The sequence below is a fragment of the Sinohyriopsis cumingii genome, chromosome 7 (assembly GCF_028554795.1).
Source record: "Sinohyriopsis cumingii isolate HCF-2022 chromosome 7, ASM2855479v2, whole genome shotgun sequence".
Classification (NCBI taxonomy): Eukaryota; Metazoa; Mollusca; class Bivalvia; order Unionida; family Unionidae; genus Sinohyriopsis; species Sinohyriopsis cumingii.
In genome coordinates this window covers 11,108,323-11,377,304 of record NC_142967.1, presented here as the reverse complement: position 1 = coordinate 11,377,304, position 268,982 = coordinate 11,108,323, and the positions used below count along the sequence as shown (strand labels likewise).

The window sequence follows — 268,982 nt, the reverse complement described above, 5'->3', positions numbered from 1 at the left end:
GTCTAAACTGTTGGAACTTCATGTGCATCTGGAATATGCCAGGCGCCTGTTGAATGAACTGGCTGCGGAAGCCATTGTGGAGGAGGGAAGGATAAGAGTGGAGGAGGAAAGAAGAAAAAAAGAAGAGGAGGAGAGAAGATATAAAGAAGAAGAAGAAGAGGAAAGAAGATACAAAGAGGAGGAGAGAAGAAACAAAGAAGAGGAGGAGGAGGAGAAGGAAAAGAAGAGAAGAAGAATAAATTTCAGAATCCCAGAGAGCGAAAATTGGGATTCTGAAGCGACATATCCTGCCTCTGCTCTCTCCCCCAAAAAAGTAAAAAGTAACTGGGGGATAAGATGTGTATGTGGCGCCAGGCCTGGAAGGTGCCACCATTAACCAGGTGTCCATGAAGTTCCAACAAAACAGCCCTTTTCAGGGCTACCCAATACTCTAGAAAAGAAATAACCATCAATTTGCCAATGTGTAGGTAGAGTAGTGTGAATATAAACACTAACTCTTTTCTAAGATAGTGTGAGGGTATGTGTTTGTGTGTTGGTGCTTGTAAGAGCTAAGGTATGTTTGTGTGAATAGTAGATTATGGGTTTCTTTATTGTTTCTTAGCGTATGTGGAGAGTATAGTTTGGGTTTTGTAACCGCTCACGTACGATTGTGTGGATAGTAGATTATGGATTTTGTTTATTGTTTCTTAGCGAATGTGGAGAGTATAGTTTGGGTTTTGTAACCGCTCACGTACGATTGTGTGGATAGTAGAATATGGATTTTGTTTATTGTTTCTTAGCGTATGTGTTTGTGTGTTTGTGTTTGTGTGTTTGTGTTTGTACCCGCTCACGTACGATTGTGTGGATAGTAGATTATGGATTTTGTTTATTGTTTCTTAGCGTATGTGGAGAGTATAGTTTGGGTTTTGTAACCGCTCACGTACGATTGTGTGGATAGTAGATTATGGATTTGTTTATTGTTTCTTAGCGTATGTGTTTGTGTGTTTGTGTTTGTGTGTTTGTGTTTGTACCCGCTCACGTACGATTCTATGGATAGTAGATTATGGATTTGTTTATTGTTTCTTAGCGTAGGTGAAGAGTATAGTTAGGGTTTTATTATATAAAATGAAAAAGTAGGGGATGTTTTCCTTCACGTCCGCGCGTTGTTTGGTCATGATCTAGGTAAGATCAATTTTACGTTTTAGGGGGATGTTTTCCTTCACGTACGCGCTTTAAGTATAAGAACCCACAGTATTCGTCGTTCAAACCATTCTGCAAAGAATAAAAAAAGAAGATGGCTTCTAACCAAATGGACAAAATACAAACATTACAAGACGTTTTAGACAACTTAGGAATGATGGAGCAGATGTTGATAAGACTGGTTGAAGACCATTATTCCTATAGTCCCCATCGTGTAAAGATGGAAATTAATAACTTAAAAAAGGTAAAGGACAAGATTAGTGGTGTCATGAAAGAGATAAAGGAGGAGAAGGAGGATGAAGAGGAAAGAATAAGAATAAGCAAATGGAACGAAAAGATTGAAAAAGAAGAAGAAAATGAGAAGAGGAAGAAAGAAGAGGAGGAAGAGAAGAAGAAAGAAGAGCAGGAGAAAAAAAGAAAGAAAAGAAAAGAAAGAGTGTTGGGGATAAAATAAGAACTTGGTGGAGAAAAAGAAGAAACTAGAGCAGAAGAAAACCCAAAGGCCCTTTTCAGGGCCAGCCATATTTCTCGAAAAGAGATAGCCTTTCCATTGCCTACCCCTTTTTTAAATTTAAATTTAAATTTAAATTTGAAAAAAATTTAAAAAAAAAAAAATCCCAAAAGCCCAAACTCTATTCCACATGTTAATTTCCCTTGTCCCTAGACAGACCCAAACTCTATGTTAAATTCCCATTGTCCCTAGAGTTGCCCACGATTTTTCTCCATGTTAAATTTCCCTTGACGCTAGAGTTGCCCAAAGGGTCTTGTAATGCTAATTCCCATTGACGGTAAAGTGGCCCACTTAACTACTACCGCTGGTCATCGACTGATGGTGCTACCAAATACAACTTATCCCACTTGATCCATCTCGTTATCAGGTTAAGAAGCATTTGAGTCTTACCCGATCCAGATGGTCCAATTATGATCATACGAACAGAATTTGGCAACGCAGCAGGATGCTTGACCGGTTCTTGCTTTCGTGTTGCAGAAAAATCAATTGCATTCATGATATGTGTAAAAAGAATATGGATTTATATTGTGTGATATGCAGGGCGCGCACCCCAACAAGTGATCTAACTACTATTACAACAAAAAATAACAGATCAGCGGTTACGCGTAAGTGTGAACGATGTGGTACAAAGAAATTTAAATGTATTCCTAAGTCGGATTTTAAAAAAACGAAGAGGTGATATTGCAGCAAAATTAACAAAATTACCCGGAACTACGTGGGCTAAATACCCAGGAGAAAAACATCTTCCAGGATATAATTACTGTGGTCCTGGAACCCGACTTGATCTCAGACTTGACAACCAAGATCAACCAAGACCAGGTGAGTATCCGATAAACGCTATTGTAAAGCGTGTCATGCTCATGATGTAGCTTATAAAAGTAAAAATCTACAAGATAGGCATATCGCAGATGTGAAATTAATTCACGCGCTGAATTCCATCACTGATAAATCTTTCAAGGAGAGGTTAGCTAGTTGGTTAATAAAATCCGCAATGAAAGGTAAATTAGTGCTAGGTGCTGGTAATAAATTATAATGGAATCGATTTATTATTCTCCAAGAGGATACTGGAGGGGTAACGCAGCAATTAGTAAACTCGCTAAAGCAGCAAAAGTTACACGTGTTACTGTTAAAAATTGGTTATCCCGACAAGCAATATGACAAATTTACCAACCACCGCCTAAACAAATTCACTTTGCACATTTTGATGTTATGTTCCTAATGAAGTTCACCAGGCTGATATTTTATTGTTACCACATGATACCGTTAAAATACAAAGACGTCAAATAACATACAAGTACACGCTAACTGTAGTTGACGTTGCAAGTAGATACAAAGATGCAGAACCGTTGTCAACGAAGACGGCTGCTGCGGTTGCTTCTGCTTTAGAATGAAATTATCAACGAAGTGGTCTACGATGGCAACATCTATTACAGGTTGATCCTGGCAAAGAATTTCTTGGTCCAGTATCATCATTGATGAAGCGACATAATGTCAAAATACGACGAGGGCATACTGAGATTCATCGTGATCAGGCAATTGTTGAACAATTTAATCGAACACTTGCTGAGCTGTTATTTGGATATCAATACGCTAAGGAATTCATTCAAGACAAGAGATCTCGTGAATAAGTTGCAAGATTACCAAGCGTGATAATTGCATTAAATAATGAAATAACTCGAACAACCAACATGAAACCTATTAACGCAATTACCAAAAAACTATATCCGTACAACGACGTGATTTTTCAACACAGTCAGTCCTGGGTAATGACACTGTATGATATTTATATGAACCCGGTGAACTTGAAGGTGGTAAAAAAAAGAGCGACTGATCCTACCTGGAGCATCACTACACACAAGATATCTAGTATAACTAGATATACTGGTAGACCAGCAATCTACAGACTGGATTCAACTGCTCCTCAACGTGGATTTACACGTGAACAATTACAAGTAATTCCCGAAGACACACAATTACCCCCCAGATCACTTAACTAGCACCTCGACGTCGATTACATTCAAAACAGGTCAGCATCACATTTTCTCGTGCATGACCGCGACTATTATCTTTTCTGTCTACGGTAAATTGTCTTGGATTATTACTCGAATACTGCCACAACATTACACAATTACAGCTTGCACAGTGATTATTCTGCTGTTGTTTCAGCGCGTTGATGAAATCAGCGTCAAGATCAAAATCGAGATTATTTTTTCTGTCACTTTGTTTATAACCGGCTAATTTTTTTCTTATTATATCGACTTGACATTTATCGTTGTCATCGATCGCTGACTCGTCCAAGACAATTCTTCGCAGTTGAGATATTCTTCTGACTCTGGACACAGCCAAGTAAACTAAGTTTGACCACTCGATACGATCATCAGTGATCCAAACAACTGTATCAGAGATAGTCAGTCCTTGAGATGAATGTATAGTCATTGCGTATCCTAGCGTCCACGGGGATTTATCAGCGCGCAGTGCATCTTCAGCAACATTGACATCAACTGCGACAATATCATTTAATGCGAGATTTTGTTTTTCGGTCTGTCCGGGTATATCAACGTCAATATTTTGTAGTCGTGTATCAGCTGGTCTATAATACAACGGCACTGGCAACGTTGGAAACTTGTCCCGTTGTAACTGAAACAACCGCTGTTGAAGTGTGTCTCCGATTATCTTTCTACTTGCCACTATCAAGTCGTTTGGTCTTCACGCTTGCAGAAAGTCGCTAATTGAAGTCTCTGAAATTATTTTACGCATTATTTCGCATTGAATTTTATTCGGTTGTAGTCTGATTAATTTCTTGAACTCGTTTAATTTTGCATCAAGCGCTCCATAATCATCATTTATTTCTTCATAATAATCAACAAAATCTTTTAACCACAAATGCGGAGATGGTCCAACAAAGGGCAGTGGTTGACCATGATCGCCACACAATATCACAGCTGTATTTTTTGTTAATAACCAATCGAGAAATATTTTTAATGTTTCTAACGGTACCGTACATATTTCATCCCAAAGTACAATCCTTGGAATATATTTCTCTCCCATTCGATCAGGAGTCCATGCGTCGCCCTTGTATCTGAAAAAGCTGTGATAAGTGCATGCGTTAACCCCTCGTTGTTTCATCTCTCGCGCGAGTCTGTGTGTAGGTGTTAACACGATCACATCTGAATTCCGAAATAATTCAATCGCTCGAATCGTCTTACCAGACCCTCCCGGCCCATTGAGATAAACAGTCTTGTGTCTGGATACTGGATCGTACACAGATGGCGCACTCGACGTTAGTAGTTAAGTGGGGCACTAGAGCCTCAATGGGAATTAGCATTACAGAGACCCCTGGGTCACTATAGCCTCAATGGAAATTTAACATGGAGAAAAATCGTGGGTCAATGTAGCCTCAAGGGGAATTTAACATGGGAAATAGTCTTGGGCCACTATAGCCTCATGGGGAATTGAATATGGGAAAAAAGTCTTGGGCCACTATAGCCTCAAGGGAATTGAACATGGGATTTTTTTTTTAAATTTTTTAAAATTTTTTTAAATTTAAATTTAAATTTAAAAAAGGGGTAGGCAATGGAAAGGCTATCTCTTTTCGAGAAATATGGCTGGCCCTGAAAAGGGCCTTTGGGTTTATGTTAATATTAATATTAACATAGATGGCATCTGTCACATCTTCTTCTTCTTCTTAAACTCCTTCTAACTGCCGGTCCATACACAAGTACCCTCTTGAGACATCCTTGTCTTTCTATGTAAACTCTCCTCATCCATTGACTAGTATCTGTCCTATCAACAACATTTCACTTGGACCTGACATACATGAGCATGTCCGTCCTAAACATCATGGAAGACACAAGGGTGGATGCCTCAACTATGGTCCACATCTTGAAGCGACGAGAATAGGTGAATCAATGCAGTGAACTGCGCTTATTTATAGGCACAGGAAGGATTGAAACGGATTGAATTCATTCACCAATCCGAACACGCGTTGCAAAATTCAGTCAGCTCGCATCCAATCCGAAGACAGCAGTCTGTGACGTCACGTGGTCTATATAGATTCGTTAGCGCTTGTGTGCAGTCAATCTATGCGACAGTGATTCAACATGACGGAAACTCAGAAAACGATCCATTGGGGTGCACCAGCAGGGGAGACTGCCCAAGGGAACCCGGACTTACTTTCAGAAGAGGTACATTGGGATTTTGTGGATTTTCTTACCTCGCAAGAATTTGTTCCGGAACCTTCGTTACCTTCTTCATTACCGCAAGTGGAGAATTTTAGACAGAGACAGAAAGAAGAATTGGAGAAATTTATGCAACGACAAAAGGAAGCGGAACAAGCTTTTCTCCTACAGCAACAGCAACAGCAACAAGAAAAGGTAAGAAAAAAACAACAGCAACAACAGCAAGAAGAAGTAGCAGCAAAGAAACAAGAGGGTGAAAATCAAACGGCTACGGTACTGTTGGACATTTTAGTGGAGTTAAGAAGTCTGAAACAAATGTATCAGACTTCTTTATCACGACCGAAGAGAATACGACCTTCCCGAGCTAAACACGCCAACCCTGTGACTAAGCCTATCGTAACACCCTTAGTGATTTCAACCCAATCATCAGAAGTAGGCCTTGGCCGTGGCAAAGGCTTAAGGCAGTTAAAGTTGATTGGTTAAACTCACCCCTACACCATAAAGAAAAAAGGCCCTTTTCAGGGCCACCCACTTCTCTCGAAAAGAGATAGCCTTTCAATATGCCAATAACTCAAAAATCAACAAAAAAAACAAACCATTTTACCCTTATAGTACATGTCTGTGTATGAGTGCGTGAGTGTAGCTTCCTATTTTAAAATCAAAAACTCAAAGACACTTACCTTATATCATTCATGTATTCTTTTATCCATTTTCTACAATCCAATTCACAATTCACCACAGAACACTTTAATTAAAAGTTCACTGACTTCTTCTTTCTCCTTGTTTAGTCTCTCTGTTTTTCTAATTTCTTCACCGTTTTTTCCTCATTTTCTTCCCTTCTTCTTTTCTTCTCCTGTTTCTTTGCTTCTTTTAAATAGAATTGTCTTCTTTCTTCCTCTTCTTCCTCTGAAGAATCCCTCTCTTCTTCCGAAGAATCCCTCTCTTCTTCTGAAGAATCCTTCTTTTCTTCTGACTCCTCTTGTTTCTTTTTTGGGCAATCTGGAGACCAATGTCCTTTTTCTTTACAATAATAACAGGTATCTTGACTTTTGTCTCTTTTAGCCCCTGTTTCTTTTCTTTTTTGACGGTCTGGACACTCTGAAGACCAATGCCCTTTCTTCTGACAGATATAGCAAGTATCTTGACTTTTATCTCGAAAGGAAGGAGAGTAGTCTGTCGGCTGGTCTGAAGAGAATTTTCTAATGACCCCTCGCAAAGCTCTGACGAAACGTTCCATCTGGGTAGTCTCTTCCATCGTTGTGCTCGGCTTGAGAGTGAAATGAATAGTGAAAGGACAAGACACGCACCCTTTTATATACGCTGGTCTGCCATGACTATAAATTAGTCCATGGTGTTTACACTTGAGTCATTTGACGTTTTGCACTCAAGATGAAACGATCCCATTCATTCGAGAAGAAAGAAGAAGAAAGTAAGAGGCAGAAACGTGATCTATCGCCTCGTACCAGAGCTGAAATTTTGGCACAAATTCATGCCAGTGATTTTGAAGAGGACATGAGTGAACCAGAATTTGAAACCTCTAAACCAAGTTCGTCACCCTTAGTCAACCCTGAAAAATACTATTCCATTCGAGAGACGGAAAAGCGCTCCTCTAGAAAATTTAGAACCACGGCTTACACCTACACGGTGAAGTTTAAAGATTTCAAGTCCGACGTACCCTTGGAGAAAGCAGAAGGGTTTATCACCGAGATGTGGGATTCTTTGCTCACCGCACTCAAGCGACAATGTCAAGCCAAAGAAGACGATCGCTTGACACTATCCATAGATCACGACGGTTTGAAATCCCCTGTTTGGATCGAGTTTAGCAGACCCGCAGAACTGACCCCTTCCAAAGTCATGGACAAGATACAACACGTACAACAATCTAATGACCAGTATGACATCACCGATGGTAAAGCCACACTGAAAATGGCTCACGTCTCTCTTCCTCAAGGGACAGGACGCAAAAAGATGTTATTGGTGAACGAGCTTCGCAGCATTAAGCGTAGCCTTGTCCAAATTCACAATCCTCAAGACCAGATGTGTTTAGCTCGAGCCATCGTGGTGGGACGAACCTATGCCAACAAGAACGACACGACAGAATGGAAAAGAGCCTGGAAAACTATTCGACAATCGGACCGAGCCAAACAACGAAACGAAGCAGAACTCCTGTTGCAACAAGCCGGACTGTCCAAAGACACACCCTGTGGCATTCCTGAGATGCAAAAGTTGCAAGATGCCCTAGCTCCACGCTACACCTTGAAAGTGCACCCTCAAGAAGTGCGCGGGTCTCTGTTGTTTCGAGGCCAAAGATTTTAAGGACGGAAAATACATTCATGTCTATCATCACGATGACCATTTCGATACCATTACCAGTATCACCGGAATCCTGGGATATGTTTATTATTGTGAGAAATGTGACTATGGTTATAATAATCGAGAGCAACACAAGCATTGTGGATGGAAATGCCCAGGATGTTTGACCTCTCCACCCTGTCTGAGCGAAGAACCAGTGCCTTGTTCGACTTGTCTGCGCACGTTTGTCAGCCCTACCTGTTACCAACAACATTTGAAAACACAAGGTTCACAGACGAAATGTGCTTGTCAACTGCTGAGATTGTGCCCTACCTGTGGACAAGGCATACTTACCAATAATGCCAAGGCACACGTATGTCGAGGAAAGAAAAAATGTCACATTTGTCACCACATCGTGGACTTGGAACACGAATGCTACGTGCAAAAATACCAACCCCCACCAGAGAAAGAGGACGGTCACAAGAAGAAAGGCAATTTCATCTTTTTCGATTTCGAATGCATGCAAGAGACTGGCATTCACATTCCTAATTTCTGCGTGGCTCATCGAGCGTGCGAGAAGTGCATTCAAGAACCTATCTTCAGTCATTGCCCTCACTGCAGCAAGATTCCTGGAGGACGTGAAAAAATCTTTCGGGGACCGAACACGTTAGCCGATTTTGCCCAATGGGTCTTAGACCCCATCGAGAAGACGTGGAGCCAAGAGGACATCGAACGTTACGGAGATTGTCATCGTCATGCCACGGTGATGGCTCACAATTTCTCCGGATACGATGGACAGTTTCTTCTCAGATACTATACGGAACAAGGCACCGAACGTCCTAAAGTGATTTTAACGGAGCCAAAATCATTTTCATGCAAGTGGGACAAGTGCAGTTTAAAGATTCGATGAGTTACTTGGCCATGCCTTTGAGTCGAATGCCTAAAACGTTTGGAATGACAGAAATGGCTAAAGGGTACTTTCCACACTTTTTCAATACGGAAGCCAATCAAAACGCCGTTCTACCCCATTTGCCTGAGGCTCACTATTACGACCCCGACAACATGCGTACCGAACAACGACAAGCTTTCTACGCTTGGTACCAGGCTCACGCCTCGGACCCTTTCGACTTTCAGGAAGAAATGCTAAAGTATTGTCGTTCCGACGTGGACATTTTACGACGTTGCTGTGGAAAATTTCGAGAACTGTTCATGGAACACGGAGGGGTCGATCCTTTGAAAGAAGCTTGCACCATTGCCAAAGCGTGTTCCTTAGTGTATCGACAACGATTCATGCCTGAAAACACCGTACCTGTCATCAGCCCTCAAACGACCCACTTTGTCAAGCGTCAATACTCGGTCAAAGCCCTACGCTGGTTACATTACTTGTGCGACAAGGAAGACAAATGGATTCAGCATGCCCGCAACGGAGGGGGTGAAAAGACCATCGGAACGTATTCGGTCGATGGCTGGGACTTAGAAAACCCCAAGATCGTGTACGAGTTTAACGGCTGCTTATTTCACGGATGTCCCGTCTGTTACCCTGACCGTAGCACTAAAAATCAGTTTTTACAACGAACCATAGAAGACTTGTACCAGGACACTTGTCAGCGGTACCTAAAGTTAGAACAGCAAGGATACCATGTGGTGGAAATGTGGGAACACGAGTACGATCACCGTATGAAAACCGATCCCGAGTTTAAACGCCTCGTGGAAAGTTACCAGTTCATGGACCCGTTGAACCCGAGGGATAGTTTGTACGGAGGAAGGACCAATGCCACCTGTTTGCTGTACCAAGCCGACGAAGAGAAAGGAGAAGAAATCAAATACTTGGACGTGTGTTCGCTGTATCCCTACGTGTGCAAATATTGTCGCTTTCCCGTAGGGCACCCGCAATTGCTGACGGAACACATCGACCTGAAAAACATTCGACAATACGAAGGCTTGATCAAGTGTAAAGTTTTGCCTCCCACGAACCTATACCATCCCGTCTTACCTCAACATTGTCACGGCAAACTAATGTTTCCCTTGTGCCGTACTTGTGCCGAAACGTGCAACCAGGACCAACCTTGCCATCACAGCCAGGAAGAACGTGCCTTGACGGGAACCTGGGTCAGCGTGGAATTGTTCAAAGCTCTGGACATGGGATACCAACTGTTAGAAGTGTACGAAATTTGCCACTTTCCCAAGACACAACAGTACCACAAGGGTGACCCTACTCAGAAAGGCATTTTCGCCGACTACGTGGATGCCTTTTTGAAACTGAAACAAGAAGCCAGCGGCTATCCTTCCTGGTGTCACACTCCCGAAGACCAAATACAATTCAAAGAGAAATACTACGAACAAGAAGGCATCTCTTTAGACCACATCGAAGAAAACGAAGGCAGGCGATCGTTTGCCAAAGTGATGTTAAATTGCTTGTGGGGTAAAATGGCACAACGACCGTGTTTACCCAAGACGGAATATTTGACAGAACCTTCCCGCTACATCCAGATGATTCACGACAAAACCAAATACATGAAACACGTGGACGTCGTTCGAGAGGATTTGATCTTGGTCAATTACGAAGAAGATCTGGACTTTGTACAAGACGACCCTTTTGGAAATGTCATCATTGCGGCTTACGTGACAGCTCATGCTCGCTTAAAATTGTACGAAGCTTTAGAACTGTTAGAAGAACGCGTCCTGTACTTTGACACGGACAGTTGCATTTACATCCATCACCCGATTCAACATCACCCTGACATCGAAGGAGACGGTTTAGGAGCCTGGACAGACGAGCATCCCGACGACAAGATTCTAAGTTTCGTAAGTGGCGGCCCCAAAAATTACGGCTACGAATACCGGGACAAACAAGGAGAAGTGCACACGACGTGCAAAGTGAAAGGACTGACTCTGAATCATCGTACCAGTCGAGTGGTCAACTTTGGGGTACTGAAAGAAGCCTTGCAATCGGGAGAGGATGCAAACTTTAAAGTGACCACCTATCAATCGAACAAGATTGTACGTTTACCCACTCACCACATCGTCAGTCGACCCTTGGAAAAAGTCTATCAAATTGTATACCAGAAGCGAGTGCGACTTCCCAATCACTTTACGTTGCCGTACGGTCACGTCGGTATTGGTCTGTATATAAAAAGGAACCCTAGGCAAGATCGATAGTTCATTGTTCATTGAAGTAACTTACCATGTCGTTGACGAAGAAGAAACCAGATTGGTTTGGCTTGGACCCAAGAGGTGGCCCAGTATGCACGAGAGTTATTCAAGGAAAAAAGTTACTTTTCAACCCGTGTTAGTGACGGTGCCAGAAGAACCCGTCACCCAGGACGAGACTGTCGTAGACAGGCCTGAAAGACCCTTTCGGGAGGACACTTGTGTGACCTTACCCCCTACTATAGAACTGGTTAGAACTTTACCCAAAACATGTTGTACAGACACTTGTGTTTATTCCACGTTCATGGTTATCATGTGCCTTTTATTCTTGTACTTAAGCCTTTGGCTTTTATGTATTTTTGTCTTTCGTATTCATGTTTGAAAAAAAAATATTCAATAAACGTGTTCTGAAAAAAAGTATATAAACTCTTGTCTTGTTTGTTTTCGTGTCACAAGTGACATTTCTCACACTATGGCTACCTCTGCTGTCTCTGCTCCCTCTTCCTCTGCTGTCAAAGTCATCGACGAACAAATAGATCGTGCCAGTTGGGAGGCTTTGTATCTTCGCCATCCCTTTAACATGCTCATTGCTGGACCTAGCGGTTCAGGCAAAACCGACTTCGTCAAACGTTTGATCGAACATAAACATCATTTGATCGATCGACCCCCTCAACGAATCGTGTGGTGTTACAAAGAGTGGCAATCGGCGTACAGCCTCTTGCGAGAAAGTCAAGGCGATTCCATCGTGTTTGTGGAAGGCATTCCTAAAGAAGACGACGGCATCGTCTCTGACTCCCGTCAAACCCATTTGGTCATTTTCGACGACATGTTAGGAGAAGACGAAGAAGAAATTAAACTGTGGTTCACGCGCAAAGGGCATCACCGTAATGCCAGTGTCGTTTACATCACCCAAAATTTGTTTCAACAAAGTAAAGCCCATCGCACCATCAGTCTCAATGCGCATTACGTGGTCTTGTTTAAAAGCCCTCGAGATAAATCGCAAGTGCAAGTCTTAGCCAAACAATTAGGAACGCCTTGGCTGACTCAGGCGTACGACGATGCCACTCAAACTCCACACGCCTATTTACTCGTCGATTTGAAATCTACGACTCCCGAGGATTTGCGATTTCGTACCCACTTGTTTCACCACTGGTGCCAAGACGGAGGGCCTGTCCTGTACACGTCTCCGTCCTCGACTTCATTTCACTCCACATAAAAAAATCTATAAAAACCTCAGACCCTTTTTCGTCTGTCTCACTCTCAGTGCGAACATGACGTCCCTTCAGTCGCATCTTCCCGTCAAATTGATTCGTGCCTTGTATGGCATCAGTCGAGAAAAAGATCCACAAGCACGAGCTCGTGTCTTAGAAGCTAGTCTCAAAGAAGTCTTACGATGGTTCACGGTGACGGCACGTCAATTACTCCAAGGAATCATTCAGATTCCTCATCAAACCAAACGCTTTTTTGATCGAAACAAAGTCGCTTTGGTCCAACTGGCCGATCCCCGCATCGACACTCAAACCAAAAACCAAATCATTTTGAAACCTGGAGGGAGCGGTACTCTAGGAGGGGTCATCATTCGCTCACTCTTAAGATGGGATCCTAATACCCCCAAAGTTATACCCAAGACAAAAGTCCAACGAAGCCCCAAGAAGAAAAAGACCAGGTCCCCAAGGAGAACTTCTCCAGTGGCAGGACCCTCCTCTGACCAGACACCACCACCCCGGAAAAAGAAAAGAAGCCCCCAGAGAAAGAAACAGAGAAAAAGTCCCCAGAAAAGGAAAAGTCCACAGAAAACTAGTCGCAAGAGAGGCACTTCGGCCAGGACGCAACCTTACACTCGCAAACCACGACCTGCCACGGCGGTGACTGCGTCTCCGGCAGCCTCACGTTTTTCCACTTCTCCGTTAATGACACCCAGAACTGAAGAGTACTTGGAGACGTTGATCACACCAAGAACTTCTCCGTTGATGACCCCCAAAAGAACTTCCCCAGTGGCAGGACCTTCCAATTTAGTGGCAGTGGCTGCTGCTCACAAAGTACCTTCTCCCAAAATCAAAGTTCAAGAAAGATCGGGCATGTTACAAAGTTTACTGGATTTGTCCAAGCAAGAACTGGCTCGATTTAGTCCGTTACGTACCTGTGCACGACGTGTCATGCCTGTCCTCAAACTAATACGACGTCAAGACAATCAGTGGCGACGCGTTCCAGTATAAAAAAGGCCTGTGACCAAGTCGGGTATCAGTGTATTTTGGTGCTCCTGAAGACTCAAAGATGTCACCCTCCAGAAAACCCCAAGGAAAGAAAAGGAAAGGACTGCCACCACGTTTAGCCAAACATGGGGACATGTTATCTGTCCTGTCCAAAGCTTCTCCACCCCTACGAAAAAAACTCATTCAAACGGCCTCCAAAGAGATCATCGATACCGTGTGCGAATGTTGTTTGAACGTTTTGAAAGGCACGATCCCTTTGTCCAAACACCAGAAACAATGCTTGGGCAAACATCGTCACGTTCTTCGCCAAATGGTTCAAAAGAAAATTCCCATTCGGCAAAAAAAGAAGATGTTAGTGCAACGTGGAGGTATTTTACCTCTCTTGTTAGGCCCCATACTGAAAGGAGTCTTGGGAACCATGTTGGGAGGACTGGTGGGAGCAAGATAAAAAGGCCTCGGAAGTTCCAAGATCTCAGAATCGACCCCTGACAACCCCATGGAAGGACGAAAACTAGCTTTAGTGCCTTACAAACGATGGATGGAATACCATCGGTGGCAAGAACAACACACCCCGCATTTACCTCCCAATCCCCATTTGAGCGAGATGTCCCAGTTACAACACGAATTGCAGTCCTTGATGGATCGCCAAGATTTGTCCGAAACAGAAAAATCGCAAAAGTACGGTCAACTCTTGCAACGACTGCAACTCTTTCACCAGAAAGCTTTAGACGAAACAGCTCTACCCACTCTGAAAGATTTTAAGACCTTGATGAAAAGTCCAGCACCATCACCAGTACCAGTACCAGTACCACCAGTACCAGTGACCAAGACAGAAAAAGGAAAAGAAGAAGAAGAAGAAGGGTTTCAAACTCCACCCGAAAAAGTGTGCAAGTTAACAACACCACCTACCTCCAGAATTGGATGGATTAAAAAGATGATGGCCACCCCTTCTTTCTCACAAGAGAAAAAGAAAGTGAAGACAGAAGTGAAGACAGAAGTCAAACAAGAACCGATATCCCCCGCTCAGACATCCTCCTCCTCTTCAACACCTATTGCCGGTCGCACACTCAAAGCATTGCAATCCAAGAAAATACCCCAAGAGAAAAAGAGTAGCATCCTCCAAGAGTGGGTGCCTTATTAACACACCAACCAACACAAAAAATGGAAAAAGTCTTAGCCAGCATTTACTACGATCCCTCCCATCCTGCAGGTTACGCAGGAGTTCAAAAATTGTATCGTGCTGCCAAAACGCAACTGAAAAGTCTCCGTTTACCTCAAGTGCAACGATGGTTACAAGAACAAGCTACCTACACTTTACACAAACCCATTCGACGCAAGTTTGCCAGAAGTCGCACCCGAGTGGAAGGCATCGATCATCAATGGCAAGCCGATTTAGCCGATGTCTCTCATTTGGCCAGCTACAGTCGTGGCTACAAATATTTGTTTTGTGTCATCGACGTCTTTTCCAAATTTGCTTGGGTCGTAACCTTGACTTCCAAATCGAGCAGCGAGTTAGTGCGAGCCCTGCAACGAGTGTTGAATCAAAGCGGTCGTCACCCTCTTCGATGGCAAACGGACAAAGGCACCGAATTTCTGAACCAAGCTTTCCAAAAAGAATTAAAGAAACGTGACATTCATTTTTTTACCACCGAGAATCCCGAAACCAAAGCCAGCATCGTGGAACGTTTTCAACGCACTTTGAAAGAACGCATGTGGAAATATTTTACGCATCACCACACTCTGAAGTACATCGACATCTTACCGCACCTGGTGCAAGCGTACAACTAATCTTACCATCGAAGCATCGGACGTGCCCCGCAAGACGTGACTCCCGACAACGAAGTGCTGGTGTTTGAGCGTCTGTTTGGTACGTCCCCGACGAGGGCTGTCCCCAAGAGAAGTGGAGAGTTGGCCGTAGGAGATTGGGTGCGCATTGGCAAAACCAAACGCACTTTTGGCAAAGGTTACTTACCTAACTGGACGACCGAATTGTTTCGCGTCACTGGACGAGTGCATGGCCGTCATCCTGCCGTCTATAAATTGGAAGACATGAACGGAGAAGTGCTCAAAGGAACGTTTTATTGGCCCGAGTTACAACGTGTCACCAAAAAAGAAGACGACGTGTACGACATCGAAAGCATTCTCGAACGCAGAACCCGTAAAGTGGGCAAACGACGTGTCAAAGAAGTCAAAGTACGTTGGAAAGGATATCCGTCCAGTTTTGATTCTTGGATCGACGCTTCGCAAGTCATCGACTATAAAAAGAAGTGACCATCATGCCTTTTCACACAGACGCAGCTACGTCGACCACTCCTCCTTCAACCAGTTCTTCTGTGCAAGATTTACAAAAACAACCCTTGTGGGTGTGGTGTGGAGAACGTGTGCCTAAAACGCAAATCGTCTTTTTCTGCCAAATCTTCGTGGTGTATTGTGTCATCGGGGCAGCCATCGCCAATTTGAGTTTGCAACAAGGAGACAAACAATTGTGGACCATTTTATTGAGCAGTTGCATCGGTTACCTGCTTCCTAATCCCTCCCTGAAATTCACCTCGAACGGGAACCACGGGAACCTTGTGTCCAGTGCCAGTGCCAGTCACCACTCCAACCACAACCAGAACCCCATTTTAGACGGAGACACGCCTCTGACGTCCAGTAACCCCTCAGACAGCCACAGAACTCTGGAATTATGAGTCACCAAAACCAATTTTACTTAACTTTACCCAGTGACAGTTCCATGGAGGTGTTTCCCAAGAACACGTTGTGCTGTTACACGGCCAAATTACCTCAGGCCATCCCCTTAGATCACGAAGCCCATTGGGAAGTGGCTTTAGTAGAAATGATTCACCCGACCCAAGTCCTCAATGTCCTTCCCAATCAAAATTTTTTTGATGTGGAAGTTCATGACGAGCAAATGCAACAGTGGATGGATAGCAATGTCAAGTATGACAAGAAAACCCGTACACAAAAGTACACCACCTATCACTTGTTCATTCCCCCAGGCTATTATTTTAGTGGTCAACATTTGGTCAGCACCATAACCTCCAGGTTTAATGTCGTGTTTCTGAAAGCTTTGGAGCATGTCAACAAAAGTGTCACCATGGAGTACCACAAAGCAGCTCGTCGCTTCTTGATGAAATTTGAACGAAGTAAAATCATGTCCATTTTATTTTGTCCTGAATTGTTTGACATGTTGGGCGGAGACATGGACATGAGAAAGACCATGCTCAAGAAAAACGAATTACCCATCGTTTACGACAACGAGTCTTTTAGCAAATTATTTCGTGCCCCGGTAGACCTGAACCAAGGACTGAATTTGATGTTTGTGTATTCCGATGTGGTGGAGTACAACGTGGTGGGACACACCTCCGTACCGTTACTGCGTGTCATTCCTTTCAAAGTGGATTCTGTCACGAACGCTGACGAGGAAGGTGGAAACATATACCACGTCCACCGCGAATTTGTACATCCTCACTATTTGCCTGTCAGTAAGTCGTATTTGGACACGGTCAACATTGCTATAAAAGGAGATCTGGGACAAAATATTCCATTCACCAAAGGAAAAGTCACGGTGAAACTCCATTTTCGAAAACGGTTCTCTCACGACTCGTAAGTAAGTCATGTATCCAGTGTACCGAGGGGTTGCTCGACAGCGAGGACACGGTTTAGGAGACATGTTAAAATCGGCCTTTCGTTCGGTGGCCCCGGTGTTGAAACCGATGGTGACACGCGGATTGCACGCCTTGAAAGATGCGGCACTGACGCAAGGCAAAGAATTTCTCCAAAATGTCATCATCGACAAACAAAACCCTAAAGAAGCCTTCATGAGGGCAGGCAAAAATGTCTTGCTGCAAACGAGCAAAGACATTTTAGGCCAACGAGAAACACCTATAAATGCCCTGCACGCTACCGAGTCAGGCATTCAGCAAGGACAAGGCAGAAAGAGACGACGTAGAAAACACCCTTTCTCCACACTTCAAGCGAGAAAGGCCAAGAAAAGAAGAGCCGTTCGAGACTTAGACGTTTTCGATTATTGAGAAAAGAGACAAAAAAATGATGCACCGAGAATCTTGCGCTTGTTCCAAGACGGAACTGGATCTGTTTGCCATGCCCCCCACGATGATGACGATGCAAGAATCCCAGTGGGTGGAATTTCACCCCGTCACCTCACTGACCGATTCCGCTCCCATCGAGTTTGAAATCAAAGGACAGCCCGAAGATTACATCGATCTGAATAGCAGTTACTTGTACCTGAAAGTCAAAATTCTAGATAAGGTTGGAGGTGCTATAGACGATGAAGCAGTAGCTCCCGTCAACAATTTCATGCATTCCTTGTTCAGTGGAGTGGACTTGTACTTGAATAACAAACTGGTCAGTAGCAGCATGGATACTTACCCTTATCGTGCCTACCTGGAAAATCTCTTGACGTACGGAATAGATGCCAAGAAAACTCATCTCAATGCCTGTGTGGTATGGGAAGCTGACGAACCTACCAAGTTTGAAATATTGGAAACTGATGAAAAGAAAGACAACAATGATGGATTTCTAGAACGAAGAAAGAGAATCACGGGAGCCGACACAAGTTTAGAACTGATGGATCGTTTGCATTTGGACATGTGGTTGCAAGAAAAGTATTTGCTGAACGGGGTGGATGTCCGCCTGAGACTGAATCGTAGCAGTGCCGCTTTCCATTTGATGGCTGATAGTGACGGTTACAAAACCAAAATCCTAGAAGCCAGACTCTACGTACGCCGTGTGGAAGTGTTACCTAAAGTGGGAAACGACATCAGTTAGACGTTGAGCAGAACGACCGCCAAGTATCCCATACGACGCGTGGAAGTGAAAACCTTCAACATTCCCAAGGGACAGCGATCCATGATCGAAGATCATCTGTTCCAAGGACAGTTACCCAAACGTTTGCTCGTTGGTATCGTCGAGAATACAGCCTTCAACGGAGCTGCCGAAAAAAATCCTTTCTACTTTCAACACTTTGGCGTGTCCAAAATCGAAGTCAGTCGCGATGGCAAGACCTTGTGTACCCGACCTTTCGAACCTGACTTTACCAAGAAGAATTACTTGAGATCGTACTTGTCCTTGTACGAAGGCACCGGACAGTTAGGAACCAATACCAGTCACGGTATTACGTACGAGGATTATGCAGGAGGCTACGCTTTGTGGACTTTCGATTTCACTCCAGACCAAGGCAGCGACGAGGGACATTTCCACCCTATACAATCCGGCCAGATTCGTGTGGAAATTCAGTTTAAAGACCGAGACCCTGATGAAACGGTGAACGTCATCCTGTATGCAGAATTCGATAATACCATAGAAATCAACAGTTTGAGAGAAGTCATCCTAGATTACTAGAAACCATGGAAGACTGTTATCCCTCTTTACCTAGTGGAGAAACTTTTAGTGTTGGATTATTGTTAAAAAATGTTAGAGTTGTTGTTGTTGAGTGTTAAGTGATTTTTGAATAAAAAATGTTGTGTTTTGAAAAAATTGTTTGATGTTATATTGTTGGATTATTGTTAAAAATGTTAGAGTTGTTGTTTAGTGTTAAGTGATTTTTGAATAAAAAATGTTGTGTTTTGAAAAAAATGCCTTTGTCTTTTGTTTAGCTATAAGAATGTTGGATTGATGCTCTTTCATTTCTTACTATCCCTCTCATGACACTCACTAAACGTTGCGACTCAAAAACCGTGTGGGGGATGTTTTCCTTCACGTCCGCGCTTTGACTTTAAGAACCGGGGTTGTTTCCAGTCTAACCATCCATTGTCGACTCATCCTCCTACGAAGATGTGCTCCAAACTAGCTAAGCTCAACGAAGCCTACGTGAATTTGCATAGGGTCAGACACAGTCTGATACCGAAGCCAGAAGAAATAGAGAATGTGAGAATGTTAAAAATCACTGAAGACCTGATAGAAGAGCTCTTCAGAGAAGAAATGAACAGGGAAAAAGAAGAATGGACAGAGAAGTACAGACTTCAGAGACAGCAGCAACAGCAGCAACAACAACAACAGCAGCAGCAACCTGAAGCTGACAGAGGCTTTGTCGATTGTCGTATCGACACCAAAGAGTTCTTCTCTTTTCGAAGAAGCAGACCTATCGCCAGAAAGTCTATCCTCAGAGGATATCGCATTCTTAGAAACTAAAAAAGAATGCCATAGCAAAACAAAAAAACAGCCTTTTTCAGGGCTACCCAATACTCTAGAAAAGAAATAACAATCCATTTGCCAATGTGTGTAGGTAGAGTAGTGTGAATATAAACACTAACTCTTTTTTAAACAAATGTGAGGGTATGTGTTTGTGTGTTTGTGTTTGTAAGTGGTTAAGTAAGTTGGTATGGATAGTAGATTAAAATGATGTCTTTTTTTTGGTGTTTGAGGTGTAAATTTGGGGTTAGATTGGATTGCTTTGCGTATGTGGATAGTCTATTGAAGTGATTTATAAAAAAATTTTAAAATAGTGATGGGTATCATAAAAAGTGAGTGAGTGTTTCTTTTAGGTCCGCACGTTGTTTTTTTTTTTTTTTGGTTATGATCTAGGTAAGATCAATTTTATGTTTTAGGGGGATGTTTTCCATCACGTCCGCGCTTTCACTATAAATTGAAACTCGCTGGGCAGTCTAGCTACCCTTGTTGATTGATCAACACAAGAATGAATAGCAGAATAAGCAAACTTCTTGAACTCCAGATACATCTGGAATATGTCAGGCGCTTGTTAAATGAACTGGCCGCGGAGGCTATAGTAGAAGAGGAAAGAATGAAGAACGAAGAGGAGGAGAGAAGACAGAGGGAAGAGGAGGAAAAGAAACTAGAAGAGAGGATGTCGTACAATATTCCCAAGACAGAGGATTGGGGTGTTGAAGCGAATCATCCTCCCTCTGCGCTCCCCAGAAGAAAGGTGAAAGGAGACTGGGGAAGAAGATGCGTGTGTGGCGCCAGGCCAGGAACGTGCAACCATTAGATAGGTGCATCTGGAGTTCAAAAAAAAACCCAGCCCTTTTAAGGGCTACCCAATACTCTAGAAAAGAAATAACTATCGATTTGCCAATGTGTGTGTGTGTGTGTGTGTAGGTAGAGTAGTGTGATTATAAACACTAACTCTTTTTTCATAGTGCGAGGGTATGTGTTTGTGTGTTTGTGTTTGTAACTGCTCACGTACGATTGTGTGGATAGTAGATTATGGATTTTGTTTATTGTTTCTTAGCGTATGTGGAGAGTATAGTTTGGGTTTTGTAACCGCTCACGTATGATTGTGTGGATAGTAGATTATGGATTTTGTTTATTGTTTCTTAGCGTATGTGGAGAGTATAGTTTGGGTTTTGTAACCGCTCACGTACGATTGTGTGGATAGTAGATTATGGATTTTGTTTATTGTTTCTTAGCGTATGTGGAGAGCATAGTTTGGGTTTTGTAACCGCTCACGTACGATTGTGTGGATAGTAGATTATGGATTTTGTTTGTTGTTTCTTAGCGTATGTGGAGAGTATAGTTTGGGTTTTATTATATGAAATGAGAAAAGTAGGGGGATGTTTTCCTTCAAGTCCGCGCGTTGCTGTTTCTTTGGTCATGATCTAAGTAAGATCAATTTTATGTTTTAGGGGATGTTTTCCTTCACGTCCGCGCTTTCACTATAAGAACCCACAGTATTCGTCGTTCAAACCATTCTACAAAGAAGATGGCTTCTAACCAAATGGACAAAATACAAACATTGCAAGACGTTTTAGACAACTTAGGAATGATGGAACAGATGTTAATAAGACTCGTTGAAGACCATTATTCCTATAGTCCCCATCGTGTAAAGATGGAAATTAATAACTTAAAAAAGGTAAAGGACAAGATTAGTGGTGTCATGAAAGAGATAAAGGAGGAGAAGGAGGATGAAGAGGAAAGAATAAGAATAAGCAAATGGAACGAAAAAATTGAAAAAGAAGAAGAAAATGAGAAGACGAAGAAAAAAGAGGAGGAAGAGAAGAAGAAAGAAGAGCAGGACAAAAAAAAGAAAGAGAAGAAGAGAAAGAGTGTAGGAGATAAAATAAGAACTTGGTGGAGAAAAAGAAGAAATTAGAAGCAGAAGAAGAAGAAGAAGAAAACCCAAAGGTCCTTTTCAGGGCCAGCCATATTTCTCGAAAAGAGATAGCCTTTCCATTGCCTACCCCTTTTTTAAATTTAAATTTAAATTTAAAAAAATTTTAAAAAATTTTAAAAAAAAATCCCTTGTTCAATTCCCTTAAGGCTATAGTGGCCCAATTTTTTTTCCCATATTCAATTCCCCTTGAGGCTATAGTGGCCCAAGACTATTTCCCATGTTAAATTCCCCTTGAGGCTATATTGACCCACGATTTTTCTCCATGTTAAATTTCCATTGATGCTATAGTGACCCAGGGGTCTCTGTAATGCTAATTCCCATTGAGGCTCTAGTGCCCCACTTAACTACTGACGTTTCCGATAATTCTGATTTATAATAACTGTCTTTCATCTCAACATCTGCGGATTCGGAATAATCATATACCATTCCTTCTTTTATTCTCCACGAACCCATCAGTTGTAAAACGAGTTACCGAATTCAGGTATTTCTTGTTGATGTAAAACGAATCCGTTGCAACTCTAACTGCAGTGTCAGGGAATCTATTTATCATCGATAGCAAATTGATGGAAACATAAGCTAGCATCGAAGATCTTAAATGAGTATACTGAGGTGACTCGCCATCAGTATAACTTACAATTGTACCCAGCCGAGTTCCGTCAGATAAATAAGCGTTTTCTAGACTTAAATATATCTCTCGCAGTTGCATCAGCGATTATAAAATCGTATTCAACATTGTCCATAATTAGTCGTGGATAATGTCGTCTATGATCATATGCACCGCCTTGAGTAAACTTGCCAATTATTCTTCTACCGAGATCCTTCGCGGTTCTTTTCTCTTCGAGGTTGGCGATTAATGTACTGTAATCATCACTTTTGCAATCAGCCAGTTCAGGCGTTGGTAACCAAACTTCAGTCTGTACCCAATATGATATAATTGCCTCACTGACCGTCAGCGATATCAGCATTTTACAATCAAGCATATGTCGTAACAACACTATTGGTGCCCAGCGCTTTTCACTAAAATGCCGACCAAACCAAACATAACAAATAACATGAAGACCCTTAGCCATTTCGAATGACACTACACGAGCGAATCCTGTCAGGTCAAAGTCGGGTAATTGTCCATTAATGGCCATTCGCGTCATCGAGTTCGTGGGGTGTCCAAATCTTTTAAAGTATCCAGAGCATTCTCCCATCCCGAGAAAACTTCCTGGATAACACGCAACTGTATCAACTGATATCATTTCCTTGTAATTATACTTGGTATTCCACAATCCGCCGTGTCCGTATTCACAACAATTTAATTGTACATCTTCGAGAAACTCACTTCGGGTTGGCTTCCACGAATTTTTTTCTCTGGCAGCGTGGACTGCAACTGATGGAACAGTGAAACAATTAGTTAGTAATCTCAGTATCTTTTGAGTATCTCTGTGTAAGTTTTCTCATTGTTTCATGAAGAGATACTTTACGGTATATTTCACCGTTAACGCGTATAAATTGATCAAATTTTTCATCATCTGAACTTTTAAATAACCACACTGACACAGGATAGTTTTTACCTATCTCATTAATAAAATCAAACATGTTTCTCCCAGAGTTCTCTGGGTAAAATCTTACAGTTCGATCTCGTGGAAATATTGTGACTGCACTGGTCCACGCGTGAGCGTTATGATCAATGATATTTATTGGAGCTCCTTGCGATTTATATTTCGATTCGTATAATACTTCCCCTGTTATCGGTGCTACGGTTATTGGGAATCTTAGTGTTTTTTTCTAACTCGGCAACATCGTTTATTGTAGCTCCGGTATCCTTGACCCGTTCAGCCCATTTGTTTATTTTTTCACGTCGTAACGCCGTTTGACCGTTTCCACGCATCGCATTTGTAAAATGTTCTGTTACTCGTTCAGCTACACAATTTTTTTTTTTGATAATTTCATCGGCGCCAGTTTATCAACGCTGGGTTTTTCTATCGGATAGATTCCATAAATGACTGCTGTTGCATGATACGCTGGCTTATAATATGGTTTATCAATCCCAGTCAGCGCTCCTGGTTTGGAATTTTGTACTCAGTATGACGGTTTTTCCCTTAGCAAGGACAGGGTCACGTTTGTCACGGGTAATCTAATTATCTGTTTCTGCTAGCACGAAAAATTTTACTCTGAAAAGATATTTCTGATCAAGGGGAGGTAATCGATAATCGTTTTCGCTCGTGTATCGCTCATTGTAGCTTGCTTGACATCGTCGACATTGACTTCGTCAGCGTTGCGCATAATTTTAAATGTAGACCACACGTGAGATGCTGCATCATCACGAAATTCATTTTTGGCATCACTGATAATATCAATCAAATCAGTCAGAGCTCGCCTCCGCGAGTCAGGGGTTAGTCTGTCAAGATCGAATCTGGAAGCTTTCCAGGGCTTGATTCTGGATAATCTCTCAAACTCATCCATATATAATTAAGACAAACATTTAAATAAAAAATAGTATATATACAATGTCTCAAACAAGAAATCGGTGCAAATGACTTAAGGTAGGATCTGACTCCATGTGGTAAATCCTGTGTAAAAGAATTCAGCGGGCAACATTCACAATGTATTCGTAATGGTAGTTTAGGTTCAATACCCTGCTTACAATGTAGTGTCGGAGTCCGGGGAAAGACACAGTTATGTGCGAGTAGCGATGGTAAGCGATACAGAGAACTTAAAAGATATTATGATAAAAAAAACAGACTCTGTCCCTGACAAAATCAGGGGTAGAGTTATAGCGTGTGAAGAGGATTATTTAAATAAGTTTTCAGACAAATTATAATTTGAACAAATGATATTATTATATAAAATGACCCAAGAATTTGTCAGACATCCCATCATCAAGATTATGAAGCGTCTCGTGATGGAGTGATTAGACATTGTCGGCTGAAGAAACCAGTTTGTACAGCTGATAATGCTGGTTATTTTAAATTTACCGCTGGGAAGAAAACTTATTACTGTCATCGTTTTGTATTTGAAGTTTATCACGGATTGGTCTTGTGATCGATCACATTGACGGAAACTCTAAGAACAATTCTCTTTAAAACTTACAAGCTATTACACAACGCGAGAATTCTGTACGAGGGAATGCTAATTGGTTTAAGAGTATTGGAAAGAGAGCGGTTAAATGTTTAAATATAGCGACCGGTGAAGAGAGAATTTTTGAGTCAATTTACGCGGCTGGCAAGTATTTCGGTATTCACTCATGTTCAGTACAAAAAAGTTGCAAATAAAGTGACCAAATCAGCTTTTTCATATCAGCTTGGAAACTGGATTTCGTTTTGCTATGTAGATGGAGATAACGGAGATAATTCTGCAGCGATTGTGTAAAAGTCAATTATGGAATTCCCTCCCTGCGCAACCCACGTCATTACCTTTACAGGCGATATATTATCCAGAAAAAGTAGAACTAAATTCAGGTTCTATTATCTTTCTTGGCGTGGCGAACCGTCTGTTGTATACACACTACAGGTAAACAATTCTCCGTGTTACGTGTAACACGGAAGTAAAACATCTCCAATTACTTCCCGTAGATTTTGCCAAAGATTGTCAATACAGGTAGGCGTTTACGATAAATATTCACAGACAGTATACTTGTTTTATTCAGATTTATCAAATCTGACTTAACAAACTTGTGTATTCAGAATTAAATTTCATAATTAGAATTAAAATTCAGCTTCAAATTGTTAACTGTCTGTAAACGGTGAACTATATAATAATTTTTAAATCCTATATCAGTAGATTAGAGCCATGGCGCAGTGGATAGTGCAGCTGACTTTCGTTCCTTGACTATGTCAAGGGGTCGGCGGTTCGAGTCTCGTAACGGGCATATTGTCGACGGTACCGATTTATAGGATTTTCCTATATAATTGGGACGCCAGCAGCAGCAGCCCCATGTACCCCCTCTCATCACATCAAATACCGTGATGAGTACGTTTTACTCACCCGGGATTTGATCTTGGGGGGGGGGGGTATGTGCTTCTAACATTTCGTTTCGCTGGCGCCCCAAAATAAACAGTAGCGTGGATGCATAAGCTCTAAGTCACATGGATACCCCACAGAAAGAATGTTTGGCTAAAAGAAACGGTATGGGAGCCGAGAAGATAAAAATAAAGATCTCAAACAAAGACAAAAGTCTCAAACAAAGACAAAAGTCTCAAACAAAGTATTCCCATGAAAGAGACACAGGCCAGTGCAGGGAAACCATCAATGATAACCGCTCATCATAGCTACTGTTTATTTTGGTCTAAACTATTTTTCTTTTAAATATATAATATTCAGTATAATGAATTACGAAAATATCAATGATGTAATTGTTGCTATTAAAAAATTAGAAGAAAACGGAATTAATATATCTGATGAATTAAATCCTGAAAAAAATATTACTGACTTTGAAACATTACAACAAAGAAAAGAATACGGAGCATACACGCTGCCGGCTCAGTATAGATTTATAAAGAAAATTCAGACGCAGTTGTATCAATCAGTGGCTGCAGTAGAAGAACGGCGACTGAAAGAATTTGTCTCTCTCTGCCGTGCAATCGAAAAAATTAGATCAGCACTGTCTCAAGAATACGAAGCCAGGAAAGTAATTAATACTCGTGTAAGATAATTGAGAAAAATTATGTCAAATTGTGAAACGATCGAAAACGAAACTTAGACTCGTTGATTTCATCAAGGATTTTAAGTACTTGGAATCAAGTACTTGGAAATGAAATCGAAAGTAAAAAATAAATTCCTTATATTTTTTTTGGCAATATTAATTTTCGTTGAAAATCAGATGATATGCACGATTTTGACTAGTAATTACCCCTTCAGAATTAACAAATCAGTCGATGCCCATGATTTTGACTAGTAATCACTCCTATGAAATTAACAAAATCGTGTGATGCGCAGTAAAAGATAAATTTCTTATGGTGCACTTGCAGATTTCAATATATTTTTTTACTTGTATCAATCTGATGAGTTAGATAATATTCCTTAAGTCGATTAAATTTAATGCAAGAGTGCGCATAATTTAGAATCTGATCTTTATCACACGTGACCATAGAAATATGTTCTCGCTGTAGTTTATCCAACTGCGATTGTGTCAATAAAAAATCTTCGTTACCGTATACATAAATAACCAGATCAACTGGGCCGACTAGAAACTGTGTAAACACTTTTTTGATGTAGTTTTCAAGTACTTGCTTGTCGTGCATGAAAACCTTCACGTGCTGGTACATTATATGATACTCGCTTGATTAATTTAAGTTAGAAATCAAGGTCTGTCAGTAAAAAAAATAAATTTTTTATGATGCACTTGCAGATTTCAATTTTTTGTTTTTTGTTTTTTTGCTTTTTACTGAAAAACGTTGAATTCGCATGGTTTTGACTAGTAATTACCCCTTCAGGATCAACAAATCAGTCGATGCAAATGATTTTGACGACCTTATTACTTTCCGAATCCGCTTCAGAAAATCTAAGATGAGATCCTTAGGATCGCACAAGTAAATTAATATTTATAGTTTTACCTCGAATATCCAACAAGCGGCCAGACTGGTCAGTTAATTTGAAATTTATTCTTGATAACAGTGAATTATCACGTAGATAGACTGGATTGATTGGGGACCTGCACAATCAGAAATCCAGGTGGTGTTTCTTTTGGTGTGAATGAATAAAGAAGAAATCCTTGCTTGGCTTGATTAGATACTGCCATCGATTACATCACACACAAGATTGACCGCGACCACTGAGGTTATATTTACGATTTCCGGGGATACATGTCGTCCTTGCCCTTCTGGGTCATTGTTGTGTCGGAGGATATTTGCCGGTGGCAGTGTTTTTTTGTACTGTGCGAGTATGTCATCAAAGAACTCATCAATGATTTTGGTGGTGGATTGTTTTAGTTTGTCTGCGTTATACCCTGGAAATTTAAAATTTGGTAGATCTGCTTCTGTTATCTTGTATGTAGTTAAAAACTGTTGTTTCGAATTATTTTTATCGCTGTCAACATGATCAATTGTGGCTTTAATTACTCGCTGGTGAAAATACTCCATGTCGGATACGAGTTGATTTAATATTTCCATTCGCGTGATGGTTTCGCTGCGTGAACTTGTTATATCAAAAAGATGTTCTTGGAAGTGCTGCCGTAGTCGCTCTTATTGTGTTTTATGTTCTTGATTAATAAATTTAAAATCTTCAATCATTTCATTTAGTTCAATAAGCGCATATTTTGCTCCTCTTTGGAGAATTAGTTCAGAACCAAAAGTCCAAAACACACGGCCCTCATCGGTGAAAACAAGCTGACTACCCAAAGTCGAATTTTTTGTATCAAGTAGACGTTGTTTTTGTAATGGTTCAACTTCGTGGTATGACTGCGTGTCCGTGCCATAATCAGACTTTTTGGGCTCTGGTAACGGTTGAGGTGTCGGTGGCTGAATTTCAGGCCATCCTAACACTGTTCAAATTGAACTCTGATATATATCCACGGCGTAGTCGGGAAAATTTATCTCGATTGCAGAGGACAACGTTGGTTCATGAACGGTTATTGCTATTTTAGATTCTTTTTTATCCGACGTTGTAATTCCTCATTGATTTCGTCGATTTGATAAGACCCGGTTGGTATTCTAACAGGAACATTCCAGTCGTTTGTACCGTCTCGTTTATTTTTATTTGCAAACACAAACGAATTATTCGCTGGTAATCCGCCGAATGATTCTGATCTGATATTGGGCCAACTGTGGTATACTCTCAACTGTGCTAGTGCGATTTTACTTACCGGAATCGCAGTTGGAAAATTAATACGGGGCTTGTATTTGCGGCTATCTGCTGAAGTAATTCTATCATTATTCATTTTAGTTGTTTTCAAATGGCGCAATTGTTTGTAGTCTTCGTATATCTTTGCCATGTTCGTGAATTCGGAATCTGATATTGTTTCATCGTTGAGGCTTGATGATATCAACGACGATAATTTTGAGTATGCTGCTGTTGTTGTGTTTAATCGTGTAACCGCGTCGTGTAGTTTTGTGTTCGTGCACGTGGATATCTTTTTCGCGATTATATTAAAAACACGCGCGATTGCCGCTGATGATGAAATGCATATTGTTACTGCGATTGCAGTTGTTACTGGCGTTAGCGCTGATAATATTACTCCAGTGGATGCAACTAACGCAGATACCGAGTATACTGCAACGTCAAGAATAACTGCTCGTCGCTTATATTTCTCTACGCGCGTTGTGTATTTGTCGATGATGGTTTTTCACTCTGACTGCCATTCGCGTACTTGATCGTATCTATATTGCTTGACATTTAATGTTGTCGTTGACGCTGTCATTGACTTTGTCAGGGGGGACATTTATTATTTTATGCAGTGACCAATTGAGGTGTTTTAGCTACGAATTCCAAACACCACCAGTAAGATGTTGCGGTTAATTTCTTATCGGCTGCTTCCAGTATAAACGTTTCTTCGTTTCCGCTATTTAATATGATAGTCACAACCCCGGAAAACTTGTCCGTGGAATGTCGCCAGGGATACGTTGTAAATATCTCAAATTTTGCAGCACTGAACAGAGACAGTCTATACACACCAGTGACTGTTGCGGTATATTTGATAGTATTGTTCTGCGCTGACCATGTTGCGAATCCAGATGACATCGTGTATACTATGTTGGTAATATGCCCAGGAGTAACTCCAGGTGTGATTTTAATCAGATTAATTTTGTTAACGATCTCAGGAATTCCACTTACGACATCTTCCAGTGTTTTCTTGATTGTGTCAATGTTAGTTTTGATATCAGAACGTTTTGCGTCAACGGTCAATGGGGTATCAAAGAATTTATCTACGGCCTCATCGGTTTTTTGAAAATTTCTGCGAAGTCTTGCAAACGCGTTTACGTGAACGTCATACTCGACCCGCAACGTGGATAATTTATCGATAACGGTGTTGTAGTTAACGTCAACATATTTTTTCGTCACGGCATCTTCCGGGGATGTTGGATCTCTTAAAACCACTATTTTGCTCCCGTTCATGTTGAGTTCACCTGTCATTGTGTCACCGGTATTTTTTTAGGCGATTAGCATCCCTCTGTATGATTTCATCTCTGATGGTTGTAAACGATATACTTGAATCCCTGATTTTTCCGCTGTCAGTAAATACAGGGATGTTATCCGGGGTAGCTCCAAGAACCCTGCGAACTATGTCATTCCATTTGATATTGCTGGTTTTTAGCTTGCCATGCCGGTCCTGAAAAATAACAACCTCATCTGGGTCTATCCCGGATAACGTTAAAAGATTGTCGATTTCATCTTTGGTCGCATATTTTGATAAATCTACATCGCCGCGTTTTTGGTTTTTTTATTTCTTTTTTTTGTCTTTGCTTCGATGAGAGATCTTCCGTAAATATCAACCATCATTCTTTAGGGATTGTTTAAAATGTTAAATCGGTCCGCGGTATACTCGTGCACCACTTTGTGAGGCGGTTTGGTTGATTTAGATAACGTGTCAAGTACATTAATTACTTCAGGGCCACATATTGGTGGATCGGTTAATGTTTGTGTTGGTAGCGTTGAATACCAAACTGGAATGGGAGTGGAAGTGCTTTGTGCGTATTTTAGAAATTCAACTGGCGGTGCTAACCCATACGAATCGAAATAAACAATTCCAAGTGGATGTATCGCGTAAGCAACCCAGTGAGTTCCAGGATCATCGCTGATATCAAGATTAATAATTCCAGTTTCTGGATTATTCGGTTGTCTCGGTAACTGATCTCTCATAAAAACACCTCTGAAATTTGTTATATTTAATTGTTTAGCGGCATCGAGCAAATCAAAATTTGACATCGGCGTCAACGGCGTTTGGGATACCATGAGGGCAGAGTTCCTGGAAGTCTTAGGCCGTATCCGTACCATGAGGGCGGAGTTCCTGGAAGTCTTCGACCCGCTCCCTTTTTTATATCCTTTTCCAGTTGCTTTCTTTAATGCCATTCAAGCAGCTGTTCCAACAGCACCTAACGCAGCTGCTGTTGCGACAGCTGGGGCATCAGCAGCTATTATCTCTGGTAACGCTGCGAGAAGTGGAAATATACCACCTGTTTTAATCATGTTGCTGATGGCTTTTGGAGTAAAATTAAGTTGAACTCCAGTTTTTGCTTTCTTTGCTTTGTTAAGGTGATTTAGTTGAGTTTTAGTCAACGATAACTTGTTTGGGCCGCCACTAGCAATTTGATCCCGCGCTAGTGTTATCGTTGCCCCAGTTGCACTTGCGTGGTGTAATTTCTTCGCCTGACCGGGAGTCAGGGTGACATTAACGTGATTGTATGACATTTTTATAATAAACGCGACTGATCTAATTGTCTACATGTTTTCCGCTGGCGCATCAATAACTCTCATTCGGCCACCAACACCCTCAAGTAGCATTGCTTTATCACTGAGTATAACAGCAATTGCTCTGTAATTAGGTATAGCCCCTCTTGTCACATTAGCTCGAAAGTGTACATCAACGACAGATTGTCTAGTTAAATCAAGATGGACTAGTGAAAAGTAATAGATTGGATAATAGGTCATAAAATCCAATTGTGATATTTGCAAGCCAGTATCGATATTTATATCACGCGCTAGATACTTCGTCAAACGTTGATATACACGTGCAACATGATTATTATCAAAATCTAACAGTATGTTCTCAGATGGTTCTTGATGCCCATTTATTTTTAAGGAAATTTCTGAGACACCAAGTTTGTTAAATATCATATGACTTTGTGTTTATGAGTTTATTCGTGTAGCATCTTGAAGAGCAATGAAAATATGTCGCTGTGCAGAAACCCCCTGCTGTGATGCTATATGCCATGTAAATAAACCATTATTATTACTTTGAGTACTATCTGTGGTTACTGTAAGCTATGATAACAACAATTTACCACCTTGATCCATAAAAGAAAGCAGTCGCTGTTCTTCAGCAATTGCCGGAGTCAATAACCGCATCCACAACGAAAGTTTTTTCAGCACTACTTTACCAGCGTCACCTATGGGTCGCCATAAAGCATCATTATCATCAGATTTTCTAAAAAGCGCAGCCGTATATTTTGCTCCATAAATTACCTTTCAAACATCTCTACAAAATCCAGATATATGCGACAGCGGAATTACACAAGAAAAATTTCTACAATTACCACCCAACGATAATTTACGCGTTGTAAATCCTAAATTAAATTCTGTATTAGCACCATGAACCACCGGCCACACATCAGCGTCAACGTTGTTGGCATTATTTCTTGGTCGTCTAATATTGTACTGATCACTGTTAGGAAATCAGAAGTGTCCTTAGCAAATATCATTGATGGACTAGTTGATCTTGTATAATCATCGGAATTTCTTGCCAAACCTATTATTGTTGTAGCCACATCAACAATGTTCTCAATTGACTCAATTTTTTCCGTCAATGAGATACGCAGCGCTTTCAAACAAGGCCATAATTCCGTTATTGATAAAACCGACTCTAACACCATCCAAGTATTCTGTATCATCTGTTTGTTTTTTTTTTTATAATTTCACCTGCTACTTCGATAAATGCTTCAGCGGGTAAGAAATATCTATTTGTATCTTGAACTTGTAATTCAATTTGTCCTCGTTGATTTGGTTCTCGTGCGTCATAAGAATAATACTGAAAATCACGCACTAATTCATTTTTAAGAACCGGTTCGTCTATGTCAAACGCTGTGTCGGATTCACGTTTAAACATTTTATTATAATTTGTTATCGTCTAAAACAAAGACCACTTCCCGACACCAGACTTGTATTTATTTGTTTCAGCCCCTTGATTTATCAGCGCTGGTAGTTTTTGATTTGCGGCTTGATTTATTACTTTACTGACATTTGCGGGCATAACTTCAGTACTGGGTAATTTCACTGGTGGTGGTGGTTTACGTATTAATCGTGCTAGTCTGTCCTTGATTGCCAAGAATGCTTTACTGGCAACGTACCAATAGCACCAGGAGCTTTATCACGAATAATATCCATTGCTTTCGTCGATAATTGTTTTGCAATTGACATTTCTTTAGGGGCCATCCTTGCGAATAAACCCCGAACAACATCACCAAATCCATTTCCGTAAGTCATTCTGTATACAGGCAATCGCGAATTTACCATCCTAACCATAACTGGTCTACGATGAGAATTGTGTACGATCATTTTATTTAATTATTCATTTATCTAACAACTAGTCACTGTGATAGTCATCAACGAGCTCATTAATAAGTTCTCGGTTGATACTAGTATCCATGATGCCGCCTTGAAATAATCGCCGACGGATATCAGCTGCTTCATTAATTATTTCCGGCGAGTTATTTCCAGATCGCTTTCCTCCTATGAGAACTTCTAATCGTTGCACGTCATTGATGATATTGTTAGGACAAGCAATAAAACCACTTCCCAAACCACTGCCAGTAGCACCGGGTACTTCTCTTTGAGATGGTCGCAGCTCGGCTTTCACATCTTGTTTAAATTTTATATACCCGGGATCCTTTAGATTAACACGCGAATTTTCAGAGGCAAAATACAATGCAAGTTGTATTTTTTTCAGCGTATCCAGGTTTCAGATAATTTCTTCTAGACTCATAACCACGCGCGGCAACACTGATTAATTTATCCCGGTCCATAAATGTAGTAAGAGCATCGATGGTAAACATCACTGCAGGTGCTGCTGGTATTCCCTCCCGACGAGGTTCGGGTTGAGATTGTTGTCGTTCTATTTGTTGCAGTGGAGGAGGAAGTTGATGAGACTCTTGCTCAGGCGGCGAATGGGGGGGAGGGGGCGGTGGCTGTTGTGATGCAAGTTTATCAAGTCTCATCATTTCCTTTACCAAATTATTATATATTGGGTCATCACCCCTGACTTGTTCTTTGTCGCAATACACGCGATACAGCCATTTTATAAATTTCTTATTGCCTATGGTGGCATATTCTGATTTTAAAACCCGTTTTTTATCACCTAAATACAATAAGACTGCAGCGGGTAAATTCTCTTCTTTTATTTCTTTAAGTTTTTCAATAACACCCTTGTTAAATTTTGCACTCAGTTCAATATTTTCTTTTACCAGTTTGGGTTTAGGCGCAAGTTCTTTTTTCACGTCGGCGAGTTCAGTACGAATTTTACCAATACCCTCAAGTATTTCCTCGTCGACGCGTGGAGGCTGAGATGCAGCTATGTCTGTTGGAAGATCTCGTAAAATCTTTTTTGTCTTTTTAGTTTTTGGTGATATTTTTTCAGTCTGCGCAGCGGTTTGTTTTAATACTGGAAGAATACCCTTTTTTTCTCTCCTCCTCATCCTCAATATCTCCCCATATAGCTCTTTCAGTAGTCGCTGCAACTTCTTTATTAGCTGTTGTTGCGGGTTTAAATAACTGTTCTGTGCCGGCTGCGAATTCAACTTGTGCTTGCTGACGCTCTTGAAATTTTTTGTCTTACAGAATCTCTCGGGAATAAATTGTTTGATTGTTTCTAGTCTCTCTCGAGCTAATCTGGTGGTATATGCTTCTCCGACATTTGCCATTATTGATAACGCGATGATTTAATTCATAGCAGCAGGGAGGGCGCGACAACGAGTTGGTTCATTTTTCACAAATCGTATTCGCACACTTGATCTATTTCCATCGGAAAAACAAACAACTAACTCGGAGAGGGCTCTCAGAGATACTCTTTTTCGGGCCCTAAAAAAAGTTAGCTGTTTTTTTCCCGTCATTAATCCTTTGTTTTGGAGGGCTTAATTTAACATTTGGAACCTTCTAAAGTTTGTATGGTTCGCCCTCCCAGCTGCTGGTCATGTATGCGCATTTACTCTTATTAAATTATATATAAACTGTTCTTTTAAAATTTAACACTAAATTTCTGTCACCAAAGCCAATTCTATCCAGATTATTGAATGATCTGCACCTTAATTGTCACCAAGAAACTTCCAGATGAAATTATCTATCACTATGGACTTTTACAATGTTGGCCATGTACTAAACTTGTGTCAACATACGAGCGCGTCGAATGGAATCGTCACAAATGAGGGTACTACGAATTTGTTTATCAATATGCATATATTTCATTGTAACATCACAGTGCGCGACATTCAATCCCTATTGAACTGGATCACACTTGTAGGTTCATTTCGTCCAAAAATGTCTACGTACTTTAACATTGATTTTGCCATATACACCTATCGGGGCGTCTAAATGATGACCTTCCAAAGGAATATGGATGTATACAAATCCAGATGAAGTGAATACTTTCCACTTAAAGGCATGTAGAATCAAACCTTAATAAATGACACCCATTACTGAAAACCAACTTACCCTTGTTAATTGTACTATAATAGTTAAGTTCGTAGAGAGCGATCACGGGCCCCGAGGTAAGAAACATCCGGACATCTCCTAGTTCTTGTTCAAACAAACTTTTTCTTTTATAAAATTCAGAAGTCTTGTTCAACCACAATTGCTCCCCCCACCTCCTTGTCAGCTCTGATAATAGTCTGATGTCTCTTTCTGTTTTAGTCACTGCGACTAAACCAGTGGAGCAAGACCATTTTAACTCTTACCGTTACAGCACAGACCCCCAGATCCCGTCTTTCCTTTCCGGCACAAAATGATTTCAAGACCTTTATTTTGGAGGACAATGGAGAACTCCAAAAGTGTGTGTGTGTGTGTGTGTGTGTGTGTGTGTGTGTGTGTGTGTTATTTGGATTTTTAACGTAGCTTTATAAAAAAAAAATACAGTCATATTGTTACGATGTCGGCAATGATGCAGTTTATAGTGATCTCTAGCACTGGGGTATCATGCATTTTTGACTCGCAGTTCCTGTATCAGATATAACATTATAAACTTATCACAACGCAGATAAGCTCGAAGGTGATTAAGAATTTTATTATAAGTCGCTATTTCTATTCTACAAGAAATATTTTTGTTCACGTATTTTGTCCCGACCTTTTATTTACCGCTGATAAAACAATACCTATCCCCAGCACGTCGAGTTCCGCCGGTTGTAGTAATTCCACCCGCTATTAATATCATATGAATATAATTCAGCACACTTATTATTTTACTATAAAATTTTCTAGCTTGTCTGACACAGTAAAGATTTTTTATGGTTATAATTGTAGTTTTTGACGAACTCGTCCCTATAACTGTCTGATAGACATGATGAAATATCTATTATTTCTTTTTTCGTTATTATAAAACTGTTTCTGTAATTATTTCAATCGCCGTAGTAAAATATGTTCAGCTTAAGTTTTATCGACCAGATCACTAGATATCTATTGACATGATCGGCAAGAAACTCTCTGTACTTATCATACACTTCAGATGAGATATCGTCATATCTGATATCTGTTAAAACTGAAGATGAAAATGGAGGGTTGTTTTGTGTTGGTTTTTTCAGTAATGTCATTGACTCTATCAGGATAAATATCTTCTGCTTCGTCGATATAACTAACAACATAATTGACCAAGTTAAAAAATTTAAGTACTCGATGCTGCCTGAGAATTGCCTATGCTGTTGCAAAACTTAAAAGACAGTGAATATCCACCGGCTGTATATCAATGGCGGGCAGATTTACGTAACCATAAATCTTCTCTTTGATAGTTCTGTATTTCGCTTCTGTCAGTAACTTTCCAATTTCTTTTGCATAGTTATTCAGTGCAGTTTTTTTTAGAACTATTATGTATTTCATAATCTTCGTCAATATTGGGTTTTACAGTTGTGATATCGTCAAGCTCTTAATAAAATATATCTATTTCGACATTATCGTATAAATCAATTCTAGACTCACTTTCTGATACTGTGTTTAGTCCATCATTAATATGATATACATCATACTTTTCTTTATCGCCTGTGAGAGAGTCCATCAAAACTAGATATGCTGTTGTTCGCATGTTAGTTTTAGCACTATTATCTACTATTTTTAACAGCGTCTTTTCTATTATAATAGTCCATACTGAATACACGAAACACTACACGTTTAGCAAATGTGTCATTGAGCTTACGATTTTTAAGAAACGTGCGTTTCCTTGTTTCAGCTAATTTCTCAAGCTCGTCGTGAATCTTCTTTAGTCGCTCTTGCTCTTGTTTCTTAGTACCATGAAAGTTTGTATTTACAAAGTTAGATTTATCAATCGTCAAAACATTTTCTTTATTTAGTTCAAGCATTGTATTTATCAAACATTTTTTCAACTTTTAACCGCCGCTCCTTGCACTCGTTTACATAAAAGTATTTGCTAATTATATCAAAGTCTCTACGAATCTCAGTTGACGGCCTCTGATTCCTGAAACTCTTGCAAAGTTATCACTGTTCTCGGTTAAACCGGGGGAACGTAAAGTTAATTTTTCATTCGAGCAATTATATTTATTGCTCTTACCTCCTCAGTACGTTCTGGGTCTAGCGAATTAACATCAGCTATTTCAATCTCCGTTTTCGGATTTAGTATAAAATTATAAAACTCTTTTGTGACTTGGATCAATAGAGGTTCAATAGACAATATAGATTATAATTACATTAAATCGTCAAGTGTGTATATCTGAAACATCGTTAAACCTGGATAATAATTCTGTAGCGAATATAACATAAATCCGGAAATACGAATACTTATTTGTTATCGCTGAAGGATCAAGTATAAATTGCTTGGAATTGGTAATAAAAAACTCCTGTCGTATACAGCGTAGTCCAGGTCGAATCATCATTTGATCCTTCTAATCGCCAACGAATAATTACTCCAGAAAAGTCACCTTAAATATCTCGTAGTATAACGTTCCATATTGCCACAGCCTCTGGACACTGTATTTTTTATATCCAAATCACTTGCTCTCCGTTCGAGATTCACTTTTCGCCTAGTACAGGGCTGTTAAACGCAAATGCATAACTTGGCTTATTATCAGTAGTGAAGGGGGATACATTACGTACAATGGAAATTAGCATTACAGACCCCCTTGGGAACATATACGTACAATGGAAATTTAACATGGCGAAAAATCGTGGGAACATATACGTACAAGGGGAATTAACATGGGAATAAATCGTGGGATACTATACGTACAAGGGGAATTTAACATGGGAATAAATCGTGGGTCAATATACGTACAAGGGGAATTTAACATGGGATTTTTTTTTAAATTTTAAAAAAAGGGGGTAGGCAATGGAAAGGCTATCTCTTTTCGAGAAATATGGCTGGCCCTGAAAAGGGCCGTTGGGTTTATGTTAATGTATTCATTAACATAAATGGCACCGCATTGGTCTTCTTCTTGTCCTTAGGCTGCGTCTCACTGTTGGCCCGTAAATTAGCACTCTTTTCAGGCATCCTTGCCTCTCCACGTAGATCCTACGTATCCACAGGCTGGTATTTGTCCTGTGGACAACGGTCCACTTGGATCGGACATACATGAGCAAGTCTGTCCGAAACATCATGGAAGACACAAGGGTGGATGACTCAACTGTGGTCCACATCTTGAAGCGACGAGAACAGGTGAATCAATGCACTTAACTGCGCTTATTTATAGGCAGAGGTAGGATTGAAACGGATTGAGTTCATTCACCAATCCGAACACGCGTTACAGAATTCAGTCAGCCCGCATCCAATCCGAAGAGAGCAGTCTGTGACGTCACGTAGTCTATATAGATTCGCTAGCGCTTGTGTGCAGTCAATCTATGCGACAGTGATTCAACATGACGGAAACTCAGAAAACGATCCAATGGGGTGTACCAGCAGGAGAGACCGCCCAAGGGAACCCGGACTTACTTTCAGAAGAGGTGAATTGGGATTTTGTGGATTTTCTCTCCTCGCAAGAATTTGTTCCGGAACCTTCGTTACCTTCTTCATTACCGCAAGTGGAGAATTTTAGACAGAGACAGAAAGAAGAATTGGAGAAATTTATACAACGACAAAAGGAAGCGGAACAGGCTTTTCTCCTACAGCAACAGCAACAAGAAGAAGAGGTAAGAAAAAAACAACAGCAACAACAGCAAGAAGAAGTAGCAGCAAAGAAACAAGAGGGTGAAAATCAAACGGTCACGGTACTGTTGGACATTTTAGCGGAGTTAAGAAGTCTGAAACAAATGTATCAGACTTCTTTATCACGACCGAAGAGAATACGACCTTCCCGAGCTAAACACGTCAACCCTGTGACTAAGCCTACCGTACCACCCTTAGTGATTTCAACCCAATCATTATCATCATCATCAACATTACGCAGTCCAGAAGTAGGCCTTGGCCGTGGCAAAGGCATAAGGCAGTTAAAGTTGATTGCTTAAACTCACCCCTACATCATAAAGAGAAAAAGGCCCTTTTCAGGGCCACCCACATTTCTCGAAAAGAAATACAATTTCAATTTGCCAATAACTCAAAAAAACCCCACCCATTTTACCCTTATAGTACGTGTCTGTGTATGAGTGCGTGAGTGTACGTTCTTATTTTAAAATCAGAACTAAAAGACTCTTACCTTATATCATTCATTTATTCTTTTATCCATTTTTACAATCCAATTCACAATTCACAACACAACACTTTAATAAAAAGTTCATTGACTTCTTCTTTCTCCTTGTTTAGTCTCTCTGTTTTTTGAATTTCTTCACCGTCTTTTCCTCATTTTCTTCCCTTCTTCTTTTCTTCTTCTCCTGTTTCTTTGCCTCTTGTAAATAGAATTGTCTTTTTTCTTCCTCTTCTTCCTCTGAAGAATCCCTCTCTTCTTCCGAAGAATCCCTCTCTTCTTCTGAAGAATCCTTCTTTTCTTCTGACTCCTCTTGTTTCTTTTTTGGGCAATCTGGAGACCAATGTCCTTTTTCTTTACAATAATAACAGGTATCTTGACTTTTGTCTTTTTTAGTCCCTGTTTTTGTTCTTTTTTGACGGTCTGGACACTCTGAAGACCAATGCCCTTTCTTCTGACAGATATAGCAAGTATCTTGACTTTTATCTCGAAAGGAAGGAGAGTAGTCCGTCGGCTGGTCTGAAGAGAATTTTCTAATGACCCCTCGCAAAGCTCTGACGAAACGTTCCATCTGGTTAGTCTCTTCCATCGTTGTGCTCGGCTTGAGAGTGAAATGAATAGTGAAAGGATAAGACACACACCCTTTTATATACGCTGGTCTGCTATGACTATAAAGTAGCTCATGGTGTTTGAACTTGAGTCATTTGACTTTTTGCTTTCAAGATGAAACGATCCCATTCGTTCGAGAAGAAAGAAGAAGAAAGTAAGAGGCAGAAACGTGATCTATCGCCTCGAACCAGGGCTGAAATCTTGGCACAGATTCATGCCAGTGATTTTGAAGAGGACATGAGTGAACCAGAGTCCGAACCCTCTAAACCAAGTTCACCACCCTTAGTCAACCCTGAAAAATACTATTCAATTCGAGAGACGGAAAAGCGCTCCTCTAGAAAATTTAGAACCACGGCTTACAAATACACGGTGAAGTTTAAAGATTTCAAGTCCGAAGTACCGTTAGAGAAAGCAGAAGGGTTCATCACCGGAGTGTGGGATTCTCTGCTCACTGCACTCAAGCGACAATGTCAACCCAAAGAAGACGATCGCTTGAGACTTTCCATACAACACGACGGTTTGAAATCCCCTGTTTGGATCGAGTTTAGCACCCCTGCAGAATTGACTGCTTCCAAAGTCATGGACAAGATTCAACACGTACAACAATCTAATGATCAGTTTGACATCACCGATGGTAAAGCCACACTGGACATGACCCACGTCTCTCCTCCTCAAGGGACAGGACGCAAAAAGATGTTATTGGTGGACGACCTTCGCAACACCAAAACAAGTCTCGTCCGAATTAACAACCCTCATGACCAGATGTGTTTAGCCCGTGCCATCGTGGTGGGACGAACCTATGCCAACAAGAACGACACGGTAGAATGGAAAAGAACCTGGAACACTATTCAACGTTCCTACCGAGCCAAACAACGAAACGAAGCAGAACTCCTGTTACAACAAGCCGGACTGTCCAAAGACACACCCTGTGGCATTCCTGAGATGCAAAAATTGCAAGATGTCCTAGCTCCACGATACACCTTGAAAGTGCACCCTCAAGAAATGCGCGGGCCTCTATTGTTTCGAGGCTAAGATTTTAAGGACGGAAAATACATTCATGTTTATCATCACGATGACCATTTCGATACCATTACCAGTATCACCGGATTCCTGGGATACGGTTATTACTGTGAGAAATGTGACCATGGTTATAACAATCGAGAGCAACACAAGCATTGTGGATCGAAATGCACAGGATGTTTGGCCTCTTCACCCTGTCTGAGCGAAGAACCAGTGCCTTGTTCAACTTGTCTGCGCACGTTTGTCAGCCCTACCTGTTACCAACAACATTTGAAGACGCAAGGTTCACAGAAAAAATGCGCTTGTCAACTCCTGAGATTGTGCTCTACGTGTGAGCAAGTCATACGTACCAATAATACCAAGGCACACGTATGTTCAGGAAAGAAAAAATGTCACATTTGTCACCACATCGTGGACTTGGAACACCAATGTTACGTGCAAAAATACCAACCCCCAACAGAGAAAGAGGACGGTCACAAGAAGAAAGGCAATTTCATCTTTTTCGATTTCGAATGCATGCGAGAGACTGGCATTCACATTCCTAATTTCTGCGTGGCTCATCGAGCGTGCGAGAAGTGCATTCAAGAACCTATCTTCAGTCATTGCCCTCACTGCAGCAAGATTCCCGGAGGGCGTGAAAAAATCTTTCGGGGACCAAACACGTTAGCCGATTTTGCCCAATGGGTCTTAGACCCCGTCGACAAGACGTGGAGCCAAGAGGACATCGAACGTTACGGAGATTGTCATCGTCATGCCACAGTGATGGCTCACAATTTTTCCGGATACGATGGACAGTTTCTTCTCAGATACTGTACGGAACAAGGCACCGAGCGTCCTAAAGTGACTTTGAACGGAGCCAAAATCATTTTCATGCAAGTGGGACAAGTACAGTTTAAAGATTCGATGAGTTACTTGGCTATGCCTTTGAGTCGAATGCCTAAAACGTTTGGAATGACAGAAATGGCTAAAGGGTACTTTCCACACTTTTTCAGTACGGAAGCCAATCAACATGCCGTTCTACCCCATTTGCCTGAGGCTCACTATTACGACCCCGACAACATGCGTACCGAACAACGAGAAGCTTTCTACGCTTGGTACCAGATTCACGCCTCGGACCCTTTCGACTTTCAGGAAGAAATGCTAAAGTATTGTCGTTCCGACGTGGACATTTTACGACGTTGCTGTGGAAAATTTCGAGAACTGTTCATGGAACACGGAGGGGTCGATCCTTTGAAAGAAGCTTGCACCATTGCCAAAGCATGTTCCCTAGTGTATCGACAACGATTCATGCCTGAAAACATCGTAGCTGTCATCAGCCCTCAAACGACCCACTATGTCAAGCGTCAATACTCGGTCAAAGCCCTACGTTGGTTACATTACTTGTGCGACAAGGAAGACAAGTGGATTCAGCATGCCCGCAACGGAGGGGGTGAAAAGACCATCGGAACGTATTCGGTCGATGGTTGGGACTTAGAAAACCCCAAGATCGTGTACGAGTTTAACGGTTGCTTATTTCACGGATGTCCCGTCTGTTACCCTGACCGTGGCACTAAAAATCAGTTTTTGCAACGAACCATGGAAGACTTGTACCAGGACACTTGTCAGCGACGCCTAAAGTTAGAACAGCAAGGATACCAAGTGGTGGAAATGTGGGAACACGAGTACGATCACCGTATGAAAACCGATCCCGAGTTTAAACGCCTCGTGGAAAGTTACCAGTTCATGGACCCGCTGAACCCGAGGGATAGTTTGTACGGAGGAAGGACCAATGCCACCTGTTTGCTGTACCAAGCCGACGAAGAGAAAGGAGAAGAAATCAAATACTTGGACGTGTGTTCGCTGTATCCCTACGTGTGCAAATATTGTCGCTTTCCCGTAGGGCACCCGCAATTGCTGACGGAACACATCGACCTGAAAAACATTCGACAATACGAAGGCTTGATCAAGTGCAAAGTTTTGCCTCCCACGAACCTCTACCATCCCGTCTTACCTCACCATTGTCAAGGCAAACTGATGTTTCCCTTGTGCCGTATTTGTGCCGAAAGGTGCAACCAAGATCAGCCTTGTCAGCACACCCAGGAAGAACGTGCCTTGACGGGAACCTGGGTCAGCGTAGAATTGTTCAAAGCTCTGGACATGGGATACCAACTGTTAGAAGTGTACGAAATTTGCCACTTTCCCAAGACACAACAATACCACAAGGGTGACCCCACGCAGAAAGGCATTTTCGCAGACTACGTGGATGCCTTTTTGAAACTGAAGCAAGAAGCCAGCGGCTATCCTTCCTGGTGTCACACTCCCGAAGACCAAATACAATTCAAAGAGAAATACTACGAACAAGAAGGCATCACTTTAGACCACATCGAGGAAAACGAAGGCAGGCGATCGTTTGCCAAAGTGATGTTAAATTGCTTGTGGGGTAAAATGGCACAACGACCGTGTTTACCCAAGACGGAATATTTGACAGAACCTTCCCGCTACTTCCAGATGATTCACGACAAAACCAAATACATGAAACACGTGGACGTCGTTCGAGAGAATTTAATCTTGGTCAATTACGAAGAAGATCTGGACTTTGTACAAGACGACCCTTTTGGAAATGTCATCATTGCGGCTTACGTGACAGCCCATGCTCGCTTAAAATTGTACGAAGCTTTAGAACTGTTAGGGGAACGCGTCCTGTACTTTGACACGGACAGTTGCATTTACATCCATCACCCGATTCAACATCACCCTAACATCGAAGGAGACCGTTTAGGAGCCTGGACAGACGAGCATCCCGACGAAAAGATTTTAAGTTTCGTCAGTGGCGGTCCCAAAAATTACGGCTACGAATACCGTGACAAACAAGGAGAAGTGCACACGACGTGCAAGGTGAAAGGACTGACTCTGAATTATCGTACCAGTCGAGTGGTTAACTTTGGGGTATTGAAAGAAGCCTTGCAATCGGGAGAGGATGGAAACTTTAAAGTGACCACCTACCAACCGAACAAAATTGTACGTTTACCCACTCACCACATCGTCAGTCGACCCTTGGAAAAAATCTATCAAATTGTATACCAGAAGCCAGTTCGACTTCCCAATCATTTCACCTTACCGTACGGTCACGTCGGTATTGGTCTGTATATAAAAAAGGAACCCTAGGCAAGATCGATAGTTCATTGGGACTACCAAGACCGAGCGAACAAGATGAATACTTTGAAAGAGACATCGTTCCAGTTTGGGGATTGTAAAAAAGTTGTATCTTCCTCTAGTGTGACTAATATTGGATGGATAAGACCCAGACATTGCGACGGAAAATGTCCGGAAGGAAACTGCGATTGTCCATGTGGTTACCATTGTAATTGCGTAACGGAGTTTGCAGACGAGTGCGATTGTGAGCCTTGCGATGGATACGATGCTGTACCTTGTGACCTGAGCGATGCCGTAAAGCATCATGGGAACTTTAGTGCCCCTACCCCTATCATGGAAAGTGATGCTGTGCGTGTCAAACCTCTGGGATGCGAAAGCGATGCCGCTCGTCCTCTTGGACATTTTACTGGGTTTCGTTTTAAAGGGGAATGTTCACCTTCACGTCTACCCCCCTACGGATGTCATCCAGCCCTGAGCAAACTCCTACCCATGTCACTCAACCCTCATCGAAACGAACCTGTGAAAGACGAATATTCGTTTCCTGTGCGTTTGTCGGAATACTGCGACTTTGAAAATCGTCTTCAATCGTTCAAAGGAAAATGGCCAAAATATCTGGGAGGACCGACCGCCGAAGAATTAGCCAGAGCCGGATTTTTCTACTTGGGCGAAGGAGATAAAGTCAAGTGCTTCAGTTGCGGTGTGTCACTTCACCACTGGGAACCGCAAGATTCGGCCTACGTAGAACATGCTCGATGGTCACCGAATTGTCATTACTTACCCTTAGTGGGACCGAGACATTGAAGTAACTTACCATGTCGTTGACGAAGAAGAAACCAGATTGGCTAGGAGTCAAATGTTGGACATCACCGAGACCAGTATTTAAACTTCATTTCAAAAACGATATTGAATCATTACCTAAAGAACTGCAAGAGAAGATTTACAAGGAAGTTTGGCAGGGGTTTGCCAGAGTGAAATCTCAATGGGTCACTGTAGAACTTTTGTGTCGAGAAATTCATAAGAGGAAAGTGAAAAAAGTCAACCAGTGTGTTAGATTTCTTTGGGTCAAGGGTGCATTCCTCCTATTGTATCGCTTTAGACCGTTTACATCAAAAGAGTTCAGTGACATTCTTGGACGTTACCCTGAATGGCAGTGGTCAGAAATTACTCACTATGTGGATTACTTTTGTGAATTGTACGGACTGACCTATTCATGAATACTTTACAAGAGAACATTCGTGCTTTGCATGTGGAGTTGAGAGAAAGGATTTACCGAGAGCTGGTCAAAATACAAGTGAAACGTAAAGAACAATTGCATCCGTTACGTCACCGGTGTTTGAACCACTGGTACCTGAATGCTATACAAGGACTGATTGAGTTGAAACTGTTCCATTGGACAGACATTGATCAACGACCTCCTGGTTATAAAAAGGAATGGTTTGGTATTGACGATTCTATCTACTACATTGTAAACGTACTGCATCGAATTCCAGAGGAAGAGTTAACGAATTACCAACATCTTTCACGCAATGTCAACTTGGTGAAAGAGGAAACTTCTGAACGAATTGTAATGTGTAGATTAGTGGTGAAACGATTTAGATTCGACAATGAATTAAAACCATGTTTGTGCAAACAGTACATTTCTTGTGTCAGACCAAAGAGGATTTAGTATGACCTATTCATGGATACTTTGCTAGAGAACATTCGTGCCTTGCCTGTGGAATTGAGAGAATGCATTTACCGAGAGCTGGTCAAAATACAAGTCAAACGTAAAGAACAATTGCATCCGATACGTCACCAGATCTTTAACCACTGGTACCTGAATGGTATAAGAGAACTGATTCGTCAGAAATTCTTTCAATGGTCAGACATTGTTCAAAACTTTGAGGTCGCTAATGATCGACATGTTCATGATTATGGTTACTTCGAGATTCACCTAGTGCAAGGCATTGAGGAAGACAAGTTAAAGGATTACCAACATATTTTACGAGGAATCTACTTAGAGGAAGAGGAAACACCTAAACGAACTCTGACGTTTCGGTTACAGTATGCAAGATTTAGATTCCCTACTGGAGAACGAAGATCTCTGGCTAGAAAGTACGTGTATTGCATCCGAAAAAAAGAGAATATAAAAACAGGCTGCCATGCCACGGTTTATGTCACATGTCATCCAACAGATTCCGTGGAAGGAACTCAATGACCATATTCAAACCGTCGATCATTACCATCAATTATTACAAGAACTGTATCCGTTCAATTTGGGACGACAAGTGGTGTGTGTCTTAGTGACTTGTTTTCTGGGATTTCGTTTACCAGCCGATTCTTTGTGGACTCTTTACGATCAGTACTTACCACCTCCATGGCCTTAAATGGTCACGAAAAACTCCTTTTGCTCAAAGCCTTGCGTTTTCATCTGGATACTTCTCGACCTCAACAGGAAAAAAAGATTCGTCAACTTTTAGCTACCCAAGACGTGTATGACGATGTGTGTGTAGCTTGTGACTTACATCCCCATTGGACAGATGTCCGTGCCTGGAAAGAATGGGGTTTTGAGGCTTGGACCCAAGAAGTGGCCCAGTATGCACGAGAGTTGTTCAAGGAAAAAAGTTACTTTTCAACCCGTGTTAGTGACGGTGCCAGAAGAACCGGTCACCCAGGACAGGACTGTCGTGGACAGACCTGAAAGACCCTTTCGGGAGGACACTTGTGTGACCTTACCCCCTACTATAGAACTGGTTAGAACTTTACCCAAAACATGTTGTACAGACACTTGTGTTTATTCCACGTTCATCGTTATCATGTGCCTTTTATTATTGTACTTAAGCCTTTGGCTTTTATGTATTTTTGTCTTTCGTATTCATGTTTGAAAAAAAACAGTCAATAAACGTGTTCTGAAAAAGTATATAAACTCTTGTCTTGTTTGTTTTCGTGTCACAAGTGACATTTCTCACACTATGGCTACCTCTGCTGTCTCTGCTCCCTCTTCCTCTACTGTCAAAGTCATCGACGAACACTTAGATCGTGCCAGTTGGGAGGCTTTGTATCTTCGCCATCCCTTTAACATGCTCATTGCTGGACCTAGCGGTTCAGGCAAAACCGAATTCGTCAAACGTTTGATCGAACATAAACATCATTTGATCGATCGACCCCCTCAACGAATCGTGTGGTGTTACAAAGAGTGGCAATCGGCGTACAGCCTCTTGCGAGAAAGTCAAGGCGATTCCATCGTGTTTGTGGAAGGCATTCCTAAAGAAGACGACGGCATCGTCTCTGACTCCCGTCAAACCCATTTGGTCATTTTTGACGACATGTTAGGAGAAGACGAAGAAGAAATTAAACTGTGGTTCACGCGCAAAGGGCATCACCGTAATGCCAGTGTCGTTTACATCACCCAAAATTTGTTTCAACAAAGTAAAGCCCATCGCACCATCAGTCTCAATGCGCATTACGTGGTCTTGTTTAAAAGCCCTCGAGATAAATCGCAAGTGCAAGTCTTAGCCAAACAGTTAGGAACGCCTTGGCTAACTCAGGCGTACGACGATGCCACTCAAACGCCACACGCCTATTTACTCGTCGATTTGAAACCTACGACCCCCGAGGATTTGCGATTTCGTACCCACTTGTTTCACCACTGGTGCCAAGACGGAGGGCCTGTCCTGTACACGTCTCCGTCCTCGACTTCATTTCACTCCCCATCAAAAAATCTATAAAAACCTCAGACCCTTTTCGTCTGTCTCACACAGTGTGAACATGACGTCCCTTCAGTCGCATCTTCCCGTCAAATTGATTCGTGCCTTGTATGGCATCAGTCGAGAAAAAGATCCACAAACACGAGCCCGTGTCTTAGAAGCTAGTCTCAAAGAAGTCTTACGATGGTTCACGGTGACAGCACGTCAATTACTCCAAGGAATCATTCAGATTCCTCATCAAACCAAACGCTTTTTCGATCGAAACAAAGTCGCTTTGGTCCAACTGGCCGATCCCCGCATCGACACTCAAACCAAAAAACAAATCATTTTGAAACCTGGAGGGAGCGGTACTCTAGGAGGGGTCATCATTCGCTCACTCTTAAGATGGGATCCTAATGCCCCCAAAGTTATCCCCAAGACAAAAGTCCAACGAAGCCCCAAGAAGAAAAAGAAAAAGACCAGGTCCCCAAGAAGAATAACTTCTCCAGTGGCAGGACCCTCCTCTTACCAGACACCACCCCGGAAAAAGAAAAGAAGCCCCCAGAAAAAGAAACAGAGAAAAAGTCCTCAGAAAAAGAAAAGTCCACAGAAGAAAACTAGTCGCAAGAGAGGCACTTCGGCCAGGACGCAACCTTACACTCGCAAACCACGACCTGCCACAGCGGTGACTGCGTCTCCGGCAGCCTCACGTTTGTCCACTTCTCCGTTAATGACACCCAGAACTGAAGAGTACTTGGAGACGTTGATCACACCAAGAACTTCTCCGTTGATGACCCCCAAAAGAACTTCCCCAGTGGCAGGACCCTCCAATTTAGCGGCAGTGGCTGCTGCTCACAAAGTACCTTCTCCCAAAATCAAAGTCCATGAAAGATCGGGCATGTTACAAAGTTTACTGGATTTGTCCAAGCAAGAACTGGCTCGATTTAGTCCGTTACGTACCCCTGCACGACGTGTCATGCCTGTCCTCAAACTGATACGACGTAAAGACAATCAGTGGCGACGCGTTCCAGTATAAAAAAGGCCTGTGACCAAGTAGGGTATCAGTGTTTTTTAGGTGCTCCTAAAGACTCAAAGATGTCACCCTCCAGAAAACCCCAAGGAAAGAAAAGGAAAGGACTGCCACCACGTTTAGCCAAACATGGGGACCTGTTATCTGTCCTGTCCAAAGCTTCTCCACCCCTACGAAAAAAACTCATTCAAACGGCCTCCAAAGAGGTCATCGATACCGTGTGCGAATGCTGTTTGAACGTTTTGAAAGGCACGATCCCTTTGTCCAAACACCAGAAACAATGCTTAGGCAAACATCGTCACGTTCTTCGCCAAATGGTTCGAAAGAAAATTCCCATTCGTCAAAAAAAGAAGATGTTGGTCCAACGTGGAGGCATTTTACCTCTCTTGTTTGGCCCCATACTGAAAGGAGTCTTGGGATCCATGTTGGGAGGACTGGTGGGAGCAAGATAAAAAGGCCCTCGGAAGTCCCAAGATCTCAGAATTGACCCCTGACAACCCCATGGAAGGACGAAAACTAGCTTTAGTGCCTTACAAACGATGGATGGAATACCATCGGTGGCAAGAACAACGCACCCCGCATTTACCTCCCAATCCCAATTTGAGCGAGATGTCCCAGTTACAACACGAATTGCAGTCTTTGATGGATCGCCAAGATTTGTCCGAAACAGAAAAATCGCAAAAGTACGGTCAACTCTTGCAACGATTGCAACTCTTTCACCAGAAAGCTTTAGACGAAACAGCTCTACCCACTCTCAAAGATTTTAAGACCTTGATGAAAAGTCCAGCACCATCACCAGTACCAGTACCAGTACCACCAGTATCAGTGACCAAGACAGAAAAAGGAAAAGAAGAAGAAGAAGGGTTTCAAACTCCACCAGAAAAAGTACGCAAGTTAACAACACCACCTACCTCCAGAATTGGATGGATTAAAAAGATGATGGCCACCCCTTCTTCATCAAAAGAGAAAAAGAAAGTGAAGACAGAAGTGAAGACAGAAGTGAAACAAGAACCGATATCCCCCGCTCAGACATCCTCCTCCTCCTCTTCAACACCTATTGCCGGTCGCACACGCAAAGCCTTGCAATCCAAGAAAATACCCCAAGAGAAAAAGAGTAGCCTCTTCCAAGAGTGGGTGCCTTATTAACACACCAACCAACACAAAAAAATGGAAAAAGTCTTAGCCAGCATTTACTACGATCCCTCGCATCCTGCAGGTTACGCAGGAGTTCAAAAATTGTATCGTGCTGCCAAAACGCAACTGAAAAGTCTCCGTTTACCTCAAGTGCAACGATGGTTACAAGAACAAGCTACCTACACTTTACACAAACCCATTCGACGCAAGTTTGCCAGAAGTCGCACCCGAGTGGAAGGCATCGATCATCAATGGCAAGCCGATTTAGCCGATGTCTCTCATTTGGCCAGCTACAATCGTGGTTACAAATATTTGTTTTGTGTCATCGACGTCTTTTCCAAATTTGCCTGGGTCGTGCCCTTGACTTCCAAATCCAGCAGCGAGTTAGTGCGAGCCCTGCAACGGGTGTTGAAACAAAGCGGTCGTCACCCTCTTCGATGGCAAACGGACAAAGGCACCGAATTTCTGAACCAAGCTTTCCAAAAAGAATTAAAGAAACGTGACATTCATTTTTTTACCACCGAGAATCCCGAAACCAAAGCCAGCATCGTGGAACGTTTTCAACGCACTTTGAAAGAACGCATGTGGAAATATTTTACGCATCACCACACTCTGAAGTACATCGACATCTTACCGCACCTGGTGCAAGCGTACAACCAATCTTACCATCGAAGCATCGGACGTGCCCCGCAAGACGTGACTCCCGACAACGAAGTGCTGGTGTTTGAGCGCCTGTTTGGTACGTCCCCGACGAGGGCTGTCCCCAAGAAAAGTGGAGAGTTGACCGTAGGAGATTGGGTGCGCATTGGCAAAACCAAACGCACTTTCGACAAAGGTTACTTACCTAACTGGACGACCGAATTGTTTCGCGTCACTGGACGAGTGCATGGCCGTCATCCTGCCGTCTATAAATTGGAAGACATGAACGGAGAAGTACTCAAAGGAACGTTTTATTTGCCCGAGTTACAACGTGTCACCAAAAAAGAAGACGACGTGTACGACATCGAAAGCATTCTCGAACGCAGAACCCGTAAAGTGGGCAAACGACGTGTCAAAGAAGTCAAAGTACGTTGGAAAGGATATCCACCCAGTTTCGATTCTTGGATCGACGCTTCGCAAGTCATCGACTATAAAAAGAAGAAGTGACCATCATGCCATTTCACACATCTGACGCAGCTACGTCGACCACTCCTCCTTCACCTAGTTCTTCTGTGCAAGATTTACAAAAACAACCCTTGTGGGTGTGGTGTGGAGAACGTGTGCCTAAAACGCAAATCGTCTTTTTCTGCCAAATCTTCGTGGTGTATTGTGTCATCGGGGCAGCCATTGCCAATTTGAGTTTGCAACAAGGAGACAAACAATTGTGGACCATTTTATTGAGCAGTTGCATCGGTTACCTACTTCCCAATCCCTTCCTGAAATTCTCCTCTAACGGGAACCTTGTGTCCAGTGCCAGTGTCAGTCACCACTCCAACCACAATCAGAACCCCATTTTGGGCGGAGACACGCCTCTGACGTCCAGTAATATCCCCTCGGACAGCCACAGAACTCTGGAATTATGAGTCACCAAAACCAATTTTACTTAACCTTACCCAGTGACAGTTCCATGGAGGTGTTTCCCCACAACACGTTGTGCTGTTACACGGCCAAAATACCTCAGGCCATCCCCTTAGATCACGAAGCCCATTGGGAAGTGGCTTTAGTGGAAATGATTCACCCTACACAAATCAAAAACATCACTGAAACTCAAAACACTTTTGACATCGAAATTTTGGACCCAGCACTGCAGCAAACCATGACGGGCAGTCCTCAACATAACTCACATCTTGCAAAGGAGCTATTACCCCGCAGCAGTGACTCTTCTCCTCCTCTTTTCGTTTATCACTTTAAAATTAACTCAGGCCATTATTTTAGTGGTCAACATCTGGTGGAAGCCATCGCTGACAAATTCTATGCAACCTTTGACAAAGTTCTGACCACAGCAAAAAAACGTGTCACCATCGAGTACCACAAACTGTCTCACCGTCTACTCATTAAATTTCAAAGTGAGGACAAAAGTATACGTATTAAATTTTCCCCTGAATTGTATGACATTTTGGGTGGAGACCTCAATATGATCACGGATAAGCAGACCAAAAAAATTATTAAAATGGCAGAGATTGACAACGACATGCATTTTGCAAGGTATTTTCGTTTCCCGGTAGAACTGAACCAAGGACTGAATTTGATGTTCGTGTACTCCGATGTGGTGGAGTACAACGTGGTGGGACACACCTCCGTACCGTTACTACGTGTTATTCCTTTCAAAGTAAATTCTGCCACGGCCACTGACGAGGAAGGTGGAAACACTTACCACATCCACCGCGAATTTGTCCATCCTCACTATTTGCCCGTCAGCAAGTCTTATTTGGACACGGTCAACATTGCTATAAAAGGAGATCTGGGACAAAATATTCCATTCACCAAAGGAAAAGTCACGGTGAAACTCCATTTTCGAAAACGGTTCTCTCACGACTCGTAAGTAAATCATGTATCCAGTGTACCGAGGGGTTGCTCGACAGCGAGGACACGGTTTAGGAGACATGTTAAAATCGGCCTTTCGTTCGGTGGCTCCGGTGTTGAAACCGATGGTGACACGCGGATTGCACGCCTTGAAAGATGCGGCACTGACGCAAGGCAAAGAATTTCTCCAAAATGTCATCATCGACAAACAAAACCCTAAAGAAGCCTTCATGAGGGCAGGCAAAAATGTCTTGCTGCAAACGGGTAAAGACATTTTGGGTCGCCGAGACACACCTATAAATGCCCTGCACGCTACCGAGTCAGGCATTCAGCAAGGACAAGGCAGAAAGAGAAGACGAAGAAAACACCCTTTCACCAGACTTCAAGCTAGAAAGGCCAAGAAAAGAAGAACCGTTCGAGACGTAGACGTTTTCGATTATTGAAACACAGAGAAAAAATGATGCACCGAGAGTCTTGCGCTTGTTCCAAGACGGAACTGGATCTGTTTGCCATGCCCCCCACCATGATGACCATGCAAGAATCCCAATGGGTGGAATTTCACCCCGTCTCCTCATTGGCCGATTCCGCTCCCATCGAGTTTGAAATCAAAGGACAGCCCGAAGATTACATCGATTTGAATAGCAGTTACTTGTACCTGAAAGTCAAAGTTCTAGATAAAGCTAATGGTGAAGTAGATGACGCTGAGAATATAGCTCCCGTCAACAATTTCATGCATTCCTTGTTCAGCTCAGTGGACTTGTACTTGAATAACAAACTAGTCAGCAGCAGTATGGATACTTACCCTTACCGTGCCTACCTGGAAAATCTCTTGACGTACGGAATAGATGCCAAGGATACTCATCTCAATGCTTGTGTGCTGTGGGAACCTGACGAAGCGAAGGAGTTTGACGACCCAGATAAAGACAATAACGGCTTCGGGGAAAGACAAAAGAAAATCACAAGTGGAAAGAGTTTAGAACTGATGGATCGTTTGCATTTGGACATGTGGTTGCAAGAGAAATATTTGCTGAACGGGGTCAATGTCCGCTTGAGACTGAATCGCAGCAGTGCCACTTTCCATTTGTTGGCTGATGAGGATGCTACTAAGACTGGCAATCCTAAAAGCAAAATCGAGGAGGCCAAACTCTACGTACGACGCGTGGAAGTGTTACCCAAAGTAGGAAACGAGATCAGTCAAACGTTGAGCAGAACCACCGCCAAGTATCCCATACGACGTGTGGAAGTGAAAACGTTCACCATTCCTGCTGGACATCATTCCATGATCGAAGATCATCTGTTCCAAGGACAGTTACCCAAACGTTTAATCCTTGGTATGGTCGAGAATGAAGCCTTCAACGGAGCCTTCAAAAAAAATCCTTTCAACTTTCAACACTTCAACGTGAAGAAAATCGAAGTCAGTCGTGATGGCAAGACCTTGTGTACCCGACCTTTCGAACCTGACTTTACCAAGAACAATTACTTGAGATCGTACTTGTCCCTGTACGAAGCCACCGGTCAGTTAGGAACCAACACCAGTCACGGGATTACGTACGACGATTACGCAGGAGGTTACGCTTTGTGGGCTTTCGATTTCACTCCAGACCAAGGCAGCGACGAGGGACATTTCCACCCTATAAAATCAGGCCAGATTCGTGTGGAACTTCAGTTTGCAGATAAACTGGACAAGACAGTGAACGTCATCCTGTATGCAGAATTCGATAATACCATAGAAATCAACAGTTTGAGAGAAGTCATTCTAGATTATTAGAAGCCATGGAAGACTGTTATTCCTCTTTACCTAGTGGAGAAACTTTAAAGATGGAATGTGAGGAGACCGTGGAAAAAGAAGAAGTGATCATGATGAAATCGAGATGGCCAGAACAAGAAGCCCATTTAGTCTCCTGTTTTGCCAAACACTTGGTCGACAAAATGACGGAATTGATCAAGAAAAATTGCTATGGATGTCAAAACGATCATCCCAGTCAAATTCAACACGATAAATGCCTGATGTTAAGTCAAGAAGAAATATTGGACGAGTATCTGGACGAAGCTTGGAGTCTCATCTCGAACAAAGACGTGTTGCACCAGTGGTATAAAGACTTGCGTGAACATTCTTGTCCACCATTAACCACTCAAGAGATCCATCGTATCGAAGCTCTCCTGAATCAGAGTGAGGAAACAGAACGAATAACCGTTTATTCGTCAGACATTTTCAAGCAAAAAGTCAGGATCGAATTGACGACTTATTATTACCTGTGAAGAAAAAAAACATGGATACCTGGGAACTTTATTACCTTTTGAACCACAGTTCGTATACGGCTTCTTGGAATCCTGTCGTCTGTGCTAAAGATGAACTCCCTCATCGCAAACCTAAAGACCATCAAGCTTACGTGATCAACACGGACGACAGTCATCTCCCAGGAACCCACTGGGTAGCCGTCTACTTTCCTCAAGAAGGATGTGTGGAATATTTCGATTCGTACGGATTGCCCCCTTTGGAAGACGATATCATTGACTTTATGAGAAGAAATGCTCAAACCACCCGATTCAATAATGTGAAATTACAAGGCACAGATTCCTTGGTGTGTGGACAGTACTGTGTGTATTTTCTGCATCATCGCAGCCTGGGCTATTCCTTAGAACATTTAGTGACTCATTTCGATCCTCGTTCTTCTGCTAGAAACGATGTGAAAGTAGATCGATGGTTTTGTGACCATTATGCTTATCTTTTGTCTCAAGCTAGGAAACGTAGTGTCCATCAATGGCCTAATGATTTCCAACAGTGGAAATCACAATTTCATTCACAACGTTGTCAGCCCTGTTTAAAGTAGATTGTGCATTGAGAAAAAAATGTTTGTGATTTGAAAAAAATTGTTTGATGTTATATTGTTGGATTATTGTTAAAAATGTTAGAGTTGTTGTTTAGTGTTAAGTGATTTTTGAATAAAAAATGTTGTGTTTTGAAAAAAATGCTTTTGTCTTTTGTTTAGCTATAAGAATGTTGGATTGATGCTTTTTCATTTCTTACTATCCCTCTCATGAACGTTGCGGCTCGAAAAACCGTGTGGGGATGTTTTCCTTCACGTCCGCGCTTTGATTTTAAGAACCCGGGTTGTTTCCAGTCTAACCATCCATTGTCGACTCATCCTCCTACGAAGATGTGCTCCAAACTAGCTAAGCTCAACGAAGCCTACGTGAATTTGCATAGGGTCAGACACAGTCTGATACCGAAGCCAGAAGAAATAGAGAATGTGAGAATGTTAAAAATCACTGAAGACCTGATAGAAGAGCTCTTCAGAGAAGAAATGAACAGGGAAAAAGAAGAATGGACAGAGAAGTACAGACTTCAGAGACAGCAGCAACAGCAGCAACAGCAGCAACAACAGCAGCAACAGCAGCAACCTGAAGCTGACAGAGGCTTTGTCGATTGTCGTATCGACACCAAAGAGTTCTTCTTCTCTTTCCGAAGAAGCAGACCTATCGCCAGAAAGTCTATCCTCAGAGGACATCGCATTCTTAGAAACTAAAAAAGAATGCCATAGCAAACAAAAAAACAGCCCTTTTCAGGGCTACCCAATACTCTAGAAAAGAAATAACGATCAATTTGCCAATGTGTGTAGGTAGAGTAGTGTGAAAATAAACACTAACTCTTTATTAATAGTGGAAGTGTATGTATTTGTGTGTTTGTGTTAGTAACTGGTTAAGTAAGTTGGTATGGATAGTAGATTAAAATGATGTTTGTTTTTTTTGGCTGTTAGAGGTGTATATTTTGGGTTAGATTGGATTGCTTTGCGTATGTGGATAGTCTATTGAAGTGATTTATAAAAATTTTACAATAGTGATGGGTAGCATAAAAAAGTGAGTGAGTGTTTCTTTTAGGTCCGCGCGTTGTTTTGGGTCATGATCTAGGTAAGATCAATTTTATGTTATTAGGGGGATGTTTTCCATCACGTCCGCGCTTTCACTATAAATTGAAACTCGCTGGGCAGTCTAGCTACCCTTGTTGATTGATCAACACAGCCAGAAGAATGAATAGCAGAATAGTGAAACTGTTAGAACTCCAGATGCACCTGGAATATGCCAGGCGCATAGTAAACGAACTATCAGCGGAGGCTATCATAGAAGAAGCAAGAATGAAAAAAGAAGAGGAGGAGAGAAGAGAGAGGGAAGAAGAGGAAAAGAAAAGAGAAGAGAGGATGTCGTTCAATATTCCCGAGACAGAGGATTGGGGTGTTGAAGCGAATCATCCTCCCTCTGCGCTCCCCAGAAGAAAGGTGAAAGAAGACTGGGGAAGAAGATGCGTGTGTGGCGCCAGGCCAGGAAGGTGCAACCATTAGATATGTGCATCAGGAGTTAAAAAAAACAGCCCTTTTAAGGGCTACCCAATGCTCTAGAAAAGAAATAACTATCGAATTGCCATTGTGTGTAGGTGGAGTAGTGTGAATATAAACACTAACTCTTTATGAATAGTGGAAGTGTATGTGTTTGTGTGTTTGTGTTTGTAAATGCTGAAGCAAGTTTGTGTGAATAGTAGATTATGGGTTTATTTATTGATTCTTAGCGTATGTAGAGAGTATAGTTAGGGTTATATTATATGAAATGAGAAAGTGGGGGGATGTTTTCCTTCACGTCCGCGCGTTGTTGGGTCATGATCTAGGTAAGATCCATTTTATGTTTTAGGGGGATGTTTTCCTTCACGTACGCGCTTTCACTATAAGAACACACAGTATTCGTCGTTCAAACCATTCTGCAAAGAATAAAAAGAAGATGGCGTCAAACCAAATGGACAAAATACAAACCTTGCAAGACGTTTTAGACAACTTAGGAATAATGGAACAGATGCTAATAAGACTGGTTGAAGACCATTATTCCTATAGTCCCCATCGTGTAAAGATGGAAATTAATAACTTAAGAAAAGCAAAGGACAAGATTAGTTGCGTTATGAAAGAGATAAAGGAGGAGAAGGAGGATGAAGAGGAAAGAATAAGAATACGCAAATGGAACGAAAAAATTGAAAAAGAAGAAGAAAATGAAAAGAGGAAGAAAGAAGAGGAGGAAGAGAAGAAGAAAGAAGAGGAGGAGAAGAAAAAAAAGAAAGAGAAGAAGAGTGTAGGAGATAAAATAAGAACTTGGTGGAGAAAAAGAAGAAATTAAAAGAAAACCCAAAGGCCCTTTTCAGGGCCCCCATATTTCTCGAAAAGAGATAGCCTTTGAATTGCCTACCCCCTTTTTTTAAAATTTAAAAAAAAATCCCATGTTAAATTCCCCTTGTACGTATATTGACCCACGATTTATTCCCATGTTAAATTCCCCTTGTACGTATAGTATCCCACGATTTATTCCCATGTGAATTCCCCTTGTACGTATATGTTCCCACGATTTTTCGTCATGTTAAATTTCCATTGTACGTATATGTTCCCAAGGGGGTCTGTAATGCTAATTTCCATTGTACGTAATGTATCCCCCTTCACTACTATTATCAGGTAAATAACTTCACGCTATTGCAACAAAATACCAACGATTATTTATAGCATCTTCGACATGTAGAACGTGACCGACACTATTTTAGCTCGTTTTGAATTTTCTGATGTCCACTAAAAAAAAATCTCGTTTGTTTAGTGTTTTATGTTTACAGTCCTCTTTGATAAATATCTTGCCCGGGTGTTGGCATCCAACTCAGTTTCCCTGCCTGCTATATCAATTGTTGTTGTTGTTGTTGTTCTAAGGTTTAACGCTATTTTGCAGCACAGGATAACTGGTGGAGGAAGAAGCCTGGAAAACCTTGGGAAGAACCACCGACCCACGAGAAGCTACTGGCAGGATTTCCCACGTACCCATGCTAGCTGAGCCTTGGACTCGAACCCACGCAGATAGAGGTGAGATGGCAGTGATCCGGAACGGTGAGCGCTTTGGACCACTCGGGGTCCCCGTTATATCAACAGTGTAGCTAGTGAATTGTAGGCTTTGGTGTCAACATTTCCTATTTTTACCAAGAAGGTCTCTGATGTCAGCGTAATGTTTTCACGGGGTGTCAGCTATAGTGTAAGATTAATCATCCCACTTTATGGCTTTTAGATTGCAACTTATACAACAATTTGCGTTAACATTGCAAATCCATCTACAATTAGGTACTGAACGTTTCAGTGGGGTGGGTGAGTGGCTGCGAATTTCTTTTGAGATTAAACATTTTATTTTATTTTTTCTAAAGATATGTTTTCCAATAATATAATCGATATAATATGGTGTTATTTTGCTATAAATCAGAGCAAGAGATCAGGTCCTGTCCCAAAACATTAAATTACTGGTCCCTAACATAAATGCGGTCTACCGTGGTACTTCTTGCGATACATTCAGAACTATTGCAATTTGCCTATTGATCTGTTCTTTATATCGTAAGCATTTAAGAACGGATTATCTACAACATATTAATGTGGAAGATCGTGCATAGCATGGCTCCAAAACACTTAACTGCTTGCTTCATTTGAAATATCGTGAATGACTCCCAAGCAGTTACCTGCTTAATGTGGAAGTTCTAACCTGGCATAGCTCCCTAACACTTAACTGTTTCATATCGAAGATCGTGGAAAGTGTGGAAAGACGTGCATGACTTCGTTTCCAAACACTTGGCTACGTAACGTGGAAGGTCGTGCATGCTTGGTCCACAAAACCTTTACTGCTTACTGTAGAAGATAGTGCGTGGTTTGGTACCCCAATGCCTAATTAATAGTGTGGATTTTCATGCATGACATGGTTTTCAAACAATTTACGTAAAGAGCCACATTAAAGTCTCGTATGATTTCCGGTCCATCGAGATCGGTTTAAAAACTGGAAGGTCGTATACCTGCTTAGGGTTGATAGTCATGCATGGATTGGTTCCCGAACACATAGGTATTTAATGAGGAGGGTCTTGCATGCATAGTTCCCCAACATATAACTGCTTAATATGGATGATCGTGCATGGTTTGGCTACCAAAGAAATAACTTGTTAATGTGGATTCTCATGCATGACTTGGTTCTCAAACACTTTACACACCAAGTCATTTTAAAGTCTTGTATGATTTACATCCCTTCGAGATCAGCTTAAAAACTGGATGTGCGAACTTCACGAATTCTTCATTGAATTGGTATTAAATTTGTGAAATTATATATATATATATATATATATATATATATATATATATATATATATATATATATATATATATATATATATATATATATATGACGTGCCGTTATGTATTTGCATACACAATTTAATTGAACTCTTTTTTTAAAAACATATAATATTATGTTGTTTTTACATTCGCTGTTACTTTCTGGCTCGGAGGCCTGGGGCAGTCTAGTTGTCTAAGTCGCGCGTATTCACCGATCACTGACATCTCACCTCAGTCCGCATGTTTTTGAGTCTCAGGTTCAGCCAATATGGATATGTGAGATAGTTGGCCAGTATCTTGAGGGTTGGTCGTTTTTCCAGGTTTTATTTTCATCCTTCCTCCACCAAATATACTGGTCACCTTGTAAAACCTATCATGTATTGAAGAACAAAGACTATTTTTTTAACCCATCTCATGCCCTTTTCCTTATTTAGTACATGTATTACTATTATATTTAATATATAATATTTTAATTAAAAGCATTTTGAATAATGTTTATATACTGGTGACACTTGCTGTGTCTTCGCCTGATAGAGCTTGCATTGAAGTACACATTTGTGCTTGAACAATCTTATTCTGATCTTTTTTTATAGTTAACATGTTAAAATGTGTTGTGTATTAATGTTGCATCGTTGTTCATATATATATATATATAGAGAGAGAGAGACACACACACACACACACACACTTGCTCATTGGCCAATGGGCTTACTGCAAATAAAGATCGCGCGTGTGTGTGTGTGTGCGGTTATTGACAACGATCACAACAGTTATTAAAGTATTTGGGAACCACGACTTGAAATGACCTTCCACTAGATGTGCAACCCATGTGAAACTGAAAGATAGTCAGAGGAAATATGTAGGACTTTTACTATAGAAATAGGTTATAGGAAAAAAGTCACAATATAAGTTTTGATAAGATAAATTATAATCGTAGTAAGGTAATATAATTTTATTATTTCATCTATAGGCAAGTTAACAGCAAAATAAGCAATGTATTATAACATAACTTATCACATATTTCATTTAAAAAAATGCTGGGCACCAGCCATTAAGACCTTTATTGTAAAGGTTTAAATGTTTGTTACATCAAATGTCAGTGTGACGGTCTTTGCTATAACTGATGATGATAAGGACGATTGTTATAGCTCACTGGGGGCTTTCTAACTCAATGTTGGAGCTTGTCGATGTCGGATGAGCTTGCCCCGTTTGCAAGGCAAGTGGATTTGTTCTGCCCTGAACACATTTATTCATCAAATGGATCTAAGTATTTTGATTAATGAAAAACAACATCTTCAACTCTTGTATAGTTTGCATAGCAAACTTTTCTTAATAATGCTATAAAATTATGAGATTTTTTTTTTTAACACTCGAGTTAAATTAAAGACATACTATTATACTTGTGTACGTATAAATTTGTGACTTTTCTGGTTTACTTTTTTCTATTCTTTTTGTCCTATAAAAAATGTTCTCGACAAAAAAAACCACTACTAACTATTACATTTATATAAAATCTCAACCGCTCCGGTGTCCTAGTGGCTAGAGCGTCCGCCTCGGATGCGAGAGGTCGTGGGTTCGATCCCCGGCCGAGATATACCAGAGACTTGCAAAAATGGTACTACCAGCTGCATTGCTTGGCACTCAGCATTAAGAGGTTAGTGTTAGGACTGGTAGGCCTGGTGTCAGAATAATGTTACTGGGTAGGACATCATGCTACATGTCTGCGGCATGATGCCCCAGTGCTAGACATCGCTATAAACTGCCACACTGCAGACATCGTAGGGATATGACTGAAAATTTTTTAAAGCTACGTTAAAAATCCAAATCACACACACACACACACACACACACATATAAAATCTCATTGAGATTCGTTTCAATTTTGTATGTCCTTCGATAAATGGTGTCATGTTGTTTTAATTGTTCTGACATTGTATTTTCACGGGGTGGGGTGGGGTTGGGTTGGGGTTTGTTCGAATGTCCAATTATCTTTCTTTTATATATATATTTCTGATCCCTTTTAGTTTTATTTTTGGACCCTACTCTGGTTAGTGTCTACTTATTTGATACCCAATGTATCCCTCGTAACTGTTCTGCACGTTGTACTTTTATATATAAGCACAATCTTTGTTCAGAGTGGGCATTTAGTAAAAACATGAAGTTGATATTGTACCTCTGTTCTTCAAGATTAGTGTATTGTACAAGTTTAGTATATTGTACAAAATTAGTAAACTGTACAAGCTTATTATGTTGTACAAGATTAGTAAATTGTACAAGATTAGTATATTGTACAAGATTAGTATTTTCTATTTTGTCTTTGATCTGACGGTGCACATTTCCAATTGGTGGGACGTAATTCTAATTTGTGTGACACTATGGGTAATCACTCACTCACTCAGTTGGTGGGAGGTAATTCTAATTTGTATGACACTACGGCGAAGTCGAAATTTGAAACTGAGTTTACGTATGGGATCATTATACAGTTTTTTTTAAATTTATTTTTAAAACAAATATATTCTTAATTAATTTCGAGTATCCTATGTTTTTGTAAACTTTTAGTGGAACTTTGTTAATCTTCTGAATGCCCCCGATAATAGAGGCATCTGAAGAGCAAGGTGGTTATCAATCTAATTTCTATTTACGAACACATCCGCATACAGACTATACATAACACGTACGCGATTCTCAGGTTTTGGGACCAAACAATAAATGCCTTTCTTCTCTGTCACTGACAAACCCGTAAAAATGACCTGTACCATCAACAAGCTTTCCTAGTTCCTGAATGCCTTTTATATCCCAGATTTCCCTCTCATCTCAAGTGGTATATGCCCACGTTTGTGTATGAAAAGACGGCGGATGATATTTGCCGTAGTATATAAGGAATTTAATTTCTTTCTTAAAGGTTTCAGTAGTGAAAGGGGCCGTTTTAACAACAATGGGAATTAGCATTACAAGACACACACACACCCGGGCCACTATAGCGACAACATTTTTAAAATTACCCTGGGCCACTATAGTGACATGGGAAAGTGAGGTTATTGTATAGGAATAATATGGCCAATCACTCACTCACCCACTCAGGAATAGAACATGTGGGTGACGTCACGGTATTGTAGATTGGCAACAATGTAGCAAGGGTCTGACTTGAATACGTGCTACTCTAGTTAGAGACAAATACAGTAGAGACATGGACACAGACATAGACATAGACATATATAATACATAGACACAGATTGATACCGTAGGTCAAATGAGAAAAATCAATATCATCACGGGTGAAGGGCTGATTTATCGTCCTAGTCAGCTCCTAGCTACATTGTTGCCAATCTCCAATTTTGTGACGTCACCCACCTGTTCCATTCTTATTATCCCTATACAACAACCCCACTTTCCTTTATCGCTTTTGTGGCCCATGGTGATTTTAAAAATGTTGTCGCTATAGTGGCTTGGGTGTGTCTTGTAATGCTAATTTCCATTGTCGCTAAAGTGGCCCCTTTCACTACTGGTTTCTAATCATCATGCGATTGATTTTTGCGTTCCCCGAAAGAGATTTTTGTCGGTGAAAACGTATCGATAAAAAAACAATTCCAAATACTTTTCGTTCTTGTTTGAAATTTTGAATGAATATTAATTCAGTGATTAGATTTAAAAATAAAAAAATAAAAACCAAATGACCCAAAAGTACACATTAGAGGTGTCTCTCAGTTGCTATGGCCGGCCAGACGAGATATAAATGTTCTTGACTCGGACCATACATATCATGAAGTATGTATCATAAGCATACAAATTTGACACTAACAAAAGACCCGGTCTGCTGTCCAGACTAATGAGTCTAGCTGGCCGAATGTTTGACACCCCTGGTGTACATGATAAATATCTTTACTAAATTCATAAGATGACACTTCATCTTTACTAAGTTCATAAGATGATCATTCATATGATGACACTTCCATTTCTATTTTCTTCCTTTTCTTCTCCACTGCTAAATAGTTTTGCCTGAAAATAAAGTTGAAAGTATACAATTATGAGAAAAAGTACGTGTGTCATCGGTCATAACAACTATCATCGGTCAAAACTAGTGACATTTTGAAGGTGTGGTTAGGCATATAAACACGGAAGTGATTGTGATGTCACTTGCAATGCGCATGCGTTGAAAACGGAAAATGGCGAGTTTTCCGCTACGGTGATTAACAGTCTTGACAAGAAAACATGGCTGCGTGTTTCATCTGTTCGATAACTTTCATATTGCTTGTGCATGGGTTATACAGCTAATTGTTTGCATTTCCAAGTGCCATCATCAATAGACATTATACGCGCATCTATTTCATTGGAACTGGTTTCTTAACATCACGGCCAATATGTCGTTCTTGAATAGCTTTAAGAAATTTTTCCGGATAGGAGGGGACGAGGATTTTAAAAGGAAAGGAGGGTTCAACAAGAACGTGAAAAAAGATGAAGACCCTGGTCAGTTTTGGGAGATTACTGGGGAGCTTGGAGACGGTGCATTTGGTAAAGTGTACAAGGTAAGCCGACCACCTCCCTATGCACTGTTAGCACCACACCTGGTCACAGGCGGTTGATTTGCACCATATCTGTAAGTAGTCCTTGATTCATAATTATTCCAGATTCTCTGACATAAGATTGCTTTGCGACATTATTGTTCAGTGTGATTTATGATATTTGGACAGAACAGGTCAGTGCGACATTACATTTGGTAAGACCTTGTCATTTCATTTTATCGACAGGGTGAAACTACACTATCATCGAAGGTCCTAAATTCGAGTGGTTCCCAAGTACGATACCATATTTACTTACTTATCTGGCCCATTTCGGATGACGCGTGACGTCACCGGGTTCAGTGTCAGCCTTATAAAAATTTGTTCAGAAGCGAAAAACGATTTCTTTTTCAAACATGCTTTTGATTAAATATTACTAAATTGACTGTAACTGTATAGTCTGCATATACCTCACCGTTTGTTTGCCCCCCCCTTTTAAAAAACGAAAAGCACAAATGAGATAAAAGATGCACATAACTATGTACATTAACTGATTTATAATTGTATAATTTTAAATCTGATTATGGGGGTGGGGGGAGCAGGCACTAACAAAGTTATCGTCTGTGCATTTCATACAAAAAAGGATGTTTACAGTGTAAAAGACTACCCTGCTCGTTTGTCATTTCCTGGACAAGTCCATTTTCACTGACAGGGTGGATGCACAACTAAACATATATGTACATAGAAGGAAAATACTATGATGTCTGCTTCCAATATTTACAATGTCGAATCATGTGGCATATGATCTGCAGAGCTAAATTGATTGATAAAGAAATGAAAATTGCATTATACCTTTAAATTGGCTTTTTTACAATTTGACTCAGTATTCTGCGCCTTTTATGTTTAATTTTGAAATACCACTGAAAGTGAGATTGACCACTGTGCCATCAAATTTTGTCCATCCAACATGTAAATCTGACTTGTATTTAGCACCATTTTTGGGTTTAAAATCACTCACTGGTACCTCCATTAACACTTTTCCAATTACAATAATCCATTATATTTCATAACTGTAACAATTATTGTTGTCATCACTATCATCAGCCAGTATTTGCTGAACGAATTTGTAATAAATCACACCAGGAATAAGATATTATGGGTTTCCTAAGTAGCCTTTATTTTAAACACATTTATTAAACTTCTTTCTTGAAGTTTGAAACTATGTCATAATGCTTATTCCTGGGCACAAAATGCCAATCATGTCATGTTTTAAGAACCCAGATGTGTAAACATCTACCCAAAAAACGGACATCGCGACAAAAATGGTTAAATAAAAATTGTATACTTCGCTGAGCACATTGTCATATGTGGGACTTTTAACAAATTTGCAGGAGTATCTCACACATCGTTGTTCTCCAAGTGTATGAATTCAGTGTACGAATTTTGCTGGATTCATGCAATCGCACACCCTGACAGCATCTCGAAGTACTTCACATATCACACACATAATAGCTTTTGCCTGAAGTTTCTCTGTTGCTTTGCCAGTACTTCCTGTTTGTCATGCATTAAATAAGCTACATTAATTTCTGATTGGTGGTTACTGTTTAACATAAACTGATAAATAAGCAATAACCACCAATAAAATTCAGTGTAACATATTTCACTGTGTGAAACACTGGTAGTGTAGCTTTCAAATCTACCAAATTGGACAAGATAAAATTCAATGCAGAAACATCACGTAAAAGTGGTTACTAAATGATGATTAGAGTATTTCATTATGCATGCCAAACATGGCATATTATGAACCATGTCATTTTGTGTTAATTTGTAGACATCGAGTGAGTATTCTCAGTAGTCTTTTTTGATTTTGTTAATAAAAATGAGTGCCTTTGAATGCAAATGCTGTTTCAGATGAACTCTAATTTTCAAGAATAACAAGGCAAACTAATAATAATTTTTCATGACTGCTGAAGACTAAAATAATGTGCATAAAATGAATTATCGTTTTGTATCGATTCTCTGCCTCTAGTATTAACAAGTGTATCATTACAGCAAAATTATCAGTATAGCAATGAATCGTTTCACCCCTACTTAATGATATTGATTGCTTTATAAACTTAAAAATAACTGCTTGAATTATCAGCTCACCCGTGTTAAATTTGTTGCAGTTCTGGTAAATTTGCTTCGGATAACCAATTAATTTTCTGTTGTTCAAAAGAAACTGGAGTCAGTTCAAGTAAAATGATACAAATTTAATAATTTGTTAATAAGTTTTGATCAATTGTTGTTGCCAAATGATCGTTTTGATCAAAACATAATTAGACACATGCTATTTGATACCTGTTTTGGTTAAACATTATTCCATCCATCACACTGTCAGTCTTAGACCAACAAGTAGTTCTTCACCTTGTTTTTGTGTTTGACTACTAGTAGCAGCTATGTGAGGCACAATTTGGGATGAAGTTTTCAGCTTCCTTTCAGGTCGGATATTGGCTACTCACTAATAATTTATTTTAGCTGACCTTTGTATGCACTGTTCATATATGCCTAGTCTCCTGGATTGTCCAGTTGTCTTTTGATTTTCAACCCCATCTTTTCATCCACTGATTTGTTGATAAAAACTCTAGGAAATATAAAATCTGCTAAGTATAAGTATTTTCTGCTATGTTAACGGATTCAGAGGAAAATTTGCAGTTGGAAAAAGGAAATATGTTTGCAAGATCAACAGTACTTGGTTATGCAAATTAAATCTGTGAACTTTAGTGAAAAGGGAAAAAGCTTTGTGTACTGCACAACTGGTGGCACACTTTTGAACATTTCTGGAGGGGGAAAATGATCTTGAAAAGAATGCAGCAGGGTGCAATGGAGAAATTGTCAATCATGTGCCTAAGGTGATGCAAATGACAGCAATCCAGACATTTCTCTAACACAGCTAAGCTGCTTCTTCAGGAGTCTCATGTCCTTCTATGAAAAAGTTACAGCAAAGATGATTGTAAAGTTTCCATTTCATGGCCTGACCCTGAAGGCCCTTGGTTACCTTAATCTTGAGATTGCTGATCCTGAGTGCTGTTTCAGCATGTTGAGGAAGATTCATACAGACTATCTGGAAATGTGTGTGGAAAAACAGTCATCATTAATATTGTGCAACATAAATGCCAACTGTGACAATTTTGAACTCAAACCTTCAAATGATTTGTGTATTGCTGCAAAAAGAGCTCTCTACAAGACAAGGAAAGCACTCATTGAAAAAAACCCATAAATTTCAGGTACCAGTGTTTCACAAGTTTCTGAAGTACTAACTGATTCTTGAGAAGGTTCTTAAATATGTTTTGTGAGATTAAGAAAATTGTACAAGAAAATTTATAAAGATGAGTAATTATTATTCATTGTAGGTAATATCCTTAGTTCGGTACAATGTGCATTTTTGTACTTGAATTTATGACAAAAATGATTGTTCCTGATTTGGCCTTAGAAAACTTGGCATGTATGACAGTTGGTATGCACTACAAGTTATGTCAGAACAAAGGTAAGAAAACTACATCTTGGTTTTTACAAATTTGTACATCTGCTTGCATTTTATTGCTCATGACATTTAGAGAAATGGTGCCAAGAGTTTTGGACTTCTTTTGTTTGTCTGGAGGAATACGAACTCCCATGTTAATTGTCGTAAACTTAGCCATTTTTTGTGTCAGTTTGAGTGATCATTCATGTACTTTTACAGTGGCAACTCTGCATAATTTTTTTGGTGCCAAGGAGCATGATTCTTGCGAGACTGACCAACAGAAAGTAGCAGATGTTTCTAGTTCTGATAAAGAAACCAGAGACCAATAGAATTATGGAATTAATCAAATATGGAACAGGAAATGGTTTTTATGAGTCAATAAAACGAGAAAACAAAGAAACACTTTTAGCTTTATGCACATGGTATTATGACTGGAAGAAAATGCAATGGCAACTTAAGGAGCACCAAGTGCAGAATTTAAGGTTTTTGATTTTAAACTGGCTCTGGAAAAAAAAGTGAATGGAATATGGTCATTTGTTTGCTCGTCCACTCATATGGAACATGTATTGATTTGAAATGGAATTAGGTTAATTAATAAATTTATATAAAAAAAGAAAATGTAATAGCTACCTTTCTTCCATTGAGCTGCACACAAAAATTAAAAAATGTCAGGGTAAAGGTATTGAGAATTTTTATAATTGAAAAATCACATCACAGTTATCAACTGCCTTAGATTTCCATTTATTTATTATCATACATGTACTTAGTATTTTACAATGAATGAGCCTTTGCAATCTTCTAACATAGATATACATATACATTGGTATTGTTCGGACAGTAATGATGAATGTCCTCTTATCTGCATGGTGACTCTTCTCTGTGTTGGCTATTTCCTAGTGACTTGTGTTACATGAGAACCCAGGACATGATTTACATATAGATGAAGTCTGATGAGAGTTGTTTGAAGTAACTTAGAAATTCTAATGTACATTTGATACATGTATCTTTTTGATGGATAGCCTTGGGATTATTTCTTAACACATTAACCCCTGGTGATGAGTTTAAGTGGCTGAAGGTAGTAGTCTACTGTCGAGCTCTGTAGCATCAAGGTCATGTAAGATACACTAAAGTGGGTGGTATTATAGAAAGCTAGACTGTAAGACAGATGTAGCTCTACAATGATACCAAATAATCTGGAATTTTTAGTTGCACTATAAAATACAGAGGGAAAAACCTCATTTTTGGACCTGATTTTTTTTTCTACCCAAAATCGCCCCCCAGTGGTCAGAATCCGATTTTGTGGTCAGATTTTAGACTTTTTGGTTTCAGATCTAAGGCAAACCGGTATGAACTGCAAACAGACAGATGAACCTTTGCAAAAAGTAGGATAAGATGGGCATTTGGAATAAAGAGTGGTCTCGATACGAAAATAATGGGTCTGTAAAGCACCCCCCCCCCACTTTTACCCTTCTGCTCATGTGCGAGGCAAGTAGCCAATGAAAAAACGATGTTTCTAACACAACTAGGCACTATTTTATTGGATGATCACCTGGAAGTTGGTGTTTTCAGATGTATTCAGAAATAGCTTTCAAAATGTGTTTCCTACTCAAATTTCAGACGAAAATGACAAAAACCTATAAGGTTTAATCTGCCATTTTTTATGCTATGTAAAATATGAGTAGACCTGGATACCACAAAATCATGCATGCTACAGTATACCCTGATATTTCTGTACCAAGATATGTATCAAAGTGTACTATAATTTAATCTTCTGGTGTAGGGGATTGGGATTCACAGTACCATATTAAATCCATTATACTATTTGCCAAAATGTTTATAGCTTGAGATAGATGAAAATAAAACAAACTCTGCTTGAAAGAAACATTGTGTACCTTAATGTAGAAGAATTTGCTATGTTTGTTGTTGTATAAGTTGTCATCTAAAAACTGTAACTAGGCTTACACTACAGCTGTCACCCTATATAAGATATTTTGAAGATATTAGAGAGGTTGCTGATTACCACATTGACACTGAATTCTTCAGTTTACTTGCTACACTGTTGGTAAAATATGCAGGAACCTTTTGAGTGGGATTCCAACGTGGGGTGGGGTGCAAGACATATCAGAAAGTGCCAGTGGAAACGTAAAACAAACTGATATGACAAGTGAAAAAATATGTGGACCAGAGGAATTACAGAATATTTCAACAGAAAACAACTGCTTAACCCTTTACCTCATGCAAGCATCTTTGGACGCCTCTACTACCTTCACATGGAAGCGCCTTTTGACGCCTGCTGTAAACATAAACCATTTTGAGCTGGTTTTTGTTGCGCCACCTTTGGGGAAACCCCACATTAGATACTACATTCATTTCTGCAAATGACAATTACGTCAGATCACGTGGTTGCTGTTTATGCACTGGTCGATAGCTGCTATTTAAAGTAACTAGGTCATAATCTCCACTCTCCAAAATGGCGGTCGCGGATTTCATTCAGTATGTACAAAGTTTTCACAATTAGAATCGCAACCATGAAAGATTCAATAACTTAGGTAAAGGCTCTGATATTGATGTAGGCAGTGATTAGTTTTTATAAATTATCAAATTCAGATGACTTAGTGATGTAGACGCACATGAAAACCTGCAAATTTTGAGTATTGGGAATGGCAGCTACGGTTGGTCACACGGCTTCACTGACATGACGGTGAATGAGTTCTCTCTCGATTTTAAAGCACATAATAAATTGTTCTGTGAAAAATAATTACACAGCTGTAACAATCGGACTTTGCTCTTCAGTTTTTCCACATATAATAGATGTGTACCAAAAATGTAAAATGGTTAAAGTTGCTGTTAAACGCAACATACACCACATTGCTTAACAATTCACAGGCAGGATTTCATTCAGTACTTACGAAGTTTTCACAATTAGAATCGCAACTATGAAAGATTCAATAACTTAGGTAAAGGCTCTAATATTTATGCAGGCAGCAATTAGTTTTTATTGATTATCAAATTCAGATGACTTAGTGATGTAGACGCAGACGAAAAACAAGTAAATTTTGAGTATGGGAAATGGCAGCTACAGTTGGTCACGCGGCCTCACTGACAAGACGTAAACGAGTTCTCTCTCGATTTTAAAGCACATAAAATTTTTTTCCATGACAAATAATTACACAGCTATAACAATCGGACTTTAGTCTTCAATTTTTCCACATATAATAGATGTGTACCAAAAATGTAAAATGGTTAAAACTGCTGTTAAACATAACATACACTACATTGCTTAACAGTTCACAGGCAGGCCTATGTGTATGCTGTCGACTAGGTAACAGGTGTTCTATTTATAGCGCGCTGCACTTTGTCACTATGCTCTATGAGGTAAAGGGTTAACTGAATATCGTGTGATGATTCTCTTACATAGGAAGATATGTAATTAACACATAAATAAATGCTAATAAATCACAAAAAGTATGGCATTTCTTTCTTTTAATCCTAAAGTTTTGCAAAGTTTGATGTGGTCCGTATATCCTTTACAACATCCCATTTGGCCACCATGATGGCATATGTAACATGTATCAAACATTTGATTCGATCCCAGGCTGAGTCATACCAAAGACTTACAAAAATGGTACTAACAGCTGCCTCACTTGGCGCTCAGCATTAAGAGGTTAGTGTTAGGCCTGGTGTCAGGCCTATGTGACTGGGTGGGACATGATGCTACATGTCTATGTCACCATAAACTGCCACACTGCAGACATTGTAGACAATGACTGAAAAATTGTTAAAGCTACGTTAAAAATCTAAATCACACACACACACACACACACACACATTTCCTAAACTCTTTAATAGGTCTCATCATAATATGCAGAAATCATTATGAATACACTTCATTCCAGGACAGGCTTACTTGCCTTTTGACCTTGGAATCGTGGACAGAGTTGTGTTTACAGCAAAAATGTTTCAAGGTTGAAAAGTTTTATATGTATGCCATAAGCAGTGCATTATGATGTGCATATGTCAATCCATTACAAATATCATTTGATTTCTCCAGCATCTGCAGTTACCTTTGTTTGCACTTAGGATTAGAAGAGGCTTACAGATTTATGGGTCAAATGTCAAGGTCATTGTGACTAAAAGATGACATATTTTCAGCACAATATCATTTGATTTACATCACAGACCAGGAATAACCTTTGTTGATTGCTTGCACTTAAGGTAAGGACAAAACCAAGGACACAGAGGTCAGTGTTTGAGGTTAGTGACTGAAAGAAAACTCCACCCTCTCTGAAATGCATGAAATGTGCCCCAGGGCAGTATTTTATCTGTTACCCTTTTCAACATCAAAATCAATAGCATCACCGAGTGTTTGGCTCCTGGTTTGGATTGTTCCTTATACATTGATGATTTTCTAATATGTTATAGATCAAAGCACATGCATACAATTGAAAGACAACTACAGCAAACTACAAACCAGATTCAAAATGGGGCCGATACTACCGGTTTCAAATTCTCAAAATCAAAATCAGTATGTATGCATTTCTGTCAGTTACGAAGATGTCATGATTAACCTAAACTCATGCTGGATGGAACACCTATTCCAGTTGTTGAGAAAAAAAAGTTTTTAGGTATTTTCTTTGACAGAAAACTGACTTTTATTCCACACCTAAAGAACTTAAAAGCTAAATGCTTGAAATCTCTTGATTTACTTAAAATAGTAGCGCACACTGACTGGGGTGTTGATAAAAAGGTCATCCTCAATTTATATAGAACGTTTATTTGCTTCAGACTGGACTGTGGTTGCGTTGTTTATGGTTCGGCCAGAAAGTCATACTTGAAGATGCTTGACCCAATTTACCATCAAGGAATAAGACTTGCTCTGGGAATATTTAAGACATTCCGATTAAAAGCCTTCTAGCTGAAGCGAATGAGCCACCTTTATCACATCATAGAGAAATCCTTTCCGTACAGTATGCTCTCAAATTAAGGTCTGAACCCTGCTTTTTCAGCTGTTTTTCAACTCAAATAATAAACCTTATATGAAAATAAACCAAATGTCATACCTTCCTTTGGCATTAGAATATCATCCAACCATGACAGTATAAAAACTGATCTTTCTAAACTTAAGAAAACATCCTTCTCCGAAACACCACCCTGTGTACTTGGTCAAACAAAAATACTTTTTATGCTACATGATGGAAAAAAATCAGAGACAAACCCTTCCATCTTCCACAACTGTTATCATGAACTCCTCACCGAATTTAAAAACTGCACAAAAATTTATACTGATGAATCAAAGGATGAGGAAAAGGTTGCTGCAGCCGTTGTTAGTGGAAAACACGCAACACAAGTTCACTTACCAAATGGTACATTAATGTTTTTCAGCTAAATCTAGAGTAATATACATTGCTCTGGTCTGCAATATATCAAAAGCAACCACATTTTTGAAACAGCATTATCTTTGCCGACTCACTGTCAGTACTTAATTTTCTACACAATAGAAAACTGGAAAATACATTATTAACCAATATTCTCATCAAATATACTGAGCTGAGTACCTCCCACAATTACCCAGCCCTGTTGGTATTAAAGGTAATGAAAAAGCAGATGGTGCTGCTAAAATGGCCCTATCCCTAGAACCATCTGATTTTAAAATACTGTATGCTGATTTTAAACCAAGTATCAAAGAGTCTTTATGTCAGAAGTGGCAGGCATCATGGAATGATGCAGTAAATAACAAACATCATGCCATCAAGGCAGCCCTTGGAGAATAGACTCCTTCACTCAGAATCATTGGTAGGGAGGAGGTAGTCATTGCAAGAATTTGAATTGGCCATACTTACATAAACCACACCCACATGCTAAAAGGTGAAGACCAACCAGAGTGCGTTTCATGCAATGAACCATTCATTGTTAAGCACTTTGTGAGTGTTTCTATCTGCAACCTATGCACAATCAGTACTACAATGCACATGACAAGAAGGAACTCTTTGATACAATAAATGTCTCTTGTATTATAGGACTCCTGAGCAAAGTAAACATTTATTCTAAACTATAATTTTTATGCTATCACTTTGAGCATTTTTATGTAATGTCTATACCAACCTTATACCTTTTCATCTAAATCTTCATTAACAAACACCATTTACATTCCCTGTTGATTGGAAAATTTTACATATTACCTTTACCGTCTTATAGTTCTGCTTTTAACTGTTTGATATTTCTATAGCTGTTTGCTAAGAAACCTTTTATCTCTTTTAAATAATCCTACATATTACCTTTTGTATGGTGCTAAAAAGCCTAACAGTGCTGATCTGCCATATAAATACAATCAATCAATCTGGAAAAAAAATTATTTGCACACAATAACATTAGTTCTATATCACAAACCTGGACTAAACTTAGTGGCCAACATTCGCTTGTGGTAAGGAAGGAGTCCATCAATTTGGGATCAGAGGGTAAAATGTCAAGGTCACTGAATGAAGAAAAATGTTTTTGCACCAAGGTTTAAATTTTTGATCATTTATCTTCACTAGAGCTTGTGGGTGACTTATGTGTTGAGTGAAAAAAAGAAGCTTATAGATTTTAAGGCCAAAGGTCAAATTTACTGTGACTGAAAGAAAATAAATTGTCTTTGCATAAAAGTTTGGTTCTGTTCTGGGTTTCTTTACCAAAGTATATGGAGGGATTTTTATGCAAGATTTGGAGGAGGCTTGTTGATTTCAAGCTCGTAAAGTCAAATGATAAGGTCATTGTAATATGTAGCAAAAGGGTCTCTGCACAGTAAGTTTTGTTTTAGAGCTGGTGTCTTGAACAAAGTTTAGTTGATGGTGTGCACCTAGGCTAATAAAGAAACCTTTGTTTTATGGGGTCTAGCAGGTAGAAGTCACAGTCATATAAGAAATTGATTGTTTCTGTGCATACATTTTAGTTCAAGACTACATACCTTGACCAAAGGTCCAGATCATTGAAACATACTGGTCAATAATGTCCAGAGTCAACCATGCTCTTCTAGTGCCTTCTTAGTAAGCTATTAAGTGTAGGTTATGCACATGCCCATCACATTACTCTTATTTCTGCTAATATTGCCATTATGAATGTTTTTCATGCTTTTACAATGACTCTTTATGAAGCTAAGGCAATTCATTTTGTGACATACAATTCCCAGTTTTTAGTTTTTACCTGTTGGGGTGAAGGTCATATCGTGCCAACTTTGTGTTGAGGTTTTGGTTTAGGCCTTTTGCATTTGATTATATTTCTCAGTTCACACATGGGATAAAAGGAAGACAATTTATTGTCACATTTACTCCTATGACCGTGGGGTTATTGTCACAGATATAGGGTACTACAGTAGTTCAGATGTTTGAGCATCAGACTCATTATCAAAGGGTTGTAGGTTTGATACCTGCCAAGGTCTGTCTTGGTGGGTTGCCTTAATTTATCCTTGGGAATGGTACTTAGTTGCTATTTTCTTGGCATTATATAGCCAGTAGTATGTTCAGAGTGCTGTTAAAACCAACTAAAAAAATTTAAAAAAACCCCTTGGTGAATGAATTGTTGTGTAACCAAGACAAATCATTCTACAACATGCTTGCTCACCATTTTCAAGAACACATTTTGGAGCCTCAGGTGTTTTAAAACGCTCCCAATTATTAATCACTGGTTTCTTACCTCTGACTGTGTGGGTTTAAGTCTCAGGCTCGGCCAGTGTGGGTAGGTGAGAAAGCTTGCTAGTAGTTTCTTGTGGGTTGGTGGTTCTTTCCTGGGTTTTCTTTAGTTCTTCCTCCACCATTTATACTAGCCATCACGTATAGCCTATCTGAAAAATGGCATTAAACCCTACAGCAACAACAAGGACAAATTTTGCAGCAATGCTTCTACTGTGGTCTCAACATGCATGCCCTGTCCTTCTACCAAATTTTATACCTATTGTAGCAGGAAGACACATATAATATTGAATGAATTTGGGTTACTTTCCCCCTGCGCTACAGTGTGGAGAGTGGTTAATGTTGGATTTTGGGTGGTTTATATAATAATTGGTATGGTGCTAAAAAGCCTAACAGTGCTGATGTGCCATATAAATACAATCAATCAATCTGAAAGAAAAATTATTTGCCTTGACAAGTCACAGGAGTATAGTTAGATATCTGATATGCAATAATGTTTAATGGTAGACATTTTTGCTGATTACATTAACATACTGATCCATGATTATTTGAAAACAATTTTTATCTTTGAATATAATTTTAAGAAAAGTAGCAAATCTGATTGAACTTGAAATAACTACATTTAGTTCCTTTTCAAATTTTGTATTTTTAACTTCTGAGGGTTCCCTTTCCCCTCCCATTCTGCAATATCTTTGTTGTCATCTATCAGTGGTAAATGGTCAGTTGGCACAATGAAGAAAATTGCTTTGTTAAATATTTCTAATCATATAATTTTTGGAATTGTTCTGTTCCAGTTTTCATTATGCTTTAATTGGGTGATAATTGTAAAACCATGTTTATGTAACTACCTATCCTATGGATGGAAATTCACCAAACATTGTCCATTGGCTGTTTTCTGGTATGTTTTGTCTTTTTACCGAACCATGGGGTCCCTGAAAGATGTTTGAAGGTCATATATCTTAAAATTGATGTTACTGGATGATTCTGCAGGGTTGATCAAATTTGTTTTTCAGCCACTTGTTGAGTTAATTTGCAATAAATTGTTATGTTTTTTATTCTCACTATTTCTTGGTCTGACACAGTAGCATCTGTATTTCTTTCAGCAAGAATTTAAAGGAATTTAATGGAATTCATATGTTTCTCAACTTCTCAAGACTCAACAGAACTGTGTCTTCTGCTCTTAGTATGTCATCCAGTTCCATTGATGACTACACCAGTTGAATTTGTTATGTATATCTGTTTTATGTAACTTCTGGTATATGATTTTTATTTAATTTTTGTAATTTTTGTTCATGGTCGTAAACTGTATAGAATATTTTTTGTTATAAATTTGGGTGTGTAATTTGGCTCTGAAAACACAAATAACATAGTTGTTTATGTACATGTTGATATTTATTATAATAATTGTAATAATAAGACTTAAAATGGCACCTATGATGTATTTTCTCAGTGACTGATGGGGTATGGAAGTTTTGAGAAGAATTCTGTGGCTTCCCCATTGGTTGTTTGAGGTTGTGTGAATATAGTACATCGTGACTTAGTACATCGTAAATCAATAGTGTATGTTGTCATATGGGGTCCACTGCAAAATACAATCGCAATTTATGGTGTATATACGGAGAAAGTTAAGCATTTAGTTCCATTCCAATTTCTGGAGTCAGTCTTTTTGTGTTCCTGATGTAAGTCTACAGATGTATTTTGTGTTGTACTTAGTACTTAGATATATTTTGAGAGGAAAAACATTTGTTTGGACTGTTCATTGGTGATAGAAAGTGCTCATTATTTGGACGATAATATTATTCTGGAACTGTTATAAATTTAGTCGAAAGAATTCTACAATATGAGTCTTGGAGGACCAGTACATTTCTGGTATTGAAATTATAAGGGACTTTTCATTCATTTAGGACTTTCATAGACCTTTATAAGGACTAATTTAGATTTACTTCATTATACTGTAAGTTCCTCTCACATTTTTCATTTATTACTTTAATAATTAAATTGTTGAGTTTTACAAAACTTGGTTTTGCTTCTTTTCCAATGTGTTCCAGTTTGGGATACTGTCAGCAATAACTGCAAAACATCTTTCCCTCAGAGTAAATAAATTCAAGCCAGTGATAATTATCCATTCATTGTGGCTGAAAATTTCTTAGTCACTTTGTTATCTTATATTTGACATTTTTTGCTAACACAGAGTGGGGCTTATATCTCTTTGGAAAATAGTTACCTTGGACTCAGTCAGTCTCTGAATTCCCATTAGGCAGATAAGGCATCTGCCTGGGGTGGCAAAATTTGAGGGTGTGAACAGATTTGAAAGTATTAAGGCACTTTGCTATCGAGTACTGACTGGTTTTAAAATCCAAGGCTTTCAGAGACATCATATTTTCATGGAGTAAAGATCTTTAAAGACTAAGGTTTTATGGCTTTGTTTTGGGTGCATGGTGGTTGTGGTGGTGGTGGCAGGCATTGGCAAATCTTGAGAGTGCCAAGGTGTGGGAAAATCATAAATCTGACACAGGACTTGGTTTACATTTTCCCCCTCTACTTTCATGTGAATTTTCCGTCTTAGAATCTTTCTTATGACTTAGTTGCAAAAACAGTTTATCCAAATAGAAAAGATGACCTCATCTGACAACTACTGTTACTAAAGTGGTTATAACATACATTTGTTCTTTAAATGCAAAACGCAGACAGTTGCTTATTAGCATAATTGTTTCACTTGAAATGCAATTCTAACAATGAAGTTGATCATCTGTATTATCAATTAAAACAATTCAAGGCTCTTTACTCTCACTTCTGTCTGTTAAGTACCTTTCGTTAATTTCATTGCATTCACCACTTGGTGGATTGAAATCAAAGGTTGATCTGCTTTTGGGTATGTGGAATGAGTAAATACAGTAAAACAGTTTAAACACGTTTAATTAATAATTCCAGATTTGTTTTGTTGTAGGATTTTGATTGGCTAATAATTTGATCACTTTGAACTTCGTGCAGTCAAGCAGTAAGATAACTTGGCACACGAGAGAGTAGTCAATGGTCACTTACTGTGTGATTGAATAAATAAAGGGCAGTAGATTAAAGCATTCAGAATGCCTGGAGGGCATGATTGGTCAGATAAATGTAGATAAAGTGTTTAAAATATTAGAGCTTGTCTGGCTTGATTTTAAAAAAAATATAAAATCACTTCCCAATCTGCCAGCTTGTGAAAATTTACTTGTCTGACTTCAAATATGAATGTTCTGGATGTCGGGCTATGAGATTTTCTTAGCTCTATAGTATTGTCGAACTTAAATGTTGGGCTATAGCAGAAGGTTAGTACTGTATGTTGCAGGTTATGAGAATGATGCCTTGATCAAGAGTTTGGCATAGGTGAGGGCAGAGATGGGGATGTGTAATAAAAAATGTCAATCTCTTGATTTGTAATGATAAATCATAGAAGTAGCTTTAGTTATGTATAGCATTACAGTTTTGGGGGGTTCAACTCAAGTTCAATTAGTAAACAGTTGAAATGTTTCCCAAGGAATGTTATTCATCATTGAATGTATACTTCCTTAACCAGTTTTGATACTTGAGATCTAACTTTTTGTGTTGTACTGTTCATACAAACAAAAAAGTAGTGTGTGGAGAATGACTTGCTATATGAAATAAAACTTCCTGCTTGAGACAGAGTGGTGTTACATTACATGTAAATACCCTGATAACTGTGTACATAAATATTGTATATGATTCATATCAGTGACTTTGATAAAAAACTGATTAAAGAACGTACAAATCATACACGAGTAGATAATGTTGCAGCTTCATCGTATATAATGAATGTTCAATAATTTGTCGTAGATTAGGAATGTTTAATTTTTGTGATCACAATTAGGAGCCATGGTGGCTTAATGGTTAGCATGATGGAATTGTAATAAAAAGGTCACAGGTTTGAATTCTCCCTAAATCAGCCTGGGTTACTCTTATTGCCTTGGCACAGTACAGCCTATTGTGTTGATGTTCCACCAAATTAACATTGATCTGAACCAATGTCAACTTTGTCTTGAAGTATATGCTTGCATTCATTTTAATATTCTTGCCCAAATATTGAACATGTTATTTAATGATGTCTGATCCCAACTTTATTTCTACACATTTACTGAGTTCTCCAGATGGCTTGCACTTACGGTAAGGAAGAAACCTTTAAATTTTGGAGTCAAAATGTTTTGCCCATCTAACATTAATAAACTTTGTGAATAGCTTGCATACTGTATAAGGAAGTGAAGTAGGTCATCACTTTCAGGCCAAAGGTCATGGTCACTGTGATTGAAAGAAGAAAATAGTTTCTGTACAATCGTATTAGTTATATATCATATCACAGACCTGGACTAAACTTTGCAAACAGTTAGTATATGAGGTACAGAAGAAGATTATGTATTTCAGGCCAAAAGGTCAGTAGTTAGGGTCATTCTGAATGAAAGAACAAAAATGCAGGGTTCTGAATAGAGTTTCAGGATGAGGAGTCCCAGACAGAAACCCTGGAATAAACATTAAAGTCCCTCGCTTTCAGAAGGATAGAAAGGAAAAGGAAGAAGTACATAATCATTGTTATATTTACAAGTTAAATTACTTTCTGCAGTCTTTTTGGTGTTGTTGTTGTTGTTTTGGGGTTTTAACACCATTTCTCAGCACAAGATAGGCTATAAAATGACAGCCAATATAACTGGTGAAGTATGAACATGGAAACCCCTAGTAAGAACCATCGATCCATGGGAGCTACTGGCAGGCTGGCAGTTTTCTCACATATCGATATTGACCGAGTCCAAGAGACAGGGCAGTGATTGGTAAAGGCAAGCGCTTGAGAAAACTCAGGCATCTGGGGCCACTCAGCAATCTTTAAAAAAGTGTCCACACTGATAATACATGTATAATGCCATAGTCAAAATGACATGTACTGAAGTAGCATTAATCCTTCTTCTCTTCTTGTTATCTGAATGATTAGACAGTACTGAGAAAGCTTTGATTACTTTAATGATTTATACATGTATTGTCACCAATTTAAGCACCATTATGGCAACAAAGGACATCGCTTAATTGCTGAACTCTTGCTGCTGCTTACATTCAAATTCAGTAGAACATCTCTTTCTTGGATGTTACCACATCAGAGGAGGATTAACTGTCACGTTGGCTTGATGGTAAGTCTAGCCATGGCTGACAAAAAATATAAAAAAGGGAGCATCACTGGAAAATTAAGTATTTCATGAGGATGCTTTACATGGAGAAACAGTTTGTCCTCACATAATTTCATGTGTATTTGAATTGAAGCTTGGGTCCCAGATAGCCCTGAAAATGGATTCAGCACAATAACTACTTCAAATTGACAGATCTGACAAAATGTTGTTATGATTTGCACTTCGAGTAGAATCTTTGGTTGTCTTTAGGTCAAAGGTCAGTGTCACTGGTTAAAAATTTTCATTTCTTTGTCATTTCATTTCAACAAAATTTGTTTACATCTTACATTTAAGATAATAAAGAAGCCTATAGGTCTGGGAATCAAACGATTAAAGATCAAGGTTATTGATCTGAAGAAAAAGTATAGTTTTTGCATAATAACTTCTACACCATGTACTTGAAGATTGTTGAGGGCTTGCAATTAAGGTATGGAACAGACCTATTGAATTTGGTTACAAAGGTCAGTGTATTAGTAACATGAAGCAAAATGGGTTTTGCTGTTCTCCATGTCAGAATGATGTTTTTGTTTTTACCTCTTCTGACTGAGGCCATTCATTACATGTCATGCCAAAATATTTCTTATTTTTCTAAGGTGCTTGGTGTCGAATGAGTCCATTTTCTTGCTGATTGCTTGGGTGGTTTTCCAGCATTCAGTTCCATGTAGTAGAATGCTTAGTACATTTCATTTGTTGATTCTTAGTTTTGTCATATGAGAGAGCTTTTTTGATTTCCATTTTTCATGTTGCATGGCAAAGGTTAACTTGGCCTTTGTCAATTTAGATACAGCCTTTGCTTCACTGTTACCATTGGTTGTAAATTTGCTACCTTGGTATGTGAACTTGATTATTCCCACTACTTCCTGCTTTTTAGTTATGTTTCTTTAACTGTGTTGTTTTATGAAAAGCTTAGTTTTTCCTTTGTATATTTTGATAATATGTCTTGTTGGTCCTGAATGAAAGTGGTGCTGATATCATGTCCAGTATGGCTACCAAGGGAAAATCTGGTTATTGCAACTTCTTCTGAGTGGAAAGTCATATTGATATGGGGTTTTCACCAGAAGACTTCATATGACGTCTAGCTGGTCCTGTGTGAAAATAGTGTTGACTGATGATCATCAAATATGGCCACCACAGCAGCCATCTTGAAAATCTTAATGTTATTCCATCTGTATGAAATAATCATATCCATGTTAGCACAGTGCCAACAACATTAAACTGATATAATACACGGCGAGTTTGTTATTGATTTATTATGAAATAAAAGTAAAAAATACTGATTTATCAGTTGAAAATGTCAGTGTTTTTCATTAGCACAAAGTAAAAAAAACTGGCATACAGTGGGGGAAACAATGCTTATAGATGCATCAAATGATTTTATTGACCTTTAACGAGTGCCTTTCAAGTAAGCTTTATGGTGAAATGCTAATTTATACATGTCAGGCTGTAATGGTGTCCTATCTGATGATATCCATACAGCCATCACAGTAGCCATCTTGAAAATCTTGCTACTCTTTCTGAATGAAGTCAAATCAGCATGGGGTTTTCCATGGGATACTAATTCCAGTATCTGTTTGGTCCTGATTGAAAATTGTGCCAGTCTGACTTCATTTGTGGCTGCCACAATAACATTGTGAAAATCTTGCAATGAATTCTTCTGAATGGATGGTCATATTATCATTAGATTTTCACCAAAAGTGATCTAATGGTAGTTAGTTTGTTCTATGGCTGCCACAGTGGCTAATTTGGAGGTCTGATTTGATTGAAAATATCAGAAGCAGTTTTAACACTCTGCAGTTGAAAAACAGCAAAGAAATAAAGTCTTGCTTGAATTATTGGAATTTTGTTTTGGACAGTAGAACATTAGTGGCTTTGAAAGACTGCTTCAAATAGAAACATTTTTTAAAAAAAATTAATAGCTGGTGAGATACCACAGTCACACCTCCCGCAACAAGGTTTAGGTGTCAATATAAAGAAATGCAAGTCTGTGATTTGTATCCATATCTGGAATGTAACTTTTGGACCACTGAAGATATTTAATTTAAATGAAACTTTACCCAATATATGAAATATAGATGGTGTGTCACATGCCTTAGCTACCACCATCTTCAGGCTAAGGTCACAGGAAGGAAAAACTTGTATCCTTGACTGGTATAACTTTTTAGTGACTGAAACTATTGAAACTCAGTTATATCATGATTTGACAGTGTTACAGACTATAGCTGTGCTCCCAGCCTCAAGGTAATATACAAATCAATCACATCAATCCATTAGCTATTTATATATTGTGGCTCGACAGAGTCTTATAAATTCAGTCATACCCCTTGCCTAGAGGTTGAAGGTCTACACATGGATAATATGAGTCATTGGCCTGTTTTCATGTCCAGTTGGTCACTTTTTAACTCTTAGAGGTATTTGGATGAACTTTCCTTAGGTGATAAACTTATCATACAGTTGCCAAATTCCTAGATAGGGAAGTGGTCATGAGATGGGCATATCATGTTCCATTTGTGGACTCTTGTTAAATAATTTCACAATACGAATATATACATGCAATAAATAAATGTAAATAAGATAAAAATTATTTCCTTGTTCAAGTCTTTCCACTTATAATTAAAGGGCCATGCACTGTTTGATTCTTATCAAACATGGATATTTATTAATGGCCTGAGAGTGAAAGATTGTCTTGCTTTAAGATAACAGGTCAAAATTTTCTCTTGCTTTGACACTGAATTTTAATTTACTTCAGATGCTTTGCTATTTTTCTAGCCAGTGTGCTGTGGCCATTTTTGCATTTGTTGTTATTTTGTTTAGAGTGCTTGAATAGCAGTCTGAATTGCATAACAAAACAAAAATATAATGACAGCTAAATTAGATTCACTTCATTTGTCTATAGTGTGACAATTTTAAAATCTCCACTAGAAGGTCTGCACTGGTGGCACACAGAACCAGTTACCTAACCATTTTCAGCCAGTGTTGCCATTGTCGGAATTTTGCACATTATAAATAAAATTCCTGCCAGAAAAAAGACGGAATGTACATGTACCAGAAGTCTCAAAAATAAAATGAAGGTGTGGTTTTTACCTTTAATTTTATATCATTTCCATTTGCACTAGCCACTATGCTCAGCATATGTAAGTTCCCCCATTCTCATAATCCCATATATGACAAAACTTTGAGTGTCTTGTATTGATGATGCACTTCATCATATTCCATAAAACTTCCTTGTTAAGTAGAAAATAGTCATTGGCCAATTGAATAATCTGCCAAAGATTCAGATCAACGTATTTGTGGCCATTGGCCAGTTGAATCCACAGCAGATTCAGATCAACCTATTTGTGGCCATTGGCCAGTTGAATCCACAGCAGATTCAGATCAACCTATTTGTGGCCATTGGCCAGTTGAATCCAAGGCAGATTCAGATCAACCTATTTGTGGCCATTGGCCAGTTGAATCCACAGCAGATTCAGATCATCGTATTTGTGGCCATTGGCCAGTTGAATCCACAGCAGATTCAGATCAACCTATTTATGGCCATTGGCCATTTGAAGAATCCACAGCAGATTCAAATCAACCTATTTGTGGTCATAGGCCAGTTGAAGAATCCACAGCAGATTCTAATCAACCTTTTTGTGGTCATTGGCCATTTGAAGCATCCAGTTATCATACCATAATTATTTTTAAGCTCCAGCCATATTTAATACCTTGCAATCTTCTTCCTCCACCAGGTATACTGGCCACCATGTATAGCCTCTCATATGCCCAAAAAAATGGCCTTAAAGCCTCAACAACAAACATACCTAGCAATCTCTGTTGTTTTTTTCTTTCTTCAGAACTATCATATTGGTACTCATAACATGGCAATACTTTGCATTCTCCTGAATTAGTTAGGTCATTCAGTACTTGTGTCACTCAGTTCATGGAAATGAATGATGTCCTGAATATACCTGGTAGTGGTCACTGCCTTGAAAGAGATGTGTACATTTCAGCCATCTGTTTACTTTGAGTAAATAATATACTTGTGTGCTGATTTCTAGAGGGGATGTTAAATGGAGAAAATTGATTTATAGATTTCAGAACTGGAGCATTAACTTGGGGATGTTTTTCTTGTAGCTTGCATGAATTAGGGTCATAAAAATGTGAATATTAATACTATGCATGTATCAAGCATTGTTATTTCATTTATTTTCCAACTCAAACTCAAAAGTTGCAGGCAAATAAGATCTATTGTGTAAAAATCCATCCTTTTTCAAAGTAAAGACTGTATTATGCACACGTTTTACATGATCTCAATAGAATTCAAGTCGTAGGAAATGTGATTACTAATTGTTCTTTTTCTGTACTTTCAAGTGGACACAATTACTGTACCATGTTATATATACCGGTAGTTGAAAGCAGTTATATGAATGGGGGGAAATGGGATCCAGTATTTGTAAGCCATTCGTATCCTTCAACAGTGACATCTGCTACATAATATAGATGATATCTTCCCTTTTGGAAATTCTTCAAATGGCTGATTTGACATTATCCAATAAATTTATATTTAAAACAAAATAATAAAAATAAATTATTTACAGTATATACATTTTTAAAATTTTTTTTTATGCAAGTGGTTTGCATACTGTATGACTGGAGTTGATTTTAGTGGTTTTTTTTGTTGTCCTTTGAATATGCTAATTTATACATGCAAGGTTGAAGGTTTACAAAAAAATAATGGATCCCCATACTAATCCAAGCATACCTTAACAGTAGCAATTGTCAACACTCATGAAATATTTACCAGAATTGGCATCAAATTAGGTTGTCAGTTTCAGCTACAGAAGGTGTCATTGATATTACATGAAACCATTTGGCTTGAAGCATCATATTTAACAGCGCCATTTAAAAAACAGCAATTAACAGCAGATGTTTCTTAATTGTCTGCAATTAAACTGAAATAAATTTATTGCTGAAATGAACAGTGAAGTGGGAAAGTGTCATTATTTCAATAATTAATCCTTCTCTCCTGCTCAGTGATAGTTGCAAAGAGTTTCAAGATTTTATTTCTATTAAGGGAGAATGTTTGGCATAAATTACATGACCTTTGAGACTACCAGATCTCGGTATCAAAAATCTCCCGTGTCAAGTCAATAGCTTCAGTTTATTTAGTCTTATCGCTATGAAAAGTGTGTTAACTATATAAGCTACTGTACTGTGGGTCATTGTTGGTTAATAATTTGAATTTGTTCATGTTTGCAGTGGAGAGACATATGTGAAGTGCTTTGTGCATGGATGCATCATAGTGGATAAACCATCTCTGATTTCCTTTGCACCAGTGTTAATTTAGGAAGGTGGGGCTAGATTGCCAGTCTGATCCTGGTTTTAATTCATGTGTTGCTGTATATGTGTGTGTGTGTATATATATATATATATATATATATATATATATATATATATATATATATATATATATATATATTTATATATGTAGAGAGAGAGAGAGAGAGAGAGAGACTTTTTGTGTGTGGAGGGGAAATCATGAGCACAATGTCCCTCCGTCACAAAAATTATTTTTTGACATTCAGCTTATAATGATGGTGTTATAAAATTTCATTTGGAAGAAGAAACAATTCACTTGAGCTGTATAATTTTTTCAGCATCTAGTCTGACGAGATTTATATCAGATACATAAAGCCAATAAAGAGCAACAAAAACAAAAAGGAAGACCTCAGCATTAAACTACCAGGAAAACCCCAGTAAGAACCACCCACTGATGGGAAGCTACTGACATGCTTTCTCACACACCCACAGTGGCAGAGCTAGAGACTTGAACCCATGCTGACCGAGTTGAGGTTACATTGATAGGTTAAAGGGGAATGCTTATGCCACTTGGCCACCTGGGACCCTGGTCTGTTGTCTGTCATCAATCACTTAATCAACCAATGTTCATCCATCCCTTAGCACAAGTTTGTTATCACTATTCCCCCTGATCTACTTAACTTATTGCCTTATCCAATGGTCTGTTAGTCCTAGATGTAAACGGTACTGTATGGACATCCAGTGGCTTGAAAATGTTGTTATTACTATTCCTGACAGGATGGTCATATCAGTATGGGTTTTCAGTAAAAGACTTCCGATGATGTCTGGTTGGTCCTAGATGAATATGGTGTTGATCTGAGATCAAACATGGCTACTACAGTAGCCATCTTAAAAATCTTGTTATTGCTACTTCACCTGAATGGATGGTCATGCCAGCACAAGTTTTTCACTAAAAGATTCTTATGATATCTTCTTGTTCCTAAATGAAAATGGTGTAGATCTGTCATCAATGTAGCCACCACAGCAGCCATCTAGAAAATCTTTTGATGGCTACTCCTTCTGAACAGAAAGTCATATTGACATGGGGATTTTTAAAAAGAGGCCTCTTATGATATTTTCTTGGTCCTAAATGAAAATGATTCTGATCTGGGGGTCTGATAGGCTGCGGGGGTGGGGTGGTGTGGGTCAGTTTGAAAATCTTGTTATTAATACTTTTTCTGAATGAAAACTGATATTATCATGGGTTTATGCTAAAAGACATAATGTTTTGTTGATCTTAAACTAAAATGGTGCCGTGGCCATCTTGAAAATCTTCTTACTCCTCTTAAAGGGAAAGTCATTTTGACACGATGTTTTCATCAGAAGAGTTCTTATGGTGTCAACTTAGTCCTCTAAATGAGAAGAGCACTGTTCTGGAGTTGAATATGGCTGATGATGGCTAGCTTAAAAATCTTCTTGTTACTACTACTTATAAATGCTCACATCATCATAGAGTTTTCACTAATCGACTTGTCATGATGTTTTGAGTTGTCAGAGAATGTTGAACTTTCTCTAATACATGTAATTAGGTACAGTCATATGCAATTTAGAATACCGGGTCCTTGTATCCAGTTGTTTGATACCAGTATAAGTTTTCTTTTCTAATACCCTTCTTTTGTATGCTTGAAATTTCAAATGTTTATTAACTAATTTCAAAGGTTTACTGTCACTAAAGTAATCATGATGGACTTTAAAGATTTCCCGTGATATATCTTGTGTTCATTTTGTTTTTGTCGTTTATTCCCTTGATGAAAATCTTGATTAGTTTGGTAGGCTTTATAACTGCTATTTGTTAGTCGTGTGTGTGTGTGTGTGTGCGTGCATGCGCGCATGCACATGCATGTATGCATGTCCACATGTTGCAGAAATAGCAAGATGCCAGTTGTAATAATATCTTTATTTTGCATAAACACATAATCTAACAAGTTGGTTCTTCTGAAAATGAATTGGTTTACTAAGTAAATTTACAGTATTTTTCCGTCATGTAGCTTTGTTAAAAGGATGTGTGAAAGTCATCTTGACCTTCGGTTTGTTTATTTATGATAATGAATTGATAAAGAAAAATTCGTATTCAGTATTGATGAGTATTTATTATATTTCTTAGTTTCTGTATGTGATTATTTTCTATCCAGAAAGAAACAGCAATGTTTTTGGCCATTTATTATTGTTATAAAACATGCCATAATGTAGCAAGTTGAGGAATCTACTTCGACCTTGACTGTATTGTCTTGCCTACAAAAGCTAGAGAAAAAAGTGAGTTAATGAACACAAGACATTTTTTAAAAATCTGTTTCCGGTTTCTAGTTGTGACATTCTCGATTGCAGGCTGAACACAAGGTGACAAAACAGTTAGCAGCGTTGAAGAGTGTTGAGATAAAAACTGAGGAGGACATTGAGGATTTCAACGTGGAGATCGACATCCTCACTGAGTGCAAGCACAAGAATGTTGTTGGGTTACTTGAGGCTTTCTATTTTGAAAGCAAACTTCTGGTAAGATCAGTAATTTATCAAATTGAGTGCATGAGCATAATCCATTATAGTTGCAGTGTATTTGCAGTTCATCAGTCTCATTAATCACATATTTTTAGTGCACTTGCAGTTCATCAGTGTAATTATTCACTTATTTGTGCATTTGCAGTTACATCAGTGTAATTTATAACACAGTTGCAGTGTAATTGCAGTTCATGAGTGTAACTTGTCACATAGTTACAGTGCATTTGCAGTTCATAGCATTAAATAGTAATTAATAGTTACACATTTTGTTAGTTTCTCCAACAGTGTGGCTTTCCATCTGTTTTGCATCATCCATCAGCATTCACTGCTTTCGAATAAAAAACCACAAGATCAGTTTCAACAGAATTTGGAAGAGATCATCTTGTCACAGACATTTATAGTTTTGTACAAATGATACCAGTCAATCATCAAATATGGCCAAATTGCTAAAATTAAAACATTTAAACAGCCACTAAAAACGTGGCAGAACTTACCAATTTTGAAACAGAGCATTCTGTCATGGGTCATCCTAATTGTACAAATGATGTTGGGATGCCAAACGTAAATTTGTGTAATTATTTTGAACTATTATTGAACATTTAACATTCCAAATCAATATGATTAAATTCTGGAAAATCTGATATTATGGGTTACAGTTTTGAAATTGGAGTTTTCTGGGTGAACTCAGGTTGGGACAAAAAAGGTAAAATATGGCAGCAGGGATGGATAGAAAAGAAAGATAATGATAATTTGTAATGAAAACACTTGTGTTTGGTTAATGTTGTGGTCAAAAATGTTGAAGGAGTTGAGGTTTTTGGAATTAAACAATGAATATACAGATTTATTCTCATTGGACCTTAATTGTTACAGGATGTTTACAGGTATGTAGAGACTCAGAAAGACATAATATAATTAAATAGAAATTTATGCAGTGTATTGAATATGTTATCCTTTCTGATCAGGATGTCTCATTTCAGAAGAAACGATGTTAGGGTTTATGATAAGTTGCTCTTGTGTTGTCATATCACAGTTTACTTCGTACTTAAATGAGAGAACACAACATGTTTACATAAATAATGTTCTGTCTGAACCTGAAACAGTTAGATATGGAGTACCACAAGGCTCAATTCTAGGTCCACTACTATTCATTTTATTTTTTAATGACCTACCACTTTTACTAAGAGACTCAATATCATCTACAGATCTCTATGCAGATGACACAACATTGTCAGACATCCAAAACACAAAGCATGAGCTCGAAATTTCTTTACAGAATGCACTAAACAAACTGGAAAACTGGTGCACATGTAATGGCATGGTGGTAAATACTGGTAAAACTAAAATATTACTTATCTCAACACAGCAAAGAAGGACAAATCTTGATAGTGATGAACTATGTCTGACATGGAAGGATACAAATCTGCAAATAGTCTGTCATGATAGGCTACTTGGTGTTCTGGTAGATAATAACCTATCATGGACTGAACATATCAAACATACCAGTAAAAAAGTCAATTCAAGTTTATGGCTTCAATGTAGGATAAGACATTTTCTCCCTGAAAGGCACAGAAAACTATTTTATAACAGTTGCAGATAACCCTATTTGGACTACTGTAGTACAGTATGTGGTAATTCAAATGATAAAAACATAGCAAAGCTGGCACATCTTCAAAAAAGAGCATTGGGCTAATATCAATCCAGAAAGAAAGCAAGGAAAGTTTAGTTGGTAGGTTAAAAATATTACCTATTAAAGACCAAATCTGTTTGAGAAAAGCCAAATTAATGTACAGGATATCTCAGAATAGTGCTCCTGAATATTTACAATCACTATTCCAGCATAGGCTACCTGGTAATACTCCCCACCTGCGATCAATGACTACCAAACAGTATAAAATTCCCAAACCAAATAAGGAGTTATTTAAAAAAAGTTTCCAATACTCTGGAACTCTGCTCTGGAATAGTATTCGAGTTGAGATTAGAAATGCCCACTCTATTTCCTTCTTCCAAACCCAATATATCCAGTGGCTTCAGAGATGCAGCTTAAATAAATGAATTCCGTTGTATGAGGGCCTCAAGGTAGATTAGTTTTTAGCTAATTGTGTTACCCTCTTTAAATAAGGTCATTATTATTATTATTATTATTATTATTATTATTATTATTATGATGCTAGGGTTTATGATAAGTTGCTCTTGTGTTGTCATATCACAGATGATGCTAGGGTTTATGATAAGTTGCTCTTGTCAAATCACAGATGATGCTAGGGTTTATGATAAGTTGCTCTTGTCATATCACAGATGATGCTAGGGTTTATGATAAGTTGTTCTTGGGTTGTCATATCACAGATTATGCTAGGGTTTATGATAAAGTTGCTGTTGTGTTGTCATATCACAGATGATGCTAGGGTTTATGATAAAGTTGCTTTTGTCAAAGCACAGATGATGCTAGGGTTTATGATAAGTTGTTCTTGGGTTGTCATATCACAGATGATTGTAGGGTTTATGATATGTTGGTCTGTGATAAGTTGTCATATCACAGATGATCCTGATCCACCATCAGATTTGGCCATCATTATTAAAACCTTACTTATCAAAAGTAACACAGTAGAATTTCACCAAAGTTGACAGGATGCTTGCTGGATTGTACACCTATAAAATTTGTACAAGTGATGGACAATCCATCATCAAATATGGTAGTTACTATAAACCAGCAAACCTTTAATGGACGTTTCACTTGCTGCTAAACACTGGGGATGCATCTTACTTAGTACTACACACTCATAACAAACTTATTTCATGCCTCATTGACTTTGGTTCATTCTTGAGTACTGACTTGTGTTGATTCTTGAGTATTGTGTATGGCAGAATTACAAAACCAGATGGTTGCATTTGTGTTGGTACAGCAACCTTACTACAAAAGAAATTTACTGACCTGCATATCTGGCTTTTGGTGAAGTTTTCGTATTTAGCTCTTGACCACATAGGCTCTTTTAACATCATTTATTTATTCTATTATAGCATGCTCCATTCTAACAGGAATTTAAATATAACACGGTCATGGTGTGGCTCCCAAAACTTCATATACTTGTATTTTTCTCGTACATTAAAAAAATCTTTCTTAAAAGTATGAAGAAAAAAATGTATAAAGTTTATTAGCGTTTTGGGGAAGAGATTGCGTATGAATAATACAAGCCACTTGTGACATGGCTCCTGAAATTTTTTATGTATTTTTCTTGTACACGAAAAACAGTTTTAAAAAAAAATAAGTACAAAAAATGTGTAAAAAGTTAATTCAGGGGTCGCGTAGGGCTTTGCTAATGTTGCAGACTGTGATTTTTTCCCCTTATTGGCAGCAAAATATACCATCTGACGATTTTTGTTATTATTGGCGACATGTCGGCTGTTTAAACTTGATTACACAACCATTGGTTTGGAGTGGAGAAATTCAGAGGCCCCATGAAAGAAAGCTGTAGACTTGATATAAAATGCACTGAAATTTATCTGTGTAACATAAACAAATTCTTTGTCAATATTGACAAACCATCTTAATAGTGCATTGTTATATCATAATCCGCTTATGTTGACATCTAGATGAGTACTGTTTGTTTTGACATATCCATTTGTCTTTTTGGTGTTTTTTTAATATATATTTCTGGTAGCGGAGATCAACCAGACAAGGCATTATCTCATAATCTATCTTTTGTCGTAGTTTTTGGCCACTTGCTAGAAATTAATATATTTACATTGACTGACATTTTTATGTGGATGTGTAAACTTTCTCTTCTTTTCATTCAGAACTAAATCCATCAGAACACTCACATTTTATGTAGTAATCTGTAATCTTTGTCACCAGACCGGAACACCTGCATCTCCATCATCTGTTGACCCTTTTTTAAATTTCTGACGCATGCTTGGAAGGCAACATCACTCTGCTACCACAAATGTATAAAAAAAACCCAAACCCTCAAACAACAACAAACAAACCACAATCTTACTTGTTGGTCTATTCAATAGGCAAGGAGGAAAAATAAATACAATTGACCAAACGTTGGCCAATTCCTTTATTAAAAATGTATCCAGTTAAATTGTTTGCAGAAATTTCAAAGAAAACAGTACCTTTGATGCACGAATTGTTATGAAAACAAACTAAGCAAATGGAAAAAAAAGTCAGTTTCAATCATGCAGTACAATTATTTGATGTTGCTGCCACAGTAAGAAATGGGCATTTGTTTGGTTCTCTAAAGCTGTTCTTTAGTGGTGACTTCAATAACGCATGCACTCTTCATCAAAGAAAGCCAACTACAATTTCCAATAAAAACAAAAAACCTTTCTTCAAAGTAAGTCAGTACCAAACTTAAATTAAAGCAATGAAATCAGATGGATTTTTTCATTTTCCACGTGACTGGAACACATTTACTATGCTGTGAAAGTTTCCATTTTGCAGGAAAAAAGTTTATGCTCATGAACGCTACCAACGCAGTTTAAAATGCAAACTTTTACCGACTTGGAACATGCTGAAATGTAAATGTGCTTCATCATTCGTTATGTGATTGTGCTATTTTTTCCCCACTGAATTCAAACCAATATGACCTGTGACAACGTTATTGAATACTTTAAATATGTGTGTGCGCGTATTTTTGATGGAATTATTTGTATTGTGGATTCAATGTGTGTGATGAGATTCGTTCATGTTATACATTAGATCTGTATATATAAACAGTATACACATATATGTGCCAGTGCATGGTTCTCAGAATAAAGTTAAATATTATGCAATTTATATACCTTCTCTGTTTCCACTACAGGTGTATTTTTCATTTAATATGCATTGATTTAAGATGGGAACTGTACCAATGAAGCACGTAATTTTTTGCGCCCGCATTTATTACCTAACAACAACAACACCTCCCCCAACTCCCCCCCAGCAACCCTCCACCCCCCTCAAATTTTTAGGGATACATGCATCATTTTCTTCAGCTAACTGATGGTTTGGTCTATAACACAGTACTTTACATAAATTTTGTATTTGTTAATGCTTGAATCATTAATTACATTATTGTATGTATCTAATAGTACTGCACCCACTCAAAAAAGTTGAATAGCAGCAATAATTTACCCTTTGCTATTGCATAGCTTTTACTTTTTTTGTCAAAGAACTCATCTGTTCGATGTGAATGAATCCTCCCACATCTGGAGAATTGAAAATAAGACATGGTCCACTTGTGCATCTTGCATGGCCATGCACAGAATAGTTCTCTGTTTCAAGGACCAGAGAAAATTTTCTAATCTTGCCTTTGCTTTACGGCATTGAGCTCTTCCTTAAACAGGCATCTCAGTACTGCGTGTATCCTGTCTGTAGGTGCTTGTCAAGGCCTCGGTTCAGTACTTTGGGCAGGCATCATGGACAGTTGGTGGGTCCTCTCTATTGTGAGCAATTGTTGTTGACATTAGTTTCGGAAACATTACCCTCTCTCAAGGATCCTCATGTTCTTTCACCAGAGGTCTGGTGAAATTTAAGGGAAGGTGTGCATGCCCTTTTAGAGAAATGGGTAGTCAAGAGGGTCCTGAATGATCAGCCTCTTGCATTCTGCTCCCAGATCTTCCTGGTCATCGAAAAAAGCAGAAAATTTAGTATCATATCTGATCTATCCCCATTGAATTTTTTTTTTTTTCTGGAGGAACAGTTCGGGATGTAGACCAATTCCTCAATCCAGAATGCAATGCATCGCGTCAGATTGGGTGGTCTCCATAGACCTTCAGGACGTTTTTTTGCACATCCCGAAAATCAAGGTTCATCAGTTGAAACACAGGGCTCCCTCCTACACAACAGCCCACACATTCTCCACTTCATGCTTGGCTATCTACCAGAAGTTTTTGAGTTGGGTGCCAGTTGCATCATTCAGGTCATGAGAGCTTCAGCATCAAAGATCTGTGATCCCAGGTTGAGAATTTTCTGTGATTGGTTCGGACCTAGATGTCCCTCTGTAACTTACATTGTTGATTTCCATTTGGTTCTTTTTGAGAACAGTAAATGTTCAGTTTGTCCCATTCCAACACACTTAAATTCACACAGGGCTCTGTGATCAGATCAGCTTTGCACCCTGCTGATCTCATTCATTACTTTGAGCTGCACACACCAGTCTTCTTCTCTTATACCCAGGTTGAATCTTTCTTGTTTTTTGTATGGTATTTAACAAAAACTCCCTATGAACTATTGACTGAGCCTTCCTTTCAGGACTTCACACTCAAGACTATTGGTGTCGGTGAGAAGATGCAGCAAGGTTAATGCATTGTCCATTAACACTGATTGTCTTTGTTTTATTTGGAATTATGACGTTTTCTCTCCTTTGTCAACTGGAACTTTTAGCCAAAACTCAGTTACCTTCATTAGCTCTACTACCTCATTAGATCCCCAGTCTTAGTTGAATCTGTGCTTGAGATGATCAAGACAGACTTTCTTACCAGTTAGAGCATGGTATTACTATCTTAATGCCTCAGAGGTGAAAAGGAAATGTCTTTTCCTTCCTCTAAGGGTTCCATTGATAAAGGTTACCCTTATCACATTGTGGATTGTCACCACAATCAAAAGAGCTTCTCAGAGCATTACTAATAGAGATATTTCTATTATGAAATTAAAAGCCAATGATATTCAGGTCATTGCAGCTGCATCAGCCTGAGCAAATCCTTGGAGGACAGCAGGAAAGCTGCATTTGGCGATCCCATGCTACCTTTTCCTCCTACATTTGCAATAAAGTGAAGGCACTTTCTTTCTCAGGGACCCAACATGAGTCTCATAGGGACACCAATATTTTGTCAGTGAATCTCTTCTTATGGTGAGTTTAATCTATTTTCTTATAGTTTCTGATTAGTTTAGCACATCAATCTACCCACTGAAGTGACAAATTCAGCTATAACATTGATATAAGAAGCTAATACACAATAACAGATCCAAGATGTATGTCACTTTCCTTTATAAAATATTCAAAGCTGTCTGCAAGTTTAGGAATTTACAAGTAAAAAAAACTATGGTCGTAGACTCAAATAAACATTTTTACCTTCAATAATAATGATAACAATGCTGCCCCCCCCCCACATGCTGAAATTAAACAAACTCCTGATTTGAGCTTGCTTTATCATTCACATGAAAAATAAAATATTTACTGCCCAAGGAGCTGATATTATCAATGTTGTACATGCACTGAACTTGACCTTTAAGTTTTCACATTTAACTCCTGACCAAAGAGGATTTTTGTATGTTTTTTACATGTGTGTGCGGAGTTGGATTTTTAGTGTAGCTTTAACAATTTTCCAGTCATATCACTACGATGTCTGCAGTGTGGCAGTTAATATTGTTGTCTAGCATGGGGGCATCATGCTACAGACATGTAGCATCATGTCCCACACATTCACATTATCCTGACACCAGGCTGACCGGTCCTAACACTAACCTCATAATAATGAGTGCTAAGTGCGGCAGCTGCTGATACCATTTTTATGTCTTTGATATGATTTGGTCAGTGTTCAAACCTGTGGCCTTCCGCATCCAAGGTGGTAGTTTTAGCCACTTGGACCACCAGAGTGTTCTTGTTATTTTTTACATACAGTCTTGTCTAGAATCACAAAACCTGGTGATGAGTTCAGTTCCATCTTGATGTGCAGTTCTCCCAAATTTTAGTAGTGGGTCATTATGGGCCATATGCAGCACCTTGCTGATATGCCTTACATTTTGTATTTGATGTTCATTTCTTGGGCACTGTTCATGTTAGTGTTTAAAATTGATCCTGAGATGCATTTCTGTTAGTACCACAACATTATAAAAAAGCAAAAGAAGTGCGTGGTGACCAGCATTTTGTCTTTTAGTGACTTTGTCTAAATTTGTGTATTTAGCTCATGACCACGAGTTTTTGTGCATAATATCATGCCTTGAATCAAGAAAGTCAGTATGGGATGGATCTTGATAAGTAATACACCCTTATTGCAACAAGAGGTGAGGCATGCATCTTGATAAGTAATACACCCTTATTGCAACAAGAGGTGAGGCATGCATCTTTATAAGTAATACACCCTTATTGCAACAAGAGGTGAGGCATGCATCTTGATAAGTAATACACCCTTATTGCAACAAGAGGTGCGGCATGCATCTTGATAAGTATTACACTCTTATTGCAACAAGAGGTGAGGCATGCATCTTGATAAGTAATACACCCTTATTGCAACAAGAGGTGCAGCATGCATCTTGATAAGTATTACACTCTTATTGCAACAAGAGGCCTCTATGCCTTGTAATTTTTTATTCAGGTACTTTGTTCAAATTTTGTACTTATTTTGTGTTATTTATGTTTAGATCATGAATCTTTATAAATGGATGTACTGATAAATCTATGTTAGTTCTACATTTTCACCACCAAAGAAGGTCACTAAGACCAGCATTTTATGCTTTACTAACTTTGTGTTTAGCTCATGGCCACAAAGAGTCTTTCAATCTATATGTACATTCCGGTCTCCTTCAGATCATGCAGTTGGAAGTAGTAATAAGTACGTTTATTCATGATAAACTTTTGATCTTATTGATTATACACTTCAAGTTGGTATCAAATGATTGGTATATTTCAGTTCAGCAACTTGAATACATGCTGGCCCCGTATGAAGCACATGAAGCAGTGCTACTTTTTAGACTGAAATATGACTAATAGAGATCACAATTTTATTACGTACCCATTTAATTTTACATTCTTGCTGTGGTGTTTGATACAGCTGTTCAGTCCATATTTCCTTATCACACCCAGGTTCAGATTACTTACAGTAAGTGCCTTCTTTGACATCTTTGCACAGATATTTTTAAGCACAGTGTCACGTTGTTTGAGAAAATATGCTAACAATTCCTGCCTCATGTTTAAAAATATCTTTGGATAGAATTTGTAATTCAAAGTACTTTGGGTAATGTCAATTCATGTATAATATTATGACTTTAGACCAGTTCCGTTGACCTAGTGGTTAGAGCATCCACCTAAGAAGTGGGAGGTCGTGGGTTTGAACCCCAGTCGATACCAAAGACTTACAAAAATGGTACTAACAGCTGCCTCGCTAGGTGCTCAGCATTAAGAGGTTAGTGTTAGGACTGGTCGGTCTGGTGTCAGAATAATGTGACTGGGTGGGACATCATGATACATGTCTGCGGCATGATGCCCCAGTGCTAGACATCACTATAAACTGCCACACAGCAGACGTCGTATCAATATGGCTGCAAAATTGTTAAAGCTATGCTAAAAATCACACCCACCAATTCTGAAACAAAGAAACTACCTGTCCGTACCTAACCATTGCATTATGGTCAAATTCATGGTTACTTCAAAGAGAACCTTGCCACGGGGTGAGAAACTGTTTGTTTGCCATCAGCAGTGATGTCACCGGAAGCAGCCAGACATTATTCTGTTACATTCACGTTTGGATGTGGAAAGAGTTTGGAGACACTAAACTGCACTCTGAGGGCAAACTAGGCACTTGTAAAAAGGATGGGAAAGGAGTTCAAGGAACTTTGGACAAGATTTGGAACAAAGACTTCTGAGGAAGCTTTCTGGGTTGGATAGAATGCCACCCAAAGATCAGGGAGAGGAGAAGACATGGAGAGCCAGGAGAATAGGCAGTAGTGGGAAGGCACAGGGCCAGAGACAGAAACAAGGGTGCTGGAAGTACGGACAAGGAGGGCCAAGAGAACAGAAACAAGGATACCAGAAGTACTGACAAGGAGGGCTGGGAGAATGGAAACAAGGGTACCAGAAGTATTGACAAAGGAATACATGTTGGAAGTTACAGATGAGTAACATAGAAGGGACACGGGAAGAAAACACTCTCACCTTTAATTTCGTATGATGAAATAACTGGCAATTTGAATAGGTCTTATATTGATTGGAAGCAATAGCATTGCAAAATTGTCCTGTAATTATTGAATACCATGATATAGTTTCTTAAATTGTTATACCTTTCACATTATTAGTTTTATATTTTATATACTTAGACCATTGGCTTTGCTGTTTGGGGGCTCAGAGCTATTTAACATTTGAGAAATTGTCCTTCCTTTTCGGGGACTAACAATAATTCTGTTGGGGGCATATGACACACTGAATCAAATTATCATAAATTCCAGTTTGTTTTTAATTTCATTCATACAGTGAATAAAAAATATTTCCAAAAGCAAAAAAACATAGGGGTATGTAATAAATACAAAACTGCCTTCATGTTTTGTATTGAGTCAGGGGAAATAACTCATTTGATATGGCATATGAATACTTAAAGGCCTGATGGCCTGATTGTTACCTGTGCTATATCAAAATCATTCTTTCTGCTGACCGGGAACAACACATTTATTCAGTTTTGTGTATGAAAGCCATTCTGTTTAAATCATGTGTACGATAAGGTACATGTGACCGATTTTTTTTGTATGTCAAATTGTTTCAAAAGTTTGTTCAGTAAGAGTTGAGGAGTGACAATCTTACCTTGAAATTAACTACTATTTATGTTAACTTCCTGATTTGGTTTGGTGGCACATCAACATAATAGGTATTAATAATAATAATAATAATAATAATAATAATAATAATAATAATGCTTTATTTATAGAGGGTGACTCATTAGTCAAGGATTATTCTCCCGAGAGGTCCTCTTAAGGAGAGTATAACAATGCACATTATATGAAGATGGCAATAATTGCTGTTTATTTTAACATGTTTAGTATTAAAATACTAAATTCCATTACCTGTTACAAACACATACATGCTCATGATATCTTTTCTTAAATACTCTTATATTTTCAGCAGATTTTACATGTAGTGGAAGCTTATTCCACAGAACTGTACCAGAGTATTGAAAACTCTTTTTAAATTGCTCTGTTCTTGGTTTTGGTATTAGAAGGTTTCCATGTGATATTGAGGCAGTTGTAGTAAAATGGCATGTCGAAGGACACTTCATGGTAACTAATCGAGTCTGGTCTGATGATTCCAACCCTCACCCTTTTGGTTGTGAGTCCAGCATGCTAACCACTGAGCCACCATGGCTACACCTTTTCTGTCATTGTTCAGTTGGCAAGTACATGTACACTAACAGTCATTAAACTATGCCAGTTTTAGCATTGATGTTTGAAAATATGCACAATCTTGGGATGACAATATTTCTTGTTGTGACAAATCTAAACATTATAAAACTGATATGAGACAAGTTTGTGAAAAATGAATATTGCAAAAGCTTTACTACACTTCATGCTTTTTCTTTTAGAGTAGAGTATCTATCTTGGTAGTTTGTTTCTGAAACAAAATCCTTCATAGAGCACAAGAGAGAGATTGTGCATAACTTTTGATTGATGTAGCTTACCTTTATTCATAGATTTGAACAATACATTATTAGAAAGCATGTTGTTATTTTCATTTTGGAATTCATCTACTCACAAAATTTTGATGCAGCAACTATAATCACTGTGCCATTAAACCAGGTATTTGCAACTTCCTCCAGAGTGTGTACCCGATTGTGGTTTTTAAGCCACAGTATATGATATAACTGGGCAAAACTTGGTTTTGGGGGCAAATGTAGCCTGCTTGCCTTTGGTTTATGTTTTATGAGACATCTGAATATTTTTTGGGATTCTTTGCTTGGAAATTTATCTTTCATCTCTTGCAGTACATTTATTAGTGTTGAATCTTTGACTATTAAAAGACATCGCATACAGCTTCAAAAGAGCATTCTACAGTGGATATCTAGGACAATCACTATCTGGACTGTGACTGACAACATGGATATCTTTGACAATCACTGTATCCAGACTGTGACAGACAGCATGGATATATATGATGACAACTATATCCCAACTGTGACAGACAATGTGGATATCTATGACGATCACTGTATCCAGACTGTGACAGACAACATGGATATCTATGACAATCACTGTATCCAGACTGTGACAGACAACATGGATATCTATGATGATCACTATATCTGGACTGTGACTGACAACATGGATATCTATGATGATAACTATATCCAGACTGTGACAATGTGGATATCTATGACAATCACTATATCCGGACTGTGACTGACGACATGGATATCTATGACAAGCACTATATCCAGACTGTGACAGACAACATGGATATATATATTGATAACTATATCCCAACTGTGACAAACAACATGGATATATATATTGATAACTATATCCTGACTGTGACAGAAACGTGGATATCAGTGACAATCACTATATCCAGACTGTGACAGACAACATGGATATCTATGACAATCACTATATCTGGACTCTGCGCCTCGGATGTGGGAGGTCGTGGGTTCGATCCCCGGCCGAGTCATACCAGAGACTTAAAATATGGTATTAACAGCTGCCTTGCTTGGCGCTCAGCATTAAGAGGTTAGTGTTAGGACTGGTCGGCCTGGTGTCAGGATAATGTGACTGGGTGGGACATCATGCTACATGTCTGCGGTATGATGCCCCAGTGCTAGACATCACTATAAACTGCCACGTTGCAGACATCGTAGCGATATGACTGAAAAATTGTTAAAGCTACGTTAAAAATCAAAATCACACATCACATCACATATTTGGACTGTGACTGACAACATGGACATCTATGATGATCACTATATCCGGACTGTGACTGACAACAGCATGGACATATTAGTTTCCACCACAGAAACATGGATTCTCACAAATTTGTAATATGTACAAAAGATAGTAATTTGTGATTAAGTTTTGTCACTGTTCCTAAAATTATCCAATCTCTAAAAGAACTTGGGTATATAAGAAAGCTTGTCAGTAGCTGCCCATGGGTTGGCAGCCATGTATAGCCAATTGTTAGATGAAAAATGGAGTTAAACCCATAACAGCCAGTCAACCACTGTTTATGACCTTTCAGTTTTCTAATTTCTCATTTTATTATATGGATTGGAATATGGTAATCTCCCAGATGGCAGATCAACTGAAACATTGTTTTGTTTTACAATAACGATTAAATCTCTTCAGTTAAAAATGTTTAACAATCATATAATCTACTTAGTTGTCTGTAGAACTAGTTTGCTCTTTTGGAAGCTTACATTATTGCATGGGAACTTGTTATGTGCACACATAGCTGGCAAGTATTCCTGAATTGTACATATCCCACTGGACTAGTATTCACCAAACCAGTTTCTTTGTTTTGTCGCTGTGCCGGCAAATATGATATCTTGAAGCAATGTCGGACTTCCAGTTGCTGATCCGTTAAAACCTTTAGGCAGCGATGATACAAGGGCGTGATATTTTAGTGACTAGTGCGATTTGAGCTTCTTGGCGTCAATTGATTATAAACTTTCTACAAATAATTACTTTATAAATAGGCCACTTTTGTTTCATTTATATTCATTTAGGTCAATATGAACATTGACTAGCGACATAGATAGCATGGAATTCAATATGTACCACTCATATATTGTAATTAATTTAAATCTATTTGCATAATGGATGAACACTAGAAGGATTTTACAGTTTTCCCTAAACTACAAAAGACAAAAAAATCTTGCCTAAGTAGCACACACAATCAAGATTTTGGGCAACAATGGGCAAAATGTTATGATAATTGGGCAACAATGGGCAAAATGTTATGATGATTGGGCAACAATGGCCAAAATGTTATGATGATTGGGCAACAACGGGCAAAATGTTATGATGATTGGGCAACAATGGGCAAAATGTTACGATGAACCTACAGTCCTACACTCAGTGTGCAGCACTGCAGTACACACAATGTGTATTGATCATTTACCACTAATGCCTGTCTTGTATCCACTGAAGAATGCCAAACCACATCAATGATTTACAGTTAGAGTAAGGCCTAAGCTACTCTGTTACGTTAATAATAAACTTAATTGACTTATGAATCCACCTGCAGTAATTTCTTAGGAATATAGTGGTAATTCACACACTGACCAAGTATAAGCAACTGTTAGCAGAGTTGAGTGAAAATTACACCTGAAGAGAGAAGTACAGGTAGAGATGGGTGATTTCATGGGCATAGTTCATTAAAATACACTTAGCAGCACCCTCCCAGCATGATTGAAAAATGGTTAATACACTTTGTGTACACTGAACACCTGTTTCTTTCTGGCAATGAGACTAATGACATTAGTCAATACTAATTATTGTCGATTCATGATTAGGCATTTTGAAAGTACTTTTGTATGAGTACTTATTGTTCCTGTTTCGTATGCTCTGCTTACATCAGAGACAAAACTATTTTGATCTGTGTAAGTTAGAAACTAATTCCAAACAAAATGATGTACAGTCCTACATGTATTTCACAGTAGTAGCATTAACTGATGAAAAGGAACCATTTTGCCTTGGCCTTTCTTACTTTCACTAAACACTGGTCAACTTAATAAATGGAATTTAAATAATAATACAGTTTTTGAAATGTCCCTTTTCCTTATTAGGTCAGTATTTGTTGTGCAAAGTAAATACAAAAGTATGTTTGACTTTTTTCTTCCCATCATCTCCAGATGTATATCGAATTTTGTGGGGCTGGAGCTCTCGATAGTATAATGTTGGAGTTAGAACACCCCCTAGCAGAAGATCAGATTCGTTACGTGTGCCATGAAATGTGCCAAGGGCTGGACTTCCTGCATAAACACAAGGTCATTCATCGGGACCTTAAAGCAGGGAATGTATTGCTGACCACAGAGGGAGAAGTCAAACTGGGTAGGTACAACAACTTTCTCCATGAGACATAACTCAGTCATACACATCCAATGCATACACCAGAGATGCTAACCATTCAGAGTTTGTTGGAATCATTCCTATTTTTAACCTCTGATTACACCATTATGATAAATTGTGATTCCAAATTTGAGGCCAGGTTAAATTTGAATTGGTGAAATACAGTTTGAACACAGCAAAAATCTAAATCCCTGGAATGCTTGTGACATTTGATAGCAATTCTGCATACCGATGTGCTTGTATTACAAAGCAACTGATTATTGACCTGTGAGATGTCGTGTAGGCTGGATGACCTAATTCACCAGAAAATGTTAGGAAAACTGTTGAAACATATTGCCAGTGATGATATACTTAGTGAAAACACGATTTGTAGTATAGAAATTTCAAACAGGATATGCAAGTCATCAAGACTGAATGAATGCTAAGTGTTTGCAATCTTTTCACAATGGACTTAAGTTTGTATCATAGTGATAAAGATCTTGTAGGAAGTATGTTTCAGTCAAGGAGCATTTTGAATCAGTGATGTTTAATTCATAAAGTAAGTTGTTGGAATCAGATTGAAGTATTCCATTTTTTATGTTTAGATTCTGATGTTTTAAAGCTGACATTTTTTTATCACATCAGTGAGGGTTGGCATCTCGGACAAAAACACATTGCTTTCTTGTACCCATTAATGCATTTTTCTGACAAACACATGCAGCTTTCTTGTACTCATCAAGGCATTTTTTTGATAAACTCCTGATGCTTTCTTGTACCCATCAAGGGATTTTTCTGACACAAGCACACACACTGCTTTTCTGGTACCCATCAAGGGATTTTTCTGACACAAGCACACACTCTGCTTTCTTGTACTCATTAAAGGATTTTCCTGACACAAGCACACACACTGCTTTCTTGTACTCATTAAGGGATTTTCCTGACACAAGCACACACACTGCTTTCTTGTACCCATCAAGGGATTTTTCTGACACAGATGCATGCATTGCTTTTTTGTTCACAGCAATAATAGTTGACATCTCTGACACAAGCACACAGACAGCTTTCTTGTGCCATCAGGGAATTTGTCTGGCTTTTTTGTGGCCATAATTTGGTTTCATTATCAGTGAGAAAAAAAACCTTTATCTCCCAATTTCACTGTATAAAATTTTGAATCAGAACTTGAAGAAAAAATTAATGTCCATTATTTTTCTGACTAAGCAACTGAAATTATAATGTTGAGTATAGCAAGAGATGATAAGAGCCAAATTAACCGTGGCCAAATTCTAACTGTATCCATGCTATACTTTTAAGCCCAGCCAGAGTAGAGCAAAAATGAAGATGGTGACAAGTGAGTGTAATGAATTAAAAATGTGTAAGGTTTGAAATAGTTGCATTAAACTAGAGAATTAAAATACTGATGGAATACTTTGAAAATTTTATGAAAATATTAAAGCTTTTTTTATTTTGTAGTTGTGTAACATATCATAGCACCACAAATATAGGTTACAGTAAAAGAAATGTGCGAGAGTTTCCATTGTAGAAACCCTCTTTTCATATGTTTGTATGAAATTATTGGATGAAAGTACTTATTTTCTTTGTACTGGAGCTTAGTGCCTTCACTAAGACATAAATCACTTCAGATTAAACTTCAATTTTTCACTCATTTTTTAAGGAATTACCCGTCAATTTTGTGTAGAAATTCTTTCAATGTTGTTGGTGTAGTTTGACATTTATCAAATTAGTACACGTACCAAAAGTGATTAGAGAGCACACAGCTTATTTTTCTAGCTTTCCACTTTTCTCTCTGAAGGGAAAATTAACACAAAAGTCTGTATTTACTTTGATTGTTAATGGATTGAAACAGAAAGGGGTGGGGTGGGCATCTCATGGAAAGAATGCAAAGTGAAATGAACTTTACTCTTCGGGTGTTTGTAGACAAAATGACATTGTTGGGTGACTTTCACTGGAATTGCCCACTGGCATGGACTTAGAACTATTGAATCATTTTAATGTTCTCAAGATCTTTTCCTTGTCAGTTTGTGTGAATTAACAATGTGCAAATAAATCTTATAATTTCTAAATTTGACCTTGTATATATACAAATTGCCATTTCAATAGACCTGATTAATGAAACATAGGGCTTCCAACTAGCAGACAAAATAGCATTTGGAATCACTTCCTTTTTACTGTGAAGCTGCTCTTTTTAAGAATATGAGTGATTTCTATTTTGCAGGTTGATTTGGAGATGAGCTCTAGTGATAAAAGAGTTTTAGGGTGGTACCCTCTTCCATTCCATATACTGACTTAATATATTATAAAATAAATAACTTGCTCTTCATACTGAGCAAAAAACATAACTCCACAAACAAACTTCAGAACATCAATCCCACTGTCGGGGAATGGCATCTCTCATATGGAACAAATTGCTGAGATGATGTATTATTACACCAGTAATGGAACAGATACACTTACCTGTCTCATGCATATTTACTGAAGAGGGTACCGTAAACCAGATTGCATACCATGCCGATGTCCATTGACAGTGAAACACATTCTTGTCAAGTGTCTTGACTTCCACCCATTGAGACAGAAGTATTTTGATGCCTACGCTATGAAAAAATTATAAGATGATGGACAGCCTGATAATATTTTAGACTTGTTGATGGAATGTGGTTTGTGGAACAGATTTTGACCTGATATTTATGACAGAATTTTTACATATTTATTGTTTATATTCGGTCTTGTACTTCTTGCTTACATTTGTTTGGAAGACTTTATATTACTTTGAATTTTGTGCAATTCCTCCATTTTTTCTTCAAAATTTTATTTTTAGTTGGCATCATAAAGCCACTGTTGTGCTAAGGTTCCATTAAACATTACAGTCTACATCACACCTTCGTTCTCACTACTTCAGTTCTTTTTGATCCGAGGTTCAGGTTCCCTAGAGTATCTCACATAGGTTTTGTAGTGGTAATGAAAATATGGTGGAGACCTGCAGTACAGCTCACAGAGTTCTCATTTCGTCAAGCATGATGGTGGATGTAGAGAGAAGTAATGGATTAATGAAAAATCACTTCACTTGGCCACTTTGAAAATTTGCAGACTTAGTGCCTTTGAATATGGAAAATTGCCTCCTACATGATGTATTCTGGTGAATACAGTGTGCCGAGTGGAGATGTAATGGCAGCTGTAGCAAATCAGTATTCTTACTCAAACTAGCTCATTATTGCAGAATAATATACTAATCGTGCCAAAATCATATCCATTATTTACATTCTGCTTCATTTACTTAACACTTTACATTATAATTTGTCAATAAATAATATTTGTACTTCTTTCTTTTAAAATATGTGATGACCATTGAAAATTTCTTTATTGTTTAAACTTTAAAAAATTTAAATTAAATTTAAAATGCAATTTTTGGCTGTTATAATGTAAAAATATATTTGAAGGAAAAATATTGCTCAGTTTTTTACATGTAAACGCAGGTGAAACTAGTTGGAAAACTTGAATGCAGAACAGCCAAATCTGACCAAAGTATAGTTGTACAAGTATTTTTAGTAATGGACCGCAACACCTGAAATTATTGCTGCAGTTTGAGGTTATTTCGCAAAATCTCAAAATTAAAAAACATAGCACACACTGCTGTTAGCTGTACAAGTATTTTTATTAATTGACCAGTTACACAACGCCTGAAAATAATGCTACAGGATGAGGTAATGTCGTAAAATCTTGAAAATTCCAAAACGAGGCACACTCTGCTGGGAGCGTTACAGACAATCAAACTTAGAGACCATGAGAAGTTTGTCAATTATACCCATGAGGCACACTCTGCTTGGAGCCTTACAGACAATCAAAATTCTAGACCATGAGAAGTTTATCAATTTATCCACGAGGATTTATGTTGTTTATCCATCAAACAATTAAAATAAATCTTAGATGTAAATAATGGCTGTATCTGTCGGCAAATGGCCATGCTAGTGTTGCTTGCATATGCCTAATTTGCAAGAAAAAGGATGCCTCACATTAGAATGTTTAGTGTTTGTGTGATGTTGATGACATCCAGCATTTCACAGTATGTTATGGCTCTCCAAAAACACTGAATGAACTGGAGTCTTTTAAAAATTTATCAGAAATGAATTTCGATCAGATTTATGACTATTTAGTTGAGAAAATGAAAACAAACTTTGAAAAAAGAAATTACATATATATTTTTCTCTGAACTGCATGTTATTCAAGTGATTAAAGTTTCAAGGAACAGAAACTGCATTTGTGTATGGAATAATGTTACTTAAATTGAAATACCACAACTTTAGAATAACGTTATTTTAATTAAAATACCAAAACTGTTGAATGTATTTTAATCAAAATACCAGACTATAGAATAATATTATTTTAATAAAAATACTAAAAGTATGAATAATGCTATTTTAAATTAAAATACCTAAACTATAGAATAATGTTATTTTGATTAAAATACCAAAACTATAGAATATTGTTATTTTAAATTAAAATAAGTAAGCTATAGAATACTGTTTTTTATATAAAAAATTAAAATACCAGATTTGAGAATAATGTTATTTTGATTAAAATACCAAAACTATAGAATAATATTATTGTAATTAAAATACCAAACTATCTAATAATATTATTTTAAATTAAAAGACTGAAACAATAGAGTGATGTTATTTTAAATTATAATTATCCAGCTTAGATCCAGGATTCTGAAATTGGGTTTATGTGCATTCTGAATCTGTAAGGATAGTAATTGTTTTTCTACTGATTTGTTTATTTAAACTAAATATCCCTAAAGTTGCTTTGACACCTAAACTGTATTTACATCTGAATATGATTTGACAAATATTATTAAAACTTAAAAAGAACATTTGGTTCAATTGATATAGAGCAAAATAAGATAAAATACATTTTAAATAAACTTTTAGTATAAAACCAGTTTCTAAGATATTTTTCATTTATTTGGCTGCATTTGTTTTGTTTTTTAAAAATGATTTTGGGAATAGGCTGATTATTATTATTATTATTATTATTATTATTATTATTATTCAGTATAAAGAACATTCACCAAGCAGTGATAGCCTTGTTTTGATATTTGGCAATTGACGTCAGGAATGGCATCTTGTCCAAAACATGTAGTTTGAAGGGGTCTGTTGGCAAATTAATTGATGCTAGAGAGAGGGAGAGAGAAAAGATAGTGATTTCTGGAAACTGCAATGCAGGACACTGGGTTAACAGCAAAAAATGAATGTTCACTATTTTTAAATAATGAAAATTGGAAAGTAAAATTTAGCTGTGAGGATAAGTATTACAGATAAGATGTTAAACAAGTTGATGTGCAGAGACAAAGCATCACAAAAACATAATACTGTATATACTCACTTATAAGTCAGAATACCGTATATACTCACTTATAAGTCAGAATACGGTATATACTCAGTTAAAAGTAAGAATACCGTATATACTCAGTTATAAGTCAGAATACCGTATATACTCACTTATAAGTCAGAATACCATATATACTCATAAGTCAGAATACCATATATACTCACTTATAAGTCAGAATACCGTATATACTCAGTTATAAGTCAGAATACCGTATATACTCAGTTATAGGTCAAGTCCAGCTGCAAATTGCACAGACCCAGATCTGCTGTTTGATAATGCACTTGCAGATCTGGGATTGTGTAGCTTGTTAGGAGTAATCAGTAGAACAAACAACATAGACCCTTATCTGCAGGCATATTATGCTATTGCAGATCAGGATCTTTGAGGTTTGCAGTTTGACTTATCTTGTCAGCAAGTACATATGGTATCATAAACTGGCATTTAATTATTATCACATGAAAATAGCCAATCATCAGTGTCAGAGAAAGAGAGAAAGGGGACACAAGACTGATTATAACTGCCAAAAACGCAAATACTTGCTCATATTTTTATGTTGCATGTAATTATGTTCAAGAAAATGTTCACAAGGTTCCAAATACTGAATCTAGAAGTTTCGTATGCATCCATAATTGACAGCCAAAAGTGTGATATTTTCTCATTGTAAAATGTGGTTATGGAGCCAGCCTGTTTTGGTGGTAAACTGAATGTTGTATTTTAAATAATCGAGGATGCTGATAGGCTGAAAATAATAGCAGAAAAAGTTAAGTTAATGTAATTTTTCATAATAAGTATGCATATTGGTAAATTGTACACATTAGCAGACTTGAACCTAAAAGTCCTTTTTATTTTATCTCGACCTCTGTGCAGGTACTAATGGATGTAAATGGAGAGATCTCACTTGGATGGATTTTTATAGTCGTCACATACAGCGGAATTCTATTTAAAAAAACGAGGCACCAAGCTTCACATTTTCATTGTTTTAAATTTTTTTCTGATAAATTATTCATAAGATGTAAGCGTGATTTGCTGATCTTACCAAAAAGTGTTTGGTCAGATATTAACATTACAGCCTGTGTCCTATGTTGTCTGTCTATTCATTCATCTGTCCTCAATATTGGTTTCTGCATAATAGTGTGAGTTGTCTGCATTCTTTATATATCAATCTGTGCCAGGCTTGCACTTGAGGAAAGGGAGAACCCTATTGATACCAGGGTAAAAAAAATAACCAAGGTCACTGACTACAAGAAGAAAAATGGTTTCCATGCCATACCCAGAGTACATTCAACCAATGGCTTACACTTGGGGTAAGGAACAACCTTTTTATTTCAGGGTAAATGGACCAAAAATCAAGTCTACTACATTGCATGGGTTTGGTATGGCAAGGTGACATGATTAGACAAAATGTGAACTTAATAGATTAAGATAACCATTGACCTTTGTCTTAAAAACAAGGTGTTAAAAGAATTGTGGAAATTCAGAATGTTCCAAAAAGGGTAACTGTAATGCTGATGAGAATGAACAAAGTAAACAGGTTCAGGAATTGTGGAAATTCAGAATGTTCCAAAAAGGGTAACTGTAATGCTGATGAGAATGAACAAAGTAAACAGGTTCAGGAATTGTGGAAATTCAGAATGTTCCAAAAAGGGTAACTGTAATGCTGATGAGAATGAACAAAGTAAACAGGTTCAGGAATTGTGGAAATTCAGAATGTTCCAAAAAGGGTAACTGTAATGCTGATGAGAATGAACAAAGTAAACAGGTTCAGGAATTGTGGAAATTCAGAATGTTCCAAAAAGGGTAACTGTAATGCTGATGAGAATGAACAAAGTAAACGGGTTCAGGAATTGTGGAAATTCAGAATGTTCCAAAAAGGGTAACTGTAATGCTGATAAGAATGAACAAAGTAAACAGGTTCAGGAATTGTGGAAATTCAGAATGTTCCAAAAAGGGTAACTGTAATGCTGATAAGAATGAACAAAGTAAACAGGTTCAGGAATTGTGGAAATTCAGAATGTTCCAAAAAGGGTAACTGTAATGCTGATGAGAATGAACAAAGTAAACGGGTTCAGGAATTGTGGAAATTCAGAATGTTCCAAAAAGGGTAACTGTAATGCTGATGAGAATGAACAAAGTAAACAGGTTCAGGAATTGTGCACAGATAAACCTATAATAAGAAGCAAAATAAATAAATAAATAATTAGAATGAAATCAAATAAATAAATAATTAGAATGAAATCAAATAAATGAATAAATAAATTGAATAATTCAGTCAATCAATGATACCTACCACATGTATTTTTGCAAAAGTTTTTTTACAAAATGCTTCCATCCAACATTTGTGTTTATTTCATCCGAAAATTAACTTTATGTAGATACACTGCTATGATTGCCTAAATTATCCATATCAGGAGCAAAGCTTTTTTCTTAAGACTGTTGTTACCCTAATAAAACATGGTAAAAAGGTGCATCTTTGTCATTCTGTTATTTGAAAAGTGAGAGATTAAATCATTTTATTGTCGAACCTAAACCTATGTAAAGCTAGATGCAGCAATCATGTATCTGCTGGGGTCAATGTCAACTTCATTAATGTTTTGGTTTAAGTTTTTCACTTGTATATATCTTCTAAAGCCTTTGATAAGTCTTATCATGCTTGGATTGAATCTTTACAAAGCTAGGACAATTCTGTGACACGCATAATTGATCCTTTCATCTTGGGATCAAGATTCAGCAAGCTGGCTATTAATATTTCAAATCAATGTATTGGTATTAATTTTGCAATTGAAAATTTGTTTTGCCCTTCATCATGAATTTGATTTCTTCCATTTTTGCATAGAATGAGTAATCACTTCCATTTGTGTTACACTACTTAGAGCATTGATGTGCTTGATATTGCTATATATTGCCTTAGAGCTATTCTGTTGTTCCTTAAGTGAAAAATTCCAAATGTGAAGACCCTAACTTAGGTCTGAACTTTAACAAAATATTCAGTGCTAAATGCAGTTGTCTTAATCCCAACTTGTACTATAGGAGGGAATTTACAGTTAAGACAACTCTCTTTTATAATGTACCTTGTTACAAACCCATCTCAGATATAACACTATATACTACTATGGACATATGACCAAAATCATACCATGTATTACAATAAGAGTTAGGGGTCCAGAGTGGCCGAGTAGTCTAAAGTGCTCTCCATTATGGATCATTGCCATCTCACCTCTGTCTGCGTGGGTTCGAGTCTCGGATTCAGCCAATGTGGATATGTGAGAAAGCTTGCCAGTTGCTTCACATGGATCGGTGGTTCTTTCCGGTGTTTTCCCGGGTTCTTCCTCCACCAATCATACTGGCCGCCATGTATAGCCTATCGTGTGCAAAAAAATGGCGTTAAACCCGACAACAACAACAACAACAACAATAAGGGTTAAAAGAAAACAAGGGGAAACTTAGTTTATAGTGCCTGCTATGCCATTGTTATGCTATTTGTAAAATGCCACTCTTGTCAGTATAACACGGTCAGTGGTAATGGACCCCAACTATCACATTATAATGAGAGAGATTTGTGTCATGACTTTCTTGTATGAAAATATGTTTCCAGTGGTTATTTTGGCTGCTACTAATGGAAAGATAACCGACGGGGATGGGGTGTTGGGAATGGGATAATCAAAAGGAAAAAGGGTACAGGTATATGAGATATTTCCATTTCTGGATTGTCGTGTATTTAAGAACTTGCAGGCAGCTCTCATGAGCTTGGGAAATTCAACTTAAAACATCTTAAATGGGTGTAAAGAAGCATTTTAATATTTGAAACAAACTTGGAGTAGGATTTAAAAACAATGGATCTTGAGAACATTTGGTTTAGTCCTTAGAAGCAAGTCATTGGATAGCAATTTGTGTTAACGTTCTTACAAAACTTAGCCATCTGTGTCTTGCATCTTATTGTCAGCAAGATAGTACATACTGGTATTAGATGCTGTCATCAATATTTCTTTTTTAGGATCAGGTGTAGAAATCTTGTCAAAATCCAAGGTGAAATGTGGGGTTGTTACTAAAAGTATTTAATGTACCACATATGCTCTCTTTTAAGACGAGTCCAACTGCAAACTGCACAGACCCTTATCTGCCATCACATTATGTGCCAGCAGATCCGAGTCTGTGCAGTTTTTTTGAGTATCCGTAGAACAAATAACATAGACCCTGATCTGCAGGCACATCATGCTGTGGCAGATCAGGATCTTTGTTGTTTGTAGTTTGATTTGACTTATAAGTGAGTATAAGCAGTATTGTTTCTTACCATGGTTCTTTTATTTCTTGTTACAGCTGACTTCGGTGTATCTGCACAGAATTCTAAGACACTACAGAGACGTGATTCATTCATTGGAACACCATATTGGTAAGCTGCAAAAGTTTTTATTAAATGTTATATGGAACACATGCACACACACAAACATTCTGAAATGAGGTGTGGGGTTAGACTATATCCCGAAGATAGAATAAATTATAGAATGAGAATTTTCTTGGATGAAAAACTCCAACCCATTATTGTTTAGTTCTAATGACTAACACCAGAACCATAACATCTCTGTGCCATCCCATTTCTCAACTACTATTGATATCTCAAACAGCCACATGCATTTGTCTTTGATCACCTGTTCCAAGTTTATGACTGTCACTGGGGTTTGATTAATCTGAAGTCAGATTGTGCATCTCTGAGTGTTGTACATTATGAACTTGTCAGTCATTTCAGGTAAGTAAATTGCACTGAAACAGAACAACATACAACTTCAAATGCTTGTAAAAGTGCCTTGAAACCACAGTGCTAACATTTGTACATAACTCGTTTTCCTAGGATTAATGATATTTTCTTTACCCACCACTCCTGTCAATCAATTTAGAAACTTTTAGCAAGTTTGTTATCGCTTGTCCTAAAGTACTTGGAGGATTGCCATAAAACTGTATGCACATATTCGTCCCAAGCTGAGTTGTTCCTAAAAGAAAATAGTGTTACTGAGACAGTCAGTTGACCTTATGCCCTGCCTGCTGAATCATGTGACATGACTTTTCCTTCTGACAAGCATTCAACATTAGGCAGTGAAAAATGTTTCAGGTTCAGTGATAGGTTTGTTAAAAATGAATCGTATTATTCGTAAAAATGTAAACTTACCAAGTTGCATGAATTGTACTGCAGTATATTTGTATTTCAGGCTCATATAGTAACAACCTACATGTTTTTATTTCAATAAATCATTACAATCAATTTTAAAGCAGCTTGAAATCACATTAAATGGAAATCCACTTCAGTGTATTTAGTTTACAGTCATATCTTTATTAATTTTATCTTGACTTGTGTTTAGGTTGCCTTAGAGGTTAATGAATTAAAAGTCAATAGGAAAAGCATAAATAGATTTATAGGTACACTGTTTAAAAAGCAGATGTGCTTGTTATGAAGCTAAAAATAAAAAACACCAACACACACCCCACTCACCAACTTACCAACACACTCACAACACTAAGAGGTTTTCCAGCAATTTGCCAGATGTTCATTTTGAAATATTTTTTTTGATTTCTATTTCTTTTATTTTTTTCATCATTTTATTGTAGGACATGCTTCCTTATGGTATGGTCTTTTGACTATTGTTTGTTGTCAACATCAGTCCATCCATTAGTACAAGTTTGTTATTGCTGTTCCTCCTAAACTACTTGGAGGATTACCTGGAAACTTTATAAACACATTCATCCCATGGTCTAGTTGGTCTAGAATGAAAATGGTGCTGCCTGGACATCCAATATGGTTACCACAGTGGTCATCTTCAAAATATTTTATTGCCACTCCTCACGAGTGGATGGTCATATCAACACAGGGTTTTCATTGAAAGACTTCTTATGATGTCTAGTTGGTTGTAATTGAACAATCAACACAGGGTTTTCATTGAAAGACTTCTTATGACGTCTAGTTGGTTGTAATTGAACATGGTGCCGTTCTGATGCCCAATATGGCGGCCAAAGTGGCCATCTTGAAATTCTTTTATTGCTACTCATTGGATGGCCATATCAGTATTGGGTTTTCACTGAAAGACTTCTCATGGTGTCCAGTTGGTCCTGAGTGAAATTGGTTCTGACGTTATGTCAGGGCAGCCATCTTGAAAGTTACTACTCCAGAATGGATGGTCATAACAGCATGGGTTTTTACTAAACTACTTCCAGTGATGACATAGGGTCCTAAATAAAAATAATGAAAATCTGATGTCTAATGTGGCCACCATGCCATGGCAACCATCTAAAAAATCTTGTTATCACAAGTGTCCTTGAACCTTTTTGTTATTTTTTTATATTACTTATATATATATATATATATATATATATATATATATATATATATATATATATATATATATATATATTATTTTTTAAGCAGAAGACTTATAATGATGTTCAGTTGGTTAAAATGAAAAAAACACAGATATGACATACAATATGGCCACCACAGCAGCCATCTTGAAAATCTTGTTATTGCTACTGCGGAATGGAAAGATGTATCTTGAAAATATTACCTCTACTTATCCCCAGGTGGATGAATATATCAATATGGAATTTTCAGCAATAGACTTCTTGTGATACATAGTTCATCCTGAATGACGCTGGTACCAATGTTTGTACATCCAGTATAGCTGCCATGATGTCTGTCCCCCTGAGTGGATGATTTTTGTGACATGGGGTTTTAACCAAAAGATCTCTAATGATGACCACTTTGTCCTAAATGAGATTGGTGCCAAGCTGCCATCCATTATGTGTGCGACAGTAGCTAACTTGAAGATCTTGTTATTATTACTAAAGAATATCAGAGATGGTTTCAGTCCTCATCAGTGAAAAGGAAGAACTGATCTTATTTTGAATTCCTTGAAAATCTTTTTGCCCAATAAAGCATCAGTCTATTTGGGGGACTTGTGTTTCTACATACATCAGTCATTTTGAGGGACTCCTTTTTCTACATACATCAATCTCATTGAGGGACTCCTGTTTCTACATACATCAGTCTCTTTGAGGGACTCCTGTCTCTACATACATCAGTCTCTTTGAGGGACTCCTGTTTCTACATACATCAGTCTCTTTGAGGGACTCCTGTTTCTACATACATCAGTCTCTTTGAGGAACTCCTGTTTCTAAATACATCAGTCTCATTGACAGACTCCTGTTTCTACATAAATCAGTCTCTTTGAGGGACTCCTGTTTCTACAGAATATGGTAATTGCCATTTGGCTGAGTGTACAGGTGACTAAAATGGTTAATCCGACCAAGTTTTGTCTTTTGTTAGGTAAAAAATAACTTGAACTCCTCCATTTAGATGATCTGGCTATGGACTATGAGAAGTACAAAGTTCCTACTGACACCTTTTAAATATTATCAATTGAAAAATTGATGAACAGTTGCACAATTCATAAATATTTATGATAACTAATCATTATTGTGCTTATCAGCTTGTTTGAGAGAAGTGGTGGATGTAAACAATGCCTTGCAATCAGTGCAGATATGCTCCTGATTGGTTAATTCTTTCTGTACCACTCAGATGTGTATGCACTGCATATATTGTGCCTTGGCTTGTGACAGATAAATCTGCTGATAAACAAGCACTGCTGTCTGCTCTAGTGGATATATCCACTTGCCTGTTAAGTGCTTTTGACTTAAGTAATGATCAGATCTACTCTGCATGTTTATGTTACAGTGTAATTCGGGGGGCCCCGAGTGGCCGAGTGGTCTAAAGCGCTCTCCATCATGGATCACTGCCATCTCGCCTCTGTCTGCATGGGTTCGAGTCTCAGGCTCGGCCAGTGTGGATATGTGAGAAAGCTTGCCGGTACCTTCTTGTGGGTCGGTGGTTCTTTCCGGGCTTTTCCCAGGTTCTTCCTCCACCATTAATACTGGCCGCCATGTATAGCCTATCTTGTGCTGAAAAATGGCATTAAACCCTATAACAGCAACAGCAACAGTCTAATTCATCAACAATGGGCAGTTAAAAATCATTCATCCAATAAGAATAGAGTTTACAAATAATGATTCTTGCAGTGATATACTTAATATGATTGTTATATGCAGGGATTTCATGGAATTGTGTAGTTGATACATGCAGCTGTTGACAATGAAAACAGTGGCTATTGTTAGCAATTCAGACTAATAATTTTTAGGTTTTTCCAAGGATAAGATTGTTGATATTGATTTAGAAAGAAGTGTTAGCAGTGACATTGAAGTATCATCTTTGCCCAGTCTGTTAGAAATCAAGACAGAATCAGATGTGGAAGATGGTGCAGTGTGGACTGCATGGTTTCAGTATATAAAACATTTATTTATAAGGAAAATAACAAAAAATGATTGGCTTATATTCCCAAATCATCAACTTAATGTAGACATTCTGTTGCAGCATCATCAGCCCAGAAATCAGCTGCAGTATTGTCCCCAGCAGCCATGCAGAGCAATGAATCACTACAGTTGTAGTTAAAGAGTTAATCAATTAGTGTCATTGGCAAGTGTCAAATGGACAATATAGCTACCAGAGCAGTAATCTTGAAAATCTTGTCGCTGCTTCTAAGGGATGAATGGTCACATCATCATGGGGTTTTTGTATGGTGTCTAGTCGGTCCAAGATGAAAATGGCATGGATTTGACATCCAGTATGGCAACTAAGCATCCATCTGGAAAATTGTGTTCTTAGCACTCCTCTAGAATGGATAGTCAAATCAGCATGGGGTTGTCACCAAAAGACTACTTATGATGTCTGGCAGGTCATCCTGGTAAACAAAAATTGTGCCAATCTGATATCCAATACGTAACTACTTCACGCAGATGGAAGATCATATCAGGATTGGGTTTTCACCAGAAGACATCATGTGATGTTTTTTAGTGAAAAATGAAAATGGTGCCAGTCTGATAGCCAGTATGGCCACCATGGCAGCCATCTTGGCAATCTTGTTATTGATACTCATCATAATTGGAAAATCATATCAGTTAGGGTTTTCACCAGAAGAATATTGTATCTAATTGATCCTGAATGAAAATGATGCTGGTAAGATCACTAATTTGGCTGTCACAGTTGCTAATTTTAAAATCTTCTGGATTAAGAATATCAGAGTCTGGTGAGTGATCTCATGCTAGCTTGGGCCTCCTGTTGACCCAGCTACAAGTTCCCAGGGCCTGGGTGTAGGGACTGCTAGTTGCATGAATAACTTGCCAAGAAAGCTTATATAGCAGTAGCATGTGATCTCAGTGATTTCCAAATTACAAGCCAGAGTTGGGACCCTGAGTGAATCTAAGCTGACTTAATAATTAATTTGCCTTCTTATGTCAAGTAAGGGTGTGTGTGTGTGTGTGTGTCTCTCTCTCTCTCTTTTCTCTCTTCTCACAGTACACATTTTTAAGGGGCCCTGAGTGGCCGAGTGGTCTAAAGCGCTCTCCGTTACAGATCACTGCCATCTCACCTCTGTCTGCGTCAGTTCGAGTCTCGGTTCGGCTAATGTGGGTATGTGAGAAAGCTTGCCAGTAGCTTATCGTGGGTCGGTGGTTCTTTCCAGAGTTTTCCCGGGTTCTTCCTCTACCATTAATACTGGCCGCCATGTATAGTCTATCGTGTGCTGAAAAATGGCGTTAAACCCTACAACAACAACAACAACACATCTTTAAAGGGTGTGGCTTGAGAAAGGGGCCAATGCTGGTTGCATGAATGACTTGGCCTTTATTCATGGAGAGAAATTGTATATGTGGTCCTATGTAAGGGATCATACTAGTTTCCAAGTTATAACCAGTGATTGGACATCTTGTTGATGAGAAAAAGACACTGGCATTACCATGGGTATTGTATCTTAGCAGAATCAATACATTTTATTGACCTGGGAAGGACACTGCCTATAGGCATCCATACTGACCACTTCTTGAACCTGCAGCATCAATAAAATGCTTCCAGCAGCATGTAAGGAGGAACTATGACAGCTCTTTTGGAAACTGTTTTTTTAGAAATAGCCCAGAAATGAGGTGGAGGAAAAAAACATAAAACCGTATTGCACATCTGCAGCGAAGTTTTGATCCCATAATGTTTAGGCAGATATATAAATTTCGTTTTATAATGTAATGATTTCATCCTCATAATACAGCTTGAAAATACCTCCATTTAAAACAGAAAAAGGTAATGTGAAATCTGTAAGAGTCCTATTTTTCAGATAATAGTGCATTTTACAAAGCTTTAATTTAAAATATAATTGACACACTCATTTAAAGTCTACATTTATTCCATCTTTATTCTTGAATCTGACCATCTGTGACCAGTAGTTTGTGCAAAGTCTGGTCAATAAATATTGGCTTTTCACTGTCAACACCAGGTAGTCATTGTTATTCAATATAGGTATATAGCAGAGAATAATCTCTGGATAATATGTCTCAGCTTGTAATTTGCATACAGACCTTGAAAGGGAGTAATTTTACCAGTGAAACAACAGATTGCAGAATACAAAATCTGAATGAATTTCTGAATTTAGTAATAAACAAAAATCAATAAAGATGATAGAGGAGAAGTGTCAGTGGATTTAATGCAAACATCATATAATGAAGTTTAGACAAAATCCAGATATGGTAAAACGCCCACTTAAAGATCAGCAGCTTAGAATCTATTCAACATGATTTGGTATGAACATTGTCTCCAAAACTAAATGCTTTTGTGTTTTGTTTAATCTACTTCCTTTTGTACAGAGTTATGCCCCTTGTTGGGGATATTCTTGCCTTTACATGGAAACTTGGAATCTTGCTTACAGGTAGTAGTACAGCTCAAAAGCCATTTGAGTATTTGATAGAATTTGGTAAGATCATTGTCACCTAGATGTACATTTTTTGTTGTTTCATCTACACCATTTTGAACAAAGGTATAGCTCTTGTTAATCAGCTTAATATACACTGGAAGTTGCTTGTAATGAGCATAGTAAACATATTCTGATTCAGTTTCAGAGATGTGTGACCTATCTACTCCATTTGGGGATATTATGGCATTTGTCAATGAACTTCATGATTTGTCATTCATACAGGTGAACTTCCCAGCCTGGTGGGTTTTCCTCCAAAGATGAGCGATGTCTTCATCCCCATCCCCAAATCCCTAATTGATATTTCCAGTGTCCTCAAAATTATGATTAAAAATTTACAGAAAGTTTTGGAGTTTTTATTTAACGCTTTGCTTTCAGTGTAGTACATTTATGGTAAGACTATGATCATGTGATTGCTGTGAACTAGCTTACCTTGTAAGCTTGTCACTTTACTAGTTAATTCGACAGGCAATAACTTGAAAGTAATCATTGGATTATAGTGTCAACAGTAGTTGGAAGGGATTAAAGACCTTAGTGGATTATGATTTGATTACTATAGAGATCAATTAGCAAGAAACAGTATACATAATTTATCTCCTTTCAGCTGGGTCAGTTTGATTTTGGTGTTTTAAGTTGTCAGAAGTAATTCAGAAAATTTTCAAGATGTTAATGGATTATGGGTAAATTAGTTGTTACTAAAGAGCTGGCTTACAACTTGTTGTTTGGCTTCACTATTTAAAGTTCTAAAAACTATTTGACCACTTTGCACATGGTTTTACAGGGCGCACTGTGACAGCCAAATATTAAGCAGTCTTACCTAAAATATTCAGGCTTAACAGAATTTGATCAATTTTACTGAAAGCATCCTTACATAAAGACAGTTCATGCTGGCATGCCATCAGATATGCATTTAGATACCAAAAATAGACAAGCCGTAAAATGCTTGCCAACTTGGGGCTCTTCTTTATATTGGTGAAAATTAAATTTTACTTGCCAATAGAACACTTATTACCATCTGTGCTGCATTTTAAACCAAAGTTTCATATCTTCGCATGTTTCCTTCTCACACATACTGTGAGTGATGATTGAATTGGAACAATATATTTAAAGTCTTTTAATTTAAAAAATGGCATCTATTCGTCAGGCATTTTTAATTAAGCTTTAAAAATTGCATCCAACCCTCCCCTCAATTAAATGTTACATCCTTAAGGTTTAGAGGAGACTTAGTTGCTTTATACCTACAGAAATTTGCTTGGCACAGCTGTTATAAAACTGATTAGGGTTCCTTATGAATCAGCCAAACCCAGGATCAATTATTTTAAAATGGAATTAATTAAGTTTCATTTTTGTGAATTTTCATTATAATTACAACTACAGTGTGAGCCTGCTATAGCGCGCTCCATTATAACGCGAATTTGGATATAACGCAGTTGTGGCGTGGCTCCCGAAATTTCATATACATGTATTTTTCTTGTGCACAAAAAAAATCATTCTTAAAAAGTATGAAAAAAACAAAAAGTTGCTTATCATTTTGGGGAAGAGATTGCGTATGAATAATACAAGATGATCGTGGCTTGGCTCCTGAAATTTTATATGCATTTTTCTCGTACACGAAAAAGTATTTTCTTCTTAAAAGTAAGAAGAAGAAAAAAAAACCGCCTAAAAAGTTTATTCTGGGATTGCAAAGGTCTTCACCAATGTCACAAACTTGGATTGTTTTTCCTTATTGGCTGCAAAACATACCATGTGGCTTTTTATTTTTTGGCGACATTGTTGGCTGTTTAAATGAAAGGAAGCTGCAAACTGGATATAAAATGCACTGAAATTTATTTATTGTTACATAAACAAATTCTTTGTCCATACTGACAAACCATCTAAACAGTGCATTGTTATATCATAATCTGCTTATCTTGACATCAAGCATGAGTGATGTATGTTGTGGATATATCCGCTTTTTTGTTGTTGACATTTCTGGTAACAGAGATCAACCAGATGAGGCATTGTCTCTTAATCAATCTTTCATTGGAACGTATTTTAAAGTAAATCTGTTTCGTTATGGTTACGTGATTGTGCTATGTTTTTCCACTGAATTCAGACCAGTATGATGTGTTACAAAATTATTGCATATTTTAAAGCTGTGTATGTGCATAGTTTTGATGGAATCACTTGTATTGTGGATTCAATGTACAGTTGAACCCGGTTATGTCGCCGGCCTAGGGGTTTGCCAAAAAGCGTCGAGATAACCGATGATCGAGATAAACGAAAACCAATATGGCGGCAATATATTAACATGTGCTTGAAATTTCTTTATGTACATGATGTGCGTTAATAAATGAGACGTGTTTTTGGAGGTTTTTTTACACAACAGCGTTGCCGCAATTTGTTTGATGAAGTGATCGGCATGCTATAAAAATGTACATACATGTTTGCTAACAACAAAAGGCATATGTGCACCAACTAACAGCAGAGATTTACCAGTATACAATACAAACCACCGTCGATTCTCGATACATACCTTTATTATATTCTCCAACATTGCAAACACAAAGATCGCTCACAAAATCACAAAAAACGTGCGTGGTGTAGTTCGTTTTTACAAAAAGCTAACCAGTGTCAAAATTAAATTCGCGAGTCATTTCACTCTGACACAGCTCTGAAAAGTATCGTACATGTGGTTACTATGGTTTCTTTACAAAGTCTAAAATGCTTTGTTGCTTTTTGCCTTTAACAGTCTGCCTGAAAACAAATGCTTCAATATTATTTATGCTGTCTAAAACAGTTTCATCTCCTACAAAAGAACCATACCATCAAATTTTCTGTAGCATTTCTACCACCTCACCAGCTGAGGGAATTGGTTCCAAATCTTCGTCAGCATCTTCTTCATCTTCTTTGTCATTGCTGCATGCAGATGTGCTTGCCTGTGCTGACTGCACACTTGATACAATGTCTTCATCGGTGATCATGCCATCAGTAACGACGTCTTTGTCGATTTCTATGTAATCTCGGAATTCCTGGACAGTGATGGCTAACTCCTGTGCCTCCTCTTCCAAGATAGCATCTGTAAGGCTTGATTTTTCCGCCACTTCCGCGAGTTCTTCTGCGGCTGCATGGCACTGCCTGAAACTCATCATCGGAAATATCCTGAATGACGCAGTGCATCCAGCAGTGCATTTGCGACATTGGCGAAGCCCAGGACGATCCCAGGCCCTGCATTGGATTGGTACACATGGTAATTACTGAACACTTACCCAATTGTTTTTACAACTAGGAATGAAAATCATGAAACGTGAATATCGACTGCAATAATCGTCCTTCAATATCACACACTCTACCGTTTGTTTGTGTTAAAAAATACTTAGATAAGATGCCCACTAATATAAGACGCACCCTGGGTCAGGGGTATGTAAAACTTTGTATAAGACACGTCCTATATACGCGAAAATACGGTAGTGAGATGGTGAAGTGGCATCGATAACTAACATTTTCAAAAGCCGGCGATTGGTCATGGAGATCGAGATAACCGACGTTAAGTGGCAAATTTGGCCCTCTTTCGTGCTCGAGATATTAGGGTTCGGCGACATAAAAGAATCGACATAACCGATGAGAAAATGCTAAGACAAAGAGAGAATCTGGTGGTTCCACTTCAAAAACGTCGACTTAATAGAGTTGGCGAGTTAACCGAGGTCGAGATAAGTGGGTTCGACTGTATATGATGAGGTTCGCAGGTGAGTACACGGTGTTGATACTATTCATGCTGTACATTAGACATTTATATATAAACAGGATTCACGTATATGTACCAATTCATGGTTCTCTAAATAAAGTGAACTATTATATTATGTCTTCTTTGTTTTCACTACAGGTGTATTTCTCATTTAACATGCATCAATTTAAGATGGCAACTGTGCCGACGAAGCACGTACTTTACCGCCCACATTTATTACACCCCCCCCCCATTTTTGGGGGAGTACGTTTTCTTCAGCTAACTGGCTTGGTTGCATATAACACGGTTCAGTATATAACACGGTCGGGTTTTATGGCTCCCAACTACCGTGTTATAGCAGGGTCACACTGTATATTGACTCTCTTTTGAATAGCATATTTGATTAAATTACATTACCTTTGTACAATAATAAATCATTTTTCAATTAATTTTGATTATATTTTAAAGTCAAAATATATATTTCTGCCATTTATGCATTTCAGGAATGATAGAGCAATATTTACAATATACATTCCTAGCTAAGTTAGTGTTGGGAATTAGTTAAAATAGAAAGATCAATGATTGGTTCATCATAATTGATGTACAGATGATTTTAATCAGTTGGAGATATTTTCTAATGTTTTTTTTCTCAATCTCAAATTCTGTAAATGACTAAGATTTGAAAGAATTTAATATCCAGCCTAGTTTTAAGCTTATATGTACATGAAACTGTAATTATATTGCAATTGGCATGTACTCCTTATTACAGTGTATTTTGGCTTGGATAAAATTACAGTTGTGATCACAAACTGACGTGTTACAATTCTATGATTACTTATAAAAAAGTAATCGATTGCAGATGACTGATTACAATTACTTTTGAACTATGGTATATATTTATAGGTTACTGTATTTGTATGGGAAAATATGAAATTTTTTTAATGGAAATACAGCACGACCTTGGGAGTGCATTATATCCATCTGACAAAACGAGTTCATATTTTCCCATACAAACACAGTAACCTTTTTATTATGTGTTCATTTTCTTATTATACCCAAGGCTTAATTAAATAAACAAAAATACACTACAAGAAACAAAGTAACTGAATGTATGCCATATTCCAAACTAAATACACAACTGCAGATTTATCATTACACAATAAGAACATTATTAGTGCGCACATAACTCTGCCCAGATAAATTTTTGAACTTAGTTGCGCGCTAGACATAACTTTCGAAAGAAAATGTCATTTTGATCTACTTAAAATTGAAATTTGGAGTCATGTTATGAATGAAAGCACATTGCAACAACTTTTCCATTTGATCTGGAATGAGTAGATTTTGGTATTTTTTTCGAAATTTTGCAATTATGGACTAGATTTATCTGTGCAAATTATTCATGAAACATTGGATTTCAGCAGCATGGGAGAAACGTGTTGACATCTGCAAGTATGTTTCTATTCTGCCATTGAATCTTCCAAATCATAATGTGGGAAAAATATGAAGTCTTTCAGTTGCAATTATCAAAAAGAAGCTATGGAATTTAATGTTTATTTCATTTTGAGTGCAGTAAGGAGGATGTGATTGCACTTGGAATATAGTCAAAATTACAGTACAATTTCGAAATGTTTAATCAAGCTTGAGAACCCATGACATGGCTCATGTAATTTGGATTTGCAGAACTAAGAAAGAAGATTTTGAGGAAATTCAGGATGTGTCTACTACAAGAGTGCACATGATTTGTTTACAGAGTAGTTCCTAATACACTATTGGGCACACGTGAGTTCAATATGAAGTTGCACTCGAGTGCAATATCATAAAAAAACTGAATGATTCTGACAATGTAAAGTTAACAGAAAAAAATGAGCATATAAAAATCTTGCTCACCAGTTGAGTCCAACTTCATACTGCTCAGACCCAAATCTGCCATCACATAATGTGCTGGCAGGTCTAGGTCACTGCAGCTTGTTAGGAGTAATCACACAACATAGATCCAGATATGGTGATGCATTATGCGATAGCAGATCAGAGATTTCGTTGTTTGTAGTCCAGCTTGTGAGTAAATATTGTATATTGTTTTTTATGTGTATGATTATAATTAGTTCATGCATAAAGTTTCCTTTTTGTATATAAATAGTGGGTTTTGTTGTTCTTCATATTGACTACAATAATCTTTTTCAGGATGGCTCCAGAAGTAATTTTATGTGAAACATTAAAAGACACTCCATATGACTATAAAGCAGACATCTGGTCATTAGGTATGTAATTTGTGTGTGTGTGGTAGGGTACATATATATATATAGTACTGCTCCTTTGTCCATCTTTCAGGTTTCTCCCACAGTGTTGTTTCTTTTGTTCCTTTTTCAGGCCTCTAAGTTCCAGGAACATTTTGCTTGTTACCTTATGCATTGTGCCAGCATCTGCTAACTGTTTGAGTTCATTGTTGATACTTCCCCAAAACTGCTGGAAGCAAAGTTGTGAAACTTGGAACACAGAGGTCAAGATGGTCCTAAATGAAAGTGGTACCAATAGAACATCAAATATTACTGCCATGGTAGCTTCCATGAAAATATTGTTATTGCTGCTTGGCCTAAATGATGAAGGTGTTGACATCAGCTTCAAATAGAAGATGTGATGCTGCTGTATGAAAATGGTGTCAATCTGACATCCACTATGCAGTCATGGCAGCCATCATGAAAACTTTTGTTATACCAGTCACAGAATTGACTGTGTCACTCTTTCCTTGGGGAATGTTTTCAACTTATCACTGGACTCCTTGAAACCATTGTACACAAATAGTTTTCTGGGAGTACATCTGGAGGGATCATTTTCTTATAAAGCTAAAGCCGAATGGTGAAAAGTTGAACGAAACGTCAACAAAATGAGCTAAAACTTAACTTAGTTGTGACATGGAATATGATAAATAAAGAAAATGGGAGTTCAAAGACTCTTGGCTGTAGAAGTTTCCTTGCTTTGAGACCAATGAAGATTGACCAATTGTATCTTGTAATATATGCAAGAGATACCCCTCAACTGCAGACTAAATCATGGGATTGTTTGCAGGACAGGTTATCATGAGGAAAGACACACTGTTAACATGCAAGAAAGGTGGAAAGCACAATACATGTTGGTTAAACAAAGGTCCTGGAACAAGGCATCTCACACATGAAGCCAAGCAGCCGAGTTTTCAGCCCAAAACACAACTGTGTACAAGCCAGTCTGAACCTGAGCCAGTTGATGTGGACTATCTGCAGGATATCTATGGGGACAGTAAGGTCAGAACCGAAGTGAAGCAGACCATATCTTCTGATCAGTGTTATATTCAATAATCAGTGTGAACTGATATGTTTGTGACCATTTAACTATTTCAGGGTTAATTTTCTCCTTATTTGAATTGCCAGCATTCTGGTTCAAGAAACAACCCCCCACCAACAAATTATTTATTTGCATAAACTTTATTGTTTTCTCACATCTGTAGTCTAAGTATACCTTTAACAGTAAATGTTTGACAAGTTGAATATCCAGTATATTTTACATGTCACAGATCCACACTGCATGCATTAAATGGTGCAGCTTAATAAAGGTAAATATTTTAACAGTACTGTCTTCTTTTTTACTTTGAAAATACGGACCAGTGCATCTTTATATGGTCAGTAAAGCGTTTTAATTTACTTGTCCACAGACAACTTAATTTTGACAAAATTTCTTCACTCCTGAACCAACATTGCCATCATGGTGGCCATCTTGAAAATCTTGTCATTGTGACTACGCCTACATGAATGATCAGATGAACGTCATATTTTCACTGAAAGATCTCTTGTGGCATGTACATAGTCTGAAATGAAAATGATGATGATCATACATCCATCATGGCCACAATAGCAGCCATCTTGAAGATCTCATTGCAGCTTCTCCTGAATGGATTGTCATAATGGCATAGGATTTTCACATTTTATGGTGTGTCCTGTATTATAGTAGCACATATATGATCTACCATTATGACCACGACAACAGTTATCATCATATCTTGTCATGACCACATCTACAGAGCAGATATGCGTGTCAATATGGGGTTGTCATGAAAACGCTTGTGATACATAGATGGTTATGTTAAAATGACGCTGATTCGACCTCTGAAATCACTGCCCATAGTTGCCATCATGAAAACATTTGGCCAATTCTTCTGAATTGATGGTTATATCAGTATAGGTTGTTTACATCATGCTTTAACAATATGTAGAAGGTTCAGATTTAACAATATGTAGAAGGTCTGGATTTAACAACATGTAGAAGGTCCAGATTTAACAATATATAGACGGTCTGGATTTAACAATATGTAGAAGGTCTGGATTTAACAATATATAGAAGGTCCAGATTTAACAATATGTGCAACGTCTGGATTTAACAATATGTGGAAGGTTCAAATTTAACAATATGTAGAAGGTCCAGATTTAACAATATATAGAAGGTCCAGATTTAACAATATGTGGAAGGTCCAGATTTAATAATATGTAGAAGGTCCAGATTTAACAATATATAGATGTTCCAGATTTAACAATATATAGAAGGTCCAGATTTAACAATATGTGGAAGGTCCAGATTTAACAATATATAGACGGTCTGGATTTAACAATATGTGGAAGGTCCAGATTTAACAATATATAGAAGGTCCAGATTTAACAATATGTGGAAGGTCCAGATTTAACAATATGTAGAAGATCCAGATTTAACAGTATATAGAAGTTCCAGATTTAACAATATATAGAAGGTCCAGATTTAACAATATGTGGAAGGTCCAGATTTAACAATATATAGAAGGCCCAGATTTAACAATATGTGGAAGGTCCAGATTTAACAATATGTAGAAGGTCCAGATTTAACAATATATAGAAGTTCCAGATTTAACAATATGTACAATGTCTGGATTTAACAATATGTGGAAGGTTCAAATTCAACAGTATGTAGAAGGTCCGGATTTAATATATAGAAGGTCCAGATTTAACAATATGTGGAAGGTCCAGATTTAACAATATGTAGAAGGTCCAGATTTTATTAATATGTAGAAGGTCTGGATTTAACAATATGTAGAAGGTCAAGATTAAACAATATATAGAAGGTCCAGATTTAACAATATGTACAAGGTCCGGATTTAACAATATGTAGAAGGTTCAAATTTAACAATATGTAGAAGGTCCGGATTTAACAATATATAGAAGGTTTAGATTTAACAATATGTAGAAGGTCCCAATTTAACAATATGTGGAAGGTCCAGATTTAACAGTATGTAGAAGGTCCAGATTTAACAATATGTAGAAGGTCCAGATTTAACAATATATAGAAGGTCTGGATTTAACAATATGTACAAGGTCTGGATTTAACAATATGTAGAAGGTCCAGATTTAACAATATGTAGAAGGTCCGGATTTAACAATATATAGAAGGTCCAGATTTAATATGTAGAAGGTCCAGATTTAACAATATGTAGAAGGTCCAGATTTAACAATATATAGAAGGTTCAGATTTAACAATATGTACAAGGTCTGGATTTAACAATACGTAGAAGGTTCAAATTTAACAGTATGTAGAAGGTCTGGATTTGACAAGATATAGAAGGTCCAGATTTAACAATATGTAGAAGGTCTGGATTTAACAATATGTAGAAGGTCCGGATTTAACTATGTAGAAGGTCCAGATTTAACAATATGTAGAAGGTCCAGATTTAAGAATATATAGAAGGTCCAGAATGAATATGCGAGTCTGACTTCTAGCATGGCAGCCATAGTGGCCAACTTAAAAATCTTGTAAATAGTACTCCTCATTGACCAGGTTTATTTAAAAACACCTCTTGCAATAGGTTATTGGATCTGAATAAAAGAAATGATACAGACAGGACCACAAAAATGTCATTGCTATTGCGAACTACTTTGAAAACATTTCTGCTTTACCTTGGGGTCAAGTCAGGGGTCACAGATTGCATATTTGTACTTTATTCAGCTTATAAAACTGTCCCTTTGTATACCCAAATGAAGTTTGACCATACTTTGTGTCTCTGTTTTTCTTTCAATAAACAAGATAATAGCACTCTTGACACTGAATTCATGGTTAGAGGTTTTGACTTCAAACTTTAATGGTAAACAAATATGAATAGCCCAGTTAGCTTATGGCATTGTCCTTTATCATTTTCACATTACTGACTGTGTGTCTATTCAAAATTGTCATTTACAATAAGTGTATACATATTTGTAAAATAATTTTAACTTTAAATGTGTATGTGTTTTTTATGCCAGTTGGTGTGTGTACATGCATAAACTGGAAGATCATGAGAACTGGGCAAGATTGTCATATCTGCTCCATTTTTTAAAATCAAATTATAAAGAACTATTTTGATTGCCGGTGTAGCTAGCTGATTCTTTTCCCGGGAAAACTTTTAGCAAGGGGAAAGAATCGGATGTTAGACTGGCCTCTGCTCTGATACAAAATTCTCTTTATCCTAGAATAAACATTCTCTTCATCCCAGAGTATTTTTCTAAATTGGTTTTAAAAGCACTTTTAACACATTGTTGGCTATATCATGCTAAGGAAATGGAGCTATGTTCTTTTCCCAATGAACGCAAAGGCTGCTGACATGAGCTGGTTTGAGTGTGTATCAAACCTGCAACCTTGGATTACAAGGCCAGTGTTTTACCAACTGAGAAACCATGGCTTCTGGTAACATTCCCACTTTTTATAGTATGCAGTTTGTGTGTGTGTATTCTGTGGGTGAGCATTTGTGCATATCTTTGCACACTTGAATGTGTATGAATTTTTGCTTTACATGGATTCAATATTGATACATATAAAAAGCAGCTCTGAAATGTGTCACACCTAAGTTTATTGATTTCACTGTTTAATTATTTAACCTAACATTGTAGTTTGCATCTTTTCAAGGTGTAGCTGGCTGTTTACTTGCTTGAAAGAAGACAGATGTTGCTATATCATTTTGAAATTCAACAGCATTTAACTAATATTTTAAGTATGGGGTTTGGCAATATAAGCAACATCAAGTATTGAAATATCCAGTTCCCAGGAACCATAGACAACAGAATATCTTACCTGTGCCACCATTTTTCCAAAATTTTGCAGCATTGTCAGGCAGCTGAAAAATACTATTAAAAGATGATTATGTTAAAAATTATCATTAAAATATATATTTTCCAGTGACATTTATTTTATCATTGAGTTGTAAATCTTTGTAACAACAGCGAAGTGCCCATTTTGGTTCTATACAGTTCTGTTTTGGATGATTGATATCAGTAAGAGGCCTCGCTAATCAACTTGTGTTAGTTCCTCATTATATGATAATCACAGTCCCTACATCCTGCCACATAGGGTGAACCCTTAGAAAAACAAGTCTTTCAGTTTTTTGTCTTTTGTCAACACACCAACTTATGTTAGCAGTATCTTTCATCTTTGGCCTGCCACACAGAATGCCTCTTGCTTTTGATGTGTTGAAGAAATTTTTAAGTAAAGCATTATGGCAAGTTTAAAAACAAATTGATCACAATTGCTGTTGCATAGTATATTTAATTTTCGGGCAATGACTAAATAATAGTCGAGTGTGGAAAGTATTGTCACCAGACAATTGGATTAATAATATCAGTAGCCTGAACTGTAATGATGTAAACTCTGATAAACTTGAAATATGGGTATGATTTTGTTCATGGGTTGCCAACTGTTAAAAGGCTGATGAATAAGACACCCGCAAAAAAGGAAAGTGTTGAGTTAGTTTTTATTTGCTGGTCTCAGATTTAAAAAAACATTAAAAAAGTATGTAAACTTGTGTGATACTGTCCATTATAACGACTGCAGTTAGTTACAAGTATTGTATGCAGTTAGGCAGGTTCAGTTACATGTATGCAAAAATAGTTGTTGAATAATTTTGATTATAGCCGTCTTGTGGATATCAGTTTGCCAGGCAGCTAGAAAAATCTGCTGAACAAGATTTTCAAAGCTGGTTGCCCATTGACAATCATGAATTTTCAACATTGTTACTCCTGCTAAAAAAGAGATAGTTACGGTATATATATCTGGATTTTATGATGATATTGGCTGCTGATTGTACAAGGACTTAAGGGATACAAATTCAGATAATATTGATTGGTGTTTGACTCAGTTACGGTGATGACATTGATGATAAAATGGAACAGTGGGAGTGTGCACTGGAACAAGTAAACTTGTATTAGTCTATATTACAGTTTTTTGTCTTTTCTTCATTCTGGAGACCATTTGGATTAAAATAAGAAACCATTTGAATCCTTGAAGTTCCAAAAAGTTGGTATTATTCTTGAAATGTCCTTGAATGTAATTTGCCTAAAATTGAATTTTCTGAGAGAACACCAAATGTTACAAACATACTAATATAAAGTATATAATTTTTCTAATTTAGAATATTTTAATTTTGTTTTTGTTTGAAAAGTAATAAATAAATGGAATAAAATTGGGTTGATTAAATGGCAGTGTAGTGGCATACTAATTAGTTGCATGTTGTTTTTTTGCACATCTGTATCTGTTAATGCAGTAATCAGCAAAGTAATCTACTTCTGTATTTCTTCAGTAATCAACAAAGTAATTTACTTCGGCATCTATTAATACAGTAATCAACAAAGCAGCCTACTTCTGTATCTATTCCGTAATCAGCAAAGTAATCTACTTCTGTATCTATTCAGTAATTAATAAAGTAATCTACTTCTGTATCTATTCCATAATCAACAAAGTAATCTACTTCAGTATCTGTTCAGTAATCAACAAAGTAATCTACTTCTGTATCTATTCAGTAGTTAACAAAGTAATCTACTTCTGTATCTATTCCGTAATCAGCCAAGTAATCTACTTCATTACCCATTCGGTAATCAACAAAGTTATCTACTGTAAATATTCTGTAATCAGCAAAGTAATCCACTTCTGTATCTATTCTGTAATCAGCAAAGTAATTTACTTCAGTATCTATTAATGCAGTAATCAACAAAGCAATCTACTTTGTCATCTATTTGGTAATCTTGAAAGTAATCTACTTCTGTATCTATTCCATAATCAACAAAACAATCTACTTATGTATCTAATTGGTAATCAACAAAGTAATCCATTTCTGTATCTATTCAGTAATCAACAAAGTAATTTACTTCAGTATCTATTCTGTAATCAACAAAGTAATCTACTTCTGTATCTATTCCATAATCAACAAAACAATCTACTTCTGTATCTAATCGGTAATCAACAAAGTAATCCACTTTTGTATCTATTCAGTAATCGACAAAGTAATTTACTTCGGTATCTATTAATGCAGTAATCAACAAAGCAATCTACTTTTTTATCTATTAGGTAATATACAAAGTAATCTACTTCTGTACCTATTCCGTAATCAACAAAACAATTTACTTCTGTATCTGTTTGGTAATCAACAAAATAATCTACTTCTGTATCTATTTGGTAATCAACAAAGTAATCTACTTCTGTATCTATTCAGCAATCAACAAAACAATATACTTCTGTATCTATTCCGTAATCAACAAAACAATCTACTTCTGTATCTATTCAGTAATCAACAAAGTAATCTATTTCTGTATCTGTTTGGTAATCAACAAAGTAATCTACTTCTTTACCTAATCCGTAATCAACAAAACGATATACTTCTGTATCTATTCCATAATCAACAAAACATCTACTTCTGTATCTATTCAGTAATCAACAAAGTAATCTATTTCTTTATATATTTGGTAATCAACAAAGTAATCTACGTCATTATCTATTCATGCAGTAATCCACAAAATAATCTTTGGTATCTATTAATGCAGTAATCAACAAAGCAATCTACTTCGGTATCAATGCAGTAATCAACAAAGTAATCTTTGGTATCTATTCATTAATCAAAAAAGTAATCAACAAAATAATCTTATTTGGTATCTATTATTGTAGTAATCAACAAAGTAATCTACTTTGGTATATATTTATTAATCAAAAAAGTAATCAACAAAGTGATCTACTTTGGTATCAGTTTATGCAGTAATTAGCAAAGCAATCTACTTCTGTATCTATTAATGCAGTAATCAACAATGTAATCTTTGGTATCTATTAATGCATTAATCAACAAATTAATCTACTTCGGTATATATTCATGCAGTAATTAACAAAGCAATCTAATTCTGTATCTGTTAATGCAATAATCAACAAAGTAACATGAAAAAGTTGTGTCCATAAGAAAAAGAATAATCCTTGAAATTTTTTGGAAATCCTTTACAATTCTGAACAAGTCCAGTGCTGTAAAGATCGTTATTAACCATTAGGGCTTTTTAAACATAAACCCATAGGATAATCATTATTTTCATTGTCCTAATCGAATACATTTTACATTGTCGTTATAGGATACATTTCACTTATTTGTGCTTATTTATGTATATTGTCATTTCTTTCTTTGACAGGAATAACACTGATTGAGTTTGCTCAGATAGAACCTCCTAACCATGACATGCATCCAATGCGAGTGCTAATCAAGATTCAGAAATCAGATCCTCCTACATTAGATGAACCCAAAAAATGGTAAACTTGCTCTGCAATATATAGAAATGTATGTATATCTGTCTGTCCATCAGTCTAAAAGGAGGGTATTTTCTGTAAAATTCAACACAGTACAGTTATACATGCAAGTGTGTGTGTGTGTTTGTGTGTGTTAACATCTATGTATGCTGCCAGTTAAAAACTTAGTTCTTAAAATGTAAAAATCCAGAATTGTTTCCTATTTGCTGACATACATTGGTGGTAATACTGTTGCAAATGAAGATTCATTGGAAAGATATGAGCAGAGCCAAGAAACGTAAAAATTTGTCACATAGTAACTACCAAATAACAATTTGTCACAGTGTAACTACCAAGTAACAATGTGTCACAATGTAACCATCAATATGCATCAGTAAATACAAAACATAGAACAGTTATCTCTATTCTAATACACATTGGAAACTTTTTCCTGGAATTTGGCAAAAATATATTTGTTTTGTTAAACCATTTTATAGGGAGGGCCATGAAATACAAAGATTTCATCGGTTTGTTGTGGATTATACATCAGTTAAATTTTTCATTTAAGCAGTCAAAATATGGGTTATAATTGCAACTGTTTTACAGTAACATTTTCAATTCTTTTAATGTTTTTCTTTATTCTCTATTTTCTCTGTGCTTTAATATTAGGTAGACATGTTAAAGATAATTGAATAATTTAAAGATACTGTCTTTGACTTAAATATCCAAACATTACATCATACTTTGGATAATTTGCTAATAAAAATTATCTTTCTCCCCATATGTATTGTATGGAAGATTGGTGTCACTTTTCCTAGGATTGTGTATTGATGTGCCCAACAGGTTCAGTGCTGGTCTGCAGTTGACTAGGTAAATTAGGTTGCATTACAGCCTAACTTGAAAATAATGAATACATTCATGGTAAGGTTTCATGTTTTCAGTTACAAATAAAGAACTCGGATTGCATATGTCTGTTGTTTCTTTTAAAAATTGTGTGAATCTCTTCATTGTATATGTGTACTGTTGTTGAAGGTATAAGTACCAGCCCTAAATAATATAATTACTTTTTGGCAACTCTAGGCAGGTTCACAGCTGTGGCAAATGTAATGTAATTAGTATTAACAAAATCAAATGATTCAAGATAAAGTAGTCTATATCATTACCTGAAATTTATGTACAACCATGACCCATAATATAATAATGATGCAGATTGGAGCATGTTCTGATATTGAGATTGTTTCATTATTAACGAAATGTGTTACCATGATGCATGTGTGTGCATGCATCCGCATGTGTACGTGCGTGGCGATTGTCCTGAATATGTAAATGATCCTAATCACTTAGACTGGTTCCAAAAGTTGATTTCAGTATACCATTATTTGTTATATTTCTGTTGATACGAAGACTGACCAACTATGTTCAACATGAGGTTTTCAAGGGAGAAAGATGACAATAAAATTAATGTTGGAGATGTTGATGGTTTTATCACGAATGTCAACCCAGTCTGGCTTATTGGAAAAGGGAAAACAAAGATAATATTCCACATACAGTGTTTAGACACTTTATATCTTGCAAGTCTATCTACTTTACTGTGAATATGAATTGTCTACATGAAATCCATGGGTATATCACTGCATGATCATGAGTTGTGGTGCATGTCACAGTTTTATTGTTAGCCTATGGATACATTTAGTTGAACATGATAATATGGTAGTCTGATAAATCAGGTGCTTAAATCTGTGTTGGTACAGAAGGAAGATTTGCTGGTGTGACATCACCTGTTCATTAAAATGAGTCATTTTTGTTGTGTGCAAATCTTACCAGTATTTGGTAACAGCTGTAACTAGCACAAAATTCAAAATGGCCAAAGAACATTTTGATTTACAAATTGTCAACATAGGATTTGATCCGTAAATATGTCAATCAAATTGCCAAAAGGACAGATAGCTCATGAGTAATGATGGTAACTGTCTAAAATGTGCTTCAGTATGTTGTTGACTTATTTGTCTTAAGGCGATTACTCAAATGACTGAATTGGTGCTATCAGATCCACAAATAACCCATTAGTATCAACACAGATTTGAAGGTCAAGCTCTGATGTATCGGACTAGATAACATGGGTAATGAAAGTAGTTTTATGGTTGTTGATTCAGAAACCTTTTTTTATTTAACATGGGTAAAAAAAATATTCTGCAGTTTACATTCTTTAACCTTAAAACAACATAGTGTCCAGAAAGAGTTTGTACTGTTCAGTATTGTTTAAAAGTTTGAAAATATGGTGTCTGGAAAACTGGAGGGTCTGTATATTTAATTGAGTGACAGCATGTTGTGATATTCTGATTCTGTTTCTGCTATTTTGTCCAAGCATGAATGTCATAAGACATGCTTGTCTGTTGCTCTCTCCATCTGTTTGGTACAATATGTCCAAGTATGAATGCCATAAGACATGCTTGTCTGTTGCCCTCTCCATCTGTCTGGTACAGTATGTCCAAGCATGAATGTGAAGGGGGGCATATAGTGTTAAGCTAATATGTTTTTCTGACCATCAGTTTGGTCAAGTTTTCGTAACCATGAATGTGAGGGGGGAATATAGTATTAAGCTTATATGTTTTTCTGACCATCAGTTTGGTCAAGTTTTCCTAACCATGAATGTGAGGAGGGAATATAGTGTTAAGCTAATATGTTTTTCTGACCATCAGTTTGGTTAAGTTTTTCTAACCATGAATGTGAGGGGGGCATATAGTGTTATGCTAATATGTTTTTCTGACCATCAGTTTGGTCAAGTTTTCGTAACCATGAATGTGAGGGGGGAATATGGTGTTAAGCTTATATGTTTTTCAGACCATCAGTTTGGTTAAGCTTTTCTAACCATGAATGTGAGGGGGGCATATAGTGTTACACTAATATGTTGCCATATCTATCCATTTGCTTCAGTTTTCCCAACCATGATTGTATCATGGCCACTAGTGTCACTCAGGTGTGTTGATCTGTCATTTAGCTGTTTCTGTTTTGTGTTTGTTTCACTTACTTAGGCACTGTATTGGGGCTTTACCATCCCAAGAAGTTATTTAAAGATTTGCCAAATGTTTTCATCTTTTGTGCTACCAAGATAATTTTGAAGGGGTGTATGATCATTGGTGTTTTCCAGTTCCAGCTGTCCATATTGCTACCTGTAAGTTCCATATATCACATGAATAACTTCTACTTGTGACTTCTGAATGACTTCATGAACTGAAGTTTAGATTGCTGTGGAGTTTAATATCAAGAAGATTTAGGATCTAGTTTTAAATTTTCACTGTTCCTGGTGGTAAATTATATTTGAATTAAATTTGCCCTTAATCATGTACTAGTGCTTTGTTTTTAGATCTTAGATCTACTGGTCATACAGCTTATGGGATGGCCTGTTGTCTCTCATCTGTTGAACCATTCACCAAGTTTGTTACCACTCTTTCATTGTTTAGCGCCATTTTTCAGCACACGATAGACTATACATGGCGGCCAGTATTAATGGTGGAGGAAGAACCCGGGAAAACCCCGGAAAGAACCACCGACCCTCGAGAAGCTACTGGCAAGCTTTCTCACATACCCACATTGGCTGAATCTTAGACTCAAACCGCCGCAGACAGAGGTGAGATGGCAGTGATCCGTAACGAAGAGCGCTTTAGACCACTCGGCCACTCGGGGCCCCTACTTGGAAGGTAGTCATGAAACTTCAAAAACATGTTCATCGCAAGGTATAGCAGGACCTAAATGAAAATGGTGCCACTCAGACATCTTAAAAATCTTGTTATAACTGCTGTTCCAGAATTGATACTCATATCACTATGTGATTTTCACCAAAAAGACTTCTTAAGATCTCTAGTTAGTCGTAAATGAAAATTGTGCACATCTAACATCTAATATTGCCAACATCTTAACCACCTTGAAAACATTGTTATTGCTACTCCATCTGAATGTATAGTGATGTCAACATGTTTTTTTCTTCATCAGAAACATTTTATTGTGTCAAGTTGATTCTTAATGACAAGGTGCCAATCATACTGCTATGGCAGCCATCATTAAAATCTTTGTTATTGATGGACGATCAGCTTGACATACAATTTTCAGTAAAAGACTTCTAATAATGTCTGGTTGGCTCAGTATGACAATCAGTATTGCCACCATCTTGAAAATCATGATATTGGTACTCATAGATGGGGGTGGGGGCCACAGTAGCTCAGTTGGCAGAGCATCAGACTTGTAATCCAGTGGTCATTGGTTTGATACCCACCCAGCTGCTTTGTTGTGTCCTTGGGAAAGGCACTTAGTTCTGATTTCCACAGCATTGACTAGCATTTTATTAAAGCTAGTGTAATTACCCCTCACCCCCTCATTTATTGATGGTCATATTGTCATAGGGCTTTCAGCAAAAGTACTTCTTATAATGTTGGTCCTAAATTAAAATGGTGCCAGCTGACATTTAGTATGGCCACCTTGCCATCCATCTTGAAAATCTTGTTTTAACTACTTTTCGTAGATGGAGAATCATATCGATAAGCAGTTTTCAACAGAAGAATTCTTCTGATATATTGTTGGTCCTGAAAGAAAATTATTCTGGTCTGACATTAAGTATAACCACCACATTGGTCATCTTGAAAATTTTGTTATTGCTTCTCTTCTTGAACCGATGGACATGTTGATATTTTGTTTTCACCAAACTATTTTTTATGATATCACATTCTAATAAATTTTAAATGGTGTCACTCTTGATCCAATATGGCCAATATGATTGCCATCTTGAAAATCTTCTCACTTCTCATTGTTCAGAAATTGACCGCAATTAAGAAACATTCTTGTTTGAAATTTCATGGAATTATTTATAATAAGACCTTTCAAAACACTCTTGTTTCCAACTATATCAGATTAGCATGGGAATGCTTGTCTAGACATATCTCTGTTGACTAATTATCTGAACCATGGATAAACGAATATATATATATATATATATATATAATAAAATAAACTAGAGACAAACAGTCATACATATAGTTATATTGTTATAAAGGTTATACAATATATCAATTTAAATTATACAATTTTATATAGTGCATTAGCATTAAGTCCATTAGGATACAGAGTAACTTATGAATCCAATAAGTTTCTTTTATGAGTCTATTCATGTCACCATGCACAATATCTATTGGCATGAAAAAAAAATCAAGTAGAGAGTGATTATTGGTGCTAAAGTGTGTTGAAACATTAGAGGAAAACTGAGGATCTCTATAATTTTTTTATATGAAAGTGATGATTATTCATTCTCTTAGAAACTTCTTGTAGTGTTTGTCCAACATATTGCATGCTACATTTTTTACAGGTTATTAAATAAATCACATCAGTTGATATGCAGTTAGTGTTATCACGTAGAGAAAATACCTCTTTTGTATTAGCACTACTGAAAGAAGTACTTTCTCTTATGTTTGCACATTGAGAGCACCGGTGTCTGTTACATTTAGATGACGAAAAGTGTATTTTTTTATTTTCTGTCTGTTTAGTTCTGATTAAAAAATCTTGCAAATTCTTGGGTCTTCTGTAAGCGAGAACTGGTTTAATTTTGAAAAGTGATTTGATGCTAGTTTTATTGGATAAATTTAGGAGACTATAATATTTATTAATTATACGACCTATATTAGGTAATGAAGGATTATATTGTATTGTGAAAGGAATTACATCTCTCTCTATTTTACATTCTGCTGTGTTTAAAGCTTCATGTTGAGTAAGATTACGGGCTTTGTTCAGTGCAGAATCAATTATGTATGTAGGATAATTTCTATTTTAGAAATGAGTTCGTAATTTATTCAAAGAATTTTGTAATTGACAATCATCTGAAATAATTCATTGGTATCTTTTGGCTTGGCTATATGGTATACCGTTTTTACATGACATGGGATGTTGTGAAGAATATTCCACATACTGGTGGATATTAGTTTCCTTGATATGAATATTTGTAGAGATAGTGTTATCAATATTTTTTATTACATTTACATCTAAAAATGAAACGTGTACTTGATGCAGCATAAGTAAATTTAATTGTCGGATGAAAATGATTCAGGCAATCAATAAATTTTTTTAGTTCTTCATTTGAATGGTTCCAGATCATAAATATGTCATCTAAAAATCTAAACCAAACAGATGGATTAAACTTTTCGTTTTTGAAGAAAATCTTTTTCTAATTTACCCATGAAAAGGGAAGCGTATGAAGTAGCCATGGGACTACCCATTGCTGTACCCATTATTTGTATGTAATTCATATTATTGAATTGAAAATAATTGTTTTCCAAGATAAGTTTTATTATTTTACATATATCTTCACTAGATAGTGTGCTATTATTAAGATTGTTATCAATAAAATATTTACATGCTTCAATACCATCTGCATGCGGAATGTTGGTATATAGTGATGTTACATCTAATGATACAAGGACTGAGTTATCAGATAGCTGTGGAATAAATTTCAACTTTTAATGAAATCAGTGGTATCTTTAATGTATGAAGGAAGTGATTTCATTAAAGGTTGTAAAACACTATCAATAAATTTGGATAGGTTTTCAGTATATGAATTATAACCTGATATAATTGGTCGTCCTGGATAATTTAAAGGTAAATTATAGTCAAGATTTTTATGAGTTTTGGGTAATATGTAGAATTGAGGTGTATGTATGTTAAGAGGGAAAGTATCAAATTCCTCAATTACGGAATTATTATTTTTAGCAATCTCATTAATGCATGTTGAAATATTTGATTTAATTTCTATTGACGGGTTTTTGTCAATATGTTTGTAGTATTTTTCATCATTTAATTGACGTTCAACTTCTTTAACATAATCATCTTGATTCATAATAATAATAGTGTTTGATTTATCAGCCTTTTTAATAACTATACTGTCGTCATTCATTAGATTATATAATGACTTACTTTTGTCCTTAGAAATATTACTATGATATTGCTTTTTATGATTATCAGTTAATATCTCTTTTTTGTGATCACATCAATATAAAAATCTAAATATGAATCACGTCCACTAGCTGGTGTAAAAGATGATTTAATTGTGTTAAAATAACCCTTTTGTTTTAGAATCAAAAGAAATCGATGTACTCTCTGAATTGTTGTATGCTTTATCATAAAAAAATTCTTTTAATTTTAAGCATCTAGAGAAATTAAAAAATTTCTTCAGCTAATTTAATTTTATTGTGACATTTTGGTTTGGGACAAAATTTTAGCCCTTTGCCTAACAATATATAGTCATTATCAGTTAATATTCTATATGAGAGGTTTAAGACTGTTTCTTTACCTCTCTTAATTTGTTTTCTTCGCTTTGTTTCTTTTTTCCACTCTCTTCCACTTTTGAATCTGTGTAACCTCCTATTATTTTGTCTTGTGATGTCGTCTCTATTAGACCTTGTAAAATCTTTACCAGGTTTGTCAGTGTCTTTCTCATGGTCACTGTTTCTGATTCCCCCCGTTTTACGGCTTCTGCGTATGTCTTCTTTGTTGTGCCCTGGGGAGTCAAGTTTTTTCGCTGTTGTTCATCCTGTTGGTTCTTGTTTGAATTTTCAAAATTCCTACTTATGTTGACTCTTTGGGTTACTGAAGTTTTGGGAGGTGCTATAGGAGTATTACTCTTCCTTGCAGTAGTTTCTATGGGTTTTGAATACTTCTTTTCTTGCTGTTTATTACTCTGTTGTTGTGTTGTGCTGGGTTCAAGTGACAGATAATACTATCATACACGTTAGATAATTTTTAATTCGTTCTACAGAGATTCAAACCCAGGTCCACGGGTAAATGTGCCTACAGACACGAGCCCATATTCCCTCACGACTAAGTATACATCACCAAAAAATGATGTTACTCAGTCGTTGTTACATGCACTCACGTGTAGCAGACACACATGAAGACCTAGTAATTAATTCTCATGTATCTACACAGTCATTCTGGATTCCTATGAAAGAAATCAAGGTATATACATGTAGAATTAATTATAGTGAATTATAAATATACACCAGACAGAATGGAAAGTGCTATCCCTTGATTCCTATAAAAGAATGCCTGATAATAGTAGGCAGAATTAATCTTTTAACACAAATAATACTATCATTCAGGTTAGAGAATTTTTAATTCGTGCTCTAAAGAGATTTGAACCCAGGTCTGCAGCGATGGGTGCCATTTACCTGCGGACTTGGGTTTGAATCTCCGTTCTGTCTGGTGTATATTTTTAATTCTCTCTCTCTCTCTCTATATATATACATATATATATATATATATATATATATATATATATATATATATATATATATATATAATATCATGTTGCTTTCTTTTCCAGGTCAAATGATTTCAAAGAATTTTTGAGCATATGTTTGATAAAAGATCCCAACAACAGAGCACCTGCAGAAACTTTGTTGGGTGTAAGTAATTGAATTATATGGTTTATAAAATAGCTATAATTATGTAGAATTGTAGAACTCAATAGTGTAGAAATTTGTACAATTTCCATTGCAAATAAGCCATTAATAAATTTTTTTGCAATAATTTTCATGGACTTTTTTTCTGGAAAGACCCACAGACATTTCCGCAGCTTTTTAAGAAAAAATTAAACCAAAATGCACTCAGATTTCATTGTATCATTTGCCTATTGAAGCACATTAGCAGAATTTTGCATAGCCTACATTACCTTTGATGTGATGAGTTGATCACTGCATTGTTTAACCAATTAAATCATCACAACTGTGATATTGCCGAAAATATCCAACTCAAAGATATGTAAGATATTTATGCTCTGAGTAAAGGAAAGTTCTAATAATCATTTAAATTATTGTTTGCATCAGATGTTGTTCAACACTGCTTTGGTAAAGCATTTGACCGTATTGTTTAAATCAGATGTTATTAACACAGTGTTGTTAATCCATTTGACCTTGGGTATTAATACTACAATTGTTAATCCAGATTCACTGATTGTTAATTTAAGGTGTTGTTAATACTGCATTTTAATCTATTTGACCTTATTGTTTATATCAGATATTAATACTACATTGTTATCCAGTTAATATAAGGTGTTGTTAACACTGCGATTTAATCCATTTGACATCATTGTTTATATCAGGTATTAATACTACATTGTTAATCCAGTTAATTTAAGGTGTTGTTAACACTGCATTTTAATCCATTTGACCTCATTGTTTATATCAGGTATTAATACTACATTGTTAATCCAGTTAATTTAAGGTGTTGTTAACACTGCATTTTAATCCATTTGACCTCATTGTTTATATCAGGTATTAATACTACATTGTTAATGCAGTTAATTTAAGTTGTTGTTAACACTGCGTTTTAATCCATTTGACCTCATTGTTTATATCAGGTGTAGTTCATTCTGAAGGGAAAAATGTGTTGAGCATTAATGGACTCTTATAGTGGTCATATTTTATTATAAATTCAAGAAATGAAAATAGCTTGTAATGTTTACTTGATGGAATTGGCAAGAAACAGAGTATTTTGTGATTTGTAATGACCACCTTGCTATCTCTAATAGGTTTCAACTTGCCCGCTGCAATATGTGATATGAAAAGATATGAATAAGCTTCAAAACATCAAATTTATAATTGGACAGTGGTATTCCTCATAGAGAACCAATCACACAGATGAGATGGTATTATGGAGCTGGCATACATGAGTGAGAGAGTTGTTGTTGTTGTTGTTGTTGTGGGGTTTAACGCCATTTTTCAGCACGATAGGCTGTACATGGCGGCCAGTATTAATGGTGGAGGAAGAACCCGGAAAGAACCACCAACCCACGAGGAGCTACTGGCAAGCTTTCTCACATGCCCACATTGGCTGAATCTTAGATTCGAACCGCCGCAGACAGAGGTGAGATGGCAGTGATCCGTAACGAAGAGCGCTTTAGACCACTCAGCCACTTGGGGCCCCTGAGTGAGAGAGAGAGAGAGTAGTAGTATTTCTGACTAATCATGCATTATATTGCAGCATCCCTTCATAAAAGGTGCCACAGACAAAGGGCCAATACTAGATTTGATTATGGAGGCAAAGGCAGAGGTTGTTGAAGTTCTTAGAGATCTCACAGAGGAGGAAGATATACGGGAGCTCAAGGTATATCTACCATCTTCACTGATTGCTCAGGGCCAAGATAAAATAACTGCTATATATTATAACACTTCCTTATTTTTGTGGAATCAGTAATTAGTAAATGCATGATCTTTGGGCATCAGATTTCATGAAGTAATGAATCACTGATGAACTAAAATGTACAGTCTTACATTAAAGTCTTTAAAGTGGAAGTGGCTTTCGTATTCAGTTTCCTTGTTAAATTTGTAAACAAGATGTATGATGCTCCAAACTTTTTTTCCATTTGTACAGGTCTGAAAATTTTGGTGGTCTGATGTCCATGACTGATTTTATTTTAGATGTGGACATGTCATATGTTAGTACCATTTGCCCATTGGACCTTTAACATTTCTTACTTGTCCCTATCAATTTAAGAAAACAGTCATAAAATTGCACTAATGCAAGTAGAAGGTGATAATAAGAGACTGGTGGTGTAAAATGGCACTGGAAATTGGCAAATTTAGCATGGATCACCATCTGTGTTTGATCTTCAAATGTTTATCAGTTTTTCAACCATAACTAAAAGTCGACATCAGTGTTATTAGCTTACTGTTTGTTTATGGATGATAAGGTTTTTTAAGTGTGGATTTATGGGCAGGAGACAAGAATCAGCCATAAAGAATTTAGTTTCAAGAGACATGTTGCATTGCAGGACCACAATTGTCCCAGGTTTGAAAAGGATGCAAACTGTGATAATAAATGGATTCAGACTTTTCAGGATCACTGGAAAATGACTTGGCAATGCTATGTTAAAGGTCATGTGCTTTTCTTGAGCAGGTATGGCATACCCAAAGTTAGCAGATTTTAAAACAGACCCATTTGTAGCAAAGAATATATTACTTGCACCAGAAAAGTTACTGCAAGTAAATCAAGTATACCCTACTCCATCATTAAGACCAAGATTGCTCAAACCTTTACAAAGTTGGGTGCAAATGGTCTGCATATGGTGATACTAAAGCTGGAAAACCGTTGTGTAATTTTGACTTAGCTTGTAACTTTCAGCACAAGAACAGTATAGATTTGGGTCAAAATTACATTGCAGTTATGGCTGTACATCTTTTTTCAACTCCATAGTTTGTTCCTTGAAAGCAGCAGTACAAAGAAGTTGTCTGAATGTTGAGCTTGCATTAATTTTGATATTTTTCCTGCCTTTTGGCAATGCTGATGCACTAGTAAATATTGTAATGTTAGACCGGTCCATATGTGGACCTGGACTCTGTAGAGCCCTACTGATCCTGGACCGATGTGTCTCAATAGAAATTTTCAGTCCCTGAAATTAGCATATGTAAGGAATCGATTACCAATATTTTGAATACAGAAATTAATGGTAAGCCATGGATCATCATGGCACCTTCCTTCCTGTTGATCTTTATTTTTTGTTCTGTTCTGTCTGTTCTGAAATGTGTGTACACGATGATATTCAAACAGCTGACTATAAACAAATAAAATTACTGTCTACAATTATTTGTGGGTGTATGGTGTATTGTTTGATATATTTTTTTTTTGCCCCAAACTCTTCTCAGAATTTGCTAATCTCCTTTGACATCATTTTGTACTGGTTCAGTTATTGTGCAAATAACAATTCATTTACACTTGAAACTTTGCACTCATTTTTTTCTTCATGCTGAGATATCCTTATTTAATATTCTAAATATTTTTCCCACAGAATTTTCATCATAGTTATTTCCCTTTTAAACTTGAAAATTGAATCACCATCAGCATTGGTCACAATCAGGGCATAAGTATTTTTAGGAACATTAGTTTTTTTCTCATTGTAAGCATTGGAGTCACAGTTCATTGATAATTTACACTTTTAAATGAATACGTTATGGATTGTAGTTATTCTTCATTCACCTTTTATTCCATCACCTATATTACTGAAGTTAGCCATTAAAAAATAAGAAATGGTATGAATCATGGAAATCTTTTCAGACAGTAATGCATTGGTCCCATTGAGGTACTCTTGTTTTATGTTTAATAAAATTGATTTTAATTGATTTCTCACAATCTGTTTAAATTAACTGTATAACTTGTTGGCATCAGGTATTTTCACCAGCCTCAAGTCTGTGTACATCTTGCAGGTACACAGCATTATGTTTAAGCAATGGTTCACATCCCATCTAGACTTTGAACTCTTTGTAAAACTCAACAGTTGCTCAGATACAGGAATGATCTTGTGTTTGTGCATGTTGCAGAATTGAAGAAAATAACAAAACGTAAAAACACATTTAGGATAGAGGAGGTTATTTTGTCGAGTTTCTTGCTATTTGGAGCAAACCAACTGATTACTGATCATCTACCTGCACATGAGAAGAAATCTAATCATGGACAGTTATCACTAATTATTGACTTATTTGTACTTTGCTTATTTCAGTCGAAAGAAATATAACCATTCTTAGTCTGGGAATGTCTATTTTGTAAGTGTTTGGAAAGTGATATTACAAAACCTTAATTTCTTTAAAAATTTGCTTAGGACTAAGCCTTTGTTGTCAGGCATTGTTGGACAGAAAGCCAACTAGTCCCATGTGTCTGGTTATTCTATTTGTTGAGACCTGTTTGAGTGACTTTAGTCTTTTTATCTGTTCATTACACCCTAAATATTACACGTGTGAAAACCAGCATAATATGGATGCATTACGGTGAGAGTAACTGAACAATACCAAAACAAGGAAAATGTGACCTATTTTCAGGCATGATTAATTTTGGTAAGTTTCTTTATATCTTTATATTTGTTAGCTATGGGATTGGTGTTTATTAGTAACAAACTTGTCTTTGAAATTAGAAATAAGCAAACATATCAAAACAATGAATGATTGTTAAAACTGAAAACCCCTATCCTGGGTGTAGAATAAGTCTGACGTACCCACTGAGTATGATAGGAGGCAGCAAATGGAGGCAACATTTATGCTTTTGGATGCATCCCATGATGAATTTCCAGCTAATGTCTTTGATACTTTGAAAGAGAGTCCAAGAAATCATTTCCACAAACTTATATTGGTAGAGCAATTGTGCATGATCTCATCTTTTCATACAAAATGCAAATTATTAGAGACAGATTTGTCCACAACACATTAATGTACCTATGAGTTGTGTTTTTAGCCACATGCATTCTTGTGGCTCCTCGAATTATGGTTGATTGAACCATTTTTTAGTAACTTGCTGGTATTCTTGTGTCTTCTAGAATTATGGTTTAAGTTGCCTGGATGTTTGACAACTTATAAATCCATGTGGAATAACACAGTTCTACCTCATATTGCCATTTTGAATCACTAGGCCACATTAATTTATCCGTCAATATCGAAGGAGCAGTTTGTTTTGACTTCACTAATTCCAGATGGCTTTCATGGTCATGCAAGTAAAGTGCATGTGGATTTGTCATGTGTCTGATGTGTAATTATCTCATCAGGTGACTTAACACAGGTAACAATGTGTTAAATTTCAAGTAGACATTAATTTGACACTGCAACCCAAATTGTTCAGAAGACTGACATTTAATCAACACATTTTGTAATTTAATGTGTTTTTGAACCATGATGAGAATCGTCTAACAATATATTGATCATTTAACCCACATATGGCAAATCATCAAATGCTTTGGTTTGGTGAATGATTTATTTAGTTATTTTAAAGAAAGCAATTTATAAAGAGAATTTGACTTTCAATTATGGGATTTGACTCATGTAATGTTATATTTGTGTTTGTAGGTCTTTATATTTTATGTCCACACTTACTCTGTACTTTACAGGCATTATTATGCTGTTAAATCCGACACATATTCATTTAACTGGATACTTGAGCACATTGTCTTCATGTTTTACCAAACAGATAAATTCAGACCAAATCCATTTGTTACATTGTCTCACTTTGTTTAATTTATTATTCAGGATAAAATACATCTACTTGAAAATAATAATCTTTGTGGGTATACATTTTTCTATGGTTTTGCTAAAAGTTTTTTTTCTATGGTGCTTTAATTCATAGATTGGGGTAGGGACCAACATTTTGATCTGACAGATTATGAAAAATTTGAAAAATAATGTCTTTAAGAGGTTATAGTTGTGTAGAAGTTAGCAATTTACCATTAGTATTTCTACTTTCATTTTACCTGCATTTTTTTCTTCTTTCAGAAGTCTTTGCAGGCCGATGACACAACTTCAGTAAGTGAAGAAGCTGAAAGGGATGATAAGGTATCATATGATATGTCAAAAGGGCTAAATAAAAGTCTTAAGTTTCTCTTTAGTGCAAAGGAATCATTTGCATGAAAATTTACTTGGATAATAGATGCAGTAGAAGAGTTTTACATATCATGATTGTCATGCCAGCTTCGGCAGTAGCTAAATATAGCAATTACTTTGGCATTTGTTGGCGTGTCTTCATGTCCATCTGTCCATCAACATCTGTGATAAGGGTCAAGGTTAAAGTTGTGTGGATTAAGGTCAGTATTAAAGTCATTTACTTTCTAGCAAAGTAAAGTTGTGTTGAACAAGACAGGAATTGATTTGTTTTTCAGCAAGACCTGCAACAGGTACTTATAAAAGAATGTGTTTATTGTTATTTAAAAAAGATAAAGAATGTCATTTCATTTTTGGGACGAGAGACAAAAAGTGATTGTAAAATTGTCAGAGTATTCAGAATTTGTTTTGTTTATTAAGTTTTCCGTGTGACAGCTGTAATTTTTTTTATATACTTGAACACTAATATATTATATTTACACTGAAAATGAGATGAAATTATAGTTGTAGAAAGCCTTTCAACTAAATATTAATATTAAAAGCTATCAGTATTGATTGAATTGTAGGTTGAAGTCATGTAGATATATGTTTAGTTGGTTTAATTCATGGATAATAGGTGTTCCTTAAAATGTTCTAGAACATTGCCTTATGGGGAGACTGCTTCAGTGGCCTAAGTGGTTGGAGTGCCTGCCTCTAAGGAGGTCATAGGTTTGAACCCTGGCTGAGTCATACCAAAGACTTATAAAAATGGTACTTGCAGCTGCCATGTTAGGCGATCAGCATTAAGAGGTTAGTGTTAGGCCTGGTGTCAGGATAATATGACTAAGTAGGACATGATGCTACATGTCTTTGGCATGATTACCCAGTGCTAGACATCACTATAAACTGGCACACTGCATACATCATAGTGATGTGACTAAAACTGAAAGCTACGTTAAAAGTAATTAAAATAAACCCTACACACCTTATTGGGGGTGGGGTTTCATTTGGATAAAGTTGGCTTTGTCATATTCTAACATAATTTTTCAGTCCATGACTTCATCCTTTCACTGACAATTTAGTTTCTGCAAGATAACAGGAAATATCAAATTTTAACATTTTGTATGCAGTGTTATTTTGATAAAACCTCACAAAAATTTGATTTTGAACCTTCAGTGTCATAATTTAGAGAAGTGATGTCCTCTGATTACCAAAACTCCTGACTAGGGTCCCTGGAGCATAACTTGATCAAAGATTGTTGTATTTCGACCCAATTTTTGCAGCAGCTTTAAATGGATAATACTTTAAATGAGTTCACATTCCAGTTCTCTGTAACATCATTTACAGGAGTTATGCCTGTTGATTGCCTGCACTCCTAACTTGGGTTTCTGCAAGATAACATGAACATTATTGATTGGATTTTAACCAAATTGGGCAGTCTGCATTTAGTTATGAATGTTCAGCAGTATCCTTTACAGGAGTTACACATCCTATCATCCATCTTCCTCACTTTGTTTTATGCAGCATCAGTTTTACAAAGGTTTGTTGGATTTCATGTGGCTTTATGTTAATGACGCTGTAGAGGTCTCATAGACTACCTTAGGTTGGGGTGGGGTGCTCCCAGTATTATCTTTAATTATTACAGAAGACCCACCCTGGCTTGTTTTTGTTAGAAATTGAAGTAGTGATAGAGATGCAAAGCTCCGAGCCCCCAGTCAGCGATGCCGACAGTTAAATTACTGAATACACAAATGGTGAAATTCAAATAAACAACAAATTTAATGCCATTCAATTACATATAGTCCTTCCTGAATTGAAATTCGATATCCAAAACCCATCACTCGTCTTTCACTCAACCAAGTGACGGCCTATTTCATCATCTGACTTAGTGTGATAGATTTTCCTCCTGTCCTGTGTTTCTACTCATCTGTAGTATTTCTTGACTGGTACCCAGTACCCCTTCAGTCCAACAACCACGTCCTTCATCCTTCCACTTCCGTTCTCTCCTTTTCTTGTTTCCCAGAGACTTGAGACCAACTGTACCTGGGTATTTCCCTTCTCTGTCTCCTACAGCTCCTCCGGTCCCTAAAAGCTTCCTTTGTGAAGCTCCTTTGTAATTCCCAGAATAACAATGTTTCCCGCCAATTTGAATGACGTTGGAGTAGCTTATAACTTCCTTATGTAATTCCCACAAGATAGTTTAGCGACTACTGACGTTTAGTTTCAAGACACTAGATTTAAACTTGCGATTCCAATGGTGGCCACGACTTACTCATTTCCGAGTGGATGTCGATTCACCCATGGTCTACATAATTAGCAGACATTGCTCCCTCCCCGGCAGTCAGTCAAGGGTGGATTGACGACCTTCACTTGATGTTCCTTTGAGCCCAACACTGGCAATTAATGCCACTTACCTGTGAATTGCATGCAGCCAAATAAGGCGCCAGTAACAAGTTCCTATGGCCATGTTATATACAACTGGCTTCCCACCCTATACACATCGCTTTGACACTCATGACACTCACAACATTTATGAAGTGAATAATTAGCCTCAGGGTCTAGCATATACATGTTGCAATCTGGCTATTGTTCCTTACTTATAACATGACAGACGCTTTGAATGAGTTAGGTTTCTAGCATTAAAAAAATATAATTTACAGAAGTTATTTCACTGAATTGTTCATCCGCATGTCTTGTTGTTTCCTCAACAAGAAATTAGTAAAATTGTTGGTGTTTCGCAATGTCATTTACAGGATATATGCCCCCTGATTGCCTATTGATCTTAAGTTTATTTGCACAGCATAAATTTACCAAGGATTTATGGATTTGAACAAAATCTGGCAATCAACTTTATATTGATAAGATCCTGAATAATTTGATTTCCAGCATTCTGTTAGTTATGTGCCCTGATTAACCTCATAATGTTTTGTTGATGGGATCATGAAAGAGTTTAATCTCCATGACAGTGCACAGTGTTGATGGGATCATGAAAGAGTTTAATCTCCATGACAGTGCAGTGTTGATGGGATCATGAAAGAGTTTAATCTTCATGACAGTGCACAGTGTTGATGGGATCATGAAAGAGTTCAATCTCCATGACAGTGCACAGTGTTGATGGGATCATGAAAGAGTTTAATCTTCATGACAGTGCACAGTGTTGATGGAATCATGAAAGAGTTTAATCTCCATGACAGTGCACAGTGTTGATGGGATCATGAAAGAGTTTAATCTCCATGACAGTGCACAGTATTATTTAGAAGAGTTGTCACCACTGATTGCTCATCCTCTTAACTTTAATTTCTTCAGAATTACTTTGAAAAATAACATTAGGTTTCATAGAAAATTGACATGCACATTATATTGACGAAAACCTTTCAAGTTGATTTTTCAACATCATACATCATTTGTATGAGTTATGGCCCTTGAACATCCTTCTCATTATAACTCCAGTTATCATGCTGAAATTTCTGTAATTTAGACCCTGCCAAGAAATTTGTAGTGGGTGAGGCTTTCTGTGATGTACATCATTTCTTCTAAAGCTATTTTTTATTGTCACTGGCAGTTGAGATATAGATATTACTTTCCTGTCATCATCACTGTCATTAAGATATTTTGCTGTATTAAATGGAAACTCTAGTGTTTAAAGTTTGTACCTTCATATTTTTGGGTTACAAGTCTTGTCATCATCTTCGTTAATATTTTCCACAGAACTGTTATTGCATTTTCAGATAAAACTACTACACAAAAATTCAACATTTTGCTGCATAGTTTCACAGTATGCTTGTAGTGAAAAATTTTTTGGATAAATCTGAGTAGTTAAAAATATGGTTAACATAATTAAGTTATAGATACGTTTATTTCATAAATTTTACCTGCCATAGCTAATTTTAAAGCTTCTATTTTACATACCAACTTTCAATGACTTTATGAAATGTAGAGAATTTCATTGTACCACAAATTAAACTTTAGTGTATTTTTACAAATGTAGCTGGAGATAAAATGTATTTAACCATTTATCTGCTTATGTTTCATATTTTGTACTCATTTACTACTTAAGGTTGATATCATATAATGCAATTAACACACTTTGCTCTAACAACTGTATTACATAGCCCATTATATGTAGCATAATACACCATATACCAGTAGTGATGGTAACTTTTCTAAAGACTTCCAGATTGTAACAAAAAATTCTTTGTACCAGTTGCTTACACAGAGAGATATAAATGTATTATTAGGCAGCCTATTCACACAATACATAATTTTTTTTGCACTAGGATTATTTGTAGGGTTTGGTGGTCTTGTATGTATTTTGGCCATTGTTTGTATGCTGATCATTGTATAAGTGCTGAATACTGGCATATGTCAATATAAACAATAGAGTAATTGTCCTACCTTGCGTGTACCATACTGGGCAGATAAGCTAAGGGAGATAACTTTTCACAGGTAATCACAGTATCTTAAAAGATGCATAATTTCAGATCTTCCTTGGATTCTTAAGCTAATCTGTTCAGTAAAAATTATTTACATCAGTTCTGTTGAAAGTTTTGTATGGAGTTACAAAGAACCAGTACATATTTAGTAGAAAGGCACAAATTTGATAGGTAGTGCCAAGAAAGGGTAAAGATCTGTTTTAATAAGAAAAATAAATCCCCAACTAATTATATATGGTTTTTGACCAATTTCTGATATCTTATTAAGAAGTGGCTTTTGAGGTGGCATGATTTAAAGATGTTACAGAGATTTGTCTTAAGTCATTAAATTTCTAGGAAGAAGCATTTGTTTTTGTTTGCCCTTTCAGAAGATAGAGGAAGAAGAAAAAGAAAGACACAAAGAGGAGAAGGGTAATGAAAAAATGAAAAAGTCATTAACACCTGAACCAAAATCCAAGCATGCAAGAAATAAATCGCTTGAGCCAGAACATGAGGAGCAAAAATCTGTGACCCAAGAACCTGAACTTAGGGAAGAAAGAAAGTCCAGCACACCTGAACTGGAACCCATGTCTAAACCTGATGAGAAGCAGAAGATTGCTTCATCAAAACGGGCTGCAGCTCCCCCTCCCCCCTTAAGTCAGAAAGAAAAATCCCCCTCCCCTCCTACTATAAGTCAAAATGAAAAATCCCCCTCCCCAACCCCATCAGACACAATGTCCCCACTACCAAAGGTGGTCATCCCCAGCCCAGAAAAGGACACAACATCTTCTCAAGAATCATCATCATCATCATCATCATCATCATCATCATTATCATCAGAAAAGACAACTCCAGAAAGAGAATTTATTACAACTGTACCCATAACGGATCTAGACAATGATGAGGAACAAACTGAATTCAGACTCTCAACCAAGAACAAAGTCATAACTGAGGTCTTGACAAAATCTGCCATTCCAGAAGTAAATAAAGGGGACCAAGAAATGTTGGTGGAAAAAGAGACAGAGTCATCAGATGAAAGGATTGGCGAGAAATCACATTCTAGTCAGGTATACCCCAAACTCTGCATGCTGTTTAGTTTTCAGGTAATTTTATGTAAATTTGCCCTTTTTTAAATGGATTATTTTCAGGTTTGTAAGTTTTTGATGCAAGAGTTCATCAGGTTTCTCTTTTTTTTCCTCTGTATTACTTGGCATGCTGTGTCCTGATATTAACTAATATGTTGGAATAATACTTGACAACAAAGAAGAATTGCCCAAGCTACATTTTTAAAAATCCTAATTTTGATATATTTTTTCAAGTTTATAGCCATTTATTGTAAGAACTTTGTTTCTGAATGGATTTTTTTTGAATTAACAATTTTTATATGGGTACCTTTTTTAGCGGATTTTATGTGTGCTGCAGCCACAAATATAAAGACCATGTATAGCATGTTCCTTCTGTAAATCAATTGAACTCATTCCCCAATCATCAGATTTAAAAGGGAAAGTCCATGTTGATTTGTCATAAAATGGAGGATTTATGCAACTAGGACCAAATCTTGTCCATCCTAAGATCTATCTTGTTAAACTCTCATCATTGCTAAATTTTCCAGAGTTTAGGGTATTGTAATTTTGTAGATCTCTCTTGCACAATAGGTAATAAAACAATATAGCCTGAATGTAGATGAGGTGATCTGAATACTTACTATATCACAAAGTAAGTTTGTGCTCAGGGACCGCTCTAGTGGCCTAGTGGTTAGAGCATCCGCCTTGGATGCAGGAGGTTGTGGGTTCAAACTCTGGCTGAGTCATACCAAAGACTTATAAAAAATGGTACTAACATCTACCTTGCTAGGCACTCAGCATTAGAAGGCTAGTGTTAGGTCTGGTCTGCCTGGTGTCAGGATAATGTGACTGGATGGGACATCATGCTACATGTTTGTGGCAAGATGCCGCAGTGATAGACATCGCTATAAACTGCAACACTGCAGACATCGTAGCGATATGACTAAAAACATTATGACTGAAAAATTGTTAAAGCTACATCAGAAATCCTTATCACACACACAGTGCTCAGAGAGGTGTTTCATATAATAGCAGGAGACCACTCTGGTGGCATTGTGGTTAGAGCATCTGCCTCAGATTTGGGAGGTCATGGGTTCGATCCCCGCCTGAGTCATACCAAAGACTTACAAAAATGGTACTAACTGGTCGGTCTGTGTCAGGATAATGTGACTGGGTGGGACATCATGCTACATGTCTGAGGCATGATGCCCCGGTGCTAGACATCACTATAAACTGCCACATTTCAGATATCATAGTGATATGACTGAAAAATTGTTAAGGCTATGTTGAAAATCCAAATGACATAACATCACATCACATCACAATAGCAGGAAATTTTTGCTGTACTGAAAGACCCTTAACTTGATGCTATGCCAACAATTATGAAAGGAATCACACCCTATTCAAAGTGATGGGAGAGATCAACTATCTCTAAATCCTGTTAATCTTGATTTGATATTGAAACTATTTAAAATAAGTTGAGATTGAAAGCATTGTTTTTAAAAAAAGGAATCAAGAAATAATTAATATTAAAGCATGTTCAGGTATTTCATTTTACAGCAATTCTGTATTGAAGATATGAAGAATTGAACATAAATTACCAGTTTTTCAGGGGTACTTGCACACAGCTGCATAGGTTCTTGTGCATCGTGATCAGTATGATTGCCACAGAACCTTTTGATATAGCAGTACTGGCTTAAACTGTTGATTTTTTTGGTATAATACAGTAGACCTGTCTTGAAAGACCATTTTTCTGTCAAAAAGTATGGTTTCTTAATTTAGGTGGTCTCTCTTGACAGGGCTTAGTAACTTTATAATCAATAAATCTATGCTTTGAGAGCAATGTCCATAATGAGAAGTGGTCTTTCATAGCAGTAGTCTTTCAAGACAAATTCTACAGTACATCATGATCTCCATCAGGATGAAGAATATATTCTGCAGATCACTGGCATGCACAGTTCAGTGGTATGCACAAGTCGGTAGCATGCACAGATTGGTACCATGCATAGATTAGTACCTTGTACAGATCAGTAACACGTCAGTAGCATGTACTGGTCAATTGGATGTACAGGTCAGATGGATGATTAGTACCTCGTACAGATCAGTATCATGCACATATCAGTTGCATTCACAGATCAGTAGTTGTTGTTGTTGTAGGGTTTAACACCATTTTTCAGCACACAATAGGCTATACATGGCGGCCAGTATTAATGGTGGAGGAAGAACCCGGGAAAACCCCAGAAAGAACCACCGACCCATGAGAAGCTACTGGCAATCTTTCTCACATACCCACATTGGCTGACTCCGAGACTCGAACCCACGCAGACAGAGGTGAGATGGCAGTGATCCGTAACGGAGAGCGCTTTAGACCACGCAGCCACCCGCGGCCCCACAAATCAATAGCACATACATATCAGTAGCATTCACAGATCAATAGCACATACATACATATCAGTTGCATGCACATATCAGTTGCATTCACAGATCAATAGCACATACATATCAGTTGCATGCACATATCAGTAGCATGCACATATCAGTAGTATGTACATTCTTTGGTTGGCATTACCTCGTGCATTCCACAGGAACACCAATTTGTGAGAGAAAGGGGCTCATACATTTACATTTTCAACGATATTTCTATTTCTTCAAGTATGGTTTCTGGTTTTATAGCTTTTACTGTTCGATGGTTTTGATGGCACTTTTAGCACATTATTAATTTTATCTTGGTAAGGAAATGGGAGGTCAGTGCCTTTCTCAAGGACACACTGATGTAGCCAACACTGTATCAACCTATGACCCCTGAATTATGAGATTGATGCACTACCAAATACAGTTCCCTCATAATTATAAGACACAATCTCTAATTTCAAGTGCCCTTGTGCCATGTTCATAATTAAATTTGCCCTGCATGGACCATCTGCTTACCATCACAGCTCACTACTGTAGGTCTAAAAGTCAACTGACTTTGTGGCCACTAGTATCACAGCTCACTACTGTAGGTCTAACAGTCAACTGACTTTGTGGCCACTAGTACCACAGCTCACTACTGTAGGTCTAACAGTCAACTGACTTTTGTGGCCACTAGTATCAGCTCACTATTGTAGGTCTAACAGTCAACTGACTTTGTGGCCACTAGTATCACAGCTCACTATTGTAGGTCTAACAGTCAACTGACTTTGTGGCCACTAGTATTACAGCTCACTACTGTAGGTCCAACAGTCAACTGACTTTTGTGGCCACTAGTATCACAGCTCACTACTGTAGGTCTAACAGTCAGCTGACTTTTGTGGCCACTAGTATCAGCTCACTATTGCAGGTCTAACAGTCAACTGACTTTGTGGCCACTAGTATCACAGCTCACTGCTGTAGGTCCAACAGTCAACTGACTTTTGTGGCCACTAGTATCACAGCTCACTACTGTAGGTCTAACAGTCAACTGACTTTTGTAGCCACTAGTATCAGCTCACTATTGTAGGTCTAACAGTCAACTGACTTTGTGGCCACTAGTATCACAGCTCACTACTGTAGGTCCAACAGTCAACTGACTTTTGTGGCCACTAGTATCAGCTCACTATTGTAGGTCTAACAGTCAACTAACTTTTGTGGCCACTAGTATCAGCTCACTATTGTAGGTCTAACAGTCAACTGACTTTGTGGCCACTAGTATCACAGCTCACTACTGTAGGTCTAACAGTCAACTGACTTTTGTGGCCACTAGTATCAGCTCACTATTGTAGGTCTAACAGTCAACTGACTTTTGTGGCCACTAGTATCAACTCACTATTGTAGGTCTAACAGTCAACTGACTTTGTGGCCACTAGTATCAAAGGTCACTACTGTAGGTCTAACAGTCAACTGACTTTTGTGGCCACTAATATCACAGCTCACTACTGTAGGTCCAACAGTCAACTGACTTTTGTGGCCACTAGTATCAGCTCACTATTGTAGGTCTAACAGTCAACTGACTTTTGTGGCCACTAGTATCAGCTCACTATTGTAGGTTTAACAGTCAACTGACTTTGTGGCCACTAGTATCACAGCTCACTACTGTAGGTCCAACAGTCAACTGACTTTTGTGGCCACTAGTATCACAGCTCACTACTGTAGGTCTAACAGTCAACTGACTTTTGTGGCCACTAGTATCAGCTCACTATTGTAGGTCTAACAGTCAACTGACTTTGTGGCCACTAGTATCACAGCTCACTACTGTAGGTCTAACAGTCAACTGACTTTTGTGGCCACTAGTATCAGCTCACTATTGTAGGTCTAACAGTCAACTGACTTTTGTGGCCACTAGTATCAACTCACTATTGTAGGTCTAACAGTCAACTGACTTTGTGGCCACTAGTATCAAAGGTCACTACTGTAGGTCTAACAGTCAACTGACTTTTGTGGCCACTAATATCACAGCTCACTACTGTAGGTCCAACAGTCAACTGACTTTTGTGGCCACTAGTATCAGCTCACTATTGTAGGTCTAACAGTCAACTGACTTTTGTGGCCACTAGTATCAGCTCACTATTGTAGGTTTAACAGTCAACTGACTTTGTGGCCACTAGTATCACAGCTCACTACTGTAGGTCCAACAGTCAACTGACTTTTGTGGCCACTAGTATCACAGCTCACTACTGTAGGTCTAACAGTCAACTGACTTTTGTGGCCACTAGTATCAGCTCACTATTGTAGGTCTAACAGTCAACTGACTTTGTGGCCACTAGTATCACAGCTCACTACTGTAGGTCCAACAGTCAACTGACTTTTGTGGCCACCAGTATCACAGCTCACTACTGTAGGTTTAACAGTCAACTGACTTTGTGGCCACTAGTATCACAACTCACTACTGTAGGCCTAACAGTCAACTGACTTTGTGGCCACAAGTATCACAGCAGCCCCAGTGGTAGTGTATATGTGTGATTGATTTAGATTTTTAACGTAGCTTTAACAATTTTCCATCATATCGCTTTAAAGTGATGTCTAGCAGTGGGGCATCATGCCGCAGACATGTATCATGATGTCCCACCCAGTCACATTACCCTGACACCAGGCCGACCAGTCCTAACACTAACCACTAAATGCTGAGGACCCAGTGGTATGGTTTTCTGGTTTTTAAAAAAATGTGATTTATCATAAAATATGTAATTTGTAAAATTTAATGTTCAGATTACTGCTAAAATTTGTTCTAAGCCTGATTCTAAGTTTCTCAAATCATCTTGAACTTTCCCAAGAAGCACTGAGAGAAATTATTTCACAAGAATGAGAATAAGGAATGGACATTATCTGTGTATTGAATCATAAACATGTATAAAGCAATATTCAATTATTCTTCAAAAGAACCTCCAATTTATTTACTAGATACAATGTTTAAGACAATTTGAATTCCAGAAGTGTATTAGTTTTGTATCATCTAATTATGATTGAATATATTGGATGCTGGGATATACTGGGACTTAATACTATTATGTAATTATAATATATAATATACATTGTATTTTGTCATGGACACATTTTACTAACATGTAATTATAATATATAATATACATTGTATTTTGTCATGGACACATTTTACTAACTGCATGATCATACAATATGCATGTGGTTATGGAATAAATTTTCATCTCATAGAAAAGTTACATATAATGACCTTTTTTATCTTTTCATTATATTTCCAGACTTGTCAGTTCTTATACGTGTTCAGTAGATAGTATGTTCACCATAACAATGGTTTTACATCAAACTAGGTTCAATACATCTGATGCCATTGCTTTGAGATTTGGTTGATGGAGTCTCTAAATTTGTATTAAATATAAAAGAAAAGCAAGGAAGATTTCATTAATCTAAAAAAATAATTTGACAGCTGAAGGTAACATTTTAATTTTGACATTATTGCTTAGCAATCCTTATTTTGGCCACTTCAAGAAATTAAAAGTGTGTTTTTGTCAAACTGGTCTTTAATTATAAAGTGATATATGAATCTCAAATGCTATTTTTATGTGTCAAAGATGAAAGTAAAGAAGATTATCAAAAATATTGATAGAGGTGCCATAGTTCCCATTTTTCAGCTAGCCTTTGAACAAATTTGCACAAGCAACTTGTATTAGAAATAATGTTTTTAAAATTTTATTTACGTTTTTACAGCTTATTTGAGGACTGCAAAACCATAGTTTACAGACTTCTATGTTAAATACTGTCAGATGAAAATATGTAGCACCAAACTTTTATTTCACGATGGGAAGCTTTATTTGGTATCTGTCTGTACTTTTTGTGCAGTTTTAAACTCTTGTTCCCTTTTCGCATATTATGAAATCCAGTTTCTGACAATATTCAAATTGGACAGTATTTGCTATTTTTTTAAATTGTGACTTCACTTGTTTTCCCTCCTCAGGATGAAAGTCAAAAGAAAAACATTAAAGCACCAGCCCCAGTTGATTCAACAAAGTTTGCAGCAGAAATCTTAAATGAGATCATTGATGAAGTAATCCGCTCCACAACTGAAGAACCATCTGTTCCCAGTGTTGTGTTAAGCACTGTACAGGATGTGATAGAGGAGGGGATGGATGAGGAAGAGGCGGTAACAAGTGATAGTGATGTGAGCAGTGAGGTAGAGAGGTCAAAAGGAAGTCCATCATTGACTGATAAAGAGGTTGGAATAAAGCAGCCATCCCCATCCAGGGGTTTAGATTCTGAGGTACCAGAGGTGAAAGAGGTAGAGATGGAAATACAAGAAGTGAAAGTTCATGTAGGTGATGAAGAGGAAGAAGTAATGTCAAAACCTGCAAAAAGTGATGAACATAATGACAATATTATTACAATTAATGGACAACCTGTGCCAGCAGCTAGTGTAATTGTTATTAATGGTCATGTGACTCAAATTCAGAACTCTCCAAAGGAGACAAGACAAGAGAGACGTTCTTCTCTAACAGACATTAAAAAATCAAATCCCCAAAGGAGAGACAGTCAAGAATTTATTCCACAAACAGATTTAGATACTTTTGAAACTAAGATAACAAATGACATTGACATTCTCGATGTTTCCAATCCAGATGAAGATTCCTCTGACCAGAGGTCAGATACTGCAAGTGTGAATACACTAGATAGTGTGGAAAAAGATGATTCCAGGAAGGGAGAAGATACAGAAAGGAACAAAAAGAGAGGCATCAGAGCTCGAAATGTAAGTACAGACTGAGAATACTTTCTTGTATGCAAAATAGCTTTAAGAAAACACCTATTTGGCATAACTAGACAGATTTTTGGGACATTCAGGCAGTTTTCCATTTAATTTACACATTTTTGAATTTTTCAGACTTGTATAAATTTGACAAAAAACCTTGCAGGTTGGATTAAATAGAAATCAACTGAGGGTAGAGAAATAAAATTTTGAAGACTTATTTGTATTATTATGTAGGTGAGCTGGTTAGATTTTCATTACAGCAAATTTTCAGTTATTTTAAACTCTTTAAGTTTTTGGACCTGAACTTTATGTTACAGAAAAGCCCAGTTAGTATGATAATACAAACACCTCTTGATGTGGACAAGTAAGTTTCAGAACATTTTTTTGGGTATTATTTTTTAGCTCGGGTGCCATCATTGTGTCAGTTTTCAAGATGGCCCACTGTTGTACATTTCTTGTGCTCCCCTAAAAATGATCATTAAAAATACAGGTCTGATCTTGTTCCTCTTGCTTGTACTCTATTGCATGGCTTTTATCTTGAGCATATGAAGTAATGGAAATCAGGCTGTTGTCTGGAATATATACGTTGTCATATATTTCAGCTTGGCAAGTCATGGTAAAGAATTGAGTGTTGAAGCAAAACAAACCATTCTATGATTCTGGAGAGATATTTATCTGTACAGGTTTCACATTTTCTAGGAATTGATTCCTCCTCAATTTTGAAAATATTTTGGGAGACACGCAATATGGAAGACAAACTTCACACAGTAACACAGGCTGTTATCACAGAGTGGAGCAGAAACAAATTTTTAGGCATTGTAAAAGTGAATTGTAGGAAGTCTTTGCAAGAAGTAACCAACTTCTATAATGTGTCTAGGTCTCAGAGTGTAATAAGGAAAACTATCCAGCAACATTTGAATTCTTTGGCTTTTTTACGAAAATCTGAATGTGAAACATTGGGCGTGCATGAAGTAAATAGGAAAATAACATCTTGTGAGGTGCAGGGGAAAGATTACTTGGACTGTTGTGCATAATTTGAAGAAGGTATTATTTACCAATGAGGTGACAGTTGTTGCCAAACCTAATGGAATGGTTAAAGAAGGAACAGTGTAAAATGAAATGGCTTCAGCCTGACCTCAGTCTTGGTCCTGGCAGAGAGTTAAAGTTGATGATTATAGTATGAATAGTGTCAAGTATTTGGACAAATCTGAAACTTCTTTGGCCTGTGATTGTGAAGCATTTCTCCAGCCGACTATGGCTTCAGTTCGCATTGCACTTGTGGATTGATCCAGAGAGACGGATGAATGAAAATTGAGGAATAATATTTTACAACAAATGTGGTCTGTACGGTTGTTGTTTTCAGAAACTACCAGTTGTTACTAAAGTGCTGCTGACATGTGCTGTTTTCATGAGATTATGTTGCAAAATACAGAGGATATAACGTAAAATTAAGTTTTTCATCATTTATGAAATGTCATTTGCAAAACTTGCTTGACATTACTGCATTAAAATTTGGACAGTTAACTGAGTGTATATATCTTGATTACCTTTTTAGACCATTAAAGAAATTGTCCCATTTTTTTGACAAAATCCTTCCTGTTTGTAAGGACATGTGGATGACTTATTTATATTTTCATGCCATTATAAAAAATTTCTTCAGCATTCTTAAATTTTCTGAGTTTGGATCATTTGGTCAGCAATGATTTTTATTAACAAGAATCTTCCTTTAGGCAAAAAAATATGTATTTTCTGGCTGGCCGACCATTTCTGTTTTTCGTTGCCAAACCTAGCATCTTCCCTCCCTCCCCAGTTGAGACAAATGTCAGACTTGTCCCAATTTTTGATGAACTGAAGCTTTTTGTTTGCTACTGAAATTTGATGGAAGTGTTTCAGTATGTAGTAAAAGTTATACAGGCCATGTATGGGTTCAATACTGGCTGCCATTATAACAAACAGAAATGTTTAAACGACTTCTTTAAAACCAGTTAACAGAATTAACAATTTGACAGTAAGCAACATAGCATTAATGCTTTTTAAATTTATATAAATGATGGTTACCTACTTTCAAATATGACTGCCATTGCTAAAAATAGAAAGATTTAATGACTTCTTTCAAGAACTGCTGAACAGAATTTGAGTAAAGTTTGCATTCTAATTCTGACATAAAGCGCTCTCAACTTACATTAAATGATGCCAGTCCATCATGACTACTGTTACTAAAAATAGCTCTCAACTTAAACCAAATGATGCCAGTCCATCATCATGCATGGTTACTGCTACTAAAGATAGCTCTCAACTTAGACCAAATGATGCCAGTCCATAATCATGCATGGCTACTGTTACTAAAAATAGCTCTCAACTTAGACCAAATGATGCCAGTCCATCATCATGCATGGCTACTGTTACTAAAAATAGCTCTCAACTTATACCAGATAATGTCAGTCCATCATCATGTATGGCTACTGTTTCTAAAAATAGCTCTGAACTTATACCAAATGATGCCAGTCCATCTCCTAAAAATAGAAAGACCCTGAAATTAATCTTTCTCACAAACCTCTTAAAAATTTAACAGAACTTTTACCAAACTTGACAGAAAACATGGTGGCATAGATGGTTTTCACATTTGAACAGACATGGCCATCTTTGCAAAAGATAGTTTTTGTAATTTATTATTGCATGTTTACAACTTACCTTTTATTCGGCACCATATGACCAGTATTGTGCTGGCATGCTGTAACCCTTTACATAGTACAGTCAAACCTGTCGTAATGGTCACAGTTGCAGAGTGGTCACCTGTTCACAATAGCCATTTTAATTTCCTGTGGACAAATTTCCTATATAAATGTCCTGTATGTAATGGGTCCCCGGCTAAGTCATACCAAAGACTTACAAAAATGGTACTTAAGCTGCCTCACTTGGCGCTCAGCATTAAGAGGTTAGTGTTAGGACTGATCAGCCTGGTGTCAGGATAATGTGACTGGGTGGGACATCATGCTACGTGCCTGCTGCATGATGCCCCAGTGCTAGACATCACTATAAACTGTCACACTGCAGATATAGTAGCGATATGACTGGAAAATTGTTAAAGCTACGTTAAAAATCCAAATCACACACACACACACACACATGTATGTAATGTTTGCCTGCCGTGAGCTGTCACTGGCACATATCTTTAGTGATAGCACAATCTAGGTAACTAAATTTTTGCTCATGAGGTAGGCATTGTTTATTCATAGGAATATCCTGTGAATCAGTGTGCAGACATTTCTTATCTTGCTTGTACTCACCATACATCAGTCTCATTGATTGTGTAACACAAAGGTGTCATGGCACAAAAGCTGGATAGTTTTTATCATTAGGGTACATGATCAAATCTATTCATTGGCTGGATGGCAGGCAGAATAGCTGTGTTATTGCAACGGTAATGAAAGTCACCTTTTGTGCCATTGTAACAGCTATAGTTTGATATCTTTATCTATTGGCAGTGAATTAAAGCTGTCTCTGATGAAAAAGTTTGTCTTATAGAAAAGGGACAAGTTATGTCCTTTTTCATTAAGTTAGTGGTCATTCAGTATTTAAAACTTGTCTGTAAAGGCAGGTAAAGTTTCGGTTTATGGGTAACAAAAGATAGCTATATATGGCATCTTTTGATTCCCTTTTCATCACAGGCTTCTCACATAAGCTGACTTTCTTGCTCTCAGTAAGATGAGCAATTGACATTTCCATGCCGAGCTTGTTCAGATTTGCCAACAAAAGGGTCTTTTTTTTATAACATCCACTTAAGCTTTCTCATCGTGAACAGTACCCTTTGTCCTGCAAGTTTTGTTTTGGATCCAAATATTTATTGTGAAGAATCTTGTGAATTGTATTCTCAAGATTTCCAAAAAAAATCTTGAGAAATTGTATGAAAATTGAATTTGACAGTATAAAGCAAGTTGAACGGTAAGACCTGTGTAAACCAAATGTTTTCACCTACAGAAACAGGGATCCAGCCCAGTAAAGCATGCGTTAAAATTAGGGATTGGTATATAAGCAATTTCCATGCATAAAACAAATTAACTTTAAGGGCCCAAGGTAACCTTCTGGGTCCGGTATAACTTTTAGGGTCCAGAGGGCTTTGCTACAAAAAAAATGTTTTACTGTTACTAATCTGTAGCGAGGAGAACATAGTCATAGACAATGTTATTGCCTAACATCTTAATATTTGTCATTAATGTAATGTATTCAATTTTATTTAAAGAAAGCAAATTTAATTGTAAATTTTCATGAGAAAATGTGGGTTTTTTTTGTTGTACTTATACTAATTTTTATTTTCCATTTTTTTCCATCTTATAAAGGAAAGCAAGAGTCAGTACAAAACAATGACCAAAACGAGGACTTATATGAAAAATGGTATTGTCGTCACCAGTACTACACAGAAAGTGATCATGGCAGGCGATGAGCATAAGTCTAGGGATGAGTTCATTCATAGGTAAGTCAGAAATCTGAATTAAATTTAGTTTATTCTCTTTAGGGTGGGAAAATTCAGAAATATTTCTTCTTGCCCACAACAGAGATTTAAAATTTTTTAGCCTTAGTGCAGTGATTGTCAGTCAGCTGTCACATAGTGGAAATTTCAGTAGCCCACTGAATGTGTGATAGAGAAAACTCTCCTATTGATCAATCTAACCATGTATGACTGTTGACTTAATCACATTTATTTTCCCCACTTAATCTGTTGGTGATGTCAAAATTGAATATTGTTCTGGATATTAACCTGTTACAATAAACAAATCTTTATTAATGGAATTCTGTAATTCAATATAACTAAAATATCTTTCAAGTTTTGAAATTTGTTTACTTATGTTCTGTTATTTGGAGAAGACTACTAAATTCTTTGTAATCGTTTGATCTTGAAAAATGAGGGATAGAAAGTATGCTCTGCGGCCCATCCAGTGATAGACCCTTTCCCTCTGATGTTTGTGTAGTGTGCAGTTGTACACCCCTCTGAATTGTGAACTATCAAGGATTTACAATAGGAGTCGAGCATGAACTGTTGCTAGGTTATAGACTTAATTAATGTAAAATCCATGACACTACCATCATCAGCGGGTCCCTTAGGTATGCAGTGGTGATCAACAAACTGGACAGTTACAATCCACTCTTTAAGCGGAGTTAGTGAAATTTTCACCTGGTGAGAAAAGTACGGACAGAAACAGGAAATTGCACAGGTATGATTAACTACACTCAACAACACACTCCACCAACATGATTGAAATAATGTAAATGCACATTATGTACAGTGTATATTTCCACATACAATGCAGATAGTAATGTACTATTGATGTGCAATTTCACACCTGTATAATTTCAGCATCTCTCATGAAATCCTCACCATATACTACATAGTTTTAATGTCAGCCACTTATTTTCTCTAAAGAGAAAAATGCTAATTTTAAAGAAATCTTTATGCTAACAAGGGGCTACTAAAATGCAGGATTTTCCCAATACAGGTAGCTGAGTGCTAACAAGGGGCTAATTGAATACAGGGTACGTACATTACAGATAGCTGAGTGATAATGAGGTGTTACTGTTAAGCAGGATTTGTACAATACAGGTAGCTGAGTGCTAACAAGGGACTACTTGAATGCAGGTTATGTACAATACAGGTAGCTGAGTGCTAACTAGGGGTTACTGGCAAGCAGGGTATGCCCAATACAGGTAACTGAGTGCTTACAAGAGGCTACTGGCAAGCAGTGTATGCCCAATACAGGTAGCTGAGTGCTTGCAAGGGGCTACTGGCAAGCAGGGCATGTCCAAAACAGGTAGCTGAGTGCTAACAAGGGGCTACTCAGTAGTGTTTTCTGACCATTTTATGCCTAAATCAGGTACCCAGTGGTCTAATAAATGATATGACATTGTGTGCATTTATTTGTGGAAAATATAACTGTGAAAATATTTCAGAAAGGAAAACAATTATTCATGACTTATAACAAAGAAGAAGGGAAAACTTAAAAGTAAGGACCCTGGGTTGTCAAGTGGTCTAAGGCACTCGTCATTTTAAGTCACTGACATTTCACCCCAGTCCATGTGGATTTGAATCTATGCTTGGCCAACATGGGTATGGTAGAAAGCTTGTGGGTAGCTTCCTGTGGGTCAGTGGTTCTTCCAGGGATCTTCCCAGGTTTGTCCTCCACAAGATATTGTGACCACCATGTATAATCTGTTATGTGGTGAAAAATGACCCATATGATCAGTATCATCACTAACTGTCTTCATTAGGTTGCTGAATTGATTGTTAAATTACAGAAATACTTTGATGAATGGTTAGAATCTGTGAAGAAACAAAAAAGTGAAATATTTGTTAGGTGAAGTGTTGATTTTGAAGAATGTTTAGATTTTCAGAAAATTCCAATGAGAGCCACTGCGATGGCTCACCATGGACAATTCATATTTGTTTTATTATGTACTGTATGCTTCTCCATCAGTAACCCATCTAGACTCTGACCCAGGGATAGTATTCCAAAATTCATTAGATATACGTATGTGTACTCATCCAACATATGTATGTACAATCTAGATTGTGACCCAGGGATAGTATCCCAAAATTCATTAGATATACTTATGTGTACTCATCCAGCATATGTATGTACAATCTAGACTGTGACCCAGGGATAGTATCCCAAAATTCATTAGATATACTTATGTGTACTCATCCAACATATGTATGTACAATGTTGGGTTTTAAAAAAAAATTGTCACAGTACTTTCAATTTTTGTATATTTGACCTCTGAACCTCTCCCATACTCCCCAGGGCAGAAATCTTAAAACCATAACCCTCTTTCAGATAGTCACCACATGAGCAGACTGTACTTAGTTTGGTGAATTTCATTCCAGTGGTTTTGGAGGAGATAACGGGTATGGATCGAATGACAGGCAGGCAGACAGACTGTATAGCACTGTTCAACACTAATTCATGTTTGTGGATAATAATAAATTTAAACTGCAGTCAACATTTTTTTTATAAGTTGAATTTTTTCATTTAATGCTATTTTTTGTTTGTTTTCATATATGAGAATGTAACGGCACACTTGTCTAAAGTTTCTTGCTTTACCAGTGTTTCATTGTCCCAAAGGGAGATTCCAGTGTCCTGGTATACTAGCGTCAGTCATTGGTCACCAGGAAAATATAACAAGATTTTTTTGGACCAGAATAATGAAGATAAGGAATGCAAAGAAAGATTATAGTAAAGAATCTCTTAAAACAAAACCGAAGATTGCATCTCCATCTTTGAAGAAAGTGTTTATTATTCATAATTTTCAACTTGAGAATGTTTTGTTTCACTATATTGTTTGGAAAGGGATGGAATTTAAAATTTAAATGTTTTCTTTTGTTTTAAGCTCACAGAGTTATGAGTTCAGGTAGTTTATATCAATGCCATGCATCCATCTTGGCATCTGTCTGCAGTAGTTGCTATCAGTGTTTTAAGCAATCTTTGCAAAAGGCATCCTGGCAAGATAGCCTTTCAGGCTTGTATAGAATAAAATTTTGCTAATGGTCATCAGATATAACCACCATTTAAAAAATAAATTTTAAGAAAAAACAAAACATACAATGACTTCTTCAAAGCCACTGAGTATAAATTGATGAAATCTCAAGAGAAAGCATCCTAACCTGAAGACTTAAGAGTTGTACCAAGAATATCTGTCAGCCATCAAATACGACCACAGCTACTAAAAGTGGATAAACCTTTAAACAACTTCATCTACAAAACTGCATCCAGGTGTAAAAAGCTTTCAGATTTATACAAATGAGGCACCGCTAAAAGTAGAAAAACATTTACACAACTTTTCTATAAAAAGAAACATTAACAGATTTTGACCAACTATGACACAAAGCATCCTGGCATCGGGGTCTGTCAATACTGGACAAGTGATGCTGATGTTCCATGAAGTATGGATGAGGATAGAGAAACCTTGAAACAATTGTTTTCATTGCATATGCAGTCAAAAGCATTGAAAAGAATTTCAGTAGTGAACATCAGTTTGTGAGATTTCAGCCAGGTGTGTGCTCTAAGACCCTTGTTGTTGGATTGCCATGAAACTTGGTAAATATAAGGTAATCATCTCATGATGCACACATACTGACAAATCACTCTCATCCTACAATTTTTGTTGCTTTTTTTGTTCTGTAGCTTAATACAGTGTATGACAATTTTGCTAGTTGCAAGTTTTTGATGTGTTGCCATGAAGTTGGTAACTATTATGTTTGTCACCAGAAGACAGTTATATACACAAATCATTTTGTTCTCCTAATTGTTGTACCCTTTTTGTTTGTGGCTTGATATAGTGTGGGACATTACCTTCTTAGCACACCTAGCTCTGCAGTTTTTGATGGGCAGTAAATATTAAGGTAATCTGATGATGTACATATAGGCAAATCACTTTTTGCTGTCACATTTTTGTTGGAGTTTTTGTCCTTTTTGTCCTGCACCTGAAATGCATTGTTAAACAGAATCTTGTGCACACAGTTGTCTTCCATTTTAGCTCTGCTTGTCATAGACCATATGAACTTAAGTGATGGTTGTTTGTCCATTGTCCATTATCTGTCTCTTGTATGTCATATGTCTGTTCATTGCCATTCCTCCTACCTGCAGGGTTGGCGTGAAAGTTTACACACATATATATCTAGTTGGCCCTAAATGAAAATATGCTGCTCGGACATCCAGCCACAAAACAGTCATCTTTAAAATCTTACTGCTACCCATCATGACTGGATGGTCATATCAGTGTAATGTACTGTTGGCCGTAATGAAAATTGGGCATATCTGATGTCCAGTAAGGCCACCACAATGGCTATCTTGAAAATCTTGTTATAGCTACTCCTCCTGAATGTGTGAATATGGGATTTTCACTTAAAGATATATTATGATGTCTAGCTAGTCCTAAGTAAAAATTATTCCAGTTTATTGCTGAAGAATATCAGTGATATTTTCAACACCTCACAGTTAAAAAGAAGAAATGGTCTTATCTTGAATTCCTGGGAATGCTTTTCACCCAGTAGAGCATCAGCCCCTTCGAGAGAATTATTGTTATGGTTTGCAGTGGAACATACTATGGTCATCTTTAAAGATACACATGTCAGCTTATAGCTGGATACAATCTGTGATAGATGTTATGAAGTTTTTAGTAGTTTTTTGTGGAACTTGGAACATAGTATGGCTATTATCCGAAGATATGCATGTTGACCATTCATTTTATTTCCACTATATTCACAAGAGTTGTGCCCTTTTTTTTATATGACTTCATGGTGTAGATTTGGCGTGCACAAGATTACAGGAGTCTTTTTATGTGAGCAAAATGATCATCATTCCTTTGTTTGTCATGGTTACTTTTCTTTGAGTCTTGTCTTTCTCCATGCTGATCAGTTTGGCCAGTATTACTTTTCTTTAAGTGTTTATGTATCCAAAGGTCACTCACACACCAAGAAATTGGAGATAATTTACAACCATGCTAGCTTTACTTGTGATTGTAATATCTTGTGATTCAGAATATTGTAATGATTGAAATAAATCAAACTAATGTTGATCCAGAGTTAAATTTTTGTGTTCAGTAAAGACTTGAGAAAATATTAATTTTTTAAATTGTTCAAATTTAACAGTGTGAATGAAACTTTCTTCATCTTCCATATTATGTGTAAAATAATACTTCAGAGTTTCAGATTTTACTTGTAGCTAAGTTGCTGAAAATCTGTAATTAAAATTAACCAATAACTTGCATTGGGCAGTTTTCTTGCATTAAAATTTGTGATTACTGAAATTGTTTACTTCCAGTTTCTTGGATGACTTGGATGATTAAAAAAACCCATACACTCTCATTCAGCATTTGGGTGTTTATGGTTGTTGTTGTTGATACTACCATATACACCTAATTATAATATGCAAGTAAATACAAGCAGCATAGACCCAGATCTGGGCATAATGCAAAGGCAGATCCGAGTTAGTGCTTTTGCTTACAACCATAAATAAATAAAACACCTTGGGCACTGATCTAGTGGCAAACGGGTGAAATCAGACCTGGGTCTTTCACCAAGTTAGTCTATCTTAAATTCTTCTCATGACTGTAAAATAAGTATGATATTCAATATGATGCCCACACTGGCCTTATAAGTACATATTTAAAAATCAAAATGGATACAAATATTTGCATTGCCCAGATGTCTGATCACAGTAAGCCTCTTGGGATGAAAATGTCAGCTAAAATTGGTTTAGAATGTCATGATTTTGTTTGAAGATGCCACATTGAAGGCAGTCACATTTGAGGGCTTGATAAATTGATCTAAAAATAGATTTTTTTGTGTTTTTTATATGGCATGATCATATTGGAGAGAGGGGGAGAGGGAGAGACCAAATAATTCCCAACATTCAGTAAGAGAGTGAACTCTTTTTGTATGTATGTGATTGGGACATTGTTATTATGTACAATTATTATGAAGAGTTTCACCTCATGAAATAGTTAAATAATTTTTTTTTACATGCACAGTGCATATTGCGTAGAGAACGGTAAATACAGTATCCCATTTGTAGCAATGCTTGTCACTTGGTGCTGATTCCACCACAACTTCATTTCCAAATTTGAGATGACTCATTTCATTTAGTGGCAAGACTGGTTTTAAATCAAAATATTGATTTTTGTGAATAGGAACAACCAGAGTTTGGCACTAGTCCCAAGTTGTTGAATTTTCTCATTGCTTTATACACAAGCTCGCATCACACTAAAACATGAATTGATCCTGATTGTCTGTTGCAGTCTAATATTATCGGATTTGGTTGACATTTTAGAAACATATCTTCGGTGAAAATTCCATCTGCCTTATATAGATGTAAATCTTTCATGGCCCTAGACATTTTCTGCTTTGCATTTTATTAAGACGTTTGTTCCCGTCTAGGAGAGTCTTAAAAATGATCAATAGAATAGCCACTGAACATATATATCTTAGTTGTATATACTTATAAGTCAAGTCCAACTGCAAACTGCACAATATGATGACAGATCTGGGTCTGTAGTCTTTCAGGAGTAATCAATAGAACAAACAAATATAGACTGATCTAATCAACTATCTCTTGATTCTGAGTGTTGTTGATATCATGCTTAATTCACATGATGCCAGTAGTGGGAATTACTTTTTCAAAATTTTGGGTTGCCCAAGTGATAATTTTAAACAAAAAGGAATTTGTTTTAATATAGCAGAGATTTATCAAAGTAAACAAATAATAAGAGTATTGAAATATTAAACTTTTTTGGTGCAATTGGTCATCAAGTCCAGCTGTCACCTGTCCATATGTCCAGGTTATGGGATGGCCCTGCAGCCATTGTTTGTTGTCTGTCATGCATCCTTCAACAATTACAAGTTTCACCTTCGCAAAATTCAGTAAATCAGTTGAAACCAAAAATTTGCAGATCAATTATGTCATGAAGCCTTTCAGTTTTGTACAAATGATGCAATCAAATAAGACCACCATTAGTAAAAATAGAAAAACATTTAATGACTTCCAGAAACTGATCAGAGGAATTAAAACAGGTTTGACAGAAAACATTTTGGCCCTCCATATTGGTACAAATAAAGGCAGTCCATTATAAAATATGGCCAGCATTAACAATGTTTAAACAGCTTCCACAAAGAAACTGCTTAGGAGAATTGGAACAAATTTACAGAAAAAATTCTGTCATGAACACCTTGTAGATTATTACAAATATGGTCATCATTACTAAAAATAGAAAATTATATAAATGACTTATCAAACATCACTCAGCAGAACTTTACCAAATTTGACAGAAAGCATTCTAGAATGGAGAAGTTTCAAGTTTGTACAGATGACACCATCTGCTATCAAATATGGCTGCTGTTACTAAACATAGGAAAAGCATTAATAACTTCTCAGAAACAGCTCAACAGAATTTGACCAAATTTGATGGAAAGCATCCTAGGATGGAGACATTCAAAACTGTGGTTAGATAAGAATTTAATAAATTGGGATTTTTATGAACTTGACAAAATTAATACGGATTTTCGATACTGGAATGAGTCTGAATCATCAGGACATTAATCGTGCCTTTATAAATTCATTAATACATTAACCCCTAGCGACGACTTAATGGGACAGGAGGTAGTAGCCTACTGCCAAGCTCTGTAGCGTCATGGTCATGCATGATACACTAAAGTGGGTGGTATTATAGAAAGGTAGACAGATGTAGCTCTACAATGATATCAAATAATCTGGAATATCTAGTTGCACTACAAAATACAGATTAAAAAAACCTCATTTTTTGGACCCAACTTTCTTTTACCCAAAATTCGCCCGTGGTCAGAATCTGATTTTGTATCCAGATTTTAGACTTTTTGGTCTCAGATCTAAGGCAAACCGGTATGAACTGCAAACATACGGATGAGCCTTTGCAAAAAGTAGGATAAGATGGGCATTTGGAATAAAGAGTGGTCTCCATACAAAAATAATGGCTCCGTTTAGCAAAAATAAAAAAAATAAAGAAATAAAAAAGAACTCCCAACTTTTACCCTTCTGCTCATGCACGAGTCAAATAGCCAATGAAAGACGATGTTTCTAACACAACTAGGCAGTTTATTATTAAAAGATGACTGGGGATTTGGTGGTTTCGAGTCTATTCAGAAATAGCTTTCAAAATGTGTTTCCTACTCGATTTTCAGGTGAAAATGACAAAAAACTCCAGGGGTTAATGTGTTAATTAAACAGCTTAGTGGCCATTGCAGTTCAGCACATGTTCGATTATATGACTTAATTTATACGAGTATTCTGCATTTTTAGTCTTTCAGCTTTGTACGAACAATACCCATCAAGATCAGATATGACTGACATTACTAACAATAGAATAAAACATATAAACAACTTTACCTTGAAAATAGCATTAAAGAATTTGTCGAACTTTGACAGAAAGCATACTGTCATAGAGGCCTTTCAATATTGGACAAATGATGCTTATGCGCCATCGAATTTTGGATGAAGATACAAAACAGAAAACATGAATCTCTTGTTGTTTTCATAGCATATACAGTGCACAAGAAGAAATTTATAATAGAAAGGATGCTATTAACCCATATTGCCGACTTGTATTGCATTTGACTGTATGTCAGGCAGGTGAGTGATCTCAGTCCTTGTTTTGGGAAGTTGGCATGAATCCCACCATCATATATAATTCACTAAAATAAGTCAGGATGCAGGAAGCGTTTGGTTCTCATTTTTATTGACCTCTTTTTTTTGGCAAGAAATTAGCTGCATGATTTTGGCCTAATTTTCCCATTTACTATATTCACTCTTGTTGTAGAATGCCGACTTTGCTTCAGGTGTCATTGGCTTCTGCTTTCGTGACTTTTTTTAACTTCAGTAGATCCACTCAGAATTAGTTTACAGGTAACCAGCATTTGAATTTTGTTGTTGTTGTCATTCTTATATTTACAAGTATTGAAAGTGGGACCAGATCAGTGTGCTATTTGTTTTACTCACGACTTGAAGCAAATACCACAGACTCTGATCTGCCATGACAGTATGTGCTAACAGATCAGACTAATGTTGTTTAGGGCACTGTGTGATGGCAGATATGGGTCTATGCATTTCAAGGCACTGTCTGCTGACAGATCTGGGTTTATGCTCTGCAGGCTCCTGTGTGCTAACATATATAGCCTTATGCTCTTCAGGGCACTGTGCTGGCAGATCTGGGTCTGTGCTGTTCAGGGCATTGTGTGCTGGCAGATCTGAGTCTATGCTTTTCAGGGCACTGTGCTGGCAGATCTGGGTCTGTGCTGTTCAGGGCATTGTGTGCTGGCAGATCTGAGTCTATGCTTTTCAGGGCACTGTGCTGGCAGATCTGAGTCTGTGCTGTTCAGGGCATTGTGTGCTGGCAGATCTGAGTCTGTGCTTTTCAGGGCATTGTGTGCTGGCAGATCTGGTCTGTGCTGTTCAGGGCATTGTGTGCTGGCAGATCTGAGTCTGTGCTCTTCAGGGCACTGTGCTGGCAGATCTGGTCTGTGCTGTTCAGGGCATTGTGTGCTGGCAGATCTGGGTCTGCTTTTCAGGGCACTGTGCTGGCAGATCTGGGTCTGTGCTTTTCAGGGCACTGTGCTGGCAGATCTGGTCTGTGCTGTTCAGGGCATTGTGTGCTGGAAGATCTGGTCTGTGCTTTTCAGGGCACTGTGCTGGCAGATCTGAGTCTGTGCTTTTCAGGGCACTGTGCTGGCAGATCTGAGTCTGTGCTGTTCAGGGCATTGTGTGCTGGCAGATCTGAGTCTATGCTTTTCAGGGCACTGTGCTGGCAGATCTGGTCTGCTGTTCAGGGCATTGTGTGCTGGCAGATCTGAGTCTATGCTTTTCAGGGCACTGTGCTGGCAGATCTGGGTCTGTGCTTTTCAGGGCACTGTGTTGGCAGATCTGGGCCTGTGCTGTTCAGGGCATTGTGTGCTGGCAGATCTGGTCTGTGCTGTTCAGGGCATTGTGTGCTGGCAGATCTGAGTCTGTGCTTTTCAGGGCACTGTTCTGGCAGATCTGGGTCTGTGCTGTTCAGGGCATTGTGTGCTGGCAGATCTGAGTCTATGCTTTTCAGGGCACTGTGCTGGCAGATCTGGGCCTGTGCTGCTCAGGGCAATATTTGTTGGCAGATGCAAGTCTTTGCATTTCAGGCCACTGTGTGCGGGCAGATCTGAGTTTAGGCTATTCAGACCACTGGCTTAGGCTGTGTCTATTTTTAGTTTTGTTTTATATCAAGCCAATATTGTAAAAGGCACCAGCAAGAAAGGTTAAAAAACACACACAAGAAATTTAACACAAGTAATTTAAAGCCAGCAAGTATTCATTTTCACAAAAAATTAGCAATACATAAAACAAAAAAAAAGAAGACAAAAGTAAATTGGTATCCCTGGTACAAAAACAAAATGTAAACCTTTTAAAACTACTTAGGCATTTAATGGTGTCTCTGTACATAAAAATTAAACAGTCTTAAATATTTGGCAGTTAATGGTGTCTCTGTACATAAAAATAAAACAGTCTTAAATAGTCGGCAGTTAATGGTGTCTCTGTACATAAAGATAAAACAGTCTTAAATAGTCGGCAGTTAATGGTGTCTCTGTACATAAAAATAAAACAGTCTTAAATAGTCGGCAGTTAATGGCACGTATAAGAAAAATATATTTCATTGAAAAACTGATCTACAGCTTCCCAAAACTCATCTAATTTTGGAGGTCTACTTAATTATTACGATACATTTCAAAATCAGTTTCAAGAGATAGGTTTTCAAGCAACAACTATGTGCTAGCACATCTGGGTCTGCTCTTCTGGGTACTGTGCTGTCAGATCTGGGTTTATGCTGTTCAGAGCACCCTGTGCTGGCAGATCTGTGTCTGTGTTTTTTCATGGTACTTGTGCTAGCAAATCTGGGTATATGATCTTTGGGACAATATTTTGGCAGATCTGGGTTTTGCTGTTTAGGGCATCATGTGTTGACAAATCTAGATAGTGCTGTTAAGTGCAATGTGAGATCTTGGTCTTTGCTGATCAGGTCACTATGTGTAATGTATCTAGGTCTTTGAGACTGCTCTGGTGGCCTAGTGGCTGGAGCATCCACCTTGGATATGGGAGGTCATGGGTTTGCTCCCCGGCAAAGTCATACCAAAGACTTACAAAAATATTACTAACAGCTCCTCACTTGGGGCTCATCATTAAGAGGGTAGTAAGTGCTGTAGATTATAGTACAGCCTGGTCTTCAGGGTAAACTCGAACCGGCCCATGATGTATGAAATCTTTATATACTTGTTTGAGTAAAAACAAAAGCAGTCATAGTTGTTTATAACAGTTTAGTAAGTACATGTATTGGGACACTGAGAATGTATTTTTTTAAAATGCATAATGTCTTATAACACAGAAATAAAAAATTATTTTTGCATGTCCCAAGATTTACTGTTGTTATGGTAGTCAACAAAAACATCTTAAAATCTTTCAAGTTTAGACCTTGACCTGCAGATAAGTCGACCCCGCCCCTTCTTCCAGGCCTTTATTTTTTCCTAAATTATTCAGCTTATTCATGAATATATATGGTATGTGTGAAAAGTTGATCATTGTGATATACCTTTGCTGTTGGTGAGAAATATTCCTCAGTGCATGCATGCAAACACATTATTACCAACATACAACTGCTTCCACTTGACCTGTTTTCTCCAGGATCCACTCCAAGACCCCACTCTGTATTGTACACTATCCTCTGACATTAATCAACTTACAAGTAGTATGTGGCCTCTTCAAAAGGTTTTGTATCCAGATCATGCAAAATTTATTCATCTTTCTTCTTTTGTTTGTGGGTTTCCTCTTCATACAAGTTTATTTCCGCTTCTTTATGTCAGACTTTTCCTTGTAATGTTTGCGTTTGTAACAGAGAGGTGAAAACTTGAGTCTTTTGACAGTAAAGTTTTAAAAAAAATGCATTACTGGGTTAACATCACTTTTTGCAGTTTTATTACAGTTTATTTTAATATGGTATTTGAGAGTTCAAAACACTATTTTTATTTCCTTCTACACTGAAATTGCTCTTCATCCTAACAATGATATCCAATTATGGAAAAGATAGCATAGGAAGGGAACAGTTTGGGAAAATGACTCATACAGGCATTGCTCATTAGTGATTTATACTCCTATTTGATTTGCATCCTTCCTGATTAAGTAATCAAATTTTGACTTTGTCAGTCCATACATTAGTCATCTGTATTCATGCCATTAGAAGCTTCACAACACAAAGACAAAAAAAAAATCAGCTCACAGACTGCCAGTAGAAAAGGCAAAAGTTTGTGCATAGCTGGGGGTTATGCACTTGACCTGTTTTTTTAAACAAACTGTCTGAGAAATCTGTGTTGGGTTTGCACCAGTTTTTCCCTTTTTTCTTCTTTTCCATTATGTGTTCTGTAAGCCACATTAAACTTCCAATTATATCATTTGACCAGCTCAGAGAGCTGATGGAGGATTGGAAACAAGAGGCAAGACCCCTGACCTGTCATCTTATTTATTGGTTCTGTATATTTAACATGGAAATTAATCATAGGATTTAAGCCTGGCTTATCTGTACATTAATCTTAAATTTGTTGGATTCTGAGCCAATTACATGCAACAGATTTGCTGTGGAGTACTGCTAGAGGTCACATTTGTATAGGCAGGTGGGTGGTCAGTTGTTTTGGTTTCCATATGATAACAATAGTTCAGCTAGAAGGATTTCAACAGAACTTTTTTTCCATTTAGTTTCCTTTGAGCTTAAGGAAGAACTCTGTTGTCATGAGGTGGTTGGATGATCATGTGGTTTTTGCTTATCACTTTCTAGGAGATGATCGACTACTGTGTTATTGCCTGGAACCAGTAAAGAATTAAAAAAGATATGAAAGTAATGGATGGAATAACAGAGATCTGAGCAGAGATACAGAATATAACAATTTAATTAGTTACATAAACAAAATTGAAATTGAATGATTTACTTTCTTGTAGAAATAGTTACAAAGTTTATATGAAATTCAATTAGTCATTCTGTTATACTTATTGAACAAATTTAATGGAGTTGACTGATCAAACTCAAATTGCTTCTGTTCTTTTCCAAATCACTGTTGGTGATAGATTGGTGTTGCTGGGAAACACATCCCCTTGTTTAGCTTAGCCAATGAAGATTACTTCTCAAACCACCAAAAAAAAATTAACAAACCATTTGCTTTGGTGGTCTGTACCTTGAAGTATGAATGCATGCATGCATGTTACATTAGTACAATTATGGATGACCAAAATTAAGTATTCCTCAAAAACCTTACAAAAATTTACTGTTAAAGGCAAGAAAGGGTAAAAATATAAAAAAAAATACAAAGTCCAATTTTTTTATATGAACTCCTGTCTTAAGAAGTCCTGGGCTTAATTTGCAACATTGTAATGGGGTGCATCTTGGGGTAAAATGTTTGTTTCCATTAGTGGTCTATTATGACATTCAGAAGTGTGCATCTGGCCTATTGTACATCCTTGGGTCCAAAGCTCGGTGGGTGTGTCTTCGCTCAAAAGTTATTCTAATCCCTGGGTCCACTTGGGGCAGTAACTTGAAAGTCACGCTTATTCTACCAAAACAAAACCCCAACAGAAGTTACAGAAGTTGTATTTGCATCTCGCTTTTGCTCAGTAAAATAAGATGTAGTAGACAGAATCCAATGCAACTTGAAAGATTTGATTCTCTAAGCCTATAAATGAATCCTGTTTATATTTAGATGTTAGTGGCTTGAACATCATTGTAGCAATGACAATTGTGAACATAGTTTTAATACTGTTAATGTCTGAATGAGTGCCTCTGATAGCAATGATGTAAAAGCTTATGAATTTAGGAGATTCTGGTACAGGTTTACACATAGGTTATTTTAAATATTCAGGGTATTTGTGGAAAGTTGGATTAATTAAAGTTATTCCTTATCTCTCTAAACAGTATTATAATTATTTGGACTCTCAGAAACAATGTGGACAGAAATCCAGGGTGAACATTTTGTGTATATCAGTGGTTTATCATAGGGATAGGATAGCAGGAAAAGACATACTCCTTGTATTTTGTTGAACTGGCACTGTTGCTAAAAGGAAGGAAGACAGAGAAATACAAGAAATAGAATCCATTTGGTTACAGATTACTCCAGAAAAAGCTAAACCCTACTTAACTGGTTTTTTGCACAAATCCCATCATCAGGTACTGATTGATGTGAATACTTTAAGCTTCAATAGATCACATTTGAAGTTAAGAAAATGAATTTTACAGTCTAGGTGATATAAACAGAGTCATCAGAAATAAAGTGAATTGGATAGATTTTATTGCTTGTTAGGTATGGGTGCAACTAGTAATGAACTCACTAGAGTAACATTCACCTCTAAAACACTTAGAGACCACATTTATACCAAATACAAAAGAAAATGTTTTGGAAGTAATGGTTTCATTGATTGGTTTAAGTGACCACTTTGCAATTTTCTGCAATGTAAAGTCATTGGCAAATCAAAGAAAAAAATATCCATAAATCCATTACTTATAAATCTTTTCAAAACTTGGGTACTGTTCAATTCCTGGAAGATCTGAAACAGATTCCTTGGAATACAGTCCAAATCTTTGAAGATATTGATGATGTTTTAGGTAATTGTATCTTTTCATGGAACAGTAAACAAACCTGCCTCTTTAAAAACACATACTACAGTCAAACTGCACAGACCTAGATATGTGGATGCATCACGTGATGACAGATCTGGGTCTGTACACTTTGCAGTCGGACTAAATTTATAAGCGAGGATATAATGTAGGTATTTATCTAACGTGTGTAGTGTTACTAGTCTATGGTCTTAAAATAAGTAACAGAAAAAAGAGTGAATACAACAAGCTTTGTAAAATTAAACAAATAATTTATTTCCCTAGAATACAAAGTAAGAAATGAGAAAAAAGAACTTATGGTATTGTGAATTTAATCCAAAAATAATCCAAGAATTAAAGACACATGTCCTGGTAATAAACGTCCAGAAAAAACTCAGTTCAAGTCTCGAAGAGATCAAAAATTGAAGGTGATGACATGTCTGTTAGGGCCTGTGAAGTGCTGATGTGCCAGCAGTCTCTTGTTGAATCACAGAAATATTATTCCAGGTTTGAATTCAGTATAAATTCCAGTGAATGTCTTTACCCAAGAAGTTTATCAGAGCACTTGTATTTCGAAAGAAAATAATCACTTGAATTCAGTAATTTGAGGAAAATAAAATTCAGCTCAAACTGGTCACAACATAATACAACTTAAAGTGCTAGACGTTAAATATTTAGCATGACTGGTAAAATCCTCACAGTCACAAGATAATATACTTTTCTGCTTGACCACAGGTCACAATCAGCATTTTCTAAAAAGAACCATTACCTAATGGAAAATAACCTTCTAGAATGATCTAATGAACCTTGTTTATTTACAACACAGTAGCCTATAAAATTCACTTAGAAATCTCCAAAACCCTGACCCTGATTGAAATATTTAGTCCTTCTTGTTTACCTTAATAATTAGCTCATACACATAGAGAATAATGAAGCTATCATTAGTTGTTTGCATAAATGTAATTTAAAAAAACAAACTCAAATCAGGTCAAGCAGAAATGAACCCAGTTCTGGACAAGGTCAACTCCAGCTAACAATGTTAAGACCAACCCTTCTGCTAAAAAATTATGGTCTCTCAAGACAGGCGGGCTCTCATAACAGGTCATAATACTATATAATCAATAAATCTGTGCATTGAGAATAAGGTCTCTCAAGACAGGTGGTCTCACATAACAGTGGTCTTTCAAGACAGGTTTCACTGGATTCATAACAGTTCTACCAGCATATACACAGGTGGTGACCTTTTGTTTGATTCTATGTACAAACATAAGAGCTGTACCCATTTATTAGACTATCCCATCTTCACCCATTATGAGATTGTAATGAAATGGACATGAATAACCATTGCTTGTCTATGTGTCTTCATGTTTTATGCATTGCATCATGTAATGATGGACCGTGTTGCCATAGTTTCTGGCCTTTCTTCATGCTCATTTATTATATGTTCAGATATTTGCATTAATATTTGTAGTTGATCCAGAGTTTCCCACAGAGTTACATAGACACACTTGTCTGGAATCACAAACTTTGAATCTTGCCTAGTTTATTCTTTGTAATATTTCAGTTCCACTTGACATCCACGTTATTGGACAATATTGAGCTTGTACGACATGTCAGGTTGTAAGATATGCAAATAAACATATTCTACTTATTAATGTTGTTGTAAGCTATAAACAAGTCATTCTCCAATCACAGGTACACCAATCCCAGGGCTTGGGAGAGCAGTTTTGCTGCTCTGACATTATCTCACACATTTGGGAGTACAGGTGGGAATTATATTATCATTTCCAGATTTGCATGTACATTATATACTCCCTTATAAGTCCAGTCAAACAGCAAAGATCCTTGTCTGCCTTAGCATAATGCGCCTGCAGATTGGGGTCTAAGTTTTTTGTTCTAATTATTACTCCTAACAAACTGCACAGACTCTAATCTGCCAGCACATTATGTGACAGCAGATCTGGGTCTATGCAATTGGCAGTTGGACTGGTCCTATGAGCAAGTACACATGGTATGCATTAGTAACATGGAAGTCCCCTGACATCATTTAAAATGAAGACTTTAAACTTTGTAATATGATGGGAGATGATCTGTAAAATACAGCTTGTGGGGGTGGGGCCAGGCATTGGGGGTGATTTTGAAAAAAATTAACTCCAGAATTATAAGACTTGCATGTTCAATCATTTTCAGCATGCCAGATGGAGGTTTGAAAGAGACCTTACTGTAATGTCTCTGATTGATAATAGAAACTGTTGAAAACCCCACCATAGAGCAATATATAGATATGAAAATACAAATTTGTATATTTAACTGGCACTTGTTGGGGTTTATTCATATTACACACTACTCCCACTCCCCCACTTATTCCCAGGGTCCTAGCTTGGAAACTTGTGAGATTGCCACCCTTAACAATTCATACCCTTATGGGGCATGAAAAGGTGAATTTAGATAAGCAGAGAATATTTTCCCTTGTTGAATTGTCAGACTATTTGACCTCTGATGTCATTGACATGTAGGTTGCTAGATTTGTATAGTCATGTGACTCAGAATGCAAATAGCAAGATCTAAGTCAAATTTCAGCAACTATATACTTACGTCTCGTCTGTCAGTGGATTAAAGACATGATGAATGCTATGCTTGCGATTTTTGAGAAAATAAATCACATTCCTCTCAATTCCATGCAGGTATATCTCAATGAAAGGCCATTCAAGTTTGCTAGGCTGGCTAGTAATCGGCTACCCTATGCCAATACCAAATGGTGTCGGCGAATTCCAACTTTTAGTAGGCAGTGGACTCTGACTCTACACCCCAACATCAGTGTCCAAATATCAAAAAAGGGGTGGCAAGGGTCAGAAGAAACTCTAATATTTTCTCAGTTTTCATGAAATTTATAGGATAAACTTAAGAGAAACATGAATTTTACACTGATTGCATTACTAATGGAACCGTTCTGGTGGCCTTGTGGTTAGAGTGTCTGCCTCGGATGCGGGAAGTCAAGGGTTCAAACCCCAACTGAGTCATGCCAATGACTTGTATAAAAGGTTACAACAGCTGCCTTGTTAGGTGCTCAGCTTTAAGAGGTTAGTGTTAGGACTGGTCAGGATAATGTGACTGGTTGCAATGCTATATGTCTGCAGCATGATGTCCCAGTGCTAAACATCACTATAAACTGCCACACTGCAAATATGATAGCCAATTTAACAGCATTGGTAGAGGTCACCTACTCATAATATGGCATTCATTACAAGTTAAAGTAAGATAGATCCCATTTAGCAGAACATTGGTAGAGATCACACATACTCAGAGTATGGCCTTTCTTCTAGCACAAGTACTAAAACTAAACACTTTATTCTCAAATAGTACTTAAATATTCAGAATAACTCTAGTGGTGGTGTTTCTTGATCCTCAAGTAAGACCTTTCTGTTGCCTTAACTTTGAAAATGTGAAATAGCTGAAAATTTGGACATAAAACTAGGTTCATAGCACATTGAAATTTCAAAGTTCTACTGGAATTCAACCAAAATATTAAAGAACATTCATGATATGATCACTTAAAGACTTCTTTTGATATTTGATAGGTCCTACATGAAAATGGTGCCAGTCTGATGTCCAGTATGGCCACCTAAAAAAGCCATCTTGAAAATCACTTTTCACAATTCCACTTGAACAGAAAGCAATATAAATGGGGGATTTTCACCAAAAGACTTCTTGTGATGTCTAGCTGGTTCTAAATAAAAATGGTATAGATCTGACATCCAACATAACCACCTTGGAAGCATTCTTTAAAAAAAATGATACTGTAACTCCATCTGAGCAAAAAGTCATATTGATGTGGGATTTTAACCAAACGACATCTTACAGGGTCAAGTTGGTCTTATAAAAGTTTAGTGTTATAATACTAAACATGTTAAAATAAAATAGTAATTATTGCTATCTTCATATAATGTGCATTGTTATACTCGCCTTAAGAGGGTCTCAAGGGAGAATAGTCCTTGATAATGAGTCACCATCTATAAAGCATTATTATTATTATTATTATAAAAAATATGCCAATCTGACATCCAATATGGCCACAACACAGATGCCATCTTGAAAATCTTGTTATCACTATACTTCCTGAATGGATGGTGATGTCAACATGATGTTCACACCAGAAAACTTCTTATTACATTTACATGAAAATTGTGCCAGTTTGAAGTCTAATATAACTAACATATTGACCAGTCTGAAGTCTAATATAACTGACATATTGGCCAGTCTGAAGTCTAATATAACTGACATATTGGCCAGTCTGAAGTCTAATATAAATGACATTGGCCAGTCTGAAGTCTAATATAACTGACATATTGGCCAGTCTGAAGTCTAATATAACTGACATTGGCCAGTCTGAAGTCTAATATAACTGACATATTGACCAGTCTGAAGTCTAATATAACTGACATATTGGCCAGTCTGAAGTCTAATATAACTGACATATTGGCCAGTCTGAAGTCTAATATAACTGACATATTGGCCAGTCTGAAGTCTAATATAAATGACATATTGGCCAGTCTGAAGTCTAATATAACTGACATATTGGCCAGTCTGAAGTCTAATATAACTGACATATTGGCCAGTCTGAAGTCTAATATAACTGACATATTGACCAGTCTGAAGTCTAATATAACTGACATATTGGCCAGTCTGAAGCCTAATATAACTGACATATTGGCCAGCTTGAAAAATCATGCCATCACTACTTCTCCAAAATGAATGCTTGAATCATCATGGGATTTTCACTAAAAGATTTCTTACAATGTTTTGTAGATCCTAAATTAAAGTAGTGCTATTTTATGTCCAATATGTGTCTCTTGTAACTATCTTGGGTGGGCACAGCTTCATTGGAGAGTTAGCAGGTAGAGCAAACAAACTTCTAGGCTATAGATTTAATGGTTTCTTTTCACTACACCAAGTTCAAATACAAAATCTCCCATAAACCTTTGATATCCCAATAATGAGTTTTCCGGAAATTGATTTGAAAATATGTAAATGATTGCGACATATTTAATCAGACTCACACTCACTTTCATCCTTGGCAGTTCAATAAATGTACTTCAGGTGTAGAGGGCTGGAAAAGATTAGTATAAAATATCTATTCCATGAAAACTATATATTAGTTACTGTTGCTAATTAGAGCCGTTTAATCTACTATCTTGTCTCTAATATCAACAGCATTTTCAAAATCTAAAACTGATTACTAGTCCTGTAAATAATCATTTCATTAATTGAAAAAAACACATATGTCTGTTCTTCCTGCTATATAGGCCAGAAGTGGAGCTTTGAAACCAGATGATCAGTGTCCATAAGGTCATGGGGTGAGTGTGTTGTGAAGATTCTGTTTTTATATTTAGACTGCAGAAGCAGAAAATTTCTTGAAATGTGGATTCTACTCAACAGGACTAGATGCAAGACTAGAAAACTGGAAATAGTTAAATTGTGTCAACTGTGCCTACTGCACCATCTTGAAAATCTTGTTTTTGGTACTCCTAAATGGACAGCCATTTTTACATTTGGTTTTCATCAGAACAGTTCTTACATTGTCTAGTCCAGTCCTGTATGAAAATGACTAGTCCTGAATATGGCCACCATGGTGGCTATCTCAAAAATGCTTCTGCCAAATGGGTGGCTGTGTCAACATGGGTTTCCTCCAGTAGACTTGATATGATACCTAATTGATTATAAACGAAAATTGTGACCTTCATGGGTCCAATATGGCCACCATGACAATATGCTAAAAATCTTGTTATCCCTATTCTTCTTGAATGGATGATCTTATTGACATTGCATTTTCACTAAAATCCTTCTTAATGGTGTCTACTTTATCCTAAATGAAGAAAAAAAACAATGCCAGGACAACATCCAGTATGTACACCACAGAAGCCAACTGGAATTCTTGTTATCATAAAATATGTGAGAGATGGTTTCAAAACTCAGCAGTTAATAGGAAAAAATGGTCTTATCTTGGATTCCTGGAAATTCTTTATGCCTTGTAGAGCATTGATAATTTCTGAGGGACTCCTTTTTTTAAACAATAAATGGAAGACACCATAGTATTGTATACAAAAAAACTATTTTATACGATGAAATTCCTGCCAGGTTTTTCTTATCAGCAGTGCTTCCAACAGCTATATTTATGATTGACTTTTTAAACAGTTACATATGGAATTTTTGCACCTGTTATTTATTTGGAGGGTGTTATTTGGAATGCAGCAGAACATTAGGTGTGTGATTTTTTATATATATATATATATATATATATATATATATATATATATATATATAAATAAATAAAATCTTTCTTAGTTTATATATTTTGTACAGAATTTTAAAATCCTATCCTTTTATCTTGTTGTACTACACATTTATGTTTTTGTTTTTAAAAGATTTACGTAATCTGTACCCTTTAGTCAGTGTTGTACTTACTTGTTGTTAAGCAGTATACATACAGGATTGGAGTAGATTTTTGGAAAGTCTCAACATATTAAAAATACTTGTATATTGATACTTTGAAAGTGTTCTTGGGATTATTTTTAAGTCCAGCAAGTATGTGTTGCTTTTTGATGGAATGCATGAGACTGTCAAACCCTTTTATATCCAGAGACAGTGAAAGTGAATTGGTTTCTACAGTTATTTGTGATATATATGTATTCTCACAGTGATGAATTTTCATAGCTGGATATATGTTCTTTCCTGTAAATTAAAGTGAACCTAAGTGCCCCTTTACAGTAATTTCATAGCTAGATATATGTTCTTTCCTGTAAATTAAAGTGAACCTAAGTGCCCCTTTACAGTAATTTTCATAGCTAGATATATGTTCTTTCCTGTAAATTAAAGTGAACCTAAGTGCCCCTTTACAGTAATTTCATAGCTAGATATATGTTCTTTCCTGTAAATTAAAGTGAACCTAAGTGCCCCTTTACAGTAATTTTCATAGCTAGATATATGTTCTTTCCTGTAAATTAAAGTGAACCTAAGTGCCCCTTTACAGTAATTTCTTAGCTAGATATATGTTCTTTCCTGTAAATTAAAGTGAACCTAAGTGCCCCTTTACAGTAATTTCATAGCTAGATATATGTTCTTTCCTGTAAATTAAAGTGAACCTAAGTGCCCCTTTACAGTAATTTTACCGGTATTGTGCCCTTTTGGGGAAAAGTGGGGGAAGGGATCTAGTGCTCAGGTCGTGTCATATTTTAGATGGAACACTGTTATGTATAGAATGTGCAAAGTTGTCAACATAATCAAGATACGGTTGATTTGGCAGATGTATATTTTAGCATATGTTGAAATTGGATACATCAAAACTCTCACTTCATGACATAAAAAGAAGAAAAAAATGATTTTATATAGAAGTTCCTGGCATGAAATGTAAGACGTACATTACATGTATTTGGTGCTGCATAATTCTGAAATAAAGCTTATAGCAAAGAATAAGATCAATACATTGCATTTTGGGTCTTAACTTTCTGTATATTTATATATGCTTTTTATCTTGCCATTTTGGAGAAGAATAATGCAAGACATAGCCATTACGGTGTTATTTGATGGCAGTTAGAGGCATTATCTGCAGTGATGGCAGTAACTTAATGTTAAAGTTTCTTTTTGCAAGTCCATGATCCTAAAACTAATAGTAAAAATTTGATACAACTTGCAACACTTTATGTATGTTCACCAAAGTTTGTGGATGACTTACACATTGGGCCAAAAAGATCCTTATTGAATTTGGGTTCAGAAGCTAAAAGGTAATGGTTCCTGACTGAAAGAAGAGAAACAGATTTGCATAGTAGTTCTAAATTACATACCTTGACCAAAGTTTTTATGGAGGGGGTTGAAAGAGGTCAATTGATTTTGGGGTCAAAAGGTCAGGTCACTGGCTAAAAGATAAATTGGTTTTGCAGAGTAACTTTTGTTCTGGAAAAGGTTCCTTGACAGAATTTTGTGGATGACTTGCAGTTAGCAAAATGTAAAAACCTGTAGGTTTATGGGTCTAGAGGTCAGAGGTCAAGGTCATAAGTCTTAAGAAAATCAGATGATTTCTGCACATTAAGTTTTATTCAGAACAGCATACATTGACCAAAAGTCCAAGTCATTGAGACCCTTTGGTCATTAATCTTCTGTGTTGACCATATCCAAATGGTGCCTAAATAGAGAACTGTACAATAGAGGGCAGTTATATTTATAATTCATGGTACTCTTGTTTATAATTAGAACCTATATTTTTTATATCTGTATTCAGTGTTTTTGACGTATAGAAGCATAAGTTAATACCTGTTATTTACATGTGTTTATTTTTATTTTTTATGGCACATCGACTTACAAAAGTTACATGAATCTATTCTCGATTTTAGATTCCCCTCAACTTTAGTCTTGTCTGAAATGTCCATATTACATGAGAGGTATAGATTGAAATTCCAAAGCTATGTGCACACCCATTGCAAAAGTTTGAAATCTATCTTAATTGTCTGGTGAGTTGGAAAACATCATGCACACTTTTGTACATTCATACAACTCACTGTATGCATGGGTGTGTCACATTATCTTCAGGCTCTCTGCAAATAGTGTGGGAATAAGGACCTGATATGCAAATCAGCTTATGGAACTTTAAGTTCTGGCACCAGTTATGCTGGGTACATACAAGATACATCTGGCCTTGGATCAACAGTTTATAGATGTTACAAAATTATGTTTATGTTACGTCAAGTATACAGTTTTCTGTGATTGGTCAGGAAGTTACTCTACTTCTGTTGGAAGACGTGTACATGATTGTATTCAGGTTGGGCAGGGCACACAGGTGCTCTTAATGTTTGTAAAACAGATTTTTTTTTAAAAAATGGCATTTGTAACAAATTTTATTATTATTTACAATAGCTACAGTTAAAATTCTTTATAACATGTCAAAGTGGACTGGGATTTATATAACATTATGACTGAGATATTTATTTCCAAATTCATCATGTATTTTTCAAAATGTTTATGTACGTATCTGTGTTTGATGTACATGTTGTTTATATTGGACATACATGAAGCAAACAATTTATACTGGTATAATTACTGTCCAAAACATTTATTTCAACATGTGTGTAATAGTAATTATATTTTCAAACTACATTCAAATTTGCCTGGGGAAATTAAACTTAAATGTTTCAACAGAAAAACAACTTGTCCAAGAACAAAATAAACAATCTTTACTGTACAATTATATTTTTATACCTTAAATTATAATAAAAATTGTCATAAACATGCCTCTGGCCTTAAGGCACTGATAGGTAGGACCTTATTGGTAACATTTTAAAAAAACAGAGTTCATCATTTTTGTAAGAAACAGACTATTTAAAAGCCCCAAGACCCTTTTAACTTGAACATAAAAGTATACATCTCACGATAAAAGGTTGCCTCCATTAGTTGCATCTTATTACATACAAGAGGGCCTATTATACATTTCCAATTCTCTGAAGGAGTCAGTACTAAAATAAATAATTGAAACCATTAAGGAAGTAAAATTATATAACAACATTTTTTGTGTTAGGCATAATTTGTCTTAAGTTTTAAAAAAAATAATGATTTAGTCTTCATGCTTACTGGGAGAAATCATAAATCTGTTGTGAAAGAGAAAAGTCAAAACTTGTTCTACCTATAAGTGAGTATATGTTGTTTATGCAGCAGATGATGATGGGCTTCTGATAATTTACACTTGAAGCATGGTTTCTGACAAACAGTAGTGTTCTATACTTCAGCAGGTGATCATCATCAGACACTCATATCCCATTTTTGTGGTAATTGTGTAGTAATGTTATTGGCACTAATGGTCAAAGACAAAGAGATTATAGGATAGAACATTGCCAGGAAACCCTATACACACATTCATCCCATGGTCTAGTTGGTTGTGAATGAAGATGGTACCACTTGGACATCCAGTATGGCCACCATAGTGACCATCTTGAAAATCTTGTTACTGCAACTCCTCCTGAATGGATAGTCATACCAATGTGGGATTTTCAATAAGTGACTACTTATGTATAGTTAGCCATATTTGAAAATGGTGCCAATCTGATGTCCAATATGGCCACCACAGTGGCCATCTTGAAAAGTATTATCACTGTTCTTCATGAATGGAAAGTGCTTTAGACATTGGATTTTCTCTTAAACACTCATTAATATGTATAATCAGTTCTAAAATGGTGTCAACCTGGTGTCCAATATGGCTACAACAGTGGCTATCTTGAAAATATTGTTATCACAATTTCTGAATGGATACTCATAGCAACTTCTTGTGATGTCTTGTTGGCTGTAATGGTGCCGATCAGACATTCATTATGCCTGCCACAGTGGCCATCTTGAAAATCTTGTCAGTATTTCTCTTGAATGTATGAATAGTCATAACAGTATTGAGTTTTCATTGAAAGGCTTCTTATGATGTTTAGTTGGCAGTAAATGAAACTGTTGCCAATGCAGCTTCTGACATGACTGCTACAGTGGTCATCTTGAAAGTCTTGTTATCACTACTTCTCTCAAATGTCTGATGATATCCACATTGTGCTTTCTTGAACAGACTTCATATGCTGTCTAGTTGGTACTAAATGGAAATGATTTGAATATGCTATCAAATATGGGCACCATAGCATCTATCTTGAAAATCTTATTGTTGCTCATCCAAAACTAAGTCATATCAACATGGTGTTTTCAGCAGAAGACTTCTTATGACGCCTTGTTATTGTTAATGAAAAAGGGGCAGCGTTGACATCCAGTATGACCACCAAAGCAGCCAATTTGAAAATCTAATTGCTCAAGGCTATCAAACATGGTTTTAACACTGCAGATTAAAAGAACAAATGGTCCTATCCTGAATTTTTGGAAATTCTTTTTAGCCAGGTTAGCATCATTCCCTTCTTGGGACTCTTGTTTAGAACATTCCTTATTAATATGCTTTCTTTATTTTCTTTTTTCTTTTCTTTCCTACTTACTTTTAAATTGGATGGAAAAAAAATTGATACCTTCTGCTGACTAGCACTGACTAGTTATAGACCTTTTACCTGATATGGGGAAATGTATATGTGGTTCTGTTTTTAGCCCCACTCATCAAAGACCAGAAGAACTTATGGAATGGCCTTTTGTTCATTGTTCATCTGTCAGTAACAACAAGTTTGTTATCACTGCTTGCCATAAGTTACGTGGTCAATAGCCATAAGACTTTACACAAACATTTGTCTCAAGGTCTTGTTGCTGTTACATGAAATTGATACCACTTTGACATCTAATCTTATTAAAGCCACTGCTTCTATACTGATTATCTAATTGACATGGGGTTTCCACCAGAAAAGCTTCTTATTCATATTTTGAATGGATTGTCTAATTGACATGGGGTTTCCACCAGAAAAGCTTCATATTCATATTTTGAATGGATTGTCTAATTGACATGGGATTTCCACCAGAAAAGCTTCATATTCATATTTTGAATGGATTGTCAAATTGACATGGGGTTTCCACCAGAAAAGCTTCATATTCATATTTTGAATGGATTATCTTATTGACATGGGGTTTCCACCAGAAAAGCTTCATATTCATATTTTGAATGGATTGTCTAATAGACATGGGGTTTCCACCAGAAAAACTTCATATTCATATTTTGAATGGATTGTCAAATTGACATGGGGTTTCCACCAGAAAAGCTTCATATTCATATTTTGAATGGATTGTCAAATTGACATGAGGCTTTAACCAAAACATGATGTCTAGCTGGTCCTAAATGAAAATTATGCCAATTTAAAACCCAAAGTGACTGCATAGGTGGCCATCTTGAAATCCTTGTTATAGCTCCATATCAGAGATGGTTTCGCCAATCAGTAGTTAGAACGAAGAAACCATCTTATTTTGGATTCCTGTGTATTCGTTTCACCTGGTAGAGCATTGGTCCCTATGAGGTACTCTTGGTTACTTTTCAGTATAAACTTAAAATTCTCAAAAAATTTAACCTCACAGAAGTTTAGGTATTATGACTTGATGGTCTTAAAATAATAGCAATGAGTGAAAACCAAAAAGTTTTGTAAAATTCAACAAATAATTTATTTTCCTTGAATGCAAAGTGAAATTTGAAAAATAATTGACAATATTGTGAATTAAATCCACAATAGTCCAGTAAGTTTAATTTATAGTGGTATTCCATACAAGGGCCAATGCTGAAGGTGTTGATGTGCCTGTAGACTCAATGGCCTGAATTGTGATGGTGTGCAACAGTCTTTTGAAGAATCTCAATAATATAATCCAAGATGTCCTTGTTCAAATCGCTTTAATTCCCAGTTAATGGCTCTGTCTAAGAATATTACGGAACACTTTTTGATTCCAGAGAATAATAATTTGAATAAATAATTCTGTTTCAAATCAGGATACTGAACACAACAATAAGATTGATTTTGCTCAAGATCTTACAGCACGAATGAATAATTTCAAGATAAACAAGATTTTAACCGATTCGACCCCGATCCCGTCTGTAGGCGTGATGAGGCTGTACCCTATTTCCGAGCTCTGCAGCATCAAGGTCATTTAAGATACACCAAAGGGGCCCCTGCCAAAATGATCCAAATCATGCCCTGCATTTGCTGAGACTGCTGCTGCCTAAGATAGTGTAAACAAATTATGGATAGTTGGGTACTCACCCAGTCATCCAGACCTTGCTGAGTTTTGCACCACTGGGAACTGTTTTAAGATCAAAATTTGATCTTGCTTGGTCAGTCCCCCACCCCCAATCCCCCATGCAGTAATAAAATATATAATCTTTTTTAATTTTATGGGGATGAGAAGTTGCAAGAATAACAAACTATTTAAATTATGAAAATTGCTAGTCAGATAGGCTATTACTAGCCATGGTCCAGCAGACTAGTCAGACAGGCTGTTACTAGCCATGGTCCAGCAGACTAGTCAGACAGGCTATTACTAGCCATGGTTCAGCAGACTAGCCAGACAGGCTGTTACTAGCCATGGTCCAGCAGACTAGTCAGACAGGCTATTACTAGCCATGGTCCAGCAGACTAGTCAGACAGGCTATTACTAGCCATGGTCCAGCAGACTAGTCAGACAGGCTATTACTAGCCATGGTCCAGCAGACTAGTCAGACAGGCTTTTACTAGCCATGGTCCAGTGGACTAGTGATAGTATGGAGCTCTGCATCTACATGGCATTTTTACTGAAAGATCTGTGATGTCTACAGGGTATTAAAAGAAAATGGTGCCAATCAAACCTCCAACATAGCCACTAGATCTTTTTATCAACATTTCATCAATATTGATGGCCATATTTACATGAAGTTTGCAGCAAAAGATTGTTAATACTGCATGAAAATGATGCTGTTCTGGCCATTTCAGATTGGCTGTAGTGACATGGTGTTTTCACTGTTAAGATTTTATTTGATGTCTGTTTGGTCCTAAATGAAGAAGATTCTGATTTGACATTGATACATTTTCTATTTTATACATCTTGACAATCTTGTTATAGCTGATTTTCCTTAATAGTTGGTTGTAGTTATATCTTTTTTTCTCCTAAAAGACCTTATATCTGGTTGGTCCTAAATGGAATGGTGCTCATCAAAACTCCAAAGTGATGTTCATGATGGTTATCTTGAGTCTTCTTCAGGAACGGTTATATTAGCTGTATATATAATTGGTCCAATGAAAATAGTGCTGATGGGACATTTAAGAATTTGTAAATGTTGCAAAAAATATTTCTAAATGGATTGTCATACTGATGTGGATCCACCCAAATCCCCAGACACCCAACCCCCAGACACCCAAATCCCCAGACACCCAACCCCCAAGCACCCAAATCCCCAGACACCCAACCCCCAGACACCCAAATCCCCAGACACCCAACCCCCAAACAATTGGTACTTTCTTGCAATATATAGTTACACCTATGAGTGACTGCCTTTTGCAGCCGTCCTGAAAATGTTCATATTGCTAATTATTCTGAATAGATGTTTGCATCAGCATGTAGTCTTCACTTAAATACAGTGGTATTATGTAGCTTATCCTTATTTAATATCCAGCATGGCACAATACCTATCTCTAAAATATTTAATATCCAGCATGGCACAATACCTATCTCTAAAATATTTAATATCCAGTATGGCACAATACCTATCTCTAAAATATTTAATATCCAGCATGGCACAATACCTATCTCTAAAATATTTAATATCCAGCATGGCACAATACCTATCTCTAAAATATTTAATATCCAGTATGGCACAATACCTATCTCTAAAATATTTAATATCCAGTATGGCACAATACCTATCTCTAAAATATTTAATATCCAGTATGGCACAATACCTATCTCTAAAATATTTAATATCCAGCATGGCACAATACCTATCTCTAAAATATTTAATATCCAGCATGGCACAATACCTATCTCTAAAATATTTAATATCCAGTATGGCACAATACCTATCTCTAAAATATTTAATATCCAGCATAGCACAATACCTATCTCTAAAATATATAATATCCAGTATGGCACAATACCTGTCTCTAAAATATTTAATATCCAGCATGGCACAATACCTATCTCTAAAATATTTAATATCCAGCATAGCACAATACCTATCTCTAAAATATTTAATATCCAGTATGGCACAATACCTATCTCTAAAATATTTAATATCCAGTATGGCACAATACCTATCTCTAAAATATTTAATATCCAGTATGGCACAATACCTATCTCTAAAATATTTAATATCCAGCATGGCACAATACCTATCTCTAAAATATTTAATATCCAGCATGGCACAATACCTATCTCTAAAATATTTAATATCCAGTATGGCACAATACCTATCTCTAAAATATTTAATATCCAGCATAGCACAATACCTATCTCTAAAATATATAATATCCAGTATGGCACAATACCTGTCTCTAAAATATTTAATATCCAGCATGGCACAATACCTATCTCTAAAATATTTAATATCCAGCATAGCACAATACCTATCTCTAAAATATTTAATATCCAGCATGGCACAATACCTATCTCTAAAATATTTAATATCCAGCATGGCACAATACCTATCTCTAAAATATTTAATATCCAGCATGGCACAATACCTGTCTCTAAAATATTTAATATCCAGCATGGCACAATACATATCTCTAAAATATATAATATCCAGTATGGCACAATACCTATCTCTAAAATCATTTAATATCCAGCATAGCACAATACCTATCTCTAAAATATTTAATATCCAGTATGGCACAATACCTATCTCTAAAATCATTTAATATCCAGCATGGCACAGTACCTATCTCTAAAATCATTTAATATCCAGCATAGCACAATACCTATCTCTAAAATATTTAATATCCAGTATGGCACAATACCTATCTCTAAAATATATAATATCCAGCATGGCACAGTACCTATCTCTAAAATATTTAATATCCAGCATGGCACAATACCTATCTCTAAAATATTTAATATCCAGCATGGCACAATACCTATCTCTAAAACATTTAATATCCAGCATGGCACAATACCTATCTCTAAAATATATAATATCCAGTATGGCACAATACCTATCTCTAAAAATATTTAATATCCAGTATGGCACAATACCTATCTCTAAAATATATAATATCCAGTATGGCACAATACCTATCTCTAAAATCATTTAATATCCAGCATAGCACAATACCTTTCTCTAAAATATTTAATATCCAGCATGGCACAATACCTATCTCTAAAATCATTTAATATCCAGCATGGCACAATACCTATCTCTAAAATATTTAATATCCAGCATAGCACAATACCTATCTCTAAAATATTTAATATCCAGCATGGCACAATACCTATCTCTAAAATCTTGTTAGTTTTCTTGCTTGAATGGTGGCATGGTTTTTTTTTATTACAATACTTCTTGGAATATTTAATTAGTTCAGAATAAAAATGGTGCAGATATGACAAACATATGCATACTTCTGTAAAGGTGTTTTGAAAACAAAGTCAAAGGTCATTGCTTGCATCTTGTACTTCATGGAGCACGGTCTTATACACGTACAAATGAAATTTGACCAGATTTTGTATTTATTTGCATTCCAATGAACAAGTTGATAGTCTGCACTCTGACATTGATTTTAAGGTCAATGGTGTTGACTTAAATTTTCAGCAGCACTAACTTGTGAGCATAATATCACAAACAAGTTCTGATAGATTTATCATTAAACCCATTTTGTGGACAAATCACTGTACTCCTGTGATTTTAAAGTTATTGCCCCTTTGACTTGGAGACTGATGTATTTTATAACAAAATCTTGTGAATGTAACTAATCTTACTGTTTTCAGGAAATTTTGTCATCATTTTAAGGTGCACATTTCAACAAATTACCTGCCCTCACACTTTTTTGTTAGAGTTGTTGCTCTTTTCATCTTGTAGCCTAATGAAGACTATGATAGAATCTTGTGAATGCTACTAACCCCAGTTTTTGATAGGTCATTGTTAAACTGGTTATACATTATGGTCATCATTTCAAAATGTGCATATCGCCAAATCACTGTTCCTGTGATTTTATTAGAGTTATCACTCTTGTTGACTAGTTCCTAAATATAGTGATGACATAATAGTTTGGACACATTTAGTCTCATAGTTTTTAGTGCATTGCCATGGAGCTTTGTCATAGTCATCATATGAAGATGTACTTGTCAGCAAAACTACTATGGTCTTTAAAATTTTTGAAGAGTTATGTACCTTTTTTGTCTAGCAGTTGAAATAAGTATAAAACCTAATCTTGTAAACACAAACCATCTTGGATTTTTGCATGGATAGCAATGAAAATTTGTATATATTATGGTCATCATCTAAAGATGCTCATATTAACAAATCTTTTTGCTCCCATGGTTTTAGTAAGAGTTATTGCCCCTTTTTATTTGAGCTGCATGTTACATATGACAAAAGTTTGTCAGTGCAATTGCTGTTGCAGTTTTAAGTGGATTGATGTGAAACTTGGTACATATTAGGATTATCATTAGAAAATATGCTAGTTGACCAGTCACTGTAACATAATATTTTCAGATTGTTGCACTTTTTTGAGTATAGATACGATTTCCATTGTGGAGATACTGGTGGGATGCCAGAGAGGTGGGGGTATATTCACACAAGCAAATTCCTCTCCATTTCTCAAGTTCTGATGTTTTGTATTTCCAGTGTTTAAGGAGGTTTGCCATCTATGTTCCTGTACTGAAGAAATATGCTGAAAATCTCAACTACACATTATCATTGTGGTAAAATGTCTTCTGAAATAATTGATTCCCAGACTTTGTATAAATAATCATTTATCATCTATATTGATTGATTAACCAATTATCAGATTAATTATGCCAGCCAGAGTGCCTGCTGTTCATGCACATGGCATGGCACATACCCAGAGCTTACGTTTTGTACACCAATAGATCAGAATTTATGCTGATTTCTTGTAATTAAATGTAGAATGAATATCATAGACTCTGATTTGCTGGTGCATTGGGTGGCTAATGATCCAGTTCTTGTGTAATCTTTAGTCCAAAATATGCAGCAGAAAATGTATAAAATTGAAATGTTTCTTTTTATTCATAGCTCAGTTTTATTGATTTGAGAATACATTTGAAGGTAATTATGATTGGAAAGTAAGTAGAAAGGAATAAAAGAGATAATCATGTGGAGTTTTTTTCCTGTATGTATGTATGTGTATGTGTGTGTGTGTGTGTCTGTGTCTGTATGTATGTATGTATGTATGTATGTATGTATGTATGTATGTATGTATGTATGATTGACTGATTTACTTACTGCAGTGGGGCCCCGAGTGGCTGAGTGGTCTAAAGTGCTCTTCGTTACGGATCACTGCCATCTCACCTCTGTCTGCGTGGGTTCAAGTCTCGGATTCAGCCATTGTGGGTATGTGAGAAAGCTTGCCAGTAGCTTCTCGTGGGTCGGTAGTTCTTTCCGGGATTTTCCCTGGTTCTTCCTCCACCATTAATACTGGCCGCCATGTATAGCCTATCTTGTGCTGAAAAATGGTGTTAAACCCCACAACAACAACAACAACAACAACAACAACTTATTGCAGTAGGCATTTTGGGATGTAGGTGGATTCATATATATTGGACAGCTTATCAGATTCTATTAATATGCATTGGTTTTCACTGTTGTTAGGCTTGCAAAGAGAGATTTTGATGGGTAAATTTGTTATTGCAGAAGAATTCTGTAGTAGTTTATATTTATGTGGTTTTAAACATGAAAAGTCATGCCATGCAGCAGACAAAATGCAGATACAGCATTATTGACCTTCTTGACATTAAAGAGGTTGATATGACGTGAAGAACGGCATACGTAAGCAATAATTTCAGAGTAAATAAAATGCCCAGAAACTCTGAATTAAGCATGGATGTTGATCCTTTTCAGTGTTTAACTGGTGTATTTAAAAATAATACTTCATCTTAATGTATAATATTGCCACTAGACAAATCTTTTTCAGACATAATATTTTATGTTATCTGATACTGAATACAAATACAATGCATGTTGTAGTTTAGCAGTGTCTGTTTTATATTTAAGTAAATTTATAATGAATGACTTATTTTTTTCTATTTAAAGAATAAGAAGTAATTTTGTACAGAAAAGTCAACTAGGAATTATTAATTTTGCTTCTTAAACTGTGAAGAATATTTGTGAAAATAAAGTCATTTTAATCTTTTACAAAATTACATTTGCAGAAACTTAATTGTGTCCCTTTTTTATATTCACTTTCATACTCCTCACCCCATGTTGTCAAATTATCATCATTTTGTAGTTACCAGATTGAAAAGTTTGTCAGGGACATAACAGCTTCTAAAATGTACACTTGTTGCTTAAATGAGTTGGTCTTTGAGATAAAGATAAAACAGAACATTAACAGGACCACTGACCTTGACCAGGATGGTACACTGTACCTTTGCATTAGCCAGAACCAAGAGTTCTGACCTTGACCAGGATGGTACACTGTACCTTTGCATTAGCCAGAACCAAGAGTTCTGACCTTGACCAGGATGGTACACTGTACCTTTGCATTAGCCAGAACCAAGAGTTCTGACCTTGACCAGGATGGTACACTGTACCTTTGCATTAGCCAGAACCAAGAGTTGAATCTGAGACCACTGAGATACAGAACAAGGCAAGTATGTTGCTGCTGCATTATTTACATCCACTGTACAATTCTAGCTTTGCATGTCGCACATTGACATCCTGACACTTTCTTGTCCTTTAGCTAACAAAGTTGAAGGGGATATAGTATTTTTCCCCATCAGGAGGTCTTACTTCACTCGTAAGTAAGATCAAAATTTGACCATGGTATGGATCAGCTTGTAAATCTAATATGCAGGTGCTTGATTTGATACATAGTCTGGGTTCTTTTAGATTTTCCCCTTCAGAAAGCCTCATTGTTGAGGTGAATGAACCATCAGTGTATCTCAGACAATTTAAATTGGCTCTCCAGTGTGCTACCAAATCCATCTAACTCTGTATAGTATGTAGTGTTTAGGCCCAAATATGAAACCTTTCACATTCAGAAAAAATTCCAACGAGAGTCCTGCTAAGATGGAATAACAACACAAAATATTGTTGTAAAAACTAAGAGAAAGCCTTTTTCTGATTTTGTTTGGATGATGTATATATATGAACAAATTTTCCTTTCATTCTGAGGAATTTAAGAAGCTGTACACTCTACATAATCAATAATAAATTGTGTTAATGTCCCTGGGGAATAATGTGATCTGAAAGCATCCATCGATTCTATGTTTAACACTCAAAACATATAATTGTGAATAATTATTGTTTAAAAAAATGTTGAAAGTGGAATATTGCAGCATTATCAAATCACATACAACCATACACATTTTAATTTTGTTGTATGGATTTACTCCACCAGCTTTGTGCCAGTATGTTTGACAAATATGAAAAGAAATAGTTAAATGTAATTAATTCAGTTAATGTATTATTTTACAAATTAATTATTTAACTGATAGGTATGAAACGAGAAATTTTGGACATAGCGCTTTACTTTAAAATTTGACATTCCAAATGTTTGAGTTTCTCCACAATTAAAATTTTGATCAAATTTGAAGATGACGTTTTACAGTTCTAAAATAGATCCTGATTTGGATGCTAGCATGAATATGTTGCAAATCTTGTAATTGCTACTTCTTCTGAGAAGATGATCTGTATATGGTAACTAGATGAAAATGGTGCCATTCTGAACTCCACCTTTGCCATCTTGAAAACCATCGTACGTCTGTTTCCCATGGGCTTACATCATTGTTGTAACCACATGGGTTTACCAGTGAAGACTGCTTATGAGATATATTTGGTTCTAAAGAAACTGATTATAACCTCCTATCCAACATGGACTCCCTGGTGGCCATCTTGCAAATCTTATCACTTCTCAATAGATGGTCATATTGAGGTATTCATTGAAATACTTTTCATGATATTCTTATTGTCCAAAATGAAAACCTTGTCATCATTTTTCCATCTGAACAGAGCTATGTCAACATACGTTCTTAATAATAAGCAGTTGATTCTTAATAAAAAAATGGTGTCAATGTGACCTTCCAACATTGCAGCGACATGGGCCAGCATGGAGATCTTAGGCTGCTCCTCATGAATGGATGGTCATATTGACATTGCATTTTTACAGAAACATCTTATGCTGTATAGTTGGTCCAGTAGTAAAATGTTGATCTGTAAATGAAAATGGCTGCCTTAGTGGCCATCTTGATATAATCTAATGTGAGCTTCACCTTAATGGATGATCATATTGGCATGAGGTTTTCACTTGAGCCACTCACTCACTCATCCCTCATCATGCCTCTGGTGGCACATAGGGCTTCCATGAGAAAGTACCACTATTGATAACCTGTAGCCCAATGTGTGATGGTGTACCATGTCAGGCTGCATTCCTTCATCTCTTTCTGTGTAGTTCTTCTCCAGGTCTCTTTTGAGCCTTTTTCAAGTCCCATCCAAGTTTAGTGGCGGGCTGTGCCTCCAGTGACATTGGGCATACATGCACCATCTGGTTCTTGACATTGCTTTGGTAAATCCTCCGCTTGTTCTTGAGCCTGAGTTGTTTTGACTTCCATATGCATTGCACTTTATGCTGTAACAAAATATAGCTAATCCTGAAAGAAAATGGTGCTCACCACCAACATGGCAACCAAAGAGGTCATATAAAAGGTCTTGCTATAACTACACTTTAAGGAATTGTGGCATGAGCCTGAAATTTTCCCTGAAATGCTTCTTGTGTTATGTAATTTGATCTAAAATGAAATTAGTGCAGGTTTAATCCCAGACATATCCATGCCATTGGAAACAAGTTTTAAATTCAAACATACTGGTAAACATGACAGCACAAGTATGAATGGATTTACTATTTTAAAGTTTTTGGGAGCTTTTGTGCTTATATGTTAGCAGATAGTCTGACAAAGTTAGCACTTTTTATATGCCCTATATAGTGGAGCATATACTACTGCATCATGCCATGATGTGAATCAATCCATTCATCTGTCAGTATCATGCCATGATATGAATCAATCCATTCATCTGTCAGTATCATGCCATGATGTGAATCAATCCATTCATCTGTCAGTATCATGCCATGATGTGAATCAATCCATTCATCTGTCAGTATCATGCCATGATGTTATGCCATGATGTGAATCAATCCATTCATCTGTCAGTATCATGCCATGATGTGAATCAATCCATTCATCTGTCAGTATCATGCCATGATGTGAATCAATCCATTCATCGGTCAGTATCATGCCATGATATGAATCAATCCATTCATCTGTCAGTATCCTGCCATGATGTGAATCAATCCATTCATCTGTCAGTATCATGCCATGATGTGAATCAATCCATTCATCTGTCAGTATCATGCCATGATATGAATCAATCCATTCATCTGTCAATATCATGCCATGATGTGAATCAATCCATTCATCTGTCAGTATCATGCCATGATGTGAATCAATCCATTCATCTGTCAATATCATGCCATGATGTGAATCAATCCATTCATCTGTCAGTATCATGCCATGATGTGAGTCAATCCATTCATCTGTCAGTATCATGCCGTGATATGAATCAATCCATTCATCTGTCAATATCATGCCATGATGTGAATCAATCCATTCATCTGTCAGTATCATGCCATGATATGAATCAATCCATTCATCTGTCAATATCATGTCATGATGTGAATCAATCCATTCATTTGTCAGTATCATGCCATGATGTGAATCAATCCATTCATCTGTCAGTATCATGCCATGATGTGAATCAATCCATTCATCTGTCAGTATCATGCCATGATATGAATCAATCCATTCATCTGTAAATAGCATGCCATGATGTGAATCAATCTATTCATTTGTCAGTATTATGCCATGATGTGACTCAATCCATTCATCTGTCAGTATCATGCCATGATATGAATCAATCCATTCAGATATGTCAGTTTCATGCCATGATATGAATCAATCCATTCATCTGTCAGTTTCATGCCATGATGTGAATCAATACATTCATCTATCAGTTTCCTATTTCATTTCTGCATAAGAACTTGAGTTCACCACCAGCTACCATTGGTAGACTTTGTAAGTTGCTTGCACTGGATGCAAGGAAGACACTTGTTGCTATCATCATCATCATCAGTCTCATGACCTAGTGTGGTTGTTGAGGCACTGTGCTGCTGAACATCTGATTAGTTCCCTCCACTTGTCTCAATCATGTGCCAATGCCTGTGTCTCAGCAAAACTTTTTCTGGTCCATTCTGTGATGTTGTCAGTCCACTTTTTTCTCTGTCTACCTCTCCTTCTGCCACCCTGGACGCTGCCCTGCAGGACTGTTGTGGATAGACTGTTGGCTCTAGTGACATGGCCATACCATTTCAGCTTTCTCTTTTTGATGGTGGTGAGGAGGTCCTCATATTGGCCTACTTTGTGCCTGATGGTGTTATGCACTTCTTCATTTGTGATGTGGTCCATGTAAGAGATGCCAAGGATGGTTCTATGATGTTGCTATAAGGCTTGAAAACTCAAAGGTCAAGGTCACAGGGACTGAAAGATGGAAATTTAGTTAACATTGACTAATGTAAATTATTTTTCAACTACTGTGACTAAACTCTGGAAAGCTTGCACTCAAGATAAGGAAGACACTCATTTTGAACTTAAAAGGTGAAAAGTCAAGATCACTGGGACTGAAACAAAAAGGATTTTCACAAAACTAAGATTCTGTACTACATGCCTTGATGAAATTTTGTTGATGGCTTGCATTTGAGACAAGGAAGACACCTATTACTTTTTGGATTAAAGGTCCAGGGTCAAGGTCAGTTGGATTCTAAGAAGAGAACGATTTCTACAGAATAACTGAAATCTCTGCCAAAACCAAACATTTTGTATGGCATGCATTTGAGACCTGAAAGGCCACCTTTAGATTTTGGGGACATTTTGTCAAAGTTTAAGGTCAGTGTGGCTTAAAGAAATGAAAAATGGTTTCAGCAGTGTACCATAATCAATGAGTTCCCCATTGCTTTAGCTCTGCTGGTGAGAGAGCTGATGGGATGGCCTGTTATCCATGCTTTGTTGCCAGATGTCCATCAAGTGTCATAGATCTGCCCCATAGTACAAGTTACCTGCCTGTACTACTTGGAGGATCGCCATATGAGCATGAGGTTTTCATGAAAGGCATCTTATGATGACTAGTTGGTCATATATGAATTCAGTGTTGATCCGACATTCAACATGGTTAACACAGCAGCTGTCTTGACAGTCTTGTTATTGCTGTTTCCCCTGAATGGGGAAGTCATATCCAATTTGGGTTTTGTCTGGAATACTTTGCATGGTGGACTTAAATCAGAAGTGTGCTGATTTGAAATCCAGTATGACTGCCACAATTATTTTTTAAAATTTTGTTATTGCTACTATGAAAAGTCATACCAGTATTGGGTTTTCACTGCAAGAATTCTTTTAATGTCTAGCTGATCCTGAATGAATATGATAACAATTTGACATCCAATATTACCCCATGGCACCCATCTTGAATCTTATTACTGCTCCTCATAACGGAAAATAAAATTAACATGGAGTTTTCATCAGAAGACTTCTGATGATATCTTATTGCTCATAAATGAAAATAAGTCAGACTGACCTTAAATCTGGCTGCCATGGCAGCAATCTTTAAAATCTTCTCACAGTATGTAGTTGGCCCAGAGTGAAATTGAGTGATATCTGACATCCAATATGGCCACTTTAGTGGCAGTTTTGAAAATCTTGTTTTAGCAACTGTTCCAGAATTGATGCTCATATCAATATAGGGTTTTCACCAACAGACTTCTTATGATATCTAGTAAATGAAAATGGTGCTCTGCAGTTATTCAATTTGCTGCCACAATGGACATGTTGAATATCATGTCACTATTTCATCTAAATAGATGGTCATATTTGCATTGGGTTTAACCACAAGTCTTGTAATGCAGTATGGTTTATCCTAAATTAAAATTGTCATGATCTTAAATCCAGTATGGCCATCACAGTAGTTAATATGAAAAAATCTTAAATCCAGTATGGCCACCACAGTAGTTAATATGAACAAATCTTAAATCCAATATGACTACCACAGTAGTTAATATGAAAAAGTCTTAAATCCAGTATGGCCTCCACAGTAGTTAATATCAAAAAATCTTATTGCTGAAGAATATCAGTGATAGTTTGAACACTCAGCAGTTAAAAGTTGAAATGGTCTTACCTTGAATTCCTTGAAATTCTTTTCAGTCAGTACAATGTAAGTTATTTGAAGGGCTTTTGTTTATGATTTTAAATGAAACTTGGTAAATATTATGGTCATAACGTGAAAGTTGACATATCAGCAAATCAATTTGTTGCAGTTGTTGCCCTTTTTGTCTTGTAACAGTGTTTTGACGGATTGCCATGAAATTTAGTATTGGGAAGAAGTGGTCTAGGTAGGCAAACTAATTAACATTACATCCTATCTTGCCAGGAAAGAGCACTGATATGATAATATTTCATTGTTCTTTTACAGATAATGAATTCTGGTTGCATTTCTGGCATTTGTTTTTCACTTTGATTGTAAGAATTTGGCATTTGGTTCATTGTTTAAATATACTTCTGCTGGTGTCAAGTCTAGCTAATAACTTTTTGTGAGCAAAATCCAGTTCTGATATCAATATTGTTTCATAATATAAAGGTTTATGGTGACAACAGAATGTATCACCAAAATAATATACATCAAATTGTGATATCAAGCTGATATCCCATAGTTTCTTTCAAAAATGCTTGTTGCAGTCTGGACACCATAACTCCAAATATAGTGATGATTGCCTTAAGTATGTAATGGGGCCGAATCACATAGACTGGTGCAGGATTTTAATTATGAAGTACTCCAGTTGTAGGTAAGAAGACGTGACTGACCAAAATGAGATTATTAAGGGGAGATATGCCATTGAATTAAAGTGAAACTTCTAGAAAATTTCAAACTCAGATGTAAGAGACGTTGACCACATTATCACATTGAATGTAAACCTGCACAGTTTACAGGAAATGGGAGGACAAAGATAATGATCCACATAAATATTTAGACACTTTATACCACACAGGCTTATACACTCCATTGAGAATAGAAATTGATGTACATGACTGTTTTGTCTACTGTAGTATACTTTCCAGTGGTGCTGTTGTAGGGTTTAACGCCATTTTTCAGCACAAGATAGGCCATACATGGCAGCCAGTATAAATGGTGGAGGAAGAACCCGGGAAAACACAGGAAAGAACCATTGACCCATGTAAAGCTACTGGCAAGCTTTCTCACGTACCCATTTTGGCTGAGCCCGAGACTCAAACCCACGCAGACAGAGATGAGATGGCAGTGATCCGTAATGGAGAGCGCTTTAGACCACTTGGCCACTTGGGGGGCCCCCCAGTTGTAAATGTAAAAGAAGTCTGCATTCACAAGTCAGCTTGATGTAACACAAGGATGTTCACTGAGTTTACACTTACCAAAGTGATCCATTAGTCTGCAGTTCACTTTGTACAAAACTGCTTGATCACAAGTTGTGCATGTGTCAGCTGTTTTTATTGCTACCAGTTGGCAATGCTTCAGTTAATCCAAGTGATGATTAGTGTGATCAGAGATGTTTCACAGCTAAATGGTTAATTTCTTTAGGGCAGGTTAAAATTCCTTAGTTTATATTTCGATTTAATTTTTTTGCTTTTTGTTAAGCTGTAAAAAACTTTCTTGATGTCCAGAAGTTTTAAAAATTATTACAAATATTGAAAATATTGCATCTGGATTATTCCACAAACACATATGGCCACAATAAATGTTGAAAAAGAAATGTTCAGTAACTTCTTCACAAACCAGTGTACATAATTTTACAAATTCTTACAAAAATCATTCTAGCATGGAAGACCTTTTAAATTTGTACAAACCAGTTCTTATAGAAACCATTCTGGCATGGAAGGCCTTTTACATTTGTACAAACCAATGTACATAATTTTACCAGTTCTTATAGAAACCATTCTAGCATGGACAGCCTTTTAAATTTTTACAAACCAGTGTACATAATTTTACCAGTTCTTACAGAAACCATTCTAGCCTGGAGGGCCTTTTAAATTTGTACCAATGGTGCTGATTTGCTGTTCTGACAAAGTGTCATGGCATAAATACCTTTGTTTACACAAATGATGTTTCATTATTCATTGTGACCATTGTTGCTAAAATAAGAAAAAACTTTTTCATGGCTTTACAAAGAAAGATCAGTAGTTGACAAGATTTCATGGCTTTGCAAACACTGACGTGTATTTGACCGAATTTCACGAAGTATCCTGTTTGTACAGATGATGCTTATATGCCTTCTCTTATGGCCGCCATGACTAAAAATTTATTAAAATGTTTGAAAGTGTCATAGTACGGTGTTCTCTTGGTCAGATGTCTTGGTATTTGACTGTTAGGTACAATAGTTGCAAAACACTTTTGACTCTTGTTTTCCATATATACTTTGTTATAATTTTTTTGTGTGTAAAACTGCAAACAACAAAGTTCCTGATCTGAAGTACCAGTAGCTTAATGCACTTGCAGATCATGGTCTCTTTTTGTTTTACTGGTTACTCCTAACAAACTGCACAGACCCAGATCTGTCGGAGCATATGTGCAGTTAGCAGTTGACTCGTCTTATAAGTGAGTATATATATGGTACTGCTTCATTCCAGTAAAATGATTTCCTATTTTGTCAATACAGTAAGAAAAAGTGGAATATGAACAAACTTCATTAAGTAAAAATTGTTCTTATTTCCAGCCTTAGATAGTTATATAAATACAGTTATTTACAGCAGCATCCCAAACCTAAGAATTTCAGAGTTTTAAATTACCAAGTTGAATGTATTCTTCGTTAATAAATCCCCCAACAAAATATGCCTTAGCCTCTGTAATCCCTGAGTTCTTGATGGAATTGAACAAAAAAAAAATTATTTTTCTTTTGGTGGTCCTTTTGCTTTGACATATGTACACATGCATAATAACAGCCTCTCTCTCTCTCTATATATATATATCTATATATATATCTCTGTATAGATATATATATATACACACACACACACATATGTATGTGTGTGTGTGTGTGTGTGTGTGTATATATATATATATATATATATATATATATATATATATATATATATATATATATATATATATATGCACACAAAAAATCTGAGTTGTATCCAGATAACCAACATCATTGGTATATTGTTGTAGTGTTAGATGGTATAATGCATAACACAATAATTTCTGGCATCTCTCACTTGGGACACTGGCCAAAGATTCATTACCATCTCTTGTTCCTGCAGAGGCAGGGAGTGGCTTCTTCATCAGAATTCTTACAAGTAGAGATGAATTGTATATGGGCTTCTGATCAAAGATGGGGCTCAATTGATTTTTCTCTAATACTGTAAATGTGACCCAATCTTGAATGGCATGCATGCCAACAAACTCAGGGCCACATATTTCAAACTGTCATGGTTTAATTGGATAGTTAGGCTGGTGGAGTTCATTGACCATTTGCTTAGGCTGTGTGTGGTGCAAATAGTTTGTGTAGAATTATAAGGCTGGATTAATAGCAAGTGCTGTCCTGTTGCATAGAAGTTTGAATTTCTTGGAAATGGACAAGAGTTTTAGTTTGTGATGGTTCAGTAGGTGGGACATTTTTATTTATATTGACATCATGAAAGGTGTGCTTAAATACTGCTTTAAGCCCATAACAATAACAACAACAACAACAACAGTATGAAGGATATTTTTTTGTCCAAGCTGTATTTCTCTGTGTCATTACTCTGTAGTATAGATGGATGACTAACATCTTATCTCTGTGCAGCAAAAGAATCATGTAAGTGAACTTGAATGTAACAGTTACTGTCACCCACTGTGTTCCTCAGGATGATGAAGTCATTATTCTAGGAAGCAAGGGAATGCGTGTAGTAAGAAAATCAATGAGAAAGGGAAGGTTTTTGTAGTTAGCCTGTAGAGTATGTATATGGTCTTGCATATTGACTTGAATGCTAACATGCTGATGAAGAGTGCTGTGGTATAAGGCTGGTGATGCTAGTGTGACTTGGATTTTTCTGTCTGCTGCAGCAACTAGAGCTAGAGGAATAATTGTGTACTGCGACAGATAGTGTTTCTACTATCATGGAAGTAACCTCTCAACAACTGTATCCAGCTATACTGACAAACTTCACACTGGTCTACAAGAAATATCTTTGAATTATTATTGAAGATACCACTTCTGACACCACTTCTTCATGGTTAAATGACAAATAATTTTCATACATCAGAGTGATATACATGTTCGGAAGAAATAGTAAGAGTGCTGGTATGACAAAATCATTTTCTCTCATCGTATGCTTTACAGCAGCTGTTAAATTTTAAATCGGTTACCTTTTAAGTATTTTACAAAGGAATATTCATCAAGGGTTTCAGAACTATCATATAATGTATGGAAGTTTACGTTTGGACACTATCTCCTGTCAGGAGTTTGTGGGCTCGTTTAGACATTTTTCACCTGCAAACTGGCCATATTTTGAAGGTGGTGATGAAAGCATGGATAATGTTCCAAACTCTCACTTAAGTGAAAAATCCTGTGGATCTTGTGGAGTTTCTTTAACTTCTAGCTTCAGTAGCCTGTCCTTGTACCCCATGACAGATGGAGGAGGCCAAGGTAGGCGAGGTTCAATGGCTTCATCTGATGTTGCCAATACAAACTACCTCTGCTGTAATGATTTAAGTTACTTCAAATTCTGTGATCTAGTGGGTCAGGATCTTTGGAAGGAAAATCCAGAACAGGACCATTATAATACCTTTTCAGTGTCAGAAAATGATTTGACAAGCGTGATAGGTTTTCTTGAGAGTCAGCTTGAGGCACATAGAAGCAAGTCAGCAGAAAGTTCCACTGATTTACAAAACTGTATGCAGGATGACCTCAAAAAGGCTATACCACCCAAGGTTACTTTTATATTGGACACGTACTGTCATATATACATGTATGGGTGAGTAAGAAATGTACACATCAGTCTTTTATCCTTATGATATCTTTTATATGCATCATTAGCTGTTCAAGATAATGAAAATGACTTTATTTTATTATTTCTTTAATTGTTCCTTAAATACATATTTTTTCTTGATTTATTTGTGCTCTGAACATGGATATGGAGTTGCAAAATTGTTCTTCTATACAAGTTGAATTTATTAGGATATTGTTGCACTTGAGTCTGACATGGGCACAGTTTCCCAATCCAAAATGTCAGTGTCCTAAATTTAACAAATCCTCATCATTGTAGAGTGTCAGATGTACATATAAATATCCCATGACATGTCAGTCAAGGTTGAACCCTGTTTGGGAAATTTCTAGGAGAGAAATTACTTCATGGCTATTCATGGCAGTCCTGCATTAATTTACTGTATCCTGTCATTTTCCCAGCCAGTCATTCATTTAATTTTTGATACATTTATCCATTCCACTATATATTTCATGGGGTCCTGAGTGGCTCAGTTGTCAGAAATGCTCACTGTAATGGATCGTGCCATCTCACCTATGTCTGTATGGGTCTCGAGATCAGCTTGTGTGGGTACAGGAGAAAGCTTGCCAGTAGCTTCCCATGGGTTGGCAGTTCTTCCCAGGGTTTTTTCCAGGTTCTTCCTCCACCAATCATATTGGCTGCTGAGAAATGGTGTTAAACCCCATAACAACAACAACAACAACAACACCATATTTCAGTCTTACCTGTTATGCAACTATGCAGTCTCAGTATTGATAAACTATCTCCATAAATAAGTCATATGGATGACTTCAAGTTGTGTGTAGTTTTAGTTATTCTGACATATTTTCTTCTTTCACTTTAATCTCTTTTAAATAACCATTTCTCATGAGCTGTCACTACTTCAAAGTCCTTTGCAGATAATTACTTTTTAGAAAGAAAGTTCTATAAGCAACCGCCAGTCTTACAAGGCCACTTTTCACATTTCTCTAAAGTGGCTGCTTAAGATGTGATTGATTGCAGTGAGGGTTGCACATTGTTTTTATACATATTTTATGATTTATTTCAGTTTTTAGTTCACCAGCCTATAATGCTTCCATTGTATGTTGTTTATCATATTAGTCAACAATTACTGTCTTCAGCTTCTCAAAAATCACTGAAACAATTTCATAATTTCAACCTAACATGACAGGAATCGTGCTAGCATGAAAACCTTTTTAAGTTTGTACTAGAGAAGCTGATCTGCTGTCAAGTATGGCCACTCTTCTTAAAAAATAAAAAATAAACTTTAAATGACTTCTCCAAAACAGGATAATTTGACCAAATTTTACAAAAAAGCATCATGACATGAAGGACTTCAAAGTTTGTACAAAATTTGGGGGGCCCCGAGTGGCCAAGTGGTCTAAAGTGCTCTCTGTCATGGATCACTGCCATATCACCTCTGTCTGCATGGGTTCGAGTCTCGGGCTCATCCAGTGTGGATATATGAGAAAGCTTGCCGGTAGCTTCTCGTGGGTCGGTGGTTCTTTCCGGGATTTTCCCTGGTTCTTCCTCCACCATTAATACTGGCCGCCATGTATAGCCTATCTTGTGCTGAAAAATGGCGTTAAACCCCATAACAACAACAACAACAAAATGTGGCGGCTACGGCTACTAAACATAAAAAACCTTTAAACCATTTAATAATATCAGCATAGCGGAAGTTGGTCAGATTTTTCAGGAGCTATTGTGGCATGAAGGTATTTCAGATTTGCACAAATGACTCCAATCCACCATCGAACATTATCGAAAAAAACAGTCAATGAGAATTTGACCAGCTTTGGCAGAAGTTATTTCAGTGTAAAAGCCTAATGGCGCTGATGGGATATGCTTTAAAATTTGGAAGAAAATTGTTAAGTACAACTTTTTCCCCAAAATTGGTCAACCAGTTTCTATGTTTTTACAGGGAGCACTCCGGCACCAGGATCTTTAAGATTTGTTCAGTTGGTGCCAATCTGTCGTCCAATATGACTATCATTACTATAAAAAAATATTGGGAAACCTTTCAAACACCTTGTTTAGAGAGAAGAAAAAAACACTTCAAGTCTTTCATTAAAAAATGAATTAGTTAGCATCCTGGCATGAAGCATATTGTCTTAAATTTTAACCAGTTGAATGTTTTCATAAGATGCTGGTCAGTGCCATCAGTGATAACTGCCATTACTGAAAAGAGTTAAAACTTTAGGTGACTTACTGTTATTCTCAAAAACCACAACATGATTTGACCAAATTTGATGGTAAGCATCCTGGTGCAGAGTGGTTCCTTTTTTTGTTCTCCATGCAATTACTGAAAATAGAAAATATATACAACTTGATAGACCATTCTAGTGGCCTAGTTGTTAGAGCATCCACCTCAGATGCAGAAAGTTGTGGGTTCGAACCCCATCTGAATCATATCAAAGACTTACAAAAATGGTACTAACAGCTGCCGCGCTTGGCACTCAGCATTAAGAGGTTAGTGTTAGGACTGGTCGGCCTGGTTTCAGGATAATGGGACTGGGTGAGACATCATGCTACATGTCTGTGGCATGATACCCCAGTGCAAGACATCACTATAAACTGTTACACTGGAGACATCATAGCGATATGACTGAAAAATTGTTAAAGCTATGTTAAAAATCTAAATCACACACACACACACACACACAACTTGATAAAAAAACAACCACATAACAGAATTTGACCAACTTAATAAAAAGCTTCCTGGTTTGAGAGGCTTTTCAGTATTGAACAGCTACTGATAATGTGCCATCAAATATGAATCAAGATACAAACGTTGAACAAATGCAGATAATGTGCCATCAGATATGAATTAAGATACAAATGTATTGAACAAATTCTGATAAGATGCCATCAAATATGAATTAATATACAATAGTATTGAACAGATACTGATAAGATGCCATCAAATATGAATTAAGAAACATTAGTATTGAACAGATGCTGATAATGTGCCATCAAATATGAATCAAGATACAAAAGTTGAACAAATGCTGATAAGATGCCATCAAATATGAATTAATATACAATAGTATTGAACAGATGCTGATAATGTGTCATCAAATATGAATCAAGATACAAAAGCATTGAACAGATGCTGATAATGTGCCATCAGTTATGAATCAAGATACAAAAGTATTGAACAGATGCTGATAATGTGCCATCAGTTATGAATCAAGATACAAAAGTATTGAACAGATGCTGATAATGTGCCATCAGATATGAACCAAGATACAAAAAGTATTGAACAGATACTGATAATGTGCCGTCAAATATGAATCAAGATACAAAAGAATGGAAACCTATAAAATGCAAATCTTCACAACATATGCAGTTAACAGGATTGAAAGAGATTTCTTTGAAAAAGATCCTACTCATTCTCTTTTCATGGCCAGGTATTCTTTCATTTAGCTGTTAGGTACATGTCAGCCAGGTGAATGAATTCAGGCCTACCTTGGACACTTGTTTCCCTCTTCTAATTAAATATTAAATGATTGATTTTCTGGACTTCTTGTGGGGATGTAACATTTATTCAGATAAATGACAGTTTAGATCTACTGTACAAGCCCTGGTAGAGGCATTTGATTAGCCATTAATTTAATGAAGCTATAGTGTGTACATATATGATCTTGTGGAGGATCAGACACCTATACAATCAAAGAAAATAATATTGTAATTTGCAAGTTTTAATGATATATTAAAGATGGTGAAGTCAATTACCACTTTTTAATCCATTCAACCCCATACATTGCTGAGAAATCCATTTTCACTATATTTGATAAAAACAGCTGTGTATTTTGACGCTAATGAAACAACTAACTGCACCATTTGACTTTGGACAGAAGAATATACTTTGGACCCAGGCTTACATTTGACATTTACTGTATATACTTGCTTATAATATGAGTCAAGCACACTGCATAGATCCAGACCCTGATCTGTATGCACATTATGCACCTGCAGATCTGGGTATGTGCAGTTTGTTAAGAGTAATCAGTAGAAAAACAATGTAGACCCTGATCTGCAGGTACATTATGCACCAGCAGATCTGGGTGTGTGCAGATTGTTAAGAGTAATCAGTAGAAAAACAATATAGACCCTGATCTGCAGGCACATTATGCACCAGCAGATCTGGGTGTGTGCAGATTGTTAAGAGTAATTAGTAGAAAAACAATATAGACCATGATCAGCAGGCACATTATGCACCTGCAAATCTGGGGGCGTGCAGTTTGTTAAGAGTAATCAATAGAAAACAATATAGACCCTGATCTGCAGGCACATTACAGCAGATCAGGATTCTTTGTTCTTTGAGTTGACTTGTAAGCAGATACAACGGGTATACCATGGTTGGGATTCGTCCTTGACAAAACCTCTGTTGGAATGAAATCTGTATGTTCTGCATTTACTTTTCAAATTAAATCTGTGTGAATTGGATCAGCTATTTTGCAGATGGCTTATGATTTTATTTTTTCTCTCAATTTTTCAATAGGTTTATCTTTTCAAGTTGAGCGATTTAGAAACCATCATATGCTAACAAATAAGAAAATAAAAATGTTGTCTAAATAACCATTTACTAATGAGGATTAGTTCTTCTCCATAGCTTTTCCATACATATTCTGGTTTTCATCCTTCAAACTAATTACCACTGTTCAAGCATTCAGACTGAAACAACTTATTTGTCTGATGTAACTTTGTCTATTTTTTTTTCCTAAGTACTGTGTACTTTTTATTATGAGAGGGTCTCAGTAGAGAGCAGTCTAGAGCTTCCTTGTAATATCGTGACTGACCATGAAATGCTCTTTGTTTTAAATATGCAAAATTTGGCTGAGTAAGTTGCACTTAATGTTTGGCTTGGGATTATTGACCATTAACATGGTCAAAAGGTAGAACATTCAGGAGTGTTTAATAGGGAGGTTCCTGGTTCATATCCTGGTCTTAGTTATAGTTAAGGGCAGCAATAGAAAGAAAGTGACCTGTAGACTCTCTCTCTCTCTCTCTCTCTCTCTCTCTCTCTCTCTCTCTCTCTCTCTATCTCTCAACACATTCTGATGCACAGGTATGCCATTAAACTGAGGTTTCTCTTTGATGTAATGAAACTCAAAGTCAACAACTTTTTATGTCATGACTGTTAAACTTTATGAGAGACTGTATGTTGAAAATGTGTCACTTCTCCCCTCCCTCTTCCTGCTCACACATTGTGATCTTTATTTCATGAGAGACTTATATACAGGTTACAAATTTTGGTTAAAAGACAGATGTACATGTTTAAAAGATTTTACCTCCAAGTAGGTCACCTTGACCCATATATCACATTTCAAGAGGCTGGTCATCTGTACTTTGTGCAGTTGGTAATGTCAATCATTTTATATGAGTTTAAGTCATTATATGATATGCATCGTCATAACTGTAAATATGACCATGTTTCTTTTTTATGCGAGGTACGGCAGTAGGGTCTGTATCCTTTACAATTTGGCTAACTATCCTTTTTCACATAGTCTATAGTGACATGGAAAGGCAACCTATTTGACTTAGCATGCCACTTTTTCCCAGATTAATTATAAAACGAATGAGCGCATGCCACTGGTAAAAGAGTAATACTGTTAAAATCTAGATTTTTGGCTGCCCTTCGTGTGACCTTGTGGCAGGCATGCGGTAGGTTGCCTACACCTGATCTAACATATGTATATAGAATATTTTAAAGGAGCAAGACTATTGAATCTCCACATGTTTGAATCCCACACATATAGTCTTATCTCCTACCCATAGGTTGACAATAGCAGTAATACTGGTACCTCTAGAATCGCTCAACACAAAGCATGTTTACGATATGTTTACAAACTACAGATAACCTAGAATCTCTAAATGTTTACAAACTACAGATGACCATTTGACATGTTCACAAAATAAGATAACCAGAGACAGTTGTATCTTAAAGCCTACTGTTGGTAATTTATACTTATTTGTTTGGTGCTTAACAGTACATAAACAGAGGAAAGGATATATAGTCCTGGGGCAATGGGGTGAAATGTAAAAACTCGGACAACATACCAGCTATACATACTGTACTGTTGTATCATTCTATCCAGTACATAGCCTAGTTTGATGCAGTTGGACCCACATTTTTGTATGTCTGCCATAAGGCAGCTCAGTCTGTTAGGCTATACTGTTGACCATCCATCTGCTTGCATCCACTTTATAATAGCATTGTAACATCAGTTCTGCATCTACCATTACCCAGCTGCCTCGGAGGTTGTGGGTTTGATCCCCGTCCGAGACATACCAAAGACTTACAAAAATCTCTCTGTCTCTCTCTCTGTCTTTCTCTCTCTCTGTCTCTCTCTCTTTCTCGCTCTCTCTCTCACACACAAACACACACAAGTCCTGTGTTGACATAATTTTAAAAGCCATTCAGATAAAGCATTGCAGATTAATCTTAGGGAGTGTTATCATTAGTAATGATATGTTCCAACTGATGCGTGTACACCACTCTGGTGGCCTAGTGGTTAGAGCCTCTGCATCGGATGTGGGAGGTCGTGGGTTCAATCCCTGTCTGAGTCATACCAAAGACTTTAAAAAATGGTACTAATTACAGCTGCCTTGCTTGGTGCTCAGCATTAAGAGGTTAGTGTTAGGACTGGTCGGGAAGGGGTCAGGATAATGTGACTGGATGGGACATCATGCTACATGTCTGCGGCATGATGCCCCAGTGCTAGATATCACTATAAACTGCCACACTGCAGACATCATAGCGATATGACCGAAATTTTTGTAAAGCTACATTAAAATCCAAATCACACACATACACACAAATGATGCGTGATACTTTCAGAAATATGAAAGTTCTGATTGGTAAACAACAGCCAACGAAAATGACCTCTTATTTTCATCTTCAGATCTCCATGAAGGATTGTGGCAATTTGATTTTAATCAGATTTAAAACATGGTTTCTGCATTACAAGTTCTCGCAGACTTGGATCAGACTCTGAGGATGTCAAGGTCAAAGGTCAGGTTACTGAGAAGAAAAGTGGTTTTTGCTTAATAACTTTACTTTTAGGTATGTACCTTAACCAGACTTTGTGGATGACTTGCTCATGATTTAGTATCAAAAGATCAAGGTCATTGTGACTGAAAAAATGTGTTTTAGAATATCTTTTTTCTTGAGTAATTTTCTTGACCAGGCTTTGAGGATTTTTGGATCTGAAGGTCAGCAGTGAAGGTCATGGTGAGTCTAATAAGAATGTAAAGGTTTCACAGTAAGTTTAGTTCAAGACTGCATATTTTAACCAAAGATCCAGATAATTGAGACCTGTTGGTAACATTCTCTAGAGTCAACCATGCCCCACCAATGTGTACATAGAGAACTATTGAACATGGGGTGTGCATATAATGCACCATTCAAGATACTCTTCTTACATGCAGTCATGCAGTTTCATGACAACCCAGAGGGTTGTTCTTATTCTTGTTTGTTGTTGTGGATTTTGGAATACAATTTTCCCAGGAAATGTTGTTGTTGTGGGGTTTAACGCCATTTTTCAGCACATGATAGGCTATGCATGGCGGCTAGTATTAATGGTGGAGGAAGACCACCACCAAAAAAAACGGGAAGAACCACCGACCCATGAGAAGCTACTGGCAAGCTTTCTCACATACCCACATTGGCCAAATCCTAGACTTGAACCCACGCAGACAGAGGTGAGATGGCAGTGATCCGTAACAGAGAGCACATTAGATCACTCGGCCACTCGGGGCCCCCAGGAAATATTGCATTGCCATCATTAAGAGTGGTTCTTTCAAGACACCCCAGGGAACCACGGTGGCACATTGGTTAGCAAGATGGACTCCTGACCAAAAGAGTGCAGATTTGAATCCTACCATTGGATCGGCTACCATGTTGGCTAGCATGGTGTTTCCTCAGGCAAGATATTTTACTCCCATTGCCTCTGCACTAAATAACCTATTTGTGTTGTTGTGCTGTAAAACACCAAATCAAACCAAACCAAATCAAGACATCCCATGTATCCTTGAAAGAACATTGTGTGTTGGATCTTTGGATGTATGGTTTGTAGCAACCACAAAATCCTCATATTTCATACCCCTACAAAAAATAATGAGTTCAGAATATTAAGTTATTTTCCCAAGAGGATAAGTCAGACAGATGCAAAAAGGGGTCATATATCCATATTGATTTTCTTGATGCAGAATGAATTGTTTCATCACAAACTAAATATTCTGACATTCGGATTTGTTATATGCATGTATAATCAAGCCAGCTCTGTTTTGATGTGTATATTTTGTATCATGTGTGTATATTGGAGTCGTATATACCAATTAAGCTCATATTATGGGGGGGGAGGCAAATGACTTGGAAATGTTCTTGTATTTACCATTAAAGATATTGTATTGAAACTAAGCCCTGGTTTATTTCATAGTTAATGGCACTCTGCCACCAAGCTCACTACCTCAAGATGAAGGTCAAAACAAGGGAAAATGTAACTTTTACTTGTATGCTTGTCTGGAGTACACCTTTTTAACCATTTAATAAAGCTTGAACCAATCATAAATGATGACTTGGGCACAAGTATTATTTATATAGTTATATTAACTAGGTTCCATTAAAACTGAGGAAAGTTTATGTCCGTAAAGTGGACTCGTATGTTGCCATGGTGTCATCTTCATCTTTTCTCTTGACATGGGCTGCACCAATGGTCTAGTGGTTTGAGTGTCTAATCTGGATGCGGTCACGGTTTCGAAACCCAGCCGAGTCATACCAAAGACTTAAACAAATGGTACTAACAGCTGCCTTGCTAGGCGCTCAGCATTAAGAGGTTAGTGTTAGGACTGGTCGGCCTGGTGTCAGGATAATGTGACTGGGTGGGACATCATGTTACATGTCTGCGGCATGATGCCCCAGTGCTAGACATCGCTATAAACTGCCATACTACAGACATTTTTGCAATATGACTGAAAAACTGTTAAAGCTACGTAAAAAATCCTAATCACACACAAGCTAAACTGCCACATTGCAGACATCATAGCAATATGTTTGAATTTTTTTTAAAGCTGTGTTAAAAATCCAAAAAGCACAAACACAAACACAACACACACACCTCTTGACATGTGGTTTAGCATTTCATGACATCATTGACATCATTGACATCATTGACTTGCAAGGTTCTGGTATCAAGTATAAAGGTCTCCTTTTGAGTACTCTATGTTTAACAAGAATTCCATTGCGAGGCATAATTTAACAGGCTTGCAAAGTTACTAGAGTTAGAAACATTGGTTACCTATAGTTTACTGGCAGGACAAAACTGTTGTTTTCCATTGGATTCGATTTCGTTTTTAGTACCATGGCCTTAATAGTATTCAGCTATGATGCCTGTCACTTTTTGACTTGACTGATCTATGAATGTATAGGGTAATACAAGTCACTTTAATTATGGTCAGTTCTTTGCTGTTCTGTGCCAGGATACAGTCATCACTTTTTCCCAGGACTGATGGGTGGGCATTGGACAGTATTGATTTTTGCTAATGTACTGATGTAGATGGATGTCTGTTCCGAGTGCTCAAAGGGTTAAGAAGGATTGGTTTCCATGATGTTAGATTTTCTTAGTACAATAGTTGCAATAGCTTATTGTTTTATCCTCTTTAATTAATCCAGTACACCACTCCCTCGATAACTTGCGCCCGGATAACTCGTGATCCCATTTATAACGTGGTGTCTGATGTGGCTTCCTATTTTTTTCCAAGGAAAATATATCTTAAATATCTTTAAAATATGCTGAACGTGAAAAAATTACGATAAGAATTTGTAAATTAAACCTTGATACATCGCTTGTTTTATCATCAAAAATGGTGATTAATGCCCATAAAGATAGAATCCATATTGTGAAATTTACAAGTTCTTAATAAGATATCATATGTAAGTTTTTTTGATGATAAATAGTTGTCAATACACTTTAAATAGACAGTCTGGTGAAATAGCGATCAATGAAAACTTCTGGTAAATGCTAACAGGTGACAACAGAGAATGAAATAAACACCAATTAAATGTCTTGCTATGTGAAAGTTACGTTCTAATCCTTTAATTCTGTTTGATTGTAAACATCATAATTGCAACATATTCTATTCTATTAAAACATGAAAAGAGTCAATCGACCGTCACATCGAAACCTGTGAGAACCTAATTACATGCAGGCTTTGTTTTGATCAACAACTTGGGGAAGTGTTTGTTGCATGAAAAAATCAACAAAAAGATATGTGTTGTTTTATCACTCTGAATATGTCTTTGGATCAAATCCTTTGTATCAAATCAAGCAAGGGAGGTACAAAGAAAAAATTCAAAAGCATGCAAATCTGAGCATAAGTTCTTGTGGTCACTGCCATTATCAAAATTCATTTTATTTGACTGATTGAAAATGGTTTCACATTTTACGGTGGATGGAGACCCAAAATGTTGAATATCTAAAGATCATACAGTTGAGAACTCTGCGGGGTTTTGCTTGGCGGCAGAGAAATCAAGAAGTAACACAAAAATAATTAACTGATTTTTTCAAAATGTGAAGTTATGTTTGTCAAGCATGTCACAAACGGCGAGTATTATCATATTCAAATTAACGTTTTAAATTTGTAGACCCATTAAATTCATGTTGGTAATGATTAACCCTTGTGATTTTCATTTCACTTCTACCAGAATCAAATCTATCTATCTATCGATCGATCATTCGTTCATTCATTCATTCGATCGACAGTGTTTCTCGAAAAGAGTTTTGATCTTTTGTATTAAAAAACCCCATCTAATTTGGATTAAACAATAAAACTAGAATGTATCCAATTCAACACACAACTTAGTGACCTAGTGCACAATGTATGAAGTGGTACACGTTAAGCGAACGGAAACCATGTGGAATAATGTTTTTGATGATTTCAATATACTGTAATTTATCCTGAAATTAATGTTGGTTTATGAGGGAAAAATAAACAAAGTACACTGTTATGAAGAGATATTTATTCACAGTTAATCTCAGCCTGATTATAAATCGAGTATTCCACACTATAACCTGCCAACCCACCCACCCCACTTTTGCCTTTATGTCGATCCCTTTATTGGTTTTGGCCTTTTGTTATAGGTCCCTTGATAACTCGCGCCTCACTTATAGTGCGGTCGTTGTTTTTGGACCCCGATGTGCGTGAGTTATCGAGGGAGAGGTATATTAATAAACCTGTTAATTGTCTTGCAGTCTTTGTCATGCCATGAAATATTAATAATTAATGAATTAATTTTATATCTTTGGTTACCAGTTTTTGTGGATTTCAAGTCTGCATGATGACAAATTTAAAGACCCAGTAAATAAAAGTCCCACTGTGGAAATAATTGGATCACTTTAAAAAAAAAATAGGATTGCTTTCCTGTTTTCATGATTCACAGATTGATGTACTTCAGAAAATGTCTCATTTTTTTAAATAACAAAAACCTTTACAAAACCATGCATGTAAGTGAATTGTCAGTAATCTGATTTGATTTGAGTCCCTTTGTCTAGACTGTCTGGGGTACATTTATTTGGTTTGGTTATGCAGGTGTTTTGTTATATTGACACTAGAAGTGCATGATATTACTGATATACCTATTTGCCGCAATGTCTTTTCTAATGGTATGCACCACAGTACTATTTGTCTTCGCAGTATCTCGGTAGCTTGGTCGTTCCCCAAGTAATCTCATTATGAATTTAATGCCATTAACAGCAACTATCATTTTTTTTTACAAAACAGTTGTATTTTTAACAAATTAATTTTCAGTGTTAAAAATATAATTATAGTCATGATCACATGTTTGACACATGTCACATATGCCAATGTTGTGGACAAATGGGATGTTGTGAAAAATATTAGGGCTTAATCCAAATTTTTGGAAAATTACTGATCAAAAAGAATATAAATTTTAGTTATTTTCTAGCATATGTCATTTGTTATATGTCATGTGTTAACAAAATGTATTTCTTTGTAAGACTGCAAATTATCATTAGTTTTTCAGGAGAGCAGTTTTTTGGTTGAATTTTCCGCTAAATATTTTCTCATTTGTTGAGTTGGTGTTTTATGTTTATTGGCCCTCTGATAAATATTCTGCCAAGGTGTTGGCATCCCACTAAAAATTTCCCTGCCCATGATATCAGTTGTATAGCTAGTAAATTGTAGGCTTCATTGACAACACTTCCTGTTTTTGTGAATGAGCTCTCCAATGTCAGCACAGTGTAAGCTTAATAATCTCCCTTTAGTTACAGGTTTAGATTACAACTTGTATAGCAATTACGTACACACAGCAAATTCATCTGGTATAAGGTACTGACAATTTAATTGGGTATGGGGGGAGTGGTGCTAGTGATTTTCTTTTGAGCTGAGATATCTATTTTCTTTTATCACACGATAATTTTTCCAAGATGATGGGTGTTAATTCACTTTAAATCAGAGGAAGATATTAACAGATGAAATTTTTCTTTAAAATAGTGTCAGTCTTCTGCCTCAGAAGAAATTTAATCCTGAATATAATTGTGGTATATCATGGTACCGAATTTTTTGTGGTCCCCAGCCCTAGTAGACATTATTGATGTTTGTGTGAAATTGTTGGGCAATGATTGGGTTTGGTTTGAATCAGTAGTTCATATACTTGGGGTTCAGATAAATAGACTTATACGAAGTACAGAAGACATTCAAGTATGTGATTGATATTAAATACATTTCTTTCAATCGTGCCATGTCATCTCACAGTTGTTTATACCACATCAGATTTTTCTTTGCACAAGAGGGAAGGTGTCTTTCAGTACAGTATACTTCCTTTTTGAGTTGATTTCGTTTGAGCAGACTGCCGAAAAGTCGAGTGAAATGACTTTGAAATACATTTAAATGCCGTGGTCATTTAGGCCTTTCAGAATTGCATGACGTAATGTTATGACATGTATTATATATATAAATATTATGATATGGACAGATTTACACACATAGCAGTAGTCATGTAAATAATATATTTTTGACACAAGTACTTAATTGGTTTATCCTGAAAGCTTTGTAGGAGTTGCCTCATCCGAACATCTGACCACTTCTCATAATTTACATGAATGTGCTGTCATTGTATACAAAGAACACTAAAAGTTATGTCTACAGATTATGCAATATTCCAAGTTTTAGGTCAAGACAGCAACACAGTCCAAGTAATTAGTATAGAATAGAAAGAGATAGGTCCTTGAATTTGGCTCTAAGGCACACATCATTTAATTTCTTTTCAATTGTACTTGCTGGGTTCTGTTACTGAGATTTGATTGTATACAGGAAATAATTTCTTTTTGCTAAATAGAAGAGCTTTCAATAACTGATATTGTCAACCAAGTCATATGTCTTGTTTAGATTTAAAAAGAATTGTCCTATAATGTTGCCATCATCTGAGTCCTAAAACCATTTATCTGTTACCATTGTCAGCACAGTATGACACAAGCGGTTTGATCAGAAGCCTGATTGGTGTGATGTAGGAGGTCATTTGTTTGTAAGAAAGCACTGATTTATTGCACTATATGTTTTGTAGTATTATTGGAATTGGTAAGACTGTAATTTTCTGGAAGATCTTTCTCATTGCCATTCTGGAAGATCTTTCTCATTGCCATTATGCAATTTTATTCTTGCCCTCTTTAAGGCATGAGAAAATATATTTTCACTTAGGCTTAAGTTTACAAAGGTTGGTCAGTAATTTATCAAACAGATACTGTAAAGAAAAAGAAACTTAAATGTTTACAGTAATTTTAATAGTTCTTCTCAGAGCAACTTCTCTTTGATATAATACACTTTTGCCATCTTCTTACCCGTGTCTTGCAGCAGCCTGTCACATACCACCAATTGTAGAAAGCTGGTGATTGCGTCCCTTAGTTTTTGCTAAGTCTGCATTACAAACTTGCATGAATGTGTGGGGGCATTATCACAGTGCAAAATTAAGCCACACCTCAGTATGTCTGGACACTTTTTTGCAGATTGTCTAATGTAAATTATATCGGATTAGATTGGCATATTATTTTCCATTTCCTATGACTTTCTCTTGTCTCATTTGCTTCAGAATTATTCTTTGTGTGGACTTGGAGAAATAACTTTTTGCTTATGTAATAATCCCCAGGAGATCTTTATCAAGCGATCTTGGAATGCAGTGTGCACCAACCGTCTATTTTGCTGTTTCTTTGGTCAGATTTTTATCCTTAAACTCTCTTGTTCTTTAGCAAGTAGTCAGGGCACACAACATGCACCAACCCTCTCCATTGCTGATTCCATGATTAGAATTTCATTTGCACTGTTTTGAATTATAAAATATTTCAGCTTCCTTTAGAATGGTAATACATCTGTCTTCCTTCACATTTATTCCATGGACTTGAATATTATCAAACATGTTGTTGTTGTAGATTTCCTTTGTATCATCTTTAACTCCACCAAAATGGTTCTTCCATCTATTGATTCCAGATTTAGCAAGTGCTTCAGGTTCATAAACAGCATACAAGTTTCCTTTTATCTGAGTAAAGAAGTTTGCTAATTTTTTAATAAAATTTTATAATCATTCTGTTTGAAAATGGACTTACCTGCCATTTTGTTATGTGTCTACATCTGTGACGTAGAAAAAGACAATGCCACTATGCCCATGACATTATCAGCTTAAAAGTGACATCACATTTCAGTTTGGTTTGGTTTGTTGATTTACAGCACAGCAACACAAGTAGATCTTTTAGTGCAGAGGCGATTGGATTAAAGTGCCTTGCCCAAGGAAACATCATGGTAGCTGACCCAGGCTGTTCTGATGGCAGGATTCGAGACTGCACTATTCATGGCAAATTCTTTATGATGCTCATTTGCTTTTTGCTTAGGGGGCGCTCACCAATTAATATGTACTTAAGAAAGAGTGACGTATGTAAGGTGAAGTAGTTCGCTTTTAAAACATGCACAGTGGAGAGAATGTTGGCATACCTATATGCTACAGTAATGTAATGTGGATGATATTTCTTTGGATATTGTACTTTTGGAAATTTTACATGATATAAGCACACTGCTAACTAAAATGACTGCTTCCTTGTGTTAAAAAATCAGCCTGAATTAGTCTAAAGTACACTATACATAGCAGCTATTAAAATAGGGAAAATGAATTTTGCCAGACTAGACAATACCAGCTTCTGAAAGTGCAGTGAATGAATTACCAAATATGTAAAATGTAAAAAAAAGTTATCAGCTCTTTTTTATACAATTTACCTCTCAAGTTCAGGAAGTGAAAATGACCAAGTAGAGCTAGCACTTTTTTGAAAGGTGCACATTTAAAGTAAGGCCAAGCTGTATACTCTATAACCCATAGTACACCCATCAGTCATACACCAAAATAAAGGGAATTAAAGGTTCTTTTAATTATACCTAAGATATACAATGTCTTTTTTAAATAGCCAGTATAACCAGTGAGGAAAGCCGGGGAAATTCTTTTTCTTTAAAATCCTAACCCTATGGAAAATACGAAAATGTAGAGAGCCACCTTAGTAGATAGTGCATTTGTTCTTGAACTTTCAAATCAACCCTTTTTAGTATACAGGTTTTTGACTTTACATGACAATCATGTGGCCAGACAAGGTTTTTGAGCACAGGAGTTTGTCCATTTGACTGCTTCAGTCATCATAGTATATTATAAAGAGTACCATGTAACAAAATGATGCTGATAAGTGGATTGTTGGTGGTTTAGAATAAATCATCATACAATTGATGTGAAATAACATGACAACAGTGTTCATGTTGAGGTATATAATATTTAATGTCATTAGCCCTACTAGTCTCAGACTGCCTGTCAGGCATGTAAATTGTATTTAATGTCATTAGCCCTACTAGTCTCAGACTGCCTGTCAGGCATGTAAATTGTATTTAATGTCATTAGCCCTACTAGCCTCAGACTGCCTGTCAGGCATGTAAATTGTATTTAATGTCATTAGCCCTACTAGCCTCAGACTGCCTGTCAGGCATGTAAATTGTATTTAATGTCATTAGCCCTACTAGTCTCAGACTGCCTGTCAGGCATGTAAATTGTATTTAATGTCATTAGCCCTACTAGCCTCAGACTGCCTGTCAGGCATGTAAATTGTATTTAATGTCATTAGCCCTACTAGTCTCAGACTGCCTGTCAGGCATGTAAATTGTATTTAATGTCATTAGCTCTACTAGCCTCAGACTGCCTGTCAGGCATGTAAATTGTATTTAATGTCATTAGCCCTACTAGCCTCAAACTGCCTGTCAGGCATGTAAATTGTATTTAATGTCATTAGCCTTACTAGCCTCAGACTGCCTGTCAGGCATGTAAATTGTATTTAATGTCATTAGCCTTACTAGCCTCAGACTGCCTGTCAGGCATGTAAATTGTATTTAATGTCATTGGCCCTACTAGCCTCAGACTGCCTGCCAGGCCTGTAAATTGTATTTATACATTTCTTGATGTGCTGCTCATTGTTTTAAAATTTTCAAAAGCTATATTTAGCAAAAAAACATTACAGTCACCACTTGTATATTGGTAAGTTTCTTTGAGTCACACTGCAGCCTGTTTCTTCTTTAAAACACTCTGCTGCCTGTTTCTTCTGTGACACTACTGCCCCTTCTCTGTGACACACTGCTGCCTATTTCATCTTTGTGACACTGCTGCCTATTTATTCTTTGTGACACACTGCTGCCCATTAATTCTTTGTGGCACACTGCTGCCTGTTAATTATTTGAGACACACTGCTGCCTGTTTCTTCTTCAAGGCACACTGCTGCCAATTATTTTCTTGAGAAACACTGTGGCCTATTTCTTTGAGACAAAGCCACTGCCTCAGAAAATAGACACTAATTCTCCAAGTTGAAATGATTGATTTGTCATACAGGCACCACTGAAATTTTATTTTAATTATTGTATGTCCATAATACAAACTCTCACAAGTTCTGTTACAGACCTGTCATTTGCTCAAATGTACAGTGGCTGTCTTGTGGGTAAAGAAAACTGGAGAACCACTTATTATAGCACCCCCACCCCCCAACTCTATTGTACAAGCATTAGTACCTTGTTGGATAATGATACAAGTCACCAAGTCTGTACTGGTAGCTGTGTCAAGAACTTTTTATTTTGTACAAAAGTTATTTGAAATATTTTTGTAAATCATAATGCACACTTCAGTATGTGGAATGTGGGGAGACAGTGTTTAGGGAACCCTTGTTATCTAATTTTATCAATTCTTGTGTGTTTAGGCTCGAATAAACAGTAACACTAGAAAGAGTGAAAACAACAAGCTTTGAAAAAAATACAGTGACTTATTTCCCTGGAAAAATTCTGTAAAAATGAAAAAATATAAACTTACGGTTTTATAGAATCAAATCCAAAAATAATCCGAGAATAATCCAAGAATACAATTTAGTAGGCCTAATAACAAAATGTTCTTCAGATTAAAAGTTTGAATCCTGACGAAGAATCCAAGATGGAAGACGATGACGTATGCTGCAATCTGTAGTGTTGAAGTCTACAGTTCCTTTTAGAAACAAGAATTATCACTCCGGTTTTGGATAGCTGAATAAATTTTTATATAAAAAAAAACTGTCCTTGTTCAACAATTATACATGAGCACATGTATTTTCCAGAAAAATAACAATTAATCCTTTTGAATCCAAGTAATTTGAAATAATTCCAATCCAAGTAATTTGAAATAACTACAAACAACACAACACACAACTTCCAGTGTAACAGCCCAGCTTCTACTGAGAATAATTTTCCAAAACAGAGGTTATGTCATCTTCTAAACGTAAACAGGGGGTAATGTGATCATGTTCTCAAAGCCCATAGAAATTAAGTACTAGTTAAAGGTCACATACACCCAGTGTGACCCAGACGAAAACCAATCGTTTTACTCTAAGAAATAAAAACTAAAATTGTTGACATCTTAAACACAAAGTCCCATCATGACCTCAGCATTTTCTTTTAAAATAAAGATAGAACTTGTTTACATGGTTGCTACAAATTATGAAACAAGGTCAGGATTTAGATCAACACCTGATGTGTTTAAACTAAGTCAAGGTCAAATTATTTTCTGCAAAAATTATCATCTCTAGTAAATAAATTTACATTACAATATCATGTAATGAAAAATAATAAAAAATAAAACTGACAAACAATTAAATTGAAATAAATGTATATTAAGTCAGATATGATTAAATGAAATATACATAACACAATTATTTTTCCAGGAAGCAAGACTTGCGGGAGTTGAAGCTGCTACAGAAACTGGAGAACAAACAATACCAGGACCTCAGCGACAAATCCAAGGTTGCCAGGGACGTGCAGGAGCGAAAGTTTGAAGTGGACATGCAGGTTAGGCACCAACCAAATTAGCACATTACTTGATGAATTTTGAAATTCAGATTGGCTAGCCACACTATATCCACACACATGATGGTGATAGTGGTAGTGGTGGGTAATCCCATAAAATGTGGATTAAATGTTGTGAAATATAGTCTTTTTTTTATAATTTTGAGCTCTTCTGGTCATAGATAAGAAGACCTGATATGATAGCCTGTTGTCTTTGTCCATCGTTTGTCTGTCCATCAGCACAAATTTATTGTTTTTGCTTCTTCTAAACTAATTGGAGAATTACCATGAAACGTTACACACCTATTCATTCCATGATCTAGTTTTACCTGAATGAAAATGATGCTATCTGTTCCTATACTAATCAAAGCATGACTGCTGTTGGCAACTGCACAGTTCTCAAACACTATCCAGATTTATTTTTTTAAATGCAGAAAAAAACGAAGACAAATATGTGCATTTTATTAGAAGTTGCAACATTTTAAAAATCAGTAAGATTTAGAGAAACAATCCACAGGTAAGACAAAAGCAGTAACTTGGGAGTTGTCAATGGAGCACAGTTTTGCACAAAAATTTAGACTGATGCTAAACACAGATTTGACTGATTTTCCACACATTGTAGTAGCTGGTGACAATTAGTCTCTTGACTTATTGAGTTGTCATACCAAAGAACAATTAAGTTTTCAGCAGGCATGTACACCACATTTATAATGATTACAATGCAACTGAATGAAAAAAATAAAATCAGAACAGCTTCTTTAAAAGCATCAATATCTGAAAGTGTGGCCATCGTTATTTCCCAACAGTTTAATTGATATTTATTCATATATATTGTTTTTTATTGAGAATTTTTTTTTGCTTAAGACAATTTTTCAGAATACGTTTTCTTATGAAAATATGCAAATTTCATGCAGTTGATTCTAGATTGATGAGCACTAACCGTTGTTTTCATTGATATAACAAACGATATCTTAAGCAGTCATTTACCAAATTTGATCTGATATTTAAATGTTATGCAAGCAGGAGCCAGTTTTATGCTGTTTCTGTAAGAGAAAAAATGGGAGCCACACTTACCTCAGCATGATAAGTTGGTTCGCGAATTTTCAGGATGCACTAAGATGAGGAAGCTGTTTATGTAAATTGTCCAGTGTACAATTGATGATGATCTAGCCTCCAAAATTAGTGCCTTGTTGTCTGCTACTTCTGCTGGTTGTGTTGACATGTGTTTACAACACAGCAGGTATATCAGGTGCTGATTGAAAACTGATAATCTGATTCCCATCATGGCAAATGTTTCCTTGGTAAAAGCACATGGCTTCTATTTCGATTTCAGCATGATAACAGCCAGTAACGTTCCAAAAGTGCTGTTAAAAACTAATCATCAATCATATTTGGCAACTATAGTGGCCATATAAAAAATCATGTTATCAATGCTGTTTAAGGAATGGAGAGATTTATGTGGCCATGTAAAAAATCATGTTATCAATGCTGTTTAAGGAATGGAGAGATTTATGTGGCCATGTAAAAAATCATGTTATCAATGCTGTTTAAGGAATGGAGAGATTTATGTGGCCATGTAAAAAATCATGTTATCAGTGCTGTTTATGGAATGGAGAGATTTATATGAGGTTTCCACCAAAACATTTTGCATTATGTAATTTAGTAAGTTAAATCAGACCCCCCAACTGTGTTGATACTTATGAACTATTTGTGAGTCAGATGTCACCTGTTAATTAAAATGCAATTTTGCTGCTTACAAACCTGTCTGGAACACACTTACATATGTTAAGACACTTACTGGTATTTGGTAATAGCCGTAAGTAGCCATGAAATTCAAAATGACCCAAGGACACAGAGTTGTGTTATTCCATGTGGATATGCATGTCATTCAATAGGATTCGATCAGCAAATATTCTGTACATATAACCAAAAGGACCAACGGTAGCTCAAGAGATGTGAGAAATACCAGTAAGGGTCAAAAATTGTGTAATCGGTGATATCAGGCATACAATTAGTCCATCAGGATCAACTCGTATTTGGGAGTCTGATTTATTGGACTATATGCAATTGGCCCTGAATACAAATAGTGCAGATTTTACAGTCAGTAGGTCCATGCAATTACGAACAAAACAAACCTGCTTGAGCTTGTGGTCAAATTAGAGGTCACTGCTTTTAATTTTGTACTGCGTTGAGCTCATGAACACTGACTTGTACGTATACAAATGAATTTTAACCAAACATTCTATGTCTTGTTATTTAAATAAACAAGTTGCTGGTCAGCACTATGACAATATCTTGAAGGTCTGAGTTTTTAATTCCATTTAGTTCTCGATTCTGGTGGGTTTTTTTTCCATAATGGTTAGTAACCTTGACAACACAAAAAATGGAATTTAATAACATTTTGTGGATATATTTGAAGAATATCCTGAATGATGCCATTAACATTACTTAGTTTTGGATTCGAAAAGAAAAGAATGGATTAAAACAAACTTAGTATGTAGATATTTCTTGATCAGTATTTGAGATGAGTGCAGTGATATCAGGTTCAGTGTCAAAGGCCAAGATATTTTGTTTTCAAATACTGTCTTTTTGGGATTGCCAGATTTGCTATGTTAGAGTTCCTAAAGAGTACATGTATATGAGATGATTTCAATACTGTAAATTAAAGAAAGATATCAGGAAGAAAGAAATGGACTTATTGTGAATTCCTGCTGATTCATTTGGTAAGTAGAACACAAGGACACGAGGTCCTTTTGTTCCAGAAATATCCATTGTTTCACGTGATCATCATGAATGAAAAATATTTGGCTTCTTCTAAACTAATTGGAGAATTACCATGAAGCTGTCTAGGTATGTCCTTGGGAAAGGCTTAGAGCTCCCATTTCCTTGGCATGATAGAGCCAATAATGTGTTGACGATGCCATTAGAAACCAACCAACCAACCAGCCAATCATTCAAGTTGGTTGACACAATCTCTAGCATCTTGTTTGAAAATTTTAATACATAAAATACAAGCATTAGTAGAATTAACATTCCTCATTCCTGAGAGCTCTTTTCTTTGACTAGCTTGGCATTCTCAATAGGTAAATGGCAAACCAGCTGCAGTACATACCATATCTGATTAGATTACTTTGTTAGAATCACATGCTGCCCGCTGTGGCAGGTACTGATGTTTTTTTAATGATATTATTGGTAATACTGAGTGTTAAATACTTACCAAGTACTTGCTTTCACAAAATAGTGGTCATCAGAAGAATGAATTAAAGGATATTTTATCTTATTATATGCTAATTTTTGTCTCTCTTAAGTTTCCATTTGTCAGAATCGTGCAATATTTTACGATATTGCACACCTTCATATTGCACTCGCGTGCATGACACTTGTGCCCAATAGTGTTTTGGGAGGTATTTTGTAAACAAATCATGTACACTCATGTAGTAGATGCTTTACATTTTGGGTGATTAAATTTGTTTCTGAATAAATTAAAGCAGATGTTTCATGGACTGCCACATACCAGCTGTTTTGCAATATTCCACTTTAACTTTTTTGATACAATGTTTCAGATTTAGGCTAGTGGTAGATGCCAGACAGTTCATAAAATCCTTACAAATAACATGCAAGTGACAAGGCATAAATGTCTTCTTTAGCTGGTAATAAGAATGGCAAAAAGAATATATCTACAGTTTTACATCCTGAATTTCCTCAAAATGTACTTTCTTAGTTCTGGAAATCTGAATTACAAAAGCAATGTCATGGGTTCTAAAGCTTGATTACTCATTTTGAAATTGTAGTGTAATTTCGACTACATTCCAAGTGCAATAACATCCTCCTTACTGCGCTCAAAATGAAATAAACATTATATTCCATCGTGTCTTTTTGATAATTACAATTGAAAGGGTTCATATTTTTCTCACATTATAATTCCAGACATTCAATAACAGAACAGAAACACACTTACACATGTCAAACTCGCTGCTCCCTCACTGCTGAAATCAAATGTACTTCATGTAGAATTGGCACAAATAAATCCAGTCCATAATCACGAAATTTTGTAGAGTTAACAAAAATACCAGAATCTGTTAATTCCAGACCAAATAGAAAAGTTGTTGCAGTGCGCATTCATTCACAATATGAATTTAAATTTCAATTTTAAGTAGACCAAAATGCCATTTTCTTTCGAAAGTGATGTCTGGTGCATGTTCAAATTTATCTGTGCGGAGTTATATGTGCATTAATAATTTTGTTGTGTACTGATGAATCTGCGCTTGTTTATTTAGTTTGGAATACATCATAAATAGAGGATATTTGCTTGAAACAAGTGAATAACGGATATATTTCATCGAGTGGAAGAAAAACTCAGTATTTTCATGAGTGGTGAAGCCACAAGTGCAAATACTAGAGCTTTTCACCCACGAGATGAAATGTATCCATTATTCACTCATTTCAAGCAAATATTCTTTTTATTTTATGCTCACATAAATTGGCTACCTAAAGTTTGTGGCACAGTAAATTAGCAGATTTCTTACGGTAATGTTAGCTGATTACCATACATGACGGTAATGTTAGCTGATTACCGTACATGTTCTGCTGTGCTATGTGTACCTGCGCACAAAATTAGTTCCACATCAGAGTGATAAAAATTAACTGATATTTCCAGAATAACAAACTTTAAGTTTCAAGGATAACAGACAGTGATTATTAATAATGACAATGACATGTACACAAGTTAAAAGTAGTTCACTGACAGAAAATCAAAGGGAGGTAAGTATGTTCTGATCCAAAAAAGTAGTTCCTGTAGTGAAAAAATGTTGTTATTTTTTCACTGAAGTGAAATATCAATATTATTTTAATTAGAAAATCAAGTAATTCACTGCTTAGCATAAAATAAATTCAGTTACTTTGTTTCTTGTAGTGTATTTTTGTTTATATAATTAAGCTTAAGGTAGAATAAGAAAATCGGCATATAATAAAAAGGTTACTGCATTTGTATGGGAAAAGAAGAACTCGTTTTGTCGGATGGATATACTGCACTCACAAGTTCGTGCAGTATTCCATCTGAAAAACTCATTCATATTTTCCCATACAAATGCAGTATCCTATAAATATTCTGATTTTGTAAATAAAAATGAAAACCCTTTTTTACAGGAACTGTGTATTGTGCAAAGCAAAGATAATGTTTTTGAAAATAAAACTCATTTTTCAATAAAATCTAGTCCAACAGACTAAAACTCATTCTATTTCAAAAACTCTTCTATTAAAGACGCCCAGATCTCTCTTTCTTTTTAAATTCTTCCCTTCTAGATTCTAATACAATGCTTAAAAAAATGACTCAGAATTCAGATATCCACCTTGTCAACCATTTAGACTTAACCTATCACACGTGCTGCATCTCTGAAACTACTTGGAGAATTGCTATGAAACTTTATTCACACATTAATCCCCTGACCTAGTTATTCCAGCATGAAAATGGTCCAGCTTTTACATGAGATATCTTGTTGTTATTCTGCCTAATAAATGGTCGTATCAACATGGGGTTTTCACTAAAAGTCTTTATGATTTCTAGTTGGTCTTGAATGAAAGTGGGGCAGATGTGAGGTCCAGTATGGCCACTATGGCAGCCATCTTGAAAATCTTTTCACAATTCATTCTGAATGGACAATCATATCAACATAGGATTTTCAATGAAAGATTACTTATGATATCTCGTTGTTCCTAAATGAAAATGGTGATGATGTGATGTCCAAGATGGCTGCCACACTGGCCACTCCCACATGGATGGTCGTATCAACATAAGATTTTCAAAAAAAGACTTATTACAATATCATGTCTAACTGGCAGTAAAATCATTATCAAATGGGGTTTTGACCAAACACTTCTAATGATATCCACTTTGCCCTAAAGGAAAATGGTGCCAAGCTCAATCTAATATATGCATTACAGTAGCCAAATGACTTTTTTGTTTATTGCTGAAAAATATCAGAGATGGTTTCAACACCTGACAGTTAAAAGGAAAAAAAGGTCTTATCCTGAATTGGTGGAAATTTTTATGCAAGTAGGGCATCAGTCCATTCAAAACACTTGTGCTTAATTGTTGAACTTAAAACATCATTGTCAGCCACTGTGGTAATGCTGCAAGTGACATTATTAAGGTCAATTATAAAAGTCCTAATACACTAATTAGCTTAATTAGGAGAAGTATAATATAATAATCCAGTATTATATTGATGGTCTTACCTTGGATAAGCTTGGTTCTTAATACATGCTAGTTTGAGCTGCAGTGAATTTCATATTATTATGCCAGTTTCATTTGTGTCATCTGCCATTGAAAGTTTTCGAGGCCACCATATGAACGGTTAAGCTGCAAACCCAATTTATTTGACATTCAGTTGTTGTTTTTTTCGGTTGGTGGGGGGTACCACCATTTCTCAGTGATTTATATATATGTTGGCCAGTATAACTGGCTAATGAAGTACCCAGGAGAGTACTGGTAAGAACCACCAACCAACAGGAAGCTACTGGCAAGCATTCTTACATAACCCATATTAGTCGATTCTCAGACTCTAACCCATGTGGACAGTGGTGAGATGGCAGAGATCAGTAAAGTGAGTGCTTTAAACCACTCAGCCACCTGGGGCACCTTGACATTCAGTACGTTCAGGTTTGTGTATCATGTTCTTAAAGAATAATACTATCAGATGAAATTTGATGAATGAAAGAAATTGCTGCCTCTTGAAACAACTTGTATTTTCTGTTTGTTGGCATCAAAATTCCTATTCTACATACAAACAAGGCAGGATAAAACTGTTATAATGTGTAGAACATCATTTAGGTAGAAATATATTGTATTAATACATCAACAGAGTTTCTTTGATTGAATAATTCGTCTTTGTTGCATCCATTTATCATGTGTTATTCTATTCAGTAATTTCTGAGAAAGTATTGGTCCATTTAATATTATTGTGCTGTATATGCCCACAAGATTGACCAAGGCATAGCCCCATATCTACTGGGCTGACATATTGGTAGGTCTTGATCTTTTAGGCTGGTGACATTTTGGGGTAACATTATAAAGTATATTTTGACCTAATTGAGGGTAAAAAAAACTATCCAGTTTCACATTAAATTTTGTAGATGATTTTGTTGTACATTAATGACTATTGAACAGAAGAATATAAGAAAATGTGCCATGGTACAAAAGGTCCATTAAGTAAATGAAAACATTAGCAGATTGGCTCAGTTTCTTGTGACAGGTTTTTCCAACCTGATACATCTAGAAATTTGTATGTTGTTGAATGAAATATATCTTTTTGACTTTTTCTGAAATTTGAAACAGAAAGACAGTAATGCCAGTTTACATATCATTTAAAGATTGTAAATCTTTCCAACTAAAGCAATATTTACACTGTTTTCAGCAGCACAGTAATTTGACCCCAGCAAACATCTTTAATATATGATTCAAATGACAATCTGACAATCGTGTACTCAGTATTCCCACTATGAAAACAAAGTCATATGGATAGCGTTCTTTTGCATACCAGGGCCCAGCAACGTGGAATGAATTGCCCACTGAACTTAGACACAAAGACACAGTGATCACATTCAAGAGGGCTCTCAAAACTCACTTATTTTGACTGCAAGAACAAACTTATAGACCTAATAATGTTTCCTACCTGAAATATTCTCAGCATGTTTTTTATTTTTTTAATGTTTTTCTAATTTCATGGTGTTTGTTTTTGTAATAATATTATTATATGTTTTTTATCTTATAGGTGTTGTCTAATGTTGTAAAGCACTTAGAGTTTCTAAAGATTAGGCGCTATACAAAGTCCTCATTATTATTATTATTTATATATGATTCAAATGACAGTGTTGTGGGTGTGAGGAGCAAATCAGATTCAACGTGTCATTGCATTGTTTTAAAATTGAGTCTTATTCAGCATTAGTATCATAAGATTTGTTTAAAGCATACATTTTGCTGTACGCAAAATCAGGCGAATTTGTGACTTTTTCAGAATTTTTTTTATTGTAAATTGAATGAGCCTATGTTTTGCTGATTGTGTTGGTCAACATGTTGAAATTGAATGATAGGGTGGGAACTGTTATACATGTCCATTTCTTTGTAGAGAACTTTAACTGAGTACTGGTTTTATTGAAATGTTTGGTATAATAAACTAAAAATCACTCGAGAATCATCAATTCATTAAGAAAATTAAGGCCTGATAGTATTGTGGTATAGAATTCAATAGTAGTGATGGCAGTGTTGTATAGATTCAGTGGTAGTGACAGTAGTGTGGTGTAGAATTAAATTGTAGTGAAGTAGTGTGGTATAGAATTAAATTGTAGTGAAGTAGTGTGGTATAGAATTCATTAACAGTGACAGTACCAGTACTGTGATAGAGAATTCAATAGTTGTGACATGATGTGGTATAGAATTAAATTGTAGTGACAGCAGTGTGGAATAGAATTCAGTAATAGTAACAGTAATATGGTATGGAATTCAATAATAGTAACAGTGTTGTAGTACAAAGATTCAATAGAAATTACAGTAGTGTGGTAAAGAATTCAAGAGTAATAATAGTAGTATAGAATTCAATAGTATTGACAGTGTTGTAGTACAAAGATTCAGTAGAAATTACAGTAGTGTGGTAAAGAATTCAAGAGTAATAATAGTAGTATAGAATTCAATAGTATTGACAGTGTTGTAGTACAAAGATTCAGTAGAAATTACAGTAGTGTGGTAAAGAATTCAAGAGTAATAATAGTAGAATAGAATTCAGTAGTATTGACAGTGGTGTGGTAATAGAATTCAAGGGTTTAAAACACATTGTACTGTGTATTATTTCAGAGTCTGCTCAAGAACTATGACCAGGACATGGATATGTTGACAAAGCAGCAGAAACAGCAGGTGGAGAAAGCCGAGGCTAGCCAGGCTTTTGACCTCAAGGCCACAGCCAGACGTATCAAATTAGATCAGGTTTGTAGATATTTTGCTACTTAACAACTTCCACTTGTGAGAAAACCAGCCCCAGCATAATAAGAATTATTAAAAATGCTTTGATGTTTCAGTATGATAGACGACATGCTCGTATCAGACGATAGTATGAGAGCCTGAGATGTCAACCACATTTCCAGTTCCTGTTAGAATTACCTCCCTTATCTCTTAAAAATGATGATGCACATAAAATCTCCTTTGAAGCAACCAATATCAATTTTCCTTATTGATGAGCATAAAGTTTTGCAGATTTTGACTAATGTATGATATGGATGAATAATATGGTTCCTTCATTATTGAACTGTTTTGAAATCCCAGCATTAACGTCATAGTCATATTAGTGTAATTTTGATAATTCAGCGTTTTTTTTATTTTTTATTTAACATTTATACTATGTACAGAATTCAGCAGCATACATGATAAACAGTGCTAATTTTGATTTTTCTGAAATAATAACATTTTGTCACTTCATTGTCATCATTTTTAAGGAAAAAATTGCTTTTGAAGATATTGGAATAACTTTGTATATCTTTTCTTTAAAAGTTCAATGTAAAGGTTTTGGTTTAAACTTATTTTGAGTCACCCCAGAACTATTGTGTTTAAAAGTGTGACCCTCCCAATAGTGTAAGTAACTAAAATTATGCTGCAAAATGAATATTGATTTTGCATGAATTTAAGAAATTAATACTGAATCTACATTCAGAATTATTATCAATGGCTAAAACAAAATCACAACAAAAAGAGAATGTTGCCATTGTTTGGAGGAATAATGAAAATACTGAGCATTTTTATGTCTTGGCTGTCTAAGGATGTATTTTTTCACCTTTATATTATACAGTGTTGCATCAAGAACCCCAAGGAGAGGGGACCAAAATTTGGGGTATACTTAATGGGACAGAGGAAAATAGTACCTAATGTACTAGCATTGTTAAAAAATGAGATGGTTTTGTTTGTTTTGTTCTGTTTTCTGCACTGTACTTTCATCTTCTCCTTGGACATTTACGTTGCTGTAATAAACATTTTATAAAGTACTCAAGCAAATCATGAAAACATTAGCATGTTTAAATATCATGTTGAGCTGCACTACATATTTTTTTATTATTCTGGATCATGCTATCATTCACCGTGAGTGTTTAGTGATTATAATAAGTCCCATTATTTTCTGAATGACTCTTTCCAGTCATTGATTAAACGACAAATTGTGAATTTTTATTTTAAAAAATCCATTTTATTGATAATTCCACCTCAAAAATAAATTCATTTGTCATTGTGGTATGTCTGATCATGAAAACATGTTACAATAGTAGTCATCAGAGACTTGACATTGCAACTCAGCTCAAACCTTGACTGTTTTCATTGCCAGATACATTCCTTTAAAATGGATATTTATTGCAATCTTACAGTTTTTATCACCATTAGCAACTTTGGTTATTGGTATCACCAACATAGATGGATGGATATCTGTTAATAAAAAGTAATGGGTGTAATTTATTTTAATTTTTGTGTGATGAAAAAGCATATGCAAGTGTCAAGCAGTAGCAATGATTTGAGGGAAATGGAAGAAAAAAATTGAAGAAAACCCAAGATCACACACTTAAGGTGCAGCACTGTTACAAGTGTAAGAGACAATAAGTACACCAATTACAACATATTTGTTCAAAATTATTGACAATAATGTTTTGAAAATACTGCAATTGTTTGAGATTGAAAATAGGGTAAAACTTTCCTGAAACATGACCCCATTTCACTGCTTGATATTTGCTGCTCCTGTTTTTTTGTTTTGATCAGTAAAACGGAATTTAAATAAAGAAATATGTATTGAATTTCTATTTTAGTATCTTTTATAAAAGGAAGTTACCCATTTTTAATAGTCCTCTCCCTCTCTCTAATTTTTTTAATTATTGAGACCATAAAGTATGCTGACAAGGTATCATATCAGTTGTTGCCTGAATCTTAGTCTCTGCCTCTTTCTGGCATTAGAAGGATTTATGATGATCTGATCAGCTTTTAATGTGCTTGGAAGAAAATTGAATATGGGCAGTACTTGCAGAGTTCTTCATGATGAGCAGTACTTGCAAAATTCTTCATGATGAGCAGTACTTGCAGAGCTCTTCATTATGTGCCGTACTTGCAAAGTTCTTCATGATGAGCAGTACTTGCAAAGTTCTTCATGAAGAGCAGTACTTGCAAAGTTCTTCATTATGTGCAGTACTTGCAGAGCTCTTCATTATGTGCAGTACTTGAAAAGTTCTTCATGATGAGCAGTATTTGCAGAGCTCTTCATTATGTGCAGTACTTGCAAAGTTCTTCATTATGTGCAGTACTTGCAGAGCTCTTCATTATGTGCAGTACTTGCAAAGTTCTCCATGATGAGCAGTACTTGCAAAGTTCTTCATGATGAGCAGTACTTGCAGAGCTCTTCATTATGTGCAGTACTTGCAAAGTTCTTCATGATGAGCAGTATTTGCAGAGCTCTTCATTATGTGCAGTACTTGCAAAGTTCTTCATTATGTGCAGTACTTGCAGAGCTCTTCATTATGTGCAGTACTTGCAAAGTTCTTCATGATAAACAGTACTTGCAAAGTTCTTCATGATGAGCAGTACTTGCAAAGTTCTTCATTATGTGCAGCACTTGCAAAGTTCTTCATGATGAGCACTACTTGCAAAGTTCTTCATGATGAACAGTACTTGCAAAGTTCTTTGTGATGAGCAGTGCTTGCAGAGTTCTTCATGATGAGCAGTACTTGCAAAGTTCTTCATTATGTGTAGTACTTGCAAAGTTCTTCATGATGAGCAGTACTTGCAAAGTTCTTGCAAAGTTCTTCATGATGAGCAGTACTTGCAAAGTTCTTCATGATGAGCAGTACTTGCAAAGTTCTTCATGATGTGCAGTACATGTACTTGCAAAGTTCTTCATGATGAGCAGTACTTGCAAAGTTCATCATTATGTGCAGTACTTGCAAAGTTCATCATTGTTGCAGTACTTGCAGAGTTCTTCAAGATGTGCAGTACATGTACTTGCAAAGTTCTTCATGATATGCAGTACATGTACTTGCAAAGTTCTTCATGATGAGCAGTACTTGCAAAGTTCATCATTATGTGCAGTACTTGCAAAGTTCATTATTATGTGCAGTACTTGCAAAGTTCTTCATGATGTGCAGTACATGTACTTGCAAAGTTCTTCATGATGAGCAGTACTTGCAAAGTTCATCATTATGTGCAGTACTTGCGAAGTTCATCATTATGTGCAGTACTTGCAAAGTTCTTCATGATGTGCAGTACATGTACTTGCATAGTTCTTCATGATGAGCAGTACTTGCAGAGTTCATCATTATGTGCAGTACTTGCGAAGTTCATCATTATGTGCAGTACTTGCAAAGTTCTTCATGATGTGCAGTACCTGTACTTGCATAGTTCTTCGTGATGAGCAGTACTTGCACAGTTCATCATTATGTGCAGTACTTGCAAAGTTTTTCATGATACTTTCTGGTTGCACATAGATTATGTGCTGTATTAGTCTCTACAGCTTTCTTTATCAGAAAATTGAAGAAGAATAGAATACAGTTTCCCCCTTTCTTTTCTTTTGAGTGCACTTACTTTATATTGCCAAAGGGATGCTCAGTATTTACTTAAAATGGGTGTTTTAATGATACTCTTTTCTGTAATGGATGATCACTATGTTCTGTAATTACATTAAGTACCTTTGGTGCAGTTTGCATGCCAGACCCGTGACCAGTAGGGTGCAGATTCAAATCCTACCACTGGAGCAGCCTGGGTCAGTTACTTTGGGGTGTCATTGGGCAAGGCATTTTACTTCACTTGCCTTTGCTCTAAATAACCCACTGACGTTGATGTGCCATAAAGAACCAAACCAGATTGTAATGAAATAACATGTAACAGCAAACCAAGCCTAAATCAAAGGTGGTAATGCAGTTGTCATTTTCGGACAGGTGTATTCACTAAATTTAGTTCGTTTTGTTTTGAGTTTTGGTTATGCCTATCACAATGACATGCCAAAAGCAGGCTGCCAAGGCTAGCATGGATGGGTATTGTGCCTGCAACCCTTGTATTACAAGTCTGGTGCACTGTCAACTGAGATACTGTGGCTTGCTAATTTTGGTTATAAATCTGAAGATTATGGTCTGAGTAAATTGTACTAGAAAAGTGGGTTTTTAATTAACAAACATCTATAACATACAATAAAAAATTGCTTACTAAAAGTTTCTCCACATTTGACCTTTAACACCTGCAATGCCATTATTTCATGGTCTTGCGGTCACGATTGTTAAATTTGCAGCTATTTGATAATGCAGTCGTCTTATTCAAATCAATAATAATCAAGTCAGTAACAATGAAAATATTGCAGTCTCCTTTTCCAAAATCAATAAAAATTAATAGGTGTGTTGCCTGTAATAATTTATTTTCTCTTTCAATTTTTACATTTGATAAAATTATAGGGTAAATAGATTTACAAACTGTGTTATTAGTAAGGCGGTTTTACTTGATTTATTGGAATTAGTGAACCTTTTAATGTCGACAGCTTTGTTTCTTTATTCTGTCATTGCCTCGTACTTGTCATCATTAGGTTGTCTGATTATACTATTGTCACAGAAGGTCTGAATAAATGATAAAAGTTTTAGTGCATGAATGTATTACCATATTCCTATATTTACGTCACAGAACAGCTAGATGCATTTTATACTTCTTTTTAATGAAACAGTGAGGAATAAAAGACATTTGTCTTGGTTTCTCTTATAAAAACTAAAAGATCCTTGGAATCATTTAGAATTTTTAAGAAATTCAAGATAATACAGAACCTCAAAAGTCAGCATTTCATACATGTATATTGCTGGAAAAGTATCATATAGGTATAATGAGAGAAAACATGCTTCTTAGGTCTCTTGGTTTTGTTAAGTTTTGAGTACAAGTTGCCATCAGCTTGCAGGCAGTTAAAAGGAACTGAAGATGTTTAAATGGTGGCAGCAGGCAGCACATGAAGCTGCTTTGAAAAGTGTCAGACATGCATAGGTTCAAAAGAGCAGCATAGCACTCTTTGGTCTCTTGCTTTGTTTATACAAACACAACTTGTTTATTTTCTTCCTGTACGAGAAAGAGTATGAAATAGTAGAGGAGAAGCAAATATAAGTCTGTGCAACACTAGCTTCTTCAGAAATATAGATACAGAAATTGTACGAGTCTTTTGTCATCTAATATCTTTGTTTTAATAAGCATAAAGCATAAATGATTGTTATCTGCTGTAGGAGAAGGAGTTAAAGTCATTCAAGGAAAAGCAGAAGCAGGACATGAAATTGCAGAAACAAGAGTTGGATTTCTTAGCCAAAAATGCCAAGAAGGAGGAAGTACGGAAACGCAAGGAAGAAAAGGAGATTCAGCTGGCAGAAGAGGTAATAAAGTTAGCATTTGGAAATTAACTCTCATTTTATTCATCAAGAGGTAGCAAGACAATGGTATCACTTTTTTGATGGTGTTGTTTTTATACCCCTCTGTAAAATTAGAGTTAATTAGGTGTCCTCATTTCTGTCCATCCTTGCTGCCAGCACACAGGTATATAGGTGTCCTCATTTCTGTCCATCCTTGCTGCCAGCACACAGGTATATAGGAGTCCTCATTTCTGTCCATTCTTGCTGCCAGCACACAGTTATATAGGTGTCCTCATTTCTGTCCATCCTTGCAGCCAGCACACAGGTATATAGGTGTCCTCATTTCTGTCCATCCTTGCTGCCAGCACACAGGTATATAGGTGTCCTCCTTTCTGTCCATCTTTGCTGCCAGCACACAGGTATATAGGTGTCCTCATTTCTGTCCATCCTTGCAGCCAGCACACAGGTATATAGGTGTCCTCATTTCTGTCCATCCTTGCAGCCAGCACACAGGTATATAGGTGTCCTCATTTCTGTCCATCCTTGCAACCAGCACACAGGTATATAGGAGTCCTCATGTCTGTCCATCCTTGCAGCCAGCACACAGGTATATAGGAGTCCTCATTTCTGTCCATCCTTGCAACCAGCACACAGGTATATAGGAGTCCTCATTTCTGTCCATCCTTGCTGCCAGCACACAGGTATATAGGAGTCCTCATGTCTGTCCATCCTTGCAGCCAGCACACAGGTATATGAGAGTCCTCATTTCTGTCCATCCTTGCAGCCAGCACACAGGTATATAGGTGTCCTCATTTCTGTCCATCCTTGCTGCCAGCACACATGTATATAGGAGTCCTCATTTCTGTCCATCCTTGCGGCCAGCACACAATCTCATTGGTGAAATTACTCCCACATTTTTTGATGTTATGCCATGAAACTTGGTAAATGGTCATCATCTGAATATGCACATATTTACAGATTTCTTTAACCCCATTCATTTTGTTTGAGTTGATGCCATTTTTGCATTGCAGCTTAATGCAGTGTGCAGTAAAATCATATGGCAACTGGTCCCCCAGTTTTTGATGGATTACCATGAAATTTGGTAAATATTATAATCATCACCTGAAGATAAACAAAGAGATAAAATCGCTATGCTCCCACAAAGAGTTGTTGACCTTTCTGTCCAGCAGCTGAATTCAGTGTATGAAAGAATCTTGTGAATGCAAATCTTTCTATTGATTCTGATGAATGATCATGTATGTATATATGTGTGTATGTGTGTTGTTGTTGTTGTGTTTAATGCCATTTTTCAGCACATGATAGGCTATACATGGCGGCCAGTATTATTGGTGGAGGAAGAACCCAGGAAAACCCCAGAAAGAACCACCGACCCATTAGAAGCTAATGGCAAGCTTTCTCACATACCCACATTGGCTGAATCCAAGACTCGAACCCACACAGACAGGTGAGATGGCAGTGATCCGTAATGGAGAGTGCTTTAGACCACTTGTCCACTCAGGGCCCCGTTTAATGCCGTGTAAACTTGTGTGTGTGTGTGTGTGTTTATGTTTGTATGTATGCATGCATGCATGTATGTATGTATGTGTACATGCATGTGAGTATGTACATGTATGTAGTATTTTACAGCACCTGAGCACAGAGGTGTGTGTGTGTGTGTGTGAGAGAGAGAGAGAGAGAGAGATGGGGGGATCTGATGGAGCCCTCCTCTCAACTTATCAACCATAATGGCTGATGTCCCCATCCAGCACTGGGCTGAGGACTTAGAAAGGATGCTAGCCTTCCCTCACGAGACTGGGACCTGCAATCTGCCATCACCGAGTTGTTGTTTTTTTTTTAATGGAGGGGTGAATGTTGATATCTGCCATCACTGGGTTAAGCAATTGGAGAGAGTGCTGCTCCTTCCGTATGGGTGATGTGAGTCAAAGAGCCACATCACCTGCTTGTGTGGAATCAGAGAGGAAAGAGAGGTGCTGGTCTTTTCACCCAGATGCTCAAGAAAGGTTGAGAAGTGTTCTGTCCTCCTGCCAAGTCAGTTACTATGTACTATCCCATTGATCTGTGTTATTGGATAATGCTACACTTAACCCCAGGTCTCCTCCTGAAGAGAAAGGGGGCATCCATTTCAACTAAATAAATTGTACTTCCCATTTATGTTTGTGGATGAGCAGGCCTTGGCCTCGTAGCAGTTGTCTTCTCTGGCATCTAATATCACACTGAAAATCAAATAGTATGTCTGCTCAAAATGAAGCCAATCTGCCATCAAATATAGCCACTGCTACTATAAATAAAAAGGAGTTTAATAATAAAAAAGAAACACTTAACAGAATTTGACCCAATTTGAAAGAAAGTGTCCTTGCTTGAAGGCATTGAAGACTTTTACAATGCAGGTCAGTGATTCAGTATCAATAACTCTTGTGTTTCTGTTACAGGAACGTGTATTTTTGGAACAACAGCAAGAACGTATGGACAAGCACATGAAACAGTTAACAGAGACGCACAGACAGAAAATTGCCATGCTGGAAGGCCAGTTCTTGCAGCACAAGCAACATCTCCGCAGAGGTAAAAGAAGAATTTCAAAAATTTTGTTTTGGTCAAAGGTGTCAAATATTCATCTGCCAGTCATATGTTCAATATCTAGTCATTAATTGGAGCAGCTTATCAGGCATTCAACATGATGCAGGAAAACAAAATGTTCTTTTATATGCACACCAGTAGCAGTAATTATGTTAACGGTCACCACTAAAAGCTGACACTCAAGCCAGGTCTAAAGACTACTGTGTAGCTAATTGTTTGTATTTACCTGAATCTACCCCATGCCTCTGTCATATTATGTTTTATGATGCCTGGTCTTGGGCTTTTTGAAACCTTCATTTTTACTGCAGACATTACAGCCATAATGAGACCCTTGAACTACATTTAAATATCTCAAAAAAACTAATTTCATCTTTTAAAATTACCTTTCCTCACAGGAAGTCTTGCAAAACATTAAATCTGATAACCTGTTAATATTCCATAGACTAGAGAAACATGATTTGCTCATACAGTCTTGAAAAAGTACTGTGCACTGTTGGATGCCTCATCACATTGATAATACAGGTAATAAAAGGGCAGATAAAACAATAAAAGTCCCTGTGGTCACCAGGTTTCAGGTGGAAGATTTCATATACTTAAGATATTACATAAATCAGCAAATTCTTTATACTTGGCAAAATATTTGGAATAAAAACTCCACAAACAAGCTTAAGAACATGGAATCCACTATTGGAGAGTGGCATCCCTCATATAGAACAAACTGCAGAGATGAGGTGGTATTGTGATTTCATATTGGACACGCATACCTAACTCCTGCATACCTCCAGAAGGGTGAACCTTGACCGGACAGTGTGACTTGCCAGTGTCCACTGACAGTTAGATACATTCTTGTCAAGTGTGTGGAGTTCCATCCTCTGAGACGGAATTATTTGGATGTGAACTTGATGAAGAAACTGCATGACTATGTGCCATATGTGAAAATCTTGTACTTTGAGGAAAGTGGTTTGTATAACAAGTTTTGATGATATGTTTTTAAAGATTTTACATGTGTTACCTTTCTTTGTTGTCTTATATACCTTTTGAAGAATTTAACATTTTTACTGATATACTGTATCTTGAATATAATGTGTACATTTAATTGGAAGAGTTTATTTCCTAAAGTTTCCTTATGTTTCCATTTTTCAAACTTGACTTTCTGTTTGCACCATGTGGCCCTTATAGTGCTGTAAAATGTTACATCATTCATATTCTCAGATCATTGGCTGGACACGTGCTTGAAGGAAGTTACATTCTTATCCAGCGAATTTTAGTATAGATATGATACTGATGACATAAAACTTCTTTTGGCTTCCAGAATTTAGTAATTTAAGGTTTCAGAGTTACATTTTTGACATTAAGAAGAAAAATTTCAGACTAGAAAAATATTTTGGTTTCAAAGGGAGGTTAGTATACAGAGGTTTATTTTAAATTAATTTAAAATTTATATTTCAGTAGAATTATCAGCATAAAATATGAAATTAGGTGTTAATTAATATGTATATGTACTTTTATATGAGAGAACATAACAGGTCAAATTTCATTCTTGGGTTAAAATAGAGAACCTCAGTAAACAAGAAATCTGTCAAAACTAAATTATTAACCAGTCAAGGATTTTCAGTCTTGAGATTATTAATTGTACATTGTAATAATTCTATTTATTATGACTGCAAAAAAATGTCACTATGTACTGAAAAAAGCTGTTTAAGTAAGTGTGCCAGTTTTTACTTTAAAAAAAAGTTATTTTTAGCTGTACTCAGTCATAGACAGGAAAAGCTTCTGCAACGATTTTTCATCCATCTTCTGTTAATACAGGTAATGCAACTCCTCCTGAACTAGGATTGCCAGAAAACTTTACAAATACATTCATCACAAGATTTAGTTATTCTGCGTGAAAATTACATTCAATTTTGAAACTCTTGTTATCACTACTAGATGGCCATATTGATATTGACATTGGCTTTACACTAAAACATGTTCCATGATGCCTTGTTGGTCAGTTGTAAGGTGACCCTGGGATAATCTTCAGACATCCAATTTGGCTGTTTTGAAAATCCCTGACATGGGGTTTTAATTATAAAGCTTTTATTGCAATATTTAATTGGAATGAAAATCGTGCAAATCTGAACACCATCATATCTGCACATTTATGAACAAGTTTTGAAAACTACATAGTTGACCTTGACAGCAAGTCACTGGTCTTTCTTTGCATTTTTGTATTTCATTGAGCTTAAGAAAACAGTGACTTGTACATATACTTGTACATATATAAGTGAATTTTGACCAAACTTTGTCTTTTGTATCATTCCAATAAACAAAATGACAGTTTGCATTCAGAAATTAATTTTAAAGGTCAAAGGTCTTGACTCGGGTTTTCAGCTGTAATGGCTTGTAAGCATTATAACACAAACAAGTAAAAATGAATTTGATCAGACCAATTTTGTGGATATGTCTGAAAGATTACCATCAGTGATACCACTTCAGTAACTTTTTTCCAAATAATATTACTAATGGATTCAAAATTCTTTTAGGCCAGTTGAGTGTCAGTTCCATCCTTTGACTCTTGTTAAAGAAGCTGATACATTAATTGTGTCTTGTTTGGTTTTGTTGGGTTTAATGTCATAATTCAGCACATATGAGCTTTAACTTGTTGAGTAGTATATTTGGTGGAGGATGAACCAGAAAAAAAACACTGACACATGGGAAGCTACTAGCAAGCTTTCTCACATACTCACATTGGTCAAGCCAAGACTCGAAACTCATACAGACGAAGGTGAAATGTGTGAGTGCTCTGTAAAGGAAGGCTCCTTAGATAGTTAGACCATCAGGCCCCATGTTAATTAATAAGAACAAGATAATTGGTCATTTTTAGCAGGTAGTCACACAAATCTCGGCACATTTGAGCATACTATACCAAGCTTTACTTTTGTGATTCTAGGGAGGGAGGCTGCCATCTGGGAGCTGGAGAAACAACAGTTGCATGAGAGGCATCAACTTTCCAAGAGTCAACTGAAAGACATGTTCTTCCTCAAGAGACATCAGATGCTGACACGACATCAAAAGGTAGTGTGAAAAACTGTTCATAATTAAACAGGTTTAACAATGCAAACTTTGTCTGTTGGATTATGAAGGTAGAACAGTTGTGCATGAATTATGTATGCAAACATTATTAATAGTAAAGATTTATCTTTGAATGTACAATCTTTCATGAAAATCACTATGTTTTCAGACCTTCCTGTTTCTTAAGGTCAGATTCCAAATGATTGTGATACAGTTAAACTTTAAATGAACATCACAGTTTTGAGAGACTCAAATGTTACTTAAGGTTAGATTCCAGATGATTGTGATGCAGTAAAACCATACATGCAAATCGCTCTATTGGGAGACCCACCTGTTGCATAAGGCCCGATTCCTGACTGCGATACAATAGAACCTTAAATGAACATCACAGTATTGGTAGACCCACCTGATTCCTAATGATGTACACCTTTACAATAAACATCAGTGTGTTGGGAGGCCTAACTGTTACTTAGTGCCAGATTTCTGATAATTGTGATACACTAAAACCTTACATGCAAATCACTGTTTTGGGGAGTCTAACTTGTTACTTAAAGCCAGATTGTAAACAAAATTGTTGGAGCTCACACAATTGAGAGACTTTTTCTTATGATGTCCATATTAATGGGAAAGGAAGGCATTGTGGTCACATCATCAACAGTTTGTTAAGGTTTTAGTTTAAAGTTTATTTTCATTTACTTCATTTGGGTAAGGGTCAGTCAGAAAATTTGCATTTAGGTTTTGGTTTATAAAAACAAATTCATTTGCTTATATTTTCTAAACCTATTGATGCTTTTTTAAAATTCATTCTTAGGTAGATTCATTGTGAAGCTAAAACAATTCATTCTGTGACACACTTGCTAGCCCATTTGAACTTAGGGTCAAGGTCAGTCATAAAAACTCCATATGAAAGGTTTGGTTATAGATTTTTAATTTGCTTATAATTTCTAAATCCCATGATAATTTCCTGTTCATACTTCAGTCTTTCCTTCTGAAGTTATGACAATTTATTCTACAACTGCTTAAACTCTTGATCTTGAGGTCAAGGTCACACATTTTACATCAGTGCTTTGATTGTGTGATTGATCTGCAAGCCCTGGGGGCCCAGAGTGGCAGAGTGGTCTAAAGTGCTCTCCGTTACGGATCACTGCCATCTCACCTCTGTCAGTGTGGGTTCAAGTCTCAGATTCGGCCAGTATGGGTATGTGAGAAAGCTTGCCAGTGCTTCTTGTGGGTCGGTGGTTCTTTCTGGAGTTTTCCGTGGTTCTTCCTCCACCATTAATACTGGCTGCCATGTATAGCCTATCTTGTGCTGAAAAATGGTGTTAAACCCTACAACAACAACAACCTGCAAGCTCTAGCTGCCTTGTTTCTTTTTCATTCACACAAGGGGTGATCTTTTACAGTGTTTTACTGTTCCATGTTTTTTATTCAAGAATAAAGTAGCAATGTTCACCTTTGGGATATCTTTCTGCTTGACTGATCACGTTGGTAGTGTATCATAACTTGACCCTTATAGATTGTGCTTTGTGATATTAAACATATTGAAATCATCTTTACCATAAAAGTCTTCAGTTTTTTGACAGATTTGTCTCTTTTGTCTATAGGAGATAGAACAAATGAAGCGAAGTAACCAGGTAAAGGAAGAGGAGATGCAGCGTCGACATGTGCTGGAGAAGAAGAGGTTACCCAAAATATTGAAGCAGGAGAGTAAAACTCGCTCCCTCATGTTTAAGCAGAGTCTTCGGTTGAGTATAGCTGGCAACCCAGAGGATGAGCGGGCAAAGCTTAAACAGGTACTTCCTCTAATCTTGGGTCTTTAGCTTACCTGGCTTATAGGAAAAAAAACATTTAAAATAAATTTGTATTGTTTAAATAATTGCTGTAATTACATTTGGCTTAATGCCAGTTTAAGCCAAAGCCTTCATGGCCCACTTGGGTCTACAGTTTGATTCATTTGATTTTGGATTCACATTGTCTTGATAGATTTGGCATCCCATTGCACACCATTTTTAACCGCTCCGGTTGCCTAGTGGTTAGAGCGTCCGCCTTGGATGCGGGAGGTCGTGGGTTTGATCCCCGGCCGAGTCATACCAAAGACTTACAAAAATGGTACTAACAGCTGCCTCGCTTGGTGCTCAGCATTAAGAGGTTAGTGTTAGGACTGGTCGGCCCGGTGTCAGGATAATGTGACTGGGTGGGACATCATGCTACATGTCTGCGGCGTGATGCCCCAGTGCTAGACATCACTATAAACTGCCACATTGCAGACATCGTAGCGATATGACTGAAAAATTGTTAAAGCTATGTTAAAAATCAAAATCACATCACGTACACCATTTTTATATAAGACTTTCATTTGCCTGAAAATAATCTGCAGTTAAAGATAAAAAGGCGTTATTTCGAACATTTGGTATATGCATTGTGCATTGTAATCTTTTTATCTTCTTTTCTGGTTGTGTTTAGAACATGAAAATAGACTTTGCCTTTTGCTGGACTGATTATCTAAATGGTTTCTTTAAGTGGTGAAAATGGTTTTCTTGACAAGTTCGGTCAGTGTTTTACACTATTTACAATTTTTAAGGTTTTAGGAATTTAAATGTGTTAATTGACTTTTACAGACAGTATGACCATAGGTTGTAGCTGAGTTGATTGGTGAGTAAGACTCATTGTAATCAACAAATTAATTGCTATACTTTGGTGGTGGTCAGCCACTATTTGATAATTTTAATCTCTTAATTCTAGTTTGAGGAGAATGAAAAGAAAAGGATGAAGTCCGAGATGCAGCGGCAAGAGAACAAGCACAAGAAGCAATGGGAGGATCTTGTTTTCCGAAATGAGACCAGTCTGCGAGAGCTGGAACAACTGCAGGTAAAAAGCCAGTATGCAGAGTAATAAATCATAGGGTGTGTTTAATTAAGCAACACTGGTGTCATAAGAATACACAATACTTAATAGGGTATACCAACTCCCATGAGAAGTATGCTCTTTCTTTAAGTCTGCTCCTCCTGACTGGATGGCCATATTGACATGTTTTCCATAAAAGATTTACTGTAATGTGTAGTTGATCCTGATAATGGTGCCACTATAATTTCTAATGTGGCCATCAGAGTGGCTATCTTGAAAATATTTTGTTATCACTACTCTTTCTGGATGATATTGATGGGGTTTTTTTTCACCAAAAGGCTTTTTACAATATCTAGTTTGTCATGTTACGGATCACTGCCAACTCCCCTCTGTATGCGTGGGTTTTAGTCTCTGGCTTGGCCATGTGGGTATGTGGGAAAGTTGCCGGTAGCTTCTTATGGGTCAGTGGTTTTTTGGGGGGGTTTCCCAGGTTCTTCCTCCAACATTTATACTGGCTGCTCTTGCTGTAGTTGTTGCTGTAGGGTTTAATGCCATTTTTCAGCACACGATAGGCTATACATGGTGGCCAGTATTAGTGGTGGAGGAAGGACCCAGGAAAACCTCGGAAAGAACCACCAACCCATGAGAAGCTACTGGCAAGCTTTCTCACGTACCCACATTGGCTGAATCCGAGACTCGAACAAGTGCAGACAGAGGTGAGATGGCAGTGATCCGTAATGGAGAGCGCTTTAGATCACTCGGCCACTCGGGGCCCCTATACTGGCTGCCATGTATAGCCTATCTTGTGCTGAAAAATAGCATTAAACCCTACAACAACAACAACAACAAATCTAGTTTGTCATAAATGGAAATATTGCCGATCTTATATCCAGTATGGTGACCATGATTGGCATCATACAAATCCTATAATTGCTTCTCCTCCTTAATGAATGGGCATATTGACATTGGATTTTGCCCAAAACATTTCTTGTAGTGTTTTGTTGCTCCTCAGTGAATATGGTGCTGATCTTATATCCAGTATGGCTGCCAGATGGTGTCAGCACTTGACAATTAAAAAGAAGAAATGGTATTATCTTAGATTCCTGGACATTCTTTTCAGATAGTAAAAAGTCAGTCGAGAGACCCTTGTTTGTCGTTTACTTCAATTTTTTCAATAGTTTTTTTTTTTTATAAATTAATAAATAAAACTTTGATAACTCATAACTTGAATGACCAATGTATCAAAAGGATGTGAGTTTTTTAAAGGACTAAATAAAACATTGATAACTCTTAACTTGAATAACCAATGTATCAAAAGGATGTCAGTTTTTGAAAGGACATCGCTTTCATCATATATTCATTCATTCAAGACTGCATTTCAATTTCATTTTGGCCAGTCAACCTGTTTTCTTAGTGGACGGCAAGTATATTTGAATTGTGTTTCATTCTTCAATTCCTTTATCCTCCTTGCATCTAAATGTTGAAGTCATCCATAGGCCACCAATGGTTTATAAGGTCAATTATCCCATTTTCCATATGGAGAAACAATTAGAGTACACAAGTCCCCCATTTGTATCCCAGGCCATTGAAGGTTAATCTCACCTTGCATATAAAGATCAAAGCCATCCTGAGGGCTACTGGCGTGCTGGCTCAGTTATTCTATTTTTCATGTCTATAAGTAGTAAGTGTGCACAAATCCCCCAATTTGAACATCAGTCCATTGATAGCAAATCCTCCATTTTGGATATAAATCCATTGCAGGTTAAACCCCACCCCACCCCCCATTTTGGACATCAGTCCATTGCAGGTTAGCCCTCCATTGTGGACATTAGTCAATTGCAGGTTAGTCCTCCATTTTAGACATCAGTCCATTGCAGGTTAGCCCCCCCCCCCATTTTGGACATCAGTCCATTGCAGGTTAGCCTCCATTTTGGACATCATTCCATTGCAGGTTAGCACCCCCACCCCCCATTTTGGACATCAGTCCATTGCAGGTTAGCCCTCCATTTTGGGCATTAGTCCATTGCAGGATAGCCCTCCATTTTAGACATCAGTCCATTGCAGGTAAAGCCCCCATTTTGGACATCAGTCCATTGCAGGTTAGCCCCCCATTTTGGACATCATTCCATTGCCGGTTAGACCCCCCCCCCATTTTGGACATCAGTCCATTGAAGGTTAGCCTCCCATTTAGGGCACCAGTCCATTGCAGGTTAGCCTCCCATTTTGGACATCAGACCATTGCAGGCAAATCCTCCATTTTGGACATCAGTCCATTGCAGGTTATACCTCCCCATTTTGGACATCAGTCCATTGCAGGTTAGCCCTCCATTTTGGACATCAGTCCATTGCAGGTTAGCCCCCCATTTTGGACATCAGTCCATTGTAGGTCAGCCCTCCATTTTGGACATCAGTCCATTGCAGGTCAGCCCTCCATTTTGGACATCAGTCCATTGCAGGTTACCCCTCCATTTTGGACATCAGTCCATTGCAGATTAGCCTCTCAGGATGTGTTGGCACACATTTACATGCTTAATTTCTTATCTGTGAATTTTGTAACATAGATATTATGTTTCCGAAAGCATCATTAGCAGCAGCAACGATATTATGGTGATGGTATATGGCTGTGTTTAAAATTGTGTACACAGATATGCTTGGAGTTCAAGTTTTACCTGCTTAAATCAGAATGACATCAACAATATTATGGTGATGGTAAAATTTCTTGAAGTCACATATCTTGTACACTGGTGGAAGTATTCAACTTCAACTTTTGATAGAATATGGCTGTGTTTAAAATTGTTTGCACAGATATGCTTGGAATTCAAGTTTTACCTGCTTAATCAGAATGGAAATGTCATTCACAGTTAAAGTAATGATACTGCACTCTGTGGAACACTTGTATTGACTGGTTCAAGCAGTGTTAAGAGTTAAGCTAAGGAAACATCATTACTGGCTAGGGTTGGATTCAAACCCACTACCTTCTTGTCCTGCATAAACAGTACCTACCACTTGGCTGTAGATTTTTTATGCCCACATTGCAGGTAGACAAATGAAACTGTTCAGGTATGTTAGATGATCTGATTAGGTTTTGAAGTTATTATAGCAGTTTTTAAAACTGTCCAAAGACTGAACATTTTTCTTTGGCTCCTACTTTTTGGTCTGCAGTGGGGGCATATGTGTTTTACAAACACAAAATTATTTAGTACTGGCATGATTACTAAAAGAAGCATCTCAGAATTTGCTAATTGAAGATTATTGTTGAGATCTAACTAAATAGAAAGATAATGTTGAATTTTTTCACTGTTTGCTTTGCTTTCAGGCCGAGAAGAGGAAGATGCTGATGGAGCACGAGACCCAGAAAATCAAGGAGCTCGATGACCACTATGCAAATGAACACAGGGAATGGAAGACACAGCTTATACCACGAAAACAGGTCAGAGTGCTACACACATGCTGTATTCATGTGTGTATGTGTATGCATGTGCATGCACACATGCGTGCATGTGTTCACTCTCAATGCATCTCAACCATTCTTTCTTCTTAGGTCTGAGGCAGCAGTTTAGAGTGGATTTCATATGAGGGCAAACTTTACACATGTATATTATTTGTACGTTATTGGTAAAGTGTTTGCATTTAACTCATTGAAATCACGAAATTAGGTGAGGGGATGCATCTACAGTTAATACATCAACATTAAAGGAGACCAATCTCAGCCATATTTCACACTTTACTGACGTTGGTTAAAGTTTTTATTTTAAGTTTAGTTTTCATGGTAGAATGATTATTGTACATAGAGGATTATTTTTCTTTACCTTCATTAATACCTTATATATTTCTTCATGTACAAAAATGTGATATTTTAATGAGTGGTACTACAAGATCAAATATATCCAATATTTATGTAGGAAAGAAAATTATCATTTTGTTATATACCAGAATGAATGTTTAGAAGATTAATCTCGTTCACTGGTATAGCACTTTAACCCTTTTCCATTTTTAAAAAAAATTCACCTTAATTTTATAGGCTGATGTAATTAACTATGCATGACTTAATAGAGCAGTAGGATTAGGTTGGCATAAACTGTCATAGTAAATTAATCAGTCTAATCTATCACAGTAAATTAATCTGTCTAATCTGTTGCAGTAAATTAATCTGTCACAATAAATTAATCTGTCACAGTACATTATATTTTTGACATTATGTAAACTGTTTGTTAAGGAAGTAAGGGGAAATAATTTTAGAAGGATGCAAATGACATCTGGTCAAATTTCTTCATCAGGGATTAATTTCCATGTCCAAAAATGTAAGGTAGTTTCTATGTATTTGTTCTTGCTCACAAAATACTAGTTCTTGTTGCTGCAGGTACAACTTTTGTATGCACAAACAATCAAACAACACAAGGCATGATGAGAAATCTTGTATCTTCACGTAAAAATATAAGGAAGGAAAAATATGAAAATTATTTTGCCAATAAGTTTCTATATTTCACACTTAAGTATGTAATAAATAATTGTATGTATCTCTGTTAGATTTTTTGCCAGCTTAAGTTAAAATAACCTCACCTGTCCAGAGTCCAAGTGAACTAATGTTTGGCCTTTTGTCCATCTGTCCATCTGTCTGTCTGTCAGCACTTGTTTTTGAACACCCCCAAGCCTTCCTTTCTGATCAGATTTTGATCATACACTCCTTTCCACTTATATTAAGAAGAAGCCTGTGTACATGAAAATACAATGTCCTGGGCTGAGAGTCTATTGTTTCTACCAAGTTTGTCATGCATATGTCGACAACAAGATACAAAATAAATATATACAGAGTTAGAAGCAGTCCTCAAACACCCCAAAAAACCTAAAATTTAATTTTGACTTGAAAACCTAAAGATTGCCCAAAAAATGAAGGAAACCTAAATAAACGAATAAAACTACAGAAATTGAAAATTGATGAACAGTTCTATCCCAGACCCACCAAAAATGCTTTGTTGCACATGGTTTTTCATTAGCCTGGCCTAGTGGTGGTGAAGGCATGCAAATTTCATAGTACCTGCAGGTATTTGTTTTAATTATTTATTAATTTTCACTTTATCTTTATTTTCATTTTATTTAGAAACTTACTGAAAGCATACTTGATCAGATTTTTAATAAATGTTATGCTCCCAATGGAGATAATCTTGTAGCTGCTTTTTGTCATGAACTTCAAAATAATTTTAAAACTGTGAAAAAGAAACTTATACCCTTCCCATAATTTCAAAATTTAATTTCTTTTCTAACTCTGTATATATATATCGACAGAATCCATGGGTCCCAAATTGAATAAATACTTTGTTTTCTAATCATTCGTGTCAACAAGTTCAGTTATGTGAAAATCCACACATAATATTAAAAGATCCAGGCTGGTCAGATGGTGGGAATCAAACCTGCAACCTTCTGCTCATGAATCCAGTGTGTTAACTACTGGGTCACACCAGCTCATTTGGGTGGGGATCTCCAAGTTATGACTTCACTGGTGGAGCCCGAGCTGACTGCATACATTACCTCCGCTTAAAATGCCACTTTAAGGGTGGAATATGAACAGTTTCTAAGTTATGACTCAGTTCCTGGGGACAAGGCTGTTTATATAAATGATGTGTCATTTCTAATGCGGAGAAAATGACACAATATTTATGGTGTAGGAAAAGGAACAAGTTGTACCAGCATTAATATACGATGTTGCATCTATGTGCTTCCGGCTTTCCTTTCACCTTTTGTTTAAATTCATGAGTTTGTATTCAGCTGACATGTCATGCTCACAGGTGAGCAATATTAACCTTTCTGGGCCCCTTGTTTGTGTTTAGCTCCTATGACATATAATTTTTTTGGCATATTTGGAACATATAATCATATCGATAATCACAAAATTTACAGTGTTTCATCTTATTATTTTTATTGTAGAAGTAGACCATTATGGCCCATGTTTTATGTTTACGTAGGTTAAATTTTGTGTTTTGTGTTCATTTCTTGGGTACTGTTATGCTAGAATCATCAAATGCATCCTTGCATTAAAAGAAATTTATTGTGACATTATTTCATTTTTTGTTTTGTTGGCTTTGGATTGTTTTTGGCATGCTGTATGAAGGCATTCTTACCTGGTATCTAAAAACATGAAACTGTGAGTAGATACATCTTGATACACACTTTATTGCAGAAAAAAGTGTTTTTTTGTGACCAGTGTGTTGTACTTCAGTGACTTTATTTAAAATGTGAATGTAAATCGTATTCCTTGGGTTCATGTTAAAATCAAAAACTTGATAAGTGGATGTATCTATGTTGATACTACACCCTTGCAGCCAAAGAAGGTCACTGTGACTTGCATTTTGTGCTTTACTAACATTGCTTTAAGTATTTTATTCAGCTCATGACCACACTATTTTCCATGCTATATAAACTACAAAGAAAGCACTCTATGACCAGTGCAGATGAAATTAAGAATAAATATGTTTATTCACTGGGAAAAGTTTTCATGTACAGGACCGTGCGTTGTATATTGAAGACCATGCATTGTATATTGTGACAGATTTTTCTCAACTGGTCAGCTATGTATTGTACATGTGAATGAGCATCATGGACTGCATGTATTTCATGTTAGACCTCAAGTCACACACACTTTTATGCCATGTTACAGGGTCAACAGTTTGAAGCCAAGATCACTGTGGTCTGAAATTTTTTCTTGCATGATAGTTAATGTGTGTGTGGTTTGGATTTTTAACGTAGCTTTAACAATTTTTCGGTCATATCGCTACGATGTCTGCAGTGTGACAGTTTATAGTGATGTATAGCAAGGCAGCTGTCAGTACCATTTTTGTAAGCCTTTGGTATGACTCGACCGGGTATCGAACCCATGACCTACCGCATACGAGGCAGACGCTCTAACCACTAGGCCACCAGAGCGGTGCATGATAGTTAATATTTACCATGGCTGCTGCAGACTTCAAAAAGCTGTGTAGATGAGAGAGATCTAATTGCTGTGTTCAGTCACTTAAATTAGGGTTCTGTCTAATCAAATTGAATAGCTAATTTTTACTTCTATTTCAGAAACTGGAAGAAGAGTTTGCTCGCCAAAGAGAGGAACAAGAACAGTTTTATGGAACTGTAATAATAACAGGAAACGAAGGATCACCCTTGTATACTGTACCTCGATCTGCACCTTCCAGTGTTCGCAACAAAACAGAGGACTCACTAAAGTCACGGCACTCCACAATAATTTAATGCAGACTGAATTTTGTAAATATGGTATAATTCTGTATAATAGTTGAATCTGTTTCTCTGTGATAAAGAGAAGAGGGGTGACATGTTTAAAGATATTATTTAGCCCAAGTTTTGCCAGAATTGATGGAGAGATATAGGAGGGATAGTTTTGAATGGCCAGCATGATAGTATGTTTCAAGAGTTTTATTTGTGTTGCATTTTGTACAAAAACATTTGTGGTAAAGGAGAAGGACATACAATGGACAACTTGTATAACTCTTTTTATTGTACAAAACTTGGACTGCTCATAAGAACTCTATTTAGAATTTGCATATCTTGGCAAGGAATTGTACAGTTTTTGCTTACATAAACAAGTGAACAAATGCATATATCAGTGAATGTGCAAGTGACAGAGCTTTTCTTGTCAAACTAGTGAATGTGTAAGTGACAGCATTTTTCATATCAAACCAGTTAATTAAAACGTTATGTTGATCAGATGTAAAATTAATTTGCTTATTAGAGCTTTATTTATTCTTTTGAATCTGATTCAAGTAAATAACTGTACACAATATTTTCATATTAAAATGTGATACAAAACCACCTAGCATGATTGAACATTGATAGTCTTGTCCAAGTTTTGGGTTTGTGCTCCTTCATGGAGAAAATCGGAGAAGGTTTATTATTTTATAGTTTTCCTGTCAGTGTCTTGAGAGTATCATGAAAGAATAAATTCCATTTATTAGCACACCTCTCCATTCTATCCAAGGGAGTAAAATAAAAAAAACTTCCAATGTTACAGTTCAGGTAATGTTACTTTGGAATTTTATGTGGCCTACAACAAGTACATAGTTAAATATCTGTGTTGTACAAGTGAATACTTGTAGTGTATGCATCATCTTTATACTGAAATCACTGTTCATTTTTCGTGATTCAACTTGTCTGAAAATGGTTCATTAACAAAAGTCATTTTTAGCTTATCTTTCCACAAGTCCAGCTGAGCTCACCTATCCATAAGTCCAGGTGAGCTCACCTTTCCATAAGTCCAGGTGAGCTTAAGGTATGGCTCTGCTTTCATTAACAATTGCTAGTTTAAACTTTTAAAAAATGGCCATACCAGTTTCAATCAAACTTGGCACAAAGCATCCTAACATAAAGGCCTTTCAAGTTTATAGAAATGACACTAATCGGACATAATACAATTGCTATCATTACTAAAAATGGAGATATATTCGAATGACAACTTCTCAAAAACCTATTAACAGAATCTGATGAAGACTGCTCTGGTGGCCTAGTGGTTAGAGCGTCTGCCTTGGAAGCAGGAGGTCGTGGGTTTCAAACCACAGCCGAGTCATGCCAGAGACTTAGAAAAAAATGGTACTAACAGCTGCCTTGCTTGGCACTCAGCATTAAGAGGTTAGTGTTAGGACAATGTGACTGGGTGGGACATCATTAGGCAGATTGGCTATTAGGCATATTCAGCCAGGTGAGCAATCTGGTTATTATTTGAGGCACTTGGTCTTTGAGCAATTATGGTGTTTAGCTGCATGTAAAATTTGGACACTTTATTATTAGATGCCTTGATTAGTCTCCCTTATATCTGGAATTAAGTTTATGTGTAACAGTTGAATCTGAGCAATCAACCATTGTTTTTGCATCATACAGTGTGACCCCACTTTAACGTGATGGTCAGGGTCCATGGAACCCAACCATGTTATATACAAAAAATGTGTTATAACCAGTCGTCGTTTAGCTGAAGAAAATGATGCATGTGCCAATAAAAAGTGGATACTAAATTACGTCCTTCATAATTGCACAGTTGCCATCTTCAAAGAATATTAAATCAGAAATGCACATGTAGTAAAAACTCAGATTGCATATATATTTTGCTTTATTCAGAGAACCACGTACTAGTAAATATATTTGTACATTGTTAATAATGTGTGACTAATGTATAGCATGAATAGGGTATCAACACTGTGTACCTAACTGCCAGTTTTATCAGATGCAATGAAATAAATGTTAATTCTATCAATCACAAGCACACTGGTTTAAAATATTCAGTAATTGTCACAAATCATTATGTTTCTGAATTTAATGGAAAAACAAATGGTAAAATTACATAACAAAAAGATGAAGCACACATTTCAATATGTCTCAAGGTCAGTGTATAGTGTCAGTATAAATTTCATAAGTCATAAAATTTTCTCATCTGTGAATCATGCAGTGGTCCCCCTCATGAACGGCCCCCCTGACCAGCGGCCATCCACTCTTTACAGCCAAAATCCCTTGGTACTGACAAGTTTGTGTTCAAAAGTACCCCTCATGAAAGGTCATCCCTCTAATGCTACCAGCGGCCACCATATTAGTGCACAGATGTAAAATTTACCCCTCACAAGTGGCTGCATTTTATTATTAATATATATCCAGAACCAATATTTAATTACAATTAGGTAAGTAATCCGATTATCTTTCTCGATGTCAGTTTCTGGATGTCAAGTTTTCTTTACTGAAAGAAGTGTTGGCTAAAGTACATGTACCACTCTAGTTGTTATCATTATTATATCATTAACCCCAATGTTTGCAGGAAATGGGGTCAGCAATATTTTGATAGAGCTTTGGGCTTCACACAGCAGTTTTTTTTTATTGACGATTACGACTGGATTTAATTGTCAAGATTATAACATGGTCAGATAAAAATGGAGTCAGCAATGTTTTGATAGAGCTTTGGGCATCACACGGTTGATTTTTTATATATATTTAAATTGGCGATTACGACCAATGTAATTGTAAAGATCATAGCTTGGTCAGATAGGCTAAAAATAGATTTTGCAGATTAACACATGATACATACAGACACAATCAACTTTGAACAAAATAGGGTACCAGACAAAGACCAAAAAGTCATGTGACAGTACATGTATCACTTCCTTTATAACAATATTTTTCGTGTACAAAAGTTTCGTCTGTAAAATTACATTGCAGTACTGTACAATTAGCAACATAGGAATAAACCATTATAGAACTTTATCATGTCGTCATGTAAGCGAAGAAATAATACTTTAGAAGAAAAAGTTATTCGACTTGACGACATTGGAAAGAGTTCACTTGCTGAAAGATTTTATGTTGGGAAGACTCAAATAAACAGGAGTGTAAAAGATGAAGAGAATATTCTCTGGCAGTGGAAAAATAGACTAAATGGAAAGAGAATAATTATGTACCAAGATTTAGATGATGTTTTCAGTGGTTTTGTAATGCGCATGCCAAGAATATCCCACTCGCATTTCATGAACTATTACTTTAAGCTACTTGAAATAACTGTTTTTAAGGCAAAAAGAACATTTTTAATAATTAATTCTACTTTTAAATGAAGACATTAATTGCTTTAAGTTATATGTAGCTTTCCTACTATATACACATATACATCTCACAAATATAGTCCCCCTCTGGAAAGGTCACCAGTCTTATAAGGGCACTTTCCTGGTGCCGAAGGGGTGGCCATGTAAAAGGGGGACCACTGTAATACTGCATTCTGTTTTTTAACTGATTCATTTCAGCTGCTGTTACTGTCATGTATGTTCTTGGCAAAGTTAATCATTTTCCTCAACTGACAAATTTGATTACCAGAATTAATCATGTCCAGGGCTTCATTCTTCTCTTTAACATTAAAAGCTTTGTTTCTGTGTCCTGTTAACCCTTGTGAATGTCAATTGATTAACAATTTTTACACCTATCCATTTAAATGACTACAGCATAAATAACTGTCAGTCAACAATGGGGTCATTTTTCTAGGGAATGGATGACATTATTCACCGATAATACTAATTTTACCCTTAAAATACGAACTTACGGCATACAAGGAAAAACTACGGAAAAATGATCATTGCCGAAAATTGCAGAAAATTTGTTCATCTGTGTTCGATTTGGATCTGGGTTTCATATTAGAAGTAGTAAAATTGATCAGGGAACCAGACTAACTTTACAGCAGCACATCAGACGTTTTAAACTGCACATATTTGTTCATGCGAAGTGTCTGCATGAGCAAACTGTTGATCAAAGATTTTTTTAAAAATGGCCTCCATCAAGCGATGCATGATTATGACAAAAGGGGAAATAAGCCTCTTAAAAAGTGTTAATAACACAGAAAAATAAGAAGGAATATTCAGATTCTTGTGAATAAAAGCTGGAAGGAACACAATTATATTTATTGGACATGACGTGCCAATCTGAGTATGACTCGTGGCAGGAAATATAATTGTCATCGTCATATGAAATGGAAAAAAGAATTTCCAAGAATTACATCAAGTTGAGAGATAGCAAAAAGCCATTGAGCTCCATAGGGTTTGGAACTAAAATTTGTGCAGCATTGCTAGTGGTAAATAAAGTCTACACGTACTTGACAAACTTTTCAGTTGAACATAATATTAATCGTTGCTGCACATTCTGAACTTTTAATTACGTTTTCCAGCTTTACAATAACAGTTTATGATATTTTCTTACACACTACTGAAAACTGGTTAAACTTACGGAAAAAAAAAAACTGCTTACTGAGAAAAATACATGTGTATGAAATTTCAGGAGCAGTGCCATGATCGTCTTTTAAAAATGATACTACAAATTTTGTTATTTTTTCATTCTTTTTAATAAGAAAAAACTATCTTTTCACGTAGTAGAAAAATACATGTACATGAAATTTTGGTAACTATGCCACAACTGCATTTGATCTGAATTTGTGTTAAAACAGATCGTGCTATAGCAGGGTAACACTGTATATTTGGACATAAAACAATTAACACACCTATTTGTCAATAGCCAGATTCATCACTGTATGCAATGTTCCAGAACATAAGGCTGTACTAATGATTTAAAAGGAACATTGTAGACTGAAAGGAAGATCACTAAGTAACCTTGGCTATTTTGAAGAGACTTGAAAGGTAACTTGTTACTTTAGAAGTTTTAAGTGGAAAAATATCTAGTTAGATGTGTGAAAAATTGATCCTACTAGAATGAAAGATTAGCACTGAAATACATACGCATTTCATTTTTACTGCTATTGCAACCAGGGAATGAAAAAATAGAGGTCATTTAGCTTCATTTGCGTCAAACTGCTAAAGCTAGTGTCATGGATGACATGAAGTTGTCCCGTTGTGAGGCCTGTAATGTTAAGACATTGTAACACCCATGGCTGTAAACCATATCCAGTCAAAGTAAGAAGCAAGTCTTTTTTGTCTAGAATGAGATGATGCATTTTGAGCTTATATTGTACCTCTGGTGGTGTCATGGTGTAGGTGTAAGCAGATCTATAATTTTTGTAGCCAATATCTATTACCTCTACAATCTTTATTTGTACAGTGCAATCTGTCACCACTGTCATGATTTGTACATGCATTCTGACACCAATCATGATCTGTACATGCAGTCTGACACCACCATCGTGATTTGTATATGTTAATCTGACAACACCGTCCTGAACACTGGACTATTCATTTTCCAGTTAGAAGTACTATGCTGCCTACTTTCCATCTTTAAGCAGTCGTGTACATTTATTCATGTTTTGCTAGTCAAGAAAATAGATGTGCATTGATCCTGGTAACTACATAATACTAGCTTGCAGTTGTTTTAATTTTGAAGGCTTCTTCAAGACAAAAAGAAAGTTGAAGTATCTGAAATAATTGTTTCTGCATCTGAATAGAAAATATCCACAAAAAAAGTGTACGCCCAGTGGCCAGGTGTTCAAAACTGCTCATCTTTACCAATCACTGCCATCTCACCGCTGTCTGTGTGGGTTTGATTCTTGAGCTTGGCCAATGTGGGTATGTGGGAAAGCTTGCCAGTAGCTTTCTGTTGATCAGTGGTTCTTATAGGGTTTTTCCCAGGTTCTTCCTCCACTAGCTATACTGGTCGCCATGTATAGCCCATCTTGAACGGAAAAATGGCGTTAAACCGAAAACAGCAAACAATTTGCTGACATGCTAAAATTGTAAGGTTGTGACCAACTCTGCATAGCAGTATTGCCTTATTTGTAGGTATTATTACAAGGACTATAATGCTAGGCATGTTAGTACAAGGACTATAATGCTAGGTATGGAATGTCATGTACATGTTATTATAAGGACTATAATGCTAGGTATGGAATGTCATGTACATGTTATAAGGACTATAATATTAGGTATGGAATGTCATGTACATATTATTACAAGGACTATAATGCTAGGCATGTTATTACAAGGACTAATGCTAGGTATGGAATGTACATTTATTACAAGGACTATAATGTTAGGCATGTTATTACAAGGACTATAATGCTAGGTATGGAATGTCATGTACATATTCTTACAAGGACTATAATGTTAGGTATGGAATGTCATGTACATGTTATTACAAGGACTATAATGCTTGGTATGGAATGTCAAGTACATGTTATTACAAGGACTATAATGCTAGGTATGGAATGTCATGTACATGTTATTATAAGGACTAATGCTAGGTATGGAATGCTATGTACATGTTATTACAAGGACTATAATGCTAGGCATGTTATTACAAGGACTACTAGTGTTAGGTATAGACTGTCATGTACAAGGACTATGTTAGGCATGGAATGTCATGTACATGTTATTACAAGGACTGTAATGTAAGGCATGTTAGTACAAGGACTATGATGCTAGGTATGGAATTGTCATGTACATGTTATTACAAGGACTATAATGCTAGGTATGGAATGTCATGTACATGTTATTACAAGGACTGTAATGTTGGGTATGGAACGTCATGTACATGTTATTACAAGGACTATACTGCTAGGTATGGAAAGTCATGTACATGTTATTATAAGGACTATTATATTAGGTATATAATGTCATGTACATGTTATTACAAGGACTAATGCTAGGTATGGAATGTCATGTACATTTTATTACAAGGCTATAATGCTAGGCATGATATTACAAGGACTGTGATGCTAGGTATGGAATGTACTTGTTATTACAATGACTATAATGCTAGGTATGGAATGTACATGTTATTACAAGTTCTATAATGCTAGGTATTGAATGTACATGTTATTACAAATTCTATAATGCTAGGTATAGAATGTCATATACATGTCATTACAAGGACTATAATGCTAGGTATGGAATTTCATGTACATGTTATTACAAGGACTATAATGCTAGGTATGGAATTTCATGTACATGTTATTACAAGGACTATGATGCTAAGTATGGAATATCGTATACATGTTATTACAAGGACTATAATGTTAGGTATGGAATGTCATATACATGTTATTACAAGGACTATGATGCTAAGTATGGAATATTGTATACATGTTATTATAAGGACTATAATGTTAGGTATGGAATGTCATGTACTTTATTATGCATAATGTATAGTCTGTAAACATTGTGTATGTTTTAAAAATGTGCATTTTATTCTGAAATTGATTATTTCAGCTTAAGATTCAAACAAAAGTGCCTACAATTGATGAGTCAGATCAAACAATACAAAAGATTTAAATGAACAAACTCGATAGGAAGTCATACTGTTGCAGCTAATTTTGATTTTAGTATAATTTTTTAACCAGGTGCCAAATTCTTGATACCAAATTAAAACTGATTTAACCATAGAATATGATGCAAGTTAACTTGTGAGAATTGTATTGTTTTCTTGATTTGACCTTCCCAAGGAAAGTTAACATAAAAATTAATGTGAGACATCCACCACATTTATTAAAGACTGCCAGGTTAGAATTTCCAAGCATGGCTATTAATTGCTAAAATGTTTGCAGCCAGCTGTCTGATTTTTCCACAACACTAAAGGATTATAGTGAACGTAATTCTAATAATACAGCTTTTTTGTTTCTATCAAGACTCACCCCTTTACAGCTGTTTTTTTCTTCACAATTTTGATAAATACATAAAGTGAAGGCATTTTACATAAGCCATGGGATTACAGTGCTTGAAAATTGGCATATTTATATTTTGCAATATGTGAAAGTTTTGCACTCTTTTGTTGTCATCGATACACCCTTAGAAACTTGTACATGCTGTTATAGTAGCTCCCCAAGGTCATGGTACTTGCTGTATTTCCCTGCTTTTTAGAATGGCAGATTCTCAGACTTGCTCTTCAAAAGTTATTTATGAAGTCAGACACAGCATTCCTATTAATTATGTTATGGATGTATAATTAAGAGATTTTCTTGAGTTATATTAATGTACAAAATAAAACCCATGTATCTTATATTTTCTGTGAATAAATCATTTGGTCATTTCTCGACATAAATTTCCTTTATTAGCAACACCTTTTGATTTGAATGAGGTTTTCTTGTATAATTTGGAAGTGTATTTGCTATTTTTATGGACTTGTATTCAAGAAAAATTCAGTTATCATATGCATAACATCACTTGTTTCTAATGAGAAATAAAATATTGAATATTTCAAGAGAGACGAGTTGAAATTTGTCTTTTTCTATCATGACAATTTTTTTCCATTTGAATTTTATTCATATATTTCATTTTTATGAGAGACACAGGTTGCTTTATAGTTCAGATTGGTTCACAACATTTCATTTTACAGTGATGACAGTTTTCCTATCTTGCAACATCTCTCTGGCCAGATTTTATCTTTGACCAAAATGCATAACCTTACTAACTGCTCTGGTGGCCTAATGGTTGGAGCGTCCGCCTCAGATGCGGGAGGTCATGGATTTGATCCCCAACTGAGTCATACCAAAGACTTACAAAAATGGTACTAACAGCTGCCTCGCTTGGCGCTCAGCAATAAGAGGTTAGTGTTAGGACTGGTCGGCCTGGTGTCAGGATAATGTGACTGGGTATGACATCATGCTATGTCTGTCCCAGAACTAGACATCACCGTAAACTGCCACACTGCAGACATCATAGCAATATGACTGAAAATTTGTTAAAGCTATGTCAAAATTCCAAATCACACACACACTTCAATGTGACAAAAGATCTAAGGAACATGCAGCAATAAGGACAATCTGATTTACTTTTGTTTGGATTAAAATCGGGCACTTATTGGCATGTTGGAACAAATGTCGAAGGATTTAGAAATCAACAAATATTTGAGATAGCCATATGTAAACTACATTTTCTATCTGTCTGGAAGAAGTAAATTTGAGATCCTTTCACTAATATGATGGTCACATTAGAGGGTTGGTCATCCTTCAGTGGCAATTTTCAACATAAACTCGCCAGTGTCCAGAGATTTAGGTTGTAAGAAGTGGTGGTCACTAGTCAATGGGTCTGTTCAAAAGGAGTACACTGTATTAGTGATGACTTATGTTTAGACCTGTTCATTCATGATGATGCAAGAGTTCAACAGTAGTTTTAATTGCAAACTTGTTTCGTTATTGGTCATCTTAGCTGCTGTTCAAGTAGCAATTAAAAACTACATTTCATATGCCTGGAGATGGGAGGGGAAAAACATACTAGTACATGATAACTATTATGGCTGTATCATCAGTCAGGATTAATGTTGTTGTTGTTGTAGGGTTTAAAGCCACTTTTCAGCACGCGATAGGCTATACATGGCGGCCAGTATTAATGGTGGAGGAAGAACCTGGGAAAACCCCAGAAAGAACCACCAACCCATGAGAAGCTACTGGCAAGCTTTCTCACATACCCACATTAGCTGAATTCGAGACTCAAACCCACACAGACATAGGTGAGATGGCAGTGATCCGTAACAGAGAGCGCTTTAGACCACTCGGCCACTCAGGGCCCCCTGGATTGTTCCAGGGACTGCTTTCTTAATAGTAGTTCCATTTTCTGCATCGAAAGGTTATAAACTTTGAAAATGAAATAGATCTCTGGAAAATTGTGATTTTGGAGACAACTTGGTGTATGATTTTTTGGGGGGAAAATGTATTCATGTGATACATGCAACATTTATGCTATAGTACAAGAGTTATTCAACCTCAAAACATTTATCATGGGGTTTAAATATAATGCATTTAACATTACTTGTACAGCTTCTCACAAATTTACACTAAACACTTTTGATGGCTTACATTGGCAATATGGTCTTTGAAGGTAAAGGTAACCATGAACCCAAGGAAAAACACATTTTTGAAATAAAATATTTTCTTAAATACTTACCCAACCATAATACCTTAGGATTATGGTCACTACCTTGCATATCCATCCCTCCTAGCTAAATGTTTTAGCTATGGGAGCTAATGCCTTCTGGCCATACAAGTTAGACTGTGTAGTCTCCCCTTGATATTGGGATGAGTGCCAAATCATGTTACCATTGAAGTGCACTCTTGGAGGGAAGAGTATATCCATATTATAACCAGGATTGTATTCTCAAATAAATGTATTTTACTCCAATAATTGGTTTCTTCATTTATGTCATCTAACCTAACACCTTACGAGAACAGGCGACTGAGTTGCGTCCCCTTACCCTGGAGAGGCTATAGGTATTAAAGGCTACTTTTAGCTTGAGAACCCAACTGGAACACTGGATTTATATACCTAGATGTCACCTTAGAAGAAAAATTTTTTTTTTTATCCAGCTGATAGTGTCATGCTGTCACCATAAGTAACTATCAAATGACCAAGGATTGTTGTTGTTGTAAGGTTTAACGCCATTTTTCAGCACAAGATAGGCTATACATGGCGGCCAGTATAAATGGTGGAGGAAGAAGCTGGGAAAACCCCAGAAGAACTACTGACCCACAAGAAGCTACTGGCAATCTTTCTCACATAAGCACACGAGCCAAAACTGAGACTCGAACCCACTCAGACAGAGGTGAGATGGCAGTTAACTGTAATGGTGAGCGCTTAAAACCACTTGGCTACTTGGTGGTAGGTAATATGGTATTTTCTCACTGTACCAGAATATAAGAAGTTTCCATTAGTTATAAATACACAGAAATTCCAGAGGAATCTTGTTACAAGTTGAATGATATTAACTGCATGTTTTGCATGGATGAACAAGTTAAAAACAATCTGACTAAAATCAGATCTCCACTGTTATACATGAAGACCCGACAGCAACCATTTAGGAGTCATATGTTATTACCATAATCACTAATTTTATCAACCAATCAGATGGTCTTATATCTTCACATCTGGAGACTGCAGTGAGGATGAAGAGTATGAATTGTACTGAATGATTTGATTCACTTTCAGATTTTTTAAAGATGCATTTCTATTGGCTAATTCAAAGGTCACCAGAACATGACCCCTAAGTGGTCACCATCAGATCTTCATGCAGAACAGTGGAAATCTGATTGTAATCAGATTAGATTTTTAAAAAAAATCTTTTACAAAATGGTTGTATCTGTCATCAATGAAAGGTGAATATAATAAACTTTTGTTTAACAAGGAATTAATGCTCTCACATCCAAAGACTTTTCAGAAATTAAAGACCAATTTTGTTTTTCCCTGCATAATGCCAAAATCATCTCACTTTT

General features: G+C 36.8%; 1 protein-coding gene across 2 annotated transcripts; it reads left to right on the top strand.

Annotated features, from left to right (window-relative positions):
- The first annotated feature begins 63,474 nt into the window (after positions 1 to 63,474).
- LOC149794732 (serine/threonine-protein kinase 10-like) lies at positions 63,475 to 265,982 on the top strand. 2 transcript variants are annotated; one of them, XR_016422186.1, is made up of 22 exons: positions 63,475 to 63,846; positions 87,849 to 88,013; positions 102,543 to 102,741; positions 112,456 to 112,528; positions 124,852 to 124,928; positions 133,125 to 133,242; positions 141,578 to 141,659; positions 143,236 to 143,358; positions 147,501 to 147,560; positions 152,386 to 153,063; positions 159,446 to 160,231; positions 164,569 to 164,702; positions 227,338 to 227,461; positions 236,304 to 236,432; positions 241,712 to 241,855; positions 244,282 to 244,411; positions 247,359 to 247,483; positions 249,085 to 249,273; positions 250,223 to 250,348; positions 253,641 to 253,754; positions 257,387 to 264,385; positions 264,429 to 265,982. XR_016422186.1 is itself a non-coding variant. In XM_089964351.1 (21 exons), exons 1-21 carry the CDS (start codon positions 63,682 to 63,684, stop codon positions 257,558 to 257,560), a joined length of 3,915 nt encoding a protein of 1,304 aa, XP_089820477.1. In that variant the 5' UTR covers positions 63,475 to 63,681; the 3' UTR covers positions 257,561 to 265,982. The 2 variants fall into 2 exon arrangements, 1 of the variants encoding a protein (XP_089820477.1); XM_089964351.1 differs by having other exon boundaries at positions 257,387 to 265,982.
- Positions 265,983 to 268,982: the final 3,000 nt, after the last annotated feature.

Excerpts from the sequence above, each read along its gene's own strand:
- LOC149794732 (XM_089964351.1), top strand. The coding sequence starts at position 63,682 with ATGTCGTTCTTGAATAGCTTTAAGAAATTTTTCCGGATAGGAGGGGAC. Across the intron at positions 147,561-152,385 it reads AAGCTGAAAGGGATGATAAG|AAGATAGAGGAAGAAGAAAA; the intron begins GTATCATATGAT and ends TTGCCCTTTCAG. Across the intron at positions 153,064-159,445 it reads AGAAATCACATTCTAGTCAG|GATGAAAGTCAAAAGAAAAA; the intron begins GTATACCCCAAA and ends TTCCCTCCTCAG.